This window comes from Neolamprologus multifasciatus, chromosome 20 (assembly GCF_963576455.1).
Source record: "Neolamprologus multifasciatus chromosome 20, fNeoMul1.2, whole genome shotgun sequence".
Taxonomy (NCBI): domain Eukaryota; kingdom Metazoa; phylum Chordata; class Actinopteri; order Cichliformes; family Cichlidae; genus Neolamprologus; species Neolamprologus multifasciatus.
The window spans coordinates 16,692,121-16,905,112 of NC_140458.1; the positions used below are offsets into that span (position 1 = coordinate 16,692,121).

Consider the following 212,992-nt stretch of genomic DNA (forward strand, 5'->3'; position numbering starts at 1 on the left):
TCTACTTCAAGTGCAACTTCAGCAACTGGGTATGATACCTTATCACCATGAATACAGCACACATCCACTGTTGCTCCTGAAAAGATCACATCCCTAGGAAGACTGTCTTGTCTAACCAGAGAGCGATTACTTCCTGTATCTAACAGAGCTACACAGGGTTTGTCTTCAACAAATACCCCAATTGATGGCTCACGTTGCTGACATTCAATTTCATTTTTGTGATTCTCACTGACTTTAGTTTGTCTAGCAGAACACATGTAATTTTTACTAACAGACATCTTTGTACACTGAGCTTTAAGATGACCTATTTGACCACACAAATGACATGCTTTATTGGTTTTATTTTTTGTCTCAGATCTGGCAGGATCTGAGTTATACCAGTTCTGTCTTGTGTGCTTAACTTTCAAGTCAGGGCCACCACCTAACATGTTCAATGGCATGTTGGAATTTGACTTAACTGGTGTGAAGACTTTTGATGGTCGACGAGCTGCTAAGAAAGCTTCAGCCAGTTCTGCTGCTTCCTTGGAAGTCTTTGGGTTACGTTCCTTAACCCACGTCCAAAGATCAGGATTCAGAACCTTGAGAAACTGTTCCATGATGATGGCGTCTCCGATTTGATCCTTTGTCTTTGTTTCAGGATTCATCCACTTGATGTACAACTCCTTTAGGCGGACCTGCAGCTCCCTTGGTGTTTCCTCTGCTCCAAAGGTACTAGAACGAAACCTCATTCGATAGGTGTCAACACTTATTTCATACTTCTGCAAGACAGCACACTTTACTTTTGCATAATCCATAGTGTCATCAATATCCATGGCTACATAGGCGGAACGTGCTTTACCAGCTAGCAGTGGTGCTAGGTGAAGAGCCCACTCATCTCGCGGCCACTGGCAAGCATGAGCAATTCTTTCAAAGGTGATTAAATAATGTTCAATGTCCTCACCTTCATTGTAAGGTTGCATTTTTGGCCCCTTCCAGCCTGAATGTCTCACCAATGTTGAAAGCTGTGCCTCACTGCGTTGATGTACCGGTTCCAAGTCAAGCCTATTTGATTCTTGTGTGCTGACAGGTGGTTCTGGAGTAGGTGCCCTCGAAGAAGCCGATGTTGATGCTTGTACTTCAAGTAACTGATGCTCTAGATTGCCATGCTGCACCTGCTGTTGAAGCTGGGCAAACTGATGCCGGATTTGCCTCCATCTATCCTCCTGGCGCTTGTGCTCTTGCTCCAGTTTAGAGTCGCGTTCAGCCTGCTGTTGCATCAGATTTTGCAAAAGTTTGGACAATTCAGCCACATTCTCTTGTCCAGCAATATGGCCACTTATTGCCCCTTGTTGGTCACTGCCATCTTGTAAATCATCTGCTTCACATTCTGGAACAAGTCCCCTCTTTGCTCGGGTAGACATCTTCTCCACTCCTTAATTGGCCTGGAATCCCACTGCTGCTGCCACCAAATGTGGTAGGACTCGACTTATGCGGTCAAAGAAGTGCAGGAGACTGATGCTGTCCAGTGTAGCAAGTGATTTATTCACCATTTTGTGACCGAAACAATATTTACAAAGAAACAAATAAGAAACTCAACTCTATAATTAACTCAGTTCAAATAAACATAACTGAACTTAAATCAACAGAAATTAAGGTCAAACTGCACACAGCTACACTGACCCGAAACCTTTTTTGAAACACCTCAGTTCTTCTGCTTAAATAGTCCACTTAATCAAACAATTTCTCCTCTGGACAATTCCAATCAGTAGGTAGATACGATGAACATGATTATATTCAAGTCTCTACTACTCCTCTTTACTGGCAACATGAACTCTGGTGTAATCAATACATATTATAACAATAAATCTACTTCTTCATAAACCCTCTAAAGTCAACTTTATTAAATTATAAGAGTTCTTCCCATTCTGCACTTGGTCTCTTCCTGTGACCTCAGATGAACCCAGAAGCTATAAAGCAGGAAGTAAAACTACATTTCCTCCTTTTGTTTCTGGAAGACAGGTAGGTAAGGTAAGTTCTAAACAATGCAAATTAACAGTTGAAATAAATAACATGTTAACTTAACAAACTTGTAGGGATTGATTTAAACCAAGATGTTATATTATATAATCTGTAAAAGTGCAAAACATAAACAAACCCGGGATAGTAGATGTTTGCCTATTGCAGATTACATGTGAAATATGGTTAAATCAAAACAAGAATGTTAACTAAGAATATGGACAAATGGTCTTCTCACCCACTTTGTCACAGGTAGCATTTGAATAAGAGGCTCGAACCTCAAGTAGATCAGAGTGCTATGTACAGCGATATTACAGTAAAATCTGCGTCCCCTTCTTTGTTGTGATTTACGTTCTTATTATAGTTACTCTACTTCTGTAAAAAGTTGAGTCGGATCATATGGAGTCATCGTCTACTCCATCTCCATCAGTCCTTCCTAAACCTTCCAGCAGATATCATATTAGTGTACATCCTGGAGCCCCACTTTAGTCTCAATCTGATTATCACCCTGCACTGCTGTCCTCCAGAGACCTCACCTGTCAGAATTAAATTCACCAGACATATATATGTATTCTTGGATGTAGGGGATGCCAAACGTGTCAAAGCACTAATAACCGTCTCTAGGTCCTTCCCCTCACTCTGCTGTCACTATTCCCTCTTACATCCCTCCCTTAGGGCCATCAATATTGCAATGTGGAGCTCCTTGAATATACAAGTATACACACACATCAAGACACACAAATAAAGCCAAATTCAAAGACTTAAAACTACACACACACACACACACACACACACACACACACACACACGCAAACAAAAGGTTGAGTTTGCTCTGTGGCCCCACTTTTATTTATAGACTAACAGTGTTAGAAGCTTCTCCAGTGGAGGCTTTTATCATGCGCGCAAACACATCTATACACATCAATAAGTAAGGCAGGGTGTCAAAAATGTCTTAGGGTCAGCTCTGTGGGGTGCCCCCAGTGTCAGCAGGGTCCCTCTAACACTGTCATAGCCTTTCACAAGGGTATCAGATAACAAATAGACCCTCCTCTTCTTTGTTTAACCATAGCTGTCAGTCAGTCTGTTGGTGGTGCAAGACAAGAGCAAGGGGCCTCTCTAGGACATGTATATTAGCAGGAGAGAGGGCCAGTAGCAGCTTCAGAACATTCTCATTAGGAGTACATCTTAGAATGGAGTTTAAAAGAATACATGACTGTGATGTATTCACGTTTATAGACCACTTTCCTAGTTTTACTGACCACTTAAACACCCTACTTCACATCAATGCTCAATTCAGAACCAACTAACTTAACATGTATGCCTTTAATACGTTTGAGTGAGCTAGGAAGTCAGAGCATCTTAGAAGGAAACACAGGCACAGGGAGAACATGCAAACTCTACATAGAACTGCACAAGCTGGGGTTAAAACCAGCTACATGCTATATGGTGACAGTGCTAACCACTCCACCACTATGCTACCCAATGGAGTGGCTTTGTATATTTACAAATGCTGATTGACACCCAAACAGAGGTCAAGAAAACTGTTATGTGAAAAAAATAGAGTTAAAGTTCAAACTCAAGTCATTATACTGAAATCTCAGCTTTGACTTATGTCTATAGTCTAAATGTGTGTGATAAATATATTATATAATATAAAATGTCGCAAATTTTGCTTGTTGATAAAAGTAATTTCATGCTTTGGGGGTTAGAATCTTTTCCTATTTGATTCTAGTGTTAGCATGTTACGTTCAACAGGTGGTTTAGCTCTCCATTTCCCTTTATAGTCTTCATATATCCATATTGGACAGAATGTCATGGTCCTGGGTCAGTGACCCAGTGTTTTGTGTATTGCTTTTGTAATTTGTTATTTCTATTGTTTAATATAAGTTTAGTTCAGTGCCTTTGAGTTTTGGTTTATGGATTTCCTGTGTTATTTTGAAAGCCTGTGTCTTATGTCAATGTTTCTAGTTTTGTGTCTCCCTGTTAATTGTATCAGCTGTGTTCCTCACCTGATCCTCATTCCCCTTTTTTCCTCTGGTATTTATTGTCTGAGTTTTTTCTCTGTTCCGTGTTGCGTCGTACCCTCATTCTGGCCTGTGTGTTTCAGATTTTAGTTCAGTTTCATGCCCTCCTTGTTCTGTTCTGTTTCCTGATTTATGCCTGCAATAAAGCAGTGGACTTTGAGTTTAAATTCCACCTCCACAAGTCTGCATCTTGCGTCCTTTTCCCTGCTTGCCAGCACACAGCCTTGACACACAATGTGAATACCAAGGCGAAATGCCCTTTGTAAAAATACACACACACACACACACACACACACACACACACACACACACACACAGACAAATTCAGAACGAAATTATCTTCAGTTACTTCACAGAAAACTCCACTGATTCCCCAAATCAGGGGCGATTCTAGGATGAGAGCTTTGGGGGTGCTGAGCACCCAGAGAGCTGCCCATCCAGGCAAGGTAAACTTTACTCGTCATGATGAGACTTCTTTCCTGTCTCTGTCAGTCCCTGCATCCTTAAATGTCTACAGTTGTCTCGAGTTCCTTCCTGTCCTGATCGTCTGTTGTCTTCATCTCCATTATCAGTCATCATAATGTTACCCTCTCTGTGCAAGTCTGCAAATTTCTTTATTAAATCATAAGATTCTTAAATTCATCAAGTCTCTCTGTGCCTGGGTCCTCGTCACAAAACATGACATCACTGTTTTGTACATTTTAACACAATTTAATCCCCACATTTGTGAAAGAAAAGCAAAACCTTTTTTTGAAAAGTCTGTAACAAAACCATCAAATCTGATAAAGGTTATTTAAATGCTGCTAAAGAAGAATGGATTGGAATAAAAAAAATACATATTCTAACCTTAATTACTGTGGAAGAATAATGAATGATGCTCATAGTGAGTAAAAAGTAAACTGAGTGCATTTTTTGGACAGAGATTCACTTTTAAAGTGTATGTATAATACAATACAGATACATAAAAAAATACACTCCAAAAATAGAGGAGTCCTTGAAATGTACAAAATATTATTAAAAAATTGAGACACCTTGGCCTATGGTACAATGTATACAATGTATGAAAAGATCTTTACTGCAGATACTACTATGGCTCTGCAGATTTTTTTCTTTTCTTTTAACCTATGTCGCCTCACCTTGAGGTTGGCAAATCTGTCCATCACATTTTGGTGGTCTAGTCTCTCAAGCATCTTTCTCAACTAACCTCACAGCCAGGTGCTGGAGTCTGCTTTGACCCATGGTCCTTCTCAGCCAGGTATGGAACTGACTCAAGACACTAAAAGACCTTTCACAGCTACAGCTGCTAACTGGGTTTGTTAGGGCAACCTGAATAACAGTTTTCAGTGTGGGGAAGAGCTGATTATCCAGAAGATTGTACAATGTTAACATATCTGGGATGGCACCAGCCTCACTATTGAGCTTCAAAATGTTTTTGGCAACCATGACTTCCTCTGACTGAAGCTCAATATGGTAATGCAGTGCCAGGGCTGACAACCCAGTTTGTTTTGCAGATTCTGTATAGGAGCTTTAATATAGGGAGAACACAACTTCCAGATTGTATGAGTAAAATTTGTTGTTGTTTTTTTTCTTTGTCAGTTTAACAGTTTCTGTTTTGCCTGTTAGTATTCACTGTCTGTTTTCTTACCTGGTTCTTCCTGACCTTGTACTTTCTCCTCATGTTCCCCTCTTTCCTCTCTCCGTCTTTGGACTGACAATTATACACAAATAGATTGTATTCAATTAGATTAAAAAAATACTATTAAGATCACTAATAAAAAAAGGTCCTCTCTCAGTGTACTTTCAACCAAAAGGCAAATAACCAAACCACATGTACATCTAATAAACAATATAAATATTGAAACACTGATCCAACATTATCCTTTATTGACGGATCATTTGATCTGATCTTATATGAACCTGGCTGTCTCTCTGTACACACACACACACACACACACACACACACACACACACACACACCAGGAGTAATAAGGTTTATCCTGTCTTCCTTCTCTCACCCCAACCGGTCGCAGCAGATGGCCGCCCCTCCCTGAGCCTGTTTCTGCCGGAGGTTTCTTCCTGTTAAAAGGGAGTTTTTCCTTCCCACTGTCGCCAAAGTGCTTACTCATAGGGGGTCATATAATTGTTGGGTTTTTCTCTGTATCTATGAAGCGCCTTGAGGCGACTTTTGTTGTGATTTGGCGCTATATAAATAAAATTGAATTGAATTGAATTGAATTGAATTGAATTGAATTGAATTGAAATAAGGTTAATGGGAATCCAGTCAGTTAGCTAGTTAGTACCTTGAGTTTAATATAGGCACATATGACAAAATAACCAGCTTCTCTCATTACATTTCAAACAGGACAGTGGCAACAACAGTAGGCTACGGACAATTTTAAGTTTTAGATTTTAAATAGACTGTATACATTTCAATGGGAGCAACAGGATGGTAAAATATATACTACAGAGCAGGACGGATTGTAGGATAGCAAATATCATTGGAAAACACGTTTTCAACACAGCAGGTTACCTGGTGTAATGTTTTTCAGCTAAAAAGAAACATGGCCTGACTCCTACCTAACTATATAAAGAGTAACTGAAGGTTAAATGCAGCTAATATATCCTCTTTTAAGGCAGGAGCTGCGTCTTGGGCACCAGAGCCAGAGTAGGGAAGAGCTGGAACAAACCATTTTGGGAGGTGGGGGGTATCTATATTTCTGTTGTTAAAATGTTCCATCTCAATTACGTACTGTATGCTTTTTATATTTTTAGTAGTGTGTCCCACAAACAGCAAATATTGTCAAAAAAGTAAGAAATCTTTGGGGGTGCTTTGATTCATTTTGGGGGTGCTTCAGCACCCCCAAAAATGGATTAAAATCGCCCCTGCCCCAAATAGAGAGAAACTCTTACTGTTAGACACCATTTTGTAATAAACAAACTCTACTTTTAAACGTGCAGCTACTAGCCCTTTAAACATAATTTCAGAATTAACGGATCCTGCCCCCTTCCTTTTCTTCCTCCTTGTGAGCCATATACTCAGCGTAGCCTGACCTATTAAAAAATTAATTAAGCAAACTTTCCTACGTGTACTGCAGAGTACCTCGGACCCAGGATAAAGAGACCCTCTTCTAAAACAATCCCAAGACCAGCAACCAACTAACTTAACATGTTAACTTAAAAAGGCCAGCTAGCCTGGGACAGCCAAGCCACAGTTGCTGTAGTGTTCCCTCGGACCCTGATGAAGGCCACAAGCCGAAATGCGTTGGTCAGTTATTACAGTTTTTTCTGATTGCTTAAGCACATTTTTTGTAACTATTGGCTATTTTTGCAAAACTCTACACACAAATAAGAAAACCTGTCACCCAATTATCAAAACATTGTAGTTCTCTTGCAAAAGCGAACACAGCTAGATTAACTCTTCACACCTTCGTAAAAATGGTGTTTTCGTATCAAACAGTACACACAAGCCATCATCTACTAAGCACACAATGCGCCAACTGCACACTGATGGTATGAATACAAAACACATCTGGCTTTTGCTTTCTCTGTGTACAGATGTCAATTGAACATTCTGCCTCTGCCCCCAACATCTGGACGTCTAGCAATTCTGTAAAGTAACAATTTCAGTATTTTTGCATGTATGGTACTGTTGTGTTTCTCATTAGAGTATGGCAGTGCTACAAAGTACTTACCGATTCTCATTTCGAAATGTCCTAATGATGCTTGCCACAGTGTAGCGGCTCAGTTTAGGCTGAACCCGTTGGCCAGCTTCCCTCAGGGTCATCCCATGGTTGATGACATGGTCCACTATTGTAGCCCTGATGTCATCAGTTATTCTGTTTCTTACTCTTCTTACCCTTCCTCTTTCCCCTCCTCGTCCTCTTCTTGCTCCTCTTTGTCCTCTTCCTCTAACTTCCTCTAACCCTCTTGCTTCTTCACCTCCACGTCCTCTTCCTCCAACTTCTTCACCTCCACGTCCTCTCCCTCGGCCTCCTCTGATTCTCACTCTTCTCACTCTTACTGCTCCTTCCATTGTACTCCACATAGACAGCTTACCTGTGGCCTGTTTATAGTGCTTAGGCTGATTGCAAAGTGGACTAATTATCTAAAACAGTTTTCACATCTGAAAGTGTGCCAGACAGTTGGCAAAATAGTGTTAATGATAGCCATACATGTGTATAATTTTGCTAGGAGTGTGTTGGAAATTTGGTAATTGAGTGTAAGCAGTGAGTTGTGCCTACAGTTTTGCAAAGTGTGTGTTACAAAATTGCAAACTGAGTGCAAAGCAGTGTTTGTGCTTTTAGTTTTGCAAACTCAGTGAGTGGTTTTGCTATAAGTGTTAATAGTTTTAGGAATTGTGCTATAAGAATCACAGTTAGGGTTTAAGCATTCAGAAAAAACTGTAAAGTTGTTAATCTTCCCTTAAGTGTTGCTGGAGTTCCTGCATTGTGTGTTCCTTCGGTCCAACAGAAAAAACAGTGGCTCCCTGTTCTTGGATCTATATGTGTCACGTAACTGTTCGTAGCCACGGACAGATGCACTATTCTCCAATAGAGATCTGTACTGCGTTTCTCTATGGGAGGTTTGTACAGGGACCTCCAGCTGCCCCTTGGAGATGACCCCGGAGCCAACACACCTGACCACCTCGACTCCAGAACACCAGCCAACAATACCCTGTTCAGCACCTTTACAACCACCTCATATTCAATTCAATTCAATTCAATTTTATTTATATAGCGCCAAATCACAACAAATGTCGCCTCAAGGCGCTTCATAGATACAGAGAAAAGCCCAACAATCATATGACCCCCTATGAGCAAGCACTTTGGCGACAGTGGGAAGGAAAAACTCCCTTTTAACAGGAAGAAACCTCCGGCAGAACCAGGCTCAGGGAGGGGCGGCCATCTGCTGCGACCGGTTGGGGTGAGAGAAGGAAGACAGGATAAAGACATGCTGTGGAAGAGAGACAGAGATTAATAACAGATACGATTCAATACAGAGAGGTCTGTTAATACATAGTGAGTGAGAAAGGTGACTGGAAAGGAAAAACTCAATGCATCATGGGAATCCCCCGGCAGCCTACATCTATTGCAGCATAACTAAGGGAGGATTCAGGGTCACCTGGTCCAGCCCTAACTATATGCTTTAGCAAAAAGGAAGGTTTTAAGACTAATCTTAAAAGTAGAGATAGTGTCTGTCTCCTGAATCCAAACTGGAAGCTGGTTCCACAGAAGAGGGGCCTGAAAACTGAAGGCTCTCCCTCCCATTCTACTTTTAAATACTCTAGGAACAACAAGTAGGCCTGCAGAGCGGGAGCGAAGTGCTCTAATAGGGTGATATGGTACTACAAGGTCATTAAGATAAGATGGGGCCTGATTATTTAAGACCTTGTATGTGAGGAGCAGGATTTTGAATTCAATTCTGGATTTAACAGGAAGCCAATGAAGGGAAGCCAAAACAGGAGAAATATGCTCTCTCCTTCTAGTCCCTGTCAGTACTCTTGCTGCAGCATTTTGGATTAACTGAAGGCTTTTCAGTGAGTTTTTTGGACATCCTGATAATAATGAATTGCAGTAGTCTAGCCTGGAAGTAATAAATGCATGAACTAGTTTTTCAGCGTCACTCTGAGACAGGATATTTCTAATTTTAGAGATGTTGCGCAAATGGAAGAACGCAGTCTTACATATTTGTTTAATATGTGCGTTGAAGGACATATCCTGGTCAAAAATGACTCCAAGGTTCCTCACAGTGTTACTGGAGGCCAAGGTAATGCCATCCAGAGTAAGAATCTGGTTAGATACCATATTTCTAAGCTTTTCAGCGCCGAGTACAATGACCTCAGTTTTATCTGAGTTAAGAAGCAGAAAGTTAGTGGCCATCCAAGTCTTTATGTCTTTAAGACATTCCTGCAGTTTAACTAATTGGTGTGTGTTATCTGGCTTCATGGACAGATAGAGCTGGGTGTCATCTGCATAGCAGTGAAAATGTATGCTATGTCTTCTAATGATGCTGCCTAGGGGAAGCATGTATAATGTAAACAGAATTGGTCCTAGCACCGAACCCTGTGGAACTCCATAATTAACCTCAGTGTGTGAAGAGGACTCTCCATTTACATGCACAAATTGGAGTCTATTAGATAGATATGATACAAACCACTGCAGTGCAATACCTGTAATACCTACAGCATGTTCTAATCGCTCTAATAGAATATTATGGTCAACAGTATCGAATGCTGCACTAAGGTCAAGAAGGACAAGCACAGAGATGAGTCCACTGTCAGAGGCCATAAGAAGATCATTTGTAACCTTCAATAAAGCTGTTTCTGTGCTGTGATGAACTCTGAAACCTGACTGAAACTCTTCAAATAAACCATTCCTCTGCAGATGATCTGTTAGCTGTTTGACAACTACTCTTTCAAGGATTTTTGATATGAAAGGAAGGTTGGAGATTGGCCTATAATTAGCTAAGACTGCTGGGTCTAGAGATGGCTTTTTGAGTAAAGGTTTAACTGCAGCCACCTTGAAGGCCTGTGGTACATAGCCGATTATTAGAGATAGGTTGATATATAGCCTTCTTTGAAATCTTTGACAGGTCACCCAGAACAGGTGTTTGAAAGGACAGAAGAGAGCCTCCCTCCTCATCCTGCTCCCCAATTGCGGCACAAACAGACAACGAAGGAAAGTCAGCTGAACTTGGTTGATCACCTGCCAAGCGAGTCCCCAGCACATCCCTTACAATTCCAGGAAGACCACCCATGACTTCTTCCACCAGCTTCTCCAGAAAGCGCAGAGATCAGATCCCAGTCTCCTGAGCCAGCTTGGCAGCCGTCTTCCACTGCCCTGCTGTCCTCAGGCCCGCCAGCTTGGTTAGACCAGCATTTACATGGGCAATCGTGGCTCAAAGAGTTGGCAGTTCGTCTTGTAACCGGAAGGTTGCCGGTTCGAGCCCCGGCTCGGACAGTCTCGGTCGTTGTGTCCTTGGGCAAGACACTTCACCTACCGCCTACTGGTGTTGGCCAGAGGGGCCGATGGCGTGATATGGCAGCCTCGCTTCTGTCAGTCTTCCTCAGGGCAGCTGTGGCTACAACTGTAGCTTGCCTCCACCAGTGTGTGAATGTGAGAGTGAATGAATAGTGGAATTGTACAGCGCTTTGAGGGCCCCGAAAAGCACTATATAAATGCAATCCATTATTATTATTATTATTATTTATGAGGAACCTCTGCACACTAGTAGTGCTGAGCATCCTACTTGGTATGAAAAGATTGCAAAATAGAGTCTCCTCACCAACATTACCATACAATTAAGAGCAGTCGCTCTGTACTTTGAAAACAGTCTTCCAAGCATTCAAAACAGACTGGTCAAAACAGGAGGTCTGGAAAGGTTAGGTTTATGAGAAACAGGTGCTTGTCATATGCAAGGTCCTTTATTCCGTGAAGCAGCATAGATGCAGTCTTGAACCAGGGTGTTGTTTTTGATAAAGATACCACTGTGCCGTCTGAAGACGGAGTGCTGTGATGTGACTACAAAGGTCAATCAAACCCTGACCCAACTCTGATACAGGTAGAGACAACACAGCAGACCTGGTCCAGTAAAACCCTCCCCAGAAGAAATCGACCAGTCTTTTTGATATCTCCTTGAGTAGAGAGGCTGGAGGTTCGACAACAGTAGCACGGTGCCAGAGTACAGAAGCGGCCAAGTTGTTAACAAACAGAGTCCGTCCCCTATAGGACAACTGTGGCTGGACCCAAGTCCATCAAGACAACCGGGCAGTCATTTTTTCAACAACACCCTCCCAGTTCTTCCCCTGAAAAGCATCAGTTCCCAAAAACACTCCCAAACAATTAAGTCCATCCCTGTTCCACTGTATTCCGGCTCCTCTTTATCAACCCACCCTCCCAAAATAAAACCTTCACACTTTGACCAGTTAACCTTTGCAGAGGATGCTCGCTCATTGAAGTCCAGTGTCTGTCTAAGTGTTTTAATATCACTTTGATTGGTTATAAAAACCGTAACATCATCAGCATAAGCTGACAATTTTACTGTGCTTCCTGCTTCTTCAAGGGTAAAACCTGCGAGTCCCTGTCTAAGATGGTGTAAAAGGGGTTCAATGGCCAGCGTATACAACATACCAGAAAGAGGGCACCCCTCCCTGATGCCTCTCTGAACTGGAACAGGCCGACTTAACCAACCCCCCACCTTTAACATGACAGCAGCGTTTGAGTACAACAATTTGATCCAAGAAATGACAATGTTCCCAAACCCAAAAGCTTCTAAAGTTTTAAACAAATAGCGGTGACTGTAGCGGTAGACTACTGTTCCCATAAGGCTGTGCGTGGGGAGAGCTTCCGGGTTACGAGTAAAGTTGGAAAACATCACCCGAACACGCTGCGTCCAGTGTCATCATTTATACGTGGTGTCAGAAGTGCGATCGGCGGTCTCCACAGTTTTTTGTTGTTGTTTTTTTTTTCGAGTACAGTACGGTGCAGTTAACTGCGAGAGAAGTTTTCGCATCGGTAACCCGAACAAGACCGGCATGCAGGTGAAGCGTGGCCGAGGCTGTGACCGGCGCTAACAACAGCGCGGTCGAGCACGAGCCTCACATGTCAGAGGGAGGAGACGAGGTCGGCGCACCAGAAAGCTTGGATTCTGAACGCGAGGAAGCCAGGGATCCACACGTCACGATGGCGACCACGGTACAAATAACACCCCCAGAAACATTTGACTTTTCTCATCCTGCCGAATGGCCAAAGTGGATCAGAAGGTTCGAAAGATTTCGCATTGCAACCGCTCTTGATAACAAATCAGACGAGTATCAAGTTAATGCACTCCTGTATGCTATGGGAGACGCTGCTGATGATGTTTTGGCAGTTTTACCACTGTGCGATGCAGATAAAAAGAAATATGCAACTGTCAAAGAGGCATTTGACAAACATTACATAGGAAAACATAACGTAATTTTTGAAAGAGCACTGCTAGCGTACAGGGCCACCCCACTGGAACATGGGCACTCGCCGGCGCAGTTGCTTATGGGGAGACACCTGCGGACCACGCTGCCACAAGCTGTGGCAAAGCTGGTGCCAAAGTGGCCTGACCTACAGGCTTTTCGCAAAAAAGATGAGGAGGGGAGGCGTGAGCAGGCAAAACACTACAACCACAGACATAGAGTCAGACCGCTTCCGGAACTATCGTCAGGACAGAAAGTGTGGATTACCACTGAAGGAAGTACTGGAGCAGTAGTTGGACCTGCCAGTGCTCCCAGATCCTATGTGGTAGAGACAGACAGGGGTTTTCTGAGGAGAAATAGGAGCCACTTCAGACCAACAGGGACTATTACCAGATCTGGTCGAGTGGTGAGACCCCCTGAAAGACTGAATGTGTAATTCTCTGAAGTTATCCATTCATGCCCTATTCAAAGATGGGTTAAGCTGTTAGAGATGTTTACAATAATGTGTTTCGTTTAAATGTAAGTGAATAAATGAGGGATGTGTATAATTTTCACATTTCATGATGCTCCCCATTTCTGTTCTAGTGAGCTGTTTGAGTCATTATGAAGTATGTCTTTAGCTAAAAGGAGGAGGTGTAGCGGTAGACTACTGTTCCCATAAGGCTGTGCGTGGGGGGAGCTTCCGGGTTACGAGTAAAGTTGGAAAACATCACCCGAACACGCTGCGTCCAGTGTCATCATTTATACGGTGACCAACTCTATCAAAAGCTTTTTCTTGATCCAGAGATAAAAACCCCACATCCAAGTCCCTGAGCTTGGCCAGATCAATAATGTCTGAATTAAAAACAAATTGTCCATAATAGTTCTTTCAGAGACACAGTATGCTTAATCCACATCAACAATCATTGAGATAGGTCTTCAACCTGTTAGAAAGACATTTTGCAAGAATCTTGTAGTCCGTACAAAGCAAAGAAACAGGTCTCCAATTTTTAAGCAGGCCCAGGTCCCCTTTCTTTGGCAGTAAAGTCAAAACTGCCCGTCTGCAACTTGTTGGCAAGATCCCAGTAGCCATACAGTATGTTAAAACCTCATGTATGTCCTCTCCTAGCAGCGACCAGAATTCCTGGTAAAATTCTGCAGGAAGACCATCAACTCCTGATGACCGACCACCGTTGAGTTGTTGAACCGCTGAAGACGTCTCCTCAAAAGAGATAGCAGACTCCAACACAGCCGATTCGGCCTCATCCAGCCGTGGCAGCCCCACCAGCATCTTCGTCACACATTCAGGGTCACACGTGTCAGCACTAAAGAGGCTGGCATAAAAGTCAATGGCAAGCTTCCTCATTTCTTCTGGGTCAGATGTCACCTTCCCATTTGGAAGCCTTAGGTGCATCATTTGGTGTGACTCTCGAACCCTTTTCTCCAGCTTAAAAAAGAACCTTGTTGGGGCATCTATTTCGTTAATAGTAGAAATCCGAGTCCTTATAAGAGCTCTTTCGTGAAGAAACTTGCCCAAAGCCATCCTCTTATCGCCCCTGGTACTATTTGTATTATCTGTCCCACTTATTATCTTATCCTCTAGCATCTTGGGCTCTCGTTCTAAGTCCTCAAAGCAGTCTTTAACAGTGGCCGTTGCATGTGATGTGTATTGTTGACAAAAAAGCTTAATCTGCATTTTTCCCACCTCCCACCATTGAGCCAAATTGCAAAAGTCAGTTTTCTTTTGTTTCCAGTGGCACCAAAAGTCAGAAAAAGCTCGACAGAACTCTTTGTCATGAATCAGTTGCACGTTAAAGTGCCAGTGCGAACAGATGTTAGAATGCATCAATAAAGAAAAATCTGCAGTCATGAGGATCAGAAAAACCAACAGGTGAAATCTCTGCTTTAACTAGTCTATTATTATACGTCTGGTTGATACATAATCTATCAAGCCTAGCTGCCTTCACATTGCTCTCAGAAATTTTTACATATGTGTACTGTCTGGTTGTGGGATGGAGCTTTCTCCATCCACTTTTTTTTCTATCCAATAGATTTATTGGAGAGCAATGTGGGCTTAGTCTCTTGCTGAAGGACATTGATTTGCATGCAGACTGGAGCAGCCAGGGATTGAACCTTATTAGATTTTGTCAGTTTATCTACGAATAAACAGAGGATATTTAGCTATGAACTCCTTTTAAATAATATGTCTACAGTATGCTTGAATTCGGGTCTCATTTAAAACAGTATAGTATGTAGACTTTTGAAGAAATAAAAAGAACATAAATCTATCTCTCTTGTTCTCTACTGTGGCCAACATTCCACTGAACTTGGTCTGTCAGCCGTAGACCTGTCGATGCAATCTAAATTAGAAATTCTAATGCACATATCACCTCTTTGAACTTCAAGCTTGAAGAAGTTTGAGTTTGGCACTCCCTTGGATATGCAGGCACAGTCTGTGCATTGATCCCTCTGAATTTGTTTGACTTTGACAGGCTAGTTCTTTAAACTTTCTTCCTTGCTCCCTTCATTTGCTCACTGACTGGCTCATTCTCTTTCTTCTCTTCTTTTTGCAGAACACTTGACTATTCCTGTTTAACATGAGCAGAAGTCAAAGATGTGAACACACACACACACACACACAGCAAAAGATACAGACTTCAGTAGTTTTACTGAAGTTGATAATGGAAGGGTGTGCATAATAACACGTTTATGCCAACACAAGTCAACGAGGTGCGAAACAAATCTTTTCTACTGGTATTTCTAGATAATACAAAATAAGTCTCTAGTGCCAGGAGATGGTATGATACCAGAACTGGGTCATTAACAGGTAATTAGACTTGGATACATATTTGGATAAATTTTTATAGTACCAGGTATACTGAGGTAAAATGCACAATTATTTTCTCAGTCATTACTTTGTTGTTTTGTGAAACAGTATGAAGGTCAGAAAATAAAATGTGAACATCACACCACAGTGATTCTGTCATTTAGTACAACATTATCCAGTAGTGCAATACCATCCTGTCTCTAAGACTCTAGCACCTGCTGCTACACCCCACTTAGGTGTTTTTGTTTGATGACATCATTCAGGCAAGTAGCAGTATATGCAGCATTGGGGTGCAGCACCTGATTCGTGAGGAGCTGAAAGGTGGTTGAGTTACCAAACAAGCTGTGTGGTGCTGTATGTGGCTAGTGCAGCCTGGCAGTCAAGAGAACACATCCTATGGGCAACCCTGCAATTTGGCAATATCTGCCCTGAGATGGACATCAAAAAAGAACAGGGAACGACCGGCTGAACGATTGTTTCACCATGCCCACCAGAGAGAAAACCTCTGCCTCCTTCCACAGTTTTCAGAGGTTGAGGTTGGTAAATCTGTGTTGCCTCTGTCAGTCCACACAATTTCATAGATGACATACCCCGCTCTCCAACCTCTTGACCAGACGGGGATCACCAACCAAGTAGATGACCTGCTCTCCCACCTGAGCTACAGCCACTCCCAAATGGTTTACAAAACTGAACTGAAAAACTTATTCTGAACAGAAACTTACACTGGGAAAAAAACACAGGGAAACACAAGCCCTCAAACTTCAACAATGCAAGGCAATGGTGACACGCCAAGGGCCAAGAACAGGAACACAACTGATGTTCGGATTATGAAAGAAAGGGAAGACAGCAACTATATATACACAGGAGGGTGATTGGGGGAGTGGAGACAGCTAGGGAGAACATGACACAGGAAGCAGATGACAGCAGACAGAACAAAGGAAGTAAAACTAAAAGCCAAGCACCAGAAACTCTCAAAGTAAAAGAGGAAGTGGTAACTAAATGAGAAGACACAGATGCAGGAATGAAGTTATAGGATACGTGACACAGGAGTGGGGAGCACTAAGGCAGGAATGTAGAACGAGTCTACCAAGAGAATTAATACAAGAAATAATATAAACATGTCAACCCTCATATAATCAAATAAACCAAACTAGAAAGTCAAAAGTCAAACACTCAGATATAAAATGAAGATAAAGAAGAAAATATTAGACATTAATAGAAATAATATTAAAAGAATGTGGGCTTAGTAAACAGTGTTAGAGGAGCTGGGGCTAGAAAAAGAGCCTATCTCATCTTAACAGCTGTATTTTATTGAGAGTGACCTTGAGCAATATAATATGGTGGTTGCTGCCAATAGCTTTAATAAATTATTTGTAACTGTTCAACCAGATTTAGCATGAAAAACTGATCCTGGGACAACAGGGAAAAATCTACTTTGATAGAGAGAAACCAATATTCACCAATATTCCTCACAGCTTTAGACAATAAATTAGAATGTTTTTCAAATTGTTAAGATATGTCATAAGAAATCTTTGGACTGTAATATCAATAAGAAAGTGGTTGAAAATTGTTGAGGGTATTTTAAAACCCTTGTTGCACTTCTGCATAAATCAACAATAAAAACTCTTCAGAAAATGCAGACCTCTCTCTTTAGTACCTCAATTCTCAAAAATGATTGAAAAACTGTTTTATAACCAACTGTAGAAATTCACAGAGATACATAAAACTACTTATAAACATTCAGTATAAGTTAAAGTACCCCAGCATCACTGCATTATTAAACTTAATAGAAAAAATCATAACATCCACAGATGATAAGACAGATGGTGTATTAATAAAAAACTGGAACGTTATGGCATCAGTGGGTACACTGGGAGTTATTAAAGAAAAAGAAAGCAATAGTTTGTGAAGTTAAATGATTATTGTCCCTTATTTACAGCATGTCTTTATCCTGTCTTCCTTCTCTCACCCCAACCAATCCAAGCAGATGGCCCCGCCCCTCCCTGAGCCTGGTTCTGCCGGAGGTTTCTTCCTGTTAAAGGGGAGTTTTTCCTTCCCACTGTTGCCAAAGTGCTTGCTCATAGGGGGTCATATGATTGTTGGGTTTTCTCTGTATGTATTATTGTAGGGTCTACCTTACAATATAAAGCACCTTGAGGCGACTGTTGTTGTGATTTGACGCTGTACAAATAAAACTGAATTGAATCGAATCAAACATAATGAAATGGGGAGGAAGCAAAACTGAAAACACTAACATAGCACACAAGACTTTCAAAGTAGAACAGACATTCACAAAGATACAGACTAGACACTTAGACATAGAGACATGACTGACTGGGGAGACAGGGAGAACATGGAGACAAGAGTGACTAGACGTGAAAAGTGGGACGCAGGAAAAGTACAGAGTAGACATGGGAACAGACACAAAACACAGGCTAACATAAATACTAAGGAACAAAGGACTCTAATTACTAAGAACATAAGAAATAAAGATAACCAGGAATAACAGTAGTAATGGAATATTAAATCAGAATCTGAAACCCAAATACTGGCTCGCAGACCCAGTACAGTGACAGCAAGACACAGAATAGATTTGTTTGAGCCAAGAAATACAAAAAATGGGCATTAGACGAGTCTAATCTGAGAATCCTAATTTGAGACCATTGGTTCCACCTGCCGTGTATTTGTCCGTTGCAGAAAAAGTGAACTGATGGTCTCAACATGCATGGTTCCCACAGTGAAGCATGGGAGAGGATGTGAGATAGTGTGGGGGTGCTTCGCTGATGACACTGTTAGGAATTTATTCAAAATTGTAGACAAACTAAACCAGCATGGCTACCACAGTATCCTGCAGCTCACGCCACCCCATCGATCACTCATTTTGAAGCAGCTGGATAATGTAGTGGTAAAATAACACATCTTTGGATTGGGAATCACAAGTTCGATTCCTATCCAGTAAGGGTCCTGGCTAGACCCACCCATGCTAAAAACCAAGCCCTAGAATGGTGTGGCCACATCTGCAGTTTGTCTGCAGCTCAGACACAAAACATTTCACTGCATGTTGTACTCTATATGATTGTGCATGTGAGGAATAAAGCTTGATTCTTCTTCATCTGGTTTGTGTTTATTTGGACCATCATTTATTTTTCAACAGCACAATGACCGCAAACCCTCCAGGCTCTGTCAGGGCTATCTGACCAAGAAGGAGAGTGATGGAGCGCTGCACCAGATGGCCTGGCCTCCACAGTCACCTGACCTAAACTCAATGGAGATGGTTTGGGATGAGATGGAGCGCAGAGTGAAGGCAAAAGGACCAACAAGTGCTCAGCATCTCTGGGAACTCCCTCAAGACTGTTGGAAACCATTTCAGGTGACGACCTCATGAAGCTCATGGAGAGAACGCCAAGAGTGTGCAAAGCAGTAATCAAAGGAAAGGGGTATTTGGCAGAATCTGAAATATAAAACGTGTTTTGAGTTATATTACACTTTTTTGTTTATTTACCTTGCAAAATAGGGGTCACTCAAGACATTTGTACCTGTCTACAATCCCTGACAACTATTTAGCATTTTCGCTCCATTGCAGTCTTTTCATTGAGCTTGTTTGTTCACTTGTTTTACCACTGATCCAACAAGAGGATAACAAGAAGGAAAAAAATGTTACGTGCAAGGATTCAATCTGATCAACTAGAGCAAAAGATCCAATCCTATTCCCTGTCTTTGATACTGTCTTTACATACTGAGTTGCAGTTCTTTATTCCACCTCACAAAAGCATTGGATTGCATGAGTCAAATCCTGCTGAGCTTCACAGCAAAAACAATCTTGTAGCACCTCCAAGTGGTCATATCAGCCCATATCAGGTTGTGTACAAAAGAGTGAGGTGTGGGGAAACCAATTTAAATAGTTTTACCTATGTTTACAGCACTTCTGTTTACCATTTTGAAGTTTCAACCTGTCAGTGTCCAAGTAACAAAACCTTTATTTTTGTCTGCTTCTGCAAATTCAATAATTCACATTTAATATAACTGGCAAATCTGAAAAAACAAAAAAGTACTTAATTATACTATTAATACTTAACTTTCAGTGCTGAAAGTTAGTTTTGTAACTTTTTTCTACAGCAGTCTTTCACACACGTATACAGTCAGGCAAACTCAGTCCAGACTTTTCTTTTACAGATTTATGTTTAATGTGATGTTGATCAATTTTACTTCTTTTTTCTTTGCTTTTCCGGCTCCATCAGTAAACAAACAGGATCATAAAATGTTCAATTAAAGTGTAATTTGGGTTCACAGACTTCCCTACTCGGTAAAAAATTTTTTAAAGAAAGATAAAAAAAAAAAGTACATTAAAGTCAATGTATAGTCATTTCTTAATTAAGTGAGAATGTTTTTTAAAGCAATCTTTTTTTTTTGTCAGTTAATTTTTGTTAATTTTGTTTAATAAGTTTATTATTTACTTCTTTTTCTTTTTTAACTTTTAACAGGTTCTGCAGTCGTTTAATGCTCACTATGACTTTTCTAATGATTGGTACTGATCAGGTAGTATCCAATGTATTTAGAATATATTAAAGGGGGAGCTTCCCCCTTGGATTATTAATTAGATAAAAGCCAGGACAGAATTTGGGCAAAGTTTTAAATAAATAGAAAATACTTTGTTATCTTACTTTAGGTTTTTTGTTTAAGTATAGCAACAAAAGCAGAGCAGTAGGTAGAATAACTGTTTAGGTAATACAATACAAATATTAAAAAAAAATGTTCTCCCTTTCACTAAGCTATTTGTTTTGGCTTTAAAAAAAATACTTCAAACAAAACACCAAATAGTGAAGAACAGAGGTTTTGTTTAGAGGATTTTGTTCAGGAACAGTATCATGTTCACATTTTTCCTTTTTATTGCACATCAGCTATGACTTAGTAACTGTCCTGCTTCTGAGAAAAAAATGTCTCAGTCAGTCAGTCGGTGTTGCTCAGAGAGGGAAGTGTTGCTGCATTGTTTTTTCACCAAAGTAGTGCATCGTGATCCTGAGAAATTAGTTTCTCTTCTCAGAAGCTGCATGATTCAGTTAGGAAATAGAATTTATTCTGACGTGCCACTTCTCATTCTGGTCGGGAGCCCGCACTGCCTCTGACTCGAAATCCCTGCAGGCAGGGGTGAGGACAACAGCATAAATTATCGGTACTTCAGTCTCTCCGATTAAGGACATTGCAATGAAGCACTACCTTACCAGGGCTCACAACATCATTAGGGTTAGATTTCTAACACTACCACCCTTTGCTTTGTTGACAGCGATGCAAATCTTTGGCCACACAGTTCCAGTAGCAGACACATCTCTACATCAGCTGTTCAGACAAGACTGTGTGAATCAGGCCTTTATGGTCAGATAGCTGCTAAGAAACCACGACTAAGGAAAAGCAACAAGCAGAAGAGATTTGTTTGGGCCAAGAAACACAAGAAATGGAGATTAGTGGAGATCCCTCTAGCAGATCATTACATGAAGGAACCTTTTAAAAAAACAAGCGCGTCCATGCTCACAGGTGTACACACGGGTGATCACACACAAACTACACCCTTTTTGGCTCCCACCTCAAAGCACACTGTGCTGTCGATCTTACGTGCTGCACAATAATGTTTAATATTTAGTATTTACTGTCATATTCCCATATATCATTGTGATGTTGTTTATTCTATTAGTCTCGTTTTCTTCTGCTTGTTTTCTTTTTTCTTTCTCAACAGGTGATCCAGGTGATCGATATATGTATTTTTTTTCTTCTGCTTATTCTGTTGGTTTTTGGTTTTTGCCCTTCTCCCCCGTCCCTCTTCTCAAATGTTTTTCTTTCCCTCTTTCTTTCTCCCTTTTCTTTCCCCCAGTCAAGTCTGTCCCGTATTCAGCAAGTGAAAATAAAATAAATAATAAAAGGTGAATCAAATGGACCATTACGGCAAAGCTGGGATGGTCAATTTGGTAAAGAAAATCCGTTGGGCATCTTTCTTTGCCTTTAGACAATAATTATGATGGCAAAAGAGCCAAACGGGACAGGCAAAAAAAAAAGAAAAAAAAAAAAGAAAAAGAAAAGAAATGGAGATTAGACCAGTGGAAATCTGTGCTTTGGTCTGATGAGTCCAAATCTCAGATGTTTGGTTCCACAAAGGTGAACTGATGGTCTCTACATGCATGGTTCCCACTGTGAAGCACGGAGGAGATGGTGTGTGTGTGTGTGTGTGTGTGGGGGGGGGGGTTTGCTGGTGACACTGTTGGGGATTTATTCCAAACTGAAGGCACACTGAACCAGCATGGCTACCGCAGCATCCTTCAGCGACATGCCATCCCATGATTGATTTTCCAACAGCACAATGACCCCAAACACACCTCCAGGTTGTGTCAGGGCTGTCTGACCAAGAAGGAGAGTGATGGAGTGCTGAACCAGATGGCCTAGCCTTCACAGTCACCTGACGTAAACCCAGTGGAGATGGTTTGGGATGAGATGGTGCGCAGAGTGAAGGCAAAAGGACCAACAAGTGCTCATCATCTCTGGGAATTCCTTCAAGACTGTTAGAAACCATTTAAGGTGACGATTATTTCACACTACAATCTATTAGTATTTTATTATTTAATTTACTTTAGTAGTTACTGATCTTACAGTCTTGGAGCAACTATGACCACATATCGTCCTCTGGCAGTAAAGGTTACAAAGAAGTCTAAAATTTTACTTTTTAGTTAGCTACAGTAACAAATGAGCCATTGCACTTATATGAACTAAAGTGAAAGACAAATAAAATATCACTTTCACAACTCTTATCGTCTTGGATGTCATCTGCTGCACTCTAGGCCTCTGCTAGTGACTTCTGCCTCTGGGTCAGGTGTCGGGGTCTGTGGGGATTTCTCTCCTCCTCTCTCTCCGTTTTTGCAACTTGATGTTTTTGTTTGTACTAGTAGTGTGATGGTGTCCCAGGGTTTTATTTGTGGTGCCAGCCAACAGAAAAAATAAAATGCTCAGACTTGTTTCCCTTCTAGGTTCCCAAGCCTTATCGTGGTGATTTTTTATTTTTTTTTGACTGAGGTGCAGGCTGGCTCTCTGTTTGTATCATTTTCTTTCAGTATTGCCTCTCATGTGCTGGATGAAGATGAGGAAAGGCTGGATGTCCTGGATATGTTGAACTTGGTTGTTAGTACAGGCCCTAGGTGTTGTTAATGTTTGCTCTAATAAATGAAACTCTTCTCTACAATGAACAATAAAGTTGTATACACTCAAAAACAGAGCAGGCAGGATATTGGAGTATTTATTTGGAATATACAAGCAAATAGTGAGATCAGGTTACTAACACCTGACAGAAGAACTTCAGGTGTTAGAAGTGAGATGTAAATATGTGATAATAAAACAACGCTAAACAGCTAACAAGACAGACTGATTATAATATTAAGTCTGAAATATACCCGTGGGTTTGGTGCTTAATATGCTGCTGCTGGTAGTTGTTCAAATTGGGCACCAAAGTATAAAACCCACTGAAATACAACACAATATGCGACTGTTACTAAGGAAATACAGAACACTCTCAGCTTGTTCACTTCTCTAACACTATCTTATCAAATGACAACGTGGTGCTTCTTCTTTAGGCTTTGCTTTTGTCTGAGGTGTCATGCTCTGTGCTCTCCCCTCCACTGCCAAACCTCCGGTTCAGCTCTGATGTCAACACCAAGCAGCAGGATTTCTGCCAAAGAACAGAAGAAATGTTACAAGATAAAAACATTCCATGCCATGATTACATTGTGATATTCTTTCCTACCTTGCCATCCTTAGCGTGGTTGTGGGCTCTTGATAAGAGCTCCAGCAGAGCTAGCAGGAGCCCGATGCCCAGACCCAGTCCCAGGAGGAGGAACAGGCCCCGTAAGTCATAGGGTTGCAGGGCCTCGGAGATGTGGGCTCCACCAGTGCCAACACAGCTGCTGGCCCACCACTTCTCACGCAGGTATGTTAGCTCACCAGACTCACTGAGCTGAAGGATGGCACCAGTTAGATTCTTCACCAGCGGGGATCCTAGCAGGAAATAAACATGCGATTTGAGTGAAGAAAGAGGTTTCTGAATGTCTCACCCCATTACCATAAGTGTTTACCATTTTCCACAGTGGCACAACTCACCACCTTTACAGTTTAGTTTTTCTACTTATGACAGGAACTACTTTTTGGAGTGGCATAAATAATTTGGGTGGAATCTTATTGTGACACCTGATTGTTTTGTAAATAGTTATTTAAAAAATGCCATTGCCCAGTCTTTGTCTCTGCTGCAGGGGATAGGTGGTACAGCGGACTCGAGGTAATCAGGTGGATGAACTTTTTTCCCTTTTTTAGTGACGCCAGGGACAGGAGAGGAGCGTGGAGGCAGCTGGAAAGCTGATCACGGCAGAAACACTGGCGCTAAATCGAGCTGCATTGTACATGTGGATATATATGTATGTAAGTAAACGTGTCTCAACAGTTACCAGAGCACTGTGTCAGGTAACAATGCAATTATGATATGAATTACAAAATGCTGAAGGGAAAACTGATTTGTTAAACATGTTTGTGGTTTTCATAGTAAGAAATCTATCTTTTTGTTTTGTTTTTGTGTGATTTTAGGGTAATACACTATGTCAAAATTAAAAAATACCTATAAAGTCAGTCAGTTTTTTAATCTGAATTAATTTTAAAGGTATATCTATGACCCAGAGGGTTAAACTCTGTAAATGCTAATGGACTCATACAATCACTTTTTCTATGCTTAAGTGCTTTCTAAGAATCCACACATTCACATTGATCTTACCCGAGGATATTTGGTCTGCAGACCTGAGCAGCCAGGAATCAAACCACCAACCTTCCGATTAGCAGATGACCTGATCTACCTCAGCCACCTCTTTGTCAATACTGATTTTATTCAATCAGATAAAATTGTCTCACTTTGTTTTTGGGGGGTTTTGTTTCAAAGTGAAAACAAAGTGAAATTGTCGAGCATACACACTGACAATAAAACCTGCCATAAATGTTGCCATAAAACAGATGCAAGGAGGTATGTGTCCTATTTTTACTTGTGTGACTGAACCAGTAGCTCCCTCTGAACTAGGAGGTAGCTTTGTAACGCTAAGTGTGTCTAATGTTTTGTCAGTTCAGTCAATTTAATGTGAATCTGCTAAGATTGACTAAGGAGGGAAGTAGTGATGTGAACTCTCTTGTTTGTAGTATTTCCAGAGTATTTTAATGTATTTCATAAAATATGAACTTTTGGTGTCCCTGTATTGATACAATATCACCAAGCCAAATATTGCACTATGGAATCTTACAGAGAATGTGATGATTTTATGGATAATTAAAGTCAGTCATATATCCACAAACACAACAAGCTGAAAGTCAGTGATGCTGCTTGGTTTGCAGTCTTGAATATCACGGCACAAGCAGGATTCACTGCACGGTTAATGTTAGCTATGTTATATTGCTGCCTCTGTTCGGTGGTGTCGAGCCAAATGGACTTTAACGTGTGTTTGAACGAGCTGACGGTTCACTCGTTAAGCTGAAAGAAAGATGCTTTAATCACAGGAGTCACACATGTGTCCACTTTACCATCTGGGAACTCTTCTTGTTTAGCACTCGTAATAACACAAACACTAAATCCTCCTTCTCTTGTGCTGTTTTGTAGCAGTGTATACACCTGAGACTGTCACCTGTCTGTCTGTCCTGCACTCTCTCTCTGTTTCTTTCTCTCTGATTGTGGAATAAAAGTATGAACATGTATTCATAAGTTACACTTGTGTTTGAATCCTGCAGCTTATCACACATTTGATTTCCATGTGTGACGACTGCAAGTGTCCAGAGTGAGGACAGACTGAGGGACCCACTGCTGCACATCATCTGTGAGGCTTTGCACCCCTGATGATCGACCAGGACAAACTCAGCAGTGTGTGAGGAAGAGGAGGAGGAAGAGCCAGCAGCAGCTGACAGATGGAGAGAATAGACAGACTGTTCCCTGTTTGTGAAGGACTGCTAGGAAAGTTTAACATAACTAATTGTCTGTCCTGAATCAGTCTTATTAGATAATGTTCAAATAATTTTATCATTCCAGTGTTTTCAGTGTGGGAGAAAGTACTCAGGGCCTTCAAGTTACACACTATGAAAGGCAGCAACAAGTTTAATATTCAGAAACCTAAAGTATGTATCAGCAGCAGAATGGAGCTAAAAATAAATGTTTGTTTCAGTTCTATGAAGCATGAGTATTTTGGATTAGTACTGCTGTGTTTGTTGCATCATAATCGTTTATATGCTTTATATATTCTGAGGTAAGTTGGTCTATAGTGTTACATCATATTCTATAAGGATGTTATGTGTTTGTATACTTTCTGCCCAGTTTGACCCGTTTAGCAGAAGTCAGCCTGTTTAAGGCTCTGATATCTATTCTGTATGACTTAAAGCAGTTATGACATGGTCTGATTTTCTCACCCAATAAAGGAATATTCAATATATCAGTCTACTCTTCATTCTATCAGACACAGTTATCACTGCTCGTACATTTTCTTTTTCCACATATATATAAGCATTGAGCCAAATTTAGTAATGCCATCTTAATAAAATAACAGCATTTGTCTATTATATTTAATATATCTATATATACACTGTCAAAGATGCTTGTCTTTGAGTGAAGATTTAAGGTGATAGGAAATATAAATAACTGCAACTTGAATCTTTACTGAAGCTCAGTATTTGACACAGAGTTCAAGTTCACTGCTGTAATAACTAATAATGGTTAATATAATAATAACTTTGATATTGGCCATATTATATTTACATTACCAAAGTAAGATGACTTTAGTCTCATGAACAACATTAGCTAAACTAGCTAATCTTAAAATGACTGTTCAGTACAGAAATGAAGCTCAAAAATCATGTTTTTACAGTCCTGTGGTCTCAGCCTCAGATACTTATCAAATCAAAGTGATGTCATAAACAAAATGAACTAAAAGAAAAACTTTTCTCCTTCATTTCTGTCAAACGATGCTGTATGAAACGTTTCCAGCTGTTAGTATAATAGTTGCTAGGCAACCTGGGCAGCACGACGGGGGCTAGACCGTCCCATTTCACAAGCCTCACACTTGTGCGGCCCTTGTGGACCGTTAAGGCTGCGTACTTTAAGGCTGCAGAACCTGAATTGGGATACAGCCAGTGTGGCATGTTGTATAGAGCACTCTGAGTAATCTAGGAGACTAGAAAAGGGCTATATAAGAATCAGTTGATTCAGTGTCTGAACAGAGTTTCATCATGTTAGTTTTGCACTATTATGTTCCGGCACATGTTGTTATTACATGGCTTGATTAAGGCACACATTAAGCTGACATCTGGGGCCAGAGCTGAAACTGTTCTGGGCCAGCAGTGTCTCTCTAACTGGCCTTGTGCTGGCCCATGTTTGGGCCACCAAAGATCTGGGCCACCAAAGGGCCGTCATTCTTTGCGGTATGTGGGCCATGTTTAAGCACATTGTGTGGGCCAGATCCGGACCATATCAATTTTGCTATCTGGGTTTAAGTATGTTTTAATGTTTTAAAAAGGAAGTTCACATGCTTTTGGTTAAACTAACTTAAGAAAATAGGTTTAATAAACTGAGAAACTGAAAAATTAAAGAAAGCAGCATTCTGACAGATCCAAGCAACTCACCTAGAGGTGCTGCTATGACATAGGACCGCATAGAGATGACCTCTGGTGAACGGGTCAGTTTACAGTACCGAGCCACTGCCAAGTCCAAGGACACTGCTTCACCAATAAATGCAAAGTTTCCTTCCTGCGTGCGGCGTATACCCTCTTCCGCGTTGGACACATAGCTTTTTTTACGCTCCATGTGCTGGTAGATACGCCGGTACACAGGATTGTTGGAATTCTAGGAAAGTAAAATATTTATTATGTTTATTCAACCTTTCCCATATGTTATGTAGCAGCAGTAATGACTATGAATGCTAAGTAGGAGTAACTGATCATGCCTTAAAGAAGAGCATAGTAGATCCAGATTCAATTGTGCCGTAATTGATTACATCCTGGTTAGCCAGGTCTGCAAAGCTCTTAATGGAGATGTGTTTGCTGTTGGAGTTCAACGCAGACTTTAAGTTGCAGAGGTAGCAGGCAAGCAGCAGTACAGAAAACAGCCACCAGATGGCACTGACTACACGTCCAGACAATGCCTTGGGGTGAGGACCGGCTCCTGAGAGAACAAAGAAAGTGGTCAAGCAGTCAGCAGGTGACAAACAAATCAACCAAGAAACAGAGTTGCAGTTTCAACGGAAAATAATGTATTTAAATTATTCAAACAGAGCCTACTCTTGATGTTCAGCTACTTGCAATATATATTTTCAACTGATATTTTTATGCTGTTTCACTCTGCACAATTCTCTCATATTTACAGCAGGGTTATTTTAAAAAGCGCAGCTTTTTCCTTTTGTCTTTACAGTAGTCAGTGTATATACACAGATATATACACAGATTAGTCATGTGCACTCTTCACTATTCATTACATTACTGAGAGCAACATGAAGAGTGAGAAAAGAAGTGTTAAAGCTACTGTGAAGTTTTGACATGTCAAATAAACTTGAGAAAAACAAGAAAAGGGGGAATCCAAACTACTCCTGTCTGTTATTAATAAGCAGTTTATTTGAAAACAGCTTTATTTTTCAATGCAAACTTTATGTGCAGTTTCTTATATTAATAAGTTTCTTATTAATAAAATACCCCCAAGTAGATGGTGAATTGACAGGTTTTTAGAGAGCACTTTTATACTCAACTTATGCATCCAAAGCACTTCAAACAACTTGCCTCATTCACACAAGCACATTTTTCTATCTAACCTGCCCAAGGATACTTTGGCATTCTGACTGGAGTAGCCAGGAATTAAACCACCAACCTTCTGATTAGCTGATGATGTGGTCTACCTCCTGCACTACAGCCATCACACATATACACATAATACTATCAAATTGTAACTTCTTTATTTTACTTGACATTCAGTTGTTGACTATATGCAGACATTGATACAAGTCTCAATATACTACACTGAATTGTTATGCATGTGGAACTTTTTATTTTCCTTATTTGATCTCTTTCTTTAGGTATTACAAAATGATCCGTGTACAGTAAAACATGTTACTACATATTTGTCTTAAGGCATGTAGAAAGTGGCAAGCAGCAGAGTGCATTTCTGTGCTTTAATTTAGTGGAATGTTGCAATACCTTGCAGGGTGAGAGCTCCTGTGATGTACCAGAAGCTGTGCAGCAAAGTGAAACTGTGTTCTTCTGTGTCTGGCTCAGCCCATTCACTGGGACTGATCCTGCAAGATAAAACAAATGAAAGCTTTCATAACATAATTCAAGATTCAATTGTATATGCAACATTCAACCACAACAACAAAATCATTGCGATGAACAAAATAACATGGATGATCCTGTTACAATGCAACATTGCAATGTTCTGCTAGGATGTTCTGCTGGTATTTATGTAGATCACATTATTTTTTTACATATTTTACAGTTTGTTTTACTGGTAACTTAGGATGTTTTTGGTTTTGTTCAATTCCTCATAGGGACAATAGTTGTCAAATTCAAGTTTGTAAAACAGGTACTTGTGAGTTGGTAGCTCTCTTATAGAAGTGTAATCATCCATGCATATTTTTGCTTAACCAACCATCATCATGATAACAGCAACACCTGACAACGGGGGCCTTCCCCAGCACCCCCAAGCACTCTGCTTGGGGGTACTAAAAACCGCCCAGGAATGGCCTAAGAAACATGATAAAGAGTCCAGGGCATTGTCAAGCTTCTAAATGTGGGTTCGCAATCATAGTGGGATGTATCAAGAGAAGCCTGATTCACAAAGGATGCCCTTTTAACCCACCACAGGATCTAAAGCTAATGTGCCAATGCAGAGTCAGAAGGTATCTATGCCCCAAGAGCAACATGAACAAGACCTACACATTATGAGGAAGGTAATGTTGTGGCTGATCCATGTTGCCTTTAATTATCAGTCAGTCTACATGTGTTTTGTGGACTTGAAGAAGGCATTCAACCGTGTCCCTCAGAGTGTCCTGTGGGAGGTGCTCCGAGAGTATGGGGTGTTTTGTTTTTGATACAGACGGACACCATTTTGTCCGTCTGTATCTGGAAGTCCCACAGGATCTTAGCTCGGTCATTCTCCATCACCCTTGGGGGCATCTCCCATTTTGACATCGGGACTTCCAGGTTATACTCGGCACAGATGTTCCTGTACACTATGCCGGCCACTTGGTTATTGTGTTCCATGTATGCTTTGCCTGCTAGCATCTTGCACCCTGCTGTTATGTGCTGGATTGTCTCTGGGGCATCTTTACATAGCCTGCACCTGGGGTCTTGCCTGGTGTGATAGACCCCAGCCTCTATAGATCTTGTGCTCAGTGCTTGTTCCTGTGCTGCCATGATTAGTGCTTCCGTGCTGTCTTTCAGTCCAGCTTTTTCCAGCCACTGGTAGGATTTCTGGATATCAGCCACCTCCGCTATCTGCCAGTGGTACATACCGTGCAGGGGCCTGTCCTTCCATGATGGTTCCTCGCCTTTCTCCTCTTTCTTGGGTTATTGCTGCCTGAGGTATTCACTCAGCACGCTGTCAGTTGGGGCCATCTTACTGATGTACTTGTGGATGTTTGTTGTCTCATCCTGGACTGTGGTGCTGACACTCACCAGTCCCCGGCCTCCTTCCTTCCACTTAGCGTACAGCCTCAGGATGCTGGACTTGGGGTGAAACCCTCCATGCATGGTAAGGAGTTTTCTTGTCTTTATGTCAGTGGCTTCTATCTCCTCCTTTGGCCAACTTATTACCCCAGCAGGGTACCTGATCACGGGCAGGGCGTAGGTGTTGCCGGATCTTGTTCTTACCGTTCAGCTGACTCCTCAGGATTTGCCTGACCCTCTGCAGATACTTGTTGGTTGCAGCTTTCCTAGCGGCCTCTTCAGTGGTTCCCATATGTCTGCGGGATCCCCAGGTACTTGTAACTGTCCTCTATGTCTGCAATGTTTCCTTATGGTAGTTCGATCCCCCCAGTTCTGACTACCTTCCCTCTCTTTGTTAACCTCCGACTACACTTCTCCAGTCCGAACGGCATTCTGATGTCATTGCTGTATGTCCTGGTGGTGTGGATCAGTGAATCGATGTCTCGTTCACTCTTGGCATACAGCTTGATGTCATCCATGTACAGGAGGTGGCTGACAACTGCTCCGTTCCGTAGTCGGTATCCGTAGCCAGTCTTGTCAATGATCGCACTGAGGGGGTTCAGGCCTATGCAGAACAGCAGTGGGGACAGGGCATCTCCTTGGTAGATCCCGCACTTGATGGTGACTTGTGCTATGGGCTTGGAGTTGGCCTCTAGTGTTGTCTGCCACATCCCTATTGAGTTCCTGATGAAGGCTCTTAGGGTCCTGTTGATCTTGTACAATTCTAGGCATTCCAGGAGCCAGGTGTGGGGGATTGAGTCATAGGCCTTCTTGTAATCAATCCAGGCAGTGCACAGGTTGGTCAGTCTGGTCTTGCAGTCTCGGCTGACTGCTCAGTCTACCAGTAGCTGGTGTTTTGCGCCTCTGGTATTCTTGCCCATACCTTTCTGTGCCCCGCTCATGTATTGACCCATGTGCCTGTGTTGCACTCACTCACACACACACACACACACACACACACACACACATACACATATATATATATATATATATATATAGATATATATATATATAGATATATATATATATAGATATAGTGTTTTAGGGATGTTTTGTTGCACTGACCTGCCCACCAGGAATATGCAGAAACCCGTTAGCAGGAAAGCAATGATAATGCCAATCCACATGTCAGTGGAGAAGGGCGCCAGCAGGCTGAACGTGCTGTCTTCAGAGTCTGTTGCTTTGCGCACAATGAAGCTGAGGCCAGTTTGAATGAAGGGGGTGGTCATGTCCACAAACCTCTCTCTGACTGCAGTGGCAGTCAGCGGGGCCACAGCCAGGTCAGCCTCCTGAAGCAAGGTATAGCAACACATATGAAAAACCAGGGACACAATCAATGAAGAAAAGAAAAGAAAAGAAAAGTTAAAACTCTGTACAATGTGAGTACAGATAGAAAGGAGTAACAATGTTAAATAATTCATGGTCAGCATTTGTTTGTAAGTAGCACAAAACATCATAACAAATGTTGAAATATATATAGAATCCTATGCTCACTGCTACACAGATAGGGTAAGAGCGTTCTTACCTTACAATGTAAAGTGCTTTGAGGCAACAGTTGTTATGATTTGGCAATGTATAAATTAAATTAATTTGACAATTTAAGAGTAATCTTGCCAATTAATGTAATTAATGTAAAATTGCAAAGAACATTGTGGCTCTGATAATCTATAATGCATAATATTAGGTGGGCTCAGACATTGGTGGCATTAAATTTAAAGTGTACATTCATCAAAAAAATCAAAGCAAGGTCTGAGGTTGAACAGGAGGGTATCAAACTTAAATTAACAAGAGCAACAAAACACATTACACTGAAGACACATACTACAGTGTTCACATACTGTAACACACTGAAGTAGAGTTGTTTCAGTGCTCTATAACTCTATGACTCACCCCTCTGATGACTTCACCAATCATGCCATTCCAGTTGCCGCTGGAGTCCATGGCGCCATAGCGGTTGTCTTTGACCAGATGCAAGTTGTACTTGAAGCCTAGCTTCTTGGAGAGCTCTGAGATCAGATCAATGCAGTAGCCTTCTAGCTCAGAGCCCTTGCTCATGACATATGGTTCATCCTGACAAAACACAAGGCAGCAAGAGGATCATTCATACTTTAAACTTAAAGGAAATCAACCTGTTCTTACAACTTGTGCAATTGTTACTCCTTTCTATTTGTACTCACATTGTACAGAGTTTTAACTTTTCTTTTCTTTTTTTCATTGATTGTGTCCCTGGTTTTTCATATGTGTTGCTATACCTTGCTTCAGGAGGCTGACCTGGCTGTGGCCCCGCTGACTGCCACTGCAGTCAGAGAGTGTTAGGATGCCTGGGTCGTTGACCCAGGGTTTTTGAGTTTATTATATTATTTATAATTTCTAGTTTTTGGGTTTTTGTTAGAGTCATGTCTTATGGTTTGTCTCTGTGTAATCCTTAGTTGCTGTCTCCCCTGTCTGCTATATCCCCGTGTCCAGTCAGTGTCTGTGTCTGCCCTGGTCCCACATCTCTGTTCCCTCTGTTGTAGTGCCTGCATGTGAGTCTGTGTCTTTTGTTCAGTCTGTGTTATGTGTTTCCTGTTTTACTTTGAAGGTCTCTGTCTTATCTCAGTGTGTTCAGTTTACGCTTCCTTGTCTCGTCAGTTCTGATTTGCCCCAGCTGTGTTTCTCTCCTGTTGTCCATTCCCTGATTGCTCCCTCTATGTATTTAAGCCCTGTGTTTCAGTTTGTCATTGTTGCGATCTACCCTTATTTTGCTGTGTGTTCTGTCTGTGTAAAGTTTACCTTGGAGTCTCAGTTTTGTTACTTTTTTGGAGTTCAGCATTAAAGCTGTATTTAAGTTCACCTTTATTTCCGTGAGTCTGCATTTTGGGTCCTTCATATCACCACCCCTGCGTGCACACAGCCTTCACATAACAGAGAGAGGTTTGTGGACATGACCACCCCTTCATTCAAACTGGCCTCAGCTTCATTGTGCGCAAAGCAACAGACTCTGAAGACAGCACGTTCAGCCTGCTGGCGCCCTTCTCCACTGACATGTGGATTGGCATTATCATTGCTTTCCTGCTAACGGGTTTCTGCATATTCCTGGTGGGCAGGTCAGTGCAACAAAAACATCCCTAACAGTGCTATGTGTAAGGCAGTCTCACTTTTTGCACCGAAATACTTGAGGAACTTTTTACTCTGACTTTGAACAGTCAGGTTCAAGAAGGTCAATCTGACATGTTCCACTCCTTTATGAACTGTGTGGAGTCAAGCACATCCTCAGTTTCCCTTAACTTCACCCTTAACCTTTTCTTTGACTTTAAGTATTTTATCACAATTGACGTGAGGCCTACCGGTCTTTGAGCATTTAAAGTTTTTAAATAACTAGATTTATGAACGAGAACTAAAAAAGCATCCATCCAAACAATAGATACATCCTGTTCCTCTAAATCGTTATTAAAAATATTATGAAACACAGGAGTCAGTTGTTGAGCACAAGATTTGAATAAACAACAGTAAATATAAATCTGTTCCGTGAGACTTCACACCTAATAGTGTTATGCCTTGGATTTTGTGTTTCACTTAAACTGGTTTTACAGTTTCTCAAATGTGTTGGTTTGCATATACAATTTCAGTTATACAGAGAGGGGAGAGGGGTTTTCACATAACCCACCCTTCCTTATTCTAACTTTGATTGACTCCTGAATGTTGACTGGCTGAAAAGTGGGCCAGAATATGGACGGGAGATACAGCGATTTCTAGAGATTACCAGGAATGGGTGAACTGTGAAAAACAAACAAACAAAAAAAAAAGTATAGACAGTGGCTGTTGTGGACACTGTTCATTGTTTTTAATACTTGTTATCTTTTGAGCTATTTGTAGGTGATACATTTGCTCCTTTTTTCTCATGGCAGGCTGATGGACCAACAACAGCATAAACAAGAGGGGTCCGAAGACCGGTTGGGCGACATACTTTGTAAACTGCTTCCTGACAACAGAGCTCTCTGCAGGCAGATGGCCCATCCCTGTACCAATTCTACTTTATCCAAGGCTGTATGACTACCAGTGGTCATTAGAGCATGTTGTAGGTATGGTTTGAATGACCTCTTCACACACTAAGGGTAATTATGGAATTCCACAGGGTTGTGTGGTAGGACCAAATCTGATTACATTATACCTGCTTCCCTTAGGCAGTATCATCAGAAGGTATAGCATATATTTTCAGATTCCTTCAATGTACATAATAAACAAATATGTAGGACTGCTTTCTTCCATTTGTGCAATATCTCTAAAATTAGTAATATCCTGTCTCAGAGTGACACTGAAAAAATAGTTCATGCATTTATTACTTCTAGGCTGGACTACTGTAATTCATTATTATCAGGATGTCCTAAAACTCCATTTGCAGCGACAGATACGGCAACCAGTGGGGAACAATGGGTGTGATCAACAGCAGGCCACAGGTGAACCTCTGTCGGCATTTGTGAGTACTGTTTTCCACTGTTGTTCGTCAGGTGCAACCCTGTTGGGGGGGAGTGTCGCCATGGAGATTAGCCAGGCCAGCTTCACGGATGACACTTCAGGGAGGTGCCACGAGGAAAACCATGGTAGCAGCAAGCCAGGGACTCAGTTGTGTGCTGTTGTGGGCCAAAACTGGGTTGTGGTGCGACGAGCTCGATGAAGAGAGAGTAACGAGAAGAGATTCCTTGTTCCCTGGGACTAGGCTGGCGCAGTTTCAGCACCAGAAGAGGAATTGTTTCCCTCTTAGCTATAAGGAACATTCTTCTTGGAGATTTTTTAAGACAATTTTATTGAGTGTTTGCTTTAGAATTTAGTGTAATAAGAACATTTTATTGCATAAGTTTTTAGAATGTCGTTTGTTTTATTCCTCTTCCTTCTTCTGATTAGACCTGTTTAGTCTCTGTGCCTTGGGTTTCTGATAAACTTTCTCCCCCTTGTATTTAAAGAACCTCCTGGTATGACATTTTGGCACACCAGCTTTAGTGTCTACACAAGCACACACTCAGACCCTATCACATATATATACGAAGCCCCAAGTGCGATGGAAGAAGGATCATTGAGTGCAAGAGAAACTGACCTGAAAGATAGGATCACGGCGAAGCTTAAAACCTGGAACCTCCATAGCCGGTTACCAAGACTACGTAAAGTACCCTCAGAAGATCTACTGGATGATGTGAATGCAGCACTACATACCATACCTACCATTACCAAGACTAACCAGCTGATCTACACTTTGGCAGCAGTGATCAGTGAGATGCTTGGCTACAAGTGGAACAGCCACAAGTTCTGATTACCCTCCATGGAGAAGGAGACTAGAGGCTAAGATCAAGGTAGCATGGAGGGAGGTTAGCCAACTATCAGACCAGCAGAAAGGTGCAATGAAGAAGGTGCCTAAGAAGTACAGAAAGTTGTCCATACCTGAGGCCTTGGAAACTGACAAGCAATGACTCAGAGCTTTGGCCAGCCGCTTGAAGAGGTACACCAGGGAGATTGAAGGCAGGAGAATAAAGCAGCTGTTCCCCATACAACCATCCAAGCGTCTGGGAGCACAAATGAACCAGCTGCTAGTCGATGAGAGACAACCAGAATGGCTAACACAAAGCCGGAAAGTTCTGAACCCCAAGGACCCCCAGAAGGGACCAGTCCCATCCAACTACTGGCCAATAACCTGCTGGAAGCTCCCGTCAGGCATCTGGCGGCTAAGATGAACACAGGCACATCGGTCAATACATGAGCGGGGCACAGAAAGGAATTGGCAAGAATACCAGAGGAGCAAAAGACCAGCTACTGGTAGACCGAGCAGTCAGCCGAGACTGCAAGACCAGACTGACCAACCTGGTCTCTGCCTGGATTGATTACAAGAAGGCCTATGACTTGATGCCCCACACCTGGATCGTGGAATGCCCAGACAAGATCAGCAGGACCCTAAGAGCCTTTATCAGGGACTAAATATGGATATGGCGAACCACTCTAGAGGCCAACTTCAAGACCATAGCATCTACCAAGGAGATGCCCTGTCCCCACTGCTGTTCTGCGTAGGCCTAAACTCCCTCAGTCAGATCATTCACAAGACTGGCTACGGATACTGACTATGGAACGAAGCAATTGTCAGCCACCTCCTGTACATGGATGACATCCCACTGTATGCCAAGACAGAACAAAACATTGATCCATGTTACCAGGATATACATCAATGACATCAGAATGCCGTTTAGACTGGAGAAATGTAGTTGGATGATATCAAAGAGAGGGAAGGTAGTCAGAACTGAGGGGATCGAACTACCAGAAGGTAACATTGTAGACATAGAAGACAGCTACAAGTACCTGGGGATCACAAAGGCAAATGGGAACCATGAAGAGGTTGGGCAAGTCATGAGGAGCCTGCTGAACAGTAAGAACAAAATTCAGGCTATCAACACCTACACCTTGCCCATGATCAGGTACCCTGCTGGGATAATAACCTGGCCAAAGGAGGAGATAGAAGCCACTGACATAAAGTCCAGGAAGCTCCTGAACATGCATGGAGAGTTTCACCCCAAGTCCAGCACCCTGAGGCTGTACGTCAAGCGGAATGAAGGATGCCGGGGGCTGGTGAGTGTCAGCACCACAGTCCAGGATGAGACAATGAACATCCATGAATACATCTGGATGCGACCGCATGCTCTGTGAATACCTCAGACAGCAGAAACCCAAGATAGAGGAGGAAGAGGAGGAACCATGGTGGAAGGACAGGCCCCTGCACGGTATGTACCACCGGCAGATAGTGGAGGTGGCTGATATCCAGAAATCCTACCAGTGGCTAGACGAAGCTGGACTGAAAGACACAGAGGCACTATTCATGGGAGCACAGGAACAAGCTTCGAGCACAACATCCATAGAGATTGGGGTCTATCACACTAGGCAAGACTCCAGGTGCAGGCTATGTAAAAATGCCCCAGAGACAATCCAGCACATAACAACAGGGTGCAAGGTGCTAGCAGGCAGGCATAGGATACAGAAACATCTGTGCCGAGTGTGGCCTGTTTGTGGTAGACAAACACAAACAGAAGGTAGACAAACAGAAGAAGACAGCTGTAGTGATAGATGTAGCGGTTCCCAATGACATCAGGAAGAAGGAACATGAGAAACTGGAGAAGTACCAAGGGTTCAGAGAAGAGTTGGAGAAGATGTGAAGGGTGAAGGTAACAGTGCTAGGTGCTAGGTGCAATGACTCCCAAGCTAGGCAAGTGGCTTCAACAGATCTCAGGAACAACATCTGAGATCTCTGGCATTACCAGGTAATCAGGCATTACCTACTAACAGTACCACTCATTCGACCACTGATAGTCTGCTTTCCCTGTTCAACTCAGCTTGTCTGGAAATACTGGATTCCATTGGCACTTGTACCACTGGGTATCGAAAACCTAAAACCCAGCCATGGTTAAATAATGACACCAGGGAACGCAGACGGGCATGTAGAAAAGTGGAAAGAAAGTGGAAAAAGGACCGTCTCCAAATGTCGTTTGAGGCTCTTAGAGAATCCCTGTCAAGTTACCAGAAAGCTGTAAGAGCAGCTAAAACAAAATACTTTTCCAAGATCGTGTCCAACAACTGTCATAAACCTCGGATTTTATTTGGTATTATAAATTCAGTTCTTAATCCTCCCACTGCTGATCCTCATATAGCAGTGAACATAACAAGTGAGAATCTAATGAAATTATTCATTAATAAAATTGTAGATATTAGATCCCACATTATTCTTTTCCGTTTCTGACCCAGGTGTTTATACTCCAACCTTGGCTGTTTTTGATCACTTCGAGCCAGTATCCCTTTCATTACTTAATGAAGTAGTCAGAAATTTGAGACCTTCAAAATGTACCCTGGATATCATTCCACCTAGGTTACTGAAAGATGTTTTTGACACTGTTGGTACATGTCTGCTTTCTATTGTCAATTGCAGTCTTCAGTCTGGGTCTGTTCCCTCTGATTTTAAACATGCTGTGATGGAACCCATCCTTAAAAAGCAGAATCTGGACTTAACAGTTCTATCAAATTACCGCCCAATCTCTAAATTGTCCTTTTTGTCAAAAGCTCTGGAGAAAATTGTCCTTCCAGAGCTCCAGACCTTTTTAGACCAACACGACATTGGTGAACCACCACCGTTTTGACACAGTAGATCACAGGATTCTTAACTCTTGACTGGAACAATGTGCCGGAATTAAAGGGCTTGCTTTGGAATGGTTTAAATCCTACTTATCTAATCGTATTTTCTCTGTTAGATTCAGAGACACATTGTCTCCAAAGACGACCCTTTTTTGCGGGGTCCCCCAGGGCTCTATCCTTGGTCCAGGCCTTTTTTTCAATTTATATGCTCCCGTTGGGATCTATTTTTTAAAAATATGGAATTTTGTTTCACTGTTATGCAGATGATTCTAAGATTTACCTTCCACTAAAATGAAAATCTGTGAATCCTCTGAAGGGACCATTTGATTGTCTAGAAGAGGGGTGTCGAACTCCAGGCCTCGAGGGCCAGTGTCCTGCAGGTTTTAGATATCACCCTGGGTCAACACACCTGAATCAAATGATTAGTTCATTACCAGGCCTCAGGAGAACTTCAAAACATGTTGAGGAGGTAATTTAGCGATTTAAATCAGCTGTGTTGGATCAAGCACACATCTAAAACCTGCAGGACACCGGCCCTTGAGGCCTGGAGTTCAACACCTGTGGTCTAGAAGATGTCAAGGCATGGATGGCTCTAAATTTTCTAAATCTAAATGAACAGAAAACTGAGGTCATTGTCTTTGGTCCTTCTGACCATTATGACCTTGGCCCCTTAGAAAATTATATAAAAAAAAAAAACAATCTTTTGCAAGAAATTTAGGAGTGATTTTTGGCAGCACTTGGCAGATAAATAATGTAGTCAAAACCAGTTTCTTTCATCTTCGCCTAATTACAAAAGTTAAGCCCTTTCTCAGTTTCAGAGATTTTGAGAAAGCGATCCATGCCTACATCTCATCTCGCCTCGACTTCTGTAATAGTCTCTACTCTGGCATCACATCTTCATCAATTGGCCAACTGCAGCTAGTTCAAAATGCTGCAGCACGGTTTCTAACTGGCACACGCAAGCGAGATCATACATATCCTATGCTTGCATCATTACACTGGCTGCCAGTCAGCTTTCCAATTGACTTTAAGATCTTAAAACTTGCATGGACTAGCCCCTACAAATCTTGCTGATCTCCTAACCTGGTATTCTCCCCCAAGATCCTTGAGGTCTGCAGACCAAATGCTTTTGGTTCTCCCTAGGTCCAGATTAAAACACAGAGGAAACCGGGCATTTGCTGTGACTGCCCCCAAACCTTGGAATATATTGCTTTTGCATATCAGACCCTCCCCAACACTGGATACTTTTAAAAGTCATCTAAAGACCCATTTTTATTCTCTGGCTTTTGATTCATCATGAGTTTGTTACTATTATTCTTTTTTATGATTTTATTCTCTTTTTTATGATTTCATTCTCTTCTAAAACACTATTCTGTTTTTTTTTTTATGTTTATTGCCTTGTCCATTTTATTGTACAGTACTTTGGTCAACACCTGTTGTTTTAAAAGTGCTATATAAATAAATTTGAACTTGAAGAGCACAGCGCTAGGAATGGCTAAGATACTGCGCAGGACCCCCAAGCTCCCAGGCCTCTGGTAGAGGACCCGAGCTTGAAGGATAGACAGCAGGGGCGAGCGGGGAATTATATCCTCCATCTATTATATCACTCTCTTGTTGGGACCGTTGTCCCTCTTCCTGCACTTCTTGTTGGTGCTATTAACAGCAGCCTCCTGTGGCTGTGAGAGCTTGTAAAAGTTCTTGTTGGCAGTACTGCTGATGGTGCAGCAGCAGCCCCAACAGCTAATATGTCGGTTAATTTGACACATTTTGCTGCATTTATTTTTAGTTTATTTTTATCTGTCTTAGCAGCTCCACAGCTTTTCTCCACTTCTTTCTCACTTAACTCTGTTCTACATGTTGTGTGACGTACAGCAAAGGCAAGTGGAGCGCCTGGTTGTGTAGAGATATTTGATTGGGCAATACAGTATCAGTGGTGAAAATTAATGAATAGGCTTATGTCAGTGCATGCAGCACTGGTGCACGGCCATCAGCCCAAAAGTGCATCAGCCCATTGGGTAAATGCCTGGTATGCCAGATTACCAGTCCAGCCCTGGCTAAAGAACATCCCAGAAACAACATCCAAGATGTTTGTCCAGAAAAGCGCAGTCCCAGGCAAGGTTATTATCGTTAACGAAAACTAACGAAATAACGAAAACTAGAAGTGAAAAAACATTTTCGTTAACGGAAATAAAAATAAAAACAAAAAAAGGAAAACTAACTAAAACTGGAATGAGTGTTCACAAAATTAACTAAAATTAACTGAATTTATAGCAAAAATGTGTTTAGTTTTCGTTGATGTGTGCGTGTCATACAATAGTCAAGGGTGAAAATGAAGTTTAGTTTCCAGATTTTTTTCTTGCTGTGTCTCATTATGCCAGCATGTGGCAAGTACGTTAGTCGAGTCGTCTGTGTTGCTGCTCCATCCACGCGCAGAATCATGTCAGGAAAAGTCGGAAGAAAGCACCAGAGTCCAATTTGGGATTACTTTGAATATGACTGTGTTTTGGATAAAGCAAGTGTCTTGTAGTGGAAACAGACAAATTATGAGGGACATTTCTAAAGGGAAAAAAATCCCACAAACCTTAAAGTGCACTTGAAAAGCTCACACAAGAAGGCTAACCTAGCTTACCTTGAGAAGGTAAGGGAGCACACTCAACCCTCATCCCAAGAAAACAGAAGCTAACCCCAGGCAAGGCAGCGTGATGCATCCCGAGACAACAGGACTGGGATATCTACATAACTGTGAGTCAATTACCTTCAAAAAGTTTATCAATTCACTTGAACCAAAATTACGAACACCCGGTGCTGCAAGAGTTAATAGTCTCATTGGGGCCAAGATATACATTTTATAGTTGCCTGGTATCAATGGTTGTTCATCTGCCTTTATTTATTTATTTAAAGAACCCATAGGTGGGAATGTGAGTTGTCTGTCTCTGCATGTTAGCCCTGCGACAGACAGGCGACCTGTCCAGGGTGCAGGGTATGGTAGCTGGAATAGCAACATACCCAAGGATAAGCAGAAGAGAATGACTGATATGATGAAACTGGGATTTTGTTACACTTAATTATTGCAAACACAACTAAAACTATAACTGAAACTAATCAAAACTAAACTGAAACTAAGGATTTTCAAAAAAATAAAAACTAAACTAAACTAGCAAACAATTGGTAAAAACTAATTAAAACTGATATAAAATTGAAAATCTGAAGTCAAAACTAAATAAAAATAAAAACTAATGAAAATTGCAAAACTATTAAAACCCTGGTCCCAGGAACAGCAAAGATACTGCACAGGACCCTTGTTTGATGGATAAAGACTGCCTGAAAGGAATTGCCAATTTTTATTTATTTTTTTATTTTTTGAAAGGTGGCAGACACTGTGCTATGTTGTTTTTTGTTTGTTTGTTTGTGTTTGCTTAATAAAAAAAATCTGTTTACTCATATTTTAATCAGACAGACTGTACAAAACCTTATATATATATATACATATACATATATATACATATATATACATATATATATACACATACATATATACATATACATATATATATGTGTGTGTGTGTGTGTGTATATATATATATATATATATATATATATATATATACATACATACATATATACATACATATATACATACATACATATATATATATATATATACACATACATATATATATATACATACATATATACATATACATACATATATACTAGGGGTGCAACATACACAAAATTCACGATTCGGTTCGGTTTGATACTTTGGTGTCACGGTTCGATATTTTTTCGATACAAAAAAAATGTTCATGTTCATGTTTATTAAAATTATAAATATATTTTAACTCAAAGGTACAGTTTTTACATTTAATGTTGCTGAAACAACAAAGTAATAAAAAAAATAAACCTATCTGATGGAGAAATCACTCATCTTTGGAAAAGAGAGTTTATTACAGAGAAATGGCTCTTTCCAAAATAAAAGCTATACTAAATGCTTCTTCTGGGCTATATTCTCAGCAGCATATTAAACATATCAGGTCCCCATAAGGAGAATCATGTGTTAACGGCTGTCTAAATGACTCGGGTAAAGTTTGTAGCATGCGTGCTTTGTTGTTTTTGTCTGCTTCAACTTGTCTTTGCACTAGGATGTTGTCAGCGTTAATCTCGTTGAAATGACGTTAACGCCACAACACCGCAAATCTCCGTTAACGAGCTACCACGGATCGCCCCGTGTGTGGGGCTGGACAGTGTCAACACGTTAACGAGCTAACTGCGCTAACGCACTAGTTCTCACCAATGTATTTGAGCATTGCGTGGCACATCCGACATACTGTTTTACTTTTGTCCATGATGCGCTTACCTTCAGGGTCATACGTCACATGAAAACCAAAATAGTTCCAAACGCCAGATCTGAATGAGGGTGGGGGAGGTTCAATTTGCCATGTTGCAAGGAGAGCTTAGCTTCTGTCTCGCTAGCTTGCCCTGCGCTCAGTGAATCTGTGTTCGACTACTCCGCCTAGGCTGCACTGTCAAGCGCAGATCCACTGAGCGCTTAACACAGACAGCATCGTCAGAAGGAAAGTTGATAAAATAAATTAAAAATTTTGTATTGTTCGATACATATGCACACACACACACACACACACACACACACACACACACACACATATATATATATATATATATATATATATATATATATATATATATATATATATATATATATATATATATATAAGCTAACTTTGAAAATATAAAGATAGACTTTAAAGCTTCCTTCGATATGAAAATTGTGAAGATGGCATATGGACTGTGTTTATTTGGTTTATTTTATACTTGACAGTGAAGTGTAAAGTGGGTCAGTAAGAATTATGGCGACTAGGACAGAAAACTCAACTTTGCCGATATAAAGGACAAGTGTTTATGTCTGTTTTTGAAATCAGAACACAAGGTTTTAAACTATTAAAGAGACACTGTGCAACTAGTGATAATTAGCTTGTTTGTTCAAGTTCAACAAGGGTAAGATCAACTCCCAGTCTTCCAAAATAATGTATTACATGATTTAAGAGCTATTCTGAACATACAATGAAGTTGTATATAAGAGGCATAAATTCTTATATTGTTGACTTGACTTTGTACCACAGCTGGACTTTGGCATTCTAGCCAGGAACAAGAGACAAAGAAAGAATACCTTTATGGTTGTGATGAATAACTCCTTGGCATCTAGAACAGAAAAAGAAAAAAGAAAAAGAAAAACAGCGTTGAACTTTTGGGAAAAAAGTAATTAAGCATCAGATCAAAATAATAGGATTCAGTCTGATTAGTGGTTCGGTTTCAAGTCTACAGGCTTATGGAAAGTATGGCTTCAAAAAGCCTAATGAAGCATATTGTTCTGCTGAGTCCCCTTCATGTGTTTTTTCTCTGAACCACAGCAAATAAATCAGCCAAACCGCCAGTGAAGGACAATGACAGTCTTGTTTTCGGTTGTTTTTTAGAAGAGCTGAGAAATTGGCTCCATGGTGAGGGAAGGTTGCGAGATACAATAGGTGGGGGGGACAAGGCTCATTTGAGGGGATCAAAGTGAGGTCTTAAAAGATGTGTTTTCCTGTTCTAATCTAACCATCCCCTCCCACCACCACTGACCAACTCTTTTTCACCATGCAATCAGGGGATAAAACCCCCAGCCAATCCCATCATTACTCATGACACTCACAGTTGTTTTCTTCTTGCTCTAACTGCGAGCAGTGGCATGCCAGGACTTAACATGCCCTGCCAAGGTCTGTCAGAGAAGAGAAAATGATGGGAGGGTAGGGGTCGGGGATGTGGGGCATGCAGAGGTGCTAGGGGTGCAAGTTTTTCATAATTGCGTACCACAACAAAAGCAGCTCTGGTTGGGTAATATAAAGCTGATGACACGATGCCAGTCTCCTCTAGTGATGATGGCAGGACCTACAATCTGCGGAGATGCTTGTCACTTCACTGCCTGCCTGCTGAGTCCTCCTCTCACACAGTTAATTGATTCATCACAGTGCTTTCTGGAGCACAGTAGGGCAGTAGCCCCTCCACTGGTGAGAAATAGGAGTCTGTCAGTGTGGACTGGACCCCTGTGTGACGTTTGATAGGCCTCCAGCAGTCTAAATCTTGCCACAGAATTTTAGTTATAGCATACATTAAAGTTGTAATTTAATGCTAGTCAGAGTAAAATGCTAAGAGTCCCATCAGATAATGTTTTTGTTGAAGGCGTGGAGGTGTTTTCAATGCTTGTTTAAAGTAAAACCTAATGGAGAAATGGATGATGGGGAACATCATGGTTAACAAAGTATCAAAAGTTGGCCCAGATCTTGATTTTTTTTATTTTATTTTTGAAATTGTAAATGTTTATTCCCAGTATTCATTTGTGGGGTGGGGCTGCAATAATTAAGGGACAGTTGGATGGATTTAAAACTTTTATTCAATTCAGTTTTATTTATATAGTTGCCACCAGGTACATTAAACTAATGAAAAACAATTGGAGACCTAAGACACAAACTCATGCCGATTAATCAGCCCATCACTACCTCACCCTTATTTCAAGCCTGGCACAACAAAGACAATGAACTGACACTGATTATTAGCTCTGGAAGAAACTTCTTTGCACGCGACTCTAAGGGAAATATCTGTAAGTAACAGACCTCATCTTGTGTACCAGCTACTTTTTACAAAGCTGGGAAGAAAATGTATAAATCTGACAAGAATGTGGGCAAGCACTTGAAAAAACCCCATGCACATGAAAATAACTTTGTAAGATTAGCAAACACAACTTGAGCAAGAGGAGAGCAGAGAATGAGCAATAACAAGTGCCCATGTATAATTCCCTGATAGCTGAAGTGTTGTTTGTTCTTACTTAGAACATTTTGCCTCATCAGAAAACATCCCTACACATCAAACAAGGGTTTGTAAAAGATCACATTAGTCAGTTACTAGACCTTTAACCAGGAGACCTGGGTTTGTGTCCCACGTTAACCTGACATTTTTAGACTTTGCTTTATTTTTGAGACTTTGTTTGGTTTGGTTCAGGTAACAAAACTTCTTTGTAAGAGTGAGGAAGAGATCATGGTTTCATGATCATAGGTAACATTATTAAAAACCTGCTTAGAAATCTAATGCAACTCATGAACTAATGGCAATTTCCTTGATTGCACATCTCTCAGATGTAGCATTATTCTTACCTGCAGTGAAGAACCATGCAGTCAGGACTGCCACACAAACGAATAAAGCCATGCAGACTTTCATGTTTCCGTCCTGTAAATGACACAGACTACTTTAAATTTCTGTGAAAACATGATCATGTTTATGACGAGCGATGTCTTTGATTTAACATTGAAATTATCTGCAGACACAACACTTTAAAACATGTTTTTTTGCAGTTGTTTTTACTTGGCACATGAAGAAAAAAAAACTTACCTCTTTCCTTACCTCTGCTCTGTCAGGCACAGTATGCAGAAAAAAATTGTAGACACGGGGGGAGTCCAAGAAAATGGGTAAGAAATTAAAAATGTCTTGTGAGCAGGCCACTGAAAAGACTTAGTGCGGCTGAAAGTAGTGGAGGGTTTATATGGGAAACAGAGAGGGAGGAGATAAGGGCTCACAGGGAGATAAACCCACAGCTGCGGGGCCAAAAAAACTACAAAGTCTTGAGAGGTATCCAATTTCCTCGAGCTGGGTGTGTTTTTCTGAGGCAGAATCACTTTATGTCTTAGATTTTCAGACTTTTAAACAGTTACCATGAGTTTTTGCACGGTTACACAACAGGATCTTTAAAAACAAAGGAGGGGTATGGGTCAAGGGTTTGGGAGCTTAACAGTGTGATGGTGCAGTAAGCTTTACATATGGATGGACTGGAATGTCCCAGTGGCTCAGAGGAAGGGGGATTTTGTTTTGGAGCACATTTTCTCTCACTCCTGACCAACCATGAGGGATTCATCATCATAAATTCAATCTCTCCTGCAAAATAGCAACAGAGGTGACTGTGAAGCTATGTCCTTTGTTTAATTTGCTAGGACAAATGTTTTATTAATCTTCAGCAGTTTGTTAAAACTATCCAAACACCCACTCCCTACCACGTTTCTTTGTCTCAAAAATGTCTACGTATAAGCTGCAAACCAAACTGATTTATTTGTACAAAACAGGCAGTGATTTCATCTTGAAAGGAAAAACTTCATTCATTCTGTGAGACAAAAACCATTCTCTCAGGCCTTAAGTGCTAGACAGGGCCTGGAGGTTTCAGTTGAGAGGCCAAAACTTGCCAAATTGTCGAGATAAATACAGCTTTAAGAGGGACTCAGTAGATCTTTTGGAATCCTAATGAAGCTATCTTTTGTATTTGTGTGCTGGCTGGAGCAGAGTCTGCAGCGCTAAAATGAGCATGTCGAGCTACACAAAGTCTTACAGAGCTGAGAAAGAGGCCTAGCAGTGTCTGACAGCTCGCCAGAGGTGGCTGTCAGCTTTGGAAATCACAGTCCTGACAATGGACAAACCTTTGACTGACATGCCAGTGTCCTGAGAAACCATGAAAACAATGCATGGATTGTCAGCTCTGGAGAGTCAAACCCTAACACTTTGAGATCCAAGTACACTAACTCGGCTCTCGAACTTAAAGTATTATAATGCCATTTTTGGCATCCTGACATGGGAGTTGGGGGCAAAACAAAGACCAGCATTTGTTTCTAATCTTTAAAAATGGTAAGCAGAGTCGGTGTTTTGTAGGGTCTTAACCTTACTACAGAAAGCACAAACTTTTCCTAACTCACTGGCTAGCAACTTGTGACGAAAAAAGTTGTTTGAGTGTGAAAATGCTAGTCTCAAGGCAACAGGCACAAATCCAAATTTAGGAAGTGTTTCAAACAGAAACTTTATGATTGTGTGCAAATGTATATTTTAGCTACAAGTAAAATAACCCGAGTTAAACAACAACTCGATTCCAAAACCAGTCCAAAAGCACAGTATTGTCTCTTTTTAATATCTGATCTCTTAACAAGTTTGTCTCTCTTGTGAAGCTTCAAGGAACATTTTGTCTTCCTGCAGGGGGTCTAGTTCTTTTTTTCCCCTCCAAAGGTTGAAAGGGGTGATGGCTGGTAAACACAGACCCAAGCAGAGTCCATAATTAGAGAAGCCAGCACACTGCCAAAACCAAGGCCAAGGGCTTTTACATGTCACCTTGTGCAAGGCTGAATTAACCCAGCTAATGACTTTGTCAAAAAACTAAGACAACTGCAGACAAGATTAAGTACAAATTAAATAAATGAGCTGTGAAATGTTCAGTATTATTAACTTAAGATTTATTCAGATCATTAATTCACATTGTCTAAATAAAACAAACAATACAGGATGCTGATAAATAAACGTGCTTTGAAATGCATAATTTTCATCTTATTTTAGTATCACAAACTACTGGAAACACAGGGTTTCAAACATGATGCCATTTTGACCATCATTAGACGATAAAAACAGTGTTTAGAATATTAATTTTCATATAAAATATATTTGCAAAAAAAAGCACAAGATTCGGATAAAGGTTACAGTACATAAAAGACATGCAGTCAGCATAAAAGGGCTAAAACTTGGTACAGAGTAGTACAGCACTGCTTCAAAACACAGCATCTAAATGCCGCAGCATGCCACAGATGAGAATGTTAGCAAAACCTGGTCAAATTACACTGTAACTACTACACAAAGAGAAATGAAGAACTTTAAGAATCGTTCCTTTCTTCAGCAAAAACATGAGATGAACCTTGGCTTTTAGCATTAAACTACACATCTTCCACAATGATACCATGCCATCAATTTAAAAAATATTGCTACTGGATTAACGGTCTTATAAAAATGCATATAGTATCTAACTTTTACCACAGCCAAAGAAAATTATTCCAGTTCAAGTAAATAAAAACAACACGTCTTTGAAAAACCCCTCACCTCCAGGTAGATCTGTTGCTACTGTATTTGTAAAAAAAACAAACAAAAAAAAACAACGAATAAAACCCTTGAACATGAGAGCAAATGATAGCCAACGAAACCAACATCAAAAAAAATTCCTGGTATTTGTCACTAAACACATTCTGGAAAATATCTAACATTTTGTGCAAACAGATTTCAGTATTTGTTGAACATTTTCAAGACGTTTCCTGATTGCACAAAAAAATGTACATCATTGGTTCAAAATGTACAACATTTAAATGTCAAACAGATTGTTCATGGATTACTAATAAGTGGTAAAACACCTTTCTTTAGACCAGTATTTTGCAAGATTTGCAGCTTTTTCTACAAGAAAGAAAATATTAATAATATAAATAAAATAAAAAGTTTTCTGCTGGAGCAAATTTATTCCATACTAGTTTCAGGCTTTGTCTCTTACAATCAGTTTAAAGTCAGCCAGTTCTTAGAGATTGAGCAAAAAAGAAACTGTAATATTTTCAGGGTCGGTGGAGGTTTGGGATTGTATAGGGGAGGCATGTGCTGACTCAGCAGGTCTAGGCATCTGCAAGGACTCTGGGACATGGAACAAGCACCTTCGGGGATCCCAAGCTCCTCAATGGGGCTACTACCAGTGCTAAGAGTAAGCCTAAAGCTTGCACCTCGTTGCACCTCTGTACTGGAACACTTTGAAGCTTCAGTCTTTCCTGGGCCTCCCTGGCCCAGTTTGTAATGTACCACACTCTGCTTTGGCTCCTGGAGGCAGTCCCTCGAACCAGGGTCTTATCACCTTGCTCTTCTGGGAATTCTTTAGACCCGTGAAGCGAAATTTCCAGCGGTCAGGGGCTCCACATCAGTCAGCTTCCGTAACTGTTCTGTAAAGTGACTGGCTGAGTTCTGTGGGCTGCCATTTGGGAATTGGTCTTTGGTTTGCCTAACAGTGAAATTGCAGATGATGCTGTGGTACTTACTATCAAAGTTGCACCATATGTCATCAAAGGTCAGATCTCCAAGGCTTTTTGGACAAAGAAGCTGTAGCTGTTGTGTATGTAGCTGGAGGGGATGAAGATTGCTTCAGTTCCTCTATGAAGATCTGGCTCCAGGCTCCTTTGAGTCACTCTGCTGGCTCACTCTACCAGTGGTTCTGCAGAAGACAGAGATTAAGCTGATCTCTGGGGCACTCATTTTGCTAAAGATTGAGGTTTGACTTGCTCTTGCATCGTCGCAGACAAACGCTGGGTGACAGCAGCTGGCCCAGGAAGCGTCACAGGTATTGCTGGCTGTAGATAGACTGTTGAGACTCTTTCTGGCCAGGTTAGAGAGATTTCAATGGCAGTGTCACTTGAACAGGTACTAGAGGAGGATGATATGCTGCCGTGGTGCTTGCCTGCCACCAGTTTCCTCCAAAAACAATCATTCACGGTAGCATCTGCACAGATCTCTGGTACTGCTGACTGAGCCAACCTAGCTGAGGTTACATCTCCTCGAGCATGGCCCTCACTTTTTGTTCTTCTTATTGGAATGTGAGATGGCACTTGGCTAAAAGAAGCTCTCCTAATCTGAGCTGGAGGGACTGCAGGAGTTCTAGCCGACACGGTTGCATGAGGAGGTAGCTCTGCTTGGTCATCAGACTTTAACTCTTGAATCACTTTTCGTTTCTGCTGTAGTGTCCTGGTTTGGTTTGATTTGTGCTCCATGTAAAAATAAGTGTTTTTGTTGGTTTTGGGGTCTTTACTGTATCCTGATAGTAACATTTTCTCAACAGGGTTTGCCAGGAAGAGGGATGTGGTTTTGGAAACTGTAGAAGGTTTCATAGCATCTCCATTCACCACAATAGGACTGTGTACCATCCCATTTGAAGGAATGGTGTGCTCTGTTGAATGTACTGATGTAAATGAGGAGTGATGTGAATACTCTTCCTGAGTGGAGGCAGGATGAACAGAACGGATGCTCTCGGTGTCTTCTGGGGTTTAGTGCAAGAAATGGAAGAGGGGCATCTGGTCTGTGTACTGTAGAACAATCTGTCAAAAAAAAAAGAAGGAACTCTATAAGCTTGATCACAATACTGACCTAGTACGGATAAAACCTAATCAATTTGAAAACTAGAGATCTTTTGATCTGATGTATTTGGTATCAGCTTGAATATTGACATGCTAATGATTTGTATATTGCATAATTTAATATTGGCTAAAATAAATGCTTTTGAAATCATACATAAGTCAGTACCATGAAGCTGATGAAATAATCTGGCATGCTACTCATTTCTGCTCAGAAATGATTTTAAAAGCACTAAAGTTATCAAACAACAATAACCAGGCAGTTGTATCTTAGCTGTGTGGCACAATGGCTTATTCTCAATGTTGCCAGTAAAATGACAGAAAGCTAAAGTTACAATCTCAGTATTAGCTAACACTAGCAAGAATAATGGTGTCCCAGTGTAAGACCTGAATTTTTGCACTGTTCTTTTGCCTGCTCCCTTTACGGTTCACCACAGTGGCTCCATCTCATTATGTCACTAGCATCATCTTCTGTCAAACAAACTCTCTGCATGACATCTGCCACTACACCCATGAACCCTGTCTGAGGTCTTCTTCTTTTCCTCCCCCCTGGCAGCCTGATATACAACATAATTTGGCCAAAGTATCTGCTATCCTTCTGCTGCACATGTCCAAACCATCTCAACCTGTCCTCTCCAACTTGGTCAACCTAAGTTATCCCTTTGATGTACTCATTCTTATTCCTAATCATTTTGCTTCCTCTAGCTCTGCCTCCTGTCTTGTTGTTAGTGCTACTGCTGTGGTGGCAGGATTGGTCTATGGCTTAACTGCAGGGGAGGGGCAGTGAGGTGGGTTCAGGGGCATTGCCAGGGAAGGCTGGGAGACGCTTCTGTCAGTAGTTGCCAAACCATGTCTCTCATATTTATACAATAGTAGGGACCGATGTGTGGGACTGCTATGCAGTAGAAGAAATGGAACTGGCAGAAGAGGAGAGTGACCACAGCTGGCGGGCAGTGATGTAAAGCAAACATCAGTACAAAATAAATTGTGTGAAAATAAAAGAGAAAGCACTGAACAAAGACACAGTGTGTGATGGTGCATGTGTTGGGAGCTCCTGTAGCAGCAATTTGCTAGATTGGCACCCAACTTTCCCCTACATGAAGATGTTGGACCGACAGCCCGTGCAGCTGGTGCACACATTGGTTCAGGTGGTGGTAGAACTGGATTCGATACACCGACAGTAGGAGGCAGTGCAGCTTAAGCAGCTGGAGAACCTGCAGGTCCAGGCCAAGTGTGAAACTCAGGTTCTGGACAACCTGGTGGCTTGATATGGGTCCACCCTCACAGCTCCCCACAGCACAAGCTATCATGCTGGACAAGATGGGAGACAGATTATCTGCATTCCTGGACATCTTCAATGCCACAGCAGAATCGTGTAGATGTCCGGAGACTGATTGGCCAGTGCGGCAAACACTGGTGCGCTGAATTATTGGGCATTAAGTCTATTCAGACAAGCATCTATCATCCCAGGACTCCACAAGATGTTATTCCTTTAAACTATTTGGCAGGGAGCCAGGGGGAGTGTTGGACCTAATTAAGGAAGGGTGAGTTTCTCATTCTGAAACTCACCCTGGCATGACAATGTGTTCACTGCCCTACAAATTTACCTACAAACAAAGGCAAATACTTCAGAAGAAATTGGCTGATATGCTGGAGATGGGAGTAATAGAAGAGCCATACAGTGGATGGTATGGCCTCTTGGTTTTTGTGGTGAAAAGAGGATTCTGTAGAGTCCTGTGTAGACTAGCACAAGGTAAATGTGGTGTCACAGTTTGATGCGTATCCCATACTCCAGGTTGACAAACTGCTCAATTTTCCACAATACTTGATTTGACCAAGTACCACTGGCAGATTCCCTTGTCTCCAGAGTCTAAGGAAAAAACAGCCTTCTCTACTCCATATGGTTGTGTATGGAGCCATGGTCACATTCCAGTTCTTCTTGGCCCAGGTGATGCAGCAGCACACTGCATAAGCTGCCGCCTACCTGGATGATGTTATCATTCACAGTAACATCTGTGCAGAGCATGTGCAGCAGGTGGCTGCAGTCATGGAGTCTCTGCTGAGGTGGTGGTGGTGGTGGTACCACCTGAGAGGCAGACAGGTGCGCCCTCAGATGGTGAGGCCAGCAGTCATTGCATCCTGTCTGTAACAAAACCAAAACGGAGGTGAGGCAGTTTTGGGGCTGGCTGGTTCGTCCCGAACTTTGGGGAGCAGAACAGTCCCTTAACAGACCTCACCCAAAAAGTTGCCCCCGGTTTGGTCCTGTGGATGCAGCAATGCCAGGTGGTGTTTCGTGTGAAACCCTGCTCCAGACCTAACTTCTTCCCTCCCGTTTATTCTGAGGACTGATGCTTTGCACGCAGGGCTGGGGGTACTGTTGTCGCAGCAGGAAAAAGGGCTGATCACCATGTGGTGTATTTCAGCTGAAAACTGTGAGTGTTAGACTTACTGTAGCACACCTGAAAAAGAGCGCTTGGCTCTTGGGTGGTCGTCTCTCTTTATTCCTACGTCCTGGGGTACTCATAGACCCTCTGCTCAAATCACGCCCCACTGCAGTGACTCTATTGCATTAAATATTCCAATCCCAGACCACCATTGGTATCTAGGTCTTACAACCAAATAAGTTCACCGTGATCCATAGGAGAGATATGATGATCACCTCTCCTCTTAACCTAGCTTCAATAACACTTTCCCATAGCTTGATGTTAATGCTCATCAACTTCACTATAACCTTAAAAGCTCCAGGAAATATATAAGGACTTTCAAATATTTTACCCACTTTTTTTAATGATAATTACAAACCAACTTAAATTTTTTATTTTTTTTTTGGACTACATCATGCAGGTCCTGTGACATTAGTTTAATGAATTGTCTTTTCCACTTGTCCACACCAAGTCTCTATTTAGACCCCTAAACACAGATGAAGCTGAATTGGTGCATTGGTGATGTACAGTATTTTTGAGAACAGGATGAGAACAAACAACTATGGTGAGAAAGAGAAAAGTTGGTGATGGATGAATTTAAGAGGCTGCATGCATTTAACAAAGTTTACCTGACTTTGGTCATCCTCTCAATTCTGCACTAGGATGGAAAGAGAGCATGCAAAAAGGGACACAGAGGGAAAAGGGTAATTTAGACAAACTGAGAAGAGAGAGACTGTAAGCAAGGAAACAGCTTTTTGGGCAGAAGAAAAAACATCCTCACAAAAACTGGTCTCCATATCAGAACAAATCTCTCTCCATGTTAGACTGAAAAGAAAGATAGTAGATAACGCTGCTAGAAAGGATTTATCTGCCAGCATCATATGACTTAACAGATGTCAGCTTGTAATCAGGCCAGAAAACTTGTAATTCAGCTCCCTACACAAACTTGCTTCCCCCATAAGGTTCATCAAACAGCAATGGCAATCACATGATGAACTGCAAGGGGCTCAAGGGGAGTCAGTTTAGGTAGAACAGCTGGTGTTTATAAGGAAGTCAACTCCTCTGAAAAATGTAATGTGTGGCTCAAAGGGGGATTGTGTGGACATAACTCAGACACCAGTACCTCGTGATTCGCAGGACTCAGCGGTTGTCAATTAAGTACCTAAAATATTTATATATATATATATATATATATATATATATATATATATATATATATATATAAAATATTATATTTATATATATAAATATAAAAAAAAATATCGGTTTCAGGACTCAAGCTGAATATACTTTGATTGCTATTAAATGCAATGGTGAAGTAAAGTAAAGGGTTTTATAAGATTCAATGCAAAATCCAGTATCCGAAACAAATACCCATGAAACATTCCATGGATAGTTGTTTCGGTGGCAAATTCTTTGTATTTCTATATTTTAAATAGAAGAACACATCTCTGAAGCACCAGATGTCCTTGAACAACATTTTCTAAGATGAATATGGGCAATCCTTGCCCAATCAAAAAATAATTTCTTTCGCATCCACACAAACCATATTTTTCAGACCATAACATGCACCGGATTATAAGGTGCATTAAATGAAACAAAACAGTCAGTTAAGTAAAACTTTACTCATCTCATTCTTCTTGCTTCCTCCACTTCCGTATCATCTCTCGCAGCTGCTCTATTCCCATGTTGTTGCAGTATATTTATGACTAACCTCATATTGTGGATGGATTATCTCAGTTGTTCTCCTGACTGAAGTTTGGTCCGTTTACAGAATCCTGCCATACGATTGCATTTGTCCCTAACCATCGGGAACCCTCACGTTAACTTTTATCAAGTGGAAAAAAGTTAGCGTTCATCCTCCAGCTTCACCGTATTTATGTTATGCTAACATAGCTGTGTCGCTAGCAATTACGTAGCACATCATTATATACCACCTAGCCCAACTTTAGTAACTCTAGAAATGTCACTGCTGTTTAGTTTTCTGTCTTCATTTATGTTGGAAGTGATAGCAGAGCTGTACGTTTTAATTTGTTTCAGAAAACTCTCAGTCAGAACATGCTATATCATGTTTAGGTGGAGGCTAGCGAGCTAACTTCCTGCTAACTTCTAACTCTGTTAAATTTCATAAATGTAATAAATTCTGTTTTCATGGATGCCTGGATGTTAAACTTAATTGTTACACCTGGTTAAGCAGCAACGCTGATCATTTTATTAAAGATGAAAGAATTTAGATAATTTTTAACTATCAGTGATTGACTTTGGGACCTGAGGTTAATGGAGTTTAGGACCCAGATTACTCCGCGAGGCTCCTGACTATGATAGCCGACAATGCTCCGACAATCCATTAACCTTCCTGTCGTATTTGGGTCAAATCTGACCAATTTACAAATTAAAAAACTCATAAATATTGTGTTTTACATCCGATTGCCTCGAGGCCTTATGACATCCTCAACACTATGCACTTGAACATATAAAATTGATGAGCACCTCTTTCGTTGAATTTTGGGTATTTTAATCAACTTTGTTACATGGTGTGGTGTTCCCGGTCAAAGGTGGCCACCATAGAAAATGAAAGGGAATCCACCCCCCCCCCCCCCCCTTTGGCCTCTGACCCCCTGAATGGGCCACTGAATAACAAAATGAAAGACCCACTTTTACAACCTACTGAACAACCCACTGAATGTCCCACTGAATGACCACTGAACGACCTATTGACCCACCCACTGAACAGAATTTGGTGGTGAAAAATGTTTCTTATGTTAACTCAAGAGCTGTTAAAACTGACCGGTCGATTTTGACCTGGAACACTAAAGTAATGGGTGGGATGAACGTAACCAGAGGGTTAAGCGGTGCGGCTTCGTAGCTTACCAAAGTCGTACTAAAACATTTTTTGACAGAGTTTTGAGCGCCGTGTAGCACATAAAATCGGTTCTAGGTCAGTAAGCACAACCAGAATTCATACATAAGGTGCACCGGATTATAAGGAGCACTGTCAATTTTTGTGAAAATTAAAGGCCGAAAATAATGAAAAGTGATCTTTTTAAACTTTTATGAAGACTTTGCTAAAGCTAACCTTTCGAACATTAACCAAAGCACCCTACAGAGCAATTTTATGTAGTTAATAGATCTATTACCATATTTTGCCATATCTTTAGAAATGTTTTGAACTGAACTAAATGCTTTAATATCCCTGAATTATTCTCTAAAAACAGTTTATGACAAGCAGCTGCTTGACAAATTAAAAGAGTCTAGTTTGAGTTTTTTGTACTTTGTTCAAATTGAATGATTACTATTGTTTCTAGACAAAAACTTACCATTTTTCTCATCTGTCAAGCATGTGGGTAAAGTAAGAAGATTTTAACGACATAAGCAAATTTGAAACAATTTCAATCATGAGGCTTTGATGAAAGCTACAAAACTCAAAGATGAACTCTAAGAAACCATTGATGGGGTTGGATTTGACTTCATTTTAACAGAGGCATGTTGCACAACACAGATCTAACTTACGGCAAAAGGGAAAGCTGACAGCACGTGCTACTAATACTGCTACAGCACAGCATCTACCTGGTGAGTTCTATATCTGCCTCAGATACATCTTACCGGCAAAGAACATTGGAGACTTATGGCGCAACTCTTCCATTTTCTGAGCAAACAGGGCATTCATCTCTCTTTGAAGGGTACCCACAGCCCTCTTCCGGGTGTCGAGAATAGAACAAGGGGGCAGCGTAGGAAGAGACTCCAAACTGCTCATACTGCCAAAGCTCTGGCAGCTACTACTGTCACTGAGCAAGAGACCTGAATTCATGTCACTGTATGTCAGTTTAGTGAGTACAGAGCCATAAACAGCACCATAGTTGGGTGGTGTCGCCTGCTGCCAACAGTGAGTGCTCCTGCAGTCTGGTGCGAGGCTTGGTGCTGGTGTAACAGCATTAGAGGATCGTCTGCGGGGAATGCTGCAGGAACGGGTGTACCTCTGTGACGTACCAGGTCGATTGTGGATATACTGGGCACCAAGTGTTTGTCTGAACTTAGATCTGGGGAATGGCATGGGCGAGTACTGAAATTGGGCCTCCATGCAAGTCTTGGGTGTGGGAGGAACCTGCTGTACGTTGGGCTGGGCACCTAGGGACCGGGGCATGGCATCAGGTTCTGACTGGACTTGTCTCTTTGATGAGGAAGAGTGGTTACTTTTCTTTGGTCTCTCCCCATCTGTCATCTTGGACTTTTGCTCAACCTGACCCTCTCTTTCAGCCTCTGGGCTCCCCCTTGAGCCAGTCACACATGTGATGCAGTTGGAGGTCATCCCCACACTGCCCGAGCTGCTAACAGCGAAACGTGCAAACACATTTGGCTTCATGTCCAGCGGATCATGAATGTGGAGCCGAATGGCGCGCTTGAGAGGTTCACTCATTGGTCGTCGCTGAGTGTAGAATGAGCGCTTACCTTTACCTTCCTCGGGATGAAAATTTGTGTCGGAATGGTTCCACGGTCCCTTGGTTTGTTGGGGTGCCAGTGAATCCCCATTGTGGTGCTGAGAGGTAGCAGCAGAGGCCTTTTCTCCCTCCCCGGACTCTCGTTCCTCACTAGCTCCCTCTGAGCTGTAGTCTTTGGTGTCAATTGCAATGTCTGGTAAACCTTTCTTGATTTTGGGTTGACCTTTGGTAGGTGCACTGGCCGTGCGGCGCAGGAGGTGGGCCCCAAATGGGTTCTTACGGCTGTGCTGTACAGCAGTGTGACTGTCCAGGGAAGCCTGCTTTGGGTTTCTGTGAAACAACCCTTTTATGCCGCTGGCTGCTCTTGCCTGACAAAAACACAACAGGACATCATTGCCAAACACAATTCCCAAATAAGTTGAAGATATTGAAAAAAATCTGCCATATTAAACTAAATTCATTGCACCCAATGAATTTACTGCAGTAGTACATACATAGGATTAGTATGAGCATGCTTAAAATGAGGAAAGTAAATTAAATCCACATTTCCTACAGAAACGCACATGTGTGACTGATCTCTCATAGATCACACTGACATGATCATCCAGCTGCAACCATGCTGACTAGCTTTGAAATCCACTTGGATTCAAAGTGTTAGACATTTTAAGCAACCAGCTGAAGATCCTGTAGTAAAAATATCAGTTACATGTATACATGCTTGAAGGTAACTGGCAAAGTTGAACAAAAACCTTCTCAACACTGCATGGATGTTTTCACTAAAACAGAAGGTCAAAGGTTACAATGACTGGAACAAAAGAAGGACACTGTGGCCGTGATGATTGTGAAACTCGGTGTCTCGGGGGCTTAATTGACTAAACTAACTAAAATTAACTTCCATCAAGATGGCTGTAAACCAAAAACTGCAGAGGCTGGGAAAAAAAGTGGGACCAGAACAATCACATTCTGCCACCTTACAATTTTCAGTACTTTAATTTAATGGACAGTTGAACAATTTGAGGGGGTGTGCACTGAGGAGAATGATGCAGGGTATGTGGCTCATGCAAGATTCTGACTGGATCTTACTACACCCAAGTTTTGAGTGGCAGCTTCAGGACTCCTAAACATTGTCTGCTTCTATGAATGATAAAAGGAGAAAAAATAGGTGGGCTGGGGCTAGGGGACATTCAAACAGGAGTCACACAGCAACTCCAAGAAAGGCAACTTCAAAACAAGGACAATGTGGACAACAAAGTGGTCATTTACTAAATAGCTACTGATAGCTGAGGGCATCGAAAATATGGGCTGAAGAAGGAATAACACTGAAGCTAGTGTGATCTGCAAAAACAGGTGCAGTCAGTATATTCTTATGAACAGAAAACTGAAATTTACACTGAATTGAAGTTTAAAAGCATAACAATAATAATAATAACAATAATAATGTATATATTTTACATGTCTGAATATGGTCTAGGTTACATAGTTCATAGTTCAGTTTTTGCTGAAATAACCACAAAGCAATAAACAAAAGGAGGCAAGGACAAGTGGCTAAGATTGGAGTGGATATTCTGCTATTAGAAAGTCTCCTAATCATAAGTACTGACAAGTTTTGTAGAAAAACAGTTTAATAACAATTTAAGTTATTATTATTATCATTATCATTATTATTATTATTATTATTATTATTATTATTATTATTAGTAGTAGTAGTAGTAGTAGTAGTAGTAGTAGTAGTAATACCAAAACACAGATTTTGGTATTATAATTTGGTTTTTGGTGAAATAACCTAAGGTAAAGTTTATTGTATATTCATTACAAGAACATCTGTAAAAGCTGTCAGTGCACAACGCTTTCATGAACATTTCTGTTTGAGAGCAAAGGTGAGCAAGACTTTAAGCTGGTTTCTGCAGTAATACCCACCTTACCAGCGACGTCATTCACAGCTACATGAACAAAGATGGAAGCTTCCTCCATTCCCTCCAAGTACACATGGCGATAGCCTGCATACAAAAATGTCAGAGACAGCTGCCTTATCAGGGACTCAAATATAACAGCCACAAAGGAATGGCTGTAGCCAAATACCCAATAAATCCCACCTCAACCAGCAGCAAAACTATCAATTGACATGATGTTAGCAGAGACTCGGAATCAAGAGCACCAAATTAGTTATATATAGTAGATGTATAGTGAATTTGTATAGTGAGTTTCCGGTTTGAGTTCCTTGTTTAAGTATATAATCACTAAAACACAGCAGAAAACCTTGAACGAGTGTTAGTGCCATCCAAAAGCAGCACCATGTCTTACCTGGCATCATGCTGTTAAAGGCAATGGTACGCTGGCCAATGAAGTCCTGGCCAATTGGGTCATGATCCCACACAAGGAAACGAACCAGGGCCAGCTCGGGCATGTGAACCATGAACACCAGAGTCTCCTCCCACATCGGGTTGAAACCTACAGAACCCATCCCAAATAGGGATGCAGAAGGGATGGGATAGGGGAGATATGTGTGGGAGGTGAGTGCAAAGGAAGAGCAGATAGGAGAAATAATATGATAGATAGCACAATAAGAGTAAGGCAGATAAGAGGACAGCATTTTGGCAAACGGGCATATAAAAGAGTAATAGAGACAGGGCAGCAAATTATCTTTGCACTCATCAATTATTCAGGGTGTGTTTGAGAGAGAGAGTTTTTGGTGCTGCCTGTGCATGTCTCGTCTTGCTGGGCTCCTCAAGTATATATCAGAAACCTGTCAAACTATACACACAGATTCACCATATTATATTATATATGTATAAAGCACAACAACAAACCACAGATGTCTACATGCAAACACCTGGACGTGACTGCGAGTGTCCACAGAAAACTCTCGACTACTTTTAGAAGCTGCAAGAAGCGTCTGCTTCACAGGAATTGCAAGGTTGAACTTGCAGTAAGCTTCATTTGCACGGTGCTTTCAGCTGACATGTTTAGTTGAATTTCCTGACATTACTCCTACAAGTTCAGCCTGACATGGCTTTGCACACCACTAGAGGTCAGCAAAAACTAGTTAGCTGTTCCAAAAGAACAAACAAAAAAAACAGCATCTATTAGCAAGAAACTACATCACTGATAGCAAAGCTCGTCTGTTGTTTTTTATATATATAATTTTTGCCTGTGTGCGTCACAAAAGCAATCTTGAGCACCATTAACTGTCTAATGAGATCCCCATTCAGCTTTCTGAACGTGTTCCTGTAATTATTTTAGGTGGTGATATTGTATTTTCAAACTGCTGTATGAATGAGTTCATTCAGTTTAATATGTCTGAACTGCAGTTACCTTTACACACACGGTGATGTCTTTCAAAGCACATAAAGCCTTTCAATACTGAGGCTAAGGTCACTCTTTCAAAATGAATTCAATCCCATGTTTAAAACACTACGGAGACATCACAGGTAACTGTTAAAGAGCTGGGCCCCAAATGTTAACATTTCTGTTTAGCAATGCTGGGACACAGGTCTGACCTTTATCAGATTTAAACCAAATACTTAACTATGTACTATGGCATAAAAGGCTCAGGAAGCAAAAATTCTGCAGAGTTTAAAAGGTAAAAACAGTTGGAGACCATAAACAGCTTCATGTTGGGATGTCATGTGGAAACTTGTTTTTATCTAAAATCCAACAGATGGAAACAGCTGTGGTTGCAAAAAGGCTTCCAGTCATGACTTAACCTCTTTAAACACTTCTTCTTGGCTGAGTTTATAGGCTGAGCCACTCGTTCTGACTCATACTAAATAAGAAAAGACTGTTTTTTTCTTGGTCATACCATGTTTAAGATGGATGATTACCTGTAGTATGAAACCACACACTGATTGGCTAATGACTTGTCAATCATCAGTCATCAGCTAATAACCATGCAGTCCATCTCTCAGTCAGATTCGCCCCTTGGCAGAAGTGCTGAAGTCAAGACTTCAGAAATCAATGGACGGCATCACTCTAGCTGTATATATTTATATGTATTTTATCTCTTTGTAAAGTTTATTTTATCTGTTTTCATTGTAAACCTACATCGGTTTTTATGTCATTTTCTTCTGTGTGTCAAGCACATTGAGTTTGAGAAATTGAAATGCACCCTTTAAATACAATTGACATTTCATGACTAAATGGAGACCCACCATTATCATCCACCACTCTGGTCTGTTCCTTGCAGCAATCCACTGGGAGGCCAATGATCTCCACTTCCACGAAGGGATCAATGATCTGTCAGAAAGACATTGCACAGCTTGAAGACATCTACAATTTTGACCATTCTTTCAGCAGTCAGAGGTCAGGGCTAACTTGCAGTCTCTGCTTTAATTAAAGGTTTTTTATCAGGTTGAGGTCAGGACTGTGCAGGTCCACAAAGTTCTTCGACCCCAAACTCTCTCATCCATATCTTTGTGCAGTCATGTTGGAACAGGAAGGAGCCATCCCCAAACTGCTACCACAAAGTTGGGACCATGAAATCTCATTTCTGGTGTTCAATACCGCAATACCTAAGAAACTTAAACTTTTACAAATGATTGCTCAGCTGTGTCTGTAATCAAACCTCTCTAACTTTGCTCTGCTTCACTTCAGCAACATCAGGTAATGTTCAGATGCTGATTCATGGTTTTCTTCAGTTTTCAGGCCAGTCAGGCCAGGAAAATCTCCTTCATGTTTTTTCTGTTTTTATCCACAGTTACTTTGACACAAAGGCATCTGCTGTGATCCTCACACCTCTGATGAAGTCTCACAGTGTCAGCTTTGTTTTTATACATCGATAGTTTACACTGAGTTTGTAATTGCAGAAAAAACAATCAAATAATTTAAAATTTAACATTTTTAATTGTTACGACCCGTCTCAAAAGCCGCAACATAAATAAGGAGACGAACACCAGATTGTAGGTGAGAAGAGGTTTTAATCCTAAAATGCATAGCAGGTTGGCTAACATGGCTGGTACCACCAAGGCACGGCTAGTGAGGCTTCCTGAAAGCCTGCCTCAGGTATCCTTTTGTCCACACCTGGTCAGGTGTGGTCAATTAGCAACAGCTCAACCCACTGAAGAGATTAGGGGCTGCAGAGGGACGTAACATTAATTTAGAAGTACATATAAAAGATAAATGATCAGGATTATAAATTGAATCGAAACCTTGTGAATCTGAATCAGTTGTAGAAATCAGTGGTGATACCCAGCCCTACAAATACCCATAGAACAGCAAATAGCTTACGGCCTACCCATAAATCATTCAGACTAAAAGTAAGGAGCCTTCTCTGCAAAAAGACATTTTGAGGAGGTGCTGCTTGTAAGGATGATTACAGATTTATCCCATATTCATTCAGTTCAACGTGGAAGCTCAATCCTATAAATCTAGTCTGTGGTCCTACCTCTCCTCGGTCTCCCAGCATTGAGTCTTTGGGTTTGGGCAGCTGTTGTCCACTAATGACCTTTAACACCAGCTGTTTCTTCATCTGACCAGGAATGGGGTCTTCCACGTTGGGGTTAAAGGCACCTGCAGTGGGTAAAATGATTACACGCTACTTGTGGTTCTTCACTTATTGTAATAAAATGACAAATGTCAACCACTTCAACTATGACTTTTTTAAACTTTATTTTGTGATATTATAAAAAGCAGGACACACACATCCAGTCTGAGCCTCCCTGGCTCTCTACACAAAACACTGGAAAACTCAAGTGAACTAAAGAACAGTAGAGGAGAGGGAGAGCATTAAATAAACTAAATACTAAATACTGAAAAATTAGAAGCAGTTAGGGACCTGCTCAGTTAAAAACAAACAAACATGGAAAGATGCACAGCCTCTTTAATTCTTCTTCTTGCTACATGTCCTGTACAGTTATGGATGATATCTCTTTCTCCATCTTCCTCCACTCTCACATTAACCAAACATAAGCATCAAAACTAATGAAAGGCAATGAAACTGATAACACACTGAAAAATGACAAACTAGTGAAATACCTTCGCTCATGAAGGCCGGTTTAAGGATGTAGCCACAGTTGCCATTGCTATAGAATTTGGCTCTGTTGAGCTGGAGGACCCGGCCTTCAGACTGGTAGTTGAGTGCAACTGAAATCAAAGCATTTCACTTCATTGTTCATAGATTGGAAACCTTTAATATGCTAGGTAACAACCACTGAGGGAAAACCAATTGGCATGAGCACCACCTACATTAGTTTAGTCATGACAAACTGAAAGCATCCCTCATAATCTGCTATTACACTAAATGTTTGGCCATACTGAATATAGTTTCAACATTCATACCAAGCTGGCACCCAGCATTCCAGAAGGGCTGAGGGTTGAAGTTGGAGGAGTCCACACGGTACGAGGAAGGATAGATGCGGGACAGCTGCCGCTGGTTGAACTGAATGAAGGACGATGCTTTTTGCTGCATCACCTGGTGGGCTTTAGTCTCGCTCAGAGATGATACCTGCCAGCCACAGTTAGCTGCCAAGAATAGCACAGTTTTCTTCCTGAGGCTCATAAACTTTCCAAGTAAAGAAAATGCAGTAGTAGGTACATTACACTTATAGTTAGGGATGGGAAACTGAGAACTGGTTTTTGTAGAGAACCAGTGGTTCAGTTCCTTGGAATTGTTAGACTGCTTGCCTTTTGATCTCAGTTCCACTTGCACTTCAGTTCATGTGCAGGAAGAGGAAAATCACAACATGGTGCACCGAGTGGATACGGACATTTATTTTATTTTTACTGTGCAAATGATGCGAGTGCATAGAGCACAGAAGAAACTGCATTATGCTGCTAATATAACTTTGGCTAAGCTAGCCAAGAACCAAGAGTGATGTTAAAGCTGCCGATCACAGCCCAGCAGCCGGACCCTCAACTTCAACAGGTAAACCCAGCAGTGATGAGCAGTCAGGCTGCAGCCTCAGTTTCTACCTGTTCATGTTTCTACTGTAGAATCACTTTGCCCTAGTTTTCATTTCTGCATCATGCTATCAACAAAATAGCATTAGGATAGAGATTTGTGTCAGTGTGTGGGACTGTAGCGTATAGCTTTATACTGTTAAATAGTAATGAAGAGTTTCACAGGAAAGTAATGTATTGAGTAGTGTAATAAGTTACTTTTCTCTGGGAGCAATTAAGTAACATGCTGCATTACTTTTAAGAAAGGTGTTCTGTGTAATACATTACTTTTTTGAGTAAGGACCAACAACAAAGAGTGGAACTTCCCCATGCCTACTTATAGGGCACTGTCACCATAAACTAAGCTTTGTGCAGTGAAAATACATTTGCTAACCTTGTGTTTCGATGTCATAGAGACCCACAGACCGCGTGTATTTGACTAGATCTGACAGAGCTCTGGACAGCTTCATGGTTTTCTTCTTTCTGTAGAATAGACAAAAACAAAAGGTGACACATGTGTGGAAACAGCTGGCAAGACAAGGAAAAAAACATCACACAGAGTTGGTTTTGAGTCTCCAAGTCTCAGGGGATGTGGCTGGCTCAAGTGTTGGTGAACGTGTCAGCGAAACACAGGTGTTCATTTGAGCTGAAACCTTTTAGTGGGCGCTCAGGTCCTCCAGGCGATGCACTGTCACCCTGACCCCTCACATCAGGATAGAAATGTTTCATCATAGGATAGAGCTGAACAGGGTTCAACCCTAAAGTGTGTTCCTGTAGTTTCATTCATTTATTTTTTGGACCACTGTCCCTGTGTGTAATTAATGACTGTTCTTGCTGACGGTCTGTTTAGATCCACACAAAGATGTAATATCCCAAAAGGCTAGTATTAGGCATTGTATTGAAAAAGTAGAAAGTGTGGTGTACACCCCTCTCTACACCCTTTCTTATGATATTTTACTCGATATAGTTTCTTTTTTTGAGTTAAACTTTGAACTTGGGCACCAGCCATGACAGTCAGAGTCAAACGCTTAGCCAACCAAGGTGTTCGTGTCCCTCGAGGCCTGGTATATGTTTTGAAGTTTGAAAAAATCCATAAAAAATTGTCAGTAACGTAAAGTTCTTGCTGATTTTTACATTGGGTGTGACCTTGACCTGATTTTCAACAAAATTACATCAGCTCAAGCTGTTTTTGATCTATCATCACACAAAATGTGAAAATTCTATCTAGAAAATTGTGGATATTGGACCACTAAACAGAAAGACAAAGGGAACCAGTTAGACACACCTCACACAGACTGAATGGCTTTTGCTTCTGCACACTTACACTACAATCAGCTGATTTCAGCTCATATGCAGGAGAAGGAAAATGGTGGTACAGCATTACAGATTTTCAGGACTTTTTCTTATAAAGTGTTTGATCTTCTCAACAAAATAACCTCTCGTCTAGTTAATCAGACGATTCAATTGTTTTTTTTAACTGGAAGCAAACAGGCAGAGACCAGTACCTACTCTTTGACTCCCACCAACCTCTGGAACACAAAATCATCAGAACCCTGAACATAGGGGAATAACTAGGGGTGGGTTTTAATAATCGATTCATCGATTAAAATCGATTCTGGCTTGGATAACGTGATATCGATTCATTAAAATCCTGAATCGATTTTTTTATATAAATGTATTTTGCCCAAAATTCCAGAATCTCAGGTGAAACGTCACAAAATTTTGACAACCACCAAACATTTTAAACAGTAAATGAGAGCAGGTACATGGCTTCTGCACAAAGACGTAAACACAAAGCGCAGACCCGCGGATCCGAATCAGTGAGATATCGCCTTTCTCACCCGACGGCACGACACGGTCGGGGCTGAAAGCCGACAGGTTGCTAATTCTGATGTTTCGGCGGGTCTGTGCTGTGTGTTCACGCCCTTTTTGCGCCAATTCTAAAGCTGTTAGTTTTATCTCTCTCCAAACAATACTGACCGAACCAGCAGCAAAAGAAGATCCAAACTAAGCTTCACATAAACATTGTCAAGGACTCCCTCTGACTTTTGCTGTTTTGCTTCCACCACAATAAAATCACACTTCATGCACAGCTCTCTCTCTCTTTCTCAGTGTACTTCAAGAACAGTTTCCCGTCTATCCTCGAAATCTGTTTTCTGCATTATTCGCTTGCTTGTGATGCACAAGACTACCGTTATTTACAGCGCTGTCGGCCGATGTTTTTTTTTTCCTTTTACTTACTTCCGAAAAGAAAACCTAGTTTCTGCCGTTCAATACTGAACAAATTTAAACTTTTTAAAATTATACAAAATGCAAAATGCTTAGCTGTGTCTCTAATAAAACCGCTGTAACTTCTGAGGTAATGTTCATAAGTTGATTAATGGTTTTCTTTCGTTTTTGATGTACTGCAGAATATTTTTATAAAATCCCAGGCCAGGAAAATCACCTTCATGTTTTTCTGTGTTTTATCTTCAGCTACTTTGACACAAAGGCATCTGCTGTGATGCAGCCACACACTCAGACACAAACTGGTTCATCCCAAAGGCAAAACTCCCAAACACAAAGTAAACAACACAGTGTGTGCTGTGCAGCGAGGAGTGCTCAGACCTCTACACTGGAGAAACCAAACAGCTACTCTATAAACACATAGCACAACACAGAGGAGCCACCTCAACAGGACAAAACTCAGCTGTCTATCTACATCTAAGGTCAAAGGAATCCAATGTTCACATTTTGGACAGAGAAGACTGAAAGAGGAGTGAAAGAAGCATCTATGTCCACTGTGGACAACCATCCTTGAACAGCTTATGACACCAACTGTCTGCCATCTATAATCCAGTTTTGAAATCCTTCCCAGGCGCCTTAACGCCCACTCACACCTTGTGTCAGGTGATCTCAATAGGTCACATGACAGGGTGAGGCAAAGTCTCACAATGGTTTCACATGAAGCTTCTGTTGATAATGACCCACACCCTTTTTGCATGAGCCCCTTTTTCCATGTGATCAGAGTAGATAGGCAATGTCTTCAAGAAACTTAAAGAGGTCCAGTTGCTTTTATTTCCTACCATATGATCAGCCTATCTCTATTAATCGGTTGCATATCACAGGCCTTCAAGCTGGTAGTAATTAAGATGTTACTTAAAAATCTATGACTTGACCCAGCTGTATTAGTTATTTACAATGATCAGTTAGGTGTAAAACAGCAAATGTGGAGTCATTTTTGACCAGGATATGTCCTTCAATGCACATATTAAACAAATATGTAAGACTGCTTTCTTCCATTTGTGCAACATCTCTAAAATTAGAAATATCCTGTCTCAGAGTGACGCTGAAAAACTAGTTCATGCATTTATTACTTCCAGGCTGGACTACTGTAATTCATTATTATCAGGATGTCCTAAAAACTCCCTGAAAAGCCTTCGGTTAATCCAAAATGCTGCAGCAAGAGTCCTTACAGGGACTAGAAAGAGAGAGCAGATTTCTCCTGTATTGGCTTCCCTTCATTGGCTCCCTGTTAAATCCAGAATTCAAACTCCTGCTCCTCACATACAAGGTCTTAAATAATCAGGCCCCATCTTATCTTAATGACCTTGTAGTACCATATCACCCTATTAGAGCACTTCACTCTCACACTGCAGGCCTACTTGTTGTTCCTAGAGTATTTAAAAGTAGAATGGGAGGCAGAGCCTTCAGTTTTCAGGCCCCTCTTCTGTGGAACCAGCTTCCAGTTTGGATTCGGGAGACAGACACTATCTCTACTTTTAAGATTAGGCTTCAAACTTTCCTTTTTGCTAAAGCATATAGTTAGGGCTGGACCAGGTGACCCTGAATCCTCCCTTAGTTATGCTGCAAAAGGCGTAGGCTGCCAGGGGATTCCCATGATGCACTGGGTGTTTCTTCTTCACTCACTATGTGTTAATAGACCTCTCTGTATTTAATCATACTTGTTATTAATCTCTGTCTCTCTTCCACAGCATGTCTTTATCCTGTCTTCCTTCTCTCACCCCAACCAGCAGATGGCCGCCCCTCCCTGAGCCTGGTTCTGCCGGAGATTTCTTCCTGTTAAAAGGGAGTTTTTCCTTCCCACTGTCGCCAAAGTGCTTGCTCATAGGGGGTAATATGATTGTTGGGTTTTTCTGTTTTGTCTGTATTGTTGTAGGGTTTTTACATTACAATATTAAGGACAATGAACTGTTGTGATTTGACACTAGCCTATGTAAGTTGTACTTTACAGACCACCATCCAAATGAAAACAATAAGAACACAAACTGCCCAAACTGATATTCAAAAGTATGTTCAAAGACTGTGAGGAAGAGCTATAAACCCATTTTGGTTTTCATAATCATTATTAGCTTGGTTACTACAAAAAAGAAAAAGAGCTATTTCTGGTGATTTAGCCAGTCTCTAGTCTCGTCAAAATAACCTGATGAGACTAGAGACTGGCGGCACTGCTGTGTTGCAGTGGGTATGCCTGTATGTGATCAGCACAGTGAAGCATTCTGAAAATGTTCAGACCCTTTGAAAGCTGCCACATTTGATAAGTTTCAGATTTGTCTGATAATCAGATTTTTCTACAATACCCAGAGTTACAAAATAAATATGATCTGAATATATAACAGACTCAAAAGTTCAGTCTGAACTTTTTACTGACAGCACGTCTTTGTTAACCTTTCTGCATAGAGACTGTGTGTCTGAATGAAACACTGGTGCATTGGTGTGTCATACTTGTTGTGATGCAGCGGGGCACGTGAAGCACTACTTGTGCTTTCTTGGTCTGTGTCTGTGTCTTCAAAGCTTGAGACCTTCTTCAGCTTGGATGCCTTTTTCTGTGAGGAGTGTGGAAGCACACGAGACTGTTCAAAGTTTTTCTTTCATTTTGAAAAGACAAGAAGATGACATTTTAAACCATCATGGATGCTTTGGATTAAATGTATAATAACAGACATAAACTTAATTTTAAAGAAGTCTTTTAGTCATCACAACAAAGGATGCAAATAAATTAATGCAGGTTAACCATCTTTTGTAAGAGTGCCAGTCTAGTCAATATCAAATACATAAAGATGACATTAATTAACTAATTGAATCCTACTTTAACTAACAAAAAGCAACTCTCTGAATTAGTGTGCATATATTTAAATATGCTTAGATATGCTGTATTCACCTGAACCAATCATTTCACTAATAAGCAATAACTCCTAATAATGCAAACTCTGTGTCAACAGGTCAGTTCTACAGTGTCAGTGTTTGTCGTCCTCACAGAAGCAGAAAACTGAATGAGACAACAGGAGAGTTTACCTTGCGTTTAGAGAAGCTCTCTATGAAGAAGCGGCCTGAGCGCTTGTTGCTGCTTGGAAAAGCCTCATCTGCTGTGTCCATCGCATCCTTACGTTTACCCTGACAAGAAAGGAGTAATGTATGTTTTAAAGAAATAAAGAAAATAAAGGTATCACTAACTACATTTCCACCTCATACTGGAAGGCAAATACACAATCTCAACTTTAAAGAGATGAAAAAAATCCATCAAAACTGTGGCTCACGATAGATATGGAGTGATGGTTTAGGTGCATCTCAAAGATTCTAATGGAAGAAAACATGAATTATTACATTTATGCCAGTGAAGTCAGAGAGCACTGATTTCTCCCCCAGTGGTGCCCAACCTCACACGCAAACTACAAGAAACCCAGAAAAAAAAAAGCTATGTGTAATTGACTTAATGTCAATCATGACTTTATACTTGGAGATAATTTTGAATCAGCCTTCTTATTTTAACAAACATGAAATTATTGTTCTCTTGCCTCGGAATTGGTTTCCCACAAAGTTTCAACCCTATTGGAAGGTGTTACATGGTTCAATGTTGTACTCTTTCCTCTTCCTACTCGTCTCATTTGGACTTCCATATCAGCAGAAAACATGAGAGACAGTGAAATTATTAGTTGTTTGGTGTATCCACTTTTTCGTTGTACTCACTGGTCTGTGGGCCCATAAATTCAATAGATTTTTAGAATTTGAGTGCAATTCATACACAGATTATTGTCCCATATGCACCAAATAACTTGTTTTTAGTGCATATGAGTCACATGATCGTTGGTGTTTTCTCTGTATTATTGTAAGGGGTTTACCTTACAGTATAAAGAGTCTTGAGGTTGTAATTTGAGGTTCCTGTTGTAATTTGGCGCTGCTCCTGGTGGGATGGTGCCCAGCATGCATCCTTGTCAGATGCCCAAACCACCTCAACTGGCTCCTTTCGTTGTGGAGCGGCTCTAGTCTGAGCCCCTCCCGGACAGCATACCTCCTCACGCTCTCTCTAAGGGAGGGGCCAGTCACCCTTCGGATCGACCAGTAAATCGAGAGCTTTGCTTTTACACTCAGCTCTCTTTTCACCGGAACAGACCAGTGCAACGACTACATCACTGCCACTGCAGCCCCAATCTGTCTGTCAATGTCCCACTCACCCTCACTCACAAGACCCCAAGATACTTAAATTCCACCCTTTTCTGGTTTAGGACCATGGCCTCCGACTTGGAGGTGATGATTCTCTTCCCATCGCTTCACACTCAGCTGTGAACCACTCCAGTGAGAACTGGAGGCCACCTGATGAAGTTGTTCAACTGCCTCAGTGACCTCACCCCCAGTGATGGATGAGTCTGTTTCTCTAAAGAAGACATGTCAATGGGATTAAGGAGGTCCTGTGACCTAAGGTGTCCTGGTGCCACGAGGACTTATGTACAGCCTTATGTTCGAGCATGGTGTTCGTTATGAACAGTTTGGATTGCCAAGAAGGGCGTTCCCCCAATTGTGCCCCTTCAGGTCTCACGTGAGAGCTAAAATCTTTGAGTAGGACAACAGAGTCTTCATGTGGAGCACCCTCGAGCACCCCCACCCAGGGACTCCAAGAACGCCGGGTATTCTGCACATAAGTACAGAGAACACTCAGTACCCGTTCCCTAACCCAAAAGCAGCGAGCAAACCTTATTGGACACTGGCAAAAACTCCAATCTTGGTATCCCACCCCAGTCGCTGCCTCTCATCAAGGGGAAACCCAGACTGGGAAAGAGTCCAGGCCCTCTCCACAATGCTGGTTCCAGAACCCAAGCCAATATCTAGGCGTTACATCTCAACCTCACACACAGCTCGGTTCAGGCTCAGTCTCTTTCCCCACCAGAGAGGTGACGTTCCATGTCCCAGTCGCTAGACTTGGAAGCTAGTAATCAGTCTGCCGGGGCCTCTGCCTTTGGCCGCCACCAAGCACAAACTTCACCCGACCCCTATGGCGCCCTCTGTGGGTGGTTGAAATGGATACTGAGACAAAATATTTGCTCTCTGTGTTTACCTTACTGCCAGTTTTATCCATGGTCTTCCCAGCAGGAGGGAGGGCTGTGATGGTAAAGCTGTCAGGATCCTCTCTGTCTCGAATCTTGGATTCCTTCATCAAGTTGTCAAGCTTCTTCTTGGCCATGTTCTCTACTTGCTTTCTGTCAGCTGACATCTGGAGGAGGAGTTAAACAGAATCATTTCAGCTGTGACACAACAGGTGAAAAAGTAAGCAACTCTAAAACTGTCTTATTGAGATAGCTTTATATCATCTGTAATGAATTACAGGATATGTAATGTGGACATTAATTTATTTTGTAACACTTTCCCAGAGGACCTCAAAGTACACAGGTCTGGGATGACATTTTTAAGGTCACTCTTTTTGTTGCTGTTTGCACTCTTGTTTTTATGTATCATTTTCTTCCCTGTCATAACCTTTAAGCATCGTGGTATCAGTAATATTGATAACACAGTAACACATCAGTATCATTAACACTGCTCACTTTGAAAACAGTTCTGGTGTTCTACTGAATTTAGGTCAGCCGAACATGCTGGCTGTTAAACGCCCATTCAATTCCTTCGTCCACCAGGAACTGTCTGCATACTCTCAACACACGAGGATGTTCATGACCTAACAGGTCCCAGGATTTCATCTTAGTGACAAGCAGGGTGTCGTTGCCCAACCTATACAGGTCTGTGGGCCCTTCCATTGGATATGCCTCCCCAGACCACCACTGACCCACTATCAAACTGATCATGCTGAATGATGTCACAGGCAGCATAATGTTCTCCACAGCTTCTCCAGACCCTTTCATATCTGTCACATGTGCTCAGGGTGAACCTGCTTTCCTCTGTACAAAGCACAGGACACCAGCAGTGGACCTGCCACCACGAGACAATGCCAATCATTTTCCACAGTGCCGAGCAGTAAGCACAGGGCGCACTAGAGGACGGTGGGTTGTCAGAGACATTCCCACTAGCAGCCTGCTGGAGTCAGTTTGTGGCTCTTGCAGTGCTCATCCTGTGACTCCTTGCATAAAGGAGCAGATTCTGTTCCTGCTGAGGGTTAAGGACCCTGTCCAGCTGCCTCGAGTAGCTGCCTGTCTCCTGGAATCTCCTCCATGGTCTTGAGACTGTGCTGGCAGATAAAGGAAAACTTCTGGGAATGGCACATGCTGAAGTTCTATCTTGGAGGAGTCGGACTACCTGTGCTACCTCAGGTAGTCCGACTCCTCCAGGTACTGCCTCATGTTACCAGTATTGATACTGACCCTAGCCAAATGCAAAGGTAGTGAAAAACGTTCAGAACAGACGAAGAGAATCAATGTGAGTGGCCTCCACCTGTGCATCCATTCCTGTTTAGAGGGTGGTCTCATTGTTGCTCCTCTAATGAAACTAACCCGCTGTTAATTCCATCAGCACATGCTAAAACTTGTTAACAACCCAGGCTGCTACTTAACTGATTAAATGCTTAAACACTTAATGCATGCACTTAATGCATGCATTAAGTGCATAGTAATTACATAGATTGCAAAAAAGTACAATAGACTACAAAAAAATTGAAAATCGTTTTTGTTTTTTTAACATATATTTCTAGTTAGAAAAATTTAAGAGGCTTATCCCTCAAAACTGTAAATACAAAAAAGTTGCACAAAATAGTTTCCCACCACAGGAAATTTATTTTGAGTGTCTTCATAGTTAATTTTTTGAAATACACCAATTTCTAGACACTGCAGGAAAAACGAAAATAAATATTATAGTGCAAATTTGCAAAAAAGCAGCATGTGCATCAAAATAAACTATTTCCAGCAGTGCAATATGAGTCCTAAGCATCCCAGAAACGACACAGAAAGTCATAAAGTCAAACATAACTTTTAAAAACACAAGTATAGGCTCATGAGGCCTTGATGGTAAAAAACTACATTTCCGCAAAAATGACGCCACTTCCGGTTTCGGGCAGGTCATGGCAGACATGCGATAGTTCACGCTGATGGACGTAGGAAGTGTTATGAACAGCTGATCGGATCGGCAAAGCCTGTTTCTGGAATATTATGTTTTTGTTGCTGTAAGTGCTTGTTATGCAGTTTTTGCAAAGCTATATGTGGAAGGAAACTGTGACCTAGGACAAGCTGATGGCATAAGATGTAAGTACAACTCCTCCAGTTTCATATGCAAAAAAAATTATTGCGCTAGCTCACATGGTTGCGGTGCTACCGGGATTTAAAAATAGTTACGCAAAACGGAGCGTGCCCGCTCTCACCGGTTTTAAAGGGTTAAAATGCAGAAATTTCAAACCAAAGTTCAAAGGGACTCGCTTGATTATTTTTAACCCACAAATATTGTCTTCTTTCTAGTTCCTTGTAAACTAAAACACTGGACTGTGAAGATTTCCATTAACCTTAAACATTTGCAGATGTACCTAAATGAATAAAACATAAAATAAAAATAAAAGGGGCATACATTTTATATTTATATTATAAAACAACATATTAATTAAGAATATAAAATATAATTAAAACATTTTAAACCTATTACTAAAATTATTTGCCAAACTCTCCAGATCAGTCATGCTGAGAGCAGAATTATCAAAGAACTACCTTAACTTCCTAACTACAAACAAAATTTCAGCTCCACCTAGAGCAGCTACTAAACATCAAGTAATGGCTATTCTTTAAAATCTTCACTCAAGGTTTGAATCTACAGTTTTACTAGAACCAAGTGAGAATTAAGCTGCAGTCCAACAGCTCCATCAGTCTAACCAGAGAGAGAGCACAGCAGCATTCCTCCAGAGGCCGTCCAAAGGTCAGGTTTCATCATGTTACATAACACAGAGCCCAACTGTGTCAGTGATATAACCCATTCCAGATGTGGTGTAACATGTCATTCTTATATACTCCCATATTGAAAAGATATATATAAATCTTATAAAGTTTGTATCTGTCTTGTGTGAAACTTGTATGAAAAGCACACAAGAGTGAAAACACATATAAGATCCCTTGAAAAATTATATAATGAAACTTGTATGTTTTGGATACTTACTAAAACAATATATGAAAGTAATGAGAAAGTGGCCACTTTCATGAGTAAATCATATAAGTTTTTACTATTTCTTTTCCATATGGGCTGTCTTTAACCTCCTAGGACCTGGCGTCCACATAGGTGGACATCACATTTTGGGTTATTTAGACCAAAATACTAAATTTTGCTCTACAAGGGCCTGATATCCACTTTCGAGGACATTATACTGCTACTGTTCCATCGAAATTTTAAACGAATATCCTCATATGTGGCTCTCATTTTTCTTAGAAACAAAAATCAGGTAAAAAAATAAAAAAAATCTGGTAATTCTTTGTTTTGCCCATTCATCAGGTCCCGATCAGCTCAAATATCAAAGATAAATTAAAAATGCATGCCATGAAAGAGTTCAGGTCTTAGGAGGTAACGACAGGATTATATTATGAGTGTTCATTGAGGTTGACAGGCATTATGTCATTTGTAAGAATACTTGGATAACGATAACCAGGTCAGAGCAGGCAGGGTAAAAAAACCCATCATGCAGAAACCCATATTTCAAACAAGGAGCAAAGATGCAGCGATACATAACATTACATAATTCATGTTAGTGATGTAACACATTTCAGATGTGGGAGTAAGACTCTGTATAATAATATGAATTATACATATAGTCAGATCAGAATCTGGATATCATTAAGGAACCAGTGCAAAATGGGAGAGGGACATAAAGCATTAGCAACAAGAAATACAAGCATACCTCACATTTCATCAGCTGGACAAAAGGACGCAAATTGTTTTGCTAGACTGAACAAATAGATACCAGATAGGTACATACATCCCCATTGATCAGCTTACAGTCATCCTCCATTTCATCAGCACTGTCCTCGTCAGACACATCTCCCTCCTCTGCATTCTCGTCTATGTTGGGAGGAAGTTTCTTCCCCTGTCAGAGTGGACAAAATAAATCACACGAGATTCTTATATTCTAACACAGAAGAGATATTCACCATATAGTATGATCACAATGTGCACGTCAATGTAGTATACACATCGATGGTGGTTTTAATGTAGAGCACTGGGTTGGAGGTTAATTGGATATTGTGGCTAAAACGTGTCTAATTCAAAGTAAGTTAAAGTAACATTAAATTAACCTAGTTAATTAATTAATTAACCTAAATAACTTCAGACAGGTGGACTACGTGTTCTGAAAAGGACTGCCCCAAAATTTGGTTTTTGTCTGAAAAGCAGAAAAATAGGTTTCCAGCTGCATCAGTGTAGAGCGCTCTCCGGGACACGACCATCCCACCACAGTGTGGAAACCATCAACTGGCTGACGACCTCAGTGGGTTTCACTGCAGGTTTACCAATCCCCCCAGGGGTGTGTCCTCTCTCGTCTGCTCTTCTCCCTGTACACAGTACAGTTTGCAGATCACATGACAGCGTTTAGACTCATCTAGGACGGCAGTGAGTGTGGCTCTGTGGTGCAGTCAGAGTAACCTCGAGGTGAATACGCTCAGAACTGTAGGAATGACCGTGGCCTTCAGGAGGAACCCCTCTCCATGCACAGCAGCACAGTGTGTGCTATGGAAACCTCCAGGTTTCTGGGATCCACGGTCTCCCAGGATCTGAAGTGGTCCCCCAATAGAGACACAATCATCAGAAAAGGCCTGGCAGAGCATCCACTTCCTCTGCCAGCTCAGGAAGTTCAACCAGTCTTAGAAGCTGTTGAAACATTTCTGCTCTGCAATAACACAGTCAGTTCTTTGCTCATCCATCACTGTATGGTTTGGATCAGCCACCAAACAGGACAAGGACAGACTATAGAGGACAGTGAGGACAGCAGAAAAAAAAAATCACTGCTGCCAACTTGATTCAGTACAAATCAAGAGTCGGGAAACGAACAGACCATCTGCAGACCATCACACCCTGGTCACAACCTGTTCCTGCCGCTCCCTCTGATACATGCTCCAGATCAAAGCATGCAGTATATATACTGTTTTGTTGTACATATGAAATAAGTATTAAACTATTTCTAAAGGGGCTCATTAACCAGGTGTCTAACAAGAAACATCTCATGATGGGTAAAACCAGTGAGCTCTCTCAAGATCTTTACAACCTTATTGTTGCAAAACATACTGATAATAATTTCTAAACTGTTCCAGGTTCCAGTGAAAACTGTTGGGGCAATAATCCAGAAGAAGAGGAAAAAACATAATTTCACCATAAACCCGCCACGACCACATGCCCCCTGCAAGATTCAGACAGAGGAGTGAATAATCAGAGGAGCACTTGTGGACAGCTACAGAAAGACCTGGAATCAGCAGGTACATTTATCTCAAAGAAAACAATAAGTATGGCCTGTATGCATCACACAAGACTCCACTGCTGGAGAAAAAGCTGGCTCTGAAGGCTACTGCAGTTTCTGTGTATCTACTCTATTAAGGGTTGTAAGAGCGCCGCAGTCCATCTCAGCTGTCATAAATTACATTTAATCTGATAATAAATGAGGGAAACACATCTCTATCAACATTTCATCCCTCAGAGCTTTCAGAGATCTGAATGTAGCTCATGACCCAGAAGTGCACCTGCAACCAGTTATCTGCAGAGTCTGCACTTAAGATATTTTTGTACAATAACACAAACACCCAGATAATAATCCAGCTACCATCTAGTGTTATCACACACACACACACACACACACACACACACACACACACACACACACACACACACACACACACACACACACACACACACAAATAGTCCAAAGTGATTTTTGGTTTTTTTTTCTATTGGCTTCATATGTCACTCTCTGCTTCTGTCTCACTACTTTGATCACCCCATTATATCATATACCTTTGAAGTTACTCTGTGAGTTTCAGACTCTGGATAATAAAAGCAGTAAGATGAGATAATTGCCGGAGGACTGCTTCCTCACACCAAAGAAAATCTGTCACTTTCAAACATCCATATTGGAATTTTACCTTCACAAGGATCTTGCCCCTGAGTGCTTCTGGGGATGGCAACTGCCCAGATTCATCAGCTTTGATGTTGGAGACATCCAGCTTGTCCCCCAGGATCTCAATCAGGTACTGAGCCATCTTCTTTTGCTGGGGAACACTGCAGTGGTTCTCTATAGACAGGATCACTGGGTAGCTAGCAGACAATCCCACAGGTTGGAGAAAGAGGGCTGTGTCAGCTGGTTGTTTATAGCACAGCTTAATTATTTCACACTCTTCACACTTTGAGTTTTCTTGATTTTACCGTCAGTACAGGTGGAAGAATACTGTAAATTACAGTAATGGCAAAGCATTGGCACATACATGGCTGTGTAACAGTGTTGTTCACTATTTGACGATGCCTGTTTGTTTTTGTTTACACTACTCTCTGTATCCGGTTTGGAGTATTTGTTGGGTTACTGAGGTTTAATTTTGGATTACAGCTGGTGGACTAATACCAACCCCATTTTAACACTACTTAGTTTAAATTATTAGTCCTTGCAATATTTTGTAAGCAGGATACTAGTTGGCAAACTAGCTGGCAGGTTTCCAGAGTAACGCTACAAGAGCGTCTCTCAGTATGGGCTTGAGAGCGCAGTAAGGTGATGGTATTAAAAAGCCACAGAGTTTATGACAGAGGAGATCACTACGGTCACACTGTAGCAGAAAGCCACTCTGGACCTGGTGGAGGAACTGAGAACATTTTTATACATGGACCATAACGTTCTTTATGTGAGGATACAGGCCCAGAGAAGAATGTCTTCAACATAAGCAACAACTAGTACTACTACAGTGATGAACAGTAATCACACCACAAAAATGTACAACAAATTATTCATCAATTTTAACAGCAGAAGTCTGTATGCTAATTGATACGAGATAAACTGGAAGTCTAATACATTATAGTTCAATACTGAGAGTAAAGCAAAAAAACATTCTGGACAACAATGTGATTTCACATTGTTTCTTGATTTCACAATTTGTGTTTCTTAGTTATAACAGTTCGTGTTGGCAATAAACCTTACACCACTGGAAAGCCTGTTTATTTCCCCTTCATTGTTGCTACATTTGTAAGGAAAGAGGATTTAGTGGGTGGGTTGAGCAGCAAAGTTGAGTATGTGTGTTGCGCCCATGAAAAAACTTGCCAAATCTTCTCCATCAGTGCCAGACACCTTCTTCTGCTATTGACTTGTTTGGTGCCATTTCCTGGATTGGATGACTGAAGTCTGAAGAAACAAGACATATTGGTAGCATGTGGAAGAACCATAGCCAACCATAAGAGCCTGGCAGTTTCTCCTCATACTGGTCACCAGCTGGGTCACCCACTGCCATGGGATGGCATCACTTTATTCAACCAGCATTTGTTGTGAGTTGGCCAGTATGGTTCTGTTAGGTATTAGCAGAACTGGAGGCAGGCCATTCCATCCTCTCCACTTCCAATCTCTGAAGGTAGTGTCTAATAAACCCCGCTCTGCGGAGCCGAACATTGTCATCTTGGAGAGTAACATTTGGTCCCGGACTGTGGAAATATGGGCCACTGTTTGCAGAGTCTCATCTCCATATCTCCATTTGAAACATTTCTTCTGGCCAGGACTAAAATCGGATGTTGTTCAATACTGCCATGTATGCCAAATAACTGGCAAGCCAAATGAAATAATTCCTCCAGCTCCCCTTTGTCCTATCCCAGTAGTAGAGGAGCCATTTCAAAAAGTGATTGTTGAATGTGTGGGGCCTTTACCTAAATCTAAAACTGGAAACCAGTTTCTGTTGACGGTTATGTGTGTTTCAACTAGGTTTCTGAGGCAATCCCACTACAGAGGATTACAGCTCAGATTGTTGCCAAACCTCTGGTGAGATTCTTTTCAACATTTGGTCTGCCAAAGGTTGTGCAAACAGACCAAGGCACCAACTTTAAGTCGAGAGTATTCGACCAAGCCCTTGAAACATTAGGCATCGAACACATAACCTCTAGTCCTTACCATCCTGAGAGTCAGGGGGCACCAAAAAGGTTTCATCAGACTTTGAATAATGATAATAATAATGGATTGCATTTATATAGCGCTTTTCTAGGCACCCAAAGCGCTTTACAATTCCACTATTCATTCACTCTCACATTCACACACTGGTGCAGGCAAACCACAGTTTTGAAGTCCATGTTGCGAAAACACTGTTACAGTTCTCAATGGGACTGAGATGAAAGTGTTCCCCTGGTGTTATTTGCATGCTGTGGAACGACCCAAGAATCTTTGGGGTTTAGTCCTGGTGAACTGGGGTTTGGGCGTGAGATGAGGGGTCCTTTAAAGGTTTTTAAAGAGAGGCTGGCTAATCCGGTTGACAACACCAAGAGCCTTCTGGAGTATGTCAGAACACTAAATGACAGGGAATAAGCCCTCTTTAACCTAACAAGGAATGCACTAGCCGCTTCACTTTGAGCAGAGGGCAGTCGACCGTTTATTCCAGCCAGGTGACAAAGTGCTTCTTCTCCTGCCTTATCCTGGCTCAGCTCTTTCTGTTAAATTGTCTGGTCCTTATGTTGTAAAGAAAAAACTCAGCAAGACCAACTACATTATTCAGACCCCAAACCTAGACGTCCTACTAGAATGTGTCACGTCAACATGATGAAGCTGTACAGCTCTTGTGAACCTTCACAAAAAGGTGGCCCAAGAACAAGTGGCTACATCCCCAATGGCTTCTGTTTCCAAGGTGGACGTTACTCAAGATGAAGAAGGGTTGGTGTTACGGGGTGCTGAGCCTCAAAGTGTTCGACTAGGCAATTCCCTGATATTGTCAACACTACCACAATACCTGTCCCACCTTCCTGATGAACAGAGCAATGATATCATAACACTCATGTTGGGATTCCCATCTCTGTTCAATGACGTCCCATCTCAAACCACTGTTATAAAACATGTGTTGCTGACTAAACCTACACCAATCAAACAGCGCACTTATTGGGTTAGCCTAGCAAAGAGGGAAATCATAAAACAGGAAGTTGAGTATATTCTTCAGAATGGATTTGCAGTGCCAAGCTCCAGCTCTTGGAGTTCACCATGTCTCTTAGACACAAAGTCAGATGGAACTCCAAGATTCTGCACCGACTTTCGAAAGGTAAACTCTGTCACTGTGCCAGATGCACATCCCTTACCCCTTATTGATGACTGAATTGATGAAATTGGGCCTGCAAAATACATCGCTAAACTTGACATGTTAAAAGGGTATTGGCAAGTGCCTTTTACACGGGAAGCATCAGACATTTCAGCTTTTGTAACTCCTGACCACTTCCTGCAGTACACAGTTATGCCTTTTGTAATGCTCCTGCAACCTTTCAGAGACTCGTCAACAAAGTTTTGGGAAACATCCCCAATTGTAGAGCATACTTAGATGATATAGTTGTGTATAGTAGTGACTGGGCAACCCCCACGGCTACGTTGAAAGAAGTCTTCACTAGCCTAGAAAATGCATCCCTCGCTTTGAACCTTGCCAAGTGCAACTTTGCTAGAGGCAGTGTCCTCTACCTTGGCCAGCAGGTTGGTCTACAAAAAGTGTGCCCTGCAGATGCCAAAGTCTCTGCAATTAAGGAGTTCCCCCAACCAACCACCAGGAGGGAACTGCGCCGTTTCCTTGGGATAACAGGATATTACCCGTGATTTTGTAAAAATCTTTCCTCTGTTGTTGCCCCTCTCACTGACTTAATCAGTCCCTCAGAGCCTTTTGTTTGGTCTGAGGGTTGCCAACAAGCTTTTGAAAGCCTTAAAGGCCTACTTTGTTGCACTCCTGTGTTGTCTGCTCCTAACTTCTCTTTACCATTCAAACTGGAAATAGATGCCAGCGCAGTTGGGGCAGGAGAAGCACTTCTCCTGCCCCAACTGCAGGAGGATTCCCAGGGCACTGACCATCCTGCGAGTTACTTCTCTCGCAAGTTTGATAAACATCAGCTCAGGTATTCTACCATTGAAAAGGAGACACTTGCTTTGTTGTGGGTGTTGCAACATTTTTAAGTTTATATAGAGTCAAGTCAGAGTTCACAGATCACCACCCTTTGGTTTTCCTCTCTAGGATGTATAATCACAACCAGCGCCCTATGCGTTGGTCACTGATTATTCAGAACTATGTTCTCGACATCAGTCACAAAAAAGGTTCGGAAAACTTTGTAGCACACTCTCCGGTGCTATATAGATATGTCACCAAACCCCAAGTTTGGTTCTTAAAGGGTGGGGGTGTTACATGCCAAGAGGTGTGGCTTTGTTTTTATGTTGCAAAAGCTGTTACACTATCAGTGCAGCAATCAGCATAGCAGTCTCCACGTCTTCTTCTTAACTCTACAGTCCAACTGCCACAGCCAGAATCTGGACTCATTGCTGAGCATAAGGTTCCTCCACATCTCCAGGTTAAAATGTACACATTGCCAGCACCAGTGCAATCAGGCCCCGATGGAGAAGGGCAGTCATGGCAGGCCTCTCTATCGGACTGAAAAGGCTTTGTGCAGTCTGTTCCAGATTGTCAGGGTAGAGAGCCCGAGTACTGATAAGATGAGGAAACTCTCTTTTTGTGCTGTCGTCCACTTGCGATGCCCACTTCATGGTCTGTCTTTGAAATCCCTCATTGTATGGAACTTGGCCTTCAATGTGGAGATGGTAATAGGGGTCGCTCCACATCATGTTGCAAGTTGGTTTTGCAGAACACCAGTTTGAAGTTGCTGTATAGCACAGGCCCTAGCCAGATCAATTGAACATGATATGCACCATCTGACTGCTTTAGCAGGGTCCATGCTAACAGGTGCTTCTAATAAGGTACCAAACAGTCTCCAGATAATCAGAACCTGAGGTACCAGACTCTCAAAATAAGAGTCAATAGCAGCAGAAGGTGTTTGGCATTAGCAGAGAAGATTTGGCAATTTTTTCACTGGCACAACCCGGTCGTCAGTGCAAGTCAGTTAAAAAAGATAACTATGGAAGCATGAATGAGAGAAAACATACTCATTCTTGACAAAGGTGTACTTGTTGATTGTCTCAATGACATCTCTGAAGAGGATCTTGGAGGTTAGGGTGTAGCCATGATGGACAATGGGCTCGCCGTCCTGACCGTCCCAACAATCAACTGTGGACAGCAAAGAAGAGACAAAGCTGTCACTGAAATGTGCAAAACTTACAAAAGCAAGACAATGATGGGATAGAGTTTAAAAGACAAGATAAGGACAACGTGTCCCCTAATTACCATTTATTCGTTTATATGACAAAACTAAGATAAGTGAAGCCTGCAGGCAAGTTCACACACAGCACCCTGATTGTGAGTTTACACTACACACTAATATAACGTTATATAACTAAGAAGACTGTATCAGTAACCTTTTATTAACAGAGCTGACCCAGATGACTAATGACTAACTAAAAAAAAAAATACTACAAAAACCTAAAGTCTCTGACACGTAATACACAGCAAGTGTAACTGATAGGTTTGTAGCATAAACCTATTCGCTGGAACGTTAAGGACAATTTCATTACACAGCAAAGCAAGACACGAGTAGGCAAAGTTCTTTGTTTCTCGTGCACGGGAGAGAACCGGACAAGCGCCGTGCCTTCGCTTGACCCCAGTTGCTCTCATCTGCTCCCCCGTAACACTGCTCTTTTATTGAGGTTACATGAATATGCATAGGTGCATTAACATACGACGTATACATACACACAAAGAGTACCTTGCCTGTGTGTGTGTGTGTGTGTGGGGGGGGGGGGGGGGGGGGTTCAAGAGTGTGACCCCATAAACACCTTCCCTAACCCTGCTGGTTTGGAAGTCCAACAGTTCATCTATACAAAAGGCACTTAGCCTAAAACAGATATGGACACGTTTATTCTACCATAAAACAATAAGAGAAGGTATGCCCTCTCCCATGCTCCCAGAATGTGAGTGTGAATGCCAGAACACTCTGGAATGCACACCAAGCCTATGCAGACTGCCAAATATCACACATCCTATCACTACACAATCAATTATACACTTCTTAGCACATATGGTTAAATATTTCTAAGCATAAATGACAATAAACAATATAAATCTAACAGTAACCACTCCAATAAAAGCATTAGTTTTGGTAGTTTGCTGCTCTGGAGCTTTGAGGGATGTGTCAACACAATGCCCCAGCCCTAAAGGTCAAGACAGTGCAATACTCAGGCTAAATTAAGAACACAGCTTATTACATTAATTGGTGTTACAGTGTTGTCTGAGTAAGATTCTGTAAACTGTTGAATTAAACAAGGCAATCCAAAAATTGGGACCACTGCCTGCCTTTAAGAGTATGACACTATTTAAGTTGTACCTGTGTACTGTGAGTGTATGTATGAGTCCATGCTAACCTTCCACACAGCGACAGCCAGACTGCAGCACCCAGGCATACATATCCACCCTGGACTGTGACATTAACTGATCACCCATCAGGTAAGTGTTGTGTGATGAGGCGATGAAGTAGTTGCACAGGGGCTGGGTCATGTCCTGGTTCACGCTGTAGTGATCTGGGTTGAAGATGTCCCCTGCTGGGCTGCGCATATAATTTGTAAAACCTGGAACGAAGTTGGACAAAGAATTTTCCTACAGGGTTCGTCTAATCATTTATCCAATCATTTGGTCTCAGGTCTAGTCTGAAGTGTAGGTTCAACTACATTGGAAATTGTTAAATCTTAGTACTTTAATGTAGTAGTATGTTCTGCACAGGTATAGCTCTGAGTTTGGAAACATGGAAATATGTTAACTTTAAAGACTCAGATTCTATATGTCATTCACAATGCTTAATTAAAACATAAAATATAGAAATTAGTGAATGCAATATTTCATCAAGACATATAATACAGATAAATATTATAAAACTTTCGTTCCTTTGTTTAAAAGAAAATGAGAACAAAAGTGAAAAAAATCACAACATTAAGAGAACAAAAATACTTTTCAGTATTAGACAAAAGATGCTGACATAGCTGGATTATACTGCTTGTAGTTTTACATGATATTAGCAAAACATTGGGGCATTTCCTTCATATTGCTATGATGATAAAAAAAATATGGTTTTACACTAAAGTTTAAAACTAAATATTTCTATTGCAAAAAATCACTTCTTTTGTTCGCCCTTGCTTGCTGCTTCTTAGTGTTTCATCTTTAACTTTATGCTTCTTGGAGATCAGCTGGTCTTTTGCTGATGTAGACTTTTAGCTGACACATGATTGGTCATTTTGCCCAAAATCAATTTTCAGAAGCATTTCCTAAAACCAGTGTTGGGCAAGTTACGTTAAAAAAGTAATTAATTATAGTTACTAGTTACTTCTTCAAAAAAGTAACAGAGTTAGTAACTGAGTTACAAGATTCTAAAAGTAATAAATTACTTGAAAAATAACTATTGTGTTACTTTAGTTTAATTGGCCATTTTTAACAACTTTTGATGTTTCCACATTTCACCTTAAAAACTATTTACTTTGCCTTGTTTGGTAACATTCTTTTCAGCACAACCTCACGTGTCTGAATTTGCATTTTTGCATCATTTTGACATACTGTATTAACACAATTGATCTAAAACCAGACAAAAAACATAAAATCAGAGTAGAAAAAGTTATACTTTTTACTGTAACAACCACAAACATGTTTAATGAATCATATTTCATAACTTTAAATGTAAATATAAATTGTCAATTTTAAAATCCTATGTACAAGTTTTGCAAACAAAGTTATTTGCAGCCATTTACCTTTTACCTTGATTTTTTAAATAACCATTTCAAACTATTTACATAACAATCAGCTGTTCTGCATTCAATAAGATGCCACACAAATTATTTGTGCCACTCCAAATATTTCTGTCCACTATAAAGGAGAACATCACAGCCTGATACCTGCAGGTCTGACAGCATCAGGTGTATCACTCATCCTGTTTTCATTCAGCAGTCACCGTATTGTTCTGACACACAACACAAAACTATCCACGACACTACACACTAACTACACAAGACAACACATTAACTACACACTCCAAACATGCTAAATGTCACAAATCTCTCACATTTCAAAACTCTCTCTCCCTCTCTCGCGGTCACTCCTAAACTTCCCAAAAACCAAATGTCATGTTACCATATCATTTTTGATTGGTCGACATGGTGCATTTTTCCACCAACACCAATGGGCTGTTTCTGTTTATTTTTTGGTCATAAGCAGAGAGTGCTTGCTAGCGCTGTCCTTAGACAGTAAATGTGACGAAACTATTCAGGAAAAAACACAGCGTATATATTGTTTATCATGAAGTGTCATCTTGAAGTGGTCATGTGATTGGCTTACCATGACTACTTTATTGTTCCTCAGTCAAACAGCAGCACTCATGCGATTGTTTTGCCCCCTAAGCTACAGGTGTTGTGCCAAAAAGTGATCGTCGGGCAGAAAGTGAGCAGAGCTGACCCCCCACCCACTTGAAACGTAAAGGCAAATAGGCGGAGCGGTTAGTGCTACGTTTGTGTAGATTTGTGCAGGTAAAATTTGTGTTTGTGCTGCTACGGTTTCTGAGATATAACAATTTTAATTCTTACAGCCTACGCTGTTTAACACCAGTGTCTGTGGCAGTGAGTTTCAGCAGCTGTGGAGTTATGCACTTTTATAGAAGACTGTCCACTTTTTTTTAGGCTTGCTGCATATTAAGTTTTATTATTATTTTTTATAGTAAACCAATTTAGTCAGTGGAAAGTCAGTATTTCTTTTGGTACCAGTGCAGACACGTACACAAGGTAGGCTAAAGTTTTTATTTTTTTCTGTGGAAAACTGTGAGTTACATGTGAAGTGATTCATGTATACCTAAATTATTATTTTTTCACATACCCAGTTTGTCTCTATGATTCTATTTTGAATTATATATGTTCATTATTATTATTGTAGCTCAGAAAAAATAAAGTGTTTGGTTTCATAGGTTGCCATCTACATGTAGAAAATTTAATATTCCACAGCACCTAGGCCAGGGATCTTCAACCTGCGGCTCTAAAGCCACATGTGGCTCTCTGGCCCCTCCACTAAGACCAAGTAAGTTATGTTTTATTATAAAGACAACAAGAAAGGGTTCTGTTAGCAGTTAGTTTTTTATGAAATATCTGCATTGACTATTCACAGAATGTACAAGGCTTTTAAAAGTGATTTAATGTTTCTTAGCTTCAAAACTATTTCCTGTAAATTTCAGGTTGTAAAGGTTAGATGACTCATTTTCTTCTGAAATCTAAAGATAAACATTTTCATTTACATTTCCATAGCTTTCACTAGGGCTGTTCGATATAACCATATATATCGGATGACGATATAAAAACGTCTATCGTTTCATTTTACACTATCGTTTGTTTCGTGGTGTCGCAAAATAAACTCTTTACGGCAATATTTTTTCATCGTTTATATGGTCACTATAGTGGCTATATTAATTTCTTAAAGTTCTCTCTTTCTCTTATATTTTATATTTTATATAACCACACTACGGACGGACAAGCGCCTGTTTTTATGCGTTGTGGTTAGCAACAACGACGGTAAAACCATCGCGTGTCCACTTGTTTATGTTCCACATAAACCTTTCACAATAAAGCTCAAGATCCTGTTGAGACTCTTCAAAATAAACTGAATCACGTGAAAGAGCAGATTATTTACAGATGAGAAGTAAAAAAGAGCCGCCAGGTGCTAAAAAATAAACCTTAGACTCAAACATTAGAACAGGCTTTTCCCCGCAGCACGCCGTGTAATAAATACTCACAAAGAAAACGGCGTTACAACTTATGTCTAAAAATGTATAGCTTCATGCATCGGTTAAAACACTCTACTCCAGCTACATGACGCGCAGCTGGAAACACTTCACGCAAGTCGAGCTGCCCGAGATTCACAGAATTTACAAAAATGTTACATTTTTGTGATTTATATCGTTATCGGAACGATAGAATTCTTATATCGGGATATGAGATTTTGGTCATATCGCACAACCCTAGCTTTCACGATACAACAACTCATTTTCTAGATATTTATAAGCTCTTTCTTTTTTTAGGCTCTAGACAACAGCATTTTGAAATGTGGAGCTGTCACAGAAGGCACAACATAAGCACTGAAAAAATGCATCTAATGCACAGGTATTGAGCACAGAGATTGTTGATTCCTCTAATCTAATAGGGCCTATTATTAAAAATTTTATTAAAAATTATTAAAAAATGGAAACCCTCATCAGCCTATTAAATAGGCTGATGAAGGTTTCCATTTTTTAATAATCCCACCTTCACTCTTTTGGCCCAAAAAGATTCATCTGCATGGAGCCATTCGGTACACGGAGAGAGGTTTTTTTGGGTGGAACAGCTAGGCCCCTCCAATTCTCAGCTGCATCTTCAACAGCTGGAGGAATGTTTGTGGCAGCATCAGATCCCACAAACAGGTGAGCATCCATTTTTATTTTGTCTTCTCACTGTGAGTTGTAATGGATCCAGAATTGGCATCTGTGACTTCCAGTGATCCCACTGTTGCCTCATCTTTGGTCTTTTCTTTTGCAGAACAAATCCGCATATTTCCCTCGATGAAGGAAAGATGATGAGCAATAAAGCGATCGACTCGAACAGGCAAGTTTTCATGTCTGAAAAGGCCGTGTTTGATGTTTTTGAACTCAGCTTCAACAGTGGCTCACCTTGCTGTGATGCTGGTGCTTTGGAAGAGAGGGACCATTATTCCTGTCCAGAGTGGTAAGTAACTTGCCAGTCTTATTATATGAGGAATAATCTCAGGGAGAAAGTGAATATTATCTCTATCCCCGTTTGCTGCAGCAAGTGACCTGCTCTCCTCACATATTTCTGTTACCCATTGTCGTAGGTCAGTCTGGATCTCATCCACTGAATCCACTCTCCCACTTCCCTCTGTCTGTTCATCTGGAATGATGATGGAGTCTTGAGCAATTTGGGCTTTCAGGTATTTCTTGCACCTTTCTGAAGGAAGAGGGGCTCCAGAACTGTCATCAACTTCTGCCTCACTGAGGGCCACAACAGTGATAGCACGGAGCTGTTTTGCATGGTCCAAACATTGTGACTGAAGAAGTTTTGCTAATGACCTGACAAAGAAATCTTTAACATGATGTGTTTTCTTCTTCAGTCAGTCCCACTGGCATATCATCCTGATGCAGCGTGCAACATCAACCCTGATAAAACAAGGGAGGAGTTTGGCAGACTGGGTTCCAAGAAGGACATGAAAGCATTCATTAAGGTAGGACTTCAGATCAGGATGAGGAGTGAAAACCTTGACCAGAGCTCCCAGAATTGCCAGAGTAAAGTCACTCACAGCTTCCTTTGGTACAGGTACACCTGCATGAATCCATTCTGTCAACCAGTTTGCGATGGCATTAACATCATGTTTCTCTGATAGCATTTGCACCACTGGGATACCGGGGCAATTGTTTTCTGTCAGAATACCTTGATAAAGGAAGATAAGGCCAGATTTCCCATTTGATCTCAGAAGTTTTTTCACAACTAAACCGGTTGCATCAAAACACACAGTTGGGGGAGATTTTTTTGACAATGTCTTGTACACATGCATCTGAGTTTTGACTCTAGTAGTTACAGAAAAACCTGTCCAGTCCAATATCTCGGATGCTACCACTGTGAGGAACACTATATTTTAATAATTGCAGAGATGCAATGGGGTCCTTATCTCCTAATTCCAAGTCTTTTCTCTCGTTTGGCTTTTTGCAGAGTGGCCAAATTTAGAAGGTGGCTTGGCTCAGGATCTCCAACATCCATCAAATCTGCTGCCTTTGCTGACCTCCATACAGCTGGTTCCATTCTGCCCTCACACAGCTCTTTAGCGATCTGTTCAATTCAATTCAATTCAATTTTATTTATATAGCGCCAAATCACAACAAATGTCGCCTCAAGGCGCTTCATAGATACAGAGAAAAGCCCAACAATCATATGACCCCCTATGAGCAAGCACTTTGGCGACAGTGGGAAGGAAAAACTCCCTTTTAACAGGAAGAAACCTCCGGCAGAACCAGGCTCAGGGAGGGGCGGCCATCTGCTGCGACCGGTTGGGGTGAGAGAAGGAAGACAGGATAAAGACATGCTGTGGAAGAGAGACAGAGATTAATAACAGATACGATTCAATACAGAGAGGTCTGTTAATACATAGTGAGTGAGAAAGGTGACTGGAAAGGAAAAACTCAATGCATCATGGGAATCCCCCGGCAGCCTACATCTATTGCAGCATAACTAAGGGAGGATTCAGGGTCACCTGGTCCAGCCCTAACTATATGCTTTAGCAAAAAGGAAGGTTTTAAGCCTAATCTTAAAAGTAGAGATAGTGTCTGTCTCCTGAATCCAAACTGGAAGCTGGTTCCACAGAAGAGGGGCCTGAAAACTGAAGGCTCTCCCTCCCATTCTACTTTTAAATACTCTAGGAACAACAAGTAGGCCTGCAGAGCGGGAGCGAAGTGCTCTAATAGGGTGATATAAACCTAAAAAAATGTCTGGAAACCTGTTCACGCAGGTTTCCAGACATGAACCGCTTGGAGTGGCCAGTGTGCAGGGAGAGATCTGTATTTCTCATGAAACCACTGGACTATTAATTGCTGGCTGTCTGTCACATGACATTTCTAACTGGCCATGACACTCCTTACAGTCGCCTCTAATGTCCAGATAATTATTGGTGACAGTTGGATGGACCTTTGCTCTTCGGAACACAAGTGTACATGTATTTTAGATTTTCTTCCATACAAGGTCATTGATGATATGAGTCCAAGTGCCAGGCTTCAAAATTGTGTATTCCCTTTTTTGAGAAGGAGAAAACTTGTCATTGTATTTAACCTTTTCAGGAATAAATTTAACCCAGTCCTCAAAAGGTACTTCAAGTTCAAAAGCTTGACAGTTTTCTTGTCCAGGAGAAATGCAACGTGAATCTAACTCTCCTTCACTATTACTTTCCAGATTACTTTCCTGATCAGTGATTTCCAAAGCTGACCAGATGTTGTGTCTATTTAGCTTCACAAAAGTGTACAGGGCCTTTGCTGACATCTTGTTTTCTAGCTGCTGACTCAGCTCTTTCCAGACTGGGGCAGCTGGAGTGGCTAATTTGGCATTTTGGACTATGGCCTCTTTTGAATTGCAAAGAATTGGAAAAATGGAAACCTTGTCTACAGATGGCTTTCGAACCATCTAAATAAATAAAAAAAATAAAAAAACACACACACTATGTTTAGGATGGAGCAAAAGATGACTTCTGACCTATATATTCAGCCAGGAGAAACCCCTACCCCAAGTTCTCCACCAATCTACACTTTCATATTTTGTTGAATTCTTGTTTTTAAGATGGAGCTATTTAATTTGTGAGTTTTATTGACTTGAGTCTGAGTGTTTAACCCATTAACATGTACTGTACAGCACGTAGGTCCAGTGTACCGGATGTTTTTAAAGTGCTTTAGAAACATAATTTTTTCTTGGATTTGCAAATTTGTAATTGCTGTATTTTTGAAAATGTTTAACATTGAAAAAAATCACTTTGATCCAGCCATATCATGTATTAACTCAGTAACTAAAACCTTTAAATGTAAGCTTACCTTGTTCAGAAATCAGATTTAACACGCTGTTGTAAGAATCCTTCAGAAATAGTCATGCCAAATAATACTTTTTTCTGCCAAAAAATGTGTATTTGATGCAAAAGACTGCTAGCTTGTTTGTTTTTCAAAAAGTGTTCATGGGAGTGTAAAATGTAGTTTTCAATAGGGTTTTTTTAATCCACTCTAAAAACAATAAATCCTCAAGCATTTGCATCATAGTTTTAGGAATGAAAAATGATTGAAGTAAAGAAATTGAAGTAAAAACAAAACAAAAACTACACTCTACAAATTTAGTTGATTAAATACATTAAGAAAAGTTTATTTTAACAGAAATTTATTGAACAAATGAACATACAAAGCGAAAAGTCATTTGAAAATTTTTTTTTCAGCAGTAATACCATAACAGCACATCTCAGAAACCGTGGCAGCACAAACGATAATTTTACCTGCACAAATCAGCACAAACGTAGCACTAAAAAAGTAGACCATTTTGGTCCCTTTTGAGGCAGTCTTGAGGGATGATGACCTTTGAGAGTGACCTATAAAATAAAGTTTAATATCTCAAGAAACCGTAGCAGCACAAACGCTAATTTTACTTGCACAAATCTGCACAAACGTAGCACTACAAAAGGAGACCATTTTGGTCCGATTTGGAAGAGTTTGGGGGGATGGTGACGTCATCAGCCAAAAATATAACTTTTAATATCTCAGAAACCGTGGCAGCACAAACAATAATTTTACCTGCACAAATCTGCACAAACGTAGCACTAAAAAAGTAGACCATTTTGGTCTGCTTTGGAGCAGTCTGGGGGCCGACAATAATGCTGCCATGTGCCGCATTATTGATGAACTAGCATAGTTTAATATTATGTTCTTTCTTTTTTGTTGTTTCTTTGCTGAACTCTGTGTAAATATGACACTTTCGTACATGGTATACAGAATAAAATAAAGTTTAATATCTGAAAAACCATAGCAGCAGAAACGCTAATTTTACCTGCACAAATCTGCACAAACGTAGCACTAACTGCTCCGCCTATTTGCCTTTACGTTTCAAGTGGGTGGGGGGTCAGCTTCACTCTGCTCAGAAAGTGATAGCTGTCCGCGGGAGCGCGTGCAGCTGCTTAAAGCTGTAGCGCCCAGATTACTTACAGCTACTTCCGTGCAACTGATATAAGGTGCGGTAAACTAAACACAGCTAAACACAGTTTGTTGAAAAATAGTAACGCGACCGCACCGCATTTTCTTGTTAGTAATGGTAACGGCTAAACCTCTTCGTGGGGACGTAACAATGTGGGGGCTCGTCCAGGATATGAATGGAAGGTACAGCGATTAGTACGTTTAATAAGTTTTGGCGTGTTGTTTGCCAGTCGTTTGATTAGTTGTATTGTATCTGCTACGCTCTCTCCAGTTAGCATAGGGGAGTGTGTAGCTGAGCGTAAGCTCCTCCTTCAGGCACTCATTTTTTATTTTGCCTTTTTTGTTTTTGGAGTAATCCTGGGTGGGGATTTGTTCTCTGTCCAGTTGGAAAGGGAGGATCGTGAGAGGGATGTCCAGCTGAAGAAGGAGTTGGAGCTTAAGCGTTTAGAGGCAGGGCTTGCCAGAGCCAGGGAGGTTGAATTGAAAAAGGTGGAGGCGGAGACAACTGTCAAGTTGCGACATTTGGTACTCCAGCAGGCTTCCCTTCCTGCGACTGCCTCCATTCCGACCGTTTGATGTCGTCTGGTTCCGGTGTTCTGCGACACTTAGGTTGACAGTTACTTCGAGTCATTTGAGCGAATAGCCACAGCCTTGCACTGGCTAAGGGATTCGTGGGCCATTTTGCTACAATGTAAGCTGGCAGGTAAAGCTCATGAAGTTTGTTCCTCGTTGTCAGCTGAGGACAGCCTGGACTATGACAAGCTGAAAAGGGCTATCCTGCTGGCTTATGAGCTGGTCCCAGAAGCTTATAGGCAGCGTTTCTGGGGGTTGAAAAGGGGACAGGGTCAGTCCTATCTGGATTTTGCCAGGGAAAAAAGTGTCCTTTTCGATCGGTGGTGTGTGGCCTGCAAAGCTACTGACCTGGCTTCGATCCGTGAACTAATTCCTAATCATAGAGGAATTTAAGAACTGCATTGCTGAGCGCATTGCAGTATATATTAATGAACATAAGGTTTCCTCGCCACAGCAGGCTGCAACGCTGGCTGATGAGTTCGTGCTTGTCCATAAAACCAGTGTCAGTAGGTATGACCGACGCGATGCCCGAGTGAAGGCTAGCGAGGTGCCAGCTGTGCAGTACCCGAAGAGTGAGGTACTTGTGTCTCGTCCCAAGGCCGACCAAAAGTGTTTTTTCTGTTTTAAGTCTGGCCACTTGATCGCAGATTGTGAAGCTTATAAACGGAAACAATCAGTCTCAACTTCACGTAAACCAAAAGGGGTGGGGCTGATTAAAACCATGCCTCTGTCAGTAGGCCCCGCTCCCCGGAGACCCCAGATAAATGTTTTAAGCCTTTCATTTTTAAGGGGACAGTTTCGCTGTCTGGTAAGCCCGGGGACGAGCGTGAAGTGCCCATTCTGCGTGATACTGGTGGCTCACAGTCCCTCATACAAGCTAGTGTGCTTGAATTTGATGAGAAGTCTGACTGTGATGCTAGCATCATCGTAAGAGGTGTTGGGATGAGTTTTGTGCCTGCTCCCCTTCATTGTATTTGGGTACAGAGTGAGCTGGCGGGTTTTTTTCAGTGGCTGTGCAGCCTTGTTTTCCAATTAATGGGGTGGATTTTACAATGGTAAATGACATAGTGGGTGGGAAAGTTTATCCTACCCCTGAGCAATGTTCCCTCTAATTTTTCATGTGTCTGAGCGAACGCACAAACTCCTTGAGCGGACACTTGGACCACTGTGAGCAACAGCAGACGTGTGCACTGTGGTCACGCCAGCATCAAATCCATCCCAGTTACGCGCTAAACGTCACAAATCTCTCACATCTCAAAACACCACCGTCACTCCTAAAACGTCCTTCCTCCCTAAATAACTAAATGCCATGTTGCCATGTCATTTTTTTTGATTGGTCGACATGGTACATTTTTCGACCAATTGGAAAGGGTGGGGGTTTTTTTTGGTTTTGTTTTTGCTCACAGGCGGAGAGTGCTTTCCAGCGTTTTCCTTATAAAACGCTGTTTTTACCGAAGAAAACCAAACATTGTATATATTTTTATCATAACTCTGGTTTTACGTGGCCTATCAACACAATTTAAAAACTGGTATAAAGTCCACACTTTTTCCGTCAACTGTTCCGTCTGTCCTGCTCACATCTCCAATGGTTGTACACGTTGTCATTAACGTGGCTTCACTCCACATCAGCCACGCCGCTTTGCCAGCTAAAACACCGGTGTCAGCACATAAGGACGCTGTCATAGCCTGTCAACGACGTTCATTAGCTGCGTATATACGAATGTGAATCGCGTGATTGGCTGGACTATTGGATAAATTGGCATCGTTATAATCCCACAGGGGAGCAGCCAGTCACTTACTGACTAACACTGCAAAACAGAATTGTTAACGTATTTACTTTAATTTCAATTCAGGTTAGTTTTTTTTTCTGCGCAACGCAGATTTTTTGTGCGCGGAGACCGTGCCAGCAGTGCGCAATTGCGCACGCGCGCAGCTTAGAGGGAACATTGCCCCTTAGGTGACCAACAATCCTGTTGTAGAGCCTGTTTTAGATGCCCTGAGCCAGCAGCACCCAGATGTGCTCCCTGTGAACGTTCTTACTTGTTCTCGTGCCCAGCAACAAGGTGGGGGGGTTGATTTGTCAGGATCAGTGATTGGCTCTATTCTAGAGAAGGATGTGATGCCCTGTACTGATGAAGGAGATAATGGAGCCTTAGAGTCGGCTCAAAGTGTAGTTGAGCCAGCTCTTGAGTCTGAAGCTCCTTTTCTGCTCACTTAGGAAGCACTTGTGGAGGCTCAGAAAGACGACCCTTCATTAGTCAAGTGCAGCTCAGGATGATGGTGGTGAGGGGAGCAAGAAGCAGACATTTTTCATTTGGGAAGGTTTATTGATGCGCAAATGGACCCCAAGGCCTGGAGAAGACTGGAGTACAGTGCGGCAGATAGTGGTTCCGACAAGTCTGCGGCACAGTTAGCACATGATCATCAATGGTCAGGTCATTTGGGTGTCACCAAAACGTATGACCGTATACTGCAGCATTTCTTTTGGCCGGCAATGAAAGCAGATGTAGTGCAGTTTTGTAACACCTGTCACATTTGCCAGCTTGTGGGTAAACCGAACCAGGTGGTGCCCCCCGCCACTCAACGTCTTATCCCTGCTGTCGGTGAAGCCGTGTCCTGGTAGACTGTGTTGGCCCCTTACCAAAGACGCGGGCAGGGAATCAGTTCTTGTTGGGCGATCGTGGCTCAAGAGTTGGCAGTTTGTCTTGTAATCGGAAGGTTGCTGGTTTGAAACCCCGGCTCTGACAGTCTTGGTCGTTGTGTCCTTGAGCCGTTGCTTACTGGTGGTGGTCAGAGGGCCCGGTGGCGCCAGTGTCCGGCAGCCTCGCCTCTGTCAGTGCGCCCCAGGGCGGCTGTGGCTACAATGTAGCTTGCCATCACCAGTGTGTGAATGGGTGGATGACTGAATGTGTAAAGTGCTTTGGGGTCCTTAGGGGACTAGTAAAGCACTATACAAATACAGGCCATTTACCATTTATTTACCATTTAACTATAATGTGTGTGTCCACTCGATTACCCGAAGCGGGAATCGAGTGGACACAAAAAGCTGTGATGAAGGTGTCACTTTTGTATTGTTAAATATACGTGATGTGAAGCAGGAGTCTTTGGGGTTCAGCCCAGCTACCCTGGTGTTTGGCCATGATGTGCAGGGTCCACTAAAAGTGCTGAAAGAGAGTTTTCTCAGCGGTTGCGTGCCTAAAACTAATGCGGTGGAGTTTGTGAAAACATGCAAGGACAGGTGGCAATGGGCTGCTTTGTTAGCAAAAGAGGCTCTCTATATATCCCAGGCCAATATGAAGAGACGGTTTGATCAGAAGGCAGTGGGAAGACAATTTCAGCCTGTTGCTTGTGTTGCTGTGCGCGCCTAATTCTACCCTCATGGCTCATTTCTCAGGCCCCTATGTAATAGTGAAGAAAGTGTCTGACACCAACTATATTCTCAACACCCCAGAACGCAGGAGGAAGACTCACCTATGCCATGTTAACATGCTGAAACCATACCGCACCACAGAAACCAGCATGAACCAACGGGCGATTGTGGCTCAAGAGTTGGGAGTTTGCCTTGTAATTGGAGGGTTGCCGGTTCGAGCCCCGGCTTGGACAGTCTCGATCGTTGTGTTCTTGGGCAAGACACTTCACCCGTTGCCTACTGGTGGTGGTCAGAGGGCCCGGTGGCACCAGTGTCCGGCAGCCTCGCCTCTGTCAGTGCGCCCCAGGGTGGCTGTGGCTACAACGTAACTTGCCATCACCAGTGTGTGAATGTGTGTGTGAATGGTTGGATGACTGGATGTGTAAAGCTTTTGGGGTCCTTAGGGACAAGTAAATCGCTATACAAATACAGCCCATTTACCATTTTACCATGACAGAACAGGCAGACACCGCTGGGATGGCTGTCCCTGGTTCAGTCCCTGCTTCCCTGCTAAGTGTAGAAGTCAAGGGCGATGATGATCTGGGTACCCTTTCCGAGGGACAGCAATGTGGGCGGTTGTCAAATTCATTTTTGACCCACCTGTCTCATCTTCCTCCGTCTCAGTGTAGGGATGTACTTGACTTGTTGCACTCCTATCCGTCTCTCTTTAGTGATGTACCCTCCCGCACCAATGTTTGTGAGGATGACATTGATGTTGGCGACGCAGCCCCAATCAAGCAGCACGCTGCCCCGTCGCCAAACATGAGGTGATGAAAAAGGAAGTTGAGTACCTAGTAGAAAACGGCTTGGCACAACCTAGTTGTAGCCCCTAGGAAGGAAGCTTTAGCTCTGCTTCTGGCTCTGCAGCATTTCACAGTGTATGTGGGCTCCAGCTCTTCGCCGGTGACCGTGTTCACAGATCACAATCCCCTCGTTTTTCTGAACCGGATGTGCAACCACACACCACTGACAATATAGTAGCTGATGCACTCTCATGCAGCTCACAATGAAGTGTTTTTGTTGTTTTGGTTGAGCTTGAATGTAAGGGTGGGAATGTTACATCCTGTGAGGCTTTGGGAGTGTGTGGGGTGTTTGCCCGCTCTCTCCACCTCCTCCTCTCTTGCCACTCCTACCCCCTCTGTCTCTCTCACTCTTCTCTCTCCTCAGGACACAGCTGTTTTTGATTAGCCTCGTTTGCCACCAGGGCCCAGTCAGCAATCACCTTTGAGCAGTGTTGGGCAAGTTACTTTGAAAAAGTAATTATAGTTACTAGTTACTTCTTCAAAAAAGTAACTGAGTTAGTAACTGAGTTACAAGATTCTAAAAATAATTAATTACTTGAAAAGTATTGCGTTACTTTTAAAAAAATGTTTAACCCTCTGGGGTCCAAGGTATAATTGGCCATTTTTAACTACTTTTGATTTTCCCTCTACATTTCACCTCAAAAACTATTTATTTTGGCTTGTTTGGTATCATTCTTTTCAGCACAACCTCATGTGTCTGAATTTACAGTTATGTTTTCATTTTGACATACTGTATTAACACAATTGAAAGGGGTCCCTTTGAGGGGTCCCGAAAAGCGCTATATAAATGCAATCCATTATTATTATTATAAAACATAAAATCAGAGTAGAAAGTTATTTTTTACTGTAACAACCACAAACATGTTTAATGAATCATATTTCATAAATTTAAATGCAAATATAAGTTGTCAATTTTAAAATCTTATGCACAAGTTTTGCAAACAACAAAGGTTTTAGAGAAGTAGTCTTCAGTTAATGTTTGAAGAGATTTTACAAAAGAGTATAGGTGAGACAATGATGTTCAGATTTTTAAATGTCACGGGGATTTTCTTAAGAAAATATCCAGGCCTTAAAACCGTCATGGTCCACACTCCAGCCCAGCAGGTGGCGGTAAAGCGCCTTTAAATTAGCGGCAGAAGAAGAAGCAGCAGCTAAACGCGGGATGTCAACAAACGTCTAGAAACTAACTCCTCACAGCGATTCGTTACATTTATTACCCTGACAGTGCTCGCTGCACTATATGAGTGACCTTCGTTGAAATATTGAATGCAGTACTATAGGGTGTCCGCGGGAGCGCGCGCAGCTACTTAAAGCTGTAGTGCCCAGATTACTTACATAGACAGCTACTTCCGTGCAACTGATATAAGATGCGGTAAGCTGAAGCCAGCTTCGACGTCTGCTTGTTAAAAAATAGTAACGCGACCGCACCACATTTTCTTGTTAGTAACGGTAACGGCATTGTAACGATAGAAATAGTAATTAGTTAGATTACTCGTTACTGAAAAAAGTAACGGCGTTACAAGTAGCGGCGTTATTCCCATCACTGCCTCTGAGGCTATATAAGCTGGGGATGAACTGTGAGTGAGGTGGTTTTTTCCCTCTGTGGCTCTACACGTTTTACCGCTAGGTTTTGGACAGACAGCCTCCTTGCAAGTAGTGAGTAGACGGGCTTGTGGGCCCTGGAAGTGTCTCCCCTTGGTGAGGAGTTAAGGAAAAAGTGTGGGGAGTGCCTCCCTTATTTGTTTGGTAGTTTTTTTCTTTTGTTGCTGCGAGTGTTTCCTTTGTTTCTTTGGCATTATTGGTAAAACGGCGTTGCCGGCTCTTTAAGTTAAGGTTATTTGTAATAAAGCCATATTGTTTGTAATAAAACTATATTATTATAGAACACCTCTGTCTGTTTTCTTTTTCATTCTATTTCTGGACCCATTTGTTATTGGTCCCCACACTCACACCCCTAGACCCCTTTGTGGGGACGTAATAGGTGTTGTAGTGATAGAAATAGTAATTAGTTAGATTACTCGTTACTGAAAAAAGTAATGCCGTTACTTGTAACGCCATTATTCCCATCACTGCCTAAAACCAGAAACGATGTAAGCACTGAATGAAAAGAAGCTGCTAGAATCTGAAGATGAAAGTCTTTAACACATCAACCACAACCTGGTTTTTCACTATAAGACTGCACTTCAAAAAGCAGTATAATGCAACAGGGAAGCCATTTACTAGAAGAAAACTAAGAGTATTCAAAGATTTAAGAGGAACTTACCATCAATTCCCAAAACGTCTTGCTTTTGGTTCTCAGAGCACGGCTCAAATTTGCTGATGATGTCCAGGCAGTGGTCTTTACTCACCTTGGCCATCTATAAAATGTAAATAAATTCATGTCACAAATACCTCTTTGATCCAATTGGTGATCTGGCTGCACGTTTTTATTTTCATCTTGGCTTCAGGAATCAGCTGTTTGGCAGCTGTCCTCATTGGTCAATCAGATTTCGACCTGACATTTTTACAATGTCTTGACACTGTTAGCGTGTTAAAGGTGTCTTTAAACAAAAATCCAAAAATAAGACAAAGTTGAAGTGAAAAATTGGAAATTGGAAACAACAACAAGTAAAAAAAATAAAAATCTTGCATTAAACAGGACATCAAGCATTTTTGTGTGTATATATTTTCATAGGGGGACTAATAATTCTGTTTTCCTCTGTATGTTGTCCTGTAATCACAGGTCAGAAACACTAGCTGTGGTATTGCTGTGTTCAGCTTTTTTGTGTCATTTCATATAAAAATAAAAATGTCAACAGAAAAAGAGTTGGAACAAATGCAGAATGCACTTACTTTCATTTCAATTCATTCCACTCCAATCAAATGTTAGCCCCAAATCACGTCACAGCTGGCTCAAGTTGATGTGTAATAAAATAAAAAAAATAAAAAAGAACTCTCTCAGACTATCAGGCAGCTTCACTGAAAGATAACTGACTCCATGTTGTTAGATCAGGGGTCTCAAACTCCAGTCCTCGAGGGCCGCTGTCCTGAAACCTTTCCATGTGTCCCTGTTGCGCACACCTGAATACAATTAGTAGCTCATTAGCAAGAGTATAGAACAGCGGTCCCCAACCCCCGGGCCTCGGACCGGTACCGGTCCGTGAGTCGTTTGGTACCGGGCCGCGAGAGTTGAGGCTCAGGTGTGAAATGTATAGTTTTCAGGATTTTTATCGGTTTTCAGCATTATTTTGTTATCATTTTTATCGTTTACTCGGTTTTCCTTGGTCTTTTCACATGTATTATGAATAAATTTTCTTTTTTTCGGTACCGGTACTAGTTTTATTTTGTTGTATTTATCCGCAACACCTTAAAGGCCGGTCCATGAAAATATTGTCGGGCATAAACCGGTCCGTGGCACAAAAAAGGTTGGGGACCGCTGGTATAGAACTTGAACTATAGAACTTGACTGCATGCTGAGGTGGCAACCCCTAACATTCATTCACTCATGAGCTGCTGTAACATGAATCAAATGGCTGAATTGCCTCCTCAGCATGCAGTCAAGTTCTAGAGTCTTGCTAATGACATACTAATTGTAGGTGTGTTGCAACAGGGACACACGGAAAAGTTTCAGGACAGCGGCTCTCGAGGACTGGAGTACAAGACCCCTGTTGTACATGGCGGAACAGTGGTAAGCAATGTTGCCTCACAGCAAGGAGGTCTTGAATTCGACTCCACCATCTGGCCGGAACCTTTACGTTTGGAGTCTGCATCGAGGGAAATTCTATGCATAACAACCCATAACGTCAAAGCTAAGAAAAACAGCTCCATCAGGTTTGAGGTGTGGGCCTTTTCCAAATCGTGTTCGATCAACTGAATTTACTACAGCTGGACTCCAATCACGTTCTAGAAACATCCGACTGATGATCAGTGGAAACAGGATGAACCTGAGTTCTTCTTGACAGTCTTGACTGTTATGGCAAAGGCTGTGAATACTTATGTACACACTTTACTGTTGCTTTACATCTTCAATAATTTCAAGCAAACTTTTCTCACTTAGTCATTAATGTGTATTGTGTGTAGAAGTTTGAGGTGATAATTTGTAGCTAGACTCACAGAGATGTGCCCACCTGCTGTAGTGCAGGATATGGGATTTAAAGCACAATCAGCAACATCTTAGTTTGGCTCTGATCAGCAGTAAACTGACTGGTGCAACTCTATTTTCTAAGTCTGCAGATGAGTCGCATTGTGGGTTTTCACAGTAAAGAACACCATGAGAAATAATTTAAAACAAAAACAAAACAAAACAAATTTAAAAAAAGAGCCGCTTCAATAAGCAAAGTAACTTTGAGTCCCATTAGAACCAGTTTGTACCTTTTGCTCAGTCTCCAGGAAGCGGGCCAGGTCATCAGTGTTGAGATGGTCCTTGTGGTTGCTGTAGCTGAGCATGAGGAGGTACAGATCCCTGCGGGTCGACATCATCTTGTAGAAGGAACAAAACTCCTCAAAGCCCAGAGTTCCCTGGGTGTCATCTGTGTCTGCCTCCTACGCATCAGGTACGGGACAAATTTCCAGTGTTAGAAAACTGTCTTAATACTGTAATACTGCAATACCTAATACTCTTTATAGTGCTTCAAGCAGGACTACAGGGTTTCCTTGTTTGCCTACTAGATAATAATAAAAGATCAGAATTGATTATTGTGATATTTACAGCTGATTTTGTCTTTTGTCTGCAGAGCAGCTTCATGCACACTGGGCTCACAACATTAGAGACTTATACACATGCTTCTATGGCAGGGGTGGGCAACTCCAGGCCTCGAGGACCAGTGTCCTGCAGGTTTTAGATGTGTCCTTGAGCCAACACAGCTGATTTAAATGGCTAAATGACCTCTTCAACTTGAAGTTGAAGTTCTCCAGAGGCCTGGTAATGAACTAATCCTTTGATTCAGGTGTGTAGACCCAGGGTGAGATCTAAAACCTGCAGGACACCGGGCCTCGAGGCATGGGTTGTTGCTGCCACATTTTTCAAATCAGTTTGTTCCAAATATCTTAAGTGATGTAAATTCAAGACTTTTATCCAAATAATATGTTCAGACTCAATGTACCGAGCCTCCGTTAGAGTCCCATCAAAGTTGTGCTGGCAGTGGGAGCTAAACATCTTATGGACTGGGGCCTCTGCCAAGCCAGCTCTGCATCTTTAATCTCCAAATGATCCAACTCACCACTGATGATACAATTATTAAAACCTGTAATAATGATAATGATAATAATAATAATAATAATAATCATATTATTATTATTATTATTATTTTTTTTTTTTTTTTTTTTTTTTTTTTAAATAACCTGTTCCCTGACCCAAAGGCGCTATAGATGATATAAAACAAAACTGAATTATGTTGAAATTGAATTTTTCTAGGATACAGTGGTGTGAAAAAGTCTTTGCACGCTTCCTGATTTCCTATTTTTTTTTTATATGTTTGTCACACTTGAATGTTTCAGATCATGACACACATTTAAATATTAAAAAGAAATATTAAAACTGTGGTTTCCTGGAGTCCCACAGCTTTATAACCTCAATTAGTTTCTCACTTGTTCCTGAATATTCCACTTTATCAGGCAGGCCCTATTTGAGTAACTGAGAGCAAGTGTGACAGTAACCAGGCCTGGGTGTGGCTTTCCAAAGATGTGACACAGCACAGTTCATTTATGTTATAACTGAGGGCAATCACTTTTCCCACACAGGGCCACGTTTTCTAATTCACCTTTCCTTCAGTCTGTTGTACTGCTGTAACAAGTTCATTTGTGGGATTATATAAAATCTGTCTAATAAATGAATTTAGGTCCAGCATTTAAAGTAAGTCTGTCACGTGTGATGCAGTAAATTAAATAATATTTGTGTTGTTCTTTGTAAACAGTGAAAATAGTGATAGTCTTAGCAGTATAACAGAGTTGGGGAAATGCAGCTTAAAGGCAGGCAGAAATCATCATTCTAGCCTTACTGACTCCCATTTCTTATTTATGAACCAATATACTCAACAGCTAATATCCACTAATTCACCAATCAGTCCAGCCGCTTCTTGTTCCTACAAAGCTTGCACCCCACATGCACATGTGCAAGACTCCACTGTGATTAATCATTGAGCAAATCCCCTGCTGAAGAGCCGTGCTTCTTTACATTTTATTTAGTACAATAACACCTCCAGCTGTTACATCCAACCTGTGTCAATAACGATGTAGCTCTGCTTTGTCACTACAAATGTATACAGGTCTCCATTTCCTGGAATAAATACACAACAAGGCTAGATCAGATGGTACCATGCGACGGACGCCTGTTGCAGCAGCATTTTGTATGGTTGTCAATGAATCTTGCTGACTGTGGCTCAGCTACATAAACCATGTGTGTCATGGTTAATTTAATTCAATTTTATTTATATAACGTCAAATCACAACTACTCACTGCCCATTATATTGTAAGGTAAAGACAACCTCAGTACAACCTCATATCTGGCTGTACAGTTAGTTTTCATGTTATCGATCCATGAAATCGGATAAAACAAACCAATTAGTTAAACTGTGGGAATGTTTTAAAAGACATAAAGGCCTGGATGACCACTAATTTTCTGCTTTGAAATTCAGATAAAACCCAGCCCGAAAAATCGTAGGTAATGCTATCCAGAAAAAACAAAAACAACTTACTCTGGATGGCATTACCTTGGCCTCCAGTAACACTGTGAGGAACCTTGGAGTCATTTTGACCAGGACATGTCCTTCAATGCACATATTAAACAAATATGTAAGACTGCTTTCTTCCATTTGCACAACATCTCTAAAATTAGAAATATCCTGTCTCAGAGTGACGCTGAAAAACTAGTTCATGCATTTATTACCAGCACAGAGGATGTGCTGGTATTGTCTTACGAGGTCCGTGAGATCTTCAACTCCCACCTCCAGCAAAACATCAACAGCATTCTGAAATGGCTGGGGACATTAAGTCCAAATGGACCACGTTCTGCACCTCTATTGTTGAGGCTGCTACAAGGAGCCCAAAAAGGTGAAGGGAGAAGGGAGCCATCAAACTGAAGGAGGAGTCCTACTGGGCTTGGTTACCTAGTGGGACTTTGGACGCAGCAGATCAGCAGACCAAGCCAAATGCTTGAAGAGAAGAACGTTTTAGGAGTGACAATGGTGAGAGAGAGAGAGCAAGTGAGATAGCGAATGATATCAATAACGAGTTTTGAGATGTGAGGCCGGCAGGTTTCAGCCCTGTGATGTGTTCCTCTGTCTTGTGGTAACAATTACCACAGAAACTATTTTTGGAGTGGCACAAATAAATTGTGTCGCATCTCAATTGTTCTGTAATTTTAGCGGTAGGAATATTTTTAAATGGTTGTCCAAAAAAAAGAAAAAAAGACTTGAGGCATTGGCTTACTTTATGCAGAAGTTTTTTAATTTACAAATTACAGTTGCATTTCAAGTTATGAAGATGATTCAATAAACATCTTTGTGGTTTTTACAATAAAAGAAAAATCTAACCATTTCCTACTCAGATTTTTTGTTTTTTATGTGGTTTAGATCAGTTCTCTACAGTATGTATATGTAACTATAAATTTAGACATGTGAGGATGTGGTGAAAAGAATGACATCAAATAAGGCAAGCTAAATAGTTTTTAAAGGTAAAATCAAAAGTAGTGAAAAATTGCCCCACTGGGTAAATAAACGCTGTCTTTAAGGACAAGAGCTTATTCATTTGTAACCCGGGCATGTAGTGGTACTCGTATCAGCAAATACCTTGATCCATGGTGTTCGTATGGAAAAAGTTAAATGGATGCACACCCACCTGCCCTGTTCCACAGTGGTTCACTGCAACTTTTTCCCTCTAACAAGTTTTACTGAAAATTCACTTGCTAGTTTCCCAAGTAGAGAAAAGTAATGTTGTCTGATACAATACTACTAATACATCCATGGAAATGTTTAGTTATTTATGGTTAGATTTGATGATGAAGTCTGTGGTGCACTGGTCTACCCTCATTTACATGACTGCACTGCTTTATCTGTTCTCTCTGTGTGCCTTTTACTGTTCATTCTTAGTGTGGTAAAGTATATTCAGTAACGTGTGGAATGTGATCATATGTAGTATCGCTACACACTGAGAAAGAGGTAAGGACACTATTATTTATCTTCATTGTAAGTAGATTAAACCAAAGAATGAGTTTAGAGATCATTAACACACAAATCCTCATCAGTGTCAGAACACACCTGCAATACGCCAGAGGCCATCTGTGTCCCAGCAGCACCATATGGCTGACTGTCAATAGATCGCTTGACTTAGTGACAGGAATCCAGCTAAAAGGGCCAAATCAACCTTCAGCACACTAATCCTTTAGCCAACATCTATATTAGTCACAGTCTGTTCCCTGCTCACTCACATACTGCTGTCTCATGTGACCTAGTAACACCTTTCTTGACCTGGATTGACAGTGGATCGTATTTTACACATTTTACAAGCTGCATTAGCCTTTGCACTAGCAAGCTTAGTAAGTCATGGATCACATCTACTTGTAGATGCTGTTGCATTGCTGTAAGTAAATTAACCAACAGCCTCTGGAGTGAGTTTTCTTTAAAGGAATACTACAACCGTTCACTTTATACATGGGAATTAATTTGTACCAAATAATATCAAATGTGGACATTTTAATTTAAAAGCATAATCTGCCCCCTGGCTCTCAGCCTCATATCCAATGCATTGAATAATTTACCTAATCCTATAAAGCTGGCCAGTGCAGGGAGATCGAGGTTGGATATGGATACAGGTGGAATATTTTTGCATCAGAAGACGCGAAAGCGGGCATGAGTGCAGCAGAAGATGATGGTGGTGCTTGTTAGCAATTTCAAGCTGTTAGTTCAACCCCTGGCCTCTCCAGTCTGCATGCCAAATATCCAAATATATGCAGGTTGTTCCCCGATGCATTAAACTTGTGAATCCCAGACAGCATAGGGGGGGAATAAACAGTCCATTTAGAATTTTTTACTTGAATTTTCCCCACAGGCAGAACTATGAGTCTCTGTATTTTAAATTGTGACAAAACACAGGCCAAAGCGCAGACGGGTTTTACAGACCGTCACTCACAGGACAGATCTGGTGGAAGTGTGCCATCCAAGGCTGAAGTAGCTCCACTACACCAGTGCTGGGCTTGATAAGTTCAGGGTAATTGTAAACAGGTGACCATTTAAAACAATGAAATGCAGAGTTTCCAAACTTTCTTAGCAGTGTTAACAACATTTTTGACCATGCAATCCTATTGGTTGATTACAACTCAAAAAACACTACCTGTCTGATGACTGTGCAAATGCAAAGAAAGCTCACTTTGCAGTATCAGATGGTTTATAACAGTCATAGTTGCCGGAATTAGTGCCCATAGATGTCAATATGATGTCACTCCCTGCCATACATACCTACTCATTATTACTAAATACTCAGCAGTAATGGAGCACAGATATCTTGGGCCACATAGGAAGCCATATTATTTGTCAGTTACTTGCATTAAAATGCTCCAACAGGAACCAGCAGCACAAAGAGATTTGGAGAAGTGCCTCAAAAGAGTTATATATGATCCACAGGCGTAAACCAAGATGTTTACTAATTGAATGCATCTTACATTTGTGGATCGGTGAGAAGATGGCAGCATTAAATTTGTCTCAAAACAGATGGTGGACACTATGCGTATCAGGCGATTCGTCCACACATATTTAAAGTTTTGTAAGTGACCGAGAGAGATGCTGCGTGTAGTTTTACACATTTGTACGGTTTTCAGAAGGTAAAATGATCAGATTTATGAGCTGAACTTAATAAATCGTACGTACACGATCAGTATTTATTGTTTGGCTGTACACATTTTTAAAATTGTTTTTGCAATTTTGCATAAAGATTTGTGTAAAGATTTCTTTCCATGAGTCCAGTTCAGTGACTGATGGAGGTGAGGCCCAGCCACAGGGTTAGCACATGACGACTGTAGCTCTGACTGTGAGAAAGATTGATTTCAGCAGCTGCTGACAGAAGACACATTTTCCATTCACAGTGCTACAATAAATCAAAGTGCTATTGGTCTTTAAACACCTCACTAAACCATGTGCCCACACATGCCTTTGTGTCCCATACGGTTCTCCTGAGTCTGGAGGTCACTCAGGTTAATTTGCTCTGTACCTTGAACATCTGTTTGACCTTCTGTCGGGGCAGGTTGACATTGAGTTTGTGCAGGAGCTGGAGAACTTCGCTGATGCTTAAGCTGCCATCACCATTCTTATCAGCCTCTGTGAAGGTCTGCTTTAGCCATGTGGTGACACTCTGGTTAAGGAAAGTAACCACAACAGTTCAGCACATTTATCGTTTATAACCAGAGCAGTGTAACGTCAGTGCAATGGGTCAGTTCAGCCTGTCAATGTTTTAAATTGCCCTCTATTAATGTTTTGAAATTCTACAGTATGTAACATATGCAGTTACACGATACAGGTGAAGAGGCTGAAAGTAAACAGTACAATGAAAAGGATATTGGTCACGGGTGCGCTGCCTCTTAGCAAGGCTGTCCTCATCACTGATCCCAGCCACCAGGTACTTGAGGCCTGTGATCCAAGTGCGTGCCTCCTCACCAGTCGTGGACACCAGGTCCAGGGACTCCATGTGTTCTCCATAGTAGAGACTGAAGCAACAGTTTGGGTCAAAGCTGCCCTCTGCATAGCGCTGGAAGATCTCAGACTGCTTACCCTCACACACCTCCCGGATGGAGTCGATGGAAACTGTGGGAGGACACAACAAGTCGGTGAGTTAGCGGTAGAAGGTAACTTTAACACAGTATGGGAGTAAACCGACCATGAGGTATAATAATAATATTCATAATAATAATAATTTGATATACTCTGGCTGTTGAGTCATTTGTTCTTGTGTATCGTTTTTCTAACTTTATTTTGAGCCTTGCTCTTGCTGGGTTGTGTATGCTGCCATCTGGTTGTTAGTGTTCTTTGCATACCTCACAGGGGGAGTTACTATAATAAATTCAAGTTCTTCTTATTGCTATAATTTTATAAATTATGCACAAGCGTAAACTGTGTCCAGAGTGTTGAGCATTAGGAGAACGTCTGGAATCACTGATGATGGCGATGATAACGTCAGTTGTCCGGTCCTTGGAGGAGGACAGGTCACAACTTTCCCATTTATACGCTTGTACAGCTGGCTGTATTTCACCTACAGTTCAGCATTATAACAGCTGAGGATTGGTTTAAACTCCGAAACAAATAAAGTTCAGTTAAGTGCCTGTGCTCTCTGATAGAACAGGCACTTAATTACTGATAACATTCAAGTTTTAAACAAATGGTGCTTAGTTCTGACCTGAGGACAGAGATTCACAGACAGAATCTCTGTCCTCAGGTCGTCACACTGCTGCTTCGTAAAACAACAACAATCTGTAGTAGATGCTCTGATGCAGAAATAGGAGCATCAGAGCATCACATGACTTCAGTTTCCTGATGGAAGGAACCACTTATTTTCTCTTCTCCTGTAATTTTGTCTGCTGCATTTCTTTGTTTTCTTAATTCTGGTTTGTTCTGAGGTTAACTGCTAACTTAATTGTAAGCATATTCCCATGTTTTTGCCACTCAGACACTGAATTTGTGTGGCTTGTTTTTTTGCAAGAGAAACGTCTTTGCTGGGAACATCCATTGGGGCTAATGACATGTTCTTTGTCCACTATTGTGCAACTTTAGTGACACAGTATAAAGTAAGTATAGGAAATGTAAGCAGAAATGTAGCCTTAGTAGTGTTTACCCTGGAAATGTGAAGTACAACACGAGTGCTTAAATGTTTAGTTTATAAGTAACAGCAAGTTAACCTCGTACGTTGTTAGGAGCCTGCACAGTATCGTCACATAAATAAAACTCTTTTCTACGTGGGGTGGGGCTTTTTTTTACCACTTACTTCAACCCATCTCTTCTGCCATGCAGCCACATCAGTAACTTCTATGAAGCATTTGCACTTCCTGTAATATGGAGTGCAGCAATCCTCAGCTGAGTGTTGAGTGGCTGCACTTGTAATTGTTTATGCCACTAGTGTTGAAACAAGTCTGGTGTTTTTACTCTCAGCAGGAACAGCTTCCTGGCATATTTTAAACAGTATTGTCCTTTGGTGGAGGCCTGACCTCTTGTAGCTCTGGTCATCAGAGGCTGACAGGTGGCTCTTCCTCTGAGCCATGTTTGGGCTAAAGACACGCTGACACCATGTAATTGACTGATTTGTCAGTAAAAATGAATACAAGGACGGTATGATACAGCATGACACATCCCCATAATCAGTTACAGAAGATGCTTAAAGTTAGTGGTACTTTACATGTTACTGCTACTCCTGTTAGCCTAACAGTCTGCTGATTGGCTTCAGCATGTGACACTGAACCAGTGGGTGTGTCTGTGGGCAGGTCACTGCTGTAGACCACAGCAAGGCTCGCAAAATTTCAAAATCTCTGGTAGCCCTTCGGGCAGGCATTCTTCAGTTTTTGGTAGCCCAAAATAAATTTAAGTAGCCAGAATAAAAAAGAAAGCAATTTTTTTATGTTTTGTTTCCATTACAATATTATACATTAAAATATAATATTGTAATAGAAACAAAAAAATTGTTAAAATAAAAATCACAACAACTGTATAAAAATTACAATCATCAACTCAAATACTTGGTTCTAATTGAACAGAAATTTCTATGAACTTGTAAGAACTGTGTAGAACATGAATCAGTCTATGTCAGATCCTGAATCTGAAATTCCCACTGAAGTCACGGGTAAGAGGCAAGTGGAACCAAGATCTAGGCCATTTGCTTTTTGAAGTTTGCAAAGACTGCTAAATTTTGCCAGTGGTAGTTCACTCTTTGCAACATAGTACAGTGTTCTAAACTGATTTTTCATGAGTTCTTGTTGTGCTTGGTTTATTTTTAGTATGTTTTTTGCAATTGCTGTTTGTTCTGGGAAAGATACTGCAGACTGGGCAATAATGCATTTCTTGCATTTCTCATGGGTTCTGATGGGGTCTTTCTTAAAATTACTGGTCCCAGTAACAAAGACGCTTGTCGACTCAGAAATCAAATGAAACTCACAACACACCTGGCAGAACATCATGTTATTTAGCTTGTCATATTCCAGCCACAGAAATTCTTTTGTCCATGAAACCAAAAAAGCTGTGCTTTCTTTTTGCCTCATAGTCTGATTTGTCATAACTTTTCCGTTTTGTGGTAAGCTTTTCTTTGGCTGCCGCTTCTTCACCCTGACCTGTCTTATTTGGCTGAGCAGAACTAAAATACCAGCGTAAATCCTGCTGCTTTTACACACGTACTTACATAACGGTCAGCGATTCTTTGCGCACTCAACCTCTCACATGTTTAAGCTTGCTGCGAGAGATTTCACTTGTCGCGTTTGAATAGTAAGCTAATGAGTGATAACACGAAGTCAGAGGAATTGGTGCGCAATTAATCGTCACTCACCAATCAGTGCTGCTGCTCTCTACACACCTTTCGCGCGATCGCAAAATGAAAGTGAAAGCAAAACACAAGCGCAAATTCAAACGCGATTTCAATATGTCACATATTGACAGTGGCTCATCGATGCCAATGACATAATTACTCAGCTACATTGGCGAAAGAATGCAAAAGCATAGACATATATTTTCCTTCCTACGATAGCCCGACAGGCAGGGCTGAGTTAGATTTTGGTAGCCCGACTGGAGAAATCGCTAGCCCCGGGACGTCGGGCTAGCGATTTTGCGAGCCCTGCACAGAGCAGAGCTCTGCACCCGAGCTGAATCAATGAAAAACTGCATTATTTAATTTGGAAACGTTTTTTTTTTTGTATTGTTTTTTTAGAAAGGATGTTCTCCCACCACCACAACCCCCTCCCAAAAACAACTAATAAATAAATAAATAAATAAAGCTCTAATTGTTTTTAACTTTCAAGGGAGCATGTGTGTTATTTTGTGTGTAGGACACTCTGCGGGCAGATTAAAGCTGATGAATAATTAAGTTGACTTAAGAAGCTCATTAAATCCAGGGATGGAGCAGGCAGAGCAACAGGGAACTGAGTCCCTAAGCTGCTATGAGACCTCATTTCTACTGCTGAAAATCCCCTTTGATTCCTTTCTAAAACACTAAAATCTTTTTTGTTGTTGTTGTTTTCTTTTGGATTGGAAGTGTTTCAGGCCGTTGGGGAAATTTATTGGAGCAAGAGTTAAACCTATAAGACCTTTAAAGCCTGAAACAGTGAAAGGTAAACAGGGGAACAATGTGCACTTAACCATGAATCTGTCAAAGATCTTTGGAGATGATCTGCTGTTTCTAGCTGAGCAGTTAAACTGAAGCAGATCTGAGATGCTGAGCATGTATAAAAGGTAACCTCATAGATTACTATTGTGACTCGTACCTTTCTGACCCAAACTGGTCATGGAGGAAGCAAAACAATTACCGAAAGTTCTCAGAAGCACATGATAATACTGTTGTGCCAAAAATTAAAAGAAACATATGGAACAATAGTCCATAAATGGCTTCTTATTAACAGCTATTTTTAATGCTGTTCGACCAGCTTTGCAAAGCTTGCCCATCCTCCTCCTTAGTCTTCAGTCTCAAAGGCTGTCATTCTCCACTTTTCATGTAACTTATATAGAAGCTTTACTGAGGGGACTGTGCACTTCTCGAGCTTAAGTAGTCAATGCTTTACAAGCTGCTGACTCAATCTGAGGCCATTTGAACGCTTTATACTCTTCAAACGCTTTATCCTTGCACTGGATTCTGCATGTAATATCTTCCTCCTTGTTTACTTCAGACTTAGCTAAGAAATAATATTATAAATCTTATTCATTTTTTATACTTAGTATTCATGGATTGTGCTGTTGATATCCACTTTTCTGTATTTTCTATAAACTCTGGTATTGCTGCTAATTTGGGCCTCCTCCAGTTACATTGATCTGCTTATCTTTAGGTCTCTTTTGTTATCCACCTGAAATCAGTTCTTATTTCTTCTTCAACTTAGTTTGTGTCTATTGTGCTAGCACTATTGTTGCTACTACTAAGCCGGTCTGTGTTCAGCTTTCAGAATGACATGCAGGAATAAATCTTCTCATATATTCTTTTAACATATTTGCTTAAAGTTACATTTGGTCAAAGTGCTGGTGTTGTATAAAAGACTGTACGCTGCCACTCAGACTATAAATATATGATCTTTCAGAATATAATTCTCTGTCCGTATTGCCCGGCCTTATGTAGTATCCTTCACTGAAGATGTAGCTCACACTCAGGACGATCGAGCTGAGATATCTTTGCAAGGACAACATGTAGAAATAGCTCTGAAATTTAAATAAAGCCTCACCTCTCACTAAAAATATGGTTCCGGTAGCTTCAGGCACAACGTTAAGGCCACCTGCCAATATTATGTTGGTCCATAGTTTGCTGTCACTATACCCCTAAAGGTGTGCTCAAACACACCTTTGTGGGGCCTCCACAGATTGTTCAGGACATCCTACAGATGCTCAGCTGGACTGAGATGATGGAATTTGATTTGAAGGCCAAGTCAGCACCTTGAACTTCTTATTGTTCTCCTCAAACCATTCTGAGAACGTGGACGGCACAACCCAAGGTTCCCCAGCAGAACATTGCCCAAAGCATCACGATGTACGCCCTCTTTACTGTAATACTTCCTGGTCCCATGTGTTCCCAGGTAATACACACATGAGGTTAAGTGAAGTCCTGATAATCACATGCCAATTGCAGGCGTTTCCTGTCTGCAGCTATGCAACCCCACGTGCAAACCACGATGGACTGTGTATTCTGACAGCTTTCTATCAGAACCAGCAGTGAGCCTTGGCCACCCATGACTCTGTCAACTATGGTTGCTCTATTGGACCCTTTTTGATACTGACAATGGCAGAATGTGAATACCCCACAACAGCTGCAGTTTCAGAGATGTTCACACCCTGTCATCTAGCCATCACTATTTAGCTTGTGCCAAACTCATCCAAATCCTTATGCCTCCCCATTTTTCCTGCTTCTAACATGAACTTTGATAATTTATTCAGTTTCTTGCTGGTGCCATGATGAAAAGATGATCAGTGTTATTCACCTTACCTGTCAGTGATCATAATGTTACGCTTGATCAGTGTATATTTGAAGTCCCACAGTAGCGACACACAGCTTTCTTACTGTGCCTTTAAGAAGACAACACTCACTCTTGGCCTTTTCATTCTTGCGTGACGGCCTCCAGCGGATGCAGGACTTGTGTTCGTCCAAATAGAAGAACCGCACGAGTCCCTTGGAGCTGCCGCGGAGCTTCAACATCTGGGTCCCCATCTGCATGGAGCTCATGCATTTCTCCACTGCAGGCAAGAAAACACAAAACAAAACAGACAGACGAAAACACGGAATATTGTCAGAAGGGAAACTGCTGGAATGTGCACTGAAATTCACAGGAAAGCATGAAACAGAAATGTACATACACTGCATGTTTTCATTCAAGAAGTATGTATGTGCACATGAATATATATGTGTCGTTCATCAAAATCCATCAGAATTGTAAAGCAAAGCAATTGTTTCCTCCAAAGCAAGTGAATGGTGTGGTAATCACAGTAGAGCCACACTAGATGGTGTGGGAACCACATGTCCCTGTGCTGTGGTTACACCCCGCCTGACCACATCAGTTTCATTTTTCTGTAGCATCCACTGTTTTCACAGCAGCATGCAGGAAACTAGGCCACATCCGCATTCACACATCCACACCATGTTAGGACACCTAACATGCTTGTTGCATTAGTAATGCTGCATTTAAGGTAATGTGAGGCAGGCAAACTGTTTTTATTAAGAAAGTGGGAATCTGTCCTTAAAAGTGTTCGTGCTATAAATTCTCACCAAAAATATGCAGATGGTGTTTGTACAGCAGAAACGGAGCTGTGGTCATACAGACGACCCGCTGTGATCATGGAAACTAATGCACTGGATAATACTGTGTGGCAGAGAAGAAGTGAGCGGCCTCTTGGCTTTAAGCAAACACAAGTTTTATTTTTTTGAAGAATCAATAGTGAAGCCACAACAATGTCCACAGACCAATGCTTCATCACAGCATGCCTATTGAGCTGCACCACTCACACATTTGTCACACCATACACCAGAAACAGCATTGATTTCTGTTTTTCTAACGAAAGATTTTTGTTACAATTTAGATACAAATTTTGAATGTCTGTTTTACAGTAACAGTCAAGCCATTCTAATGCTCTGTGTTGTCAATAAGTCTAAGTGTCAAGTGTAAAATATTTTCAATTGTTCAAAAAAACAAAAAAAACAAAAACAAAACACCTGACTCGAGCCATATCAAGCTAGCAAATTGCTCCTGTGATATTTTTACTGTACTCCACATGGCAGAGCTACATAAAACCCTTACAATAGTACTTACAGTAACACTAGCACAGTTGTGTGCTATGTGTGCTGTGTGTAAGCCGGCTGGTATGCTGCAGCTGATAAAATGTGATGTGTTTTTTCTTTCCCCCTATGACATATTGCAACATATTGAGCAGACGTCACAGATTTGGCATGAATGCATGAATTAAAGAAATGTTACAGCAAATCAAAGCATGTGCACATAGTGTTTCAGGACAACGTTAACTACTCAAAGAAAGCATACACATTTTGCATGTTGTTGAAATTTCAAACATATGTTTTATGGCTCTGAGTTGGCCTGAATGCGTGCACTGTGCTTTCATGAGCTTGAGGCATCACAGCAGGATAAAATCATAAGATAGGTCATCTTTTAGTCCATTCTTATAATGCCCATCTTAGACTTCTGTAGAGAACCTTTGGAGAGCCTAGGACATAACATGCATTACATGTTAATTGTCGTGTGGCCGTGTCACGAAGTTTCATATGCAATGGCAGCTGGTAGAAAAATATAAAATCCAGGTGCTGAGCCTGCCAATCACAGCAGTTGTGGGCTGCATCGACCAAGCATAAATTGGCTATAAGTGACTAAAGGCAGCCAAACTTCAGTACAAATTTCTTGGTGCCTAGTAGCTGTAACAGAGCTGGGGATCTTCACTCTTCTAGCCAAACAGAGGGCAGTTATCCATGAAATGATCTGTTGTCACAGCATCCAGACTCTCACGGCAGACTGTCACACCGCTGAAAATGATGCCTTGAAACCCATCGAAAGCCTCATCTTCAACCCTTTGTCAAGTCTGAAATAAATCCACTCTAGCAGTCATCGCTGCATACATCGAGAGTTCTACAGTCAGCTCTTCACTGATTTTAGAGGAAAACTGTCAGGATGTCCATAAGGTGAAGAGCAAGCAGACTGTCCTTTTTGTGAGCATGTTTCATTTCAACACATCTAATCAAACTGTTTTCAAAGAGACCCATTTCAAGATGGAACACACTCAGCTTTATGGTTGGCTTAAACACAATTAAATCACATATGAGGGCGCAGCAAAGGAAAGCATGCTCTGCTCACCCTCCCCTGCAGGTCAGCTAAAAGAACAATATGTTTGCTGACATCCTGTAGCTGGCCAAGTTTGGAAAATCCCTTGGTAAGTTTAGTATTTGAAATTTCTTCCTGGTGTAGTTAGCTAAAGAGTGCTCACAGACAAGTAACATAGCTTGGAAAGTTACAGGTTTCCAAATTAAATGTTACTTTTCAACACTGTAGCCCGTGGCTGCAGCCTGCTAGTAAAATCATGAATCAACCAGTTTGAATCATGCATTTAAATAATGTACAAATGTAGCATGACACCAATAAATCCTCAAATCATGGAAGAAAATAATAACAGAGACCTCACAGGACAGAGATGAAGGAATACATCTGTCTGTTGCTAACACAGCCTGCGGGAGGCTGACTGAGCCCGGGTAACACAAGCTGCTGTAATCAACACAGCATCAGTCTGTTGGTTTAGTTTGAACTGTTCACAATTGGAGTCTAAGCTCCAGTAAGTCCACAGATCAGATGACAGGGAAACTGTGCCTACATGAAGGTACAGAGCTGTTCTTGTTAGTTGTTTTTATACATTAAAACTCAAAATACCACAAAGAGCTCAGTGATTCAGTGCTTTCACACCAGTAGGAATCGAGGTTTTCTTCGTGCAGTTGAAAAACTCAAGCCCACTCGTCTATCATTCTGTATGCAGATGAACAATGGTCCATTAGAATTTGAGAAAATGATCTTGCCACTGATCCTGGCACGTTATCAATCCCATTATCAGCTGATCAAAAACACCATCATTATTAAAAATGCCCTTTATGCATGCCTCTGTTGTTTTCTCACTTCAACCAGGTGGTGTTACTGATCTGCCCTCAACCACAGCGTGAGCATTAAGCTTTACATGGTGATATTAAAAGGACTGCATAAATCTAACTGGGACAAATCAAGAGGAAACAAAAATGAACCCAAAAAAGATTTAGACCATCGGCTTTGACAAAGCTGAGACGGATGCGTGTTCACAGGAACAACATGTAATTGCTCTAACAGTAACGACATGTTTACAGAGCTGCCTGATCCTGCTTAGAACCACGACAATCGCATCCTAAACATGAACAACAGCTTTTAGACACAAAACTAGAGCATGAGTCACACAGAAAAGCTGTACAGTCGACACCACTGGGTGTCTGGGCTTGTTGCCATGGTTACAACCTCACACCTAAAGTGCTGGATTTTCAAATGGATTAAAAAAATAAAAATAAAAAAAAACAGGCTCAGACTCTGAATGTATGATTAATGACACTACAGAAGTCCTAAGAAGAGAACTTTTCTTTATCCAGCTATAATGGATAAAGAAAAAGAGCATCACTGAGATGCAGCACAATAATCATTTTACCTGATTACCTTAAAAAAAACAAAAAAAAAAAAACAGCAATCTCAGCTGAAGATTATTAACACTTTAAATGCACAAATGTTACCATTATGAAGAATAAATAGAAAAAGCAAACACAGCAGCTTTTTTTCCTTCCTTCCTTGGTCCACATTTTATAGTGTTTTACGTTATGGTGACACCCAGTGAGATCATGTAGATCAGCCATTATTTTTGGTTTAATTTTATTATCTTTATTAGGTTTTTATCTTTATGTAATGTTCACATATATTGTTAATTAAACATACAATTGTTAAAAACTGCATCTTTTTACAGGCATTTTACTTTAATTAAATTTTAGCTTATGAGAAGCAAAAACAAATGGCTGTCCAGTCGGGAGTTTGACCAACATGGACTTAATCTGGAGAGGGGACCCGCTTGTCCCTGCTGTCCTGCAGCCTGAACGGTGGGATACAGAAGAAACTCGGGTGGCATTCCAATATGTGCATCAGTAAAACTACACAACAGCCATGGAGGTGCTGTTAATCTCTGTCTCTCTTCCACAGCGTGTTTGCTGTCCTGCCATCCTTGCCTCATCCCCAACCAGTCGCAGCAGATGGCCCCGCTCCTCCCTGGTTCTGCCGGAGGTTTCTTCCTGTTAAAAGGGAGTTTTTCCTTCCAATTGTCACCAAGTGGTTGCTCATAGGGGGTCATATGCTTGTTGGGGGTTTTGTCTTTATCTTATAATATAAAGCAGCTTGAGGCTACTGTTGTTGCAGTTTGCTGCTATATAAATAAAACTGAACTGAACAGGCATTAGTTTAGCAGCTTTGTTAAATAAGTTAAATCAGTAACCAGACAACAGGTGGCAATGGAAGTAAAGTTGAGGCCTGGATCTCAGTGACGTGGCAGGATGACCTGAATGTGGCCACTGACCTGCTGCAACAGTCACAATGTGGGCCGAGGAGATGGACTTGGCTCAGTCAGGTCACTGGGTTAAGCCCAGAGCGAACCATCTGTAGATGGGCCAACTGAGGCAACAGACATAATGAAGACTGACAAAGTCACTGTGTCAGTGAATTAGACACCACAGTAAACCTATAATTAGCAAAGGGATCTCGTTTGAACAGCACCTACATGTTAAATATTGGGAACCAGTTTTCTTATAAAGAATGTTGCTGCAGCATCATCTGTTGTTAGAGTTGGGGTTATTTCCACACTACAGTTTAAACTTCCTGTTGGTACAAAGTTTAAGATGCATTTTATAGCAGTTAATAAACAGCACATTACTGGTCACTGGTTATGAGAATATGAAGGACAACTGTAGAAGAGAGTGGTTAATTTAGCTTTTGAATTGCCAAACCCACTAACCAAATCATACAGTTCTGTGATTGGTCTTGTTTGCTTCCACAACATATTCTGTAGATGAAGCTCTTCTTCAGCCTGGTCATTGGTCCACACCAAAGTTTGACTCTGAACTTTCCCACAATAAAAGAATCAGCCTGGGTTCATTAAAACAGACCCAACCCACTCAGCTGTGGAAACACTACCTCTGTGCAACATGCATGTGATTAAGCTTACCCATGTAGCCCAGTCTCCACTTGGAAAAGGCCACAATGCTGCTGCCTATCCAGAAGAATTCCTCCACCACATGTGTCAGAAAGACCTGCTGTTGGCTCTTATTGGGAACAACATCTTTGTTTTTGTCCTCTTCTGTGATAAAAGCCCCTTTAGCCAAAAGTCCAGGCTTGTCCCCAGTCGCTGCAGCAGCGGTGGTACACACGAGGGCTGAAGACAGCGGGCTGACGCTGAAGACGTTGTTCATCTCGGATTTGCTCACTTATAACAGAGATTGGTTTTGATGCTGCCTCGAAGTTGCAGGAATGTTCCCACAGACAGTTAATCTGAATCGATGTGGATAATCTTTGGGTAAATTAAGTTTCCAAAAAAAAAAAGAAGTCACAACTTCTTTAAAGTGAACGTTCTTTACGGGTAAACCATCCAACTCCACTAACCACAAAAACAAAAGGATTATTATGAATTATTATCTATTATAAACAGATGCAAAGAAAAAAGCACACCTAAAAAAAAATCACTCTCTGAACACTTTAAACAGTTTATCAATAATCTTCAAATGTTATTGCATCAGCAAACCTGCTCATCTCAAAACCATCTCAATATTGTTCCATTTCAGAGCAAAAAGATGCAGCTTTGGTGCCGTGTCGTTGTTTCCTTAGTCCCCAGGATACACTCAGCCAAAACGGCTGGCTTCTCATGAAAGACAGAGAGAATGCAGCAATGGACAGCAGAACAGACATGAAAGCACAACTCACAAAGGTAACTGTGCAACATGTGTTGGGCAGGCAGAAATCCTAAATCCCTAGCAAGCTGTAATCCCAGTCCAGGAGATTTGCTAAATGTGTGAACTGAAATGCAAAGACCAACAGGAAGAGAGTGAGAAAAGTCAGCAAGGCTTGACGAGGTCATAATAAAAAGTTCCAAAACCAATTAAAAAGTCTGTTTAATATGAGTCGTGTCAACGGACATTTCCTCTGAAAGAGAGGTGTCAGGTACCCCCACCCATCTGCAGATATCGCATAGTCCCAGCTAAATCAAAGCACCTAGCTGCCGTCTTACTGGGGCTCAGATATCAGTACATATGAGGAGTTTACCATTATCTTGCACCAGATTAATAAATTCATCATAAAACAGGTCAAATTCCAGGCTCTTGACTGTGTGATGCAGCAGTGTGAGCATACTGAGTCAAAATAATGTCAGAGGCTTGGATTGAAATCCCTGAGCTTGACAAACAGATACCAGATACTGAAGACAGAACAGCTTAATGTAGAAAAATGACAAAACCATATGAAACTACAACCAAGATTACATTGATAATATTTGGAATTTTTATTTCTATGTTCAGATTGCATAAAAACTAAACGTATGATGCAGTTTGACTTTTCCTCTTTTTCTGGTACCACAGGTAATGTAGGCAGCACATGTACCACGGCTGCAACTCTTATGGAGGTGATGGTGGCAGCACACGCCTTACACCACATGAAAAAATAAGGATGCCCACAAGCACAGGAAATGCTACACATGGTGATACCATAACAGCTCTGCTCTCTAAAAGGCACCAGGTATCAGGTACCATGCAGATATCACGTGGTCCTAGGGGTGGGCGATAGAAACGATATACGATAGAAACGATATAAATTTTGCCAACGATAGAGATTTTGACTATATCGCTCTATCGCGATAGCGCATGTTGATGATGTAATCAATCTGCGCCTATTTTGGTAAAAAGCATCGCAGTGGCTAAAACCATTATCATCTGCAAATTATGGCGAGCGACAGTCATAGCAAAGAGATGAAGCACTGTTGAAATATGGGGAAAGCCAAAAACTGCGCTTCCTCCACTTCCGTTACATTGATTCATTAATGTTGAATTCTCTCGCAGCTGTTCTATTCCCATGTTGTTGCAGTATATTAATAACTAACCTTGTATTGTGGATGAATGATCTCAGTTGTTCTCCTGACAGAAGTTTGGCCCATGTATAGCATCCTGCTATGCGATTGCATTTGTCCCTGACCACCAGAATCCCTCACGTTAACTTTTATCGAGTGGAAAAAAAAGTTGTCGTTCATCCTCCAGCTTCACTGTGCTAATGTTATGCTAACATAGCTGTGTCGCTAGCAATCACGTAGCACAACATTATATACCAGGTAGTCCAACTTCAGTAACCCTGCAAACGCCACTGCTGTTTAGTTTTCTGCCTTCATTTATGTTGGAAGTGGTAGCAGAGCTGTATGTTTTAATTAGTTTCAAAAATCTCTCAGTCAGAACATGGTATGTCATGTTTAGGTGGAAACTAGCGAGCTAACTTCCTGTTAACTTCTAACTGCGTTAAATTTAATAAATTCTGTTTTCATGGATGCCTGGATGTTAAACGTAATTGTTACACCTGGTAAAGCAGCAACGCTGATGATTTAATTAAAGATGAAATAATTTAGACTGTTTTTAACTCTTAGTGTTCGTTTGACTTTGGGACCTGAGTCAGTCGGAGTTTTGGACCCAGATTACTCCGCGAAGCTCCTCACTACGGCAGCCGTAATGCTCTGACAATCCATCAAGCAGTGCGGATTACCAAAGTTGTACTAAAACATTTTTTAAAAGATTTCTGCACGCCAAAATCGGTTAGAGGTCAGTAAGCACAACCAGAATTCATACATAAGGCACACTCTCGATTTTTGAGAAGATTAAAGGATTTTAAGTGTGCCTTATAGTGTGGAAAATACATTATACAGAAGAAAATAATATATTGTGATATATATCGTTACCGCACATGCTTCAAATTATATCGCGATATGAATTTTAGGCCATATCGCCCAGCCCTACGTGGTCCCATACACCATTCAAGAGAACTGGACCCAGTTGATTTACATGCGAAATGACTGTACAAATGTGTTTGTGTATTTTAGGAATTTAAAGGCAGAATGAGCTAAGGTAACTGAAATGTCCACAGTAAGAGCCTCCAGTACACATCCACAGCACAAACAGCGGATTTTCTGCTCTCCAGAAACTGGATCATGTCTGTGAAATGAGACTGCAGTTTGACCAAGACATGAGCCAACTTCACCCCGCCTGGAAGGAAAAACTTACTCTGTGACATGAACTGAATATAAAGATGTTTTTCAAAAAGTCAATCCAAGAAATACAAATCTAAAGACAGAGAAAGAGAGCATGGCAACCTCTGCTCACTACACACCCTAGCATCTGCATGGCCTACCACTTAGTGGACAGTCGACTCGACATTGTTTGTTAGATTGGATAAGTGACATCTAAATAAACATATTGATCCATTCAAATCAACCAAGCCCTCTTTGATTTGCACAGCATGTCTTTGTCCTGCCATCCTTCTCTCACCCCAACTAGTCGCAGCAGATGGCCCCGCCCCTCCCTGAGCCTGATTCTGCCGGAGGTTTCTTCCTGTTAAAAGGGAGTTTTTCCTTCCCACTGTCGCCAAAGTGCTTGCTCATAGGGGGTCATATGATTGTTGGGTTTTCTCTGTATGTATTATTGTACGGTCTACCTTACAATATAAAGCGCCTTGAGGCGACTGTTGTTGTGATTTGGTGCTGTGTAAATAAAATTGAGTTGAATTGAATTGAAAATTTCCAGCATGAAATCCTATGTTCTATTTAGCTAAACAAACAGGTGGCCACTCCATCTCTGATAAACCCCACTGTTTGGTCTCAGACTGTTGAGACATGGGATTGTCACTGTTTGCACAGTCTTAGCTCAATATCTCTCTGCACTGAGACCACGTTGATAACAAGCCTCGTCATTATGACACAAGATATGCAACTTGTACAACTTGGTACCAGGTTGGACCCCCCTTTTGCCTTCAGAACTCTAAATTTTTTGCAGCATAGTTTTACCAAGGTGCAGGAAACATCTAAGATTTGTCAACATGTCATTGCTTCAAATTTGTCAGCTGCACATCAACCATGCAAATCTCTTATTCTCATCCCAAATGTCCTCTAGTAGATTGAGACTTGCTGGAAGCCATTTGAGTACAAGAAACTAGTACAACAGATGTCAAACTCATTTTACACGGTGTCCTACATATGGACCAGGAAAATTCCCCTGTAAGTGTAAAGATGTAAACTGCATATTTAATCCGTGCGATATCTTCAGCTCAATACATGTCGATAAAGAAAAGCTGCTGGAAAAAGCTGCTTTTAGTCTGTACTGGGGGTTTAATCTTGTCCCATCTTTCCAATATGCCAGTATATTTGTCCATGTTTGATATTGGTCTGATGTTTTCAACATCGCCTCATTCAAGTGAACAAGTTCAAAACCAGATTGGAAAACTCTGGGTCGACTTGAAGTTAGAAAACACTCTTTGGCAACAGGCTAGCCTGATCGCTGACCTTGTTAGCTGACCTAATGAACAAATACAGGCGGAGCTTCTACAACCAACTCTTCTTGGAAAACCGTTAACTTCATTCCAGACAGATATTAATATTATTATTACTACTACATGGCAAAATGTTACCCAAGAACCTCAAAACCATGATGTCTTATTATTATTAACATATAATACAATCCTGCCAAGTGAGTAATTTACTAATAACACCAGACATAAAAATTTACACAATTAGTGATGGAGTGTGGTATGTAATCTGAGCACATTTAAAAAAAAAAAAAAGGAGTACAAATAACGGTCGATCACTCACCATGACCTCGGCGTTTGGCCTTGACGAGTCTGCCAGGCAGACATTTTGAAACACTGTTTTTAGACAGTAAATTGGGTTTATAATATACTCGTTTGCGCACGTTGGCCCGAGTGGCATAAACATGAAACTTAGGGAACTCATCCGTGAGATACCAAAGACATGCCGAATGGTGGAAAGACGCAATTTGTGGCATAACAGCTTTTGGATATTATTAAATAAGACTAAAAAGAGACCGTCCACTTCCGGGCTTGCCGGTCCTTTTCACTTAAATATTATGAAAGCCTTAAAAACAGAAAGAAGATGCGACGAAAGCGGCTTAATAATTTGTCGTATTCATATCCACAGATGGTCAAATCGCAGGACAACATTATGCCGGATGTCATTTTGCAGCCGGGTCCTGCACGTGTATGCGCATGTCCCATTGAGGCACACTTTAGAATATCGGAAATATAAACTCTATAACGCAACATTTGTGTACAATGTGAATATTAAATGTTAAAGCATGTGTTTAGAGTATTTCCTATAAAAAAATACAAAATACACACTCCTGTCCCAGTTTTACAAACGTTTATTAGTCTAATCCTTTCATTTTACTAAAGGGATGTTTGATTTCATATATCATACCTTGACACACTGACATCACTTTAATGGAATTATTAGAGTAAAGGATGGTCTTCCTCTTTGGAATTCTGAGTTGTGGATATATTTTCTAATATGTCAGATGCAGAAAGTTTCTGATGAATAGTGAAAAGTACATTTCCAGCGTTCAGTTTAGTTTTCTAAAGTGTTGCTCTTTAAAAACACCACTTTGTGCTGGTATTAGACCTTAAAAAATAAATCAAGTAGATGTAATGTTGATGTTTTATAGGTAGTCCAGAGAAAAGTAGGACAAAACCCAGGTGACTAATTTTACCAGGTGTAACGTCTCCTTCGACTGTGTTGTTTAATCGTGCTAGAATCTTATTTTAGAGACTCTGAGAGGGTGCAGACTCTTGTCTATTGCAGTGGACACATTAGTGGCCCTCTGAGTCTGATGATTGATGACAAGCAGTGGGAAAGCTCCCTGTGGGCAGAGTGGGGGAGTGGAAAATCAGTAGTTTGTCATTTAAATACTATCACCTCACAGAAATATGTTTGCTGTGTGTGAGCCTGTTCACCAAGTGTGGAGTTCACTGACTGTGGTGCTAAAAACCTCCAGCAGCACTAAACCTGTACTATGGGACAGAAAAACTGAAAAAAATCCCATCCAAGATTTTGCATCAGCTGCTGTTTCATGTACTTGTTGCTTGGCCTGCTGGTGCCCATCCATAGGATAACCAAACCTTGGAGGAAACCTTCTTCAGCTTGATGGCTCCTAGGGCTGGGCCATATCATACCGTTCACGGTAATACTGGTATAATGTTGGGCAGCAATAAGAAAATGAAATATCTCAATAGAATATGGGTAAAACGCGCATTTGCAGTGCCTTTGTTTTCATACGCACATGGCGGAAAAAGCATGGCGGCAACGGAGAATGTGAAGGGCGAAAGTGGATCGTTGAATGAAACGGATGAACCAGAATTGGCTTGTAAAAAATGCTGCAACTTCAGTGGTGTGGAACTGGTTTAGCTTTCGTCCGTCAGATACACAACAAAGCACTATTTTTGGTAGAGCATGCTAGCAGGCCGTCGTTATTACCATGTTTTTTGGAAAATACGGCACACTTAAAATCAATCCTTTGATTTTTCTGAAAGTCGACAGTGTCCCTTATAATCCTGTGTGCCTTATGTATGAACTCTGGTTGTGTTTACTGACCTCGAAACGATTTTATGTGGTGAACCGCGCTCAAAAATCTGTCAAATGTTTTAGTATGACTTTGCTAAGCTACGAACCCACGCCGCTTGATGGATTGTTGGAGCATTACGGCTACCGTAGGCAGGAGCCTCGCGGAGTGATACGTACTGTGCTTCAACATAATATTACCGTATTGTGTGTGTATAACCTCTTTTTAATTTTTGTGGATATTATACATGGTTATGCTGAGGCTATATCGGCCAATTTCCACTGGAAATGCCTTTTGGTTAAACTGTCAGCAAGGAATTTGCATTTGCACTGTTAAATTTTTATCTAACTTTAATGCACATAAAATACAGCTGCTTGTTTAAGTGAAAATACATTGATGTTTTTTTGTTTGCGCTAATAAAATTGTGGAGTTGTAAAGTATTTTGTCTAGTGTCAATTATATCATCAGTTATATCGTTATCGCAAATTTTCAAATGTATATCGTGATAAATACTTTTAGTCATATCGCCCTGCTCTAATGGCTCCCCTCACCTCTGGTGTCCACCATTTGCCTGGTGCCTGTCTATGAGGTACCGTAAGGGACATTATTACTGAAACGCTCTCACACACAATACATGAGCACGGACAAAAAAATAGAAAAACTTATAAAAGACTTGCATAAGATTTGGCTTACTTCTTATAGTGAATCATATAAGCCTTATATGATTTACTCATGAAAGTGCCCACTTTCATATATTATTTTAGTAAGTATCCAAAACATACAAGTTTCATTTATATAATTTTTCAAGGGCTCTTATATCTGTTTTCACTCTTGTATGCTTTTCATACAAGTTTCACGCAAGACAGATACAAACTTTATAAGATTTATATATATCTTTACCATATGGGTTGTCCTGTCATATGGTCTGCCTGTCACTAACCTGGAGATTTATGACTGTGCACTTTCAGATTATATGCCTGTGTTATTCAACTTTGGTTTTAAACATACTGCAGTTAAATCTGGCATTTCAGCTCGGCGCTGTCGGGTTACTAACCCCTCTACTGCCGCACAATTTTCTGTTGCTTTTAATCAGCTCGGTGGCCCTTCTGACTTGGTCTCCTCTGACACAGAAGAGCCTAATTCCTGGTTTTATACTTGCTGTCAAACAATCATGGTCTCTGTAGCTCCTTTAAAAACCAGGCAGCCCAAGGCTAAACCCGAGCCTTGGTTTAATGAGAGCACTGGTGCTGTTAAGAGGGAATATCATTGAGCAGAATGGAGGTGGTAAAAGGATTAACTGCAGGTGTCAGCTCCTGACTCTGACCCCTCTGTCTCTGTCCCTTGCACTGCTGTTTTTACTCAGTTTGATTTTGTGACACTCTCCACTTTAGAGGATGTGGTTCGCCGAATAAGGCCCGCAGGTTCCCCTCAGGATCCTTTCCCTCCAGAATTCTTTAAAGAAATTTTTCCTAGTATAGGACAGTATGTCCTTGACATTATTAACAGAAGTCTGTCTTTTGTTGTGGTTCCTGCAAATTTCAAACATGCAGTAGTGCAGCCATTGCTTAAAAAACCTGGCCTTGATCACACAGTTTTAGCCAATTATAAGCTGCCTTTACTTTCCAAGGTTTTAGAGAAAATTGTTTTTAGTCAACTGAAAGATTTTCTAGATGATAATGGCATCCTTGAGGTTTTTCAATCAGGTTTTAAAACCCTTTATAGCACAGAATCAGGATTATTAAGGGTTTTTAATGACATCCTTCTGGCATGTGATTCTGGTAACCATGTTGTTCTGGTCTTGCTTGACCTAGCTGCTGCCTTTGACACAGTAGACCACAATATTCTAATTTCTCGATTAAATAATACTGTGGGTATTGGTGGCACTGCACTTAATTGGTTTAGATCTTATTTGGCCAAGAGAACTGTCTCTGTGAGCCTTCTCGGTTCTGAATCATCTTCTCTTTCTCTGTCATGCGGCGTCCCACAGGGCTCAGTTTTAGGGCCACTGCTGTTTTTACTGTATTTATTGCCTCTGGGTTCCATCCTTAGAAGACATGGGATCTCTTTTCATTGTTATGCCAATGACTGCCAAATTTTTTTGCCGATAAAGCAGAAGGATGAAATCTCCATAAACCCTCTCTTGATATGTCTACATGACATTAAAGCTTGGTTGGCTCTAAACATTTTACATTTTAATGAAAAGAAAACAGAAGTGTTGGTGTTTGGACCCAGTGGTCCCTCTGAGTTCTTCTTTGTAGATTTGGAAGTCTATTTTAAACCTGTTGTTACCGACCTTGGTTTTAAGTTGGACAGTGATTTTAAACGTGAAACGCTCTCACACACACTACTGAAACGCTGTCACAGACACTACTGAAACGCTTTCACACACATTACTGAAACGCTCTCACACACACTACTGGAACGCTCTCACACACACTACTGAAACGCTCTCACACACATTACTGAAAAGGTTTCAACACACATTACTGAAACGCTCTCACACACATTACTGAAACGCTCTCACACACTGCTGAAACGCTCTCACACACACTACTGAAACACTCTCACACACACATTACTGAAACGCTGTCACACACACATTACTGAAACCCTGTCACACACACACATTACTGAAATGCTCTCACACACATTACTGAAACGCATTCACACACACTACAAAAATGCTATCACACACACTACTGAAACGCTGTCACACACGCTACTGAAACGCTCTCACAAACTACTGAAACGCTCACACACACACTACTGAAACACATTCAAATCAAATCAAATCACTTTTATTGTCACATCACATGTGCAGGTACACTGGTACAGTACATGTGAGTGAAATTCTTGTGTGCGAGCTAAAATACAATAACGTAAAACAAGCAAAATATAAGAATGGCTAAATCTGAGACTAATAAATATATGTACAATATATAATAGTATATGCATTACTGGATGTGTATACTAAATATGTTTTTCTACGTGTGTGTGTGTGTGTGTGTATACATATTTTACAAATTAAATAGAGTAAACAATAAAATAAAATATATATATAAAAATATACAGAGTTGGTTGAGACATGTGCAAAACAGTGGCATTAATGTACAGTATGTAGTGCATAATGTTGAAGTTCTGATAAGTGAAGGTGAGGTGTCTATGAAGTGTTCAGCAGTCTGATGGCCTGATGGAAAAAGCTGTCTCTCAGTCTGCTGTTACGGGACCAGATGCTGCAGAACCTCCTTCCTGATGGAAGTAGTCTGAACAGTTTATGGCTGGGGTGACTGGAGTCCTTGATGATCCTCCCCGCTTTCCTCAGGCACCGCTTCACACACACAGTACTGAAATGCTCTCACACACACACTACTAAAACGCTCTCACACACACTACTGAAACGCTTTCACACACACATTACTGAAGCCCTCTCACACAGACTGCTGAAACGCTCCCACACACACCTCTGAAATGCTCTCACACACTACTGAAACGCTTTCACACACACATTACTGAAGCCCTCTCACACAGACTGCTGAAACGCTCCCACACACACCTCTGAAATGCTCTCACACACTACTGAAACGCATTCACACACAGTACTGAAACGCTATGACACACACTAATGAAACACATTCACACACACATTACTGAAATGCTCTCACACAAGCTACTGAAACGGTCTCACACACATTACTGAAACGCTGTCACACACATTACTGAAAATGCTCTCACAAACACTCCTGAAACGCTCTCACACACATTACTGAGACGATCTCACACGCAATACTAAAATGCTCTCACACACACACTACTGAAACGATCTCACACACACATTACTCAAACGCTCTCACACACACTTTACTGAAGCGCTGTCACACACATTATTGAAATGCTCTCAAACACATTACTGAAATGCTGACTCACACATTACTGAAACGCTCTCATACACACATTACTGAAAGGCTGTCACACACGTTACTCAAACGCTCTCACACACACTACTGAAACGCTCTCACACATACTTCTGAAACGCTGTCACACGCAATACTGAAACGATCTCACACGCAATACTAAAATGCTCTCACACACACACTACTGAAACGATCTCACACACACCTCTGAAATGCTCTCACACACTACTGAAACGCTCTCACACACACTACTGAAACGCTTTCACACACACATTACTGAAGCCCTCTCACACAGACTGCTGAAATGCTCTCACACACTACTGAAACGCATTCACACACAGTACTGAAACGCTATGACACACACTAATGAAACACATTCACACACACATTACTGAAATGCTCTCACACAAGCTACTGAAACAGTCTCACACACATTACTGAAACGCTGTCACACACATTACTGAAAATGCTCTCACACACACTCCTGAAACGCTCTCACACACATTACTGAGACGATCTCACACGCAATAGTAAAATGCTCTCACACGCACACTACTGAAACGATCTCACACACACATTACTCAAACGCTCTCACACACACTTTACTGAAGCGCTGTCACACACATTATTGAAATGCTCTCAAACACATTACTGAAACGCTCTCATACACACATTACTGAAAGGCTGTCACACACATTACTCAAACGCTCTCACACACACTACTGAAACGCTCTCACACATACTTCTGAAACGCTCTCACACGCAATACTGAAACGATCCCACACGCAATACTAAAATGCTCTCACACACACACTACTGAAACGATCTCACACACACATTACTCAAACCCTCTCACACACACTTTACTGAAGCGCTGTCACACACATTATTGAAACGCTCTCAAACACATTACTGAAATGCTGACTCACACATTACTGAAACGCTCTCATACACACATTACTGAAAGGCTCTATTAAAAAAAAAGAAACTTTCATGTCTGCACATTTATTAGGAAATGTGCACAGGAGACAGAGCCGGTAGTAAAAACAATACAAGTGTGAGTGTGAGGGTGTTCCATCAAAGCAACATCAGCATCATCACCAATAACCACAATAATGCCAACAATAATGGCAATATCCACAACCACTGACCCACCATGAACAACCACAATGACTACTGTTTACTTTGGATGACGTGACGAAGATGTGTAACTCCACTTTTTCCAGGAGGAAACCTCGGTAAGTGTTAGGCGATATAGGGATAATCATACAATTTCAGACCCAGAAGGATGAGTTATAATTGTTTATGAGTTTATTCATATCCCAGTGGAAAAGTCATTTTTAACAATAGTTCATTTGCACCTTGAGGCGACTGTTGTTGTGTTTGGCGCTGTATAAATCAAACTGAATTGAATTTAACATGAAAGTTTCTAATGAGGTCGTCTCATTCTTCTAACAGTCTAAACCTTCAGTTTTCACAGTGTCAGATCACCTGGTTTGAAACCGTTTGCTGTCTGATGACCTTGTAGAGATGTTGATAAGAATAAGATGTTTTTTCACTTTTTAATAATGATAACACTGCAGACAGAAATCCTGACAACTGGTATGAGGATTTCTCTAGAAAGCTCAAGATATAAGGGTGGAAGCAGGTAATGACAGTTTACTGAGATGCCAATGCAAGATGAAAGTCTGCCTGAGAAATGTGACATTGTTCAGATGAGACGTACCTTTAAAAGAGAAAGCTTGTAGCTGAAGTTTGTTGTTCTTTGAGAATAAGAGTGTGTGTGTGTGTGTGTGTGCGTGTGCGTGTGTGTGCGTGTGCGTGTGCGTGTGTGTGTGAAAGATGAGACGTACCTTTAAAAGAGAAAGCTTGTAGCTGAAGTTTGTTGTTCTTTGAGAATAAGAGTGTGTGTGTGTGTGTGTGTGTGTGCGTGTGCGTGTGCGTGTGTGTGTGTGTGCGTGTGTGTGTGTGTGAAAGAGAGAGTGTGAAACAGAGTACTGAACTCCCTCTTGGCAGCTATAAATAACAGGAACAGGATATTACATCAACAGCTGCAGGAGCACAGGACATATTAAGACCAGCGTCACTTTGCATGGTTTGTAATGCCCTTGTGCACTTTAGTATCATTATTACTTTTTATTGCAGGGGAGGTTTCAGTGTGCAGAATATGCATGTGTTTCACAGTTAAAGCCCCAAACACAGTGATGTATAATGTGATGACACTGAAATCTGCAGATGTGCTCCTGCAGTTTTAAAAGAAACCACAGCTGACCAGCGTGTGTGCAGACAGAACCTACGCTGTGGTTTTTACTAGTATTTGCCTGACAACTTAGATTAGATTAAAACATTCTGACATGCAAATGAAGGGCTTCTGTGATATTGTGTAATATTATGTTACATGTTAAAACATGACATATATTATTAAAATACAATATTACTGGGGGTCTTTGGTCTGATGTTCTTACCCGTATTTACACACTCTAAGTGTATATGTATGTGTATGTTTGTATGTGTATATGTGTGTGTATTCATATATAACTATCTGTTGGAGGGTTACTGAGTTACAAAACCTTACTAATACTTAACTAATGCTTAACAGTGTGAAATGGTTGTAAAGTGCTACCAAATAAAGCCCAACTGTCACTATCAAAGCCTTTAGGGATCATCCTTTCAGTTTAGCCAGTGGCTTCTAAGACATACAGAGCTGATGGAACAATAACTAAATAAACTCAATAATCACTGTCAGATGCCAAATTAACACTAAGTTAAAAACTTGTTATACATTGATTCTAAATGTATGGATTCACTAATCCCTTAAAAAAATGATTCTCACTCTCAGATCACGTGCTAATTCACACTCCAGAATGTGCACAGGACTCCAAATGCGTACATGCCATGATCCCCCGGTCTGTGAATAGGACTGAGGGACCGTGAATATATGTCTGCCTGTCGAGTATGTGCCCAAGACCAGAGGAAGAACAGAGCTCATATTAAAGGTAGTAGTACTTAATAAACTTCAGATTTAAAAACTACATGTAATGTTATCATTTTCATTCACATGGTCGATCTCTATAGGGGGTGTTTTGATTACATCTCAAGTATTGTAATAAATTATAATGTTTAAATGTTCTATATAAATTATACATTTTCACATTGTGAAGTCTCCTGCAAACTGACGTAGACTAACTTTGTTAATCAGTCATGAAAACACTCTGTAGCTTTGTGCTGGATAAACAGGTTAGCTTGCAGTATTGTGCACATATGTATGTATATTCTTATTCCTATGTATTCTAATCTTATTCCCGTATTATTTTATTATTATATTCATATAACACAAGGTTGAATTACACTCTGATGGCTTTATCAGAGTGTAACTTAGGGTCGGTATCTTGCCCATGCAGACTGGAGTAGCTAACGATTGCACCACTGACCTTAGTAGATAACAGTTCTACCTGCTGAGCTACAGTCACACAGCACGTAAAAAACTGCTAACACAGACACCGTTTTCTGCATCTCAGCAGCAGCAGGCTGCTAACCCAGTTTGTCTCGTGTCACGTGTTGACAGTCTCGGTGCTCCCTCACACTGATCCTGCTGGAGAAGTGGAACCTCACACTTGCCATAGATATTCCCTCATTTGATGTTCTGATGATGACAATGCAGTGCACATCAGTCCACAATATTCAAAGGGTGTTAATTTTGGAAGAGACCTGTCCCATTGCCAGATGAGTTTTATATTGAAAAGCAGTGAAAATGAATGAAAAAAGCAAAAACTAACTACCACATTCCCAGCACAGACGGATGGATGTGGGTCCCATGCTGAAGGGTCTAGAGTTTATATTTGTTATATAATTTGTCTATATGTTACCCTAGATCTAGATTGGCCTTGGCTGTCCTGTGAGGATAGAGTGTTTAGACTTAGATCCTCTTGCTTTCTTATTGGACTGGCAACTTAATATATGATATTTACTAAACTCTGCACCTTTTCTGTGCACTTTGAATGTACATGTGCTAGTGGTGTTGCCAAATCCACAAGCTGCATTTGTGTAATGGATGTGATTGCAAGGCAACTTCATTCTGGTTGATGACAAATCAACAGGACGGAGCAGGAGGTTGTTGAAGCTTGAGTGAACATACACACTGCTCAATGAATGCATTCAGGCTCACTTTACAGCTGTAACAAACAGGAAAAGGTCTCTCTCTTAATTTCATAAAATGCAATTTCATTGCATGTGACTGTTTTAGGGATATCAGTTTATCTTTGAAATTCAAACATTTTTTACAATTATTTTAGATGTTTTAAGGCCGTAGAACCTCTCACTACACACTTTATACACTTTCCTCAGACAGGCATGAACATTTTCACACTTTTCTCTCTTGTTTAAACACTCTCAAAGTTCAAACCGCAGAAAAATAAGTCCAGTATTATAGAACAAAACCAAAGATCAAACCCTGTTTTCAGGTCCAGAACATGGGAACAGAGCAGCTGCCAGAGAATTCTACAATAATAAATCAATGGTACGGAAGCAGAGGAAGCAAGAAGAATGAGTTGAGTAAAGTTTGACTTATTATTATTATTAGAGCACTTCGCTCCCGCTCTGCAGGCCTACTTGTTGTTCCTAGAGTATGTAAAAGTAGAATGGGAGGGAGAGCCTTCAGTTTTCAGGCCCCTCTTCTGTGGAACCAGCTTCCAGTTTGGATTCGGGAGACAGACACTATCTCTACTTTTAAGATTAGGCTTAAAACTTTCCTTTTTCCTAAAGCATATAGTTAGGGCTGGACCAGGTGACCCTGAATCCTCCCTTAGTTATGCTGCAATAGATGTAGGCTGCCGGGGGATTCCCATGATGCATTGAGTTTTTCCTTCCCAGTCACCTTTCTCACTCACTATGTGTTAACCGACCTCTCTGTATTGAATCGTATCTGTTATTAATCTCTGTCTCTCTTCCACAGCATGTCTTTTATCCTGTCTTCCTTCTCTCACCCCAACCGGTCGCAGCAGATGGCCGCCCCTCCCTGAGCCTGGTTCTGCCGGAGGTTTCTTCCTGTTAAAAGGGAGTTTTTCCTTCCCACTGTCGCCAAAGTGCTTGCTCATAGGGGGTCATATGATTGTTGGGCTTTTCTCTGTATCTATGAAGCGCCTTGAGGCGACATTTGTTGTGATTTGGCGCTATATAAATAAAATTGAATTGAATTGAACTAATCTGACTGTTTTGTTTCACTTAATGCAACTTATAATCCGAAGATACGGTAACTTCTACCTTCCTTTAGCATGTCCAGAAGTCCAACTTTTTGTGTGATGATTAGCATCTTCCTCTGCCTTTTGGGTGCTACCTCAGGTGCCTTTGACAGTGCAAAACATTGTGTTTATTGCGGAGAACACTTACAAACATGCAGTACAGCACTTCAGAGTCACACTGCTAACGATCGAAGATTTATATAAATTTGACAAGCTGAACGATTTTGTACTGTACAGGAGACACGGCACAGAGATTGATTGACAATGGTCTACAGCCAAGGGCTCTGTTGGCTCTTAGGTGATGGTTTCCTCGTGGCTGCGTGCAGCGGGGCTAGGGGAGGGTCTGTGCTGATGGACATGGGTTACTGACCTGGTAGCCTGGCTGCCCTTGGGTGGGTCTGGGATGGGCGTGGGGTTCTGGAGATGCTCCGTCTCTGGGCTGGGGCCCTGGCTGGGCCTTGGGGGCTTGGGTCCTGGTTGGTGGTGGGTGTATGGGGGCCCAGCCCTGGCGCAGGGTGCCGCCAGTGCATCAAGCCACCTGGGGGGCTCTTCAACTGGTGGGGAAGGCTGTTACATCTTGCAGGAGTTCTCCTCTCTTCAGGAACTCACTCTGCAGAAGGGGAGATATAGGAGAGGTGGAGGAAGATCTCAGCCTGGGCGTCTATTTTCTTGTGTGGTCTGGAAGATGAGTGGATGACGGAGTGGGTGCAGTTTTCTCTGTGGTGGGGTCGGGTGGGCTGTCCCAGGCTCTGTGGGGACAGGCGTCGCTGCTGAACTGGGCCTCGGTCCGGATGAGGCTGGGCCCCCTTTCCCTGGCGGGTTGCAGAGTATGGGGGTGCCTACTGGGGTCAGCGGGGGAGCTGGCGCAAGGGAGGGGTCAGTTGCCCCTCCCTTCCTTCCCTCCCCATCTCCAGCTGCCTCCCTTTTCCCGCTCCACCACAATTACCCACACATGCAGGGCCTTGGGGTAAAGGTGTGTCACCAGGGTGCAGGGGAGGCATCCCCCCCTCCCCCTCTGTCCCCTTCTGGCTGCCTCTGCCTCAATTTTATCCCACAACTTAGACATTCACATTACTCACACTCTCATTACACATGCGCTTACCTGCTGCTCTCTGGCAGGTAGCTCCATGCCCTCCTGGGTTTTAAATGCACCTTAGAACACACATGCATCAACACTACATATGAGCGGGCGGAGGGAGGTTTGGAGTCTTCACACACCCCCGTTCTCTGCGGCCTGTTGGAGCAGGGGGTCTAGGAGGAGGAGTTGGCCGTCTGATTGGGGTCTGGAATGTGCGGCCTCCCTGTTGCTGCCGAGTCGGGGCAATCTGCTTCTCTCCACCCCAGGGAAAAGGGTAACACCACCTGGGTCTGGGTGCAGTTTCCCCCTCCAGGGGCAAGGGTACCTAGACCTGGGGTATAGAGTACGCTTGGGGAGTGTGATTGTGTGTACAGTGTCTCTTTATGTCTGTCTCCACGTTGGGGGAGTGTTGAGTAATTGGATATGAGAGCATGAGGGTGGGAATGGATGTCTGTATCTGTATGTGCCTATATGTCTGTGTCTATATGTCAGGTCGGGTATCAGACGTCACCTCTCTAGGGACATCTCAGGCCCTCCAAGGTTTGGAGGCCTATCTCCCCCACCACTTCCCCTGCCAGTGGCAGACGCCCTCAGACATCGGTGCGTTGGTGGTTCTTTGTGTCCGGGGGTGGGCATCCAGGTACACACCAGCTCACTCCTTCGTGGCTGCTTGTCGGGGCCTGGGGCTTGCTCGGGCCACTTCGGGGGTGGGGTGCCCTCAGCCTCTCGGCCTGGGGCTCGGTCACTCAGGCACAGCTGGCTGCCGGCGAAGCTCATGGGCATGTCACTGCAATCCCCCCTGGCTTCTGCTTCATGGCTGCTGAGTGACCCCTCATCTGGGGCTCTCCTCAGCTCTTTCTGGGATAGTGGCGCGGCTGCCCCTCTGTTGGTCTTCCTTGGTCTCTTGTGTTCTGAGGGCCTCTGGATGTCTGGTGTTTTGATCTCCTCCATACCTGCTTCATGCCCTGGAGGATGGGGCTGTGGCTCCCCACACCCTCTAGCAGATCATTACATGAAGGAATCTTTTAAATACAAGCGCGTTCATGCTCACAGGTGTACACACGGTGCTCACACACACAAACTACACCTCAAAGCACACTGTGCACTGTCGATCTTATGTGCTGCACAATAATGTTTAATATTTAGTATTTACTGTTATATTCCCATATATCATCTTGATGTTGTTTATTATGTTGCTCTTTTTTTCTTCTTCTGCTTTTTTCTCTTTTTTCTTTCACAACAGGTGATCTAGGTGATTGATATATGTATTTTTTGTCTGCTTATTTTGTTGGTTTTTGTTTTTTGCCCTTTATCCCCATCCCTCTTCCCCGCTGTTTTTCTTTCCTTCTTTCTTTCTCCCCTTTCTTTTCCCCAGTCAAGTCTGTCCCGTATTTAGCAAGTGAAAATAAAATAAAATAAACAATAAAAGGTGAATCAAATAGACCATTACGGCAAGGCTGGGATGGTCCATTTGGTAAAGTAAATCCGTTGGGCATCTTTCTTCACCTTTAGACAATAATTCTGATGGCAAAAGAGCCAAACGGGACAGGCAAAAGAAAAAGAAAAAAAAGACAATGGTCTACAGACAATCAGAACGAAGAACACAATGTGCTGTAAAAAAAAAAAAAAAAAGCATGCAAAGGCCACAAAAGGTGATCCGCGTTATCGCGAGGGACCACTGTATTTTGATTCTGCATTCTAGAAATAGATTGGAAATACATAGTTTACAAGGTGCAAATCACTGAGTATACTCAGGACCAGGACGGTCAGATTAGAGAGAAAACATCAAAAATACTTGTAATAAAACTGAATAACATTTTTAGATAGATGAAATGTTATACCAAAAAGAATGGCTCATGATCCAAAGCATGCCACATAATCTGTCTAACATAGAGCCCACAGTAGAGCGCCCACTACTGTTTTATTGTGACAACTGATAGAAGCAACTGGATGAATTCTGACATGTTCAGGACTACAGTCTATCAAGCCAAAACTGCTCACACTGTGCTTCACAGTGCAAATGGATAATGACCCAAAGCATACTTCAAAAGCAACTCAGGAAATAGGATATTCTTCCATGAACAAGTCAGTTAACTGATCTCAAACCAAATGAGTCTGTTTTTACAAAACTGAATGCAGAAAGAGCCACAAACAGGTGTGCTGGAGCAACACAAGAGACAAAACCAGAGGTCACAAAAGTACACACACTACTCCACCTTCCAAATATCTTTAAGAGAAAGACAAAAAATGTGCAAAAGAAATTGTGAGCCCCTTCAAAATCACCCAAATAAAGCAAATTAAGGCATGATGAAAATCTTCTGTGTAGATTCAGCAAAAGTTGATTTTCAAAAGTTTTTTGAATGAATATTTCCACTTTTTGGTGTACAATGCTGAGCTGAAAAAGCCTCTCACAGGCAGCCGAGGCTGCTAGTGGTATATTAAACCCTAACATTTTAGTACATCAGCTGGGAAGCTCAGGTAAGGCTCCACATGCTTGGTGTTTTCTTGTGAATGGGACTGCTTGATTGGGGGATCCTCCCTCTGAGGAAGAGGATGCTTCACCTTGTTGCACCACAGGCTGCTCCTTCAGATGACTTTTAATTTAGTCATGGCCAGTGAATTACATTAAACATATGAGTTTAGTCATTCTCACCTTGAAACACATTCTTGATACCTATATTTAACCTCCCAAGACCTGAACTCTTTCATGGCATGCATTTTTAATTTCTCTTTGCTATTTGGCTTTATAGTGTCCAATAGAAAACTACAAAGTCACAATTGAGTAATGATGTGCAAACCTCTTTAATTGGTCTTTGAACACAGTAGCGTTTTTCCCTTTGAGCAATATGGCTAATTTGAAAGAACAAAATTTAGTATTGTGGTCAAGAAAACCCAAAATGTGATATCCCCATATGTGGACGCCAGGTTCTAGGAATTGCAATATTTTTTATTCTTTGTATTTTCAATATTTTTAAGGCAGGAAAAAATAATTATTAATGTCACGGATGCAGTAACATTCTACTTTTACCAACCAAGTTTGAAGTTTTTTTGTGTAACATCTTCTTTTCAAGTCCTGCAAAAAGTGAATCCAAATTAAAGCCCACAGATCCTGGAGGAAATGCAAAAGTGCTGGTCTTAAACAGTTTTAGCCATCCTGTCTGCACACTGGCCTCTCCCTAAAGAACATGGGCTCAATGGGCTCTACATAGTCTGCAGAATGGAACGCTCAGCAGGTGTGAACCTGTTTGAAAAAATATGAAAGAAATGAATAAGAACAGAAAATGTCAGACATGATCTAACCCATAACTGGGCAGCTACTGCCAAAACTGTCTGACTCTAAAAGAAAACCTGTCATGGTCTGACCAGCCCTGCTGGGCGACCTGATTGTTTATGTTTGTTTTTATTTTGATGGAGCCGCGCTTCCCCAGTGGCAGGTCCACCGGTCCTGTTGTAGCTCAGTTCGGAGTTTCTGCACACCGGCGATTGCACTTGCTAGGGCGTTAGAGATCCCATTAATTGCACTACAGGAACCTTCAAGAGTGTCAACCTTGAATGGGAAATTACTAGCTGAAGTGACACACCGTACTCAGGAGATCCAATTGATACTCTCCGACAACCATGTTGAGAAGATCGGTCTTCTTTTATTCAAAGCCCCTGAAACTCCTCTGGTATTAGGTTATCCATGGCTACAGCAGCACAACCCCCAGATTGACTGGCTGCGTGACAGGATGGAGTGTTAAATGCCACGAGCAATGTTTAAAGTCATCTGTACCTAACATCACAGCTAGTATCCCAGCAGAGGTTTCCACGACCCCTGACCTCTCTAACATTCCCAGCGATTATCACGACCTTGCCCCAGTGTTTTGTAAGGACCGAGCACTGTCACTCCCACCCCACTGCCCCTATGACTGCAGTATTGATCTTCTCCCTGGAGCATCTCTGCCCACCAGCTGTTTGTACTGTATTTCCAAGCCTGAACGCGAGGCCATGGAGCATTACATCACAGATTCCCTCGCATCAGGCATTATTCGGCTCTCCACGTCTCCACGAGCGGGATTCTTCTTTGTTGAGAAGAAGGATAAGACCCTGCGCCCCTGCGCCCCTGCATTGACTTTTGGGGTTTAAACAACATAACTGTCAAGAACAAGTACCCCCTCCCACTACAGGCGTCCGCATTTGAGCTCCTGCAGGGTGCCGTTATTTTTTTCTAAATGTAGCCAAGTGAACTAATACTACATATGGAAAGGGTTTAAAAAGAGGGGATTGTGTTTTTGACTGATTGCCTGTCTACCAGAGGTCTGTTGTAGAGTTGTCATGGTGATGACTAGACCTCGCATTTTGGGGGTATACTGTCCCTTTAAGAGACGCTGTAAGCCAGAGCACGCATGCACTCAAGTTTGCGTCACACACTGAGCGCTGTGAGCGGGAGCACTGGAGAGTTAGAGACTGCAAAAGATTCTGTGGCTAGCTACACAAGAGGTAAATGTGCTAAAAAAGTGTAGCATACTGCAAAATATTGTCACCAGTGTTGTAGTAGACTGTAATTAGCTAAGTTTCTTTAGCAATGACTCCATGTTTGTGACCATTTCTGTAGAGTTCTTAACGCGCGACGGGTGCATGTTTAATGGTCACGTGCTGTGAAAGGGACTGAAGAGCGGGTTGGCGTGAGTAGTTACAGTGTCCTAACAGATTTCAAAGTTGTTAAGTTTATACTGTTATTCACTTTGCATAACTCTGTATGTTTCTGTTTGATTCAGAGGGGAGATCACTTGCTGTGTGATTCCTGCGTGTGTACTTGTCCTAGCACAGTAGCTGTGTGGAGAAACCGAAGTGAGATCATGATGTTCTCCCATAGAAATGTATGTTTAAAAGAGAGTTTACAGTGCACTTTATTGTCTATACTGTTTGAATTTAACATGTACATATGATAGTTACTGTTGTCTCAGACCCTGAAAGGCAGTTTTAGGCTGAGCCAGTGGAATAGTTAAATTTTGCCGTTTCACTCAAAACTACAGAATTAAAACTGTGCTCCTCCGAGTACAGTCGGAGAATAAAAAAGCCCACAAAATAGTATTTCCTGTGTCCTGTCTCATTCCCCATGACCGGGCCACATAAACTCAACCTCAATGCCTACAATCTGGTCCGCATTGGGAGGGGGGTGAGTGGAAGACTGCATTCAACACTCACCTGGGGCATTTTGAGTATCTCGTTATGCCATTTGGCCTCACCAACGCACCAGCTGTGTTCCAGGCAATGGTGAATGATGTCCTTCGGGACTTCATTAACCACTTTGGTTTTGTCTATCTAGACGACATCCTCATTTTCTCAAAAACCCGTGCAGAACACATTAAACACGTGCGTCTGGTGCTGTAGCAGCTACTAGAGAATCGACTGTTTGAAGGGAGAAAAATGTGAGTTCCATGTGCAGCCTGTCTCTTTTTTGGGCTTTATTGTGGAACAGGAGCAGCTGAGGGCGGATCCTGCAAAGGTTAAGGCGGTGGTGGAGTGGCCGGAACCGGAAAGCGGTCAAGAAGTTCCTGGGGTTTGCTAACTTTTACCAACGGTTTACCCGCAACTTCAGTAAAGTGGTGTCCCCTTTAACTCACCTCACATCTCCCGAACAGCAGTTCCTGTGGTCACCAGCGGCGCAGCAGGGCTTCGACCAGCTGAAACGCCTGTTTTCTTCTGCGCCTGTTCTCATCCAGGTGGACCTTACTCAATCATTCGTGGATGGTAAATTACCACGATTGGAAGGTAAATTACATCTGTGTGCCTTCTTCTCACGTCGTCTGTCTCAGGCCGAGTGAAACTATGATGTGGAGGATCAAGAGCTGCTTGCTATCAAACTGGCCCTTGAGGAGTGGTGTCACTGGCTGGAGGGGAGCGAGCACCCATTTCTCGTTTGGACAGATCACAAGAACCTGGCCTACCTTCAAGCGGCTAAATGCCTCAACGCTAGGCAAGCCAGGTGGGCCTTGTTTTTCACCCATTTCAACCTTGTGATCACTTACAGGCCAGGCTCACGCAACACTTAACCCGATGCCCTCTCACGTCAATTTTCACCGGTGAAGGATGCAGAGAACAACGACAAACCCATCCTTTCTGCTTCCTGTATCGTCGGAGCAGTCACCTGGGAGATCGAGAGGTTGATCAGAAACGCCCTGCAGCAGAATCCTGACCCTGGGTCAGGCCCGGCTGACCGACAGTATGTCCCTGCGGCCGTTCGGGGCAAGGTGATCCATTAGGCACATACGGCAAAGTTCTCCTGCCATCCAGGTGTATATCGCACCCTTAGCTTCCTCCAGCGTCTGTTTTGACGGCCCTCCCTCGCCAAGGATGTCCGGGAATATGTGGCGGCCTGCCCTATTTGTGCTCAAAACAAGGTGCCAAGCTCCCCACCATCGGGCCACCTGCAACCACTCCCCGTCCCTAAACGCCCATGGTCGCACATTGATTTCGTTACTGGACTGCCGCCGTCAGCAGGTAGTACTATCATACTCACCATCATTGACCGCTTTTCCAAGGTAGCACATTTTGTGGCCTTGCCCAAACTTCCCTCTGCCTGACTGAAAGGGCCAACCAAAAGCTGGAAACCATGTTGCGGTGCGTTGCCTTCTCCAACCAGTCCTGGAGCAAGCAGTTGGCCTGGGTGGAGTATGCCCACAACGCTAGCACCTCGACGGCCACGGGGGTGCCTCCTTTCGAGGCGTCCTTGGAATACCAACCCCTGCTCCTTTCCATCAATGAGGGTGAGTTGGCAGTTCCATCAGTAGCATCAGCAACATCACATGCGGCGTTGCCGGCAGGCATGGCAGACTACCAGGGCAGCATTGCTCAGGACAGTGGAGTAGAATAAGAAGCTGGCAGACCGTCGTCGCGTTCCGACTCCCGTTTACCATGTCGGGCAGCAGGTATGGCTCTCCTCTAAACACATCCCGCTGTGGACTGAGTCTAAGAAGCTAGCTCCTAGATTCATCGGTCCATTTCCTGTGCAAGAAGTCCTTAATCCTGTGACTATGCATTTGACCCTCCCTCGCAATATGCATATTCACAATGTGTTTCATGTGTCTCAGGTGAAACCATTCCAGACCAGCCCATTATGCCCACCCTCCAGGGCCCCACAATCTCCCCGGATTATCGACAGCGCACCAGCTTATTCCATAACGCATATTATGGATACCAGGCATCCCGGTAGGGACTTTCAATTTTTGGTGGATTGGGAAAGGTATGGTCCGGAAGAGCGCTCTTGGGTGCCGCAGTCTGTGATTCTTGATGATGGCATGATGAAAGAATTCCGCCGTTGGCACCCAGACAAGTTTGGTAGGTCGCCGGGAGGCTCCCGTTAAGGGGGTGGGATACTGTCATGGTCTGACCAGCCCTGCTGGGCGACCTGCTCGTTTATGTTTGTTATTTTGATGGAGCAAAAATAACAAACTGGGAACTCCTGGGAAGCTCGGGTCTGCCGACCCAGAAGTAGCTCAGTTCGGAGTTTCTGCACACCGGCGATTAAGCAACACTCACCAGCTGCCGTGAATTATACGCCGTCAGACCCCGATGTATTTAACGCTGTGACCAGGCTTCAGTCAGCTCTGGATCATTAGACTAAGCTCGTTAGTAGTGTTTAGATCTTGTGCTCTTTCAAATGCCCTTTTGGATTGCTTCTCACTCTTTTTTTTGCTTCTCACTTTTTGTCTTTCGTGCCAGGAGGTGGAGAGGAGAACACTGGAGCTGAATCACGAGTGGGGAATTAACGCACGGAGTGTCGCCTTTTTTGCCATCGCCATACTGCACTTTCGGGAGCTGGGTGAATTGACCACGGGGAGCCACGGCCGCAGGATTTCACACTGAACTGTTATTATTTCACACTGTAAATAAGTTCACTGTCTCATTGCAAAAGGAGATCTGTGTTCGAGTCCGCTCCATCCACACACCATGACAAAACTACTCTAGATGTCATTTCCTGTTAATAAGTAACAAATATATTCACAATTATTAAAACTGTATTATAATGCACTTTTGGCACATAGGACATTAATTACTCCCAAATAATAAAGATCAAATTTGCCCTTAAGATATATTAATATATATGACCATCTTTTATTGCTGTAAATAAATCTGTAGGTACATATACGGTCATTTTCACTTCTTCCACCTCGTTGGTCTTTCATGATTCTTATAATCTTCTCCACAGCCAGGAAAAAGAATTCCACCTTGTCTCATTTGGCCTCATCTTCCCTTCTCTCGGTGGCTGTGGGGGATTTTTAGAAATGCTGACGATATAATGGAGCTTTCACTTGGACAAAAGAACTCACTTTTGTGTTTGGTAACAAAAACCTGCAATTAATGTTTGAATTAAATAATGAATTGCATGATAAATATTTCCTAGCTGTATATCAGTTATAATGCCTGATGTGGAAAGTGTTTCATCCTACAGGAGTTTTTACCCATATTTAAGAGAAAGCTAAAAACACTGTCAGGAGGCCATAAAGGCCCCGTGGGGTCTTCCGTGCTATGAAAACTGTTATTGGTGTTTCACTGCAGAATAAATGTCTCCTGTTTGTGACGTTTGCCAACATTCAAATTACTGGACAAACGATTTTGATTAAATGTAACAACTTTAAAACTATTGGTAGTTTTAACATAGGTAAAATAAAATAGTATTTTACTTTTAAATTGTTATAATATAATGGCCTGTATTTGTATAGCACCTTTCTAGTCCCTAGGGACCCCAAAGCGCTTTACACAACCTGTCACCCACCCATTCACACACTGGTGATGGCAAGCTACATTGTAGCCACAGCCGCCCTGGGGCGCACTGACAGAGGCGAGGCTGCCGGACACTGGCGCCACCGGGCCCTCTGACCACCACCAGTAGGCAACGGGTGAAGTGTCTTGCCCAAGGACACAACGACCGAGACTGTCCAAGCCGGGGCTCGAACCGGCAACCTTCCGATTACAAGGTGAACTCCCAACTCTTGAGCCACGATCTGTATTATATATGTTTGTTAGGGCAGCAATCTTGATTAGTGGAGCTTTAGAGATAGCTGACAAGATAATGCATTTTTAAAGCTACAGCTTTGAGCCATAATCACCATTGTAAAAAAATTTTTCAGTTTCATTACAGGGTTAGCCTTAGCTTAACCTTGCTAACATGCTTACAAACACTGCAAACCTATGAAAGGAGAACATAAGATAACTCATAACAATAAAAAAAATTACTCCTCTTACAGTAAATGGGGATTTCTTGAATGTCATGAGTTACTGTATTATCCGTGTACTCACACTGCATTCGCCAGGAGTACTGTACTATTCACTGTGCTTGTGCTTTGCATCTTTCGTCTCTGCATCGTTTGCGTCACACCATCAGTCGTGGTATGGTTCCCTCAGTTCAGATTCAAATTGTGGTTTGAAGATCGGAAGTGATGCAAAATAATAAATGTCTTAAACCAAAAGTAACCAGAAAGTAGAAAGTACTACATTTATGTAAATAATTGTGTAAAAATGGAGGGAGTAAAAGTAAAAAGTTGTCCTAAAAATAAGTGCTCAAGTAAAGTGCAGATACCTGAAAAAAAAAAGTTAAGTATAGGAATGAAGTATTTGTACTTTGTTACTTCCAACCTCTGGGAGAAACACAGTATTTGGTGATGTCTGTGGGTTCATACTGTGCTTTTCTAATGAAACTATTGAAAAATGTTTCTAAAATCTCTTGAAATAAAGCTAAAAGTCTCAGTTTCAATCATATATTGTTGGATTTACAGTTCACTGTGGTGGTGTGTAGAAGCAAAACTCCAAGATCTGCATATTTGTCCTCCAAATTTTACAGTGCACTGTATTAGAGCACTTATGCAAATATGTGATGTCTTGATAAATCGAGCAGATATTTGAAGTTTACACAGCATCATTCTCGCATGAAAATATCTTAAAAGTTTGTGACATAGAAAGAGTAATATTTCAAACTCCGCCACTCTGTGTTGCTCCGCCACTGCCTCGTTTGAGCTGTGGACAAAATGGATTCTAGGATATTGCATTTCGTCATTTCGAGCTGATTGGAGACCAAAACAGCCAATCGGATTTTTCAAAAACTGGTCAGTATACTCCTAACGTCGGTGCCAAGCCAGGACAAATAGGGACGACTGAATCAGAAATAAGCATAAAGAATGAAATAATATGAACACAAAGTTGTGAATTATTAAAAACCCTTTGAAAAGCAACCATAGATGCAGTAGCGGTTTTAGATACGGGCGACATGGGCGGTTGCCCGGGGCGGCATCGTGGTGGGGGCGGCATCACGGCTTTTTCTCATGCTGCCATCATCCCAGCGCATATTGGGAATGGCATTGGTTTTCTATCGCCCATTTGCTGGGAGTAAGGGCGCCCTCCGTTTGCGAGGTGCGCCTGCTGCTTGCGGCACAGGGAGGAAAGGGCGGGGCGGCGGGGGATGCTGTGGCTGGCTGGAGCAGCAAAAATTACCAACTCGCAAAATAAAACAAATTACAAACAAACCAAAAAACACGAAATTATAATATTACGACATTATAATACAGACTTATAATTTGCACCGATGTTTTTTCAAAATTCTATACGCGAAAAGTGAGCGCGAGAGCCCTCGGTGCGCCTGTCAAAGGAAACTTTATTGTCATCTCCGCTACATACAGTCCAGTATATAGAGAGACCAGACGACGAGGCTCCAGTTACAGCAGTGCAAGTAAACAAACAATTTATATAAGAAGAGTAAGAAAATAAATATACACTTTAGGACCAGGAGTAAAGGGATCAATAACAATTTAAAATGTATATTTTATATTTTGTTGATTTAAAGCCTCACACACAACCCGTTTTTAAACTCTAAAAAAAGAGAAAAGAATAGGAGGAGTAGAGGCCGGGGACTGAGCCTGCCTATTTGCCTGTTAACTTTATGCAATAATGCGAGAGGTGGAATTGCTCGCTTGTTTATTAAAGTGCTTGAAAAGTTTACAGAGCAATGTGATCGGCTCGCGATTCAAACTCTTAAAACATCACAGGCTCTACACTACGACAGACTGACAACGCCCTCTTGATGTCGCAGCTAGCACCCACGTGACTCCCATTACACATCACCATAGCAACCAAACAAATGAAAACCCAGTGATCATTAAAATTCAGTACATTTAATTATGACTCCTACAAGGAGAAACGAGCAAAAGATACAGGTAAGCAGATGTGTCATTGGATAATGGCAGGTCATGTATCCTAAAACATTAAGAATCAGGATACTTTCTTAATCCCTAAGGAAATTATGTGAGTTACAGTTCCTCCAAGAAGAAATGGTAAAAATAGCAACAGTAACAGACTAAACTCCAAACAATATATACAATGATATAATATTAATTAGTCAGTGTCAATTGTTGATTTGTCCTGTTCTCATTGTATGACGAATTATGATGTCTGTTTAGTAGCCATTTGCATACAATGCATACTCTGTCTCTCTCTTCGTGTGTGTGTGTGTGTGGGGGGGGGCGCCAGAGGGGGTGTTCGCCCAGGGCGCCAAACAGGCTAGGACCGCCACTGCATAGATGAACCATAGATGTTCTTTCAAAAAAAGAAACTGTAGGTGTTAATTGTAGTCGTACAAAGTAGTGGACCAGGCCAGATCAGGGTCGAGCTGTCCCTGCTACATGGCTGCACACCCCAGCATGGAGATGTGGGGTAGGGATTATAGCTGCACCTCATGGCTTTGTGAAATTCTCATTATAGTCCTTGGTTGGTCTTTATGTTGCCCTGCTTCTGAGAGCCAAGGTGATCCAACACTAATGAGTTGTTCTATGGTTACTGGGGCTTAAGGGAATGCTAGCAAGAGCAGGAGAAGAGGAGAGAAAGGAGAAAAGGGGAAGGAGGAGGCGGGAAGCAGTAATGAGGAGTTGTCAAAGATAGAGGATTTCATCTGCTCGCATCTCTTCCCTCATCTCTCTGTCTGCCCTCATCCTCACTCAGGTTCAAGCGAGGATCTCAAAGTTTCCCAAACCTCACAAAAAGGGAAAGCATTCGATTTCACAGCCTCATCCAATCAAGCTGAGAAAGAAACGAATATTTATAAGGCCAGGTGTTTAGAGTGACAAAGTCAAGAAGGTGATATGTCTGACAAAACCAGACACATGCTGAAGTCACATGCTGTGTTTTCACCAGAAGTGAGCAGGATGAGTCAGTGGGTTAAATGTGAGGAGAAACTCTCTGTCACGCCTCCTTCTCTTTAACCCCTCATGCACGAGGCGCTCTTCATCCTGGCAGATTACTTCTTCAAAGCTGGTGCATGCAAAGAAAGTGGGAATCTGGGACTGTTTGCGTATCTTACCTTTCTCTGGGCACAGGTTGCGAATATTGCTGGATTCGTCCATTGATGTAATCCCAAAAGAGGCCAAGCTCCATGTGTTGCTAAACCCGGGACAGAGGGGCTGGTTTCATCCTGATGCCATCTGGAGGGTCGCTACTGCTTCGGACATGCCTCACCCCATGGGGGCTGTCATCTGAGGTGTGACAGAAAACACTTTGGGGGCAACTTACTTACCCTCCCCAATTTCTATTCTGCCATTGTTGTACAGTGTTTCCTCTCTCCTCGCCTTTTCTCTTTATGAAAGCTCATCCCTCCTGTCTCTATATGCTAATGTGGTGGGTAGCAGCAAAGACAACAGCGTGCTCTTGCACACTTCTTCTGCTTCTTCTGCCTGTACTGTACAGACTGAAAGGATGGGGGGAGGTGTTGCCTAGAGAGCTTTGGGAGCGTGCTCAGCGCAGTCAACCACTCACAGTTTGAGCATGAGAGGGGGGATTGGTTCAATGCAGATTACCTGGGAAAGCAAACGTTATTAGATGGAGGAGGGAAGAAGCAGGGAGTAGAAAAGAGAGAGAAACAAGGGGAAGGGAAACTCACTGAGGAGGAGGAGCAGGAGGAGAGAGCACACAGCAAATGAACTGAGATACATCTGCTAAGAAAGAGAAGGGAGAATAAATTTGCAAGCAGCATAGAGCAGCAGCATGAGGTGCACATGTTTTATTCAACAGGGAGGTGCTGAGAGAGGCAACCAGTCAAACAGGGATCTGTTTGTCCTAGCAGTACACAAAGACAGGAAGTGACATACGGAGGGAGATAAGAGAAAGAAGAGACAATAAGATGAACTTCCCATCCATGATTTAGATCTGAGGTACCCTTCAAATTCTCATAGAAAGTGCAGCCTTCCAGTAAATTAATGTTTCATGATGTTATCTGAATTCTCAAGTTGTGATCTTCTTAAATAAATAGCAGAACGTTGTGGATTATGTTTATTTTTATGAATTTGTTCAATTCCCTTGAAAGTGTGAGTTCTACCCCTCCACTGGGAAACACTCTTGTTAAAGATCACACCGTCAGCAGCTCTTCTCCAGAACTACTCTGTATTGACTTGTGTTGGCTGAACCGTAAACTCGTGTTGTGGCAACTTTACAAACACATGATGAACACCTAATGAAATGGAGATATAACACGAAAGCTACTAAATCCCAAAGGGAATTTATGAATGCACCATGCAATATTTATCTGTGTTGCTAGTGAGGAATCGAACAACAACTCTCTGCTCTTGCATGACATTTCCAGTTTGATCCTAAAACTCACACTCCTGAATCCCAGAACTGCAATGTTTAATTTTGCGTGCCCGAGTAGTGTGTCATGGTCATGGGTCATTGGACCCAGCATTTTGAGTTTATTGTATGTTTGTGATTCTTTGAGTTGTACTGGTTTAGCTTTCTACAAATTAGTTTATTTGTAATATCTGGTTCATGTTTTCTTGTCTGTCTCATCCCTGTGTCCCCTGTGAGAGTCTGTCATGTCCTCTGTGTATGTTTCCTCAGCCATGCCTAAGTTTGGTTTCCCTCCATGTCTCTTGCTTCCTCATTCTCCAGGTGTTAGTCATGTCCGTGTGTTTCGTCTCCCTTTTTTCCGTTCCCATGTTCCCCTCCTTGTGTTTTATTCCTTGTGTCCCCTGTGTGTCATGTGCATCCATGTGTGTTCTCCCCAGCCCCTCACATCTCTTGCCCTCTCGGTGTCCCTCGCTCTCTCGCCCTCTCTCTGTTCTGTCTGTCTGTTTCTTTCCTCTGGCCTGTGTCAAGCCATGTGTCTTAGTCTGCATTTCACTGTTTTCCGTTTTATTTTGACAGTCTCTCATCCTGTGTTCAGTGTGTTTAGTTTTGCTTCCCCCATATTGTTATATCTGTTCCAGCTGTGTTCCCCCTGTGTTTCCATATCCCTCGTCACCCCTCTGTGTATATATTGTGTGAATTCCCCTTTGTTCATTGTCAGGATGTCTGCTTATGATGGATCCATGAATCCAGGTTTTCATGTTCTGTGTTCAGTTTTAGTTAGTTTTGGTCAGTTTTAGTTTTCCCAGTCTGGGTTATTGTTTAGTTTGGTCTTAGTTCTCTTTTGCTCTTTTGTTTTGCATGTTTTCCTCAGCCTCAATAAATGGCTCATTTTTTTGTTGAGTCCATTTCTTGCCTTGAAATTTGGAAATATTTTACAAAACTAACAGAAACGACATCTTTAGGCTTTTGTTTTAGGCAACCAGGCTTATGACTAGTCAGTTACTGAAGCCTTGGTCCATTATAATGACTGTCTGCCACACTGCACTGTACGTCTACATTTAACATACATAACATACATTAACATATGTTGTTCTGATCAGAATAGACAAACTATGTCTGTTCTGTTAGTAAATGATCTGTAGCAGAATATCATCTCTTAGTTTGTGATCTTGCTCTAAACTGCAGCTCTTGGTCTATTGGACATTACATTGAAATGAACTGACTATTCCTGTGTTTTAGAAAACAGCCCAACTTTGGTAACCACATGTATCAGCTCTATATGGGGATTGTGCTCACATGCTATTATGCTCCACTTACTAAATTTTGTCCACAGTGTATTGAATGAACTCCCATCATGCCCTAGATCTAACCTTGGACAGCCTAATGTGCCTTCTTCTCTAACCCTCTTCCTCTAGAGGCAACATGCTTAAACAACCATTTTTTAATCTAATAGCCCTCCATGTGGAACGACTCCTGTGTCTGCATCATCAGCACAAACCCAACCAGTGCTATGAAGGCAAGCATCAGCTAACACGCCATGTTATAGAGCAGCCTGTGTTTCTCTAGATATTGCTTCAGTGACATGTCATACAGATCTCCTGTGCCCTCTTTTATTTGCCTTTATCAGCTTTTGTAACTCAGTTGAAGAATGTCAGAAAACTGCTGTAACTAGAGCTGGGCCATATCATACCTTTCACTGTAACGGGTTTATTGTTGGGCAACGATAAGAAAATGAAATATTGCGATAGAATATGGGTAAAACGCGCATGCGCAGTGCCTTTGTTTTCATACGCACATGGCGGAAAAAGCATGGTGGCGACGGAGAATGAGAAGGGCGAAAGTGGATCGTTGAATGAAACGGATGAACCAGAATTGGTTTGTAAAAATGCTGCAACTTCAGTGATGTGGAACTGGTTTAGCTTTCATCCGTCAGATACACAACAAAGCACTATTTTTGGTAGAGCATGCTAGCGGGCCGTCGTTATTACTGTGTTTTTTTGGAAAATACAGCACACTTAAAATCAATCCTTTGATTTTTGTGAAAATCGACAGTGCCCCTTATAATCCCGTGTGCCTTATGTATGAACTCTGGTTGTGTTTACTGACCTCGAAATGATTTTATGTGGTACACGGCGCTCGAAAATCTGTCAAATGTTTTAGTATGACTTTGCTAAGCTACGAACCCACACCGCTTGATGGATTGTCGGAGCATTACGGCTATCGTAGGCAGGAGCCTCGTTGAGTGATACGTACTGTGCTTTAACATAATATTACCGTATTGTGTGTGTATAACCTCTTTTTAAGTTTTGTGGATATTATACATGGTTATGCTGAGGATATGTCGGCCAATTTCCACTGGAAATGCCTTTTGGTTAAACTGTCAGCAAGGAATTTTCATTTGCACTGTTAAATTTTATATAACTTTAATTCACATAAAAACAGCTGCTTGTTTAAGTGAAAATACGTTGATTTTTTTTTTTTGCACTAATAAAGTTGTGGAGTTGCAAAGTATTTTGTCTCACATCAATTATATCGTCAGTTATATCGCTATCTCAAATCTCCAAATGTATATCGTGATAAATATTTTTGGTCATATCGCCCTGCTCTAGCTGTAACAAAAAGAAATGAAAACTGTTACAATAGTCGAGTGGCTGCCTGCTGCCTTACAACTGTACTAATATTTTGAAATCCCCACTCGTAGTATAAAATTAAGTCATAGTGTTATAAACCAGGTTCTTTGACACTAAAGCTGCAACAATCATTATTCATATATACTTAAAGAATAAATGGAGTTTTGCTTACCTCCATTAGGTTTTTATGGCGCTTTAGACATTTGTTGTTGTTGTTGTTTTCCAGCCTTCGTAACCTACTGTTATCACTCACACTACCTGGCTTCATGTTTAGATTATGTTGGCCAGTTGATACAAGTATTCAATAATGGTATTGTGTTGGAGAAAGTGGAATATGAGCAAAATCTTAAGGGGTCAATACATCAATATGTCATGGTCTAGAGTGTTTATGTTTAAGTTTATTATTATTCTGTGGTTTGGTTTATGTGGGTTGTTTTTTATGGTTATCCCTTGTGTTTTGTGTCCTTTGTACTCTCGTGTTCCACGTTTCATGTTCCTATGTTCTGTCTCCCCAGTCTGTGTTAGGTTTGCATATGTATAGTTCAGTTGGTGTTTTTCCTGTTTTATTTTGAAGGTCGGTGTCTCTTGTCTTTCTAGTTTCGCTTCCGCTTGTCTCGTTATGTCCAATTAATCCCAGCCGTGTCTCCCTCCTGTCTACCATTCCCTGATTGCCCTGTGTGTATTTAAGCCCTGTGTTTTCTTGTGTGCATTGCTGGTTCATCTGTGTATGTTCCTGCAATGTCCTGCATCTTTTTCTGTGTCTCCCTGTATCTCTGTTTCAGGTTTGTTTTTACTTCGTTTTCCCAGTTTAGGTTTTCTCAGTTCTGTTTTTGCCACCCTCGCCTTTGTTGTATGTTCACGCTCCATAAATAAAGCTCCCTCACATCAGTAGTGCCTGCATCTTGGGTCCTTTAATAATTCCACATGGTTTTCCCTGCTAATTGTGACACAATATTCAGACACTCAAACCAAAATATACCTGAGTAAACAACTGGAATGAATAAATTAGAATACAAGTGACTGGAAATCTGATTTTTCTGTGTATGCTAAATCTGTGTCATAACTGTGGGTCTTTGGCCTAGTGTCTTGAGTTTTTGTACTGGCCTCTTTATTCATTCATTTGGGTTTAAGAAATATTTAAGTTAAAGCTCTGTTTTAGTTAGTCTTGAGTTTTGTATTACCTAGTCTAAATCCTCTACACAGGGTTCCATGCTGGGACCAATTCTGTTTTATTAGAAGGCACAGTATCATGTCTTACAGACATAAAGACCTGGATGGCCGCTAACTTTCTGCTTCTTAACCCTGGAGAACCAATGGGGTCAGCTCTGACCCCATTGGTTCTCCAGGGTTAATTCAGATAAAACTGAGGTTATTGTACTCAGCCCTGAAAATCTTAGAAATATGGTATCTAACCAGATTCCTACTCTGGATGGCATTACCCTGGCCTCCAGTAACACTGTGAGGAACCTTGGAGTCATTTTTGACCAGGATATGTCCTTCAACGCACATATTAAACAAATATGTAAGACTGCGTTCTTCCATTTGCGCAACATCTCTAAAATTAGAAACATCATCTCTCTGCGACCAGGCCCATCAGCATCATAGGTGATGAGGTGGAAGCAGTAATAACTCCTCATTCTAGGACAGGTGAACACACACAGGCATAAGACATAATTTTTTTCTTAGATTTATAGTGTATGTAATATTTATTTATGCTTTTTGCACTTCTCTCTTACACAATGTCAGTTTTCCTTTTACTGTTTTTAATTAGCTTCATTTTCATTTTTCTATGTTTTTAGCACTGTTGTACATTTATAAATTACTGCACTATCTCATACTAAAAGGCACTTTTATTTTAACTTTGTTATTTTTATTTTTTATTTTTTTTATTGTAGACTGCACTATCCTTACTCTTTAAAATGCTGTTGTGACCTCCAAAAAATTCCCTTCTGGGATGAATATCTAGCTACTGTAATTCATTATTATCAGGATGTCCTATAAACTGCTTGAAAAGTCTTCAGTTGATCTAAAATGCTGCAGAGAGAATAGAGACACAGAGTTAAATATAAAATCCTGCTCCTCATATATAAGGTCTTGAATAATTCGGCCCTGAATTGTCTTGACAATCTCATAGTACCATATCACCTCAATAGAGCACTTCAACTTCAACTGCTGGTTTACTTGTGAGGATGTTCACAGTTAATGGGAGGCAGAGACTTAAGCCTTCACACCCCTCTTCTGTGGAACCATCCTATACTTTGGATTTGGGGAAAAGACACTTCCAGGATAAGGACTTCCTCTGTGACATATACTGGCATATACTGTGGATGAAGTGACCCTGAATCCTCCCTTAGTTATGCTGCCGTAGGCGTAGGCTGCTGGGGACTTCACTCACCTTTATTTACTCACTATGGGTTTCTGTAGCACTCTGCATTTAATCATTAGCTATTATTAATCTCTGGCTCTCTTCCACAGCGTGTCTTTCGTCCTGTTTTCCTCCCCACCCCCAACTGGTCACAGCAGATAACTGCCCCTCCCCGAGTCTGGTTCTGCCAGTGGTTTCTTCCTGTTGCTCATCGGGGGTCATCTGATTGTTGGAGTTTACTCTGTGTTACTATAAGGTATATTGTCACTGGGAAAAGCTGTAAAGCTTCTGAAAATACAGTTAAAAGTCCAACATTTCTTCTTGTGGCTGTTTTTGATGTGCAGCAGATGAAACAGTTTAAGTATTATGAATGGTGTCAAAGGCACATTTAGGCCTGTGAGACTCATTTAAACATGTCTGCATCTCTGCCATTCAAAGATACTTTGTATGTAGTTTATGTAATATTTAGTACTGAACTTTAACTGTAGTCTTTTGTAGAAGCAATGTTTTATTCAGTGTTTTGTTTTGTTTTCAATTTTAGTGTATTTACTACTACTGGGGAGAACACACATGAGGCCTGAACAGGTTTATAACCAGGGGTGCACATAAGTGGAGTTTCCGCTGTTGAAATAAAAGACGCGCACCAGATAAGAAGTTGCAATGCGCGTTTGCACTGTTTTTGTCCGCTAGAGTGGGATTTTCATGGCATATTCTGCACCACATCTCTGTGCGTTCATCATTTGTTTGAAGCCAGCTCACCTCCTGCAACCACTTTTCCGAGAATACGCGCTTCTTTTGCAGTTCGGACTCCTTCTGACATTTCTTTGTAGGTGGAGGAACACCAAAGGAATTGCTTAAAGGAGCTTGCTTCTTCGACATCTTTAAGAATTCTTAACAAATGTCCATCCTCCTCCAGAAAATCTTATGTACTCAAACGCGCGTTGCAACTTCTTATCTGGTGCGCGTATCTTATTTTGCCAACGAATGCGCACCTGCGGACCACTTATGTGCACCCCTGTTTATAACCTTTTGTCCTCTATGTTGGAAAATGGCTCAAAATAAAATGGGCAACACTTTAGCCAGCTCCTCATTTTATCTTTGCAGTCTCCACTATCATTAAAATGCAGCCAGATTCTGCTCATTTTACATTTTTGTTGTTTCTTTACTTTTTCCAGACATGCATGCATTTAAATCCAGCTCCCGGTCTCTCTGTGTACCTGGCCTGTAGCACTCCACTTGCTGTCTTTGGAATGTCAACCAGACTTCCTTCTTTCACATAATGGTATGATCCCAGTCAGGGGCAATTTTAGCCCATTTTTGGGCACCCCCAAAGATTTCTTACTTTTTTGACAATATTTGCTGTTTGTGGGACACACTACTATACAGCCTATTTAAAATCTAAAACTTAAAATTGTCCGTAGCCTACTGTTGTTGCCACTGTCCTGTTTGAAATGTAATGAGAGAAGCTGGTTATTTTGTCATATGTGCCTATATTAAACTCAAGGTACTAACTAGCTAACTGACTGGATTCCCATTAACCTTATTACTCTTGGTGTGTGTGTGTGTGTGTGTGTGTTTGCGTGTGTGTGTACAGAGAGACAGCCAGGTTCATATAAGATCAGATCAAATGATCCGTCAATAAAGGATAATGTTGGATCAGTGTTTCAATATTTATATTGTTTATTAGATGTACATGTGGTTTGGTTATTTGCCTTTTGGTTGAAAGTACACTGAGAGAGTACTTTTTTTTATTAGTGATCTTAATAGTATTTTTTTAATCTAATTGAATACAATCTATTTGTGTATAATTGTCAGTTCAAAGACGGAGAGAGGAAAGAGGGGAACATGAGGAGAAAGTACAAGGTCAGGAAGAACCAGGTAAGAAAACAGACAGTGAATACTAACAGGCAAAACAGAAACTGTTAAACTGACAAAGAAAAAAAACAACAACTAATTTTACTCATACAATCTGGAAGTTGTGTTCTCCCTATATTAAAGCTCCTATACAGAATCTGCAAAACAAACTGGGTTGTCAGCCCTGGCACTGCATTACCATATTGAGCTTCAGTCAGAGGAAGTCACGGTTGCCAAAAACATTTTGAAGCTCAATAGCGAGGCTGGTGCCATCCCAGATATGTTAACATTGTACAATCTTCTGGATAATCAGATCTTCCCCACACTGAAAACTGTTATCCAGGTTGCCCTAACAAACCCAGTTAGCAGCTGCAGCTGTGAAAGGTCTTTTAGTGTCTTGAGTCAGTTCCGTACCTGGCTGAGAAGGACCATGGGTCAAAGCAGACTCCAGCACCTGGCTGTGAGGTCAGTTGAGAAAGATGCTTGAGAGACAAGACCACCAAAATGTGATGGACAGATTTGCCAACCTCAAGGTGAGGCGACATAGGTTAAAAGAAAAGAAAAAAATCTGCAGAGCCATAGTAGTATCTGCAGTAAAGACCTTTTCATACATTGTATACATTGTACCATAGGCCAAGGTGTCTCAATTTTTTAATAATATTTTGTACATTTCAAGGACTCCTCTATTTTTGGAGTGTATTTTTTATGTATCTGTATTGTATTATACATACACTTTAAAAGTGAATCTCTGTCCAAAAAATGCACTCAGTTTACTTTTTACTCACTATGAGCATCATTCATTATTCTTCCGCAGTAATTAAGGTTAGAATATGTATTTTTTTTATTCCAATCCATTCTTCTTTAGCAGCATTTAAATAACCTTTATCAGATTTGATGGTTTTGTTACAGACTTTTCAAAAAAAGGTTTTGCTTTTCTTTCACAAATTTGGGGATTAAATTGTGTTAAAATGTACAAAACAGTGATGTCATGTTTTGTGACAAGGACCCAGGCACAGAGAGACTTGATGAATTTAAGAATCTTATGATTTAATAAAGAAATTTGCAGACTTGCACAGAGAGGGTAACATTATGATGACTGATAATGGAGATGAAGACAACAGACGATCAGGACAGGAAGGAACTCGAGACAACTGGAGACATTTAAGAATGCAGGGACTGACAGAGACAGGAAAGATGTCTCATCATGACGAGTAAAGTTTACCTTGCCTGGATGGGCAGCTCTCTGGGTGCTCAGCACCCCCAAAGCTCTCATCCTAGAATCGCCCCTGATCCCAGGGGATCCTCCCTGCCTCTCTCCCTGCGTCAGTTATTCATGGCCCGTCAGTAAGTCCCACATACCAACGGGCCATGAATAACTGACATATGAAAAATTGTATCACCGCCTGATGTAGCCCTCAGGTCGTGGCCAGTGCTGGTCCTAGCTGTTTTCTTGATATTTATTTATAATCCCCTCTGTTAGTCCTTGATATTTTGAGTTATCTGTTTATATTAGTGCTATTTCTTAAATATGTCAAATCTGTAATATAATGTATTGTTTGTTTGTTGTTTAGTCTGTTACTGTTACTATTTTTACCATTTCTTCTTGGAGCAACTGTACCCCACATAATTTCATTAGGGATTAATAAAGTATTCTGATTCTGATTGTTTCAGGATGACCTGCCATTATCCAATGACACATCTGCTTACCTGTATCTTTTGCTTGTTTCTCCTCCTCTTCTTTTCTCTTTTTTCTAAACTGAGCACCTGATGGCTTTGAACTTTTCTTGTCCATCTTCCATTGGTTTTAATTTTGCACTACAGTATGAACACAAATCCACCAACCCGAGGATCACCACAACATAACCTAATAGACCTACACCTTAGTTCACAGATTCACTTTGTCTAAGGTTTATTTCTGGGATTTCGCACAACCCAGGATTCAAATGAATACATAATGGCCTTGGATTTACAACATTATGAATGAAATGTGCTATTTTGAAGCAGCCAGCCCCCCTCCCCTTTCGACGGGTTGTGTGTGAGACTTTAAATCATCAAACTGTAAATTATATGTTTTAAATTATTATTGATCCCTTTACCCCTAGTCCTAAAGTGTATATTTATTTTCTTACTCTTCTTATATTTACTGTTTGTTTACTTGCACTGTTGTAACTGGAGCCTCGTCGTCTCGTGTCTCTATATACTGGACTGTATGTAGCGGAGATGACAATAAAGTTTACTTTGACTTCAGCAGCAAGCAGGCGCACCGAGGCTCGCGCTCACTTTTCGCATATAAAATTTCAAAAAAACATCGGTGCAAATTATAAGTCTGTATCATAATGTCTGGTGTTTTCGTGTTTGTTGGTTTGTTTTTATTTTGTTTTATTTTGTGAGTTGGTTATTAGATGCTGGTCCAGCCACCAGTGAATCCCCCGCCGCCCCGCCCTCTCCTCCCTGTGCCGCAAGCAGCAGGAGGGCGCCCTTACTCCAAGCAAATGGGCGATAGAAAACCAATGCCTATGCCATTCCCAATATGCGCTGGAATGTTGTCGGGGCAGCACGAGTACGAGTAAAAAAATTTTTTTGCTGATGCCCGTGATGCCGCCCCCCACCACGATGCCGCCCTGGGCAAGCGCCCGTGCATGTCGCCCGTATCAAAAAACGCTACTGGTCGTAGGTTTGACACCTCTGATCTACAAAAACCAGTGAAAGAGTTTCAAATGACAGGACATGTATTTGGCAGCAGTCCATCACCATTGGTTGCCATTTATCGCCTCAGGCGAGCTGTTCTGGAAGCAGATGACTTCACTACCAGCTCATGGCAGGCAATTCTTATGTTGACAACAGATTGGCATTTTTTCCCAGTGAAGCAGAAGCCATTCGTGTCCTGCTGACTTCCCAAGAGATACTAGCTAAATCAAACATTAAGCTACACAAAACTGCATCCAATATCAGCAGTGCCATGCAAGCGTTCCTCTTGAATATCTAGTCAAGGATTTGAAGGATCTGGATTTAGGAGTGGAATCATGATGTCTCGCAGCTTCACCATCTGTGTTTCTGATAGAAGAAATATTCAAGTTATGCAGCAAGCTGTGCATAACAGTAAGCTGAGGGATGCCTCTCTGTCTGTCCTCTTCTCAGGCCTCTTTGTGGCTCTTCCTCATCTGTTATCTGAAGCAGTTACAATCATGTTCAGGACAATTACACAAAGTGTCACACACATATCTGCTCCCATAACTCTGAAACAAATAAATGATGCGATTGCATACAAGTTCCCTGTGTATGCTTTTGCTACTCTGTGTTACTCTCACTTCATAAGAGATTTCTTCTAACAGTTTCAAAGGAGGAGAAGTCTTTGACCCAAAGGGACATTTACTCTGCAGTGAAAAGTTTGTTTGACCCCCTTTTAGATGTTGTAGCGCCAGCCACAGTGGGGAGAAAGAAATTTAGTGAGAAACCTCTCTGTAGAACGGTATGACTGAGGCACACCGATGCCGGCATCATAGAGAGAACATTGGAAACTCTGGGAAGACGATATGAAAGATTTAGAACAGATTCTAATACCTTATATTCCAGTTTCTTTGTCCACACACACTTACCACAGAGAGTTGTCTGTTTTTTCAGATGTGTTTGTCATCGCCATAGCTGCTGTGGCTTACTTAAAGACCGTTTCTACAGTGGGAGAAATCCATGTGGCATTTGTTATCATGATAAAACTGGCCCTACACCCAGCTCATGCTGTGCCCCACCTTGAGCTTTGCACAGCTGTCTCGGCAACTGAAATGGCAGATTTCATCCAAGAAGAAATGCATATTGACATTCATTCAATATCACTACTGAAAGAAACCCAGCAAACCATGGAACTTCAGCTGCTGTGTCTCTGAAAAGCATCAACTGGTTTACTGGATTATCATTTCTATTAAAACATCCACAAGTTCATATTTCTCAGACTTATGTTTTTGAGCTGCTACATCCAGATATGGATGCAGAAGTTCACCCCTGAAATAGCAACCTTTAGCACAATGATTAAGGAAAGTTGGACTAAAAAGGTTTCATGACTACACAGAGAACAAGAGGAGGGCATACTGAAAGTAAACGATGGGCCATTACATTCACTTGTATGAGCACTCGAGCTGTGCACATTGAGGTTATAGAGACCATGAACACTGCGAGCCTGGTCAGTCGTCTCAGATGTTTCATTGCCATAAAAGGGCCGGACGAACAAATTTCACTGGATCCTGTAAAGAAGGCAAATGCGACACAGCAGATCCTTAGTTAAAAACTTACCATAAAGACAACAAGTGCACCTGGATATTCAACCCTCCCCACTCTTCCCACATGGGTGGAGTGTGGGAAAGGATGATTTGCATCACTTGGTATATTTTAAATGCTCTTCTTCTCAATTTGAATCCATTGCATCTTACAAATGAGAACCTAGTCACTCTGATGGTGGAGGTTCCTGCCATTATGAACTCAAGACTGTTGTCCCAGTGTCCTCTCACCCAGAATCACCCCATCAGTGTTGTTGACACAGGATGGGGATTTTAACATTAACAACCTTTCCAACAAGATGGAGAAAGGAGTATGTGACAATGCTTCAAAACGAGAGAAAGCAGAATCAAGTTAAGCCCAATATTCAAGTGGAAGTTGTGCTGTTGAAGGACTCACGAGTGAAGAGAACTAAGAGGACCTTTAGTAGCCAAGGCAGTAAAGTATAGTCAATGTAGTCAAACACGACACTCCTAAAGTATATTTGTGGCTGGTTTCAGAGATAATTTTACTATTCCATGGAGGAAATTGATAGTGTTATAATAAATTATACCTGATGGGGAGTGTGTGGTTTGTTTACTCAAGTTTATATAGTAAAGATGGTCAAAGTTAATAGAGTCTATGCAAGTATGAAAGTATGAGTATATTCTGAGTTTACAAAAGGGGATAAAGGGGGGAGGAGTTATCTGTTCCTGGACTGGCCAGTGAAATGGAGGTATTTTGTTTCTTATCCTGTGTACAATAAAAAGACAGAGTTTTCTCCTGCTGAGCCAACCTGTTCAACATCTGATTTTAGTGAGCCAGCAACTTCAAAGAATGAAGTGGATTTATCTGAACTGAGTCAGCAGATTTTTGTTTCAACTTGTTTTGTTTCCCTGTTGTGAAAAGATGTTTGGTGTTTCTGAGGCTGCTGGAAAAGATTTTTTGCTTCTGAACTAGAAACTAAAAAGATTATGTCTTATGTGGATGAGCCCTTTGCTTCCCAGATGGCACACTGAAAGACTGCATGTTCAGAACCCACCTCATTCTTTGAATTAGCTGGCAACCCCTAACCTACTCAAGTAAACTTAAGTAAATGTAAGTGTTTGGAAAAATGTACTTCAATTCTTTTATTGCATCATGTTCATTCATTAATGAGCTGCTGTAACATGAATCAAATGGCTGAACTGCCACCTCAGCATGCAGTCATGTTCTATAGAGTCTTGCTAATTGTATGCAGGTGCGTTGCCGTAGGAACACACCTGACAGGCCCCAGTCTGTCCCCATGGGAAATAAAACCTCCAAAGTCCTCAGACTGAGTACATGATTGCCGCAGGGCTGTGTGCTCAGTCCACTGCTGTTCACCCTGCTAACACATGACTGTACTGCACACTACAGCTCAAATCACATCATCAGGTTTGCAGATAACACAACAGTTGTGGGTCTCATCACCAGCAACAATGAGTCTGAATACAGAGAGGAGGTACAACACCTGGTGGACTGGTGTCAGAATAACAACCTGTCTCTAAATGTTCAGAAGACTAAAGAGATGGTTGGTAACTTCAGGAAGAGCTCAACGACCCACACCCCACTGCACATTATCGGATTTGCTGTTGAGATGGTCAACAGTGTGAAGTTCCTGGGTGTGCACATATCAGCTGACCTCTCCTGGAACCTGAACACCACCGCCATCAAGCCCAACAAGATCTTCACTTTCTTAGGAAACTGAAGAACGTCTCCCTCCTCCCATCCTCACATCATTTTACCAGGGAACCACTGAGAGCATCCTCTGCTACGGCATCACTATCTGGTACGGGAACTGCACCCTCGCTGAAAAGAAGTCTCTGCAGACTAGTGAGGACAGCAGAGAGGATCATTGGAGGCCCTCTCCCACCCATCTCCCAACTCTACGACAGACACATCATCCGACATGTGAACAGCATAGTGAAGGCCACTTTCCACCCCTCACATGCACTGTTCTCCCTCCTTCCATCTGGCAGATGGTTTCACAGCATCAAAACAGTAACGACCAGACACTACAAGAGCTTCTTCCCCCAAGCAGTCAGAGCCCTCAAATCACTACCACAAAAGGACTGATATACACATACACCTTTACAAACACCTACAATACTCATCAAAAGACTCAAAGCAACAAAAACTTCCACAGATCCACTACAAACTGGACGTGGGAACAATATGCTTATTTGCACACTCAGTCACATCTAAATTATACTACATTTGCACATTTTGCATCTTGCACATGTCTTCGTCCTGTCTCGTCTACAATATCCTGACCATAACGTGAACCTGGTATTCAATACAATCATCTCACTTTACTGTAATTGCACATGACCACTTTGCATTGTCTCTGTCCTGTCTTTGTTTATTGTACATAGATATAGTTAGTAATAGTTCCTTTTCTCTCTTAACCTTACCCAAAGTTAGCGAGTTATTATTCATTTGTGGTTCTAGTCTCATATCTCTTGGAGATATATTTTTTATATTCTTATAAATGAAACGGTATTCCGGTAAGAGATACTGTGTATATTGTTGTATTGACAATAAAGACCTTGAATCTTGACTCTTGAATCTTCAATAGTTTCAGGACTCCAGCCTTCGAGGACTGGAGTTCATCCAGCTGAAGGCAGTGAGAGATCCCTGGAATATTGGACACACTCCTTCAACATTAATATTTTTCATGCAGTGCAGATGTTGTCTTTTCTCTTCATTCACACACATACTGCCTCTGTGTCTGTAAATTTAGAGAGTGTGTGCCTAGATGCTCGTTCAGCTCAGGGAAGGCTGACAAAGGGACGTCTAAAGACAGATAATACTAAAAGGTGCAGTGATAACATCCAGAACGTGGCTAAGCTTTATGCTTTTCTTCAAGCACTAAATCACCAAACTCTTTGCAAGGGGAGGGTATTGTAATTTCAGGAGCTGAACCAGGGGCGATTCTAGGATGAGAGCTTTGAGGGTGCTGAGCACCCAGAGAGCTGCCCATCCAGGCAAGGTAAACTTTACTCGTCATGATGAGACATCTTTCCTGTCTCTGTCAGTCCCTGCATCCTTAAATGTCTCCAGTTGTCTCGAGTTCCTTCCTGTCCTGATCGTCTGTTGTCTTCATCTCCATTATCAGTCATCATAATGTTACCCTCTCTGTGCAAGTCTGCAAATTTCTTTATTAAATCATAAGATTCTTAAATTCATCAAGTCTCTCTGTGCCTGGGTCCTCGTCACAAAACATGACATCACTGTTTTGTACATTTTAACACAATTTAATCCCCACATTTGTGAAAGAAAAGCAAAACCTTTTTTTGAAAAGTCTGTAACAAAACCATCAAATCTGATAAAGGTTATTTAAATGCTGCTAAAGAAGAATGGATTGGAATAAAAAAAAATACATATTCTAACCTTAATTACTGCGGAAGAATAATGAATGATGCTCATAGTGAGTAAAAAGTAAACTGAGTGCATTTTTTGGACAGAGATTCACTTTTAAAGTGTATGTATAATACAATACAGATACATAAAAAAATACACTCCAAAAATAGAGGAGTCCTTGAAATGTACAAAATATTATTAAAAGATTGAGACACCTTGGCCTATGGTACAATGTATACAATGTATGAAAAGATCTTTACTGCAGATACTACTATGGTTCTGCAGATTTTTTTCTTTTCTTTTAACCTATGTCGCCTCACCTTGAGGTTGGCAAATCTGTCCATCACATTTTGGTGGTCTAGTCTCTCAAGCATCTTTCTCAACTAACCTCACAGCCAGGTGCTGGAGTCTGCTTTGACCCATGGTCCTTCTCAGCCAGGTACGGAACTGACTCAAGACACTAAAAGACCTTTCACAGCTGCAGCTGCTAACTGGGTTTGTTAGGGCAACCTGGATAACAGTTTTCAGTGTGGGGAAGATCTGATTATCCAGAAGATTGTACAATGTTAACATATCTGGGATGGCACCAGCCTCACTCTTGAGCTTCAAAATGTTTTTGGCAACCATGACTTCCTCTGACTGAAGCTCAATATGGTAATGCAGTGCCAGGGCTGACAACCCAGTTTGTTTTGCAGATTCTGTATAGGAGCTTTAATATAGGGAGAACACAACTTCCAGATTGTATGAGTAAAATTTGTTGTTGTTTTTTTTCTTTGTCAGTTTAACAGTTTCTGTTTTGCCTGTTAGTATTCACTGTCTGTTTTCTTACCTGGTTCTTCCTGACCTTGTACTTTCTCCTCATGTTCCCCTCTTTCCTCTCTCCGTCTTTGAACTGACAATTATACACAAATAGATTGTATTCAATTAGATTAAAAAAATACTATTAAGATCACTAATAAAAAAAAGTACTCTCTCAGTGTACTTTCAACCAAAAGGCAAATAACCAAACCACATGTACATCTAATAAACAATATAAATATTGAAACACTGATCCAACATTATCCTTTATTGACGGATCATTTGATCTGATCTTATATGAACCTGGCTGTCTCTCTGTACACACACACATACACCAAGAGTAATAAGGTTAATGGGAATCCAGTCAGTTAGCTAGTTAGTACCTTGAGTTTAATATAGGCACATATGACAAAATAACCAGCTTCTCTCATTACATTTCAAACAGGACAGTGGCAACAACAGTAGGCTACGGACAATTTTAAGTTTTAGATTTTAAATAGACTGTATACATTTCAATGGGAGCAACAGGATGGTAAAATATATACTACAGAGCAGGACGGATTGTAGGATAGCAAATATCATTGGAAAACACGTTTTCAACACAGCAGGTTACCTGGTGTAATGTTTTTCAGCTAAAAAGAAACATGGCCTGACTCCTACCTAACTATATAAAGAGTAACTGAAGGTTAAATGCAGCTAATATATCCTCTTTTAAGGCAGGAGCTGCGTCTTGGGCACCAGAGCCAGAGTAGGGAAGAGCTGGAACAAACCATTTTGGGAGGTGGGGGGTATCTATATTTCTGTTGTTAAAATGTTCCATCTCAATTACGTACTGTATGCTTTTTATATTTTTAGTAGTGTGTCCCACAAACAGCAAATATTGTCAAAAAAGTAAGAAATCTTTGGGGGTGCTGTGATTCATTATGGGGGTGCTTCAGCACCCCCAAAAATGGGTTAAAATCACCCCTGAGCTGAACCATGCCTCCAAACAGTCCTTCTGGTTCTCATCTATATAGGCTCCCCCAGTCCTACAAGCTGTTCATTCCCGTTTACGTGCCCCTCCCTCCCCTTTTCAATTCTTTAACTTCTTCACTTCTATTTAGTGCATGGGGATCTGCCAGGCCCGGGAGCCGTCGCCAGTCCCCTTCGAGGCCTTCCCCAAAGCACATCTCAATTCATGTCCAAGCCATTCACTTGTACATACTAAAACGCTGTCAAACCTAAAATGAGGACGTGGGCCCAGCTAGTGAATTTGGTTGGTTAACAAAACTGACCTTAATGCCTTTGTGCAATGTGTGTATGTGCTGTGTGCTCACAGCTGGTGTTCTGTGAAGACTGGTCACAATTATCTTGTTAATTTGTGGATTCATTTGCTTTCTCAGCTTAGTCAAACATATTAGCTGCTGTTTTTACAACAGGCTTCAGCAGAGCCCTGCTAATTATTATAGTACTGTGTGATAAGCAGTACTTTTTTTTTCTGCCTTTCCCATTTGGCTCTTTTGCCATCAGAATTATTGTCTAAAGGCAAAGAAAGATGCCCAACGGATTTACTTTACCAAATGGACCAACCCAGCCTTGCCGTATTGGTCTATTTGATTCACCTTTTATTGTTTATTTTATTTTAACCTGCTGAATACGGGACAGACTTGACTGGGGAAAAGAAAGGGGAAAAAGAAAGATGGAAAGAAAAAGAGCGGGGAAGAGGAATGGTGATAAAGGGCAAAGAAAACAAAAACCAACAAAACAAAACAGACAAAAAATACATATATCAATCACCTGGATCACCTGTTGAGAAAGAGAAAAGAGAAAACAAGCAAAGAAAAAGAGAGCTATATAATAAACAACATCATCGCGATGATCTATGGGAATATAACAGTAAATACTAAATATTAAACATTATTATGCAGCATGTAAGATCGACAGCGCACAGTGTGCTTTGAGGTAGGAGCCAAAAAGGGTGTAGTTCACGTGTGTGAGCACCCGTGTGTACACCTGTGAGCATGAACGCGCTTGTATTTAAAAGGTTCCTTCATGTAATGATCTGCTAGAGGGTGTGGGGAGCCACAGCCCCGTCCTCCAGGGCATGAAGCAGGTATGGAGGGGATCAAGACTCCAGACATCCAGAGGACCCCAGAACACAAGAGACCAAGGAAGACCAACAGAGGGGCAGCCGCGCCACTATCCCAGAAAGAGCTGAGGAGAGTCCCAGATGAGGGGTCACTCAGCAGCCGTGGAGCAGAAGCCAGGGGAGGGGGTTACAGTGATGTGCCCGTGAGCTCTGCCGGCAGCCAGCTGTGCCAGAGTGACCGAGCCCCAGGCCCAGGGCACCCCACCCCCAAAGTGGCCCGAGCGAGCCCCAGGCTCCAGGCCCCGACAAGCAGCCACCAAGAGTGAGCCGGTGTGTACCTGGACGCCCATCCCCAGACACAAAGAACCACCAATGCACCGATGTCAGAGGGCGTCTGCCACTGGCAGGGGAAGTGGTGAGGGGAGATAGGCCTCCATACCTTGGAGGGCCTGAGATGTCCTCAGAGAGGTGGCGTCTGATACCCAACCTGACATATAGACACAGACATACAGGCACACACAGATACAAACATCCATTCCCACCCTCATGCTCTCATATGCAATTACTCAACACTCCCCCAACGTGGAGACAGACATAAAGAGACACTGTACACACAATCACACTCCCCAAGTGTACTCTATACCCCAGGTCTAGGTACCCTTGCCCCTGGGGGAAACTGCACCCAGACCCAGGTGGTGTTACCCTTTTCCCTGGGGTGGAGAGAAGTAGACCGCCCTGACTCCGCAGCAGCAGGGAGGCCCCACATTCCAGATCCCAATCGTACGGCCAACTCCTCCTCCTGGTCCCCCGCCCCAACAGGCCGCAGAGAACGGGGGTGTGTGAAAGTTGTGAGATAAAATTGAGGCACAGGCAGCCAGAAGGGGACAGAGGGGGGGATGCCTCCCCTGCATCCTGGTGACACACCTTTACCCCAATGCCCTGCATGTGTGGGTGATTGTGGTGGAGTGGGAAGAGGGAGGCAGCTGGAGATGGGGAGGGAAGGAAGGGAGGGGCAAGTGACCCCTCCCTTGGGCCAGCTCCCCCGCTGACCCCAGTAGGCACCCCCATACTCTGCAACCCGCCAGGGAAAGGGGGCCCAGGCCCATCCGGACCGAGGCCCAGTTCGCAGCGCCACCTGGCCCCACAGTGCCCAGGACAGCCCACCCGACCCCACCACAGAGAAAACTGCACCCACCCCGTCATCCATTCCAGACCACACAAGACAATAGACGCCCAGGCTGAGATCTTCCTCCACCTCTCCTATATCTCCCCTTCTGCAGAGTGAGTTCCTGAAGAGAGGAGACCTCCTGCAAGATGTAACAGCCTCCCCCACCAGTTGAGGAGCCCCACAGGTGGCTCAATGCACTGGTGGCACCCTGCGCCAGGGCTGGGCCCCCATACACCCACCCGCCCGCAACCCCGGCGACACACCAACCAGGACCCAAGCCCCCAAGGCCAAGCCAGGGCCCCAGCCCAGAGGCGGAGCACCCCCAGAACCCCACACCTGTCCCGGACCCAACCAGGGGCAGCCAGGCTACCAGGTCGGTAACCCACAACCGTCAGCACAGACCCTCCCCTAGCCCCGCTGCACGAAGCCACGAAGAAACCGTCACCTAAGAGCCAACAGAGCCCTTAATAGGCCATGACCGCGACCCCGGGTTGAGCCCTCCAAGGAAGATGCTCTTGGGGAATCCCCCGACGCCCCAAGCCTGTCTCTACCCCCACACCAATCACAACAGCGAAGGTGGGACCAACCTATGACCCCCCACTAGGTGATGGAGCTGATCAAAGGAGCCCAGAGCAAATTATCTGATGTGGCGGCAGAGTCTGTATCAAGACTAATGTAATCTAATAGATAATTTCTATATTGGTTAGAATTAAGATTATTTTTATTTTTCCAGTTCATGAGGACTGTTTTCTTGGCTATGCATAGTGCAGTGAAAACCATATGGGCTATATTCTTTTCTTTAGTGACATTATCTAAGCTGCCCAACAAACACTAAAGGAGAAGTTGAAATGTTACATTTCAGACACTTTGATAAGTCTTCACATATCTCGCGCAAAAACTTCTGAACTGGTGGACAGAACCAAAGAGCGTGGATATAATTGTCCGGTGTATTGGTTTGACAGTGTGAGCAGTTGTTGGTAGACGTAAAGCCCATCTTGAACATCCAATGACCTGTATAGTGTACTCTATGTAGTCTTTTGTATTGAATTAATTGAAGACTGGGATTTCTAATTAAATGAAAGGTTTTTAAGCATATCTGAGACCAGAGGTTTTGGAGTGTGTGTGTGTGTGTGTGTGTGTGTGTGTGTGTCTGAAGAAAGGTCTGGAGAAAAGATAGATATAGGAAGTCCTATTACAGTAAAGGAGGAGATAAAATAAGCCTTTGTGATGCTGTGGACCTCTGTTCAGCAATAACACTTCAATAACTGTAGCCCATCACTGTAGCTGTAATGCAAGTTTCAGGTATACAATCGCATTCCAGGTTGTAAACAAACAACCTGCAAAAAAATATGATCAAAAACCAAGTGCTATAAAAATGCTCAAAATTACAAGTATGGTTATTATCGAAGATCAGTTAACTTGAAAACTGTCACATCTTGAGCAGGTGTGCAGGACTCAGAAGCGGACTTGCATGTAAAGATTCAGAAGGTTTATTTACAAGCAATGAAACAACACAAGAGTCAGCAGAATGTTTCTCAAAGGGAGGGAAGGTGAGGGAGGAAATTGGCACGTTCAATCCAAAAAACCCCACACAACTCTCTCTTTACACAGGAAGGCTCTGTCTCACCATTCACCAGGGACAGAACACCGGTGAAGCCCTGTGCACCAGGAAACACACAATTAACTGCCAGAAGTTGCAGGGAGCACAGTCTGTGAGATCAGCCAGGGTGTAACTAACGGGGTAGGCCAACAATCTAGCGATGAATGACTATCAGCCACCACCTGTAGAAGGATGGGTGACTATCCACAGGTGAGCAGGGCGGGGACTCAGACTGAGTCCCACCCACGACCATCACAAACAGAGAGAGGGAGAGAGAGAGATCTGTGGGAAGGGCTGGGACCATGACGAAAATTGACCACCAGATGACACTAAATGCTGCACAGCGGTAACATCAATCACCAACATAAAAAAACAACTTAATCACTAACTACTTTGGTATTGTAGCCTAGGGTCTGATAAGCAGCAGTTACAGATGGCTGGCACATCTACAGCCATTTGTACTGTGACAGCACAGACGTATGCTCTCTAACACTGCTGAAACAACTTTAAGAGAAATTCCCTTAATTCCCTTTCAAGTCAGTGGAAAATCTAATTGACTTAAATCACATTGACAATTGAATGGATTTGTTTTTATACAGCACATTTCTACTCTACCTGACCCCTTCACCCATTTTCTATGCTTAAGTGCTTTTTTAAAATCTAACATTAAAACACATTCACACTTGGATGGACGCATCAGAGAGCAATGTGGGCAAGGCAAGTTTATTTATATAGCACAATTCAACTACAAGGTGATTCAAGGTGCTTTACAGAGACATTAAAAAACAAAAACAAATAAAAAGCATGATTTAAAATTGATTAAAGTAAAAAACAACAGTAGATAAAATCAGAGCAGTAGATAAAATCAGTAGTTAAAATGTAAGTTTTGAAATATTTACTATCTTACTCAAGGATATTAGACATACAGGTTGGATCAGCCAAGATCAGGGGCCACATACCTTACAAAAAGATGACCTGATCTACTACCTGAGCCACAGCCACCCCTTGCCCCAATAACCTACCTGCATAACCTACCCTTCTGGCAACATGTTCATAGCCAGTAATAATGTGGCAGCCACAATATTTGCATTTGTTCCCATGCTTGACTGCAGCTGTAGTAGTCATGCAGGTTCACATGGGGCTGGTAAAGGTATTTTGGGGATAGGGTTAAAGAACAGTACCACCTGGTGATAACAGGCCTTGTTATCACCAGGTGGATTTGACAGTTAACCAGTGACATTCAGTCAGGGTAAGCAAAGCAAGCAGTGCTTGCCTCGTCAAATGTAAAAATAGACATAAATAAAAATGTACCAATGAAAAGTGATCTGGGACAGCGCTGCCATAAAGCTCATTGCCTACCACGTATTTATTATGTAAATCTCTTCTTTACATTGCTGTCATCTTGTGGCCTCAGTCAGATATTGCTGCTAAAAGCTTTGCTTATTTCAATCATAACATATTAATACTATTATAGCCTGAATAATATGTTACAATTCTTCATTCAGCCAGGAAAGAGTACAGAAAGATGTCCGTGTAGAGTGCAGACAGGCATCAGATATTGAAACAGTATGCTTTAATCTGATCCATTTTGTCTCATTAGATTGGTAAATAGTGGAGGAAGATGTTTTTGTTTATGTCTGTAATGGGCTGCAGGAGTGGGTGGCATCTCTTTCTGCAAAAATCACCACACACCACTGTAATGAACCCAGCAGAAGAAATATGTCCTGTTGGAAATATGTGTTGATCAAAAAAAAAGGTCTTAAGTCTTATTATTATTGTTTTGTAGCTCCGATAGACCCCACAATATGACTTTTACATTTTGGTGACTACTTGACTTTTATTTTAGCACAATAAGTAACACAAACTGTGTCAATAACTGCTATGAATTTAACTGAACATATTCATGTTTGGAAGGACACTTTCAATTTGAGAACATTTATGTTTTTCATTTCAGTGTTTGTTACCTATATTTTCCAGTGTTAATTTTAAAATAATTTAAATAATTGGATTATAAAGACGATGATACCACAACAACATAAAAACAAAGATCTACTGTTGCAAGTGTTGTCCCACATTTCTCTGGCATGTTACTTAAGCCACGCCATGCTAAATCACGATGATACAATTCCACAGAATGGCCGTCACACAGTCTCCAATCAGCCAGTGAACTGACTGAGACAGGTCTAGGCTTTGCATATGTAATGACGAAAAACCATGATCACATGAAACAGGGAATAAAGGAGCAGAAACTGACAATCATCCAAGCATCTGAACTATAAAATTAATAAAATCACATTAGCTCAAATTTACAGCCCCAGGGACCCCAGGGGCTATGTTGTTGTGGGGCTTTTGCCCCTTGGTAGGGTCATCCATGGCACACTGGTCCTGGTTGAGGGACCAGACAAAGACTGATTCAAAAGACCAAAAGAGTAGAACATCGAGGGAACAGTTCACCCTGCCCAGGATAGGGTTAGCCAGGCCTGGGGAAGGTGCCCGATGGTGAGCGCCTGTTGGCGAGGCCTTAGTCCATGGGGCCTGGCCAGGCACGGCCTGAAAAAGGGACATGGGCCCATCCTTCTGCACGCTCACCACCTACAGCAGGGGCCGTAGGGGTCGGGTGCAATGTGTGTTAGGCGGAGGCCGGGAACAGAGGCCCTGGCAGACCGATCCCCGACTACCAAAACTAGTGATTTGGACATGGAACATCACCTCTGTGCCTGAGTTAGTGTGTGAGGCTGAGAGGTACCAGCTAGATATAGTCGGGCTCACCTCAACACACAGCTTGTGGTGGCTGTAGCTCAGGAGGTAGAGCAGGTCACCTACTGATCGGAAGGTTGGAGGTTCGATCCCAGGCTCCTCCAGTCTGCATGTCAAGTATCCTTGGGCAAGATACTAACCCCAACTTGCTCTCCGATGCATCCATCGGAGTATGAATGTCGTTAGAAAGCACTAAGTGTAGATAAAGTGCTTGTGAGAATGGGTGTGATTGGGTGAATGAGGCATGTTGTATAGAGCGCTTTGAGTACTCCATGAGAGTAGAAAAGCGCTATATAAGAATCAGTCCATTACCATTTAGCTTGGGCTCTGAAACCAGTCTCCTGGAGAGGAGCTGAGCTCTGTCTCAGTCTGGAGTTGCCCTTGGTGAGAGGCAGTGGGCTGGGGTGGGTATCCCCTCAGCTTGCTGCCTATACATTGGGGTTTCTCCAGGTGACTGAGAGGGTTTGTTCCCTGACACGAAGGGGCAGGGAAAGGGTCCTGACTGTTGTCTGTGCTTATGCACAGACAGAATTTGTAGGTGTAGCCAAGTGGCAGAAAGTTCACACTGAGGTGGTCTCAGAATCTCATTTCTGATTTTTGCAGATGTTGTGGTTCTATTGGCTTCATCTGGTGATGGCCTCAATCACACTAGAATGGTTCACAGCCAAGTCTGAAGCGGTGGGAATGAATGTTAAGCCAAATCTGAGGCCATGGTCCTTGCAGAAAAGGGTGGAGTGCCCGCTCCGTGGAGTAGTTTAAGTATCTTGGAGTCTTGTTTACGAGTGGTGGGAGAAGGGAGTGGGAGGTTGACAGACGGATTGGTGCCGCAGCTGCAGTGATGCGGACGCTGTACCAGTCTGTCGAGGTGAAGAGGGAGCTGTGTGTAAAAGTGAAGCTCTCAATTTACCGGTCAATCTACGTCCCTACCCTCACCTAAGGTCACGAGTTGTGAATAGTGACCAAAAGAACGAGATCGCAGCAGAAATGGGCTTCCTCTGAAGGGTGACTGCCCTCTCCCTTAGAGATAGGGAACACCTTGGTGTTCCCTGGGGGGAGAGAGGTCTGGGCATCTCTGCTTAGGCTGCTGCCCCTGCGACCTGGCCCCGGTTAAGTGGAAGAAGATGGATGGATGGAAGTTAGAAAAGGTATTAATAATAATATTACTAATGGTATAGGAATGTGCTGTCTTGCTTTCTCTCTTAGTGATGCATTCAGGCCATTGGAGTCCTGTTTTCTTCCCCTAACTGCCTCATCCTGCCTAAATGTTCTACTAATCTGCTCTGTAAACTTGGCTGGACCACTTTAACCAGCCAGCAGAAGACAAAAGAAGATCATGTTTAATGGGGCTGGCAAAGTATTATGAGCACATTAAAATGTAATGAAGACCAGTACACCACCATTGTTGAGTTAATAATCCACATAAAGTAAATTAATTTTATGTTAGAGTTGGGGAACCTACACACTGAATGAACCAGCGATGGGGTAGCTTAGCCCCGTAGCTGTACTCCAGCAGATGACTGCAGATGTGTGAAGATTAAGCATAGCCCAAAACAGAAGATCGTGTTGCTGATGAAGGGAAGATTATTTCTATTGTCTTGAGGCATTTCAACAGTTTTTTAGGTACCCTAACACTGACTATGAACACTATAGCACCAGTCCAACATAGTTCTGTAAATACGCCACAGTACAAGCTAAACTATGTACTCTGCACTGAACTGTCAAGTATTTTCATGCAACCTTTGAATAATACAAAGTTAGTACACTTCAGTTTGTTTGAATGACATTTCACAGTATGAGAATACATTATTTATCAAAATCTGAAATCTTCTGAAACCCAATATCCGATTTTATAAAAATTACATTACATATGAGCTTTAGATTTCTAGGTTATTAGATGTTACTGAACAGTCGTTATATCTAAATGCAACCTCTCTTCACCCGCTCCTGTCCTTCCTTTCTTGCATTCGTTGTTCCTTGTCTCTCCCTTAGAAATACAGCAGCTAGAACTGTGAGACAAACTGCACAAAACATTTGTGTGTTTGATATTCACTGAGCTGTTAGAAATGCTGCATTTGAAATTGCTGGCCACAACAAATATCCCCCAATTTATGCTGGTGCCTCATCGAACACTAGCTAGATGTTGAAGTAATGCAACCACAACTTACAGACATCTGCACTCATCCTGGTCCACTTTAACCCCTGGGTATAGTGCTATTAATGATACACAATGACAGAAGATACACCAGTAAGACCAGTAAGCATTTCTGTGTTACTGTTCCCTCCAATTAGACTCAAAACAGTTTGATGTTTGAAGGCACATAGGGATTTGAAATATCAAATAACTTTAAAGTTTTAAATTTTTTAAATAGTCTTAAACAGATATTTGTGCAATTTCTTGCTGGTAAAAGTGAAATGTTGTCAAAAATACTCAAGTACAAACGTTTGTATGAGTATCCACAGTAAGACTCTGTTGGATTCTGAGGACAAAAATTGACATAGCGCGCATACAGACTTATCACTTCACTTCAGAAGACAATAACTCTTTGTAAATGTTATAAAAGTCACATTAAATAATCCTTGGTTCAGTGTTTGGCAGCGTGTGGGACAGTTTTCTCAGCTCTGGCCTGAGATAATGATATGGTACTAAACTTGAAAACTCTAAAGGCTCCTCTCCAAAAGGTGAAGTTCTGCACTTGCAGTGTTATGCAATCACAAGTATTAACCCCCAGAACAGCATCCAGGAAAACTGGTGGTAATATCTTATGAATCCACCAGGGGGAGCAGTGTGGAGTTTTGACATTACCTGATGGATGGCATTACTGCCGCTAATCCTGGGATATTAAATTTGTGTGATTCAGTTTCATACTCTGTTTCAGAAATGTTGATCTATGAAAGGGACAATGCAAACACAACAACGGACACATGTCCCACAATATAGGGTCCAACCTGCTGCAGTAGTTTGTTTGTTAGCAACGAAAATCACGTGCTGACTATGCAATCAATAGTTTATTAACAACTGATGTTGATTTTATACATTTTTGGTATCATTTTTTGTGATTGTGCAATCAAAGCAACATCATCATATGGATGTAAAGGGTGTAAATCCTGCAAAATGTATGACAAACTATGTCTTAAAATGCAGGAACCGGCTGTCCATCCAGGCTTTCTTAAGACTGACAATAAATAAATAAACAACAGTATTAATGACAGGATTTGTAACATGTATTGCGTACCTGTCTTAACAGCTGTTTTATTAATAGTGTATAGACTGCATTATTTTAAAATGCAGTAAATTCCCAGCTGTGAATCCCTTGTATTTTCTTCTCCTTCCACACTCTGCACATCTCTGGTGAATCGCTGGAGTAAAAAACAAGTTTTGAACACGGGTAAGAAAGCCGGCCAGCGTCCAAAGAACAACTCTGAAACACCTTCATAAAGCTTCACATAATAAATAACAGTAGGTGTATTTTAGTATTGATTGGTGGCTTAAGGCTTTTGCACAATTATTGTGCACAATTTCCACAATTTAAAAGTTTAAATATTAAGTTGTAACCTAAAATAAAAATTGTAGGTCATGCTCATAATTCGTTATGGTGAAGAGAGAACTGAGCGTAAAAGTGAAGCAGAGATGCTTCCTGGGTACTTTTCTGTGAGTCCCTTCTGGCCCTGAGGAGGCCTCCGGGCAAACCCAGGAGGCGCTACAGAGATTACACCTCTCAGCTGACCTGGGAACGCCTCGCTGTATCCCCGCATGGCAGTGTTGGCATGGAAGAGGGGGCTGGAGACAGGGAGGTCTGCTGCCTCAGCAACCCAGCCTCAGATAAGCAACAGAAGATAAATGGATTTGTTGCATTTCTTTTTTGTGATGTTGTTTTTTCTTCCAAAATCTTTTCCAGTCATGTCTTTCTTTCTTTTTTTTAGTAGGATAAGAATGGGATGATACTGCTCCTTTAAACAAATTAGAGAAGTGTTCAGAGATTATTTTTTTAATGACGAATATCCACTCCCTCTTTAAAACATGATTAAAGTCAGAGATGTGTTATAGCAGCACCTGGCGGTTGATTTTTGTTGGAGCTTTTTACTGAGCTTAAAAGAGACCAGGAGCACGACCCTTTATTGTTCCTGAGTGGATCTGTGTTGGTGATATATCAGGGTAAAGAGAACTGCTGGTTAACTAAACGAACCAGGCTCAGTGAGGGACAGGCATCTGTGACAACTGCCTGAGGGTAAGAGGAAGAGAAGATGACAAAATATCAAGAAAAAATATTCACAAATCCCAACTTAGGTTGTATAAGAAGTTTTGAAGCTTTACCAGATAAAACTAGAGAGAAATATAAATGCATCCATTCATTCTCTTCCCCTTATCCCTATCAGGATCACGGAAATAAAATCCAAGAAGTAAATAATTCTATTGACCCAACAAACTGTCCAATTCAGGATTAAGGCTGAGATAAAATGTGACTCGTTGAGTCTATGGCAGGGCTAATAGAGACAGAGAAGCACTCAAACACACATTCCCACACCTAGAGGCAATTCAGAAAAACCAATTAAGTCCACAGACATGCACATTAGATTATTTCTTTGGTCTGTGCGAAGACGCCAGAGAAGACCACAGAGACACAAGAAGACCGACATCTCGCTGTGAGATAAGTGCTAAACACCCTGGTGGCATTGCTAATTTTTCCTTCCTCCACTACATAGTGCCTGCTATTAAATATGGATGCAACATGTTTTAAATTCTGTAAAACGTGGTACTCTACGTGCTTGTGGCTGATGGTGCAGTTTTCACACCGATAGTTTATTTACTTTGGTCCGAATCAGTGGGGGGGGGGGGGGGGGTTTGTGTTAACTAATAATTACATACTTCTTTATGCTATCAGACAAAGGACTGATGCTGAGCATCAGTCCTAGTCCTTTGTCTAGCATAAAGAAGTATGGAATTATTAGTTAACACAAACATAGTCGAGTCTCCAGGCCTATCTATCTGGACTCATACATGTCAACTTGCATTGAATTTCCATAAATCTAAAGTGAATTCCCCTGTCAAAGTCAAAGTCTTCAGTTGACATGCTTACTGTTCCGTCTTGCTAGACCTTTATGTTTTGTTGTTGGGGTTGCTGACAGTAATGCTCTTTGTGGTCTTTCAAAGATTGAGAGCCGTCCATTACCGAAAGCAGAGTCAGAGTCAGGAGCTACAAAAGGAGCAAACAGTGTGTCTCTTAGAAACCTTTAGGCTTTTATCAGTGTCTAAAAGTTGCATCAGCATATTGTGGTTGTTTTTACTGCTGCACCACAGGGTTCATGGGTGCCAAGGGTTCGGTGTCTTTCAACTCTGAGGTCGTTTGAACTTAGAGCAGGAGCGCACAGCACAACAGAAATCTGCATGCTCAAAGCTGTGGTTTCAAACACTGTGATCAAATGAAACCTGTTTGTCAAAACTGAGCAAAGTGTCTTCAGTTTTTCAGGATGCTCTCGTGCATTTTAAAGCTAGCGTGATTCCAACACTCACTGTGCAGTACGATGAGCTGTTCAGACTGTTACTGATTATTACGTTATGTGCTAATGTCTTGCAGTTTACTGGCCTTCTTTCGCTACATAGCACTCAAGCTGAATTTGACAGAGATGTGAGTAAATATACAAACCTGTTTCCAAAGCAAGCTGAGAAACTGAATAAAATGTCATTGAAAAGTAGAATGCACTGATTTAAACCTTAAAGCAAATAAAGACAGTATAGCCAGTATCAGAACTGAGAATTACACAGAACACAGACTTTGGGAGCTGCTGAAAAATATATTTTTAAACATATATATAATCTTTTTTAATTAGTGATAGCTGTGAACTCTAGGCAGACTCTGAAAAGAAAACTGAGAAAGCCTGTGAGGTGTGGCATCACAGTTTAGTATAAAGAGCTTTAAAGCGTTTGAACTTCGATGGGGCGATAAACCTGCTCATGCAGTGATTTCATATTCTGTTTTTTTTATGCAGTGGTATTAGAGGCGAATTCATGTTTTTGGACTTTTTGGCCCCTAAATTCTTGAACTATTCACCCGTAGAGCCTTACACAGAGCAGCCTGCAGCTTCCCATCATTAGTTCTGAAAGACTCGGGTTCTCTGGGGTACTTAACTGAACAATCTTACTAAGAAACCAAGAAAAGATCATCTCGATTGATTTTTAGCAGTCCATACCTGTGTCACTAGGATCAAATTCAAACTAAATTAACCCCTAAATTGTTCTTAAATTAACAAAAAAACAATACAATTTCTCAGTTTCAATATCTCATGTGCTGTCTTTGTGGGACAATAGAAATTTCCATCAATTAACTTGATGATTTGCAAGTTATACTGCTACTTACATCTTTGCACAGCTATTTTCAGAATTTTCTTTTTTACACAACAGGTATAGCAGCACATAAAAAATGCTAAATTACATACTTCAACCCTTTGGCATAATGTGGCAACGAGAAAACCTGTTTTACAAGCAGTGGGCAGAAGTTACTGTTCACAGAAACTGTCACGGTCTGCCGGGGAAAGCCGTGTGGTAATTATGTAGGACCCGGAAGCGGCAGCTCTGGTGCAGGTGAGTTACTTTCTTTATTTACAAAAGAAAATACAACAGAAATGGCACGGGTGAAGCTGTAACAGAAAACCTAAACTGGGCAAACTAACAAAAGAAACCAGAACAAAGATGCAGGGAGGTCCGGGGAAATATACACAGAGAGATGGATGGAGAGACGCAGGGAGACCGAGGGGAAACAACACAGACGAACCAGCAACGACTAAGACAGAAGACACGACTTAAAAACACTCAGAGAACACCGGGTGGGGGACACAGCTGGGAGTGATTAACGTGACGAGGGAGGCAAACTTAAAAACACTCACATAAGACGCAGACCTTCACAATAAAACAGGAAACACATACACACAAAGACACAGACTAGGAAACGCGGACTTAACACAGGGATAGATGGGCAGAACAGAATACACTAAACAGGAGGAACAGAACCAAAATCACTAATAGAAAACACAAAACGCTGGGTCAAAAGGACCCAGGATCATGACAGAAACTAACTTAAAGATTGCAACATGACATGCTTGTGCACTAGTAAATCCCCTTGTTCTGATTTTTGCATTATTAAGCAAACACAGAATATTATCATGAAATAAGGTTGAAAGATCAGATAAAGGTTAGTGTATGTTGGTCAAAATAAGAGTTAGTAATTGTAAAATCATTATTGTATGGCCATCAACAGCCACAGCGATAAAGTAATCTTAACAGAAATTTCTTTTACTGGCAAAAAAGGTTGCAAACACTTGAAAGTGGCGACAGAATGCCAGACATCTTTATAATGAACAATCCGGTCTTTAAGTCTGACGTCATCAGCCGTTTCCGGGTCCAAACGCTGCTTCAGGTCCCAAAGTCAAACGAACACTGCTGCATCACTGCGAGTTAGTTAGGAGGAAGTTAGCTCGCTAGTTTCCACTGTTCCACTGTGTTACTGTTCACAACTGCGGTGACACAGAGTCTAACACAAAACTGCATTTGATTGGTTTCCTGTCTCAATCGTTTCAATTCCTAACTGAAATGGAATCACACATAGTGCATAATAGTTTTGGGGGGGACAATGGAAGGTACAGAATACTGTAACCAGAAAACTGATACTGGAGAGATTTGGCAGCCAAAGCTGCTCTCTGGTCTTTACACACAAATAAAGAACCTTGAGCTAACAGTTGTTGTGATTTTGTGCTATAGAAATAAAAGTCATGGCTCTCTGTTTTATCCTTGGATCACAGGAGAATAATAGTAAATCCAGTATGTGCCTGTGCAGAGAAGAAGATTTTATTGGTATTCAAAACAAATCATCAAATATTTAAACTGGGAAAATGTACCACTGGAAAAAATTGGTAATTTTTAATCTGATGGCAACATTTTCTCACGGTGCACCCTCTCCTTCAACAGCAATCTTTAAATGTTATAATTTTCATCTTTACTCCTGAGAAACTCTCTAACGTGCTCTTTTCTATACCCTGTCTTCTTAATGACCTGATGTTTCTTATTAGCACCACTACTTTGTTCCACCTTGTTGTTTTTTGAGATGTGTTACTGTCAAAGTCAAAAGGTCCTAATATTTTTCATGACGTAATAAAATGTTGCAGGTTAAACAAATAAACCTGATACATTCTGTTTGTTATGTTTTAATAAAATGCACATTTTAAACTGAGCTTGTATGTCCTGCTCTTCACTGTCACTTGATGACCAGTTTGTCATATTAAAGCCATTTAGCATTCTTGCTCTCAGTCGAACACCTGTACTCTGTGACTCCAGTTTGTCTGCCTCAGCCCGACTCCTGTTTCACTGCAGCTCTGTCTTCCTAACGGTCCCTCTGGTCCTTCACTGTTTTCTCTAGAATAATGATCCTAAGGCAGCTGGCGCCTCCATTAAGGATGTGCTTTATTTCAAGCCTGACTTTAGTTGTGTTGAAATTTACTGGTGAGCATATTTACAAAGACTGCTAAATGGTAAATGGTAAATGGACTGGTTCTTATATAGCGCTTTTCTACTCTTTCTGAGCACTCAAAGCGCTGTACACAACTTGTACATTCACCCATTCACACCAGCACATTTTTCTAAGTGCTTTCTAAGTAACATTCACACACATTCATACTCCGATGGATGCATCGGAGAGCAATTTGGGGTTAGTATCTTGCCCAAGGATATTTGGCATGCAGACTGGGGAAGCCAGGGATCGAACCACCAACCCTCCGATTAGTAGATGACCTGCTCTACCACCTGAGCTACAGCCACCACTGCTGTACAGTTATCCAAAAGGCCATAGGGTCCTGTGGGAAATACACTTATCAGGCAACATTTATCATCAGCCTTTTTCAGATCTGTTGTAGTCTAATCATTTAGTGACAAACACAGAATAATCACATTAGTGCCCACTCTGATGTTGATGGTGCTACAGGAACAGAAGGGCTCAACAAGGGTTCAATCCTGTCAGTCTTGTCTCTGTGTTTCATTCTTTTGCGTCCCCCTCCCCTCCTCTTACACTCACCTTAGTGTCTTCCATGTTAAATCTGCCATGTGTCCGTGATTGCCACCTTCAGTCAATCATGTCTCGGTGTCTTTCCCTGTCTTAAGTCTGGGTCTCTGTTTGTTGTTTCCTGTCCTATTCTGATCCTTGTTCCTTGTTATTATGTTCAGTTTTGCTTCAGTTTTTGGTTCCCCTGTCTCATTATGTCCAATTTTGTGCCCCCCCCCCCCCCCCCCCCCTTCCCTGGTGTCTTTTGTCACCGTGTCTGTGCACTTGCCCTTGTGTCTCCAGGTTTCAGTTTCTATTTTTGCCGTTACTTTGTACTTGTGTCATCAGCCTCAAGAAAGCAGCTCATTGTCACCTAAGCTCATTTCCTGCCTGCCAGTGTTGTCTGCATGTGGGTCCTCACTGCATGCATCACTGAGTCTGCACATCTTGCAGAATCTTGACAGCTGCTTCAGGAACGACTTGAAGCAGTCGTTAAATGAAATTCGCATTTCATTCATAAATTAGAAGTTATTTCTAAGCTGTCAGTAATCTGAGTACTAACAGTCAGTCAAGTTAAAAAGGGTACCTCTCATCACAGGACACTGATGGATCCTGCTCACACAGGACTGTGAAGAACGCCGAGTTAGAACTGGATACATTAAAATGAAAAGATATGCCCATCCCCCTAAAGTCATTCTTTTAATTTAACAGCCACACTCGCATGAATGGCGTTCATGGTAAATGGCCTGTATTTGTATAGCGCTTTACTAGTCCCTAAGGACCCCAAAGCGCTTTACACATCCAGTCATCCACCCATTCACGCACACATTCACACACTGGCAAGCTACATTGTAGCCACAGCCGCCCTGGGGCGCACTGACAGAGGCGAGGCTGCTGGAGACTGGCGCCACCGGGCCCTCTGACCACCACCAGTAGGCAACGGGTGAAGTGTCTTGACCAGGGACACAACGACCGAGACTGTCCAAACCGGGGCTCGAACCGGCAACCTTCCAATTACAAGGCGAACACCCAACTCTTGAGCCACGTTCAAGGATGTCAGAGCCGCAACACAAAGACTAAGTGAAAACTGGAGCCTCTGAGACTGAATGATAAAAATCACTGTGTGGAAACAGAAATATGAGTAATTTCTGTGTCTGCGTGACTCAGTCAATGTCAGAGAGAACGCCAACATTACATCATTTGTTCTTAAACTGAGTTTAAGTGCTTGCAATCCATCATCTGCCTTTTTATGTAACACAAAACTCACCTGTTTCATCTGTATAGTTTGTTATCAGAGTATACTGTCCATGTAGACAAATGAATGTTTTTAATTTATGAGTCTGTTGTTATATAAGATGTGTGCCAGCTCTGAGAAACCTATGATGTGAAAGAGCATGGATAATATTCCATGTGGCTTTTAAATGTGGGACATGGTTGCATGTTGCCAGCTGAGCCAGTTTTGCACAGAGAGCATCTGCAAACCACACACTCGTGCTCGGTGCTGGAGCCTTGAGCTCTGTCACCTTCTGTCTCCAAGGGTCATGTAGTCAGAACAGGTTAGGTCCCACAGTGGGAAATGTTTGCTGCACACAGAGGACACATTGGGGGTTGTACCAAGGCCCAACCCCCAATGTTGGCCCAGTAAAAAATAAATGAGGATTATTTTGAATTGTGAATCATGCAGATATATAAGTCCACATATAAAAGAAACTGATCTGAAAATGAGCAGAATACAACCTGTTTAAGTACGTTTTGATTCAGAGTCTGTGTGGCCAAACTTGGACTGACTAGTTTCTCCATTTCTTTGGCATTATGAGTATGATTTGAAAAGTGTTTTGACTCTGGATGGGACATCTCAGATTGCAGCAATTATTCTTGAATCAGCCCTGCACACATGCAGCTACATGAAAAGCAACAATTAAAAAAAAATCACAAAAAAGTCAAAAGCATTTGTCTGCTTTCCGATTTTCTTGGTTTTCTTAGTTTTTGCATATTTCTCACACTAAACTGTATCCGATCATTCAAAACATACTAATACTACACAAAAACATCATGAGTAAATACAAAAAATACAGTTTTTCATTGATAATATCATTTATGAAGTAAATCTAACAAGTGGTTGTTCCAACCATGGCAGCAAGAACTGCCAATGAGTCTTTCACGTCACTGTGGAGACATTTTGATCCACTGTTCTGTGCAGAATTGGACAATTTGTGAACACATCACATAAACATCTCAATCTGATTATGGTGTGGACTCCAAAATCTTTTTTTTTTTTTTTTTTTTTTTTTTAGCCATTTAGAGGCAGACTTGTGTTTATTGATCACTGAGTTTCAGGGGATGAATTGATGAGCCGACATTCTTATTCAAGATATTCTGATCGAGACCAGAAGTCATGGTTTCTTTAATTACGACAAGTCGTTCCTGAAGCAGCAAAGCAGCTCCAGGCCATCACACTACCACCACCATTTCTGACTGATATCATTTAGTTGCTGTCGTTAGTTTAATGGTAGATCAAAAGGACATGAATTCTGGGATCACTTCAACTTTTGTCCACAGAGTGTTTTTCCAATAGTCTTGGGCATCATTGTGTTTCAGGAAGTGTGAGAATACCCTGTGTGTCCTTTTGGGTGCAGCAATGGTTTTCACTTTGAACATTAACACAAAGAAACAAGTGTTTAAAGTTTTAAAAATAAGCCATCTTCTGTCAGTACGGAGGGTGATGTTACGTGTGGTTGGTTGCGGTTGCAGGGCCCAAAGAAGCTGTTGTATTATTAATCCAGGATAATTAACCTAGGGCCTGGCATCCACATATGTGGACATCACATTTTCAGTTGTCTGTCAATTTTGCTCTACAAGGGCCTGATATCTACTTACGTGGACATTGTGCTGCCACTGTTCTATCCAAATTTAAAACAAATGTCCTCATATGTGGATCTCATTTTTCTCAGAAACAAAAATCTGGTTAAAAAAATTCTGGTAATTCTTTGTTTTTACATTCATCAGGTCCCAGTCAGCCCAAATAGCAAAGAGAAATTAAAAATGCATGCTGTGACAGTTCTGAGGTGGATACCAATGGATTGACTGGCCATTACACGATTGGTCGCTTTCAAATGACATACATGACAAGGTCCACATACTCAAGGCCTTGAATTTGAGTGACAGCTGTTGGAGTACTGACTAATGGCAGCTGAAGACATACAAATAAGTGATGCTGATAAATGGTTTTTTCCAACAACTCCGAACTTTGCTGACTTTGTCCTTTTGATTTAACGTTAAGATGGTTACTGTGAGCTTTGTTACCTGCTGTTCAACGTAGTTTATGACTCAGCAATGATTTTTCAGATATTTCAAATATACAAATATATAAACTGATAAAGTTAACTACTCAAATGCTAGCAACTAATGTAACGGCAATTGTTTCATGCAGCAAGATAGTTAACTAGCATTTGGTTGGTGTTAAAAGAAACTTTGTTATCAAGTCTGGTTTGCTTCCCTGACTCACATTTGAAAAATTAAACTATGACACATCTTTAAAAAAGAAGTGTTTGGACATGTTTCAGTCAATATACAAGGCTCCTTTATTTAGTCATAAATATGACTTCAGGATAATGTAAACATGGCTTGTTAATCATGTCTTTCTTTCAACGGGGTGTTCTTAGAAATTAGAGTATTTCAAGAATGTGGGGAGGGCTTTAATGTTAATGTTCACCCAGAAATACACATACATACAGGCCTTAAGAGTCTCTGGCAAATGAGAATATCATGTTTGAAGCATGCTGGGTGTTTACTGCACCAGCCACAACCATTTGCTCCACAGATTAGAGTTGCTAATTATGTTTCTTCCTGTTGGGTTAAAAAGAAAAAAAAATGTGCCTTTGAAGCAGGGCTGGGTATCATCACTGATTCCTATAATCATTTCGATTTGATTCAGTTTTGACTCAGACACTCAGCTTTTATAAAGGCTGACCCTCTGCATGCCTACAAGGTTTAATCCAGCAATTTCCTGAGAAAAACTAGAGCAAATATTGGAATGCTTTGGCACTAACAGAGTAATAAAGAATTTATAAACTCCTTCACAAAGTTAGGTCCCAAATTAAGGATAACAACACAGTACCAACCAAAACAGTTATTGAGTAGCTCAACAATCTCCCTGTTAAATGCCTGGATGAGTGTAGACAGTGGCAGCACTCTAGGTGGGCCTCAGGAGACCTTTCTGGTCACGTTCCAGGCTACAGTGGAGGAATGTCAATGACTGGAAGAGGAATGGACAATGATGTTCAGCCTTCCAGCAGTGTCTCCAGGTTGTTTTGCACAATGTTTGTGAATTAATTTTCCTTTTTCATCTTCAATACTAATATTTGTTTCTTGGGGCTGATTCTTCACTAACAGTTTTTCCTGTGTCTCGTGACAGTCACTGACCCTTCCAACTAATGACAAGCAGATAAATGAACATTAATATGTAACATAAATCCCTTGGCTTTGTTGTTTTGTGGAATTCTACTCTAGCTTCTCACGAGAGAAACATCTATAATTGTCACGGGGTGGAAAGGGACAAGTTTCTAGGGTTTTTTAATGTATGTTTTGCCGTGTTTTACCTTTTTTAAATATTTTAATATTGTACATTGGTTTATTTTTATGAATTTTACTGCATGTTTTTATGGTATTTATTTGGTGACTTGTCCTGGAAAGACTCCGCCCCTACCTGATTACAAACCTGAGTACACCTGGGAGGTCCCGGAGGCCAATAAGAGGGCCTGGCAGACCACACAAAAACAGGCTTGAGGAACACTGCTTGGAAAGAGGCTTGAGAGACGGGCGGGCGTGAGTGGTGTCAGGCGGCGGCGCCTGCAAGCCCGGGGGGCTGGTGGAGCTTGGCGTCAGAGAGGAGGATACAGCGCCGGCAACCAGAGACGCAGAGCGAGCGGTCCGATTGCTGCAGCAACAGGAGGCCAGAGTACGCGTCTGCAGAGAATTGGAGGCGACGAGACGGGCCGGTGCCGAGTGGCAGTTACAAAGAAGCGGCGGGCAGAGTTGAGAGCTCTGCCCACCCGGGGTAAGTCTCTTGACTTTCCCCTTTTAATGATTCAAAGCTGCCTAAAAGAGTAGTAACTGCCGCTGCCTCCCTCCTTTAGCGCACCGGGGCGCAGAACGTGGAGAGGAAGGCGAGGACGCCGCCGGGTTCCCCTCCTGCACCGCTCCGCTGGATTTTTAACTTTTAGTGACTCTTATATCGTGGCGGACGCCACCGGACTTGTAATGTTGTGTTTTATTGTGTTGTCCCCTGGCCAGGGTTGTTTTAATCCATTTTACATTTTTAACTATTTAAATATAATAAATTATATTTTAATTATACAGTTTTAATTTTCGTATGCTTTCCCTTGGCGGCTCCACTGCTCTGTCCGTTTTGGAGGAAGGTTTCCCCTCTAAACGAACACTGTAAGAAAAACATCACCTTCGCTCCGTTACATAATGACAAAAGATCTTACAGTGAGATTGTGTGACTAAAGAAGAAATGATGCATTCTTTCTCTTCAGGATATGTAATAGCTTCACGATTAATAATTACCCTCAGAGTGCTGTAACGCCAATTGCACCAAATAATCAAAGAAATGTAGTGTAATATTTTTGAATCCATTTTGGTTACTTTTTAACAAGTGCTTTAATCTGGGCAAACACACATTACACTGCACAGTGATGGTCGAGTCCTGATTTCACAAGGAAAATGCTGATGAATTCCTAGCGCTGAAAGGTGCATGACTTTACGGCTCCCTACTTTCATGTATTAGAAAGCAGACCAGTCATTTTTCCAATCTTCCACTGCACTGGAGGTTGCCAGGACTATACTGCTTAAATCAAATTAAACTTAAATTGTCCCCTGTGTGAGACATATTACCTGGCTCTAAGAAACAAAAGGAAGAAGTGCTACGTTATCTGTTATGCTTTCAGTGAACACATAAGGAGTGAAGCACTGCCTGTTGACACAGCAGACTCTGGTTTGATTGGCAGAAGGGAGGCAGTGAAAATTCAATCAAGAGTAAGTGAGCACTGTTGGGCTTAAAGTAGTTGGACTTTTCTTACCCATGTTTTGTAATAATATAATACCACATGAAGAGATTAATCCAGACTAATCCAACTGTCTGTTTCCTTTTTGTCAAGAAAGGTGTGATTGACAGAGTCCCTCTGGCTTACCTCTCATTACATCTGAGAGAGGGTGAAAGGACTTTTTATTATTCAAGTGATCCACAGTGAGTTTATCTATATGTGCTTTTGCTGTTAGATCATCTTTACATTTCTCATTCATCATGTTAATTAGACGTAATTAGAAACCCAGAAAACAATCCCTCTCCTCTTGCAGTTCCACTCCTTGAGGATCTCTATATAAATATCCCATAGGGGTCATACAAGCTAGGTCCCCTAGCTTTGGGTAGCTGTTGAAAGGATACAGTTGTGGTATACCAGTGGTTAGAAATACCATTATTATTTTAGGATTAGTTCAACACAAAGTCAGGGCTGACCCGGGACCATTGCTGTGAGACACAGTGCGCAGCATAAAGGCCCTTTCACAGCGGACATAGCATGTGTTGCTAATGCTAACTAAGAGCCAAGGATCCAGAATTTATTACGCTGGCTGCTGAGCTCTGGGGGTTTTTGCGGCAGTTCTACCTGTACTAGATGCGCCTGCTCCTTGTCATTTCTATCTCTGACTTTATGTCCTCTACGAGAGTTTGTTTTATCTTCAAATGTTCAATGAAAAACATGTATTGCTAATTCATAATAAAGAAAGCTTTGTAATTATCCCCACTAATGAAGACTGTGTCATTTATACAACACTACTTTCCCCCGCAGCGCTGTTGAAAAGGCTCTGGAGTAGCCCATACAGGAGGTCTCTGTATAAGCACGTAAACCTGTGATACCAAAATCACAGAACACGGACACGCATGACTGTTTTCATGGTGATGAAGGAAAACACTGGGCTGGCATGTAAAGGGGCATTTATTCTTCCAGGACCTGAAGCTCAGTAAAGCACCCCTCCAACAGCTAAACCTGTCTGTTCTCTGATTGGATTGTTAAAGTTGTGATTGACATGACATTGACCAATCAGCTGAAAGGAAGAAAAATCATGTCAAATTTTTACTTGTAAGCAACCAGAACCTGGAGTTTGTGACAGCAACTAATATAACAAATAAAAAATACTATCTTCATAAGAAATGTATTCTTATAGCAGGCCTCTCACTTTAACATGTGTGTGTTTAAGAAAGAAATTACATAAAGCATATTGTGATTGATAAACACAAGTCATGACAAGAAAAAGTATTCCTAATTTACTGGGTTAACTGGATTTTATTGCTTGTTTTTAAACCTCTTAATGGACGCACTCCCATCTTTTAACAAGAAATACTCCAAGCAGAACTCTGAGGTCAGCTGATTGTTGCTTCTGATTGTTCCTAGAAGCAGACTGAAACACAGACCGGCCTCTGAAAACTTTTAATTGGGACTGAGTTTTTGTTTTGTGTTTGCATTACTTTTTACTTTGTACAGCACTTTGGTCAACCTGTGTTGTTTTTAAATGTGCTCATAAATGCATTGATGATTTTCATGAGATTGAGCTGATGAAAGTCAGGTTGATGGAGTTAATGATGGACCATGTTAAAGTACAACATAGAAAAGGAGAAAATGTAATGAAGTGATTTTTAATGTTTGGGCATAGCTTTAAATCATGTATGAGAAAGGTGACACAGAGAGAAAAGCAACAGTGTACGACCTGATGTAGATGTAAAATTTCAAATTTCAGCAGAGACACCAGAGGGATCGAGCGCTGCCAAAACTGTGCACTTACAGATTTTACCCTGGTCATTTTTGCTGTGTTCAATTATAAATTTAAGAGGATTTGGATTTCCATTGTTTTCCCAGAGGATGGAATTTTCAGTTGATGCTGGTTTCCTGTAGGACTGTATCTACATGGAACACAGATTAGTGTGTCTAGAGTAGGTAACGACTACTGGAAAAGTGCATAAGGAAGAAAATGAGGAAAACCATAGCGCCCCTATAAAAATGAAAAATTCACTATTAAAAATAAAAATTGAAAGATGCATTCAGGTATGGTTTCATACAATGCCATGAACAGTTCAACATTTTTCCAATAATTCAATGCACTCCTGCACTGATTATCCACAAAACAAAAGGAGTAATATATTTCTTACTTTCCTGTATTAATGTTTTATTTTATGTGTCAGTGCAGATGAAGAGCTTATACGGGTAAAATAGTCATTTCTGACAAAACAATTTTACATCATGTACAACATCAGATGCTGCACAGCCCATCCAAATCAATTCACACTACAAACAGCTTTGTTTAAATTATGTAAGAGAAGGAAAAAAGAGGCAGAACGATTCCCAGCTACAGTTTTCCACTTCATTAAAATTTTGCAGTGAGCTCCTAACAAAGACTAAACCAAAATTTCTGATCTCATCATTCACTGAACATAGAACTGATGTAGAAGATCAAGAGGAGGCAGTAGAGCATTTCCTTTACTGTCGTACATGAGAGAAAAGGACTGGAAGCCTTCAGAGGTCTCCTTTTTATCAGCAGAATTGTGTAAACTAACTTCACAGTTAGCTTTTTAAATCTTTCTGCAGGGAACTAGGAAAATATAATAGGACTGCTCTTTAATGGAGTTTTTTTCCCCCACTGTATGTCTTTCCCTTAGACTGCTGTATAAATGAATGCCAGATTAACTTTAGGACTAACTCTGCATCTTACACACTCACTCATTATGCCATTCCAACTGAACACAGTGCTTTCAAACAGTGTGGCAGCTCCTTCCCACTAGGTGTTCAGATGTTAATGTCATTTTCTAACTTAGCATTCGATGAATCAATTGCCTATACAGCTTCTGCTGCTAATGTGGAAAATATAATAGTCAGGTGGCAAACCTCTGTGTATACGTCTATGAATGCATACTCCTGCAGACCACTTTTGGATTGAGACACGGGTTTTCAGGATCTGAATAATAATCGGAACCCATCTTATCTTAAAGACCTTAAAGTCCTATAATACCCCCAATAGAGCACTTCACTCTCAGACAGCAGGACTACTGTAATTCATTATTATCAGGAAGTCCTAAAAACTCTGAACCTGAAAAGCATTCAGTTAATCCAAAATGCTGCAGCAAGAGTCCTGACAGGGACTAGAAAGAGAGAGCAGATTTCTCCTGTATTGGCTTCCCTTCATTGGCTTCCTGTTAAATCCAGAATCAAATTTAATATCCTTCTCATTGCATATGAGGTCTTGAATAATCGGGCTGTACTTTATCTTAAGGATCTCATTCAATTCAATTTAATTCCATTCAATTTATTTGTACAGTGCCAATACACAACAACAGTTGCCTCAAGGTGCTTTATAATATAAGGTAGACCTTATACATACAGAGAAAAACCCAACAATCATATGACCCCCAATGATCAAACACTTTGGCAACACTGGGAAGGAAAAACTCCCTTTTAACAGGAAGAAAACTCCAGCAGAACCAGGCTCAGGGAGGGGCGACTGTGTGTCTAATATGTGCATTGAAGGACATATCCTGGTCAAAAATGACTGCAAGGTTCCTCACAGTGTTACTGGAGGCCAAGATAATGCCATCCAGAGTAAGAATCTGGTTAGATACCATACTTCTAAGATTTTCAGGGCCAAGTACAATAACCTCAGTTTGATCTGAATTAAGAAGCAGAAAGTTAGCGGCCATCCAGGTCTTTATGTCTTTAAGACATTCCTGCAGTTTAACTAATTGGTGTGTATTATCTGGTTTCATGGATAGATAGAGCTGGGTGTCATCTGCATAGCAGTGAAAATGTATGCTATGTCTTCTAATGATACTGCCTAAGGGGAGTGTGTATAATGTAAACAGAATTGGTCCTAGCACTGAATCTTGTGGAACTCCATAATTAACCTCAGTGTGTGAAGAGGACTCTCCATTTACATGAACAAATTGGAGTCTATTAGATAGATTGGCTGGTTGGTGGTTGGCTGATTGGTGGTTAGCACTGTTGCCGCACAGCAAGAAGGTCCTGAGTTCAATTCCACCATCAGGCTGGGGTCTTTCTGTGTGGAGTTTGCATGTTCTCCCCGTGTTTGCGTGGGTTCCCTCCGGGTACTCCGGCTTCCTCCCACCGTCCAAAGGCATGCAGCTTGTGGGGATAGGTTAATTGGATAATCCAAATTGCCACTAGGTGTGAATGTGCGAGTGAATGTGAGTGCGAATGGTTGTCTGTCTCTGTGTGTTGGCCCTGCGACAGACTGGCGACCTGTCCAGGGTGTACCCCGCCTCTCGCCCTATGACAGCCCCCCGCGACCCTGAAAAGGAGAAGCGGAAGCGAATGGATGGATGGATAGATAGATATGATACAAACCACTGCAGCACAGTACCTGTAATACCTACAACGTGCTCTAATAGGATATTATGGTCGACAGTATTGAACGCTGCACTGAGGTCTATCAGGACAAGCACAGAGATGAGTCCACTGTCAGAGGCCATAAGAAGATCATTTGTAACCTTCACTAAAGCTGTTTTTGTGCTGTGATGAGCTCTGAAACCTGACTGAAACTCTTCAAATAAACCATTCCTCTGCAGATGATCTGTTAGCTGTTTGACAACTACTCTTTCAAGGATGTTTGATATAAAGGAAGGTTGGAGATCGGCCTATAATTAGCTAAGACTGCTGAGTCTAGAGAGGCTTTTTAAGTAAAGGTTTAACTACAGCCACCTTGAAGGCCTGTGGTACATAGCTGATTATTAGAGATAGGTTGATCATATTTAAGATTGAAGCATTAATTAATGGCAGGACTTCTTTGAGCAGTTTTGTAGGAATGGGGTCTAAAAGACACGTTGATGGTTTGGAGGAAGTAATTATTGAAGTTAACTCAGAAAGATCGATTGGAAAAAAAGAGTCTAACTTAACATCAATGGTACTAAGAGTAGCTGTAGATAATATTACATCTGTGGGATGATTATTGGTCATTTGTTCTCTAATGATTAAAATTTTATTTGTGAAGAAGTTCATGAAGTCATTACTAGTTAACGTTAAAGGGATGCTTGGCTCAATGGAGCTCTGACTTTTTGTCAGCCTGGCTACAGTGCTGAAGAGAAACCTGGGGTTGTTCTTATTTTCTTCAATCAGTGACGAATAGTAAGATGTTCTGGCTTTGCGGAGGGCTTTCTTATAAAGCAGCAAACTATTTCTCCAGGCTAAATGATGATCTTCTAAATTTGTGACACGCCATTTCCTCTCCAGCTTACGAGTTATCTGCTTTAGGCTACGTGTCATTTTTAGCATCTACATGGATGTTAAAATCACCCACAATGATTATTTTATCTGAGCTGAGCACTAAATCAGATAAAAAGTCTGAGAAATCAGACATAGTAAGAGGTCACTTCAAAGGAGCACTTCGCTCATGCTGCGGGCTTACTTGTGGTCCCGAGGACATAAGATCCAAAGCCTTCAGCTTTCAGGCCCCTCTTCTGTGGTACCAACATCTCCAAGATGGCTCTTGAGGCCAAAACAATAGTGAGAAGCTGCACGGTGGATTTTGAGCAGAAATGTCCCCAGCTTCTGACAGACAGTTTATAAAATTGACAAAGTTGATGTTCCAGTTCATAAGTTTAACCTGGTTTCAAACAAGTTCATTAATTAAACGAAATAAACCAGTTAAAGAAAAACAGGAAAATGTAAAATAACAACAAAGAATACATTAAATTGGACTGACTAAATGAATAGGCTGACACATAATAAACCGTGTTTGTTTTGTTGATAACAACAATGTTGATATTAAATATAAAAAATTACATCGTAAATGTAAATTTCCTGCACCTGTCATTGATGTCCACATGACGTCCAACAAAATTACCCAGTCCAAAGGTCAAATGTTGAGTTGGGTCATGGTTGGACGTCCAAATTGTGGACCTGGTTTGGAATCGTATAGACATCTAGAATTGTTCATTAAGCAACAGAACCAATACAGACATGATGTGCATGTTTCACGTCCTGTGTTTAGTGGGATATTACTAAATCACAAAAAAACATTACTGTCCTGGTTCTGATACATGGCTCTGCTGTCAGGCCAGGGTTGAATTCATTATGCAGCTATCACTGAAGCAAAATGAGGAGCGAGAGCGATCACCCTGACTGTCAAATGCAGGCGACCTTAGCTGGCCCGGTCAAAGACCAGCAAGTTGCCCTTTGAAGGTGCAGATGTAGTTTTCTGTGACATAGTGGATGATGGAGTCGACAAATACTTCACCATCAGTGTTAATTTTCTTTATTAATTACTAATGTTTGGTGCATTTACTCTGCTGTGTAACTTTATGACTGGGTTATCTGCTTCATATAGACTGCTGGAACAAACTAGGAACACGAAGACAACAGTGATCCAGAAGAATCTGCTAATACAGAGAATATTCTTCACCTGTATGAAAACCACATGAAGTGCCCTGTGGAGGGTTATCTCTCTTGGTCAGGTGACACAATGCCACCAACTAATCTGAACAGAATAACACAGTCTGTCCGGTGCTAAGGGGCTTACATACAGGAGACAGTTCCACAGAAACCCACAGAAATACTCATGAATAATTTACTCTGATAGTAAGATCTATTTAAGAGACCATATTTCCCATTTTGCAGTTGAGTAAGGAGGGTTTTGTGTAAATGTTTTGTTTGTTATTACAATATTATGAACTCTGTATTGGGTGTACAACTGCATTTTGGGAAATGAAAGGTAGGAGAGCTTGATCGCGTCATGTGTGCTTCATGTTGTTTCTTTGTTTTATTCCTGTCACTCAAACTAAATCATCTCTCTACAGTAGCGGCCCCCAACCTTTTTTGCGCCACGGACCGGTTTATGCCCGACAATATTTTTACAGACCGGCCTTTAAGGTGTCGCGGATAAATACAACAAAATAAAACTAGTACCGGTACCAAAAAAAAGAAGATTTATTCATAACACACGTGAAAAGACCAAGGAAAACCGAGTAAACGATAAAAACGATAACAAAATAACGCTGAAAACCGATAAAAACCCTGAAAACTATACATTTCACACCTGACCCTCAACTCTTGCGGCCCGGTACCAAACGACTCATGGACCGGTACCGGTCCGAGGCCCGGGGGTTGGGGACCGCTGCTCTACAGTATTGTCAAGTCTGGTCCTGTCCCTGACGTAACATTCATCTGGGCTGATTCTACATAAATAACACTGAAACAGATAAATATGTAGTATCTCATTACAATAGAAGCATTACTCACAATAGAAAAAGTGTTTGAAATTGTGTGTTTAAGGTTACTGAGGTGAGAATTGACCCAAAACGTGAAACAGTTGCACAGTTGTACATTTTACCTCTGGACTCCTGAACTGTACTGGACCCAAAACAATTTGAAATAAAATTCTCCCAAACCCGACAGAGCTGACCCAAACAGATCCAGGAAACCAAAACAAACACCAACAGCAGCCTGATGCATCATCATTATGATTAATTTAATTTAATAAATAATTCATGATGAGATACATGGGGATATAACACTACTGCTACTACTTCTAGTAACAATAATAACATCCTCTTCCAGCTTGTCCAAGGTGTTCACAAGCCAACCGAGAGATATAATGATCTAAATAACAATTTAAAAATCTAATTATTAATTAGATTTTTACTAATCTAATCTAATAATGTAAAGAAAAAGTCATATTTCCCACCCTATTTTATTTGATTTCAGGAAAATAAACAAAACAAAACAGAGGTTTCTTCAGTAAACCAGTTTTGTAAAAGTCAACATCCCAGCAGGACGCTTCAAGCTTCTGCAGAACATCCAGCGAGTAAAACTGATTACTTTGTGTGAAAGAAATGAGAGATCTGCACCATAACTGTGTTATATATATCTGTGTGTGTTATAATGCTCAAAAACCACACTGAACTGGGTTTGGGTTGGGGGTGGGGTGGGGTGGGGGCATCTTCAGAGCATCTTTAATACTACCATTGTGCCATCATTTTGCATCATCCATCCTTCCATTAACACATTATCTTCTTCATCTGTCACTTATCTTTTCCATCCATCCATTATTAGAACTTCTTTCTGCTAACTCAGTCTCCAAAGACTAACCTTCGTCATTTCTCCCCACTCTGTCTCTGCCATCATCTCATCAGTGGGCTTGAGACTGATGTAATATTAAACCTCTCTACATCCAATAAAGCTTTGCAGTTACCAGCTGTAATCATCTCCTTCTCTGCCTCTTTGTCAAACAGATCAACACTCCATCAGAAACACATACAAGGTGGAAAAGACCTTTGACCTTTGTGACCTGCACTCCACAGTGTGGCCTTCACTGCGTACTGCCATCTAAAACTGAGCTCAGTGTCACTGCTGTCTGTTTTTAAACCACAGTGTTGCTTGGTGTCAGTGATCAGTGCTGATTAGCGTGAGGCTAGAGCAGGGGTCGGCAACCCTGGGCATGCATGCCACAGTTGGCACGCGAAGGGTTAACTGATGGCATGATTTTTTTTTTGTTTAGTTTTTTGGGGGGTTTTTTGTAACGGTATAAACAATGAAAGGTGTTGGATTGGCCAGATGCTGGCAGGTGTGTAAAAATAACTCAGTTGTTTGGTGGTGGCATCGCGGAGCTTCCACAGATTCAGTAAAATTAATAAGTGGTGGAGGCCAGCAAGTGGATGAGGGAGATCGGAGGCAGGAGGAGCAGAGACCCAAGGCGGCCTCCGGTCCGAGCGTCAGGTGAACTGAACTTCAGGTAAGATGTTATGACCTGCAGTCTATCTGGATCAGATATAAACCAAGTTTAGGTGGAGTTTATTTTCGTTGTGCTGACTTTTTACAGTCAGTTACAATAACTCGTACTGCGTACTAGCTAGCATGATGGAGTTTCTATACAGCTGGGCGGGTGCTTTGATGTTACTGATGTTGAACTGTATTTAATTCATAAGGTTAGTTAGTAGAGTTGCCAACCGTCCCGTAAAAAGACGGAATCCCCCCGCATTCAGAGAAATTATTATGTTTCGTGTTGAGCTGAGAGGGGACGCAGCTAGAATGAAAAAAGACACAAAGGTGGATTTATTCTTTGTTTTTGCTGCACAGCTGCCTCTTCTTCTCTCATTCTCCCCCCTCCCTCTCCTGTTTCTACTTCAATCATGAAACTGATCAATGATCAGCTGATCGTCTCTCTTGTTTGTTTATCGCCCACTTTGCGCCAGAAAGAGGAAACCACCGGATATCGCACTAAACAACAGCAGCACGTTTAAGCTTGATCAGCTGTTGTTAGAATTTATTTAATAATACTTTCTAGTATCAGCTGATGTTTGCTGGAGCCACAGCAGTAAAAGCTGCTGGTCATGATATCGGTTTGGTTATGTGGTGAGAGGGAAACATGAAGATGAAACCAGGAGATGTCCTTACTGAATCATCAGAGCTGAACAGGTGATGGAGAAACAGGTTTACCTTTTAGGTGACATAAATGAGTTGAAGGGAAGTTATGAACTGAGAGACAAATAACACCAATATCATTTTCTAAGTAGCTGACAGCTGGTAACTGTGCAGGGGTGGATCTAGCAAAGTTTTGCCAGGGGGGCCAGGTGGGGCATTAACAGGGAAAGGGGGGCACAAATAAACACTTTCTTATTCTCATTTAAAATGTCTGGCTGTTATTAAATAATTATCTGAAGCTTACAACCAAAGTTTTTATCTGATGTAAAATGTATAGAAATCATATCAACAAGACTGTTACAACAGCGTTTGTTTTCATTCAAAGGCTTTATGGCTACCTGGTGGGCCGGTCTTTAGTCAAAATGCCCGGGCTGTTTTTTTGTCCCAGTCCAGCCCTGGGCACGACATGCAGTGAATTAATCCGAGAAGGTGCATCAAAAAATAAATGGCCGCGCCAGCGGTGCACATCGCAAATCAGCTCGCATAGACACATTAGTTGTGCCTCTTCTTAATGACGGTATCTTAACTAACAACCCCAAGTACCAGATTCAACTTGTAATTGGCTAAAAATAACTTAGGCTACTGGTAAGAGGGACGTTGTTAGCTTTCCACATTCCGACACTTCAAAAGCTTCAGGAGCTTTCCGCTCAGCACAGCATCAGCACCACGGAGATACACGGATACATCCGTAGACTTGACACACAATGCATTTTTGGGACTTTCAGGCGTATGGACCAATGTTTTATTTTCTGATCAAACCAGAAATCTTTCATGAGCAGCTAGGTTTGTCTCGCATTAACTGGCTGAGTTAATGCCAGTTAATGCAACATCGAAGCAGCTGGAATCCATAGCTGTGCGTGTTCATGGAGCTTGCATTTTCACCTGCCAAGTTTAACTGTCTTCAGAACATTGCAGAGGCCTTATTGACAGTATTTGGCTCTACATGTCTGTGTGAGCAGATTTTCTCTCACATGAGTGTCCTCAGGTAGCCATCTGAATGCTGGACACTCGGAGACCTGTGTCTCTGAGTGGGAGACCAGAGATCAGAGTGTATTAACAGACATGCCATATTGGCCCAGTTTATTTTTCTTATCATTCTTGTGAGGAGACCATAAATAGCATTTGCATTTTCTGTTGTACAGTTCATTTGCTGTTATGGAGTTCTTGTTATGGATAAAAGGTGTCTTTTTTTGTTTCAAAATAGCTGATAACTATTCGCTGATAGTTTCCAACATCTGCAAACAAATATAATTCTATAAAGTGGTTCTATATAGTGTGTAACTCTTAATATAGAGCGTTATTAAATTTATTGCTAATGCAATCATATGGCACACTGACCTCTGAGGAAAATTTAAATGGCACTCGCCATCAGAAAGGTTGCCTACCCCTGGGCTAGAGTAATGTTTGGACTGTTTCTTTGTGTCATGATGGGCTCACACTGTGTATTCACTCAGCTCTGGACTGACAGTCAGCATATGCTTATATTACATGTGTATTTGCTAAGCCTTCTGCTCTTCAGCTGCAAGCAAACATTTCCCTTTTGGGTCCCGAATTTTTGTGAAATTAGTTGATTTTTCTTTCAAATCGATTTTAAAAAAGTTAGAGTCTTAAACGTTAAATGGTGTATGTCTTTATATTCAGATAATTCATAATTCAGAGGATGAATATAACTGAAAAAAGACCTTTACACAACCAAAGAGAGAAGCAAAAGGCAAGCCACCTAACCTCATGCTGAAGCTCAGCAGGCTGAAGACATAATGAGCAAGTGATGGATTCATCAGAAATGTATGAATCTCCATTCATCTGCACATTTTCTCTCTGTCTCTCTCAGTTTTAGGTCATTACTAGATTGGAGGCAGGGGTAGACTATACACATCTGATGTACTGACACGGATAAATGAGCATGAATGGTAACACATGAAAAAGAACTGCAGCCAACCAAAATCGTCCACAGCATCAGCCAGTTTTCTGATGTTAACAATCAAACATAATAATTAGACATCTCAACCATCATGTTACTGTTTAAGCACACCAATAACTTTTTATTATGCCACGCAACCCCAATAAACCAGTCCAACCAATTAAATTGTAGCCAAATGCTTCAAATCAAGTACAAATTATATCTGACTGCTTGATGAGCCATAAAAGGAGCAGCAAACAGAACCAGGAGCAGAAAAGAGGAGCAAAGGCTTACTTACTGAATCTCTGAGGCTCCAGCTCCATGCTGCCTGCTGCTGTGGCACTGAGACAACTGACACCAAAACAGACTGAAAGCTCTACGTAGCTCCCTCCCTCCCTCCCTCCCTCCCTCCCTCGCTCGCTCGCTCTCCCTTTGTGTGTCTGTTGTGGTCAATGACTTCTGCCATGATAGCACAAAGCTCATTTTTCTCTCTTTTTCATTTTGCGTCCCTGACTGCATTGAGGCTTCTTCACAGCTCTCCTTACTCCCCATCACCGCCCTTCATCTCTCTGTACTCTTCTCTTTCTCATCTCTCTCCAGCCTTGGTTGCTATGCTCACTAGCTGTGTGTAAAGTCTGCCTACTCCCATGTTACAAGTGGCAAACAGAAGAAGAGTTAATACAGCATTCCAGTTGTTATGTGCAATGTTTAACTAATTTTCGGCGATCGTGGCTCAAAGACTTGGCAGTTCGTCTTGTAACTGGAAGGTTGCCGGTTCGGACAGTCTCAGTTGTTGTCAATTGGGCAAGACACATCACCTACCGCCTACTGGTGATGGCCAGAGGGGCCGATGGCGCAATATGACAGCCTCGCTTCTGTCAGTCTGCCCCAGGGCAGCTGTGGCTACAACTGTAGCTTGCCTCCACCAATGTGTGAGAGTGAATGAATAATGGAATTGTAAAGCGCTTTAAGGGCCCCGAAAAGCGCTATATAAATGCATTCCATTCATTTATTAGACCACCTGTAAACAGTGTGTAATACATTTATTAGACCTTCTGTCATAACAACAAGAAAACACAGCTACTTATTCTCAGAGGATGCTGTGCTGTAGTAACAGAAGATGAACCTTGAGAGGATTGAATATGGTGTTGAGCCACTGATTACAAATATTTCACTCATTAGTTCTCTCCTTTAATTTCTAGAAAGCCTTAAAGGAACAGAATTTCAATAAGGACAGATCATTGGAAGGGACTGCACATGATTTATTTATATACAGAATTCAGTTATGCTGTCTGGTGATTACATTCTGATAACCCATCCCAGTGGTGATAGGAGCCTACACCCCCAGAGTCTAGATGCTGAAAAGGAAAAGAACTGGAGGAACAAGAGGAACAAGAGGAAGCAGACAGCACAGACACTAGTAGATGAAAAACTACACCAGTTAGCTCTGTATAAAGCACTGTAAATCAAGTACAGCACATCATTTAGTGCTTTGAGCATGAGTCGTACTTCCACAGTGGTGCTGAAACCCAGTCCAGTGAGGGATGACAGAGCAGTGACCAGCACAGCACGTAGAGGTGCTGGCCCAGATGGTGGCAGAGCTAGCCACCATGTACATGGAGCAGATGGCAGTGCACTAGAAACAGCTCAACAGTTAGAGGACCAGGCGAGACCTGGTTCCTTGGTCTGGGTCCAACTGGGCCCCCACAAGGAGGGAGGTTCACATGGCAGAGCTGCTTGGACTGAAGCTGTTTGTGAAGGGGCTCCCTGCAGGTACAGTGGAGTGGGTCAGCTCAGTTAGCTAACTACCCGGACGCTGCCATTGGCTGAAGACCACCTGTCAGTATGGCTGAGGGAGTCGGCAGGGCAACCATGACCAGTGGCGTGGTGCAGACTGATCCCAGCTCCAAGGAGGAAGCTCCGGAGCTCCTCACCACTGTGGCTCAGCCGCTATCAGCCACAAACCCCGTTTTAGCCAAGCCATGCTGTTTCTCCTCAGGGCCCAGGCCTCTGACACCGTCCCTTGGCCTGGGAAAGACATACTGCACACTGTGAAGTTGTGAATACACACTAGGTATTGGTGGACTGAGACCCTGGTCAACAAGCCCTGATTCAGCTAGGGATGTTGTTGGAGGCAGAGTGGGTGGAGATTAGGTGTTTGCATGAGGATTCTTATGACCCAGGTCATGATTTTGTGTGTTGTCCTTGCTCCTCACACCTGAGGGTGGTGTTGTTCATTCTATCTGTTTGTGCTTATGGAAGTTCCAGGTGGAGGCTAGCCATTGTTGGAAGACTGAATTATGCCGGCTTTAAATTGTGACCCATCCGAACCGGCAGCCCCGCCTACTTCCTGCTTCCAAACAAGCTGTGCATTTGTGCAAGCTGTGTCTTGTGGTGTGCTGTGTGAACAAGTTTACCTTTTGAAATTAATAAAATATCTGGTTGTTGTGAAACTGCAATCCTGTGGCAGCGTTGGTTTTTTCCTTGGGAGCAGGGAGCGGGCACGTTATCCTTCCTTCTTTTTTTGTTTCCCTTAGGCTGGGGTGTAACAAGGATATACACAAATATCCCACAGTGCTGCTAGAAAAAAAAATTAAGGGCAAAACACATAGAGTCAAGGCTGCAATTGGCTTAGCGATGTGCGTCAATGGTGTGCGTCCTTCCAGCAGTCTCAGCTAGTGAACCAGCCGACCATTCCAAGCTCTTTTGCACTATTACTGTTAATGGAGGTCCCTTTGAGCGCATTGGCAGGGACCTTATCGGGCCATTTCACAGGCATGCATGGGGATATCACTTTGATTTAGTTCTGCTGAATTATGCAACACAATATCCTGAGGCAGTGCCATGGCACTAGTTTTCCAAGTCGGCATTCCTAAAAAGATACTGACTGACCGGGTCTCTTAATTCATGTCTCGCACAATAAAGGTGCACCTGTCATAGACGCCCACATGACATCCCAAAAAACCACCTAGTCCAAAGTTTAAATGTTGAACTTCATGTTGACGTCCAAGTTGGGTCATGGTTGAACATCCAAATTGTGGACCTAGTTTGTACCTGGACCGAAGGACCAAGTACAGACATGGTCTGCAAGTCTATCCAACGTCCAGTGTTTAGAGTGGCCAAATTGAAAAGCTAAACATTCTGAATATGTCTATTTTTAGCATAATGAATAATTTTACTGTACTTTAAATATATGTTCATTGCAAACCTTTGTACTGTTATGGCAAATGTTAGTATTATGACCTTTGCGTAAAACAGTTATTCAATACAAAACCATGTTTCATATAACATGACTGTACCAGGAAACATGGTAGAACCTGAAAATTGTAGCAACTGCTTTATGCAAAACAGTTTCTGTACAGTTTCTCTTTGGTCTTGAAAACCTCCATGTTTGTGTCTTTGTACACATGAATTTCTTTTTATTTACTCAAATCTTTCCTTTGGGACTTTTTACACAAAAGTGTATGACACTTTTCCTCATAGACAACCTCAAGAATAGCAATGTACTACTCTCTGTTTTACAAGACCTTAGGAGTTTTTATCCAATGAATAAATACATCCCATTTGCAATAACTGCTGTTACAACATCAGAGACACCTCTGATAACTAAAACCTGCATGGCCACACCGACAGCTCTGATAATCCATTCATGGTTTTGCAGGTGGGTGGATCAGCAGGGAGACCTGTGCTTGTGGTTCAGACTGAACAATTTTGGTGTGACTTGTTTAACTTTCAGTGGTTTTCTAAGCTGTTTGAGGAAGAAAGACGTGCGTACATAAACAGACACACAGCAATGATTGTTCAGTTCAGGACTGAAATTCATTAAATTCATTTGATAAATGGGATAGTCACTTCATATATCAGGATGTTATAAACCCACAACCAAAGCAAAGAAACACCATGGCTCTTTCTTTCCCAATCCCCCTGCCAACCACACAACACATGCAGACGTGATGGCATCCACTGAATACACCAAAGTTCAAAATGTTTCATGAAAGTGTCCCTCACATAGTGTGGTGCATTACTCTGTCCCTCCAGTTTCATCGTCTCATTGTTTGTTTTTTAATGAACAAACATTTTCCCCTCAGGCACTTTAATCAAGTCTTCCTCCCTCAGTGTCGCTGTTATCCCAGATAAAGTGCCTGTTTTCAGTGCTGTTACTGTCAGTCTCGTCTGAACTGAGCTGAAAACAAGCACCAAGGTAAAAAACAAACAAACAAGCTTTTACAAAGGTACAGCTCCTTTCCCAGCAAACATTGTGATGATGATGATGATGAAAAACTATGTTTGTTATGTTCTGTGCCCAGCTGTGAGGTCACTTTGAAAATGTTGGCCGTTTGCTGTTCAGTCTGTTTCACAGTGAGCGCTCTCTTTTTATTTCTTCTTTATTTCACCAAATAAAACCCATTATTCAAAAAAACTTTTAACTTTTCATAAAGTTCTTCTTCTGTAATGAAACGATTTACATGTGTTAGTTTTTGTGTTATTTGTTGTTGCCTTTGTTTATTTTGTTTGTTCTAATGTGTAACTTTACTTCATAACGCCTAAAAATTCAGCTTAAATTCTTGTTTTGTTAAATCTGATGAAAATTAACAGCCTTTTCAGGTAATAGCATCTCTGCCATTTGTTGCAGGACATTGTCAGTCTGGCCTAATGTCAAATGTGCTGTCCTGTTACTTCTTATTATTCCGTCATGACTTAGATTGATATGACAGGTTTGTTCTGTTATGTGAGATGACAGCAACATCAGTGTTACGGAGGCATGGCTAAGGTTGTTGCAAGTGAAGCAGGAAGGGAACACTGATCATTTCACATCTCCCGACAAATGAAACAGCACCAAATATTTGAATCAGTCACGTCACCTCTGGTGTTTCGTAGTGAAGCCCTGGCGTCAATGGGCATGTGATTACAAAGATCTGACATAAGCCCCGGCACAGTGAGACGAGACGCTTCAGCTGAGAAGAAACAAGCTTCAGAGTCTCATGACGCCTCGTGGACTGTAGCACGTTCCTCTTACTGCCTCCACATTGTGTTGGCACGATGTTGATGTGTCGCTCAATTGTGCCATCTGCTGGTTGCAAAAAACTATTACTGTGGAGTCTAAACTCGGTTCATTCATTCTGACATCTGGACACCAAAAGAGTGATAAGGCATTGTGCATAAACAAGAATGATGTGCATCATTATATTTGTGTGTGCAGTGTATGATTTCATGGGGTTACAAACATCACAGTTGTGTGACTGCAGGTGTGATCATCACGTGACAGAAAGTGCTTTAAGTGCTCAAAGTGTTTGTTTTTAAGGCAGAAAGCACAGAATACAAAGAAAAAACTAAAAACCAGCTTATAGCAGGACGTCACACATACTGTAGTGTGCATCCATGTGGGTTTACTGGATATAAATACAGGCTCCATATTTATGCAAAGGTGTAAAGAAGGTTGGTTTTAGGAGTGATTTATGAGGTCAGACGCTGATGTTGGACAGTCGGGCTTGCGTTCTCCACTCGAATTTATCCCAGAGGTGCTCTATCAGGTTAAGGTGGGTGAGTGAATACTTTTGGCAGTACAGTGTAAGTTTATGACATATTGTATCACAACTTTTTGGCAGCTGGGCAGACATACCAGTGTGTAATATTACAGAAAAACCAAGGTGAAAGAGAATCGATTGAACTGATTGTCTTGAATTCCCTTCTTTGTTTGTATTCAGTATTTTATTTTTTTGGGCCCATTGGTGTACCTAGAATAAAGTTGTGCAACATCACCTGTGCAACAGCAGTAGCATGTAGAATTGGACTGCTAAATGAACTAGTCGGTCCCTTGAAGGATTTTTCCTTTTTTACAATTATCGTGTTGTAATCTGGTCAGCTGAGTTTGCTGTTTTACATTTTGAATTCTTGGCATGTGATTTAAAGATCAGCCTGTGAGTGAATATGAAGGGAACTCATTTCTGAATCCAGTGTTCAGAGAATATCCTGCATATACTGAACTCTGTCAAACTGTTTGACATGCAAAATGACCTCTTTTTTTTTTAATCGCCCTCATGTGAACTGACCAGTGTCAAAGTCTTTACTCAGTAACAGTAAAGTATTACTCATTACTTTACTCTTTACTTTTAAAGTAATGCAGTATATTCTTTACTATCACCAATGTCAGTCACAGATACCGTGTCTAACAGTCACGTGTGCTTGCTCAGGCATTGTACGGTGAATGCAAACACTTTCTTTTGATCCATGATGCCATTAAAACCTTCACTGAGTCGCCTGTAAGCTGTATTGTATAATTTGACTGTCAGAGAACAGATTAATATTTCTCTGTGCATTTATGAATCTTCAGTTCATCGTCCGAGCCATCATACACTGTGCACTGTCTCAGAAACCTGTTTGTACACAAACATGAGGCTCATGAAACATGACATGTTTCTGTTGTAACTGTGAAATCTCAGCCTCTCTTTGTGTACTGCTAGTGATTTAGTCCTTCTCACACTTTCCTCTTTCTATCAGCAATATAGTGATGCTATTAAAGTAGGTGCCGAATTAAAGAGAAGGAAAGAAATGATCCGGGCCCCCGACTCACACTGAGTGAAGCTCAACTTCTTGGTGTGCTGGATGGTTGGGTCAGCTGTTAAAGGATGGAGGCAAGTGCTGAGAAAAGTCACAGTGAGAGAATAACAGTGGACTCATAATGAGACAACTCCAGCAGCCCAGGGGACAGCATTAAAGAAACTGGTTCTGCATTTCCAGGCAGATCGCAGCACAGCATGGATGTATGTATTTACCCTACTTACAGTACAGACTGTGCAGTAGCTGAACTGCTGTTTTTAGTGCAGAGTTAAAAACCTGTTTCCAAAAACACTCGGATGCCACGTAAAGTGTAAATAAAAGCAGAATTTGATTGCTGCTTATGACTGAATATATTTTAAAATGCTTGCATATTGTAGCCGAGGAAAAAGGGAAAAGGTTGCTGTAGTTTAAAAATGAAAATGTTTCCCTTTAAAGATTAGATGAGGCCAATTTGGCATCCAGACTCATATAGTTCAGCATTAATGGTGCTTTCACAAATGTGTAAGTAACTCATGCCACATGTCTATGAAGGTTCTCAGTCATCAAGGTCATCGTAGTCTAAAGAGCTTGGAAAGAACTCCAGAAGTCCTTTCTTTCCAAACCTCTTAGACTAACTCATGCCACAAATATACGCATTAGCACCAGTGCTGGCTTTTGAACTATGCTATGATAACTAGATGGATGGTCACCCACATTTTTAGCTTATATAACAGCATCCCTGGTTTCCAGAGGAAATGTCTAACTGTGCCCAAGTCCATCAGTCAGTCACGTTTTCCTTCAGTCAGACCTGTAAGTGCTTTCACTGTGCCCAACTCATCTGTTTGACGTGCACACACAGATCTCTACAATATCAGCTTTTTAGAATTTTGATTGTTTCCTTCAGTTGTTTCCACCCTGTACATGAGCACTACAATGTACACTGGCTCTTCTGAACATGTTCTTTCTGTTGCTCAGTTTACAGGGTCAGGTGATCTTTTACTGAGTTTTCAGCTGTCATGGTTTGGTTAGGAGTGTATGTTTTAAAAGCTGAACACATTATATAAGACGACAGCTTGATACCTTGTTAAACACAGTCATATGAAATCCAAACCTTGTGCGCTTGTAATGCTCCTCCCTGCCCCTGAGAGGCGCTGTGAGTTATAGTGTTGGCTGTCTGTCTCCAGTAATGTTTCCTGGAGCGGCTCAAAACTCCACAGCTACTCTTAACACTCTCAGTGGATGTTAGTGGACGCTAGAGTGTGCAAAATGCAGCTCGGATAAGAACAAAAGCAGTTAGGTTTGTTTTCAGCCCAGTCACGTTTTATCTGGTGTAGTGACCGGACGACTGGACATCAGCCTGCGTGTGAATGAAGAGCAGTCCACTGGACGGTGATATCTCGGTGTCACAGCGTGTGACCGGCTGTACCGGACGATGCCCCTGGCTCCTGCGACTCGGGCTCAGCTGATTCGGTCCAGTCAGAAGGACGACTATTATCGAAGCTCTCTGAGAAACAGCGCTAACGACGCCTTCCAGACTCTGGCCGGTAAGAGAAGCACAGCTAAACTGGCACTCAGTGATTCTGGTATAAGGACTGAAAGTCTTCTTTTTAACGTAGTTCACTTTTGAGCTCGTCCTGCGATGCGACAGGTGTTTGTCTCCCGGTGTAATCACGGTCTGCGACTTCAGGTGTTTCTGTCTTTACTTTTATAGGGAAACAGCCTTTAGTGAGCAGGATTATTTACAAAGGGGTTTTATATAAACTGTAGATATAAACTGTATCTTTATGACTCTAGGATATTGTAACTACATTGTAACCAATCCAGTCTTTTTTGGCCTCTTAAAATATCTTCATAGATCTATGGTTATAGTTGTTGGCCAGATCACTCTTAAAATATATATATTTTTTATGTCTATGAGATTTTTTTAACTGGAGAAATAAAGAATATATAAACGTCACTTAGCCAAAAACAGTTTTATTTATACAGCACCAAATCATAACAACAGTTGCCTCAGGCTCTTTATATTGTAAGGTAAAGATTCTACAATAATACAAAGAAAACGGAGAAAACCCCCAGAATCAGATGACCCCTGTGAGCAAGCTCTTTGGCGACAGTGGGAAGGAAAAACTCCCTTTTAACAGGAAGAAAATTGCAGCCTAACTAAGGGAGGATTCAGGGTCACTTGATCCAACTGTATGCTTTATCAAACAGGAAGGTTTAGAGCTGGATCCTAAAGTCTGTCTCCCCAGTCCAAACTGGAACCTGAAGGCTCTGCCTCCCGTTCTGCTTTTCAGTACTCTAGGAGCTGCAAGCAAACGAGACCACAGTCTGATTGAATATTTCAAAATAATAGCCCTTTGAAATTGCTCATATATTAGCCACTCTGATTGGCTGTTGCACCTCACATGATAACCTTACACTGATGTGTGCATCAGACACTTTGCAAAACGAAGTGGGGATCTCAAAACAGCAATTGACAGCATGATAGCTACAATGAATAGTATTTGCTCCAACATAGCTTCCTCCCTATGCTGCTCTCAGAAGTGTCCACTGAGCACACTGTTGTCAGCTGGTTTTCATGCACTTTTTGGTGTGTATGTGTGAAATATGACCGGTTTCAAAGGGAAGTGATGAATAAACATGAGTTGTTTTGCTGTTTATCCGTTTATCTTTACATTGCTAAGTTTGAAAGTCTGGCCCACCTAACATTGTAACTGCTGTATACCCTTACAGTGGTACTCGGTCAATTTCAAGATTTTTAGATTTCAAAATAATAGCACTTGTTCATAATGAACACCAACATGTACCTGAAAAAATAAATGTCGATCTAAATTACTGCAGTATTTTTCTTCACTTGCATGAATCATGGTGTATTTTGGAGCAATGTTGCTGCTACATGTGTGTTTGTTACATGTTACTGACTGCTGCACATGTGTGTGTTTTGACGTAAGCGTTTGGTGTTTGTATCGTCTCTGCGCTGTTGGACTGTTTAGCAAAAATCAGCCCATCTGACCTAAAACAGTTATGATATAGTGAGATTTTCTCATCCAATAAAGGAATATTTAATTTATAATCTACTCTTTATTTGATCAGAAACATGCAGCTTGTGACTTTTCCTTTTACCCATGTAAGTAGAAGCTGAAGCTGTCGGACAAATACAAGTTTGTCTCCATGTATAATCCATGTGTATATGCACTGTAGAGATATTTGTCTGTGGGATGATGTTAATCAAACATATTTCATGCTGGGCATTATATTATATGATATTGCCAAAGTGACTGTAGCCTCCGTATGTTTTCTTCATCTCCCTGTAGGATCCAGACGATGGCTGGAGTGGAGGAAGGAGATCGAGCTGTTGTCAGATCTTGCATATTTTGGCCTAACAACATTCTTGGGTAGTCACCACAAACCATGTTTAGTTAATGCATTTAGCAGATTTCCTGTTTTGATCGATGGTTCTCCTCTCCAGGCTATCAGACTCTGGGTGAGGAATATGTTAACATTGTCCAAGTGGATCCCACTAAACGTCAGATCCCCTCTCCAGCCAGACGAGGTGTGTTTGTCCTCTGCCACGCCTTCGTTCCTTATCTGTTGGACAAGCTGCTGGTGTGTCTGGAGAACGAGCTTGAAGGCGGGCAGGAGAGCCGCCGTCGGCAGCAGGTGGGGTCTGTGCCGTGGAGCCTCGAGTCTTGGCTGAGGAGATGGGTCCAGAAAGCGGCGGCGCTGTGTTCAGAGCCCCAGAGAAGGGCGTGTCTGAACGCTGTGTTTGTCCTCCAGCAGAGCCTGACCCTCCTCTATCGCCTCCATTCGGCTCTGTTTTACGTCAGCGGGTCGTTCCATCACCTGTCCAAGAGAGTGGCTGATATTAGTTATGTAGGTAATTTAAAAAAAAATCCAGTGCTGTGGGAAATATGTCCCTGATTTCTTTCTTTTTGTTGATTTTTGCATATTTGTCATACTTAAAAGCATAAGATTATCTTTGGTATCACTGTGGATGAATTCTGTGCTACTGTTCTTTGCAGAATTGTGACCCTGATTTTACTTGGAGTCCAATGAAAGTGACATTTCATCCTACAGCTCGTATCTTCATGAATGTGTGTGTGTGTGTGTTTTTAGATGCGTGTGGTAGGGCTGAACAGTAACGACAGCACCGTCGGGAGCAGTTACAGGTTACTGGGAGTCATGTCCCTCCTCCAGCTGCTCATCACTGTGTGTCTGCAACTCAACAACTTCAGACAGAGACAAAGAGCCAGGCAGGAGTGGAGTCTTCACAGGAAGCTCAGGTACACACTGGTGTGACAGCTTAAATCCCAGCACCATGTGCTCATGTCAGGGCATCGTTCCTGTTCCAGCAAGATTTAATCTACAAAACACACATTCTAGGAATAAAACCTGATGAAATTCACGTCTTTATAAAAAAAAAAAATTGATTGAAGTATGTCTGTGTAGTCCACAGCACAGACAGAGCTCCAGCCCCAGAGCTGCCCTCTGCATCCTCTGCCTGGAGGAGAGGAGACACTCCACCTCCACCCCCTGTGGACACCTGTTTTGCTGGGAGTGCATCACAGAGTGGTGCAACACCAAGGTCAGTGTGCACCATATTCAGTGTTATTGAACAAACAGCAGTGCCAGTGTGATCGCTGTCATTAAGTTCCTGTTGCCGTCTTGTCAAAATCAAGTAACAAAGAACCAAAATGCTTACTAGATTACTGACACTAATGGTATTTGTAGCCAAGCCAATGTCCTTTTATTGGCTTCTGACATGTTTAATAATTAATGAAACACACTGTAACCGCACATTTTTAATAACTTGAACATTAAAATGGGCAGAAATAACTGATCGAAAATTTTGAAACCAGTGAAAATGTAGACATTTTCCAGTCTGCCCACAGTGATGCCAGTTCAGTCGTGGCGGGCAGCATTGCATACATTTACACCAGTAAGACACTTAACAGCTGATTAAATCTACAAGCTAGCTTGTTTAACCAATGAACAGAGGGGAATCCTGGAACAGGAGCACGGGTAGTTTTTGAGGGTCAGCATCCCGGTGTACCCTGGACGGTCTCTGCAGATGTTGTTCCTATAACAGGAATTCTGCTGATTTGTGGTGTGTGGTCGTGCTATGCTCCTCCCACAGCTGGCTTTCACAGACGGCTGCCCCTCCCTGAATGTTCTTCATGATGCTCATCAGGGATTGTTGAGATTTTCTTTTAATATTAAGTTTTACAATACTTGACAACTGAAATAAAAAGCAAGTGACCAAGTTTTCCTTCTGACGTGAGTCCTTTCTGTCCTCTGGAGGTGCCTAAGTGTAACTCTTACTTTTCTAATTAAAAGATAGAAACAAAAAATTAAATGGGGAAAAAAAGAGATACATTTAATTTTTAATTCCTTTTTTTGGGCACGTCATCCAACGTATAGTCCTATAAACTGAAAGTAGGCAAAGACAGACACCAACTGCTCCACCGTGCTTCCTTCCTGTTGGGCTGCCTTCCTGTGGCACCATCGGCTTCACACCTTCAGCTACTAATGCAGGCTTGCTTGCGGTTTGTGGGTGTATATAAAAGGAGGCACTGTGGTGATCTGGTACCGTGGGGCATGATTATTCAAGACCTTGTGTGGGAGCAGATGTTAGATTTAACAGGGAGCCAATGAAGAGGAGCCAGTATAGGAGAAACACACTGTCTCTACTCACTGCAGCATTTTTTTTACCTGCCTTTTGAGACAACCTGATAATAACTTGTAGTTCATTGTTATCAGTCCAGCCAGAAGTAATCATTACATGAACTCGTTTTTTTCAGCATCACTCTATATTGTGCAGTCTTACATGTTTACACATCGAAGGACACATCGTGGTCGTTAAAGCCATCCAGAGTGTGGTTAGACACCAGGTTTCTAAGATTTTTAACATCATCTCAGTTTTATCTGAGTTTAGACATCAAGGCCTTTGTCTTTGCCATGTAATGAAAATGTGTGCTTCTGCATGCAATAGAGCTTTCTGTAAACCTTTCAGTCTGCTGTTTCACAGCACAGGAGTCTCTTTGAAATAGAAACTAAAGGCCTGAGATTGGTCCGTAACTAGCTAAGCTAGGCTGGTCAACTGACATCTTAAATTTATGTTTAATTACCAGTAACTGCAGTACATGGCCATGATTAAAGATAGACTGATGATACTTAATGTTGAAGCATTAATAGATGGTAGAGCAGTCGTCACCTGACCTCATGTGTTTTACAGGCAGAGTGCCCCTTGTGTCGGGACAAGTTCCAGCCTCACAGACTGGTGTACCTGAGGAACTACAGCTAGAACCACAGAGCCTGCACTGTAATCAACTCAACTGCAGAAAACACAACTTGTTCTTTTTTTTTTTTTTTTGCATTATTAAAAGAAAATTGAAAATGTTACCAATAAACATTGTTAAGTATTAAAATATGAATACAAACATGTACATGATTTGTGTTGCAGCCTCTGTTTCTGTTAGTTTTTGTATTTCTGTAGTAGCACGCTCCTCGGATAAAACGTAGCAGCTGATCCAGTGACAGGTGTCAGATGAGCCGCGTCCTGCTCATATTTTGGAATAAGGCTGTAAGTATGACGAGACGCGGAACCAGTGAAGGGCTGTACATAGTCTATGGCTGAAAAAAAAAAAACGAGCAGTCTAGGATGAAGCTTAGTGTCTGTGGTCTTTGCTTCGATTCTAGTTGTGCAAGACTTCTCCAAGAATATGCAGTATTAATACTGCAAACCTGGGCCCATAATACTCTTGCAAAATACTTTTTTTTAATTACCAAGAGGTTCACTTCTTGGTTAAAAGAAGATAAATAAATAAAAATATAATGCTACAGAGTTCAGAAGCAATACAGTAAGTGCAGAATAATTAATTGTCAAATATTAGAAAACGTACAACAGCAAACAGTGGTATATAAATAATGTACATCCACCTTCTCCAAAGCCCTTATCTGTGACTCAGACGACATGCAGAGCATAATGACGAGCACAGCATCTGCAAACATTGCTGGTTTAAAAAAAAACAACAAAAAAAAAAACCGCACACGCACGCACACACACGCACACACAACAAGTCATTCTACATCAGTTTCTTTAAGCCACCACATCTACGGTTTGGTTAAAGCATGCAGAGCTGGAGCATCATAACAGACTGTTAAAAAAATGGAACCCAGCCATTAAAATAAAAGGTGCACTGTATCCTAAAATGTACTGAGATTTATCTACCCACTACCTGTATATACTATATTACATAGAAAGTCAAATCTTTGATTTAAGACTCGCAGAAGACCATTCCAGCAGAAACATGAGAAACAAACCAAACATTTAGTTTTCACAAACCAGTCTAACATCCGTGATATCTTTGGATACAGCTTCAACTATACGAGCAGAGTTTCATCTTGGAAATATTACATCTGATCATTTAAAAACACAGCATTAATCTGATCAAAATACAATTTAACAACATTGCTAAGAGTTTGGATTCTCTGAAGTAAAAGCGGGGGGGGGGGGGGGGGGGGGGGGGGGAAGGGGTGTTAAACACCTCATTCAAACAAACAGCATTTTGAAACTACTGTGGTAAAAAGCACTTTCCCACAATTCCAAAAAAGTTCATTTACATTCACTTTAAATGACAGCATTCTGGATATTGTGTTCACTGAAGAATCATTTAGCCCTCAATGTGGATGGGCCGACTTCCCACTGGTCCTGTCTGCTCTTTAGTGGAGACAAACTCATGTTCAAGCCATTTCACCACCTCTTTATCACATCAAATAGATTTCATGCTGCAGCAAACCAGTTTGAAAGAAAATCAAACCAGTCCAAAGTGCTTTGAAAGCAGTGATAAGCGCAGAGGTGGCAAAGAACCAGTAACAGAGCTGGAGCACAATCCTGGGGTCAAAGTGTTAACACCATTTAAAGCTACATATTAATGGACCAATAATCATGTCTTAAAACCCTCACTTTTATGCATAATACAAACGTTTTTAAAATTGTTAACCGACTAGTGTCTGGTAACAACTAGTCAGTCGCACATCCATCATAAGACTGTTAATCAATCACTCAAACCATTATTCATTCTTCAATTTAATCTTATAATCCATTTTAATTAAAATATATTCCCCTTTAACTAAAGATGCTTGCTGGTTGGCTCTCCTGAACATTTGCAACATTTGTCTAACTCTGAAAACAAGTCACCAATTCAAAATGATTAGTTGCACATTAAATAATGAGCACAGCCATTAGTGGGCGTTTCCTTCCCCTGCCCTGTCAAACCCAAACTATTATTTTAAGCACGCAATATAAGGAGCTGGAGGCTTGATTATACTACAGCGACATCCACATCATTTAAGGTGCAGAAGGCAGACATGA

General features: G+C 41.5%; 4 protein-coding genes and 1 pseudogene across 14 annotated transcripts; 1 reads left to right on the forward strand and 4 right to left on the reverse strand.

Moving 5' to 3' along the window:
* Window positions 1–23,026: 23,026 nt before the first annotated feature.
* Window positions 23,027–46,675, reverse strand: LOC146494713 (glutamate receptor U1). Of its 2 annotated transcripts, none has more exons than XM_085147390.1 (10): window positions 46,091–46,675; window positions 45,844–45,916; window positions 43,827–43,858; window positions 32,393–32,572; window positions 31,568–31,791; window positions 28,994–29,091; window positions 27,754–27,971; window positions 27,434–27,653; window positions 23,547–23,797; window positions 23,027–23,471 (listed from the first exon to the last, which is right to left on the reverse strand). In XM_085147390.1, exons 2-10 carry the CDS (start codon window positions 45,905–45,907, stop codon window positions 23,373–23,375), a joined length of 1,386 nt encoding a protein of 461 aa, XP_085003516.1. In that variant the 5' UTR covers window positions 45,908–45,916; window positions 46,091–46,675; the 3' UTR covers window positions 23,027–23,372. The 2 variants fall into 2 exon arrangements, with proteins under 2 accessions (XP_085003516.1, XP_085003514.1); XM_085147388.1 differs by having other exon boundaries at window positions 46,079–46,673.
* Window positions 46,676–47,935: 1,260 nt separating this feature from the next.
* Window positions 47,936–50,337, reverse strand: LOC146494714 (1-phosphatidylinositol 4,5-bisphosphate phosphodiesterase eta-2-like; annotated as a pseudogene).
* Window positions 50,227–123,181, reverse strand: plch2a (phospholipase C, eta 2a). Of its 10 annotated transcripts, none has more exons than XM_085147384.1 (24): window positions 118,574–123,173; window positions 113,396–113,542; window positions 107,702–107,947; window positions 107,358–107,485; window positions 101,531–101,701; window positions 99,444–99,537; window positions 84,045–84,248; window positions 82,674–82,794; window positions 77,683–77,854; window positions 75,534–75,641; window positions 71,703–71,858; window positions 69,668–69,766; window positions 69,098–69,198; window positions 64,767–64,855; window positions 63,773–63,955; window positions 63,470–63,577; window positions 62,880–63,004; window positions 61,648–61,732; window positions 59,801–59,947; window positions 59,417–59,496; window positions 58,583–58,633; window positions 57,510–57,867; window positions 53,693–53,716; window positions 50,467–50,604 (listed from the first exon to the last, which is right to left on the reverse strand). In XM_085147384.1, exons 1-23 carry the CDS (start codon window positions 118,815–118,817, stop codon window positions 53,703–53,705), a joined length of 3,231 nt encoding a protein of 1,076 aa, XP_085003510.1. In that variant the 5' UTR covers window positions 118,818–123,173; the 3' UTR covers window positions 50,467–50,604; window positions 53,693–53,702. The 10 variants fall into 10 exon arrangements, 7 of the variants coding, with proteins under 7 accessions (XP_085003508.1, XP_085003513.1, XP_085003510.1 ...); XR_014871732.1 differs by having other exon boundaries at window positions 50,547–50,604; window positions 56,381–57,867; window positions 118,574–123,181; XM_085147382.1 differs by lacking the exon at window positions 53,693–53,716 and having other exon boundaries at window positions 50,227–50,604; window positions 118,574–123,174.
* A 7,631-nt stretch (window positions 123,182–130,812) lies between these two features.
* On the reverse strand, window positions 130,813–147,545 carry LOC146494716 (uncharacterized). Its single transcript, XM_085147391.1, has 2 exons — window positions 140,335–147,545; window positions 130,813–139,430 (listed from the first exon to the last, which is right to left on the reverse strand). Exon 2 carries the CDS (start codon window positions 136,172–136,174, stop codon window positions 135,731–135,733), a length of 444 nt encoding a protein of 147 aa, XP_085003517.1. The 5' UTR covers window positions 136,175–139,430; window positions 140,335–147,545; the 3' UTR covers window positions 130,813–135,730.
* A 58,241-nt stretch (window positions 147,546–205,786) lies between these two features.
* On the forward strand, window positions 205,787–212,120 carry pex10 (peroxisomal biogenesis factor 10). Its single transcript, XM_085144909.1, has 6 exons — window positions 205,787–206,162; window positions 207,933–208,013; window positions 208,088–208,491; window positions 208,735–208,901; window positions 209,068–209,203; window positions 210,854–212,120. The coding sequence occupies exons 1-6, from the start codon at window positions 206,051–206,053 to the stop codon at window positions 210,920–210,922; spliced, it is 969 nt and encodes a 322-aa protein (XP_085001035.1). The 5' UTR covers window positions 205,787–206,050; the 3' UTR covers window positions 210,923–212,120.
* The last annotated feature ends 872 nt before the right edge of the window (window positions 212,121–212,992 follow it).

Bases quoted from the DNA above. Each gene is read 5' to 3' on its own strand.
- LOC146494713 (XM_085147390.1), bottom strand. From the start codon at position 45,907: ATGAAAGTCTGCATGGCTTTATTCGTTTGTGTGGCAGTCCTGACTGCA. The intron at 31,792-32,392 runs GTGAGTCATAGA...ACCTTGCTTCAG, and splicing joins TTGGTGAAGTCATCAGAGGG to GAGGCTGACCTGGCTGTGGC. The intron at 27,972-28,993 runs GTATTGCAACAT...TTGTTCTCTCAG, and splicing joins AGGAGCTCTCACCCTGCAAG to GAGCCGGTCCTCACCCCAAG.
- plch2a (XM_085147381.1), bottom strand. From the start codon at position 118,817: ATGAACAACGTCTTCAGCGTCAGCCCGCTGTCTTCAGCCCTCGTGTGT. The intron at 63,956-64,766 runs GTTAGCAAATGT...TATTCTTGGCAG, and splicing joins CTATGACATCGAAACACAAG to CTAACTGTGGCTGGCAGGTA. The intron at 63,578-63,772 runs GTATGAATGTTG...CTTTGATTTCAG, and splicing joins GAATGCTGGGTGCCAGCTTG to TTGCACTCAACTACCAGTCT.
- LOC146494716 (XM_085147391.1), bottom strand. From the start codon at position 136,174: ATGGAGGAGATCAAAACACCAGACATCCAGAGGCCCTCAGAACACAAG.
- pex10 (XM_085144909.1), top strand. From the start codon at position 206,051: ATGCCCCTGGCTCCTGCGACTCGGGCTCAGCTGATTCGGTCCAGTCAG. The intron at 208,492-208,734 runs GTAGGTAATTTA...GTGTGTTTTTAG, and splicing joins GAGTGGCTGATATTAGTTAT to ATGCGTGTGGTAGGGCTGAA. The intron at 208,902-209,067 runs GTACACACTGGT...ATGTCTGTGTAG, and splicing joins AGTCTTCACAGGAAGCTCAG to TCCACAGCACAGACAGAGCT.